Source organism: Pseudoliparis swirei, chromosome 2 (assembly GCF_029220125.1).
Source record: "Pseudoliparis swirei isolate HS2019 ecotype Mariana Trench chromosome 2, NWPU_hadal_v1, whole genome shotgun sequence".
NCBI classification, from domain to species: domain Eukaryota; kingdom Metazoa; phylum Chordata; class Actinopteri; order Perciformes; family Liparidae; genus Pseudoliparis; species Pseudoliparis swirei.
Genome location: NC_079389.1, coordinates 10,196,026 through 10,442,753, shown reverse-complemented (window position 1 = coordinate 10,442,753; position 246,728 = coordinate 10,196,026). Strand labels below are relative to the sequence as shown.

Here is a 246,728-nt window from a genome sequence, read left to right as displayed (position 1 = left end):
TCTGAACTTTTTTTTTTATTAGTTAACCTAACTAATAATTTGTAAGTTAACTATACTAATGTTTACTGCAATTACATGAGTTGCCTAAACTTAGTTTCTTTTAACTTTAAGAACTTAAAATTATTGAGCTACTTTACTTAGAAATGTTGAGGCAATCGGTTTCCTCACTTTTTTCAAGTAAAGTCAACTTATTACATTTGACAGTGTAGGCCCCACCCAGGTCTTCCTTCTCCAGCCATCAGTAATGTATGCATGTTGTTTCTCGTTTTAGTGTAAATGGGGTTAATTGACTCTGCTTGAAGGGTTCATGTGTGGGACAAATACATGATTCACTTGTTGCTCTTTTGAGGATTCACTACCGGGCTCAGGGGAGTCTTTCAAGATAGTGTTATCAACTTCGGGATGGGACGAGCTGTGCCTAGGAAGGTCGTTCCCAGGAGAGTTACAGAGAAGCCAGGGCATGTGTGTGTGTGTGTGTGTGTGTGTGTGTGTGTGTGTGTGTGTGTGTGTGTGTGTGTGTGTGTGTGTATGTATGTTTGTGAGGAAGCAGAGGGCCAGTGTGTGTGTGTGTGTGTGTGTGTATGTGTGTGTGAAGAACGCCACTGTGCTCAGTGTTTCTCTATGATTCTAAAGTGTCTATATACGACCTATTTTCTAAATGATCTATTTATACACAACCAAGCAGAGTGAAGGTGATGTTTCCTTCCTTCCATGATAAAAATAACTAAAGATACTGGTTTAGCACACTTTATTTTTATTGATTGGATGTAGGCAATATGGAAAAATGGAGTTACGGTAGTAAAACTTAACCAATTTCCTGTCAGTTACCAGCAGCCAACTCGCCTGGGGAAAAAACAAAGCTGCTGCATCACACCTGCCGAGAAGATTGGCCTGGCCGATTGGACTGTGCCATTCTACAACAGCCATAGGGGTGTCCTCAGGAGCCACTACATACGTACCACAGAGGAGAAGGTCTTTCCCCCCCTCCAATCAACTATAGACTGGCCAGCATATACATCCTGCAGTTAGAAGATGGAGAGTGTCTCTTGTTCAGTAGAGCCCCGTAACTATGTGGTTTAGGCCCAAGTTTAAGTTAGTAAGTTTTGTTTAGACTTTAGAGCAATTGTGTTTAATATGTATAATATTTAAATGTGTCACTTTTATTTGATTGTGTTCATCATCTTAATTATTATAAATATTATAAGAGGCAAAGTATTTGTGTCTGACTCAATAATAATCTACATCATCGTAAGAACAGTCATTCTTTTGTGTCCTTGAATTATCTGCCATGCTGCTGTGTTGCAGTGAAAGACAATTAGTTTATTTGTTGACAATTGCTGCCTCCAACTACTACTACAAACTCACTGTAGCTGATAACATTAGCAACACAGTAAACTCGTTGATGGCCTTTAATTCTCTTCTTTTAAAAATAATAATAATATCATCAACTTTCCAATGTTTGTTGTGAGGCCAAAGCGTGACTTGCTTCACAGTTGCTGCAGTTTATTTTCCACAGTCGCCTCCATTCACGGGCAGAGGCGCGACAACGACCTTATCGGATTGTTTGATACTCTGTCAAAAGATACCGACCTCAAGTTTCCTCTGACGGTTTCTAAATGTAAAAAAAACAAATATATCATTTTGGGAAGCTTCAGAGGATTCATTTCGTGAAAACATTCAAATAACCTTCAGGGGATGTTGAAAGATTTCACATTAACAATCCTTTGGAAGTTATTCCTGAACAAGTAATCATTGATAACAGGCTATCTATTGGAACAGTATTATCAGGACATTATTTAAAGACTGCACAAAATAAACAAGCGTAAATAGCCTTCTGTTGCGCCTTTCTCATCCTCCGACCACTCAAAGCACTTTAACACACTATGTCATTCACCCATTCATGAATGTCACATAAATACACAGGGAAGATAACCCTGCAAGAACAAATAGTACAAATCAAAATATGTACATATTAGTTTAGCATGTGTAGAATGATGCCTAAAGCAACACATTGTTGGGAGAGAAAAATTAGATCAATATACCTGGAAACTATTCTGGTGGAATAAATCTCAAGAATGCAGCAACCCAGATGAAATATCTCAATTCAACAGAGCAGGGGGTTTCAGTCTGGCTGTGGGACCCCCTCAGACTCTGAAACTCTAAACTAACTGTATCTCTGACTGCCTATCCTGGAATTTGGTGTTTCAGTTGACTTTGTACCTGTGTGTGTGGGTGGCTGGTATGGTGAGGAGAAAGGAGGGAGGAGGGAGCTGTGTAGGTTCCTATCCTGACTACTGCAGCCTGTAGTTGTTTTGGCCTGTAAACACATGTGCCTTTCCTTTGACCTTCAGCTCTGTGCCACCGTCTCTGCATCCAACTCACTTATGTACCTTTGCAGGCAAGACATGTTGGGGGGCAGGTGCTCAAACCCCCAAAAAGGGCACCCATCACCAAGATGATTTATCTATTGATCATTGTAACTTGAAGTTAGCAAGTAATTGGTTGCTACGCAACACCTGAAACACATTGTGTCGTGAGAAAACATGAAAGCTGAACAAAATGACATGTTTTCTATTAACAATTACAATTTGTTTTCATTTACAAAAGGATAGGAGTGAAAAATGCTATATAATAAACGTGCGAGGAGGAGGAGGGAGGGGCATGTCGGGGCGAAATAACTCAAATAGATGCCCCGTCAGATATTAAAACACATTTGGGGGAAATTGATAACAGAGAGTATTTTTATTCCTCAATACTTATTAACGAAGAAAAAATTGGGCTCCAGCAGAAGGGGCACTTTTCTTATCCAGGGCAAAAGGGCAGCACTTAGGGGTCTATCTGTGCACGTGCCTGCACCTTTGCTTCATTTGAGACTGTCTCTGTATTCCAGGATGCTTTGATAACCAGAATGCTTCTCACTGAAGAGCACAGGCAATCGTCTGTGTGGTGCAATAATCGGAGGTGGTGAAGTCAGGATAACAATCTGTACAATAGTGACATGTGTGCCAAATCAGAAGTGCTCTTCGGTATTTCCGTGTTTCTTTGTCTCATCCGGAGAAGAGGTTCCCAAGCAGGTTTCTGTGTCTGTCAGATGGCCAGAGGGGAAACAATCAGCACAGCAATAACATATCCAGAGTCTAATGCAATACAGACTCTCCAGTCTTCTACTATTATTATTATGAACTATTCATACACTTTGTCATATTCATTGAATGTATTTTAACTCTAAATCTGTCCTTCTGTACACATTACATCTATTGCACCTGTCCATCCTGGAGAGGGATCCTCCTCTGTTGCTCTCCTGAAGGTTTCTTCCTTTTTCCCCTGAGTTTTCCTGGTCCGATGTGAGGTTTTGGGGCAGGGATGTCTATGTGTACAGATTGTAAAGCACTCTGAGACAAATTTGTAATTTGTGAAATTGGGCTATACAAATAAACTGAATTGAATTGAATTATGACTTTATTCTCGCAATATTCTTTCGGCAGGAAAACACAACAATTGTGCTCAACAGAAGCAATTTAAAAGCAATACATACATATATTCTGTTATATTTTTACATTTTACATTTTTCACCATTAAAGGTACAAATTGGCACTTAAAAAGTCAACCAGAATAGAGTAAATGTAATGTTTGACTCTCAATTTTCCTCCTTTTGGTTTGAAGTAACAATACTCATTTGTATCATTAGTCGCCATGTGGTTTACTATTTATGGACATTAAACTATTCATTCTATATATATTGTGTCTTTCCTGTATATAAACACAAGGAGAGGGCAGCACATTAACTAAATACAGAAGGAACTAAATAACTAATCAAACATCGGTGAGGCAAAAGTCAATCAGGGCCAAGGGAACTGAAGAAAATGATGATGATAATAGCACAGGAAGGAGGGGACTCTTGTCACCGACACTAGGATTAACCACTTCCTGTTTGTGTCTCACTGAGCTGACAGTTACCTTGCATGGAACTTACTATGCCCAAATACAGAAGTAAAACATGGAGTCAAGAAAGGGTAGCAGGAGACACCATGCAGGCCGATGGACGGCCAGAGCAGGTGTGGAGGCTGAACCTCTCTGGAGGACTAATAGTCTCGGGACCCCTCAAGAGCTCACAGGATGTGAGGTCGGAAATGGCAACTGGTGGAGCTGGTGGAACCGGTGAAACGGGGGACCGCCAGTGCACTGCAGGAACAGGAATTTCAGGCACTTGTGCCAGCTGCAGCTCAATAAATACAATTCTGATTCTGATTCTGATTCTGAGGAGGAGGAGCAGGGGTCGGCCAGACTAGCAACTGGGAATCAGAAGCAGGGGCCACGGGAAGTGCTCTGGCAAGGCGTTGACATGGCCAAGAGAAACTTATATATATATAGATATAGATAGATAGATAGATATATATATATATATATATATATATATATATAGATAGATAGATATATCTATATATAGATATATATATATATATATATATATATATATAAATATATTTATATATATATATTTACTAACATATTTTGGGTTCAATTCAGCCCGCCAAACAAAAAGAAAAATAAAAATTTTAATATTTAATTGTTTCCAAGTTTAAGTGTTGTTTACTTTACTTTTGTTTGTTGTTGACTACCGAATTGTTTTGAACATTAAAAATTGATTAAACATTGAGAGGTTATGAGGGATTCGAGGTAAAAATGAAAATGGTCAAAAAATGAAATAACTTCTTGAATTTTGTTTGTTTGTTTTTTTGTTTTTTTAAAATTTGTAAAATGCCCCCCAACCTCAGAGGTTAATGTGTGACATTTGAATATCAGCAGTCAGTTACCAAGGCCACTGGTTCTGCTGTGTTCAATGTTAAAATGGAGGACCAATATTTTTTTTTTTTTTTTTTTTTTTTGTTTCTTGATGTTTCGGAAGAAACAATTTATCATATCCATTAATATTAAATACTGCTTGTAGTGTATGTTTGAAAGCAAAAACAAAGTTCTGTGTTTTGTTTGTTTTTAAAAGAATGAAACTTTTTTTTTTTTGTATCAATGTTGATTAATCGCGATTAGTGATTAATTAATTAAATTTCAAACTGTGCGATTAATTAGTTAAATTTTTTTAATCGATTGACAGCCCTAATATATATATATATATACATATATAGATGGATAAATGGATAGATAGATAGATAGATAGATAGATAGAATCCATGTACGTCTATATGACATTACCCCACAGTGTCCAGCAGATGGCGATCTCAACACGTCATTTCCGTGAAAAGGCAGGCGGAGGAGGACACCTGAGCTCCCCGGAAGTTAAGTTCAATTAAATGAAGTAGGAAAGAAAAAGAAAGTCTCTCCGCCGTCTCTCCTGAAGTTTCGCGTCCTCCTGCTCTGCCGTGCGACACTGATTTATTCACGTAAGTTTATTTTTTAAAGTTTCTTTAAGTCTTCCAAGAGATGTTCAACTAGTTAAACATTAACCTACAACCGCCAGTCCTCTGAGTCCCTGTCCACATGGTAACATTGAATATCATCTCATATGTAACATTTCAAATGTGAATAATTGCTCCGGAAAGTTATTTGGAAACAGTTTTATTAATTGATAGATTGTGTTTGTGGTCATTTTTCATCCAAAAATAGCAAACATTACCGTTGCACTGTCGGTCGGGGAAAGACAATTCAAATATAGCATATTTTGTGAAACTGTATCAATTGTTGAGAAAATAATAATTGAGAAAATAATCTGGCAGTTAGTTTCTGCTAATATATAATATTCAATCTCAATTGACCTGGCTAATTTGTGAAATGACACTGATTTGTGTGTTTGTTATAAATGTAATTTAAAGATGCAACATCTAATGACCACTATTTCATATTCTGTATCATTTCAGTAAAATATGTGGCATTCGATTTGTTAGGCATGACGTTTGTACCTTAGCTCATTGCATCAAAACGTGCCTCCATGTTGAGTAACTCCGACATTCTTGAAAGCATTGCAATCCGCCCACAGACTGACAGACAGACAGGTTTTGCTAGGACTCAGTTTCGTGTTAAATTCAGTAACGGCCCAGCTGTGGGTCAGCGGTTAGTCCTGTGTCCTTGAGCAAGACACTTGACCCTGAACTGCTCCCTGTAGCTGTGGATAAAAGAATCAGCTAAATGTAAACGAGATGAGGAAGAGGTTGAAATTGTGCAAATGTCTCCAGCGTGAGATCACTAATCCATCTGACTGCTTTGTGGACTTTTATTTCAGCTTTCAGTTTAAAAATTCCGATTAAAATCTCATTGCCTGATTCTTTAACGACTAGGCAAACTTCATCAGCTGAAGAAGACCGCTTATTATGATTGAAAGCTTCAGAAAAGCAATTACATTGACCTTGACGGGAGGTTTTTTTGTCAATCAAATTGTTAAATGGGTCTAACTGAGAAATCAGAATACAACAAGGATCTCAAAATGTCACATATCTGTCTTTTTATGCACATTTCTTTTAATTTGGAGCAGTATAGCATTATACATCTATACGGTATTATGTGTGTCATTTATCATTTCGCTCTTGACAGTCTGGTTTTTAGAAATAATGTTGCTGTATGTCGTCGGACTGGTAGCTCCCTGGTTCGTCTATCGTTGGTACAAGGAAAGGAAAAGAGTGACCAACAAAGAAGATAAATATGTCTACATCACTGGTTGTGACACTGGGTTTGGGAATCTCCTCGCGAGACACATGGACAAGTTGGGCTTCAATGTAATTGCGGCCTGTTACACTGAGGAGGGCGAGAATGAGCTGAAGAAGATCGCCTCCGACAGACTGAAGACCTTCCACCTGGACGTCACCGACTCCGAGAGCGTCAGCAAGACGGCGGATTCCATCAAGACTCTGGTGGGCAGGAACGGTGAGTGGCTTTGAGGGACTCGTTTCTTTATGGTCACATTTTTATGTCTGTCTAACTCACAGGTGTTGTGTTCATCTCCGAGTTAACGGCATTTGTAGGATTTCAGGTGAATCAACGATATATAATATGATGTTTAAAAAAAAAATTGGGTAGTACTTATAATGTGATCTCAAAGACTTTTTTGTTCCTTCTCCAAACGCTCCCATGTCTGTCTGTTCATTGTGAGGCTGCAGGTTAGCGTAGCTTAGCATAAAGACTGGAAACAAGGGAAACCGGCAAGCCTCATGAAGGTGATCCGGTCCACAGTCGACCGGCACCGATAAGATCCCTTAATAAAACACTACCACCTGTTTCCAGTTGTTATGCTAAGCTAACCTGCAGCTGGCTGAAGCTTCATATTTACCATACAGACATGAGAGTTTTGCACATGCTCGTGTATCTCTTAGCAAGAAAGAGATAAATATAGAAAAGTATTACGGGACAGTTAACCCTGAAAATGGGAAAAGCATATTTTCCTCTTCCCTGTTTATAATAATTTAACACATATTTGTACTCTAAGGATGACACCATTGACTACATCATTTAGATATTTGATGTATTGTGAAATGTTTGGCTCTTCATGACGTCTGACTCCAGACCTCATGCCTGCATTATGGCTATGAAGCTCTAATATATTACAGATAAATGACCTTTTCACCAAAGTTAATGGATTTCTCTGAAGTTCTATGATTATCTTAAACACAGTTTCACAACTCGATCATACTTGTAGAGCTTTTGTTCTTGACGGACTTTGAGTCCTGTTTCAACCCACTCTTCAAAGCTTAACATAGATTTCACATTCATTATCAGATGCAGACAAAAGGCTGTAACTTTTGGGCTGAGAAGGTTTCAGAATGAGTTTAATGTAGTTATAATAACCAGGGGTCATGTAGGCCATGTTGGGTGAAACTTATGTGTCTTCTCGTGAAAATCATAATTCAGAGTGCTTATTTTATCTAGCAGGGTCGTGATTTCTGCAAAGAGAAATGTCTGACCCTAACTCTGTTCAAATGTATGTCCAAAGTCCCATTACATTGGAGAGAAGGCTAACATCTCTACGGCCACTACCTCCAAAAATACTCACTCCAACTCGATCTAGATTGATAAGTCGCACTCCAGATAAGAGGAGAACAATGTGTTTATGATTGTTGTGGTGCACTGTCCCTTTAACACTCACCTCTTGTTGTGCACTCCAGGCTTGTGGGCCGTCGTGAACAATGCTGGCGTGGCTCTGCCGTCGGGCCCCACTGACTGGCTCACGATAGACGACTACAAGGGCATGCTCGCCGTCAACCTGTGCGGCGTGATCGATGTGACGCTGAGCGTCCTCCCCCTCATCAAGAAGGCCAGAGGCCGAGTGGTCAACGTCGCCAGCGTGTTTGGCCGAGTCAGCCCGTTTGGCGGGCCGTACTGCGTGTCCAAGTTTGGAGTGGAGTCCTTCAACGACAGCCTGCGGTGAGAGATGTTCCCCTTTTCATGCCGGAGTCACATTGTTATTCTCCCCAGAGTCTCCTCCACTTACAGCCCCGTGCCCTCCTCTCTGTTTCAGGCTCAACATGGCGCCCTTTGGAATCAAGGTGGCGTGCATTGAGCCGGGCTTCTTCAGGACCAACGTGACCGATGTAGATATGATGAAAAATAACATGACGAAGCTCTGGGACCGATTACCTCAGAATATAAAGGATGAATATGGACCTGAATTCTTGAAAGCATGTGAGTTACTCCACTTGGTAACAAATAATAACAACTTATTTTTTTCACAATTTGCATAGATGAGAGGAAATTATTTTTGTCACATGCTGTTCATCTCTCCAATTAATAATCTGTGATATTCACCTTAACCTGTTCTCACCACTTTTCAGTATTTAGAGAACTTTATTTATTTACTTTGGCCATTCCAAGAAAAATCCTCAATAGATATAAATTGTGTTGTACATTTTATGGTTGGATAATAAGTCGTGTTGTCCTCGACCAAAGAATTCTAATTCGACAAACTCTGCCGGATTTATCTTTTCTCATCTTTATGTTTTGAAGAGTTCTTTTGATGACACAATTATAGATAAATCATTATCCTCTGGTTCCCTTATTTCCTCATAATTTAAACTAGACACACTGTTCTCCATGTATGGACGTGTGGACTATACATGTAGGCATTGTTGCTGCACTAACTTCTAAATCTTCCTTAATGTTGTCTTGTATCAAATGAGCCTTGTCTGTTTTTGTATCTATATTTATTTAGTGCCAAATTACATGTCTCTCTTTAAGAAAGGAAACATTCGGAACTAATTAGAAATAATAGACCTGTAAAATAACGCGTGCTCCTCTGCCTGCTGTGTTTCTCTTTCAGCTATTGACATGTTGGACCAGAGGTTCAGGATGTTGACGGACAGTAATCTGATGAAGGTGGTCGGCTGCATGGAGCACGCCGTCACGGCCGTTTATCCTCGTACTCGCTACTCTGCTGGATGGGACGCAAAGTTCTTTTGGTTGCCCGTGTCCTACATGCCAACGTTCATCATGGATAGACTTTTTCGTACAAATAGCCCAGACGTAAAGCCCAAAGTGTCTGTACTGTAACTGCAGTCAAATCGATTGTCTGAGAAAAATAAATGTGGCTGATTTCCATCACCTATTGGCTGTCTTTTTTACTGGAATAAATGTTTGAGCCAGAAGAAATACTCCGTTGACTTTATATAACCATGTTGGGTATAATAAAACATGTTTAGCTCTTAATTATGTCTCTGACTGCAGACATTATGTCTGCTGTGTTTATTATATGATCTAATTTTATTATATTAAGCACATTGGCCTTTGAGTTATATAGCTATCTTGATTACAGTGTCACAACTTGACCAAGTCGTAAAGTGTTTGTTCTTCGTGGACTTTGACTCCTCTGCTCTTCATATTCATAATGTTGCTTTAGTCAGATCAAGGGAACAGTGAGTTCCTTTTGGGCTGTTTTCAGAGTGCATTTGAGGTAAAAAGGGATTGCAGCTATCAAAAATGCAGATCATGTATTACACAACCCAGAACAGCTGTTCTGTCCAATATGGACCTTGACACTCTGCCGACGCACTGAAAACAATAATCTTCACACTCGGAGCAACCTGAACGACAACGGATCTTCACGTTCAGGTATTCGTTAAGGAAGAACTGCAGCCATGGTTAGTCTGCATTATTATATTACACCATTTAAATGTGATAATTGAGTTTGATGCTAATGACAACCCCAACAGAAACTAGATATTATGATTTATTTATTAATATGTGACCATTTATTTTCACACAAACCAGCTCATTGAGATAAGATGCCATCTGGTAGTTGAGTGACATGTACTTGCTACAATAGAGGTGGACGGTTCTTTTTGTTGTGGAAATACAAAGCTCCACAAACACATTCCGGTGTCTCTTATGTGATAATATATCTTAGTGGTAGAAAAAGTATAAAAGTTGCAACTGGGGTGTAAACTGCCGTAGAAAACATACTGAAAGTAGCAAAAGTATACATATTTTAAAAGCTGCTATTGTGTTTTATTTATAGATATATATTATAATATAATTATATATATAATAATTTTCGTCCACCGACTATTGAAGTCCCCCCCCCCCCCTCAACATTTCTCAGCTCGCGCGGCTGAGCCATGCGCGCGCCAGCATCGGAGCTCTGCCGTGATGCGTGCACACACAGGTGAGCACACTCTCACTAGCAGCCCCCGTTTTTTGACAGTTACTCGTTCCCACAATATGTCAGTGACAATTCAATTCAATTCAGTTTATTTGTATAGCCCAATTTCACAAATTACAAATTTGTCTCGGAGTGCTTTACAATCTGTACACATAGACATCCCTGCCCCAAAACCTCACATCGGACCAGGAAAAACTCCCAAATAACCCTTCAGGGGGAAAAAAAGGGAAGAAACCTTCAGGCGAGCAACAGAGGAGGATCCCTCTCCAGGATGGACAGATGCAATAGATGTAATGTGTACAGAAGGACAGATTTAGAGTTTAAATACATTCAATGAATGTGACAGAGTGTATGAATAGTTCATAGTAGGCATATTCCATGATGGAGACCTCCACGATCCATCAGGCAGATGGCGGTAGAGAGGAGGAGTGGGCGGAGTCTCAACAGTGGGCGGAGTCTCAACAGGACAGTGGCGTAGTCAGGAGCAGGAATTCCACGACCCAGACCTCGATGATCCATCAGGCAGATAGGATCTATGTTGTCTCATAGGGTCTGATGACCCCATGAGACGTGAAGTCAAAAGGACTCCGGGGAGAAAGCAGAGTTAGTAACATGTGATTGAGAAATGAAAATTCATCCTTAAGGAGAGAAAAAAGAGGAGATAGGTACTCAGTGCATCCTAAACGTCCCCCGGCAGCTATAAGCCTATAGCAGCATATCAAGGGGCTGGACCAGGTGAACCTGATTCAGCCCTAACTATAAGCTCTGTCAAAGAGGAAAGTCTTAAGTCGACTCTTAAACGAGGTGACTGTGTCTGCCTCCCGGACTGAAGGTGGAAGCTGGTTCCATAAAAGAGGAGCTTGATAACTAATAGTGGGGTCGGATGCATGTGTAATTTTTCTCAGTCATTTCAAATTGGTGTTAAAGTTTGGTTTTCACTTCTAAGTTGAAGTTTAGGGTCTATAGAAAAATTTGAGTCCGAGTGTCAAACACACAGATAAAAAATGGCCTCTAGGGGGCGCCGCAAAATATGTAAACTGCTACAACTTTTGATTAGATTAACCAAATTTAACAAATGAGGTATGTATGGATTCAGAATTAAAAGGAGAAACTGGTATGCTAAGCATTTGGTGACCAGATAAAAATAAATACACTTTTAGCCCAAAATATTACATGGACACAAGCGAAATTATGCTTTTTTAAAGATAAAGTCTGAAAATATCCTCACAGTTGCTAAGGAATTTTACTTTTTAATGTTATTTCACAAGTCAAGACTGTGTGGTGATTAAAATGAAATTGAAATGCTCCTCACTCTTCTATTCTATGCCCTAGGAGGCGCCGCAAAATGTAGTAACAGCCATGAACTTTCTATGTATTGATTTAGGATCAGGTGTCTCAACTTTTTTCAGTCAGTCAATCAATCAATCAATCAATCAATCAATCAAGCCAACAAGCCATCATTTTATTCACAAGAAATTTTCACAAAAGAACTTTATATCTGGAAGAAAGTAAATCAATAACAATAAGAAGATAAACAATAGTTTTTCTGGCATTCAAAAAATTAACAGAGGACCATAGGGCTAACATTTATTCTGAGAACTTCACTCTACAATGATAACTATAATTTACTTCTTTGATTTATTCTATGTCAGTCTTAGAAGTTCTGACATGTGCACTTGCACAGACGTGTGCACTTTAACTTCGCCTTCATGCACTTGCACCGAGAACTGGCAGGTCGACTTGTACAAGTACTTGTACAACCACACTTCACATCTAGTTGGAATACGTCTTTGGCAAGTGGTATCGTAGTCCAAATGGGAAGAAGTTTGCTGTCCTCTTCTTTCCACCCATGGTCAGTGGGGTTGTTGTCAGGCATTATAGACCTAAATGAATGAATACATAAATGCATGGTTTTTTTGTGATTATATAGTTCTCAAATCCATACAGGTGCATACTTACATGTGGGCTGTTGTCCAGATGCTTGCTTGGAAGACACTCCTTTTGAGATGTAGATCCAAAGCATCCATTGTTGGGGGGATTCTTTCAACATCCCTCGTCTTCTGTGAGAATAGCCTCATTCGAAGAAGATCAACATCATTTTCCTCATTTGATTCACTGGAGTACAGCCTACAAACAAAGTTTACTGCAACTTCTTTCAGCCTTGGAGAGGTTTGGAATGGAGTCTCAATGATGGTTGCGAACTCCTCTGTCAAGTGTGGAACTGTGCATCAATTTGCAGCAGGATCGCTACCCTGAACTTGAAAGAAGATGTGCTGTCTGATCCCGTGAATGCGTGGAAGAGAGCCATGGCTTTACATGTTTCTGTGCCCAGTTTTGTGGCGAGTGTTCAGGGAGATCATTCTTGATGTCTTTCCAGTTTTGAAGCAGATCCAGATTTCTGCAGTTGCATTCAAAGCCTTGATATGATGGAAATTACTCAGCAGGATTACGACAACATCTGTGTCTCCAGTATAGACCATCCCAACTGATGCTGGTTGGAGGGCATGGAGAAGATGCACTAGGACACGAGTGTCAGCTTCCTCGTGGTTGCAGCGATCCATTGGAGGACTGTTTCCAACATGGTGGACGCAATCATCTGCTGTTATGTAGACATCTTTGTCATCTGGGAACTGTCCATTTGTTACAAGCGCAGTTGACAGGAATGAAAACAGTTCTGTCTTATTATCCTCATTTGCCAGAAATGCCTGCCAATCTCTTGGGACTTTGGCAGTGCCAGAGATGCGTTGTCGGGTGCCTGATCCTCGCTTTTCTCTTGTTCCTCCTTTGATTGTCAAAGCACGATACTGGTCCCAGACGATGTCCACTCGTGTTGATCTTTTCAGGTCATGTTGAACTCTTGGGCAGAACACCTTGTCGAAGTAGGACTCAAAGGTCTTCCCTTGGACAGTCGTGCCAGGCAGTGAATGGATAAGTGCTCCACCATCAATGACAATGAAAAGCAGCAAAATAATTAAAAAGTGCAACAATAACAAAAGGCCTGCAAGTTGGGTGCTTCATATCACGTAGGCTATATGCAGCCATATTTGTGTACGGGTATCCTAGCTATGTTTGTGCTATAGGGATATTCTGAACACCAATCTTAAATCCAGTCGAGTCATTACACAGCCTTTATTTACAATAACTTTAAAAATCATGTTTCATAGCAACTTTGAGGACATTTCCAGACTTTATCTCCAAAAAAAGCATAATTTCGCTTGTGTCCATGTAATATTTTGGGATAAAAGTGTATTTATTTTTATCTGGTCACCAAATGCTTGCTATACCTGTTTCTCCTTTTAATTCTGAATCCATACATACCTCATATGTTAAAATTGGATAATCTAATCAAAGGTTGTAGCAGTTTACATATTTTGCGGCGCCCCCTAGAGGCCATTTTTCATCTGTGTGTTTGACACTCGGACTCAAATTTTTCTGTAGACCCTAAACTTCAACTTGGAAGTGAAAACCAAACTTTAACACAAATTTGAAATGACTGAGCCTTATACGACCCCACTATAAAGGCTCTGGCTCCCATTCTACTTTTTAAGACTCTATGAACTGCAAGTAGTCCCGCATTTAGTGAGCGTAGCTCTCTAGTGGAGCAATATGGTACTTCAAGCTCCTTAAGATATGATGGTGCATCACCAATCAAGGCTTTGTACGTTAAGAGAAGAATTTTAAAAGTGATTCTTGATTTTATGGGTAGCCAGTGCAGAGCAGCTAGTGCAGGAGTGATGTGATCTCTTTTCTTAGTTTTAGTGAGAACACGAGCTGCAGCATTCTGGATCAACTGGAGGGACCTAAGAGACTTATTAGAGCAGCCTGATAATAAGGAGTTGCAGTAATCTAGTCTAGAAGTAACAAACACGTGAACCAGCTTTTCGGCATTTTTTGAGACCAGATGTGCCTGATTTTAAAATATTACGTAGATGAAAGAATGCAGTCCTTGAGATTTGCTTTACGTGGGAGTTAAAGGACAAGTCCCGATCAAAGATAACGCCAAGATTCTTTACAGTGGTGTTGGATGCCAGGGCAATGCCGTCTACAGAAACCACATCACCAGATAATTGATCTCTGAGGTGCTCAGGGCCGATTAAAATTACTTCGGTTTTGTCTGAGTTTAACATCAAGAAGTTGCAGGTCATCCATGTTTTATGTCTTTTAAGACATGCTTGAATTTTACGAGTTGGTTGCTCTCCTCTGGTTTTATCGATAGATATAGTTGAGTATCATCTGCATAACAATGAAAGTTTATGGAGTGTTTCCTGATAATATTGCCCAAAGGAAGCATGTATAAGGTAAATAAAATTGGTCCAAGCACAGAACCTTGTGGAACTCCGTGATTAACGTTGGTGGTTATCCGGGCGTCATCGTTTACAAATACAAATTGTGATCGATCTGATAAATAGGATTTAAACCAAATTAGTGCCGTGCCTGAAATGCCAATCGACTGCTCCAGTCTCTGTAATAGGATGTCATGGTCAATGGTGTCGAATGCAGCACTAAGGTCTAACAAGACCAGTACAGAGAGGAGTCCTTTATCTGCTGCCATTAAGAGGTCATTTGTAATTTTCACCAGTGCTGTCTCGGTGCTGTGGTGTTTTCTAAATCCTGATTGAAATTTCTCAAATAAACTATTATGATGTAGAAAGTCGCACAACTGATTTGCGACCACTTTCTCAAGGATCTTGGAGAGGAAGGGGAGGTTAGAGATCGGTCTGTTGTTAGCCAACACCTCTGGATCCAGAGTGGGCTTCTTCAGGAGAGGTTTAATAACAGCCACTTTGAAGGAGTGTGGTACATGGCCTGTTAGCAGAGACACATTGATAATATCTAATAGAGAGCTCCCAATTAAAGGCAAAACGTCTTTAAGCAGCCTCGTCGGGATGGGGTCCAAGAGACAGGTAGACGTGTTCGAAGTAGAAACCGTTGAAGATAATTGGTCACAGTTGATGGGAGAAAAGCCCTCCAAATATACACCAGGGCATACAGCGGTTTCCAAGGCCATTCCACTTGAGGACAGATTGGCACTGGTTAAGGGCAAGAGATTATTAATCTTGTCCCTAATAGTTAAAATCTTTTCATTAAAGAAGTTCATGAAGTCATTACCACTGAGGTCTATAGGAATACTTGGCTCCACAGAGCTGTGACTCTCTGTCAGCCTGGCTACAGTGCTGAAGAGAAACCTGGGGTTGTTCTTATTTTTCTATTACTGATGAGTAATAGGCTGCTCTGGCATTACGGAGGGCCTTCTTATAAGTTTTAAGACTATCTCGCCAAACTAAGCGGGATTCTTCCAGATTAGTTGAACGCCATATGCTTTCAAGCTTTCGTGACGTTTGCTTTAGTTTGCGGGTCTGAGGGTTATACCAGGGAGCAAACCTCCTCTTCCTCACTGTCTTCTTCTTCAGAGGGGCTATCGAGTCCAGTGTCATTCTCAGAGAGCCTGTGGCACTGTCAACAAGATGATCAATCTGGGACGGACTAAAGTTAGACCAGGAGTCCTCTGTTATATTGAGACGTGGTATCGAATCAAATGCAGAAGGAATCGCTTCTTTAAATTTAGCAACAGCACTGTCAGTTAGACATCTGGTGTAGAAACTTTTGACTAACGGAGTACACTCCGGTAGTATAAATTCAAAAGTTATGAGGTTGTGGTCTGACAGAAGAGGATTCTGTGGGAAGACCTTCAAATGCTCAATGTCAACGCCATAAGTAAGAACAAGATCAAGCGTGTGGCCAAAGCTGTGAGTGGGTTTCTGTACTCTCTGACAGAAGCCAATCGAGTCCAACAAGGAGATGAATGCAGCACTAAGGCAATCATTATCAACATCCACATGGATATTAAAATCTCCAACAATAATAACTATCAGTTTTAAGAACCAAACTTGATATAAATTCTGAGAATTCAGATATAAACTCTGAATATGGACCTGGTGGCCGGTCCAGAATCACAAATAGAATTGGCTGTAGTGTTTTCCAGGTTGGATGTGAAAGACTAAGAACAAGGCTTTCAAATGAGGTGTAGTGTATTAGGTTTAGGATTAATTAATAGGCTCGATTCAAAGATGGCTGCTACTCCACCTCCTCGACCGGTGCCTCGAGGAATGTGAGTATTAATATGACTTGGAGGAGTCGATTCATTTAGGCAGACATATTCTTCATGGCTCAGCCAGGTTTCAGTTAGACAACATAAATCAATGTGATTATCTGATATTAAATCATTTAGTAACACAGCTTTAGATGACAGATCTAATATTTAGGAGACCACATTTAATAGTCCTGTTTTGTTGCACTGCTGAAATAATGGTGTTAACTTGTATAAGGTTATTGTGTACGACTCCTCTTCTGCTTTCTTTTGATAGAATTAATTTAAGTTTAAGTGGCCGTGGGACAGACACAGTCTCTATGGAGCTCTGGGAGGGACTGGGTGAGAGGGGGCGGAGGCCCCGGGGGAGGGATGTGCTATGGGGGACACTGGGTGACAGGGATGACAGGGGCGTGGGGCTACTCTGTTTCTGCTTTACGACATGAACCCTGCGTTGTCACAGATATGGCTGTCCGTTGATCAACTTGATTATGTTTGCAGAAACGAGACGCGCTCCATCCAACGTGGGATGGATGCCGTCTCTCTTCATCAGATCAGGCTTTCCCCAGAAAGTCTTCCAGTTGTCTACGTAGCCCACATTATTCGCTGGGCACCACCTCGACAGCCAACGGTTGAAAGATGACATTCGGCTATACAATTCGTCTGTCTGCAAATTTGGGAGAGGGCCAGAGAAAACGACGGTGTCCGACAATGTCTTGGCATAAGCACACACAGATTCCACATTAATTTTAGTGACTTCCGAGCGGCGGGCTCGGGCGTCATTACCACCGGCGTGTATTACAATCTGACTGTATCTCCGCTTGTCCTTAGCCAGCAGTTTCAAACAAGACTCCACGTCGCCCGCTCTGGCCCCCGGGAGGCACACGACTGTGGTCCGCGGCTTCGCTATTTTCACGTTTACAGAAGGACTGTTGTAGCCTGCTGGAAATCACTTCTAGTTATAGACTCTGGTTCGCTGCTCCGTGACGTCACTAGCGACGTCACGGAACCAGAACACAGACATATACGTCAGAGACAATGGAATGGAATTCTCAGGCCAGGTTACTGATGCTAAAAACACTAGCGCGCGATTAGCATCCGCTAGCTAAATGGCGCTAGCCATAACCGTCTTTTCTTTAACTACTACACACTTAATAACTATCAAAATATAGCACCGCCAAAGCGAGCGAACATAACATTAGTATATATATATATATAGCGCTTGTGTACGCTTCTCATCTGTAAATGACCCCCCGTCGTCGTCGTCGTCACCTTTTTCACATCTCATGAGTTTGCAGGGATGTGAACACCAACATGTTTCAAGTGTTTGTGTCGGTCGGTACCGCCCCCCTGAAGCTGTAAACCTAGGGGAAACACTGATAGGTTATCATTACTATAACATGAGTTATGGATACGCAATTCACATAATCCGTTGAGAAGATGTATTTAAAAGTGCCCTAGAAAATAGATAAGTATCCTGCTTCGCGTTCATGTCCATTACTGCCGTGGTCAGATTATCACACTAGATGGCGCTAGAGCAGAACAAGCTGGTATATTAGGACCACTAGAGTTTGGAAGCATTTTTTTGATGACGTGAAAATGTGTGTGTTCAAGGTAGTGCGGGGTTAAATTGCTCTTTAATGTATTTCACATATGTCTATGTTAGTGATGCATAATGTGAGTTCATCACATTATCACAAACCAATGACCATAAAGAACAACATTCAAGAGTTTATCTTCCCGGCTTCAGTGAGGAGGAATTAAAAGAAATACATCTCAACTTTCTCCACTCAGGTGCCAGCTGACGATGTGTGGACATATTTATTTGAAGTAAGTGGATTCATAAACACACATATTAACCTTTTATGGAGATTGTATGGAGAATCTTTGGAAATAAAAGGAGTAATGAAGTCAAAGCTGTGGGTTTTGTGTTCTAGGTAATCCAGTCCCACCTGGCTGTAACCTGTGCTGTACTGCTGGTCACTCTCGCTGCCATCCGCTGGCTCATCAGAGATTCCTACCAAGTGGACGGCTTCAGCCAGAAGCACGTGTTCATCACTGGCTGTGACAGCGGCTTCGGGCATCTGCTGGCCAGGCAGCTGGACGCAAAAGGCCTCCACGTCGTGGCTGCATGTCTCACAGAGGAAGGTGCAGCCGATCTGACAGCTGCGGCCTCCCCCAGACTGAAGACCCTTCTGCTGGATGTTACAGACAGTGCGAGCATCGGGAGGGCGGTGGAGTTGGTGAGCAAAGAGGTCGGAGAGCGAGGTGAGCTGGGCGGACATGTGCAGCAGGGGGTACACACAGATAGGGTGCCAGTCAGAGTGAGGCACCGAGAGAGATAAAGGCAACCTGGACCATCCCATCCTCAACTCATCCTCCTCCTCCTAGATAGGGAGAAAATACTGACCTCATAGTCTGCTCTCTTTTTTTTAAGCCAGGAGCATAGTGAAGCTTCTCCAAACTTTAATTTGAACCACAGTTTTCTGAAAAAAAGAAAAAAAAGTTCTCAAATCCTCACCACAGCGAACATTTTTGAGCCTTTTTCTTTTTTTTGTTGACCTTATTGGAATTCGTGAACACGCCTGGTCCGTCTCTGTTAGGTTGAGTAGTGGACATAACTCCCAAACACAGTACATACAGTATGTGTTATATACTTTCCATAATGCTGTATGTTACATATCCTGGCATTTACAGATTGGATAATGAAGTCCCATTCCACCATCATTTCCTCTTAATACAAAACGGTATAACTTTTCAGAATCAGGTTTTACCATTGCTGTCTGAAGAAAGCAATATACATGCATACACGCATCTGTAAATTATAGGTATTTTGTGTTTAATTCCCTTTTGTTACTTAAGAAAAGTCTTGGTAGATTAATCAATAATTAAAATAATCCACAGTTGCAGTCATTACAAATGAAAATATAACAATGTGCTTGATGTGTTAAATGCTGATGTGCAAAGATCGGAATTAATGCAGCACAATCAGTGGTTTGGATAAAATGCACAGAACGTAAGACGATCAAAGCCTTTATTTATTAGCCTTTAATTCAGACATTCGTGCCAGTTTGCTGCTGGTTAGATGAGGACTACTCTGAACTGTATAGTTGTTAGTGCCTGATGCAAATTGATTAGAATTAAGCAAGCCAGTTACTACTTGTACATTAATTTCTTATATTTGTGAAGAAAATAGATCAAAAACATTGTCTTATCTCAATATTAGAGAATAAAGACTGAATTAAAGGTCCATAAAAGGAAATGTCTTCTGGTAAAGTTCCTGTCCGCCTCTATTCTCTGCAGGTCTGTGGGGTCTGGTGAACAATGCTGGCCGGTCCGTACCCATCGGCCCAACAGAATGGATGGAGCTGGAGGATTTCACGAAGGTTCTTGATGTGAATTTAATCGGAGTTATTGAGGTGTTGCTCCAGTTTCTGCCTCTGCTGAAAAAGGCCCAGGGCAGAGTGGTAAATGTGGCCAGTATACTGGGCAGACTGTCTCTCACTGGTGGAGGATACTGCCTGTCTAAATGGGGAGTGGAAGCCTTTTCCGACGGCCTCAGGTACTGAGAAGACAACAGATGTGTCACACTTTCTCTTAAAATAGGAAATACTGTAAAGGGATTATTAGAAACCAAACACACCTGCATGTTCAACATGCAATCATTCCTTCATCTCGTTAAAAAGCCGCTCCAGCTGCGCAAAGTAAACACATTGTTTTGCTTTGCCCAGGAGGGACATGCATCTCTTTGGCATCAAAGTGAGCATTATCGAGCCTGGCTTCTTCAAGACAGCTGTTACCAGGCTGGATCTTATTGAGGCTGACCTGAGGAGGCTGTGGACCCGCCTCCCTCAGGACGTCAAAGACTCCTATGGAGAGACGTACTTTGACGACTGTGAGTGGAAGTCAAGTTGATGATAAATAGTGTCCAATGAAAATGATGAATGACTCCTCCGCTTTGTTTTTCTCTGTCAGATGTGAAAGCTCAGGACTTCTCCATGGGCCTCTTGTGCAGTCCAGATATCTCCAAGGTGACAAGGTGTATGGAGCACGCGCTGACAGCTCGCTTCCCACGCACGCGTTACAGTGCAGGCTGGGATGCCAAGTTGTTCTGGATTCCTCTGTCCTACCTCCCGTCATGTGTGTCGGACTTTGCTACCAACATGTTTCTTCCTTCACCAAAGGATCAAAGAAATGTCTAACGGGCAACTGAACTTAACCGCAAAAGGGATGAAATTCAAGATATTGTGACAAGTGTTACAAAATAGGAAATTTATTAATTTCATGTCTCAGCAGCAACAATTTAAACCATATGCGCAAGTTGTGAATTATCACACACACACAGGTATGATTGGGCTCATTATGATACAATTAAATCATACTGTAAAGATAAGAATTTGTTCATGGTGTTTATAAAAACGAATGTCTACATCCTCAGGTCATGTGTTGCTCTTCAAGATAATCAATTACGTCAATTTATTTCCATGCAAAACAAACATGGACACCACGTTCAAGTATTGCTCCAAACTATTTTGGCCATTGTTCCAATATAACTAAAACATGATCATGTTGATTCAAATTCATAAGAAGTCAGGGAGCATAATGAGTCTGATTAACAACAATAAGTATGCTTCACACATATTTGAGCGTGTGCACCTGTTTCTACTGGAGCATACGTCTTTGATAAATGTAATGGCATAAGTTAAAATCCAATAATTGTTTGTCTTGCTTTTGTTTACAGCCATGAAATGAGGTAAATAAACATGATAGATTAAGTTAATACATCTTCAGTTTTGTTCAGTGGCAAAACAATATCATTCCACACATTTCTCTGATAACCTTCAATCATATCAGTACTGTACATTCAGAATGTAGCTCACTTTTGATCTGTTATTGTGTTTATGTTGAACTATTCATAGGATCCATTTCAAAGATATCTAATGACAATCTTACTGTTCAAATTTACAAATATACAATTTATTTATCAACATTTCTATCAGCAGCTTCAGTGCAAAGATATACATATTGTACATCAGAATAAAGAAAACATGAACACAAGAATTGGCATAAGAAATGTCAGAAGGCATAGTCACATGAGACTTTTATCTTCATTCTATAGAAATGTATTTCTCTTTCCTTCAACAAGTTGAGCTTTTGTACACAGGCTGCATAAAAAAATTAATTCTGTGCAAAGTGTGTTCCTTATTTCCGATTCCCGTCTGCGAGAGAGGGGTTACACGTCGCTGTCCTCTTTCACGAGGTTGGCTGTGTCTTTGAAACTGTCCTCCGTTGGCGAAAAGGTGCTCGGACGATTCGTCTTCTGAGGTTTGGCGGGGGGGGCAAACGGAGAGGGCTCGGGAGCAGAAGGGTCCCCAGTGCTCCCGACGGGCTTTTCATCCTTCATCTGGAAAACAAAGCAGAGGGTGAACCAGCTGAAAGAATATCCGTACTTTCTGTTTTGGAACTGCTGTCAGAAGCACGTTTTTCATTGCCGTGTCCAGACTTACCTCTGAATATGAAGGGTTTTCAAATGTGGTGCTTGGCTTTAATTTTTGCTTGAATAAGCTCCACTTTGACTCCTGCAAACAAACATAACCAGTGAGGTGATTCCACACTCACAAAGAGCAATCATCATAACGTAGCTTACATAGCGTTATATGCTCATACTGTGTTAAAGAGATTCACCTGCGCAGGTTTGGTGCTGACAGAAGATGAGCTCACGACGGCCACACTCGCATCTCCGCCAGACACCGGGTTCACATACTTGCTCTCCAGATGTTCACCGCTCACATTTACAGTCACCTGTTAGGTCGTCATGTCAGTTTCCTCAGTCATGATGATTGATCTCATTGGTAATCTAACAAATACCAATGACATTTTCTTTCATTTCGAAAGCTTAATCAAATTATCAGGAGGACAACCATACATTCTCTGCAGGTGCTGGATAACAATCATCTAAAAAAAAGAACCAGAAAAACCCGCATTGTTGCACATTTTTCAGTTATTGTACATGGACATAACAACATGTGTGTCCTCTGACAGGCTGAGGACCTACAGAGCGGTCACGGCCAAGTCGAATGAAAGAAACATCTGGAATGACACAGCAATGTGTGGGTATTTCTTCTTTCTTTTTTTTATAATTAACTATTCGGCAATGACAATGATCTACTAACCAGCAGACACATCCATAAATATCATTTCTATCACTTATTGTACATATTTAAAATGAACATTTTGATCCTGAAAACAAACACACCCATCGCATTATAAATCAAAGCCTCCTTTTGTTGGCTTCAGCAGAAATCCACTATTTTTTTGTTTCCCTCAAAATCAATGAAAAGTGTTTGGCCAGCAGTCCGTTATTCACTGTTTCAATCACATATCACCCATAATGTATACTTTTGAGATGTTCTGCTCACAAACATAACGTCTGTGATTACAGTCAAACTAAATACAAAACGAAGTGCATTTTTATTGTATATTGTCCCTAATATCATGATTTTAGAAATATGTTATTAAAGAAAATGAGTCAGCTGCTGAAAGACTTTGTGTGTTGTTATTGTCACGTCACTCCATGTGGGAAATAAAACAATCATTCAGTCATTGCAGTACCTGTGTGGCGTGAATGACAGCAGGATCCCCCGGCGCTCCAGGAGATGTCGCGTATAACGGGTTCTCAAATGTGATCGGCTGCCTCCCGGCTTCCATGGCAAAATGATCGTCCTATGAGGATAAAATGTTGATATAATTGCTTTTTAAATTCACTAAAACACACCAAGAACTGTTTTTCAAATGCTGCATACACAAGCAGTTCTAGAGGGAGAGTTCAAGTAAAGCAGTCAATAAATACCACATGAAACACTCGTTGGTTAATAAAAAGTTGCTGACAGTACGATACACTTTCAGTGACTTGGGGAAGTATTAACCGCTAATAGACCGACCATCTGCACGGCTGCGTCGATGAACGACACTCCAATGTGTGACGGTCCGAGGTCAACATTATCACCAGAGCGAAACGTCACACCATTCCCGGTGTCACCGGACTTCACCAGGCTGCTGAGGCTGGACACAAGCAAAACACTTTCATTTGAACTTTGATCTGAATTTTTCGGGTCTCAACTTTAGCACAGTTGTCATTCAGAGGCGCTAAAACAGAGAGTCACAAAGAGAGAAAAGCTCCAACGTACCTGGGTAGTATGGGCAAGGAGGGGATGAAAGATCCTGTTCGTTTGTAGTTGAGGAAAATCCCGATAGCCAAAGCTCCAGTGATGAGGATGATAATAACTGCCAGAAGAAAGGACACGGCTAAAGGAGAAGGATGCGTGTTAGACCTGCAAGAAGGTGTCGGTCCTTTTATTGATTTGTCCAAGGCTTTCGACACTGTCGATCATGCAGTAATGAAGCAGAGACTTCTTACTATTGGACTGTCAAAACATACTGTCTGTTGGTTTGAAAATTATTTATCAAACCGATCACAGTGTGTACAGGCTGAAGGCATCACCTCGAGTTCTCTTGATATAATAAAAGGTGTGCCACAGGGTTCAGTCCTTGGACCACTTTTATTCACAATTTATATTAACAGTATCGGTCAAAATGTGCCAAATGCCAATTTTCACTTTTATGCAGACGATACTGTCATTTACTGCTCTGCTCCTACACAGCATCAGGCTCTCTTACACTTACAAACAGCCTTCGATACTGTGCAACACTCTTTTAATGAGTTGAAATTATTGTTGAATCCTGATAAAACGAAGTTGATGATGTTTACAAACTCAAAAACTAAGCCATTGAACCTTCCAGCTATGATTTCATTTCAGGGCAAAGTGATTGAGTCTGTATCATCATATAAATACCTGGGATTCTTGATTGATGACTCTCTCTCTTTTAAACCTCATATTCAGCAACTTGTTAAGAAGTTGAAAGTGAGGCTGGGTTTCTATTTCCGAAATAAGTCTTGCTTTTCTTTTAATGCTAAAAAGAGACTTGTTGCTGCTACTTTTATGCCTGTGATTGATTATGGTGATGTCTTATATATGCATGCATCTTCTCAATGTCTCCACTCCTTAGATACTGTCTACCATGGAGCATTGAGGTTCATCACGAATCTTAAGGCTCTGACTCACCATTGCTCCCTGTATGCGAGGGTTGGTTGGACTCCTCTGTCCATCCGGAGACAAAATCATTGGCATGTCCTTATTTATAAAGCTATTCTCCACGTACTTCCATCGTATCTTTGGACGCTAATTCAGCTGAAAACCCTGGAAGCTACCATCTTCGCTCTGTGACCTCTGCTCAAGGCCTCCTCTTGCTCTCCGTCCCTCACGTCCGTTTGGAAATGGGGAAAAGAGGTTTTAAGTTTGCTGCTCCTGCGGCTTGGAATTTGCTGCAGACAGACCTGGGTCTCCGGGAGCCGGTCTCCTTAGGTGTTTTTAAAAATAGATTGAAAAGATTGGAGGGAAATTCATCTAGCTGTCGATGTTTTATATGACGGAGGTATGTGCTCCTGTGTGAGCTGGGTTGTGTTGGCTTGAGACTTAGTTTTGGTTTTATTCATGCTGTGATTTAGTTTTTCGTTTTATATATTGTCTGTCACTGTTTTATGTTTTATGTTGTATTGTATAAACTTTGTGTGACGTGCTGCTGCTGCTGTCTTGGCCAGGACACTCTTGTAAAGAAGATTTTTAATCTCAATGAGGCATTTCCTGGTTAAATAAATAAAAAAAATAAAAAAAATAAAATAAAAACACGATGACGGTCATCACACTTTGCAGAGTTTAGAGTTCATGTTCTTTGGCGGACCCATTTGTTTTCTAAACCACGAGAGATGTTGAACAGTAATCAATTGCACTGTTATTTGGCTATTTATTAAGCAAATGTATGACTTTGGTCACTCAACATAATCAGCAAATGCTGAGGCGGACTGTTTGTGTTGCCTGAGGAGCTTTCTGTGAAACCATCACATTTGGCCTTGATCTGCTCCAGTGAAGGTCATTAGTCACTGTGCAGCAGCTCCCACGTGTCAACCAGTGCATGTGTGAAGGACTCCCACAGGTTTTGGTTGAAATAATCTGTTTTGGCAACTCTTTAAGTTTAAGGAGAGAATAATGGAATGCCACGAGGATAAGCAAATACACACTTGTGTCACAGTACCTGTTCCTGCCGGAGCGCCCTTCGACTTCCCCATCTCACAATAGCTGCCCACATAACCGGATGGACATCTGCAGAAAAGCATGATAAACAGAATATTCCTACTTGGGAAAACAACACCTTGAGTTCCACAAATATCAGTCATATCCAGCATTTCTTGATATGACTGATGAAGAATCGATGAACCGCTGGTGTGAGTGGCACCAACAACGACACTCACTTGCACTTGGGCAGACCGCCTTCATCAGTGTAGCACGTTCCACCATTCATGCATCTACATGCAGCGGGCATTGCAACGGGTGCCTCAATGGCTGCAGGAGCAAAAGCCAGGCAGACACAGAATCAACAACAACGTCACACCACAGTTTCACAGGAGCAGGCAGGCACTCATGAAGAATGGATTTACGAATGCAAAACAGAATGCAACACACCAGCTAACACAAGAGTGCAGGCAGTCGATGCACTCACGGCTTCTGCTTACCTGCATCACATTCGTTGGCATCAAACTGCACCACAGAGGACCCTTGAGGGCAGGCGCAGGTGGACCCACCAGGCCGGAGGAGACAGAGGTGACTGCACACATTCTGACACGGGTTGGGTACTGAACAGGGAGGAGCACAAAGAGCCATTCGGTTAGATATTGCTCAGAGCAGAGATTATATCATTCAATTTCAGTTTGATTCCAATTATCAGACATATTTGGTGTTATCAATTTCATGTTGTCTGTCTGTAACTCTTTGTTATTTCTGCCTTTCTTAGCCAGGAAACACATGGAAGAAAAGATTGTTAATCTCAACGTAGCGTTCCTTGTGATATAAAGATTTTTTTTAAATACCTTCAAAACATAACCGTTGATTGCTATCCTCTCTTCCCTTCTAAAAATGTTATTTTGCAATATTTGCTGCACTCATTTGTCAAATTGATTCATAATTATTTTCATCTTTACAACGTGACATACTGAGAACCCTCTTTTCATGTCTTACACGCCTTGCGGTACATTGTCTCATGATCTGTTCCCGTAAACATTCTCTCTTCATGCGAATTCGTTCTGACCTGACTGGTTGTGTCGCTGCTCCTGGTAAATGCGGACTTGAGTCAGCCAGGGGTTGATGGTGAGAACTTTGACTTTATGTCCTTTCCCAAACTTGTTGGTCTTCCACACTTCACCTTTCTCTTTTGTTGTCCAGTAAACATGCCCCTCAAACAGATCCAGACTGTAGGGCTGACCAATGTCTGAAACCAATGAGAAAACAAAATATCGTAAATCTCCTCCACTGTCGAATAAAATACTTGATAAAACACCATAAAACTGTTTTGTTTTTCAGCAGGCTGTCAGTGTTCTGACCTCCTGATATGACAATCTTCCGGTCTGTGCCATCGGGCTTCATGGACTCAATGACGTTTTCTTTGGAGTCGCACCAGTAGATCCTATTTCCATTCAGATAGTCCAGAGCCAGCCCAGTAGGCCAGCCCAGGTCCTCCTCCTTCACCAGCACCTCTCTGTGCTGACCGTCCATCCACGCTGATTCTATTCTGGGTTTCCTGCCCCAGTCTGTCCAGTACATCATCCTGTCAACACAGAAATAATCAGAGACTAAACATAATTGTTTATCTGGATACAAATCCTCTTCAGAGTGTACAAAGGAATTCAATATGTAAGAATAGTCTTTTTTTCCCTCCATACCCAAGTGATGGATTGACAACAATAGCAGCTGGCTGGTCAAGGTCTGTGTGGATCAACCACTTCCTGTACCGCCCATCTAGTTTGGCCACTTCAATTCGATTGGTTCCTGAATCTGTCCAGTAGATGTGCCTGAAAGGTGATAAACACTCTCTGAGCAACTGAAACACATTTTGAGCAACCTCCGCAATTGTTAAAAGTCATAATGTTGGTGAATTACCTGCCAACCCAGTCCACAGCGATGCCGTCAGGATTAGCGATGTACCTCAGGTTCAGATCCATCTCTTTCACTGGGTTGTTGCCGTGATCGTTAAATGTGGTCATGTAGGCACGTTTGATGGAGCCGAACTGAGATCCCCGACCCAGAACTGTCCAGTACACAACACCTAAAGACCCACCAGGGGATGATGGTTACCTTTTATATTCAATGCAGCGAACAGAAACATGAACAGGTGTTGCAGGAGACATCTTACTGAGTCCTTGGCCCTCTGGATCCCACAGGTAGTCCAAGGCTTGGATGTGCTCAGCGTTGTCCACATAGTCTGAATACTGCTCAGAGGACAGGTTGAAGCGACGGATGCGGACGTTGTCCGGCAACAGCAGCACCGGTGGGTTTCCTGTACAGAAATGAACACGCTAATAAAAGGGAGCGTTTGTAAATAATCTTTTTCTCTGTGTGCATGCCAAGCTCTTACCCTGGGCAGCGCACTCGGTCCCGTGCGGCTCACCAAAAGAGAGAAAACCTTCGGCGCAAAAACACTCGAAGCTGCCCTTTGTGTTCTTGCACTCTTGAGGACACGAGCCGTACACCTCACACTCATCCACGTCTGTTTCCAAACGCAGAAGACGTTAGGAAAGAGGAAAACTCAAATGTAAAAAACAACTGCGATGCCACTGTTGAAATGGATTCAGTAAATGACGAATGACTAACTGATGTGACGTTTACCTTCACAGGTGTGCTTTTCTGTCAATCTCGGCTTGAAGCCGTGCCTGCACAAACAGAGGATGCCTCCCTGCGTCAGGTCAGTGCAGTTGTGTTCACAGATGTTGTCACTGCACGTGTGCCCACTGCCATGGTCTGACAGGAGCAAAAACAAAAACACACTAGATGTCAAACGAGACAGTCACGAAATTAAAACAGTTTAGTACCGACAGTAGGTCAGGTATGACTGATACAGTCAAGCTGAAGTCAAATTAAAGGAACAAAGGGGCTCACTGCATTAAAGTCTGTTGAAGAATAAAGGAGGGAAAGTTGAACATGTGGTAAGATTGTATTGTTGAACAAAGTAATAAACGGCTCCCGGGAATCTGAATCCTGTCTTCCCGCTTCTTTTGCCACAACAAGTCATGGTGGAGGTTCTGAATCAATCCACCATGATTTATCTCCATTTAAAGCGACGACAACAAACATTCATATTATGTTGATTTTGACGACCCTTTCAATGAAATCGGTCATGTTTCTAGGGAACCAGAGTCCCTTTAGAAAACCTCCCATTGTACTGCAGCAGGTTTGGACAGTCTTAGTCCTGGTGCTGGTCCTGGGTCTGGGCCGTGTTGCCGGGCCCTGGCCTCCAGCAGCGTGGTGTTGGTGTTTGATCTCAGCGAGGCACAGCTCTACTCCTGGCCGGAGGAGAAGAAGCTGCTGCCAGAATCCGACCCGTTGGCACCGATGACACGCCGGAAGAATACGTTTTAAGAAATGACCAATCTTCTTGCTGACGGCCTTGTTTACTTATTTAGCTTATCTGGAGGCATCAGTATTGAATTGATACAAGTTGGTTACCACTGATATTCTGACTAAGCTTAATAAAAGTAACCTTCTTTCCAGGCATATAAGAATGTTAATCCAGCATTTTAATAGTGTCTTATCTCCAAATACTTTTAACAGTTTTAGAAATGTAATTTCTCCTAATTTTAGTAAACTTGCAAGTTTAGAACGCTATTTTCACCCTATATATTTCATCATCATTCCTAATATGTTGTTAAATGTTCTATGTGTGATTTTTGACAGTCAGTTATTGACTACATACAGAAGTTAATAAAACTGCTAGGCCGAATTCCGAATTCCGGATTCCAAAATCACAAAACAGCTGGTGAGCCACTTTCAGTCAATGTCAATCAGATCTCGATGCGACCCCCCCCCCACCGATCCTGTTATTCGCGGTGTATAATTCAGATTGAAATGTATTTATTTAATATACTCACGGCAGCCCAGCTCATCAGACTGGTCCCCACAGTCATCATAATCATCACAGGCGTACTGCAGAGGGATGCATTGTCCATTACTGCATTTGTACTCATCATCTGAACAGGGTCCATGAGTGGGACTTTGGCCTAGATATAAAGAAACATATTGACTCAAAAAATGCTGTAGATGCATGTTTAAAAAATAAATCATGACATCCAATTGAGTATATAGGCTACATGAAACCATCAGCTACAAACTTTAAAACTCACAGTTGTCCTGTTTCTCATCAGAGCCATCACCACAGTCATCGGCGGAGTTACACAGCTCGTGGCTGTAGATGCAGCGGTTGTTGTCACAGCGGAAACGGAACGGAGCTTCACACTGGATGTCCACTGTGGATGAACATAATGTCTCAAGAGAACCTCACAGCCAGAGTTCAACACTTTCACTAAAACGTAGTGAGCCAATACAGTTAGCCACGCTTTGGTTTTGAGTGGGCTTCTCTTCTGACTGTTTGTGTTACTTCTTACGGCAGAGGTGGAGCTCCTCGTCTGAATCATCTCCACAGTCATTGTCTCCGTCACATTTCCAATAAGGCTGAACGCATACGTGGTTCTTGCACTCAAACAGGAATGAGGGGCAGTATGTTCCGTTGGGAAAGCGGGTCGCTGCAAGTCAGGAATAGAAAAGCAGAAAAACAACAATGGCTTACTGTCCTCAAAGAGTGCACTGCAAAAACATTCAATGCAGGACACTTACGACAAGACGTCTCATCTGTGAAGTCCAGACAGTCAGCGCTGCCATCGCATTTGAAGCGCTCAGCGATACAGTGTCCACTGCCACACTGGAAGTATCCGGGATGACAAGTCCGCAACTCTGCAACACAGTCCAACCAGCACACATTGAAGCATTGCTTCACATAGGAATATACACCACTCATTGAAAGGGGAGCACTAGCTTCCTTTCTTGGTCATGAAAACAATAATTACACACTGAGTATATTGATTCCTCACCTAAAATCCCCACAACTGTTCCTCTATTCCTACATGGGAAATACTCTTTTATTTCATGTATCTCATCTAGAATAAATTCTAGATACATGATGTTCAGGGTCTTATTGTTGTGGAATACTTCACTATTGGTGGTCCTGCCTGTTTATGCTTCAAAAGGTGAAGTTCTATTGCTTCTTTGTTTAGTGCAGCCCTCCGTTACTCGCAAACAGCCAGCCAACAAAGAGCCTCCACTTACCACAGTCCCTTTCATCCGAGTTGTCCTCACAGTCGTTGTCATGGTCACAGACCCAACGGTCGGGAATGCAGCGCAGATTTTCACAACGAAACTCGCTCTCTGTGCATGAGCGTGGAGCTGAGGGGAAACGTGAATTAAGTGTTGAATTAATCAAATGCAGGCTTAATTCTGTTTTTAAATCCAATGTGCATTACACAGACACATTAAACAGAAGTATTGAATTACATTTTTTTAAACCTGTTAAATGCCGTCTATTATTTTGAGATATATTTTGACAAAAAACACCTCGATGCGCTCACACAGGGAGCACGTGCAGCCGTTACTCTGCAGTGAGCTCATGGGTTACTGGAGAAAAACTCTCCTGGCAACAGCAGAGCAACAGCAACACGGGGAGCGGTACCGCCGTGATTTAACCCAAGTCACTGGTGCTCTTTTGAGAAGCTACGTTATCTCGATTAACTAGCATGTTCTCAGACGTGTTTAAATTCTCCAGGGCAAAGGGTGACGGACTAGTTCACTCCCTCTCTCGTTGACACGCTGAGGACAGCCTGTTTCTCGAGCTGCTGATAAGACTCCCTCTCTCTGCACTCAAGCAGAAGTGTCGAGCCTCTCACAAAACCTCCCAGCTGTCTGATAAAAAACGATAGCAGGACTATTCTTTAACATCAACACTCCTTTTTCATTTGGACAATTCACAGGAGCTGAGCTCAAATCTCCACTAAACCTACTTAAAAGACACTTAAGTGACATCAAAACAATGAACCCAGTGTGTCACTCTTCACAATGATGTCACTCACTGCAGCTGCGTTCGTCGGAGTTGTCACCGCAGTCATCATCTCCGTCACAACTCCATCTCAGCGGGATGCAGCGGTGGTTATCACAGGGGAAGTCTCCGGTAGGATCGCAGGTCACTTCATCTGGGAAAGGGGCAGGCACACGAAACTGGTCATCGTTGAGCACAACCTCGCTCTGCCAAAGAGTCAAAAGAACGGTCTTCAAGAGCCTGAGGTTCTATTTTTTGCCTTTGTATTTTGCGGATGAGTTTTGATTCTATGAACTCAAACAGGCGCTGCTGGACTGAAGATATTAAGTCCAGTTTAACGTGACGCTCCATGGAAATATTTGAAGGAAACAATACAATTCGGCGCATATAAAGTAATTGCCTCTTTTAAATCTGTTAGATGCACTGACTCAGTCTTTTGGGTAGTATGATATAAGTTAAGATATAATTATGTAACATTATGTAAATTCATACCCGCGCAAAAATACAATATACTTCACACAAGTAAAAAGACACAAATAACCAAATTTAGATGTTATGAAAAATGACATTGGACATTGCTTACACACATGTATATAAGAGCTGCACAATGTGTCTGAAAATTCACCAGTCATGATGAAAAGAGTCAGTCTGAAATGAAAGGCATCTTGTTTTTTAATTAAACTGAAATAGTCATAAAGGGAGAAGAGCAGCGTTCCGCAGAATTGGAACTCTATCCATGCTCGTGTGTGTCTGGAGAGGATAAGACTGGAGGAGATGAGAAGCACAGTGGAGGAGAGCTGGTCTGAGCCGTCTCTCACACACAATGCTGCGGGTCAAAGATAGCGCCGTGTTCGCTAGTCCTGCCCTCCTCGCCCTCCACCTGGCCCATCTGCTGCATTCTTACAGGAAGATTAGCGCTGATCTCCCGTCCTGCGCTGGCATGGCACTAATGGAGTCAGGGCCTCCGATAAGAGACGGGAGGGCCGCGGCAAGGGTGTTTGGATCGCATCAAAGTGCAAAGAGACTTGTGTGAACCCTGCCCCCACGCAAGGACATAGCAACAACACACACACACACACACATAGAGACTCATACCACCGGACAGCTCATAAATCTGCGGTGCTCTTAGGGAGAAGCAAATGGTGGGGGAGGGTGAGTGGTGAGACCCTCTCCATCAGCACCTCCCACTACCTCACTGTGTAATGTTCCACAGGAGGCTGAGGTGTTGGCTAATTGCCCCTCACTCACTCCTTGAACACATACTCTTGTTTCCATGTTGTAAAGTGTTTCATCTTCTGAGATCTTTGGAATCATGAATGTGATGAATAATACATGAAGCTTTAACATAATGCGTTTGGATGTATTCAATCTTAACAACAAACAGTCTTTATTCCAGAACCAAGATGTAAACCGGACCTCAGTTCTGTCTGAAGGATGGTTGTCGCAGACTCACCGCAGTTCTGCTCATCACTGTCGTCTCGGCAGTCGTTGTTGCCGTTGCAAACCGACCACAGTGGCACACAGCGGTAGTTGGTGTTGCAGTCAAACTCTGTGTGGTTGTCACATCGATGTTCTGGTCCCGCTGTGGAGAAAACACCACAGTTGTCGAGTGAAGGAGTCAGAGACTAGTGTTTAAAAAACGCTCTGCTCCGATGCAACTCAGACTCAGTTTGGGTCCTTGGAAAGAAAGACCCGTGAGTCGTGAAAAGAAAAAGGTTGAAGAAAAGGTGTAATACTTACTGCACTCCTCCAATGGTTCATCAGAGTTGTCGCCACAATCATCATCAACATCACATTTCCAGCTCTGGGGAATGCAGCGTCCATTTCGGCACTTAAACTGTCCAGGGCGGCAAGTCCTGGTGGAGCAGTGGTCATGGTTCTCGTCAGACTGATCCCCACAGTCGTCCTCGCCCTCACACTGCCATGACTCCGGGATACACCGCTGATTTGCACACTGCCATTGGTGGCTTTCACATTGGTGTGTAGCTAGAGGGAAGACAAAGTCCATCAATTGATCCGTGAAAGTTTTTACATGAAGACATAAGAAAGAGTCGACCGGAGAAGCCTAAAGAAAACGTGACATGTTGGAGTCGGTTAAGAGAACACGACTCACCGCACAGCACAAGGTCTTCATCTGAGCCATCGTGGCAGTCCTGGATGCTGTTGCACAGAAAGTGTGGACTAGTGCAGTTTCCATCATTGCACTGAAACTGGCCGAGCCTGCAGTGACGAGCCGGGCAGGTGGAAGGCTCGTCTGAGCCGTCTCTGCAGTCCCTCTGACCATCACATTTCCACCCGATGGGAATACATCTGTCCAAGAAAAGGTAGTTTTCTGTGACTCTTGAACTCATGATATCGACTATATAACTACTTACAGCTGTACGAAATGCTGCAAAAACGTACGTGGGGATATAAAATTTAACGTGTAACTAATATATAATGAGAAGAAACAGCAGAGAGCGCTGTTCTCCATAGCAAAGAGAGCAAACAGAGGGTTACTCTATTTCATTTTTAAATTACAGAGCAAGGGAACAGCTAATGTAAATATTGCTACCAGCCTTTTCTTCCTACGGTTTTGCCAGGATGAAATTAGCACATGCCTTTTTGTGATAAAAGAGTCATTATAAGAAATATGGTCTCAAGTTTGTGTTTTAATATTACCAAAACTCCTGGCATGAGATAACAACACTAGGCATCCTTATAGTGGTCCAATTTGTTTATGATAGTCCCGCTAATGTATCACGATCAGTTCAATACTGGACATTACATAAAAAGATTACAAGGCATACCACAAGAAGAACATTTGACAAACCGTTCATTGTTAGTACATCTGTACTGGGTGCTGCTGCACATGGGAAGGCACTGGGTCACACCTCCAATTTGGACAGTCAGGAAATGGTCGGGGCACTCACAGGTGTGTTCTCGCCCCGCGTGACGGATCAGGCACAGGTGAGAACAGCCTCCATTGTTCACAGCACAAGGATTGTTTACTGCCAGAGGAAGAGCCACAGTCGGTCAAATAATCTCAATTCACCACAGCTTGGCTAATTCAGGCCAGGCATTGTTCTGCTTGTGGTCAATACCCTGCACTTAAATCAACTTAGAGAGCACATGTCAAGATAAGGAACAACTAAAAGCTCTTGAACACAGGCTTCTGAGATGTTCACTCACCAATGGGCTGCCTGTAAGGATGACACACATGGATGTCAAATGGTCTGTGAGTGGTGTTCACCAGGGCCTGGCGCCCAGAGCCGTCGTATTTGTTGCCTTTCTCCACTGAGCGTGTGTTCCAGTCAGTCCAGTACACAAAGTCTTCGAACACAGTCAGGGCAAACGGGTGAGGCAAATCTCCATCATACACGTTGTGTCTGTGTTGACCATCCAAGTCGGAGTACCTGGCAAAAGATACAAAAGAGTTACACGTTTCACTGCAATTACTGTGGGCCAGAACAGTGTGATCCCCTTCTGACGAATGTACCTACTCAATGTAACGGAGGTGAGCGTCGGACCAGTAGAGCTTGTCATTCGTGTAGTCGATCGTGATCCCGTTGGGCCACTCGATCTTGGTGGTGATGATAGCTGCTTTGTTGGATCCATCCATTCCAACACGACCTATAAAGGCTTTGTCTCCCCAGTCTGTCCAGTATACAAATCTAACAGGTAGCCAAGACAATGACTTCAGATGACATCGATATAGATCTGAAGAAGAGTGCATCTATACTTCTGAACAAAAGCTTTTCAATCAAGTAACTTAGTATAAGAAAGAGACAGATTGATACAGTATTTCTTTTGTTACTGATAGATAGTGAATAATATTTGTGATTTATTTCTGACAAGAATACCTCAGATTTGGTTGTTAAAGATTTCAGATAAAAGCAGACTAAGATGAGTAGACTGTTAAATTAACTGTTTCTGCTCAATCATAAGACTTCATTCCTTCTTGCCTCTGACTCACCCATATTTGGGATGCAACACAATGGCTCTGGGGTTTTCAAAGCAGTAGGTGTTGTTGGCATCGACGCAGTGTTCAGCCAGTTTCCTCTCAAATCGACCGTCCAGTTCAGACACTTTGAGACAATCCAAGAAGCTGTCCACCCAGTAGAGTTTTCTGGCTACCCAGTCAACTGCAAGGCCCTCCCCATGCGGAACACCATTGACCACCACCTCTCTGTTATCGCCAGTGAAGGACATCCTCTCAATCACTCTCCGGTTTACATCAATCCAATAAAGACGCTTGTCGACGCGGTCAAAGTCCAAGGCCACCACACTGGTCAGGCCCTGCAGGATCAGAGAGTAGGTCTGTCCGTCTGTTGACAGGTTCCTAAGGTAGTAGCGGTTGCTGAAGATGAGGTAGGGTGAGATGTCGCTGTTCTGACGGCAGCTGTGGCCGTCCGGCTCTCGGAGGAATCCTGGGGCACACTTGCACATGTAGGAGCCGACGGTGTTCTCACAGACCTGGCTGCACACGCTCGGTGTCTCTGCACACTCGTTGATGTCGTCACACGTTTTGCTGTCAGACATGAGGCGGTAGCCGGGGCGACAGGTGCAGATGAAGCTGGTGGGTGTGTCCGTGCAATTGTGATCACAGTGATGGATGGATGGTTCTGTGCATTCATTGACACCTGCATACAAAAGAAGCATAATAATAACAACATTATTGAAAGCTGAGAAAACTTTTTGTCCGGTCTAATCAACAACAAATTATATATATAGTAAGGCTCAACATTGTTATCTTAACGCTAAATATAGGAATCAAAATCCTAGTATTTTTATTGTATTCCAATCCCAAATTTATGAACTGATGATGCTATATGCCGTATCTACAGAATAAATCTCCTGAGTAATTTGCTATACATTATCTAAATGCAGTGTTTGTATTTGCCAATTTGTATAACTATAATTGGCCTTTAATTTGGTTGTTGACTATTTGTGGTTGTATTTCTCCGTGTTCCCCCACATTGCCTCCAGGACAAAAGCGAGAGGAGCATAAACGGAGGAAAACATTTTCTTTGATGGCACAATCTCTTGAACTATTTTGAAAATCTCTTCACACTCACCGCATCCCTTCTCATCGCTGTTGTCAGAGCAGTCGTCGTTCCTGTCGCACACCTGCATCAGAGGGACACAGTGTTCGTTGTCACATCCGAACTCTCCAGGGGGGCAGGTGGGTGCTGGTGTGTGGCACACGTGCTCCAGCTCATCGGACTCATCCCCACAGTCATTGTCGCCGTCGCACACAAAGTCCAGAGACACGCAGCGGCCGTTCTGGCAGGTGAACTGGTGCTGCTGACACGGCTGGTAGGTGCAGCTTTGCTCGTCGCTGCTGTCTCCGCAGTCGTCACGACGATCGCACCTGATTTTAGACGGGTCAGAAAAGATGCACTCAAATTGCCAGACAGACATCTGATGACAGATGTAATTAAGGATATTCAAAAGCGTTAATTGTTCTAACCTGTAGGAGCCGCGTATACAGAGGCCATTGCTACAGCTGAACTCGTTGATGCCACAGGATCTGCGTGAACAGTTTTGATGTTCATCTAATGCATCTGCACAGTCTGCGTCTCCATCGCACACCCAGTCACTCGGGATACATTTCCGCTGAGGTGGTTGGTTGTTCACACAGGTGAACTCTGCACTTGAACATGTGCGATTGCCTGGAATTTGAAAAAAAAAATCAGGCAGGGGGATTTACAAGAAGCAAAATAATGGGAAGTCAACTTACTCCTCTCGATTTTTCTCGGCATTTAGTCGATGGATGACAAAGTATGAGCACATTCCTGGTCTACGCATATTTTTAAATGGTGCTTATGTGTGATAACCACAAATAAAGTTTACAGATCTGTCGATCAAATCAAGTAATAGATTGGTCTTTGTTTGAGGACAGCCCTAGTGATGACCCAATGTCAAGCTGCATTTTTGCCAATCCAAACATTCCAAACTGTATTTCAAAACAAGCAGCCATGACTTCAAATTCATTATCCATCGAATGAGATTGATCCACATTGTTTGAAGGGAGTCTCCTACAGAGGCGGCGGCAGTGATGAAGTCTTTAGCTTCAGGCATTTTATTGTTGGAGCACACATTGGTGAGACATAAGAGTCTTGATCCACCCTGAGCCAGGAAGCCAGAGAAAGGAGACGTGCACAAAGTAACGAGTGAGGCAGGAGAAATCAGGAATGTCAACTCCTTGGATTGAAGAACTTCGACAGCAGACTAAGATGGCACTGACTGCCAGTCCCTCCCACACAACACTCCCCCAGTGGAGTGTATCCTAATCCATCAATGTCCTGAATAACGAGAGGATGAAGGAAGCAGGAGGGGGCAAAGTGGAGAAGAGATGGGGAACAAGAAGATGGGCTACAAGGGGAGGAGGTGAACAAGTAGCAAGATGCAGAGAAGGATGACAAAGAGGAGGAAGACGTGGAAGGAGAAAGCCTTCGAGGTAATGAAAGGATGCATACCACAGTTATGCCTCTGGTCTTCGTCACTCATGTCGCCACAGTCATTGTCCCCGTCGCAGATCCAGGCTGAGGCAATGCACCTGCCATCATCACAGCGAAAATGATCTGTGGTGCACGTTCTGACCAGTATTGCTGCAGAGACAAATCATATCACATTACATTGCACATAAGCAAGCACAATATTGTGTTTTAATATCTTTTGCCAAATTATTATATTCATCATAAATTATCATCCCCTTTATAAAAGAATGTCCAACTATTTCAGGTACTTTTCCCACTTATTTTAAGCAAGGCTCAACTCAACATTGGCAAAGCTTTCAAAATAGTCATGGCAACTCTACATTCCCATGCATGGTGAGCTATCTCAACAAAAGCCAAAGTGAGGCTCTGTAACCCCTGGTGGACAAAGGGAGGGGGAGGTGCTGTTTGTCAGAGGACACTGAGGGGCGTCACCACAGAGGAATGCAGTGCACAATAGGAGGCCTGACTGACCACATCATCAACAAAGAAAAACACCACTGACTCGCACTCTCCGCTACATCACTCAGGGCACTCTCTCACAGCAGCACACAGATGCAGATGGGCGGACAGACACAAACACACAATAACCGGGCAGCTGATAATGGGGCGGCGGCAGACACACAAAGCCAACAGGTCCATTTTGGGGGTGAGAGCGTTGTGCGACACTCACTGCAGGAGAGGGGTTCATCAGAGCCGTCGGCGCAGTCAGCCCCTCCATCACAGTACCAGTGGGCCGGGATGCAGCGACCGCTGGAGCAACGGAACTCGCTCTGGGAACATGTGGATGCCGCTATGTCGAGGACGTGGAAAGGCATGAAACCACTTGAAGGATTTGTCAGTGTGGGAATGTTAATATGCTAATGACTGGGGGTGGGGCAAAGACTGATCTGTTTCTGACTCTTGTATGTCATCTTTCTCAGACTTTTAAGTGGATTCAAATCCTGTTTTACCCAGACTGAGCAGATCCCTTATTTGCCACATTATGATGACGTTCTTCTACTATATTTCAGCAATTTGTACCAGTGTTTTCTTTATTTCTAACACAATTTCCTCTGTAAAAAAATGTCTGTTTCGATAAGCTCATGATTAGGGGGTGTATGATCAATGCCATTCATTGAACCTACAAACCGACTGTATATGCTGTTTCCAAAATGATTTCCTGTTCGCCACCTAGTGCATTATATTTACTTTGAGCTATTTCGTCTATGTGTGATATAATAATGTACACAATGGAACAAAAAAATACTCATAGCAGCATATTTAAAAGCCTCTCAATGCAATGCCCTGACCAAATATAGATTACAAATTACATTCATGCAACATTACACCTGTCAACCATGACACGAAATGAGAGCGATTTAGAAGAAATATCAATTCACTCCTCAATTTAGAGTCAACTATTGAAAAATACTTATTCAGACTATAACTAGATAAGATAAATTGTACAATAAATAGCTATATTATTTAACTGAAAAAAACAAAAATTGCAATAATCCCAAAACTGCTGCAGAACTCAGAACTCACCACAGTGTGTAGGACTCTCATCGCTCATATCCCCACAGTCGTTGTCTCCATCACACAGGTATGAACGTGGGATGCAGATGTTGGTAGACTGACATTTTGTGTGCTCTGGCTGGCAGGTTCTCTCCGCTGAAATAATCAAAAGTTTAAAAGAACATTTACTTTAAGTAATAACCACTTTGATTTGAACATCTACCTCTGTTTCTGTATCAAACTTAGTATACTCACGGCAGGTTTGTTCATCAGAGGTGCCATTGTCATAGCAGTTGTTGATGCCATTGCATACATAGTCCTTTGCAATACAGCGGCCATTGTTGCAGTTGAACTCTGTGTTGGGGTCACACGGTCTGAATAGACAGCCCACCTCATCACTGTTGTCTCCACAGTCGTCATAGTGGTCACAGCGGTAGTGGTAGGGCACACATCGCCCATTGCCACACGTAAACACGGTTGGCTCACAGGTGTGGAAGGCTGCCAATCAGAGTCGAGAACAGGTTAGAGCTCTGGCCAACGGGAGGCCGAAATACACATGCAGGGGAAGCTCATTTTACCTGACAAGGCAATAAAGGATGACAGCAGCCGTGGGACTGCATGCACAGATATAAGGACATTGATTCAAGTGTTAGTGTTCATTAGTTGTATTATCTATAAATTAGGTGCAAGTTATTGGAAACTTAATCATGAAGTGCACGCATACACACCAACATAGTTGAAGTCAGGTTTAGATCCTAAGAATGAATGTTGTTAAAGCAGAAACACATAACTTGTTAGTATTAGTGAGGGTAAAAGATGAAGAATTGCATTTAATAGAGAAGACAGTTGTGATTCACTCATGCAGGAGGTGTGAGAGCTCGATAAGGATCGCTAAGGCTAATAATTAGTTCATTCTAGATTATCTTAGATAATTCCAGAGAATATAAAAGAGGAATGAATTAAATAAAGACTAGAATGAATGCAAGCTATTTTAGGAACATCCTACCACAGACTCTCTCCAACTCGTCGCTGCCATCTCCACAGTCATTATCATTGTCACATTTCCATTGGGCACGAATACAGCGGCCATTCATACAGGTAAACTGGCCTGGCTGGCAGCGAGTCCCATTATCATGGACACAGTGCTTGTTTTCAGCCAGGTACCAGCGGCCCTCTGAGGGACACTGACACTCAGCTCCGTTAGGTCCTAACAAGAGAAAATTGCATAGAATAGTTTATACAATTAGTTGGGGTTTTGAATTACTGCACTAAAACAATATTATGCTGGAAAACAAAGGGACAGTATGAAACTGCTAGTACCTGGTGTGCAGATGTGGCTGCAGCCTCCATTAAACTGCTGGCATGGACTGTCACACTGCTGCTGTTTCCTGCTGGCCAGAACATGGACGTCCATGGGCCGAGATGGAAGGTTTTGAATCATGACCCTCTGGTCAGAACCGTCATGCTTGCTGGCCCGATAGATACTGCGTGTGTTCCAGTCCGTCCAATAGATGAACTGGCCAAACATCGTCATCGCAAAGGGGTAGATGGCTGTGCTAACGATGACTTCCCGATTGGACCCCGTGAGAGAGCACCGCTCAATCTTCTGTCTGATGGCAGAGCAAAATAATGATAATAACAGTAGTTTGGCAAGGTGATCATCATTTATTTTTCATAGAAGAACAATTAAATCTTTCAGTTCTTACAAGCTGGCGTCTGCCCAATAGAGTCTCTCTTCTTCATAGTCCAGGGTCAGTCCATTGGGCCACACAAGACTGCTGTTCACAATCTCTATTCTGAAATTTCCACCCAAAGTTGCACGCTCAATCTTAGCATGGGTTCCCCAGTCTGTCCAATACATATATCTGTGGAACAAGAAAAGATTTTTTTTTTATGCCAGTCTAAACTAATGAACAAAGAGTGTTTGTTGTGTTGGTCTTACCCCCTGCAGGGATCCAACATGATAGCCCTTGGCCTGGACACATGGGCAATAATAGTCTTTTGAGAGCCGTTCACAGACATGGAGCTGATGCTCTGGTTGATATAGTCACTGAAGTAAATTCTTTTGTTGATCCAATCATAAGCGATGCCATCAGGAGCCCCGAGATCTGTCCAGAAACAGGGACCAAAGCAACATCAGCAATGCCATTATAAATCCTTCATCCATAAAAGATTGAAAGGTCATTAAAGAGGAATACATAAAAGTGTATGTTGTAGTTTAAGTGCAAAACCTACCTGAAGCCACCACTATAGGAGCGGAGGTAGGAGAGGACAGGCTGATATAGCTGATCTTGCTTGCTCCTGCGTCTGAGCTCTGCGTGAAGTAGACCCTCCTGTCTGCGAGGTCAAAATCCAGTGCTACTGATGTCCGTGGCACATTGACCACTGGGAAGGGCAATGCGTGGTCCTCGGGGTCAAGGCGCAGGCTGCGCACAGTGCTCTCAGTTGTGTAGACGAGATAATCATCCCTTGACACCACACAGCTCTCGTTATCTGCTGCTAGATTACCAAAAGCGCAGCTGCATGTTTTGTTCTGGCTACCTGTGCCAGAACCGGCATGGGCAAAGCAGAAGTGGACACAGCCTCCGTTAGCTTCTTTGCAAGGGTTGTAGTTCAGCTCCTCGGTCGTGGTAGGCTGGGTGCGCTGGTCAAAGATGGCAACGTCCCTCAGCATGTTGACGTTGTCTCTGATGACGGCAGGCTGCTCTGTGCTGCCGGGCTGTTTGCTGGCTCGGAACACCTTCTTGAGGTTTCTGTCCACCCAAATGATACTACTCTCAAACACTGCGATTCCATAAGGAGTTGGGTAGCGACTGCCATACCGGATGACCTCTGTTTCCCCTCCTTGAGGATTGACTCGGGCAATCATATCCAGAGAGTCATCTACCCAGTAGACATAGCCAGTTTGCCAGTCCAGAGCCAGACCTCGTGGAGTAATAATCCCGGATGACACTAAAATTGTGCGATTGGTGCCATCCAAGAGTGCTCGCTCAATTTTAGGGTTCTGACCATAATCAGCCCAGAATAAGTATCTGTTTCTGGGGTCCACCACGATGTGGCGTGGCATGTCCACCTGGGTCTTCAGCAGCACTCTGCGGAAAGTGGTGTTGAGGCGGAGCACCTCCACATATGTCTCAGTGAGGAAAGCGTTGGTGAAATACAGGTTCCCTGAGGAAAGATACCAGTAACCAGTGTTTAAAGTATCATCACATATCTGTAAATCTTGATAAAAATAATATATACTGCACAAGACTATTTACCCTTGACAGCACTTTCTACAGAGAGGAAAACAACTGTCTACAGTATATTCTATAATATACGGGTAAGATGTTGGTTCACTTTGAATAGAACCAAAACCTCCATAACAGGTTACAGAGATCATCCTCTACCTCTTTTCAAAGTGTTGTGGATAAACATGTAAAAGAGGAATAATGTGATTTAACAAAACAAACATATTTGGAAGCTGGCACAACATCATACCTGCAGCCCAGTCAACAGCGATGCCTCGTATCCCGTTGCGTCCTATTCCAGATGTTACTACACTCTGGAATCCTGAGCCATCTGGTTTGATCCGCCAGACCCCGTTTTGTGATGCCACAGTGCTGCTGAAGTCACACCAGTAGATGAAACCAGAAGCCATGTGTACATCAACGTGTAAAGCATTCCGGCCTGCAGGAGGAGAACCATTAGAGGCCATACATTCAACTTTAAATAAATATGTTATTTGAATTTTTACTCAAAACCTCAAATAAATGTATCCTACAATTTATGAGAATCACTGACCTCTACCAGCCACAGGCATCATGGCTTCAGAGTGGTCTGTCCCTTCCAGACTGAAGCCTTTGATTGCAGACAGAGTTGAGATGACAACATAGGACTGGTAGGGAGCGCAGGTCCTGTTGTCAGCATTAAGTTTAAAACCCGTGGCACATGCACAGGTAAACAGACCCTGCGGCCGAGGCAGGCAGAGTTGCTCACACACTCCCATATTGTTGGTGCAGCCATTGGCTGTCCCTGCAGAGGCTGCGTTAGTGGAGAGAACACGGTGTGATAAACAAAAACACAGAGAGTCGTGAACGAGGATGCTGATGTCTCCTTGTGTTACTCACTCTCTCGATAATGCACTTTCAGAACTCTGAGTCCAGAAACGTTGTCTCGCAGCACAACCCTGTTGGCACCGGTGGACTTGTCCACACGCTCTATGACCTCAAAGTTGCGGTCAGTGAAGAAGAGGTAGTTTTGATAGACAGCCACACCCCAAGGGTGAGACAGGCCTGTCACTATGGTGATGCGGTTACTCCCATCTACATCCCCGCGCTCAATCTATGGAGACAGGCAGTGGAATGTAGAAGGAATAAATACCAAGATGACATAAGTACATATCATATAACGTTTGTGAGAGCCATATAGAATGAACAAATGGGGGTCATTGAGAGCTGACAGAGTGAAGACCCACCATGCCAGTGCTTGTAACAGCCCAGTACAGTTTGTTCTCTTGGATGTCCACTGTGAGGAACTCAATGTGATCGAGGTTGTTGGTGAACAAGGTGACAGGGTTCAAGCCATCCATGTCTGCAGATGCCACCTTGGCAGGAATGCCGCTCTCTGTTCCCTGGTCTGTCCAGTACAGTTTGCTGAGAAGACATTCAAGAATTGAGGTATGGTTTTGGGTCTCAGACATTTATAATTTGATAATATATCTCTATGCTTAATAATTTTTAATAGCAGTATATATATTTTATGGTCAAACAACTGAGATACAAATTCTTGGTGTTGAGTGAAAATCTTTCATCTCCAAATTACTTTTCAGGGACTCACAATACCAGCCTTGCATATAGTTGAATAAAAAGACACTTTCTAAGTCTATGCACTGGATTATCAACGTTTTTACAACATTTCCTCAAACCACATAGATCCAGATAATAACTGAGTTGAAAAATGAAATTCTTGCTATAGTGATTTTTGTCATATTAATCAAAATCTGAGTTTAGAAATGTCTTTATTGTTTCTTAATTGTACTCTGTTGTACATTGGCGGCATTTAAGTGTGCAGTGTGGTATTCAGCAACATTGGTTTGATTTCTCTCTGGAGGCAGGGCAGACGGCCATGAGGAGGCCGTTAGAGCTCAGTAGCTTTGGGGATGAGTGGCCGTGCCAGAACTGTGTTAAATGGGGCTTACCCACGTGCTGGGTCCACTGCGATGCCAACGGGACTGCCAGCACCAGTTGGAGAGCCGTTATTTGTGATTAGAGTTTTCCTGTACTGTACCTCCCCTCTCAACTTCAGAACCTGGCCAAAGACAAACAGGTGCAATTATTATATGGCATCGCTGTGTTGTGACTCTGCACTTATTCACACTTATTTTCTGTTTTCCTATTTCAAGTGCAATCACAACAAATATATTGATCTAAGTTCAAATTAAAGCCAGTGACAGTGAAAAAACGACATAATAATGACCTCTAATGGTAATATTGGTCTTACCTCAATAGACTGTGTTGCTGGATTGGAGTAGTACAGGTTCTCTGTTATCCAGTCCAAGGCCAGGCCGACAGGGGAGCCGAGGATGGCAGCAGGGGCAAACTCTGTCCTGTTCGTGCCATCTGACTTCACCCTGTGGATCTCACCCTGGTGGACAAAGGAAGACAGAGTCATCTCCAACACTGCTAAATGTGCTAAATGTGGATATGTTTAGGGAATCTTGTGTGATATTTTCTCAGCATGTTTTAATTGAGTTTTTATGATGTATTTTTACCGTTAACCATAATCTCAAAGTTTTGAAGTGAACTGTGACAGGACAGTAACTTACCGGGTGCTCCACCCAGTAGATGTTCTGTTCGTTGTCATCAAAGTCAACATCATAACCATTCTGAAGCCCAGCAATCGGGACCATAGCATTGTTACTCTTGTCATCTGGGTTCAAGGAAATGCCATAGATGATGCTGTCTCTTACAACCACCAGGAAAGGATCCTCAACTACATGAAAAAACAAAATGAAAAAGCAGTGAATAAACAGTGACCACAAAGTACATTTACAAACTGCTGCTCCTACAGTAAAAACAAAAGCTACCCTCAGGCGTTGTGACAGTCGTTGTGAGTACCCATACCCTAGATATTTTTAATAAAGTGTGTGAATTTCCTACTACTTTAAAAGTTAAGTAACTAATTCTAAAACAAAGCTAGGAAACCATGTTTCCTGGATATGGATTTAGCCAAAGGTAATCCAGAGCTAAACGTTGCTTTCAGTGTAACAACCTGCTGTAAAATAGACATTCTGAGCTAACAGGCCTTTACCTGTTAAGAGGATTGACAGGTGAAAGTTGTTTCTCCAATCTGATTTGCTTTGTCATCGGTGATTATAATCGACAAATGGTTGTGGGGCATTTTCATTCTTGGATAATTGTTGGCCTCAGGGGGAGAATGTGTTCTGCTTTGCTTGAATGGGCTGAAACCTGAGATGAGTTAAGCTGTTGACCTAAGGGGGAGTCATTGGACTTTGAATTAAAGATCCCTTGTTTCCTTAAGACCTTGAAGGACATGCTCATATGATTCTTAATATGTATGACTGGAAGAGCAGTTTACAAGATCATTTAAATGGAAGACTGTTGACAAGGACCTGGATTGATCTATTATACCAATAGTGTTTTCAAAGATTTCTCCCTACATTGACAAATGAAACATGCCAAAACCATAATTTCAACAATAAAAGGATTACTATTTACAACAATAACCACAGCAAAGATAAAAACCATATGAGTAAATGAACTTATCTATCTCATCTACTGATACTGCATCTGACCCAACTTCCTTTTTCATCAAACTGAGTGCTGAGTGTTTTCCTCCATTTGGCAGGCTGCATACCTCTGGTGCAGGTGATTTGGTCTGCTGCCAGTGTCCAGCCTGAGGGGCAGGCACACGAGTAGTACCTCGGCCCCACAGCAGAAAGCAGACAGATATGAGTACAGGGACTCCCCAAGCAGTGATTTTCACCTTAGAATTGTCAAACCACACAAATGCAAAGAGTCAGCACAATGATCTTCACAGGTTATCTTGGAAAGTTCTTAAATGTAATTAAAAAAACAATTGACATGCTGGATATTGGCATCATTATCAATGTGTAAGAACAACCAAATATATTAGGTTTATACTTAGTTAATACTAATGCAACAAAGATGTGTTGATATGAAGTATCTTTGCCTTACCTGCAGGCTGCCTGGCTGGGTGTACTGCCACCAGACCCATGGGCTGAGGAAGGTTGAAAAGCATCACTGTCTGGTTGTCCCCGTGCCACTTATGGGCTCGCATCACACGGTTGATGTATCTGTCGGTCCAATACACAAAATCCTCAAAAATGGTAATTGCGTGGGGATGTTGTAGTACCTTTTCACAGAGAGTAGCAAAAGAAAAAAACATGCTATTAAAAAATTTGCTTTGTTCAGTTTAAATTAACGACATTAAATCAGATTTCTAAAGATAATTCTGAAAATGTGTCGTTCACATTCACTCACCAGATCACTGGCCAGGACTTGCTTCCTGTTGTTGCCGTTATAATCGCAGAAGTCAATGAAATCCAAGTAGGCATCGGCAAAGTACAACAAATTGTTTGGGTAGTCTATGGTGAGACCATTGGGCCAGTACAGCTTGTTGTTTATGATAACAGTCCTCAACTTCCCGTCCATGCTGGCCCTCTCGATGCGCGGGTTCCTCCCCCAGTCGGTCCAGAACATCAGGTGAGCGCTGCAAAACAAAAGTTTGTCTTTTAACACCATCTGCTTTGAAAATGAAAAGTGACCATAACATCCAAGACATACAGATTTTAAACAAACGTGTTTCTAACTGACCTGTCCCTTGGATCCAGCACCAGGCCTCGAGGGTTGGTGACATTTTCACTGACTAAAACAGTGCGGTGGGTTCCTACCAGCTTCGACACTTCAATAGTCTCCAAGACGTAGTCTGTCCAATAGAGGTTCCTGCCCACCCAGTCCACAGCAAGACTCTCTGTTACAGTCACTCCACTGTCAAATATCTGCCCATAAGAGACTCATTCTTAGTTAAATATGTTTAAATATGATCAAACAGTGAAACTATGTGCAACCCTGGGAATAAACACAAAACGTTTCAGAGCAGTAAGTCGATGGTGGCACACAGGAACAACACAACTCACCACAGTTCTGTCACTGCCATTTTTGTCAGCGCTCCAGATTCTGTCCTGGCTTGTGTCGGACCAGTACACACGGTCAGTGGCCGAGTCAAAATCTAGGGCCACAATGTTGCGTCCGTCTCGAACCAGTGAGCGGACCACATTGGGATGAGTGGTTATGTCATCTTGCACGATCTGATTTCGACTGGCCACGAGCAAGTACGCCAGACGAGAATCTGTAAGCAGACATCAAACCTCTGTTAACCATTTTTCTTGTCCATTCTCATGCTAACGAGAGCACAGCTATTGCATGTCAACCACCACTATGTGACAGGCCTGTTAAATAGACCCGACTCAAATGGCAATCCGAAGGGAATGCACTTTTGTCCAAATAATGACCTCTTGTACTCCAGAGTCTTTCAGCAGGTTATCTGTGTGGAAGAGGAGCTCATGTCAGGCACACTCCCGATGAACAGCCCATTGTTGGTGATTTTGTCCTAATTACACCCGTGTAGGCCAGTGAGTGACATATATGTTATTTGTCTTATCTGAAGAAATCAGATCAGCAAGGAGAGACATGGGAGAAGAAAGACGTTGTGTCCGTCCCGCAGTCGGGTGGCCGAGCTCCCCCGTGATCACAGTCCATTCGTGCCCAACAGCCAGCACAGTGGAGACAACTGAGACATGTGCTGTATAGGCACCATCTTGACAACCATGTTACTGTAGGACTGATAATCGTCCTGTTTCCTATTTTGTGCATGATGAAATTATAGGTTGTACCAGGGGAGCAATATGTTGCATGCACAGAAGGTTTAATGGCACATCTCTTCTCACCTGAGGCCTTGCAGGTACGCTGGTCTGCTTCCAGAGTGTAACCATCCTGGCAATGGCAGCGGAAAGAGCCCCTCTCATTAAAGCAGTGCTGGCTGCATAGTCCAGGGGAATTACACTCATCTACATCCTCACAGGTTTTGGAGTCATTGCTCAGTTGATAGCCAACAGGGCATGAGCACTGGGCTCCAAACGGCCCTTGGATACAACCGTGGGTGCAGCCAGCATTGTTGTCAGAACAGCTCTCCTGATCTGAGTTGAAAGTGGAGAAAGCAACATTTAGAAACATAAATCAAACAAGGTAAATGATAACTCATACAACACGAATACAAAATCACATTATGCAATTAATATACATGTTCCAATGGTCATTAATGAACAACAAAGCACTAACCTCTTTAGAAGTACTTCCAGCCATAACTATTTTTAATGCATATTTGTGGAACATTATTTTTATATTCACTCCACAATACTAACAACAATTTGGGCCTTGATTATGTTTTGAAAAAAATGTATGAATATAAAAAAAGCTAATAAAGATACTGTGTTTGTTTAAAATGAATCAAAACTACGTGCAGCATTTCTACCAATGATTGAGGGTTTGTTCCTACCTGGCAAAGGCTCGTCTGAAAGTAGTGAAAAGAGCAAGAAAGGAAAATCACAGATAATTGTCAGGTTAATATTGGCCAAATCACACACATGCATGATTTTAACATGAATCCAAAGACAAACAGATAACATTCAACACATTTTTTTCTGTGAAAGGAAAAAAATGTAACTAAATCAGTGGAAAGTTTGATCATGTTTGTAATGACATGTGACAATTGGTTGGGGATGCCGGCAAAATCAATAAAACAAAAAAGTATTTCGGAAAGACAAAGAACATGTTTCAGGTTGACGAAGAGAGCCGAGATCAGACTTACTGCAGAGCGGTGACTCGTCAGCACCATTGGGGCAGTCAGGAGTGTTGTCACAAACGGTGGTGAGGTTGATGCACAAACTGTGGCCTGGACACTGCCACTGCCAGCTTGGACATCGAAATGGCGGCATGGGACAGTCTCTTTCATCGCTCATGTCCCTGCAATCGTTGTCCCCATCACAGAGCCAGCTACTTAACACACAGTTTCCATTGTCACAGCGGAAGAGTGTCGAGGGGCAGGTGCGAGGCGCACAGGCATGGTGTTCGTCGCTGCCATCCTCGCAGTCTAGATGACCATCACACTCCCAGGTAGACGGGAGACAGCTGCCATCTGACTGACACTGGAACTCACTTTCATGGTGGCACATCCCTGGGGGCCTTGTAGCTGATATTATCCACAAACAGCATGGCAGGACAGTCCAAAATTAGAGAAAATGTCAATGTATTAGCAACCAATCATTAGGCATGAGTAATGCTTCAGTAATATAAGCGTAATAAATACTTACGACAGCCTTGCTCATCTGAGCGATCGCTGCAATCGAAGACTCCATCACAGCGGTAGAAGGAGTTGATACACTGGTGACCACTGGAGCACTTGAACTCAATCACAGTGCAGTTGTAAACTGAAAAAAAATCCAGTTGAGTATGTTAAACCCAATATTCAATATTTTTGTATGCATGCTGAGCTCAATCGTTGTGCAACTCAAGTGAGATCAATAAACTACGAGGCTTACGAACGCTGGTTGAATTTTAGAGAGCATTCAATTGACTACTACACTTTCTTAAGCATGTTTAGCTCATGCAAACAAGGCATTGCTGAATGAATGCATGAATGACTGAACCAATCAATTAATTATTCATTGGGAAATGCCAGATAATGTTCCAATTCATAAAATCTCGAAGTGAGAGGCTGGTTTGAAGCAAGTTTACAATTAGGTCCTAAGTAGTGATCATGAGACCTAATTGAAATAAATCTTCTACTACTTTTATTAGTTTTATAAATACCAGCTGAGTTACAGTGAATAGACACCAGTAACTTTGAGTATGTCTAGGGAAAACTGTAATAGAGAAAGATACTCACTGCATCCTTGCTCGTCTGCCCCATCCACACAGTCCTTGTCCCCGTCACAGACATAGCTGGGATCTATGCAACGGTGGTCAGGACACTGAAATTGGCCTGGATTGCATGTGCCTCTCAAATCTGTCGACACAAATTGTTTGTCAAAATATGAGTCTACACGTTTCTTAATCAAAACATACAATGCTCTACAGGTCTTATTTTATAAGGGAACAAAAATCATGTTTCTATAAGTACCACATCACCCATGTACCATCAGGTCAGGGCAGATTCAGTGTATATAACTTTTTTGTTTATGTAACCCATTAGACTAGATAGACTTAAGAGGCATACATTTTTGTTTTTAAAGACTTAGTCCAGTAGCCCATCGACCGGCTTTCATCTCATAGTTTTTATACTTAAGGCTCTATATGTAGGTTATTTCAAACCTATCTTTAAAATAGGTGTATCAAAGTATTCTCCAACATATTTGCTTGTAGTTTGCTTCCTGAAATAAAATCCTGCCACTGTAATGAATGTGGGATTTTGCTATATTTCCGCCTATTAAAGCAAATTCTATTAATTTCCCGTTGGTAGCCTCTATAGGGATACTTACGGCAATCCGCTTCATCTGAACTGTCCCCACAGTCATTATCAGTGTCACAACGCCATGTATGTGGGATGCAGCGTTGGTTGTCACAGGTAAACTGATTGGCAGGACACGTTCCAGGCATCTGTGTCGGGCAGTTGGACTCATCGCTATTATCAAAACAGTCATTGTGGCCATCACAGCGCCATCCTGCAGGAACGCAGTGCTGGTTGGCACACGTGAATGCAGAGGGGGAGCAAGTGGTATCTGAAAAAAGAAATGATGATCCTAATTGAAATATTGCAATAATAAACTAAACTAAACATTTTAAAAGAATAAGTCAAATTTGTTTTACTATGGTCAGGTCGTGCAAATATTGTATATTAGATTCACAAAAGAAAGCATTACTGTTAATTCCACAGTCGACTTCGTCACTGTTGTCATGGCAGTCGTCCACACCATCGCATCTGTAGCTGTTTGGGACACATTTGCTGTTGCCGCAGGAGAAAGAATTGGCTCCGCACTGCAGTGTCGGGGGCTCGTTGGAAGGGTCTTCCACACACGTCTGCTGGTTGGGCAACAGCTTCATGCCATATGGGCAGCCACACACCCTCTGAGAGTCGGGGGCTGGAAAGCAGAAATGGCTGCAGTCTCCATTAGGATTGGTCTGCCTGCTGCAGAAGTTGGAACCTGAGAAGGAGAGTGGAGTGTAATTACCAGGAGTATGACTGACAAGTGTGAGCCTCCGCTACACAGGCAGAGTGAGAAGAGTAGGGAAGAAAGCTACTGACCAATCTGAGAGTTGGAATTAAAAGACTTGACGTGCATGATGTGGCTGATTCCTCTTCTTATAATGACCATCTCCCCACCATCGGTCTTGCGCACACGTACAATGCCACCCAGGCGCCAGTCAGTGAAATATGCATAGCCTTCAAGAGATAGGAGCAACAGAGCAATACCTCAGTTAGTTTATCTTTCATCGCCTGCAGGAAGCAGTAATTGCTCTTTTGAAATGACTCTCATTAAAGAGAGAATGGTAGACCACAGTCCATGACAGTGAGAGTAACTCCCTCTTTATTTAGATAATACATGATCCTGTACTGCAACTTTAGAGGCAACGTGTTGTTCATGCCAGAACTTATTACCTTCAAAAATGGTGAGACCAAACGGGTGGGAGATCTGGGTTATGCGGTCCAAAGAAATCCTGTTCTGTCCATCAAAATTGCTATGCTCAATTTTGTTAAAGAAAGCATCCACCCAATACAGACGCATTGAGCTGGGTAGAGATCAAAGTAGAGTCAAAATAGTCACAAATACTGTCGGGGGAATAATAAGAAAAAAATATTGCAATAGCAACCACAATTTTTAGGTACAATAATTACAAATGTCAAGGTGAAATAATGTATCGTGGAAATGTTTTCGCCGCATGGCTTTAGGATGTTTGACTCACCTCCAGTCAATAGCGAGGCCATTTGGCCAGCCGAGAGTAGTGTTGACAATAGACAGGGCATGTGACCCGTCACCCCAAGCCCTCATAATCTTTGCTGGCCTGTACCAGTCAGTCCAAAAAATATACCTGTCCAAATCAAATAAACAACAAGCATAAATGTCATTCAAAAATATACCCGATTGTAATACTTTAAACTTTTAAAGCATCTACTGCAAGCCTACCAGGGTGACACAAATCCTAGTTAAATAGATAGTGTTTTGAATACTTCCACATTTTTGAGGTTTTCTGTGTTTGCTACAATACTGCCTTTCACACTTAACTAATCTGAGCTGTTGGACACAGAGGCCTAATGACTTGTCAGGGTGGCCTCATTTTAGGTGTTTTTTTAATGAGTGAGCACATCTTAAGGTGAGTGACCACACATGCATGGTTGGTTTTGCAGAAGGTTTATATAGTTTTATAGTGTATATACAATACCAATATTTGCTTAAAGGGACGACATTCACAAAAACATTTATAAATCTACGGTCTTATATGGATTTACCCGATGGAAGGATGTACCACGATGGCGCGAGGGTTGTTGAGTTTTTGTATGATGGCTCTCCTGGACTTATCAGCAAGCTTCATTACAGATATGCTCCTGTATCGCGGGTCAGTCCAGTAGAGGTTTTTTGAAATCCAGTCGTAAGCCAGGTCCTCCACTCCATCCACTCGATTGGCTGCCAGCACCTCCCTGCCTGTGCAGATCAAAGCCGTCAGACCAACGTTTAACACAGAGATTAAATAGGAATACATTTAAATGAATAGGCTGTCAGCTTGCATTTTCCCCATGTGAAGCAGGCAGAAAAAAACTAGAGTGGCTCGAAAAACAACATAACAGTGGTGTTTCTTTTATTTTTTGTGTGGTGTGACTTCTCGTGGGCATTAGTGACTACTTTCCAAAGCTTAAGTGAGTTTTTAAATGAAATATCAAAACTGCTGGGTAAAACGTTCTTGATTAGTCTGTTTCTCATTTTCAGGTCATTAGTTTAAGTTGTAAGTTGATTTTATGATCCATTTTCCACTGTCCATACTCCCATCCACTCCCTCCCCCATAGTACCAGTCGGCCCCATCAGGCACTCCCTTAACTCCCTGTATAAGCCTGGCTGAATCACATGGTAGAGATCTCTGCAAGGACAGAAATTATCCAATAATGTTAGCACAGAGAAAACAAGACCATGTCTTTCTTTGTATTATAATTCCATTGTTATGCTGTGAATATGTGCAGGCTATTCTGAACAATTCAGCTTGAGCAACTAACAAGATGCTCACCAGTCCCATCGACTTTTTGTTTATAAATAATATCTTTGGCTGTGTCTGAGAAGAAGATGGCATCGTCTTCAGCACTAAAATCCACCCCGACAAAGTAGGAAGGGGCTCCAGTGATGGGCAGGATGATGTCCTCCTGAGATGAGAGGTTAAAGGGGATCCCTCTCACGGCTAGCTGGCTGGAGAACAGCAGAAACTGCCTCACAGCTGAAGATAGGAAATCAGAAGAAAACATTTGAAACAAGATAGTCAAACACTTAAAAGAAAACATACTGAGATCTGCTCAAGAAACGAATTATTGCAGACATAAGAAAAATGTTCTCTTACCATAACATTGCTTGCCATCAGCATGTAGGTCGTAGCCCATGCGGCATTTGCAGCGGTAACCCAGTCCTCCATTGTCACTCCTGTGACTCAGAACACAGATCTGCTCACATCCGCCTCTGTCTACACTACAAGGGTTTGGCACTGGAGACAGACATAACACAATAATTCCGTGAGCTGGAAAGGTTGTATGAAATTCATTACAGATTCTGGTTATCTTCAACTTCATCTATGTATGGTTCTTTCTTTACAAACACTAGGAGTTGCATGGTATACAATCTGGGTACATTGTCTTTGTTCTGTGAACTGGATCACTGTGAAGAAGACACATGTGTCTCATTGAGGACTTACCATATGGCTGTTTCAACTGGTGTATCACTGCAACTCCATGTGGAGTCTGTGATGTACTGTAAACAACTTGAGGGCTGCTGTCAGTGAACTTGTTGGCTTTCATTACGGCCATTTTGGTCCAGTCCGTGAAATAGACATTGCGCTCAAACAGACTGATGCCAAATGGGTGTGGGATCGCAGCACCTCCATGCACCACTGTTTTTCTGTTGACGAAATGTTGAGAACATTGATTTATTAGAATGTATCGACCTTTCTATTTGTTCACCCTCCATAATTATTGAAGTTTTGCTTTGGTTTTAATTTCTAAATGAGCTATGAATGGTCTGTGTATGTTTTTTTTAGGAATAACCCATGACATATTTACCTGTGAAGACCATCATATGTTGCAGTTTCAATGTAGTCAAAGCGACTGTCGACCCAGTAGATGCGCTTGGCCTCAATGTCTAGTGTGATGCCAGCTGGCCAGCCCAGTTTAGTCCTAATGATCCCGTAGCGGTTGGTGCCGTCCATAAAGGCACGCTCCAGTCCTGGTTGTCCATTCAATGACTCCCAATCTGAGAAGAACATATACCTGTAAAAGGAGGTTAAATATTTAATCTGAGGTGGGATCATTACATAAACTGGGACCACAGAAATACCATGACATGTAATCCACCCAGAAAAATGTAGGAGACTTTGCTTTTGTCAATTAAGTCCAGCATCCACATCACATTGTGTCTCCAGGTGGGTGGCTGTGCATCTCACCAAAGAGCTGTACATTCATTTACGATAAGCAATTTATTTGTAGCCACCTGGCGCTCCTCCCCGCTTGACTATACGATTGGATTACAATGAGGGTCATCTCTTACATTGCTCCTCACTAATCCACCCAGGGCGATCTGCTAATCTCATACACACACCCCATTATTCCTTGTCAATGGAGCACGACAGATACAATATGTGGGGTTTGGGAATGAGTTGATAGATGACTGGATGGAAACCGGGAGATGTGCTTACCCGACAGTAGGGTCCACCGCCAGTCCTCTCGGGTTTCCAAGGTTTTCAGTGATGAGTGTGACCCGGTTACTTCCATCAAAGTCCACCATGTCAATCCTGTTGACGCTGGCCTCCACCACATACAGTTTATTGTTCACCCAATCCACCGCCAAGTTCTCAGGGTAGTCAACCGATACATTTAAAACCACCTGCATATTGGAACCATCCATATCCACAGAAAACACCTGTACACAAAAGACAGCATTGTTGTCAAGAAATATGCTTGTAGGTGGTCACTGCTTCAAGAAATCAAGAGAAGATATTAAAAGATAAATTCACATTTGTAGGTTTTTTTAACACAATACTCACATGCCTCTATGTACATTGAAAGTGTTGTTTTTTCATCTGAATTAATTCATCTCAGATGCTCGAAAATGCATGTAAACACACTAAAAGCCTGTGCAGCTATGTCAACACAGTATGGAAAAGCTTGTACAACAACACAGAGGGCATATGAACTTAATTTACTGGTCAAGTGGACATTACTCCACTATATCTTTACAAGTTAAGTGACAAAATCCACAATCCTCGTCTGCATTAAAAAAAATACTTCTAAAATGTAACTTTAGCAGCTTCAGGCTTCAACAGTCTGAGTCCGACCAATGAAGTTGGCATCATTCAAAGGCTTTAACGGATAGCGCTTCCTAGTTGTGCCACTGCAAAGGGACAGTAATGCAAATGCTGCAATAAAAGGATGACAACTTTAGAAGACAGCCCTGATTTTTCGAACTCAGTCTTCACAAACTTCATGCTAGCTGTGATTTTTTTTTATTATAAATGTTAACACTTTGTATTTTGAATAGGAGAAACAATAATAGCCAATATAAACTATTTCTAAACATATGGGAATGTGAGTATAGTGTTAAGGTAGACCTTAACAGGCATGAATGTAAAGCTAACTTTGCGAAACACCTTTTAGGCTGCAGAAAAAGGCAGAGAGAGATTATTTGTTTGCCTCTCTGTCTTGTAACATATATTTGTAGCCTGTAACCTGGTTTTCTGAACCTGCCCGTGATGGCACTAGTTTCTTGGAGTTGAAACCTTGGCATGGTGCAACTGCTCATGGGGGTATTGCTCTTAGCAGCTCTGCCTCTTTTGAAACATATGTCTAAAAGTAGGATTTTCAAATGACCTGTTTAAAGAGAAATTGAAAATGTGGAAATAACCTGATAGTTTAACCGTTCTGGTTGCATTCACATGCCCTGTTTGTGCTTTCCCTACTTATAATCTAACGCGCTGCCAAGGAGGCGGGTGATCTTTAGATGCCCAGTTGCTGCAGTTCAAACCATATATACAGGACTGTCTCAGAAAATTAGAATATTGTGATAAAGATCTTTATTTTCTGTAATGCAATTAAAAAAACAAAAATGTCATGCATTCTGGATTCATTACAAATCAACTGAAATATTGCAAGCCTTTTATTCTTTTAATATTGCTGATTATGGCTTACAGCTTAAGAAAACCAAGTTAAAAAAAAGATTTATAACAGCAAAACAAAATCAAACATTTGAAAATGTGTTTCCAGGTGTTTCGAGTTAATTAGACGATTCAAGTGATTTGTTTAATACCCTACTAGTATACTTTTTCATGATATTCTAATATTTAGAAATAGGATATTTGAGTTTTCTTAAGCTGTAAGCCATAATCAGCAATATTAAAAGAATAAAAGGCTTGCAATATTTCAGTTGATTTGTAATGAATCCAGAATGCATGACATTTTTGTTTTTTTAATTGCATTACAGAAAATAAAGAACTTTATCACAATATTCTAATTTTCTGAGACAGTCCTGTATATAACTAATATTGTTTATCGTGCCAAAGAATGCATATAGATGGACAGTGCCACTGAAAACAAATACAGCATGATTACTTCAAACAAGATCGGGTTACAAAAATTGCACCCTGGTATGTGAACATCATACTAGCCTATCGGACAGGTTTCAAGATTAGGCCATTTGGATTCCATTCCACATCTACTTCCCTTCATTATGACCCAGCCGCAAAGGAGCCAGCAGCTATCCCATTATTATAGTATCAACATGGCTGATATTTTACAGGATAACTCAAAGAATTCCATTCTGCAGCTCAAGTTTATCTCAAGTATTTCCTCAAACAAAACAGAGGTCTATTCCCATGATCTCTTGGATCTCTGGCATAACAATATTCATCCAGGTAATGCTCTAAGAAAATTAAAGAGTAAATAAGTAGATATAATATGAAAATGGAAATTTGATTTAAAAAATACCTTATTCTGAATGGTATCAGTCCAGAATATCCTATGGAGATTATAATGGACGTCCACTCCCACTGCAACCCCTCTGTTCTGTGAATGAACCAAAGTGTGCAGATTGTTGCCATGGAGGTCACCTATAAGCAGGTCTCTGCCATTAGAAAAGAGCAAGGAAGGGACTCCAGCTGCAGTACAACAAGTGAAAAACAAAATAAAACAAGTTAGAAAAGACAACATAAAGAGGCCTTTTGAACATGTCAGTTTAGAAAGCAGAGCCTGATTGGTATTTAAGCAAGAATCAATTTGGTTGTAGTCATGCTCAACGAAAATATCAGTGGAAATCTACAGAATGCATAAATTCAAAACCCTGACTGAGACCAATGAAGTTGGGTACTTTCTAGCTCCTATCCTTACACACTCTTTTCACTAAAGCTAAAGGCACAGAGGTCAGCCTCTCAGTCAACACTCTTTCTATGTTCCACAAAGGCAAGAGAGTAACTAAAACAGCATTCGGTACGCAACAATGCACCAGAAAGAAGTGCAGCCGCTCAGTGAAGCAGCCACAGTGGTTGGCCAACAGGAAAGGGGGCTATGCTAATGAAAGTCAGTTTAATGGATCGTTCACACATTCAAAATCTGAGCATACAGCATGTAAGAAAAATCTGTTCAAACAGAGAAGGAAATGACTCACTTGAGACGTCAGCTCTGCAGTATCTGTGCTGCTCCAGGACGTAGCCCTCTCGACAGCTGCAGCGATGAGAGCCGATGCGGTCCTCACACAGCTGGTCACATACGCCCCACATCGAACAGTCGTCAAAGTCTTCAGGATGAAATAAAAATCACAGCTGACAATTAAACACTGAAATGTTTTGTTTGAGTCAAATTGCACTTTTAATACATTTTAAGACAACAACATAGAGCTGTAATGAAGTGTGAATCAAGACAACTTTCTTATTCTTCCCGTCATTTCAATATAGTTATGTCTATATTTATTTTTGTTATTATTAGCATTATCTTATTCACTGAGTGAAAGTAGATTTCACTTTATATTCCATGGAAAAGCATTGAACATCCAAACTAATTAAAAGACTCTCAATCATTGTGCCAACGTAATGTAAAGGCATTGAAGGATAGATACCTAGACATGAGCGACTGTTGTTGCTGCTGACAATGTATCCTGAAGGACAAGAGCAGGTCCCTCCATCAGGGGAAGCATGACAGCGATGCTCACAGCTTAGAGAAGCACATCTCCAGATACCTGGACACAGAAACCACTTTAGTAAATGAATATACTTCAATGAAAAAGTTTCTGTGATGTGAGATGTCTTAATATGGATTTGAAACAACGTGTGTTGGTACTAACTGCAGTTGCGCCCAGCAGTGCTGTTACTTTCATCCTCTCCTTCGGGACAGTGAGCCGTTCCATCACACAGCTGATCAATAGGGATACACAGGCCAGAGGATGGACAGGGCCATTCACCTGGGTAACACTCCCGCGGTATATTATCTGCAAAAAAATACAGTTCATCTTTATCTGCGCGGGCGTACACATTGAAAAGGGAAATTACAACAGCAGATAGTTTTAGTGGGAAAAGTATGTATTTCATGGCCAGCCTTATCTCCACAGGAATGTACTGCTGATCTTTAAGAAAATTGTGACTCGAACTTTATTGTCAGGGAAATTACTGTCACTTTAAATCGACACAGGGGAGTGGAGCTGTGAGGGGGTCACATGGGGGCTCAGAGGGTTTCTGCAGCCCATCCTTTAAAAACACACACTCTTCCCAGCCGTGTGGAGGAATTCTAAAGCCCGTTGGGGGGCTGTGTGATCTTGTGCCACAATGAGGCATTTGAATAACACACTTAAAGGAGCACAGACCGAACAAACCATGGAGACTGGAGATGAATCAGGTTCACACAGCAAGCTTGAGTGGTTACACATTCTTGTGTTCTTTAAACATTAATATTTCTAATCAACAGTATTTATGACAACTGGTTAAATACCTACCACATCCTTTCTCATCTGCATTGTCCTCACAGTCATCCTCTCCATCACAAACCCAGACTTGGTGTATACAGCGGCCACTGGGGCAGGTGAAGTAGTTCCCTCTACATGTAGGATATGCTGCCGGTGAAGAGGAGAATATCAATGCAGAGACATGTATCTGGGTGAAGATATAATGGGGGTTTGATTAAAAAACAAGAGATGGTAAAAAGACAGAGGCTACATACTGCAGTTTATCTCATCACTTCGGTCTCCACAGTCATCGTCATGGTCACAGACGTAGCGCTGAGGAACACAGCCCCCGTTATGACACGGGAACAGGCCCGCGTTGCAGCGCTGAGCTAAAGAAAACACAACAGAAATGAGGTCAGATTATGGATGTTTTTAGGGTGAACTTTTTGGGAGGCTCAACAATGGCTTCCATGTGAACAGTTTATCACACAAAAATGACTTCTTACTGCAATGTGCCTCATCAGAGCCATCACGGCAATCAAGTATCTGGTCACATGTCTGGGTCCGATTGTAGCAGGCCCCATTAGCACACCTCAGCTGTGTACACTCGGGGTAATCTGAAAGATGAAATCATCATCAGGACAACACAAAGCGCTCAAATCGCCCTGACAACTGTGCTCGTTTCAGCTGATAAACTTCAAAAGCTCGATGAATGGGAAGGAGAAAAGACCAAAATTTAACGCCACACCATAACAACAGCGGACGCCACAGCTTTCTTGATGCCATTGTAAGATTGCCACAGTGTGTAGTGCTGCGAGTTTACCATGTCGGCACAATAATAGCATAGCAGCTGAACTTCAGCTTGACTAATCCACCAAGGAATCTGCAATCAACCTCTGACAACAAGAAGCATATTGTGGCCCATTCTGTCAGTCAGTGAGCCTCTTAATCTTAACAAATTGATTAAAATGCCACAGGAGCCTGAAATACTAAAAAAAGGGAAACGTCCCCCGGAGAAGACTTACGGCAGTCTCGCTCATCGGAGCCATCTGAGCAGTCTGCCAGACGGTCACATCGGTATTCTCCTGGGATGCATGCTCCGTTACTACAGCTGAACTGCCCACTGCTGCACGTCCTTCCGACTGGGGGCGGATTGGAAAGTGACATATAAAGGTTTTATTCACATACTTTTTTTATGCATTTATATTTGTATCTTCTTGTACTGGCGATAAAAGGAACTTAACAGACGTCTAACTCCTTAACTTTTACAGACCCTTTGGCAGATATATATTTATATACTAAACATCTTATTGTTCAAAATACGATTGTAATAATAACTTTGATATTTTCTGCAAAACATTGATAAGCACCCATACAGAATTGCTAATATTGTAAAATGTACTTACTGCAGTGGTGCCTCTCATCGGAGCCATCCTCACAGTCCTCCTCATCATCACAAACCCACATAACAGGGATGCACTCGCCGTCACTCAAACATGCAAAGTGGCTGTCATCACATGTTACCTGAGCTGTGGGAATACACACAGATTATTTTTTTATTACTTACAGTAAACTACTCAGTGCATTTGTTTAAGTTAATGACACAAGTTCGTTTTTTTGTTACTTAAGTGTTTGATTGCTATGTTTTTTCTGATCCTCAGAAGTTATTTTATATTCGAAACAATTTTACAGCACTAAAGTTACTAGTTACCTTGGAGATTCAAATTGTATCCAAAATATAAAATACAATTGTAAAATATGATGGATGCCCTATTATAGATAACATGTAATAAGTATTAAGTATTCCACCACTGCTGTTATTCAGGTTGGAATGACATATCCAAGAAGCATTATTCTAAATATCCCAATTTCTCGGCCTACAGTGCAAAATAATGAGAAACTCACGGCAGTCGCGTTCATCAGAGTCATCCACACAGTCTGATGTGCCGTCACAGTGCCAGTCGCCTGGTATACATCGGCCTGTCGCACAGCGGAAATGCCCCAACTCACATCCTAAACAAAATTAAAATACCACATCATTCAGTGATAGACTTCAAGCTTTTTCTTACATGCAATAACAACTTTTATCTACAATTTACCATTAATGTTTTGCCATTTTAATGTTGATTTTTTTTTTACCATGACTGTTATTATTCTTATTAAATGATGTCCAAACAGTATCATTCTGGGTTCTTGAGACAAGGAAAAGTTAAATATTGAAAGAATAATGACGAGAAAAAAAGATCATTGATAAATTCTTAAACTTTAAACATGATGTAAGGGGTTAGGGATGCCTTTCCCTTATAAAGCATGTTGTGAACAACATTGACAAGCCTTGGAGACAAGCGTGCCAGCCATCCCCCTGACAGTTACACAATCTTCACCGCAACCATCCAGAGCCTCCTGTTTGATGTTCCCACTGAGTGGCATCTGTAGAGATAAGGTACCACCACTCTACCTTCCCTGACGTTTTCCAGAAGAGATTGGTTCAGGCAGCATAGTTCAGTGGCAGAGCACTCCATCAGACCCGTGCAATTCTGATTGTCTCTCTGACAGCCTGATTTATGGTGCATGCTGTTCCTGTCCAGTCTGAAATGTAATTGGGATAAATAGTGGTACTGGGTGGTACCGAAACCATTTCCACCCAAATTCTTCATGAGAAGGGCTGTGAGGTGGTGATTGGTGGTGCTCGCTTGGGGTTGGTGGTGGTGTATCTCTGTCCTGTCTCCAGCGTTTTGGAAACATTCTTCCTTCTTGTTCAAATAGCTGCCTCCAGCTACACAAAATATTGTGTTAGTTATCTCAAATTAAATCCTGCAGTAAACCAGAGCTTATAGAGCTACTATTCCACTAGTACAGCTTGAAGTTACTATAGTTACAAGGAATTATAAACAAATGCAATGACAAGAAAATGTATGGCTATATACCTGGGCACAAAATATAATGTCTAAAAGGTAAACCACCGAAAAATGAATTGCCTACAAACCTGCAGCCTACTGGCTAAGGAGGTTTAACATCTCCTTTATTTAATGTGCTTTTTTAAAGTTGGCTCACTTCCACAACAGTCGTGGGGTCAGAACTTTTTTTTACTCGTGTACTAAGCGACACATAACCGTCAAGAATGCTTGTCACAGATTATTTAGCCAGCAAAACAGCAAACTGCTTTACAACCAACCCAGATAAAACAAGCTGCATATTTAGCTCCTTCAGCAGCTATCCAGAATGCACAACTTTTTTTTCCTGCTCAGTTTACTAATGATAAAATTGCTCCCAAACTGCTCAAAGGGAGCCTTTGTTGCAAGGCAGTGATCCCCGAGGTTTCAGCGTCATCTCTTGCATGGCAGCAGGATTGCATACAGTAAATACACCGCTCAGAGATGCTGCTCTATAAAATACATTATGTCCTTCTAGAATCAATACTTTTACATCTGCAATGTCCAGACAACACTATTACTACAGGACCACAACATTTTAAAAAACAAAAATGAAATTGTGTTTTCAAACTGAACAAATACGTAGCAATACAATAACATGTATTAATTAATTAGCTAAACAAATGAATGACATATCTAAATGTACTTTGGAAAACAGTCAAGATGACATGCATTCAGACCGAGGTTGATAACTTAAAACCACATATCCCAAGGAGAAACCAATCTGCTGTAGGCTTTCAAACGCAGCCAGTGTTTACTGACAGTATTACTTCTGGGAAAGGTGACAGATACACTGAGGCTGAACCTTTCAACAGCACCACATTTTGCAAGGGTTCTTCTTACATTCTGAAAAGAACGTCTTCTTTGTAACTTTTCCTTATCCTCAAATTTCGATGTCTTCATTCTGACAAAGTCAAAATTTCACAGTATCAAATCAGAAGAAGCTAATAGCCAAGGTAAAGTGCAAATCTGCTATTAAGAAGGTTTAATCTATAAGACTAAAGATCAGGGCTTTCTTTTTTCTTATTAGTTTCTTGTTTCAGTGTTTTCATGTGATTGAATGTTTTCCTTTTCTTTCTTCCGAGACTTGGCTTTCCTAATTAGCAACTTAAACCCACAGCAGGAGAGAGCACTGCACGATCCATGCAGGAAGATAAGGACGCCCTACTATTGCCCAACAAAGAAGAGTAGTCGAGGAATTTTCATGAGAATGAAGCCCTTCATAGGCCCACTGTGAAATTACAATAGCACAAAAGAGATGTCAGCAGGGAAGCAAACTCATAACTGGAAGTGTCACCCTAAAAACCACTCAGCAGAAAGGAGAGTACAGTAAGGCTTACTTCCCGTGATAAGGTGAGACAAAAGTGGAACATAAGCTCCCCTCTCATGGCCACCCATTAAGAAAACACCTGTTCACAACCACTGAAACATCGCTTTCTGGTCACGTGGGGCGCCTGAAAGCTTTCATGCCATCTTGTTTTGGCCCAGCGCTCCACACTCACTGAATGCGTGTGGAGAAAAGGGGAGAAAACGTCTGCTGGCAGCGTGAAACGCTGGACTCATCCATGCTGTCAGAGGGAAGTGCTGCTGCCTATTTCATATGGAAATCAATGCAGCAGAATGCAGTCAATTGCCAAACAAGTGACTTTGGCTCTTACTGCTACACACAAAACAGTGAAAACGGAGGGGCTTTGGCAGTGGGAGGAATAAATAGAGTGTGGAATAAAGCCTTGGTCTGGTTAGAATTGAGGAATACTCAGCATGATTTTTTAGTACGCTCCTTAACAAGAGCACGAGTGAAAGGATTCATAAATTAAGTTGTCACGATGCAATGAGACAGCCACTTTGACAACTTATTTTGTCTATGTACAGCGAGTCACAGCGCACTAACTGTTTACTGGCGGCTAAACTCCATCATCGATGCGTCTGTAACCTATATTGAGGAAGCTGTACGACAAGTAAAGGATTTGCTCTTGATGTGTGCCAACTGTGTTCTTGTTCCTACCGCAGTGTAACTGCTGCACCAGGATTAAGGCTCTTTTACGGGAAAGGAGCCGGCATGCGTGAGGTTTAGCTTGCATGTGCAGGCTTAGTTTGTGTGTCTTGAAAAGAACAGTCATTACAGACACAAAAATTGTTGTTTTAATTATTCTGTTTGACACAGATATGAACACAAACTTAATTTCTAACACTATTAAAGTGCTTTGTGTGCAGTAAATATGTTCTTAAGATGAGTCCAGTAAATGATTAATGAAGAAAAATAACTTTGTTTAGTGACGAATATGTCTAGAGCAGCAACATTGTCAGAGAAACCAGCAGTGTGAAATAAACTCAGGCTGTCACATTCACTATTAGTGCCAGCATTCTGCAAACCTAAGAGCTGGATAATGTGTTACAGAAGGTCGTGGAAGTACAATTATCAAACAAAAGGATTTTAGTGGAGGATCAAGCAGAGATTAGAGAAAGTATCCTGTCCAGCAGATAGCCTCCTTGAAGCACTTGATACCTCCAAGCCAAAGATAAATTACTTTTTGAATTGATCACCGTGAACATGCTGACAAAGTCGACTGAGAGTCTGTCATTTCAGTCCAGTCATCATTGTGTACACCTGATCAGTCATCAGCAAATGTTAGCTACAAGTAGGCTGACTGTGACTGCTGTATTTCAAAGGAAATGCCAAGTTAATTTGTTTTAATGCTACAGTCTCACTGTCAACACTGTTATGTTGTCTTTTGGCCTAGAAAGTCTGCCTTCTCTGTGTGTGTGAGTCTTTTAGCCAGTGAGGAAATAAGTCCAGCATATTTTATAACAAAGAGAAAGAAAGACAGAAAGCTACAACCATCTGTACTCTTGCTACAGTTTTACTCAACTCGTTCCATTCTGCAACAGCTGCAGTGTAATTAGTTGCTTGATTCACACTAAGGAGCTTACATACTAAGGGTTGAGCAAAAAGAAAGCAGATTACAATTTGAGAAGTAGGATCTAGCAGGCCTACAAACACCGGAGACAGGCACAAGGCTGTCATGTATAAAGAGTCGTATGTGAGCATTTTGTCTTTCTCGGTTTTACATGAGAACGACAAAGTTATTCCTCAAGCTGGAATCAAGTTTGAATCAGTAGTTTGCGGCGTAGAATCTGCTCCACTGAATGAGATTTGTACCAGTAGCTTTGAGTCCTCGCAGATTGCCTGTAAGTCACATGCTCTTTTCGGTTACCTAGCAACAGTACAGCTCAGGCAAAAGTTCCTCAAGAGAACTTCCAATCTGTCTGAGGGAGGCTTTGTGCTCAACCTTTAAAGTAATACTATGTGGTAAATTGTTTAGCTCTCGAGCCAGAATAACATTACCTAGTGGCCACATCACAATGACTGGAGGTGATTATGTCATTCCATTATAATTGTGGCTTTTAGAATCCTCATCCAGGTTGAATCATCCTGTTTGAGTGCTATCAAACAGAGACTGTAACTAGTTGGATGGTTACTTCATTATTCTTTGCTAAAAACAATTAGTTTTTAACGCTAATAAAAACAGAAGCATTTAAATTCAGCAACAATTACAACCCCCATGCCCAGCAAATGGTTTTGATGAGCAACAAGTGCACTTGTTGCTCAACAACTCTGCAGGTCCTTAATAAATCGTTCAGCTGACAGCATGTTGGGGCAGATACAAAAACGGGGGTTGAAGGAAAAGCAATCACACCACATACCTTCAGAGTGGCACCATCTAACACAGCATATGAAGAGGAGAAAGAGTTGAAGTAGCAGTGCTCTCCACATTCTGGCTGGTCCGTCCAGCTCCGCTATGCAGATGGAGGAGCTGCAGGGACTGGGGCTGGGATGCTGTTGCTTTCTTCTGTCTGTCTTTCTTGGCCCGCTGGTTGATGAAAAGGGGCGTGCACAAAGGCCAGGACGGCCGCTCCCCCAGCAGCCTCGGCCCTGCGGATAAATCCCTCCGGCCCTGGAATCTGCATAATGCCGCATGCAGGTCCGACTTGCCCCGAGTGCCAGTGATTTTTCACTCTCAGCGGGCTCTTCACACTGTGTGCTCGCTCGGCAACGAATTAAAAGGCTGCGTGCGGTGTGCTTGAGAGGGAAATACCGACGAGAGTAGTAAAAACAGTAAACAACGAAACGCTTTGATTTAGTGTGACCTAAAGGCCCGGTTGAGTCACGTAATCCCAATGTCTATCATTCGAGTCCCGCTAGTTGAGAGTTTTACACATTTACCAACATCAAGCTTGACACTATGACAATACATGTAGCTACAGGTCAGTGTACTGTTGGAGCCTACACCAATGAATATGTGAACATGGCTAAAATGGTTATCAATTCATCAATAACGGTTACGTTGGGCACATTATAGGCCCCGTAGAAAATATGTCCCTCTCGATGTCACGAGTGAATTAAACAATTAAGAACTTGAATCAACTTCACTGCCCAATTCTAAAAAACAAATGGCAACAAGAAAACAAGTAGAAAATTAAACAACGTTAGAAGAAAATGAAGAAAAAAGTAGCAACGATCAAACTAACCTTAGTTCACTTATTCCACCGTGACTTCTCCAGGTGGTCCGCACGTTTTCGCGGCCCAACATCTCCATCGTGCGGCCGGCCGAGCATGCGCACTAAGAAGCGCTTCACCCGCCGCAGTCACTGAATCACAGCTCACATATGTTGTCATTGGCGACCGAGCAACTGAAACTTGGAGAAATGTGGAACCGGTTCTTGAGCAGAAAAATACGTGTTTGTCAACGTTAAACCGGGAGGTAGCTAGTTTATGATTTTCTATGTAACTGAGATAACTTTATGGCAACTCAACAGAGGGAAGAAGAGAACTTCACCAAGGTGGAGGGCAACACGGCGGAGGTATGCAACGTTTTCTTTGACAACTGTATAGTTCAGTAAGCTCGCTAGGTTAAGTTAGTTAACTTTAGCTCTCGTTACATTTGTTGGTAAAAGTCTGGAAATGCTCCTCTCAATATACCTGTTGACCAAGCTAATATCTTAGAGAAATTACCTTATTGTAGATGTATTAACGTGCATAAGTAACAATAAATGGCAGGTACAGTGTCATTATGTCTACTTCAGTTCATATCTTGATCACAATTCTCTGTGATGCATCATGTTAAGTGTTTGAACACAATGCTTTGTCCCTTTGTTCCCAGCATGACAGTATTCGGAAGTCGCTGGAGAAACTTTGCGGCCTTTCTACGGAGGATGCAACAGACACAGCGATGCTGCGCTCCAGGATAGATGAGCAGTCAGGTCTAATTTGCATGTTGAAACAGAGAGCAGATGAGGTGCTTCTGAGATGTCAAGCCCTAGAGATGCTCAATGTAGACCAGGAAGGCCGTGCGACAGACTGCCAGAAAGAACTAGACAGGGAGAAAAAAAAATCAGAACTATTAGAGAGGAGATTTATGATTTTAGCTGTCAACAATGACGCAATTATTGCATTCATGGATGAGTACAAACAACAGAATGCCCAGTTAAAGCTGGTAAACAAGCAGCTGCGGTTGGAAAATGAAACGCTTTTCTCCCAAAAATTACATGATAAAGAAGTTTTTGTTCAAAAACTGAAGCAAGACATCAAACAGCTGACAGAGAAATACACAAACAAGGACAAAGAATATCGGTAAGAAGGAAAACTAATGATGTCACTGCTGAAGGTCAATCTATTGGTCCGTCTACAGAAAATTAATCAACAGCCATTTTGATAATCTTTTCATTTGATAGAAGTAATTTATCCAGTAAAAATGGGAACATTTCCCTGATTTCAACTTTTTGAAATGTGAGCTTGAGCTGTTTTATTCTAAATTGAATACATTTGCTGTATTATATATCTATTTTTTAAGAGATAAATTATCTGGATGCCAGTCAGAACTTCTGGAACAAACAACTCAGCATCAAGCCAAAGATGCATCGTTACTTGATCAACTGCATGATGCTCAGAAACAACAAAGAGATGCTGCAGAGATGCACAATGGTGGGTAGTCGTTGTCGTTGTATCTTTCTCTGAAATGCTGCAAAGTAGCGCTTGTAAACTTGTGGCCTTCTCTCCATAATCAGAGCTTAAAATGAAGCTACAAAAGACTGAAGAAGAGCAGGCTTTGAAGACAATCCACTTGAGAGAAAGCATAACAAGCCTCGCCAAAGAAAGGGACACATTACTGTATCTGTCTCTGGAAAGAGGGAAAGTAATACAGGTGATTGAAAAGAGTGTTAGTTCTCCTCACTGAAATCAAGATGAGCCAACTGCTTCACGTACACACTAATTGTTCTCAAATACAGGAGAAACAAGAGAAAATTCAGCAACTGGAGACAAAATGGAAAGAAGAGAAAAAAGCCCGGGCCAAAGCAGAGGACAGGTACATTGTGTCTCAACAAAACATTCATTATATTTTTTATCCTGAAGGATAAAAAGTATTTGTCCCTGACTTTATGTGCCTGACCTTGTCTCAGGTTTGCACAGGAAGCAGAAGCTGTTAATGCAGATGTTAAAGTGAAGTGGATCCAGTCTGCTCTGGATGAATCCACTTTAAAATTTGGAAAGCTGAAAGAGGTTTGCCGAAATCTGCAACATTAAAATGTGTGATTGCCAGTGGCCCATTTAGGGCAGAGAACATGCTTAACATATGTGCTATTATTTTTACAGGATTTTGAAGCCTTCAAAGATCACAGCACCAACCTTCTTCTACAAGAAAGGGAGTTAAATAAGAAGCTCCGCCACATGATGGGCTAAAATGTAGCATTATAATTGTGTTTTTCTTACATAAAAAAAAAATATTTCACCTCATTGTTTGCTCATTCAAAGTGCTAACGATGAAGATAAGGAACGGCTGTCACTCAAAAGATATATTACAATGTTATTTAGTGACAAATATGTCTGGAACAGCAAAATTGTCAGAGAAACCAGCAGTGTGAAATCCACTCAGGCTGTCACATTAACTATTAGAGCCAGTGTCAGCATTCTGCAAACCTAAGAGCTGGATAATGTGTTACAGAAGGTCATGGAAGAACAATTATCAAACTAAAGGATTTTAGGTCAGGATCAGGCAGAGATTAGAGAAAGTATCCTTGTGTTGATCTTTCCAAAGAAATAGAACTACACAACAACAACATAATTCCTCAAATAGAAAGCTTGCTCTGGCAGGGCATCATATTCAACTTGAAGAGTGAGAAGAAGAATCATGACCTAACCATTACCATCAAATATCAATTTAGTTTATCCCATTCAGAAATCACTTTCCCTACAAGTGTAACGCCCTGCTCTGTCTCCTTGATTGTTTCATTCCCTGCACCTGCCCTCAGCCAATTGTCTCGTTACTGTCATGCCGTACACCTGTTTCCCCCCCTATATATTGTGCCAGTCTTTCGCTTGTTTCCTGATGCTTGTTGTCTATAGTTCTGTGTCCGTAGTCCTGTCTTTCATGTTGCTAGTGTGTATTCCTGACCTTCCTGCCCCTTTTGCCTCAGTAAAGAGCGTTTTTGTTATTCACACTGAGTCCTGTCCAGATCCTCTGCGAATGAGCTCTTGCCCCTCGCCAACCTGTGACCCCCAAGAATGCTCTTGAAGCCTTTGTGATGACTGTGTTTTCAACTGAAGAAGCACGTGAGGAGAGAGAGGCACTGTTTAAATAGCAGACATCCCAACACTGACCCCAGTACGCATTCGCCCCACTCACGCAGATGCTGTGCCACCTCCAGCACCAGCCTGCTTTCACGGCAAACCACCTCCAACACATTGAGAATAGGAGGCAGGCCCTCATCAAGACATCCACCACAGCACCACGGCCACTATCCTTGCCAGTGCTATCTGAACAGCTGGTGCAGCATGACCCCAACATGAAAGCACAAAACCAGAAAAAAAGACAATGACATTAATTCCATCATATAAGTGACTTTACATATGACAGCAGCAACTTAAATCTTACAGAGACTAAACAAGGATTAAAGGGACAGTTCACTCCAAAATAAACAGGCAGTGTGTGAGACATTGACTTGTATTAAGTTACTTTGAAGGTCATGAATTGGAGACACCGGCGACTGGATCCTACAACATCTGATTGAAGTACCAATATGTCCAAACAGATGCTGCAATTAAATAAAAAATCATATTGATCGTACATGAAAGAAGACGTGTTATGGCCAATTTGAGGCCTGCCCCCCATGGCATTTATTCATTTACGTTAAAGTCAAAAGAGGTGTAACTGAGGTTGGGTCCATGTTTACGAAGTGCATTTACTCACTCCAAGGAAGAGCTGCATGTCTCCCACTGGTTGTTTTTAGGGAGTTTATCCCAGGTTTAAAAGCCTGCAGAGTCTCGCTGCAGCACTGTCCCACAGCACTTAGCACGGTTAAGATGGCTGAAGGGGAATATATCTATGGACATACAGGAACAGCTGTGAGGTCTTGGACCGCCCAATCAAACGGGCTGTCTGAGTCCATCTTGTTCTTATACCCTACCTTTACAGAAAGAGGGCAGCACAAACCCACGAGTATAGGATCCCTGTAACTTCTGCTTTGATTGTTGCTGCTGCCCTTGTGCTGCATAATGATTCAGAAAAATAGTTAATTGAATTCAGGATGTTTTACACTATCATTATTATGTGGAAAGAAATAACACTCAAAATACTGTGATGCAAATAAGATACTGTTGATTCTATATCTGCATATTCTATTTTCTAACCCCTCTCTCCTGCAATATTGTCACACAACTTCTCATATGCTTTACTTTCCAACGTTTTATGAACATAATTCATTCATGTTTAATGATGAAAAATAGTACATAGCGAGAACGTTCCAAAAAGTGATATCCAGAAAAGTTGGTTGACGCACATGAAAGACAACCCAACTTCCCAAAAATGTTCACAATTTACAAATGCTGCTGCTGTGAACGCTATGAATGGTATCATTCATCATAAAGCAAAGTGACAGGGTGGACTTTGCCAAACCATCATTCAGTAACACATTCCTTTGTGTCAGAGTCTCCTTTAATTGCTTCTTGCCTGGAGCGTTTCAATACAAAGCCTCTTCACCTCAAGCACAGCATGCAGCCATGAATCCTCAGCCATCTAAAGCAGACCAATAAAAGGTCCCCTCGAAAGCGAATGATCAGATGGCCATCCTTCAGGGTCTGCTAGGTGAAGTACCTCCTGCGGCTGAGATATATTTCATGTCCCTCGTCTGCAGGTTGCAACTCCTTTTCACAAAACTATAATTCAAGGAAAGAAACTTACAATAGTCAAAAAAGATTAATAGTGCATTAGGTTAGTGAAGGTTTATGTTGATACTGGGATCAACTGTTTCTTAATTCAAATAAAATGATTTAATTCACACATTGTTCTGCTTTGGTTGGTTGTGATTTTATAATTCATTTTGAAAATGTCCCCTTTAACCCTCTTTCCTCAGGCAGGGCTGTTTTGGTCATTTAAAGTCCAGGGCAGAGACCAAAGGTGATCCGTCCTTTGCCATTAAGGCCTTTAAACTTTAAACCCGCCCATACCTTTGGAATTTATGCTGGCATCAATGCCACTTTTTATATCACCTCATAAAAACTTTTGTGCTATTTTATCCTGATGTAACTTTATTGTAGTTTATATCCCAACGTTTGTTTTAGGTTTACTGACTTTAACTGATAAAATGATTGAGATTATAGAAAATTCGGATGACTACACACAAGAATAACATTTATTTTGCAACACTTGAAATTATGAAGGCAAATGACAATGACAATATGTAAACCATACTTCAATTTGAGCTCTCTGCTTAAAAATACATTACATGTACATTTTAATTTTTACAAAATGTACCAAAACACTGGCAACAAGGAATAATATGATTCAAACTGATATCAAACACTATTACAAAGACTATTTACAAGATATTCACAAGCTGTTGCTAGATTTTTGATCAGGTTGTCATTGAAAATGAGAACTAGTTCTTAATTGACTTTTGGTTAAATAAAGGTAAAAGGAATAAATAAAACAAACTGCTTTACATCAATATTATCCAAGGCTTTCCTCACAAAACTCAGTCTCATAGCAAATACTGGGAGATTATTCTCCGAATGAAATTTATTTAAATGTTTTGTTCTGTAACTTTTTCACAATAAGGCAAAGACACAATATCTTAAATATAACTCTGTGTTATGGAAGAATGTGTTACCACTCGTATACTAATCTGCAGTTGATTGTATTTTCTCACACACACATTGTTGCTTCACTGTTGCAAACATAACTCATTCCTGCTCTGCCCTGAGGGCTGAATGGGATCTGGTCTGTTGTGCCTTCTTATAAAGGAGGAGTGAGTGTCTCAGGGTCTCTCACTCTCTGCTCTCCAGGATGACTGACACTGCTGCTGCGGTTCCATCGATGAGCTAAGTGGAGCTCGCTGTGTTCCGGCTACCTTCTTCAAGTCTTTATTTTGGGCTGCACTTTAAATAGGACACTGACACAGTTGGACTGTGAGTCAATTACTCATTTATTTCAAGGATATATCCCACATTTTTCAACATCAATCATCTGTTTTACTGTTTACATTTAACTTAGCAGTTAAATGTATGGATGCAAACACTTTTGCACTCTGATTTGATGCAGAAACTCATTTTATAGACAGTGAAATTGATTGATTTTGATTTGTTGTCATTACTTTTCTCCATAGTTGGGACAAGGATGTTCATCTCCTCTACATTGGTGCTGCTGGTCACAGCACTGACCAGCATCTGGGCTCAAGATATTCACAAAGAAAAGAAAATTAGCAAGAAGTTCAGGGGCAAACAACTGGCTGAAAATATTCATGACGGACAAGGTAAGAAAATACATAAAAAATAGAAGAAATGCTTTATTCAAATCGGCCTACCAATCGTCTTTTTGCTACAGGAAGTTCAACATCACGTTGTAATATCTTACTCTAATTGTACAACTTTTTAAAGACTTAAAGATAATAAAAATAAAAAAAAAATTAATAAATCAATTAAATCAAAATGTATGTTACTTAGTTAAAGCAATCAAATTAAAATAAAACATGTTGTATTGCCAATGGCAAGTCCTTCATCCTGTTCTGTATGCACACAGCCATCCTAGATGAGGACTGTGGCTTGGAGCTCTCCTTCCTGTTGGACAGCTCTGAGAGCGCCAAGGACAATCACGAGCAGGAAAAGCAGTTCACTTTGAACATTGTGGACCGACTCCAGGGGGTACAGCTGCCGACCGGCCGCAGCTTGAGTTTAAGGGTGGCTCTGCTGCAGTACAGCAGTCACGTTATCACAGAGCAAACCTTCAACGACTGGAGGGGCACAGAAAACTTCAAGACCCGCATTGCTCCCATCATGTACATTGGGCACGGCACCTACACCACCTACGCCATCACCAACATGACCAAGATCTACCTGGAGGAATCCAGCCCCGGCAGCATCAAAGTAGCCCTGCTGCTTACAGATGGTATTTCCCACCCGAGGAACCCTGACATTTTCTCTGCTGTTGCTGATGCCAAGAACCAAGGCATCAAATTCTTCACTTTGGGCATCACACGGGCAGCCACCCAGCCAGCCAATTTAGCCCAGCTTCGTCTTATCGCCAGCTCCCCAGCTTCCCACTTCCTCCATAATTTACAGGAAGAAGACATTGTTGAAAAAATCGTCTCCGAGATTGTGAGTATAATACCTTTCTTTCAGCGGGCCCCATTGAGAAGAACAGGGATGTATTTGCTTTGACTGAGGATCTATTCAAAGTTGACACATGGACAGGCTTGTTCAGGTATACGTATAGAGAAGGAATGATGAAAACGCTCTGGAGAGAGAAATGAAAGAATATCTTTGACATCTCTGGATTTTAAGCTTTTGACACAGCTTTAGAAAAATACTGTTTGACATCTGCATGAGCACATCCCCAGGGATTCACAGAATTTCTCACACAACATTATTACACTAGCTATAACTTAAGGTTTTCAGGAATGTTATTTGTCTTTCTTCTTTCAAGTTTAAGTGTCTATACCTCTGGTTTCCCCAAAACGTTTTTGTGTGCATGAATTTTGATTGTTTCCCTCATAAATGATCATAAAAAATCGGCATCGCTAAACAATAGGCGAACAAATCGTACTAGGGACAACATTATTGTTTTAATTGAAATGCATTTATGAACTTTTGTTTTCTTTGCAGACTGGCATGGCTGATGAAGGAGTAAGTAGTATCACATTTAGACAGCTCAATCTTTTAAAATTGTAATAATGTGTAATTTGGCTTTAATGTGAAGAATTACATTAATAACAGATTAGCAAATGGGTCTCTTTATCTGCAGTGCCCTCTGGCTCAGAGATGTGCTTGTGAGAAAGGAGAGAGGGGAGCAAACGGGCCTGCGGTGAGTATTTAGCTTCAAACCGTTCACAAATATTCTTCAAGCAAAGAACACTTTCCTTTGATGTGTCACAAGCCAGAAGAAATGATTCCTAAAATCGTGTGCAGAGAAATCTAACATGACCCTGATAGTTTAGGAAAGGTATTTGTGCAGTTTTGAACAATCAGGATAATTGCATGCTTTCTCCTGCTCTGTAGAGCTTGTAGGCATTAGAGTCCGTGGATAGAGAGGTGGTCCGGCCCCACATTCTAAAAGCAGATCTCTGGCAACAGGAAAAGGAGATCGCAGACTGTCTGCTATTCCCACGGAAATATCTTTGTTGTGCATTGTCTCGACCAAATATTGTACATTTCTCATGTCCTATAAGATGTCCCCCTTGGAAACAAGAGGCACCGCATTTAGAACTCCACTCCCTATAAAACTGGACCTTTGGCCACCATAAATCTCCCACTCTACCCATACTGCCCCAGCCAGTAACACAGCGTTAGAGGGGCTGCAGTGTGGAACGACAGATATTACACTTCATTTCTGTGTGAAGCTAGAAGAATATAATCCCTCCCACTCTAGACACCCACTCGCTCTATGAGCTAAGTGTCAAGCTATCCAGCCACCTCGCAGATCATCATGCTGCTGACAGACAGCTGCGTGGCCATGAACCAGGTGCTTTCTCCTCGGAGAGATTCTTAAAATTCTTACACTCAGACAAAGAGGCTCTCATAATTGCTCTCATTAGTTTAATGGGCACAAACTAGTGATTTCTTGTGCATAGCAATTGACACAGGTTGTCCAGGTGCAGCTCAAGACAATGACCCCTGGCCATGTGAACAAGACACCTCATGCCCACCTATGGCTTCAACTGTCAGCCCTCACATCGATGAGCACATACAACACACATGCAGACATCAGCCCAGCTATTCATTCCCAAACAATGCTTGTCTAGAGGTAAAGAAAATGTTTACTTTGCATTGACGTCGAGGTCAAGCTCCATGCTGCTGCATCGCACAATACAAACACGCGTGGGACATCATAGAACTGTAATTCTTTAAAATAGGAAAAGACAACTTAAATTGAAATTAAACTACGTATTTAACCAAATAAAAAAATGTATAAATCGCAATAGCTTTTTACCCAACTGAAATTATTTTTAATTTTATTTTGACCTCGTGATTTCTGGGTTTAGAATGTATTTTGGGTCTTTTGTGCCATCCTGAGCACACAGTTCATATAAAGACTGAAGCAAGGATGTTCTTTTTCCCCCGATGGTCTTTGGCCGTTAGAGTAAGACGTACAAGCTTAGACTTTTGTGCTGACAGGTCACCATCCATACTTGTATGGCATATCGAATTACACTCTCTTAAATGCTTAAACAGAACCAAATCATGAGTTTACTATTCATCCTCTGCTGTAGCCGAATGAAGATGTTCAACATGTACATGCCATGTGAGAAAACCAAGAGGTGAGCAAAATGTCAGTTAAAATACATGAATCAGCTTAATCCTGACTTTGTTCCATTCTCCAGGGCAAAAAAGGTCGCTCCGGAGATGATGGTGCTTCGGGGCTTAAAGGGCTAAAGGTGTGTGCTTTTTGATGGACATGTGGGCGACTAATGTCTTAGCTGGCGGGCCCCTTCAGGTGTTATATCATACTTACTAAGCTCGCCACACCTAAATTCTTAGTTCAAATTTTGGAAAAATGTATGTTCTCAATAGTAATAGAGATATGAAATCTAGGACTTGTTAATTATTATATATGATTATCATTCAGGAATATATAATAATAAGTTGTACAAATGTAGTGCAAATGGATAATGATCGGTCCTGGGGGAGAGTTTTGGGATGGAATCAAGAAGTTCACTCTAAAGTGCTGATGACGAAATAAGTGGAGGAAAACTCATGTGGAATGAACTTAACCGATATTATTATCTGTGATGGCCTCTTTCTTACCCTGACACTGATAACTGTTCTTCTTACTCATAACTCATCTCCGGTGAAGTAACCCAAGGTCTAATCTTAGGCCTCCTTTTATTTTCACGCTGGGCTCTGTTATTAGAAAACACTTATCACTGTCACTCTGACAATACGTCGTTGTCGCTCCCCTTAAAAACTGGTGATGCCCATAGCTGGTTAAATCCTATATGAGATTTTATTTTTAGAGATGGTTGGATTGATGAATATAATCTGGTATGGGCTCATCAGATTATAATATTTATGTTTGGGGTTTACAGGGCTTCTACACAGAAATGTGTTCATGATTTCATTCTAATAATATTGTTGTTACATCAGGGGAAACATGTTTAATTTGTCCATGTCTTTTATTTTTATTTCTCTACTTAATTTGTTTATTACTGCAAAATCAGACTGTTTATTCTGTATTCAGGTACTTTACTGGACAGTGGCTGTAAATCATATTCACTGATATAAGTCTGTGTCATTTCTGTCATATCAGGGTGAAGCAGGACTAAGTGGTCTACTCGGGCGTGAGGGTGCTGAGGTAAATGTCGCTATTTATGACCAAAATTAAGAAAATATGAATTACTGTCTCAGTAGTTTCTTAACACATACATCTCATTCTTTTTTTTTTTAAGGGAAAACCAGGTTACAAAGGAGAGATGGTATTTGATTTATATTAATGACAATGATAACATTTAATTTCTTGAGACTATGCAAGCCGGTGCAATACTTGTAATTTCTACACAGGGGGAGAGGGGTGAGTGCGGCACTCCAGGAATCAAAGGAGACAGGGTACAACTCCACTTTGACACGACACATACTGAACAATATATACTGTATATATATATATATTATATATATATATATATATTTCCTTGTTTGATATTTCATTCTTACTGCACGTGGTGTGTATGATCTTATGGCCTTCTCTTCCCTGTGTGGTGTGCTTCAGGGTCCGGAGGGTCCTGTTGGAACAAGAGGACTTAGAGGTCTGCAGGTCAGTAAAATGTCAGTTGTAAAATATGCAATATATATGTTTCAAATGATTTTCTTTAATAGTTAACACATTATTTTGTTTTGACAAAGACAAAAAAAAAATGTTTCTCAAAAGTATGACATTTTGCATTTTATCAGAGGTACTCATTGGACTGTTGTTTGTGTTAGTACATTCTCAAAGGAAAATGCCCTTTATAAAAAAAGAAAATAGCTGCAGAAATCACCACGTCATGTGAAACACACACACACACACACATATTGTAATGTTTTTGGACATTTATTAATGCATGTTTGTATTGTATAATATTTCTACTAGGGGTTACCAGGACCACAAGGTGACATTGGACCTGAGGGCCTTCATGGAAAGCAGGTCAGCCCCTTTTTGAACAACGTTGACTTGCCTCATCATGCACATCTGCTGTGACCTTTCCTTTTCCATTTATGATTAGTTTAAACTAGGGGTCGGAGCTTAACCCCCCACGTCTTTACTGTGCAGCCCACAGGCCTGCTTGTCTGGTAATAAAGCCCTGTGTGAACACTTGGCAATGAGCCACATCTTCCCCATCATTACTGTTATTTTCCAGAACATGGATGAGCTCTCGGCAACATATTTCACGACAGATTCTCTTAATGCTCTCCTTGTATCCAGTTTATAAATACAGACGAGGAAGTGCCTCCGGCATTGTTAGAATATATCCAACAAGATCTGCAGTTAATAACATACAAGAAAAGGTGATGTTGTCTCGTTGGCACGCCGTGTAAAGACATGTAGGAAGCATCTGCAAAGGTTAACAGGGCTCCTGGTTAACTCTATGTGGTATAAGTTGTGTATATGTTTCTCAAAGAACTCCACACAATAAGTGAAGTCCTCAGTGTGCCTCTCACTCCACAGTTCTCACAATCAAATTAGCATCGCATGAATAACATGAACGATAACTCATGAAGTTTAGCATTCAGATTAAATTGAGATGTAGTCAATTGGTACAAAATGAGATATAATAATTACATTACAGCTCTTGATGTTAGGCTCCACATTTGTTTTCTTATTATTTTTTACATAAAGTTATCCTAAGCACAGGCAAATGTTGTTATCCATCCAAACTGTGATGTAGTAAAGAGCCTCCAGTGTTCTTTTGTTAATTTGAGTCGACTGTCGTTTGCGGTTTCTTGAACTTTGAGACATTACTGGAGCAAATTAATTTAGCTCCGATTTATCCTAACCTGCAGGAAGAGATCAAATATATGGAAAACTACACAAAAGATCATGTTCAGCTTCAAAGAAGCATGTCACCTGCACGTATGCTTGCATGTAGTCAATTAACTTCAGTTTTGAGTTAGGTAGTGCTTTTTTTTTAGGGGTGCAACTCGTGTTTGATTAAGCAATAAATGAACAACATCAAAGGTTTAGAGACAGAGGCTAAAAGGATTATGAAACAAAAGCGATGTCGTCATATACTATACTAATGGTTTAGGACTCATGTGCTTTTGCTATATTGAAACATGATTTAAGCTCCAATGCCCACTAAGTGTTATGTTTGTGATCACAGGGTGAACGTGGCTCTCCGGGCTCTTCAGGCATTCAGGGGGAAACTGGTGTTGGACTTCCTGGACCAAAAGTAAATGATGTTATCGGTTATCCTCTGTATATTTTGTATCTTGTTTTTGTTATATTGTTGATTTGATAATCTGCTATTCTTCGAGTTTCTTTTATTAAATAAAGTTACTTACATTTGCAGGGTGACACGGGATTCCCGGGCCGAACAGGTCCTCCCGGTCCCCACGGAGTGGGTGAACCCGGCCTTCGTGTAAGTAGAGACGAAACAGTCTGTGCTATTCCAAAGTGTTCAATGTTTTTGTGTCCGTGATGACCAGATGTGTTTCAGTCGCTGAGGCGCTGTGCCCTGAGCCCTGTGTGGGTGACACATTGTGCACTCTGGCTTTGTTTGCAGGGACCTCAAGGACCACAAGGTGTTCAAGGAGGAAAAGGTCCCCATGGTGAGGGGTTTCCCGGATCAAAGGTATTATGTTGAGCCGATCATCAGAGAACCCATCCATTCAATAGTAACATTGATGAGGTGAAATCTTCAACGCACCACGATGCTCTTCTAAGAAAACAATAGTCTGAACACCTTACCTAATTAAATAACGAGTCATTTCTTGATGATGTAATGCCGAAAAGCCTCGAAAAACATTGATGAATGTTAAATTGTGTTTCTCTTTAGCATTGCTTTTCCTCAATGTGTTGATTCTTCCTTTGCTTGTATTGTGTATTTTTGTATGTATTTTCTAAATTTGTAGTTAGCTTTGAGCTCTCAGAGCCACCGTGTAACATAACGTCATCATCAATAACATCAACATCAATACCAAATAAGGGGCCGCAGATATCCTTCAATTGATGAGCAGTGCAGTAATGCAATTTCCAAAGATCTAAGAGTAATTATAGATTATTACCAGGAAAGGGAAGATTATGGGAACACACACACCTCTCATCTCCTAAGACATTTCTGAGTGGTCTAATATTTAGCAGGCCAACATAATTAAAATAAGTTAAGATATTCCTTTATTAGTCCCACAGTGGGGAAATTTTAGGATCACATTAGAGCATTAATACAAATAAAAGATCAAAATAAAACACAATAACAATAACAATACTAAATACTAATACTAAAGATACAGAGGAAACACAATACATACACAAGGCATTGACCAAGGTGAATTTCCAGCAGGTTAAAGTGTCCAGGAAAATAAAGTGCTGAGTATGCCAAATTATATGACTCTCCGTAAATAAATACACTTTTATTTTTTCTGGGGAAAGCTCTTAGAAAATGAAAACTGGAAATGTGCTCAAGCAAGTTCTAGATGTTACTCTTCTGCTGACTTTACCTAAAGAGGGATCAGAGTGCTTCTGTGAGAGGTGAACAAACCTCCCTTCCCCACACACAAACACACAAACACTCAGAACGTTGGCATGACCAGGTCCGCATGTCTGCATTTTACAACACTTGGATATGGCTGAGGCTGCTCCCTTAAGCAACCGCTTCACGTTATGATTTACTGGCTCTGGAAATAGTTCATGCAGTCAAGAAGTGCCCTAAAGAAAACAAGCGGTTGTGTTCTTTGTGCATGAAATCCTTTTGTATCAATCACCAGCGGATCCAACAGGAGCCAACATGCTCTTCTTCCGCACTCTCTTTGCTGACAACAATGCAGACTTGGCTGTGACCCAAAGGCAAGTGGCTGTGATGTTACTGACAGAAAGAACCTGTTTGTGTTCCATAGGGAGAGCGGGGGCTCGCTGGACCGAGGGGGTCAAGGGGACAGCAGGGCGCAGGAATCAAAGGAGAAAGGGTGGGTTGTAAATATATCATGTAACAAAGAGAATATACTGCAAACCTTCAAGTGTACACAACAAAGGCTCTTCGGGAGGGGGTTGAATGTCAAGGAGCATCTAGGAGCAGCAGAATGAAGTATTAGGTGATGTGTGTGTTTCTTGGCCTTTTAGCGCCACCTGTTGAACAGAGCGATGGAACATTTCCGGATCAACGATCGTACTTGAAGGATTATTACCTTCGCATTGAAAATGCCGGAAGGTTATGTTTTGATCGCCGTGTATTTATTTATTTATTTATTTATTTGTATGCGTGTTATTCGCAAAACTCAAAAAGTATTGAACCGAATCGCATGAAATTTGGTGGGATGATTGTTTATTATCCGGGGACCAGTTGATGAGATTTTGGGATCGATCGGGTCAAAGGTCAAAGGTCAAAGGTCATGAACAGGTCAAAATCTTTCGCAGAACTCAAAAAGTATTGAACCGAATCGCATGAAATTTGGTGGGATGATTGTTTATTATCCGGGGACCAGTTGATTAGATTTTGGGATCGATCGGGTCAAAGGTCAAAGGTCATGAACAGGTCAAAATCTTTCGCAGAACTCAAAAATTATTGAACCGAATCGCATGCAATTTGGTGGGATGATTGTTTATTATCCGGGGACCAGTTGATTAGATTTTGGGATCGATCGGGTCAAAGGTCAAGGTCAAAGGTCATGAACAGGTCAAAATGTTCTTGAATCGCATGAAATTTGGTGGGATGATTGGTTATTATCCGGGGACCATTTGATTAGATTTTGGGATCAATCGGGTCAAATGTCAAGGTCATGGAAAGGTCAAACTCTTTTTTTACCATAGCACGATACATTTTTGTCCAATTGGCATGCAACTAATGCCAAAATGTTCATAATTCAATGCCCAATCTTGTGATATGCGAAGGTATGCGCTCTACCGAGTGCCCATTCTAGTTTATGTAGTCTTTATGTAATTTATGAATCATCTGAACTCTTTTTTCCCAAAATAGACTTTCGGCATAGGTTTCTCCTGAAAAAAGTACCTCACAGTTGACAGTCCAGGCACATGTTATAAGAGGCAGTATGCTTTGTATAAATCAGAGCAGGTATAGGCAAAGGAGGTGTTACTAATGACGGACTAGATATTAAGTGTATATATATCTATATATAACTCCTATGTTGTCAAGGTCACTGAGATGAAACCTTCTTATTAAACTGACGATGGTGTTTCACTTTCAGGGGGACTTGGGACTTCCAGGTTTTCCGGGGCCAACTGGACAGGCTGGAGCAGGCATACAGGGAGAGAAGGTCAGCAACACATCTTCATCTATATCCATATCATGACATAGATTAGTAGGACACGATGCAAGCCTTCTAATCTTTATGACTGCTCAGGGAGTCGAGGGTCCGAGAGGTCCACCAGGAGGCAGAGGACATCCAGGAGAAGGTTTATCTGGACCAAAGGTTTGTTAAAACAGCTGCTGTATGAAATGTAGCTGCTAAAGAAAATATAATAAAGATACAACATCCCGTTTGCAATTGTTTACAGGATATAATGTTTATATAGTGTACATTATCAAAGATAGGATGTGTAGTTGAACAATACACTGGTCCAAAAACATACAAAACGAGTGCAGACCCTCCACATGTGCTCCATGGTTCTCGTGATGACCCACGTTGTGTTGTTATGTCTATTCAAGGGAGACCAAGGTTTACCGGGAGAGCAGGGAGCCACGGGAGATAGAGGCATTGGTGAGCCTGGTCCAAAGGTAAACAAGCCACTTTATGTATGGCCTGTACAGTTAGCATACATGGAGTGCTAATGTAGTGAATCCAAGGAATTTCAATTAATACCATCCTCCTGCCACAGGGAGATCCTGGAGCCTCTGGGTTGGGGGGCCTGCCCGGTCTTCCAGGAGAGGATGGAGCTCCAGGGCAGAAGGTAAAGCGCATTAAAAGTACATTATGCCAACACTGGGGAAAACATCCACTCGATCGTCTTGTTTGTGAATACTGTTAAACTATTGAAGAGAGCGAGGTGGAGTAGTGGAATCATACATTCAACATTCAAAATGTATCTGCCGGGTTGATGACTCATCATTCAATTCAATTCAATTCAGTTTATTTGTATAGCCCAATTTCACAAATTACAAATTTGTCTCGGAGTGCTTTACAATCTGTACACATAGACATCCCTGCCTCAAAACCTCGCATCGGATCAGGAAAAACTCCCAAATAACCCTTCAGGGGGGAAAAAGGGAAGAAACCTTCAGGAGAGCAACAGAGGCGGATCCCTCTCCAGGATGGACAGATGCAATAGATGTAATGTGTACAGAAGGACAGATTTAGAGTTTAAATACATTCAATGAATATGACAGAGTGTATGAATAGATAGATAGATAGATGTATACTTTATTGATCCCGCAAGCGGGAAATTACAGGCAGATCCAGGAAGATTACAGCATAACACGAGGGAAGAGAGGAGAAAATAAATAGTTCATAGTAGGCATATTCCATGATGGAAACCTCCACGATCCATCAGGCAGATGGAGGTAGAGAGGAGGAGTGGGCGGAGTCTCAACAGTGGGCGGAGTCTCAACAGGGCAGTGGCGTGGTCGGTAGCAGGAATTCCACGACCCAGACCTCGATGATCCATCAGGCAGATAGGATCTATGTCGTCTCATAGGGTCCGATGACCCCATGAGACGTGAAGTCAAAAGGACTCCGGGGAGAAAGCAGAGTTAGTAACGTGTGATTGAGAGATGAAAATTCATCCCTAAGGAGAGAAAAAAGAGGAGATAGGTACTCAGTGCATCCTAAAACGTCCCCCGGCAGCTATAAGCCTATAGCAGCATATCAAGGGGCTGGACCAGGTGAACCTGATTCAGCCCTAACTATAAGCTCTGTCAAAGAGGAAAGTCTTAAGTCGACTCTTAAACGAGGTGACTGTGTCTGCCTCCCGGACTGAAGGTGGAAGCTGGTTCCATAAAAGAGGAGCTTGATAACTAAAGGCTCTGGCTCCCATTCTACTTTTTAAGACTCTATGAACTACAAGTAGTCCCGCATTTAGTGAGCGTAGCTCTCTAGTGGGGCAATATGGTACTACAAGCTCCTTAACATATGATGGTGCATCACCAATCAAGGCTTTGTACGTTAAGAGAAGAATTCATGGTTTTATCAAATATAAAGTTCAGTACTACACGCTACCCAGCTGTGGAGACATTGGTACAGCTATCTATTTATAAAGCAGTTGTAGTTCTATGTATTTTACTTGTGATTTTGTATGTATTTTATTCTATTTTAATGTTTTGTACTATCTGGACCTTGAGTCTGATTGATTATTTGATTTTCCGCGAGTTTCCCATAAAGTCATTGATTATTTCCAAGACGATGTTTCACAGCTGAGTGACTGCTTCTGTCTTATCTCCCTCTCTTAGGGGGAGGCGGGTATATCTGGTTTAAGAGGTGCTGAGGGTGCACAAGGAGTTGGCACTCAAGGGGAGAAGGTATGATTTGGATTGTGCCTCCATGTGTTTGTCAAAATGGACACAACAAACAACAAAGTTCATCAGATAATGTGTGCTGTAATCCCTCCCAGGGTGACCAGGGTCTGAGAGGCATCCGTGGGTTACATGGGCCTCCTGGGATCTCAGGACCCTCTGGACCAAAGGTAGATGCATCCGCTGCTTTAAGGGATTCATGCCACACCAACCCACTCTTTGAATAGAGCCACAGAACAAGTGTTGTTGTAGTTCTGCTGCACTGAAGACATGTATTGGATCTTAAGTCTCTTACCAGATGTCCCCCCACAGGGTGAACGAGGGATATCAGGCCAGCAGGGCATGTCGGGACAGCCAGGAAGATCCATATCAGGTCCAAAGGTATATAAATATAATGCTCATCAAACTGTGTCTTGACACAGATGTTGGCACCGAGGCAGACGGGGAGCAGGCAGCCAGAAGAGCTGCCAGATAGACTCTGATGTGCTGACATGGTTCAAAACGGTTGGCACAAATCAACACTGTGATGTTATTGTCTCCAGGGGGATGGAGGCCCTGCTGGGCCCTCTGGTCCTGTTGGGGAAACAGGCCATGGACTACCTGGTCCAAAGGTACTGTAAACACTGTCATCTTTTCAGAGCATTGATTGGGTGTAAACGCTGGACGCACCTGTGGTCTTCTTCATCTTAATGTAGCTGTCATTGCTTGCTCTATAGTTTGCATCCATCATGCTGCATGTCTTCCCCTCTCTTCACTGCCTTTCCTGTTTCTCTCTCTTCATACACGGTACAGATTCACAAGTTGCCTTTATTGTTCTCATGAGCATGACGTTGCTCTTCATCACTACAGGGTGATCGTGGCCATGTGGGTTTAACAGGTTCAGTTGGTCCAAAAGGCGAAGGCATCCCCGGCCCTGTGGTTTGTTTCGACATTTAATCAACATAAACATTTAGGAAATTACATTTCTGCATTTAGTTAATCGTGTTGTTGGAACGGTCTGAACTAATTTCGGAACTTCTTTTAGGGTCCTCCAGGCCTGGTAGGATTACCAGGTGAGCCGGGTCCAGAAGGAGTAGGAATTCCTGGTCCCAAGGTTTGTGTCTCCATGTTTTTGTTTTTATTTTCATTTTTATTTTACATGTGTGTGTTTGTATTTGTGTTTTTTCATGCGTTTGATCATGTCATGTCTGTTTCAGGGGGATGTTGGCTTTAGGGGATTGCCAGGTTTATCTGGCCCACCTGGAGAGGGCTTACAAGGACCACCTGTAAGAGAAATGTGTTAACAACCCGCGCAATCGAATTATTATCAATATTCAAATCTGAGTCCTAGATAATAACGGCACATACTAAACATTTGGCAATATATGAGGTTAGCAGTTGCCCGATGCTTATTTACTATATTATGCAAGTTTGCAGAAGTGGTGTGATTGCTTTTAAACATTTGTTTTAAGGGTACGGTTGGGAGGGCAGGACCTCTCGGTCCAGCTGGACCTTCAGGAGAAGGTATTCAAGGCCCAAAGGTAACTGGTATCACGGTTCTATATAAGCACTTTACAAGCTCTTTATTATCAAGATTAATTCATATTTGTCCACAACAAGAGAGTGAAGCAATATGATGCACTTATTTGGTGCTGACATGTTTCGGAACAAACTAGCTTCAGGACAAAACATCATAAGAGTTTATGATCTACTGAGGGTGGAAAGTATTCATCACAATAAATCTAATTTCAGGGTGAGCCAGGATCTCAAGGTATGACTGGGCCTAGAGGGCCTCAGGGAGATGGATTTCCTGGTGCTAAGGTAAGATATGTACACATATCTTCTAAAAATGTTATTAATATATGATGGTCTCTGTCTGATTATCTACAATTGCCTTGTTGCAGGGTGATCGTGGATCACATGGTGAAAGGGGAATGAAAGGTATAAAAGGCGAGGAGGGTGATGATGGAGTCTCTGGTGAAGCAGTAAGAAAAACTTCCTCACTTCCTGAAATAAATACTCAAAATGACAATGTGAGGTCTCAATGTAATATTTGATAACTGTAATATTGTTCTCAATTATTCTCTAACCCCAGGGAAGGCCAGGAGCAAAAGGAGACCAAGGCCTTACAGTAGGTTCATCATGTCAACTAATGATTGAACATTCAATAGATTAAAGGAATTTTGTGCAAATTAAAAATATTCTTACATTTTCAGAGAGAGGACATTATTAAGCTGATCAAAGAAATCTGTGGTAAGATTACAAGTCTGTTTATTAGGTTAATGGTTAATAAGTAGCTGGTATCACAGTGAACACATGAGTAAATGTAAAATGTGCAAAGAGATCTGATATATCTATAATCAGTTACTTTGATCTGACAACTGAGATGAATGTTGAGCCATTTTTAAAAAAGTAGGAAACGAGTTAAATGTTTTTGTTGTGGTTCAGATTCTGACGTTACGTTTAAGAGCAGTAACAATTGCTGCGCACGAGGTAAAAGCGTTTCCTTTCTCTCAGGATGCGGCATCAAGTGCAAAGAACGGCCGATGGAACTTGTGTTCGTCATCGACAGCTCAGAGAGCGTCGGCCCCGAGAACTTTGAAATCATCAAGGACTTTGTCACCAGGTTGGTCGACCGGACCACAGTTGGACGCAACGCCACCAGAATTGGACTGGTCCTCTACAGTCTGGATGTCCATTTGGAGTTCAACTTGGTTCGCTACATGAGCAAACAAGACGTCAAGCAGGCAATCAGGAAAATGCCTTACATGGGTGAGGGCACCTACACCGGCACCGCCATCAGAAAGGCGACTCGGGAGGCTTTCTTCAGCGCTCGGCCTGGAGTCAGGAAAGTAGCCATCGTTATCACCGACGGTCAAACTGACGAACGAGAGTCTGTCAAACTTGGCATCGCTGTGAGGGAAGCTCACGCGGCAAACATTGAGATGTACGCCCTGGGGATTGTCAATTCTTCTGATACTACGCAGATGGAGTTCCTGCAAGAACTCAACCTCATTGCCTCTGACCCCGACAGCGAACACATGTACCTTATTGATGACTTCAATACTCTGCCAGGTGATATTCACAGTCAAATGTTGAATATAGCATGCCTTCAGTGGTGTGTTCATTCAAATATAAAATATAAATCTATAATTGCTCTCAGCTGAGCGGTTGTTAAGTGCCTAGCTGATTTCTAACTGTGTCTTTTCAGCTCTAGAGTCTCAACTCGTCAGCCAATTCTGTGAAGATGAAAATGGCGCCCTCATTTACAATCGCATTGCAAATGGCCACTGGAATGGCAACAATGGCCAAAGGCATGGTACGAAGGGAAACAACGGAAATGGAGAGGATACCAATGGATATAATGGCAACAATAGAAACAATGGATATGAGAACACCGAAAATGGTCACAATTTCCAAGACGAAATTCAAAATCAGAGACGGACTAACAGCCGAGGGCGTGGAGACACTTTCACACTGCCCATCAGCGCTGATCCTCTTCGTATTCAGGTCTGAAAGTTAATTTTGCAATGCTTTAAGTAAAGTATACTGTACTACATTTTCTTCATGGATGAATTAATCACAACAGTGACACTTTTTTTTTACTCCAGGTGGTGGAAGATGATGAAGGTGAAGATTTAGACTTAAGAGCCCAAGCACGGGTTGGTAATACTGTAGCTGGTGTAGCTGTAGTTAACAAAACCACATCTTCATCGAATGTGGGAGAAAGTTCTGTCTCCGATGAGACCGTCTTATCTACTTCTGCATCTTTATCCTCATCTGCATCATCTGTGTCCACACTGAGCTCAGCTTCATCTTCAAATTTGAATCGGTTGCAGCCAGTGGTGAGACGAGTCCTGTCTGAAGGTAAGAACTGCACTCCAGCTCAACAGGCCTTTTTTCACACACTCAAAAAAACGATTCAAGCCCTTCTTAGAGGTGACACATTTAAATATTGTTTGATACATTTAAATAAATCAATTACAAAACAAAGATATTTATATTGAATGGGTGTAACACAAAATGTATGAATACTTTCATTTATTAGATTTATTTAGGTTACACTCACAAAAACGATTCAAGCCCTTCTTCGAGGTGACACATTTAAATATTGTTTGATACATTTAAATAAATCAATTACAAAAATAGATGTTTATATTTAATGGGTGTAACACAAAATGTATGAATACTTTCATTTTTTAGATTTATTTAGGTTAGATGGTGTGCATATCAACTCAAAATAAATGTGTTTCATTGAGGACTTCCCTTTGCGCATGCGCTTTCTGAAAATCAGTTGTTTACATGAGGTGAAGACATTTTCATGGCTGTATGGTGGTGTAGTGGCTTGCACTGTCGCCTCAAAGCCAGAGGGCCGTGGGTTCAATTCCCAATCGGGGCTTTCCTTCTGTGTGGAGTTTGCATATTTTGTTAGTTAGTTAGTTAGTTTATATTTTGAGTTGGACAAACATAAATTAATTTAATTTAATGAATATCGTTATTTTATTTTAGATGTATTTGATACAAATGAGTTGGACTAACTTAATTACATTGTATTGCACTGATGTGCTAAATTTGAGTTGGAGTTGCATATAATTATTGGATGGAAAACCTGCCAACAATTTAATTGAGTTCATCCAATGAGTCATTTCTTTGAGTGCAGAGGACCTTATGACGCTTCCCAGTCGGAAAACCCAGGTGGTATTCAAATTCAGACGATGGCTGAATTGTATTTAGCTGCTGCACCGACTCATTGTCACGCCTTACATGAAGAGAACAGAGACATCATCAATGTTATTAGAAAAACCTGTGCTTACTAATGAGCTATATGCCATGTATGTCAAAAATATCCGCTGTGAAAAAGGCCTTTTCATTCACATTGAATGCATAAACATTCTTTGAAAAACATGCATCTCACACAGTATTTCTTTTTCAGAGTCCCGTGTTCTTGATCCGCGCTGTGACCATATCTTGGATCAAGGCACCTGCCGAGACTATAACATCTACTGGTACTACGACAAGCAGGCCAATGCCTGCGCACAGTTTTGGTATGGAGGCTGCGGTGGGAATGACAACCGTTACCAAACAGAGGATGAATGCAAGAAGACTTGCGTTCTATTCAGAACAGGTAACTTTTGTCGATTTTGAACAGCAAATGTGCACGTTCTCTTTTTTATTCATATTTTCCTCTCTTGTCTCCAGCAGGATAAAACGGTATGGGGATCTCAGAAGGTGGACTCTACTACTCTACAATCTACTGTTCGTTATTTTAATGTGATGCATTGTGTCTGTTGGGTTCAGAAAATTATTTCATGCACTTTTTGAAAACTCACACAAATGCATCTTTTATAAAATAGCGAAATAGTGCTAAATAGTCATGACCAACTGAATCAAATCGTCAAAAACTGTTAACATGTGAATGAATGAGATTGACTTCTAAAAACATACTTTATTACCTCAGTGAAACCAGAAGAAATCCTTTACTCAGGGGTTGGCTGCCCTGAGTTTCAAATAACAAATTCAGAAATGTTATTACAATTTAAAATGAACCTACTTATACCTCTATGAGTCACTTGCTTTACATAGCTTGTGTTAAAATTATGTACTAATATGCTGACAACTTCTGTGTGCATTGTGTTTGTTGTTATTACGATGTATTTGTCTTGGCTATAACTGGCAGCTGTAATAATGAGCCAATTCTCTCTGGAGACTGTTTTCAGAGGTCTACGGCTATCGCCATCTTATGATGAAGATTGAGGCTTTTTTGCACTCCATCCATTAAAGGTCTGTCTATTTGGGCAGTGTATCTATATCTGAATTCATGTTTTATATGTTTTTTTAAGAATAAAATGTAATATGATGGTGGTTTGCCTGTCTGTGTGTGTTTATTAAGGGAAATAACATTTATTATTATTAATCCATACTAATCATCGTCATCTGATATCAATGAATCGCATGACTAATGACGAAAATTAGCTAAATCGAACTTTAAAACAAATCGATTTTATTTTTTAAATATAGTATTAGGGGTTTCCCTCTCACACATGAATTGTGCTATTCAAATTAAGTATGTCTTGCTTCTTATATTATGTCTCTGTATGTAATTACCACCTTAATATATAGTCTTTTTAGGACATGCCTTGATTGGAGCATTCTGTTTTTTAGTTTCCTCTTCACAGTCATTGGCCTTTTCCCAAAGCAAGGGCCAGTTCATTTATTAAGGTAACAAACAGCTCTTTATTGTATACACATGTGTTACCCTCTGTTTGTAACAACCAGCGCCTCTGAAACTGGCTGGCCTTTTTCACAGCAGACATTCTGACAACATGTATGACAGCGGAATAATAGTGTGCAGCTTTTGGGGCTGATGACTAACTGTGCCATTGTTATGGCTTATTCATAAACTTGAACATAATAGAGCAATTTGTGTGTTAGTTAATAACACCTGTGCTTCCTACATTGACGAGTCTATTAATAAATAATAAATGTAAACAGAAAAGGGCATAATGACAAGACTATTCGATACAAGTATGAAATATATAAATGTAAATTAAGAATGTTGTGATTCATAGTGTACAAGTAATAACCCTTTTTGAGAGGGTCCTTGCCCCCTTATAGGAAGTGACACAACTCCTGCAATACAATTAGATTCATAATATAGTTCTCACTGGAGGAAGAAGAAGAGTAGTTCGTGAATAAGTTATGATTTAGTTGTATAATTAACACAACTCACATTCGTGAGATTGGGACCAGGTCCACAATATTGTCCTCTTTGCTTGCCGTCTGTTGCCATGGTGATTGTGACGCTCGAGAGGTTTAGCCAGACTGTGGTTAGTTTAGCTAGCGAACCAACGCTAGTAAACGTGAACAAACTAAGCCGAGGGGGTTGTTACCTGCAGTCATGTCATCTGCTTTCGATGCTCTGTGGGAGGACAGAGATGTTCGCTTCGACATAACAGCACAGTAAGTGACTTCACGGAAATAGGCTGTACTTCACCATCGCGCAAACCAGCTAAACTAGCGAGCTAGTTGGCTGTTAATTCAGTTACGATACTTGGCCCTCTTCTTATAGCCCAAGGTATGTTACAGGTATACAGTTACACAGGTATACAGTAACTCACTGTTGTTAATACAAGACTGTACGGTTCTCCAATCATTTGTTTTTCAGAAAAATAACATGCCATATAATAATATATTCCGTCATCGTAATTCTAGTTTTGCTTTAACTTAACCAGCTGTAATACTATCATAGTGATCAATCTGGTGATCCGTGCTGTACACAGGCAGATAAAAACACGTCCAGGAGAAGCACTCATCGACTGCCTGGACTCCATCGAAGACACGAAAGGAAATAACGGAGATCGAGGTAGTTAAGACTATAAAGTAAAGTTTAAAACTATCTGGAGGCCTCGTGTGAGCTGGTCACCTGATATGTGATCATGTCCGATATATTTTGCAGGACGACTGTTGGTAACAAACCTGAGGATCATTTGGCATTCTTTGGCCCTGCCAAGAGTCAATTTGTGTGAGTACACCTTTAGGATTATAATATTTGTTTTGTTATAGTTTGTCTCTGTTTCCACAAGTTCAATATGTATGCCCTCTCTTGGAAGTGCATGGCATCTCATTACCTGAATTAAAACATGTATATAGTGTGTGTAATAATGTTTCATTATGTATGGAATACATTTCATCAACTTCTTCTTAAAGTGTTTCAATGAATGAGTTCAATGAGTAATATTGAGTGCTTTATGGTAATTACGAAAAGCCTCCTGAGAAAGAGAATAAGAAACTAAACATTAAACAATATAATATAAGAGATGAACCCATAGATAGATAGATAGATAGATACTTTATTAATCCCCAAGGGGAAATTTGTCGTAGCAGTAGCAGCACCAATAAACCAAACATACATGAATAAAAAATAAAAAATAAAATATACAATATAAAAACAGGGATGAAAGATATAGAAGCATACAAAGCAAAATATAAAATAAAATATATAGTATATATACAACATATATGCATACACAATACACAATACTAATGACAATTAAACTAAATATAAAAACACCTAATATATAGGGAGGTTTATATTGTATATTGTATTGTAATATCTTTCTTTAAGTGTCTGTATTTCCAAGTTCCTGTCAATAAAGTACAGAGTCAAGATGATTAGGAAAAAAAATCTCACCAACCTAAATGCAAATATTTCTTTCCCAGCTGTGGGTTACAACTCCATCCTTAACATCACAACAAGGACAGCTAACTCAGTAAGTGAACCTTTTGTTTGTACATATGGCCATACATTACAAAAATGAATGAAAATAAATTATAATCCAGTGTATTCCTTATACGCATCACGTATACTTTGACGGGCACCAAATAAATGTTCGATTGCCTCAAACTTTGTCTCTGTTGAGTCTTTTTATTTCGCTATTTTAAATTGGAAAATGTTTTCAATCCAATCAATGCAAGGACAAAGCCTATAACGGCAGCATTGTTTCGATTGAAGTATGCAAAGTAATTAATAAATGAAATTCACAAATGATAATGCTCATTAATTAATTGAATGTTATTTTCCAGAAATTGCGAGGCCAGACAGAAGCGCTCTACATCTTGACAAAGTCCAACAACACAAGATTTGAGTTCATTTTTACCAATGTGGTTCCTGGAAGTCCCCGGCTCTTTACTTCTGTTATTGCGGTCCACAGGTAAAATAATGCTGATGTGTTAAACTCTCTGACTACATTCTACATAATATGTATGTCATACTAACTACTTCTGTTTTTGTTTTGTTGTAGAGCCTACGAGACATCTAAAATGTACAGAGACTTGAAATTACGAGCCGCTCTCATTCAAAATAAGCAGCTGAGACTCTTGCCCCGGGAGCAAGTGTGTGATAAAGTTAATGGAGTTTGGAATTTATCCAGTGATCAGGTACAGGTGCTTCACTAATGTCAGCAGGTTTTTCATAAATTTTGCATTTTTCAGTTTATTTAAGAGTTGTACTCAGACTAACACTAAACAAGCTCAGCAAAGTTAAAATGTTATATGGCAGAGCCCAAATGCAAGAAGGTGGAATACTTTCTATGTTCATTTTAACTCATTTTCTGAATAAGCATTACAGTTCTTTGATATTTTAATTAGGAATATAACAAGTGCTTTCCCTGCTTTTTAAATATGTTGTGCAATACGTATAACTGAGTTTCTTTTTTTTTAGGGTAACCTTGGCACCTTCTTTATCACTAATGTTCGGATCGTGTGGCATGCCAATATGAACGAGAGCTTCAATGTCAGCATTCCTTACCTTCAGATTGTAAGTAATACAACAAATAATATTACAGAGCTAGTCCTCACTTTCCACCTGACTTGTCATGCAAATGGGCAAAATGAGCACACAGTTCTGCTTGGAAAATATAGTATGTTTACTTTATTGATCGGTTCTTATGAACTGGATTCTCCCTTTTCCTTTTTTCTTTTGCTAATTAATGGAATGTTTTGAAAACTCAGATACTGTAATGTAGATAATAATACTGGTAGCTTGGGCTCGTCCTTGAAATTATTATGGACCAGCCCTGTTTACATAATGTCCGAACAAACATACACACCATATATTATATTACACCAAAAGGTACAACAACAAAAACACAATTATAATGTGAGCTACTTTTAGGTTGGTGTAGTGTCCACACAGCAGGAGGCATGAGGTCCCTTTGTGGTTTTCTATCCTGTTTTCATTTGTTTTGTGACTCATCTCAGCAGCTCTGAGCCCCTGCAGCTCTTTTTGTTTTAACAGGTGTGTTTTTTATTGAGGTAGATCAACTTAAGTCATAGGCAGACACTACTGTACCCTTGCACATGATGTGCAACAAATTGTCTTGTTTCTGTTGTAAAATCATATGCGATTTCTCTTTTAGTTGGATTGAGTATTTTTTTTCATTGCTTTTATCTTTTCCCCTCAAGTGGTCTATCAGAATAAGAGACTCAAAGTTTGGCTTGGCTTTGGTGATAGAGAGTTCACGCCAGGTAAAATCTGCCATTTGAGTCACAGTCAACTGTACTGTTCACAATATAATGATGTAATACTTGTAATAATATAAGTGTGAGTAATAGACAAATACTTTGGTTTGTAGAGTGGTGGCTATGTGCTCGGCTTTAAGATCGACCCAGTGGATAAGCTTCAAGACGCACTGAAGGAAATCAACTCCTTGCATAAGGTGTACTCCGCCAACCCCATCTTTGGAGTGGAGTACGAAATGGAAGAAAAGGTAGGCATCCAAGCATAATATTAGAATCAATGACCCTGAACATCTCAACCGTATAACATTAAAGCATGTCAGAAAGGGTCAGCTGTTAAAGCTATAAATAAACAAACTCTAAAATACTCTACATGTCTGTTTTTGTTTTTAGTCTGTCATTTTCAAAGCAAATTTCTTCTATCGACATTCCCATAATTGTTGCTCAGCTGATCTTGTTGTCATAGCACTGTTTGTCCTCACAATGATTTCAGCCCCAGCCGTTGGAAGAGCTGACAGTAGAACAGCTTCCTGATGACGTGGAAATTGAGCCCGATGAGCAGACTGATGCTTTTACTGTGAGTTACACGCATCACCCCTCTGGGAGTCAATGGTTTTGTTTCCAGACTCTCAGAATAGCTGCCAGCTAATGCCCTTCAGCTCAATGAACATACATGAAAGTATGCCGCCAGTGCTCATCAGACAACAATTAGCTCTTTTTACAGATGCCATGTCCCAGTTTCTTTTTATTTAATGTGTGAATTGTGTGTGTTGCTTCCCCACAGGCTTACTTTGCTGATGGAAATAAGGTACAGTCTCACACAATTAGTTTTATCACCAGCTATAAGTGTAGAATACATTGTGTTTAACTCTTTTTGTTTGTTTACTGACATTCCAAAGCAACAAGACCGTGAGCCCGTTTTCTCCGAGGAGCTGGGCCTCGCCGTTGAGAAGCTGAAGGACGGCTTCACACTTCAAGGGCTGTGGGAAGTCATGGGCTGAAACGATTGGAGATTATGTCATGTCAAAAGTTGTACAGTTTGTTCATTGATACTATTTTATGAAAGGACATATTTATTGTGAGGATATTGTACAAAACAGGTTCTTGTAATGGCTAGAATGTAAAAAAAACAATGCAGTTTTAAAGTTATTAAATGCATTTAAATAGATATTGAAGAGTCTATTTTTTTACCTTGCAATAACAGGAACGTAGTAGGTTTATACTGTCTCTCTCACACAGTTATTTTGTATTTGGAAAGAACACAATGATCCCGGGCTAAATACATGACTGCACAAGGGGATAAAGTATTTAAAAAATCTGAAAAGAAGACAAACTGTCACCTCCTGTGGTAGCAGCTGTTCACTGAGCCTGTCTTCTTGTTCGATAACTCCCCTGTGGATGTGTCACAAACAAACACTGATCACTGTGGTGAACTGGTCATTACTATCAAAGAATCATGACTCACTCCACATGTAGACGTCTCCAGATGACACAGACGTGTCATAAATAAAAAGGCTTATCTGTGAACACAGAAAGAGCTGGAACAAGTAGTCCTGCCTTTATGTTCATGTGTTTTGCTGTGTTTCTCTAAAATGATATATTTTACCTGATTAGATAAATGAAATATAAAGCTCATAGGTTGTTTCTGTGGCCATATACAACAATATTGTGACGAATCACCAGGGTGACGAGGCTCCACAGTTGTTTTTACTCTCTGACAGCTGTGTGAGCGCTCCTGTTTGGCCAACTTGAATTCTTCCTGGATGGGGTGGCAGGTTATATTTAGAGGGGGCACAGTTCTATTAAAGTGGCTTCAGTCCTGGCTGCCGATAGTTCTCTGTCTTCACCAGTCGGGACGGTCTGTCGGGAACACCTCCATCCACTTCCTGTCCGAAAAGAATGGATCCCCAAAGCATGAGGGAAGATCTCCGCCTGTTCCAGAGCACGCTGCTGCAGGACGGACTCAAAGAGCTCCTGAATGAGAACAGGTTAATTGACTGTGTCCTAAAGGTGGGAGACAGAAGCATCCCCTGCCATCGCCTCATCCTGGCAGCTTGTAGTCCTTATTTCCGGGAGCTGTACTTCTCAGCAGATGGCAAAGAAATGGATACAGCGGAGGTTGTTCTGGAGAACATGGATCCCGATGTGATGGAGGCCATTTTAAGTTACATGTACTCAGCAGAGATCGATATCAATGAAAACAATGTGCAGGATGTTTTGGCCGCTGCCAATCGCCTCCAGATTCCCTCAGTGTTCACAGTTTGTGTGAATTATCTCCAGAAGGGGCTGTCGAAGAAAAACTGCCTTTCCATCTACAGGCTGGGGCTGATGCTGAACAGCACCAGACTGGCCTTGGCAGCTCGGGATCACATTGCAGATCGGTTTGAGGCCATAGCCAAGGGCGAGGATTTCTTAGAGCTCGCTCCACCGGAACTTTTTGCCATTCTTGGAGCTGATGAATTGAATGTAGAAAAAGAGGAAGTGGTGTTCGAGACCCTCATGAGGTGGATCCGAAAAGACAAAGAGAAGCGCGTGAAATCCCTCGAGGAGGCCTTTGAGTGCATTCGTTTCCGTTTACTCCCAGATAAGTACTTCAAGGAGAAGGTGGAGAAGGATGACCTCATTCAGAGTGATCCTGAGCTTCTGAAGAAAATTGAAGTCATCAAGGAAGCCTTTGCGGGAAAGCTGCCCGAGAAGATGAAGGGGCAGGACGATGAGGAAGGAGAGGAGGGAAAGTTGCCCGGCTATCTAAATGATAAGCGCAGATATGGCATGTATGCCAAAGACATGGTCCTGATGATCAATGACACTGCGAGCGTGGCTTATGACACCCAGGAGAACGAATGTTTTCTCGCTGCAATGTCGGAGCAGATCCCCCGAAATCACATCAGCGTGGTATCGAAGAACAACATCCTGTATGTGGTGGGAGGGCTGTTCGTTGACGAAGAGGACAAAGAAAACCCGTTACAGTGTTACCTCTACCAGGTATAAAGAATACATTTACTTTGCAGATGTGCTGGAAGCATCAAAAGTAAATTCCTTTTTCAAAATATCTTAAAACGTGTTTTTCAGTTTGACAGTCTCACTGCTGAGTGGGTCGCTCTGCCACCCATGCCCTCCCCCAGGTGTTTGTTTGCCGTGGGGGAATGTGAAAATCTCCTCTTTGCTGTCGCAGGAAAAGATTTACAGTCCGATGAGTCTCTGGACACGGTCATGTGCTACGACACTGAGTGAGTTCAGGACACCAGCCGGCTTGGATATGCTCGTTCGGGAGATGTGTCTCATTGAAAGCTCCTATATTTACTGTTTGAATACTGTCTCCTCTTTTTAGAAAAATGAAGTGGACTCAAACTAAAAAGTTGCCCATGAATATCCACGGCCACTGTGTGGTCTCTGAGAACGGGCTGGTGTACTGTATCGGAGGAAAAACGGATGACAAGTAAGATTTAAATGCCAAAACGGTTCATATTAAGTCGAAATATGATTTTCAGATAACACTAACCCTCCTCTGGAATCATATTTGTCTCCTCGTTAAAGTAAAGCAACCAATAAGATGTTTGCATACAACCACAAGAGGTCTGAGTGGAAGGAGGTGGCCTCCATGAAAACTCCCAGATCCATGTTTGGGGCAGTTATCCACAACGGGAAGATTGTCGTCGCTGGGGGAGTCAATGAGGAAGGCCTCATAGCTGCATGTGAAACCTACGACTTTGGAACCAACAAGTAAGTGCTTGATTATCATTATTTATTATTATAAGTCCCTCTAGTGTTGTGCATGGATGGTTATTATTATTTTCTGATATCAATATTTAATTGGTTGTTCCCAATCAAAGTTTAAATATAGATGTAACTTAACCATGTTCAAATGAGTTTCAGTCAAATGTTGCAGCTTTTAAAACCTCGGGGTGGGAATCTTTTGTTATCTCACATTCTAAATAGTTTTATTCTTGGGGGTCACAATTGATTACAAATCTCTCAATTCAGTGTATATAGTTGCACATTTCAGGATCTACTCCGGTCCATTGTGCGCCAACAAAGGCCGTCTGTAAAACTACAGCCTGAGTTTTTATATTTTGAAAGTCAACTCATTAAAACAATGTAAAAACACTACTTCTCAGTATTTGTGAATATTAAAAGTTACTGTATACAAAAAATAAATATGCTGCCTTTTAATAAAAATTTTATTCCTCAAAATAACACTCAGATTGGTATTTTCTATGGTTTTCCAACAAATCACATTGCCTTTCAATAGCAATATGTATGTTCTTATATAATATTATAATAATATTATAACACATTTTGGAAGTCGTGAATCAATTCTTAGAACGGGAAATAAATCCAATATTTTTTGTGGTGTAATAGATATAGTCTATGTTTTTAAAATATTTTTTAGTCAAAAATAAACAACACAAAGATGTCACATGAATACATCTCCAACCTTGTTGTAGGTGGTCCCCCTTCACAGAGTTGCCCCAGGAGAGGAGCTCAGTCAACCTGGGGAGCTGCGGAGGGCAGTTATGCACTCTAGGAGGCTTCGCCATGGTGGAGAACGAGAACAAAGAGTGTGCACCCAGTGAAGTCCTCGACATTTGGCAGTATGTGTTCATTTGGTTGCATCTACACGCGTGTTCGAAAAAACAATGACAACTTGCTCAATTTCTTTTACAACGATAGCTCTCCTCGTACTCTCGGGAGTGGATTATAATGACATATTTTAACCGTCTTCCCAGGTATGAAGAGGACAAGAACCAGTGGACTGGGATCATCAGAGAGATGCGTTATATAGCTGGGGCCTCCTGTGTGACCATGCGACTGAATGCAGCCCGGATGCCCAAACTGTGACAAGCCAGGGACAGAAAAGGCCCTTTGACTTCACTGCTGTCGGCACAGTATGATGTACATGCTCTCATTTAGTGGCTCATTCTTGTTGTTCAACGTTTTGATGTAACACACGTCCCCTTTGCCTGTTCTGTGAGTGGTTTAATAAAATGTATCATGGTTTTAATTGGCTTTTTTCTTTTCAATTGGACCATACTTTAATGTCAATTCTTATCTACTAAAACACATCACTGACAGTCACTCATTAACAAGTTCAAGGATTGCATAGAAATGTATGCTTCTGCAAACCTGGCAATGTTCCTTCTCCAGTGAACATGTACCTTGTATTACATCATCTCATACTGTTTCTCGTTGATTGTTGTATTTTAACACAGCTCATAAGATATGGATATTATTTAAGCCCAGAAATAGTGTCCCTGTGCACAATCATGAGTAGCATAACCTTATTCATTTTAAGTTTTACAAGTAAAGTAATGAGTCAGAGCAGACTTGATTAAACTAACCAGAAGTTCAGTCTGGATAAGAGCTCACATAAGTCACACCTGTAGAGGAGTGTTGTACACAAGAGGTGTTACTTGCTATACAATGCTCACCAAGATATAGAAGATGTAACATTTATTATTTATTCGAGTCAATTTTACATTTATTTTGAAATATACATTTAAATACAAAAGCACATAATACACAATCTCATGAATGAGGTAGCACTTGATAAACCAACTCATTTATTTTGAAAATTCTCAAACCCAGAACTCAAAAAACATTACTTCCACCGTTCAATAGATAAGGCCTTCAAGACGAGCGCTCCCTAAATATGTTCTTCTTTAGATATTCCTTCCAGGCATCTGGTGTTGAAAGCTCCATAGAGTTCCATTCAAAGTGAGGGATCTGTCAAAGTGTCACGGACATTAAATATGAGTTAGTGAAAAAGAAGTACAGCAGCACATGCCATTTGAAATGACGTCTTCTCACCTGAACCACGCGGTATCCCAGAATTTCAAGGTGTCTTTTTCTCATCAGGGCTTCACCTTTCATATGTGGAGAGTTCTTGCAGAAGGACTTGGAATCAAGAAAGTCCACAGCCACTCTGAGCCACACGTAAAAACAAGATGTCAAACACAATACATGGGTGGTCTACTTCTTCATCTTTTTGTTCACAATGTTTGTCTACCGCTGAGCTCCAGGGGGCAGCACATCCCTGATGTTCTCCACTGAGCTTTTCGCCCAGTGAACCTGTCCTCGGTCTGAGATCTGCAGCGTGCTGGACTCGCTGTAGGGCAACGGCAGAAGGCGTGTGTCCAGTGTGCATTCAAAGTCTGAAAAGGCAAATGTGGTCACATGACACTTCTGTCCAGAGAATATATTTTCTTTTTTAAGGGCCAAGTACGTGGAGATTTTCACTTAACCCTTGTGTCGCCTTCGGGTCAATTTGACCCGATTCAATGTTTCACCCTCCTGTCGCCTTCGGGTCAATATGACCCGATTCAATGTTTAACCCTCCTGTTACCTTTATATTTACCAACATATTTTACCCTTGAGGTCAATATGACCCCAGCTATTAAAATCTCCAGAAAATTATTAGAATTAATATTGTTTTCCAAGTTTAAGTGTGAGGTACTTTATGTTTGTTTGTTGACTCCCGAAAGAACACCGACATTAAACATTGAATCGGGTCAAATTGACCCGAAGGCGACAGGAGGGTTAAATATGGAATCGGGTCAAAATGACCCGAAGGCAACACAAGGGTTAATGGAAATATAACGCCACAGTTACCTTAAGGCTTGTATTTAGGAGTAATATAGCATGCATATAAAGTACAGGGGCTCCCCTTCGCATGAGCTTCTATTTCCATCAGGCGCAAAGACTCTTTCAGAATAGAATAGAAAATGTTTAATACAGAGATTTCCCAATATTACTCACCTACGGTGTAAAAATATGGAGTGACAACTGCAACTCGGGCAAAGTTAATGCCACCGAGAACTTCTCCCAGAATTTTGTGGATTTGCTGTTGTACAGGACTGACCTTGCCGTTTCCTGCAAAAAGGGGTTATAGATTTGTTGGAATTTTGAAACGCCCACCAAAACAATAACACATCATTTCTCCTGGCTTCTTTTTACCTTTATTTTGCAACTGCTGGCAGTAGCGCTCGTGAAACCACGGCACCTGGAGCTCGGGACACTCGAGACACACGGCGCGATTGAGCTCCATGAGGCGCAGTCTGGTCCGCATGTTGAGGGCATCAGGTAGAGCTGGAGGAGGAAGGGACAACGGTTACATGGGTTCTATTGAGGCGTGAAGTGATTATACCTAAAGTTAGGTATTTTGCTACCGATGCATGTAAAAACAATTACTTTTCAAACACAAGCAAAGTGGAGACATACTTTCTAATTGGGAATCCAGTTTTCCCAGAAAGTCTATACTGAAAATCTGTCTGACGAGTTCTTCGGGAAAACAGTCGGCCATGGACAAAAGGTACCCCAGGAGAACGAGCAGATGTGGGTCAAAGGAGCCTACAAACACAAAAGACAGGTGTGAGCGGAAGCTTGGAATAAAAAAAGTAAACAAATGCGTAAAACTGATTAACTTACTGATATGAGGAACGAAGCGCTTAACACAAACATCATACAACTCGTCTACTTGTTCTGAATCATAATTCATAACAGAGAACGGTAGCAGGATGGCATATGTTGCAGAGTGGTGAATCTGAAAAATGTAACAGAAAAAGAAAAGAAAAAGTAATATTCATATGTTTAATTACTGCTGACTTAACATATTACGACATCTCTAAGGGCACCTTGTCAATGTCTTTAATGGCCACGCTGGCGATAAGGTCCATCAGGGGAGGGCAGAGGTGATTTATTCGGGTTAAGAAGAGGGCCAACTCGGGCACATTGGTCCACTGTATTTGGTCCATCATCCTTTTCAGTGTGACCATCGTCTCTTCCAGCAGCATTTCCTCAAACCACTCCCCCGAAATGTACTTGAGCTCCTCCAGCAGCAGGTCCAGCCGGTCGGACGTTCGCAGCCTCTCGTGCCCGCAGCGGTTCAGGCTCTGCAGCAGACGGACGTACTTGCTGGGAGTGTTGTGGCGGAAGGAGGGATCATTACGCACCCACTTGGCAACGGCATGAGAAATGGTGTTGAGGTCATTGAGATTGCACTGAGGCACCACCGCATCCACCCGTGAAATCACGCCCTCGTCCAGCCGTGGGCAGGGCAGCATGGACAGAACGCGGGTCAACATGGTCACTTCGTAGGGGTAGAAGCTGCGTTCCAAAAACCTGCAAGATAAAAGTGTAATCGGTCTCCATTTTATTCCATCGAAAAGTGGAGCGGAATGTCTTCTTTAGCTTAAATAAATACATACTTGACTAAAATGTTTCGTAGTTTAGTAAACAGTTGGGGGTTCTGGTATTGCATCAGAAAAAGGGCTTGCGTGATTCTGGCCACCTCCACTGGCTTGTAGGCATGGATATTCCTTTGGATCACTGATGCAATTCTGGAAAATAATTTTGTTATACATATATTTGAATTGTATTTCTATACATCGGTGGAGAGTTGTCTTTAGTTTTCACAGAAACAAATACAATACAGAACACTATAATCCCTAAGGAGCCCTGTACTTAGATTTGTAAAAATAAATTGCCAACAAGATGAGTGGGAGATTTTACAATTACAAAACAAACATGCAAACTCAAGAGCATTTGATCAATCTCGGTTTTGTCATTCATGTATTGAACTTTCTAATGACTTTTCAGCAGAAATATAAGGTAATATTGATATATCTGTAATGCATTTATATTGGCAGATACATTGTTTTTATATTGCAGAGATATGAACTCACTTGTTGATTAAGCTAAGATTCCTGCTCTGAGTCTCTTCGAGAGCTTCAGCTACTGCCAGAGCCTGATGCGCACTGAGCTCGTCCGCCAACAGGAGCGCAGTGTTTTCCAGCCTGAGAGGGATCACATTACATAAGAGACATGTACAACTCAAGCACTACTGTAAATGGGGTCAAATTTCCACTTGCAAATCACTCCATTGATAATGATACACACCCATCTTTGAGCTCCTGACTGGCCATCGGCACCAGAGCGACAAAAAGTTTGGTGAAGGAGAATGGATCGATGCTGGAATCAATCAGCTCTGTTAGTCGTTGTTTGACAGCCAGCCTGAAGTCACAGTTGTTGAACTGCAAAGACTGATACAGCCCCAGGATGATGCCGATATTTTCTGCGTCCAGTCTGGGAATGTTACGCAAGATGATCCTGTTGCACTTCTCCAGCAGAGGCCGGTAACTGTGCTTGACATTGCGCAGGAATTGCACCACTCTCCGCGGGTTGTTATAATTTGAGGGATCCATGGTTTCTAGGAGATGGTCTGCTCGGATAATGAGGGCATCCCGAAGCCGGGGGGACACTAGGGACGACACGCAAATCATCAGTGCAGTTAGGACCCTGGGAAAGACAACCAGAGTGTCAATACACAATATGAAGTACTTGAATTTGATTAAATATTTATCATTTGATCCTGTCTCCTGACCAACCTGGCATCATCAATAGAAGACAACCTCTGATCCACAATACTGGTGATGTGGCCCATTAGAGGACTGTGTTGAAGGTGCTGATCACTTAAACAGATGGAAAACTTGGATAGCGATTCCATTGGAAGTCTGCAAAAAATACACATGTGTGTAACATCTCATTAGTGCTGAAACAATCTGACAACTAGTCCAACAAATTTGACAGAAAGTCGTTTATGTTGCAACCAATTAAGCAACAATGTCAAACATTTGCTGGTTTCAGCTTCTCTGACGTGGAGATCTGCTGCTTTTTTCTGTTTTATATCATTGTATATTGTATATCTAAGTTAAGGATTGTTGGTTGGAACAAGAATTTCTTTTTCGGGGGATTTTATAGTTGATTGATTAAACAATGAAAATGATAGTTGCAGCCCTCAGCTCAAAACAATGTAATGCAATCATACCTGTCTATTCTGAGCCATGCTTCTGAAACTAGCTGCTGAACAAGGGAGTCATGTTGATCCATGTTCAACCTAAAGGAGGGTCAATAATACAGCATGTTATATTTACGATATTATGATATCGATACATACATAAATACACTTGAACTTGATTGTTTCTATATCTTAATGTACCTTAGAAAGCTGTAAAGTATGTCGACCAACATTACATCATCCATAAGAACGATTTTGTTCTCTGCCAAAACCCTCAGAGTCAAGAACTGCGGATGCCTCTTGATGAGCTCCACAGTCCTGAGCATCTGAGGCTTCTCTTTCTGAAACTGCCACAGCATCCCAACCGCCTTGCTGACATGGTTCACAGTGAGCTTGGCTTTGTTCTTGCCCACCACATCAAACACCTGGTCTTCAGCCGAGCAAACCCGCAGCTGCTCCAGAACCTGGTCTCGGTGCCCTGGCCCCCCATGAAGGAGCCTCCGAAGGAAGGAGTTCACACACTGGACCCGAAACATCACCGCGGACATCGACTCAAAGTAAGTATGCACTGGGGGTCTTCATTGTTCCAACACAGTGCAGCTCAACGTCAGAGCAGCAGGCAACCTCAGCCAGCTGAGATCACACCCAAAAAAATGAGGAGGGAGGATAGGTTAAGTGCTCCTTCAATAGCCTGTCAACTGGAGACAAAAAACAATGTATTTATCTACCACAAAAATATGTTTAGCTCCAAGCTACATCGTATGCACAACACTTGCATGGCAGTTAGTCCAGTGTGACATGCTGACCTCGGGTTCGGATGGTTTCATCTCGCAGACAGCTGCATTCTGTTATTTCATATAACTTTTCTTTGACGTTACGTTGAGGTGAGCTGCCAGTAGCGACGTTCAGTTTGGTACCACGTGCATGGAGAACAGATCATTGCATCACCGGGAAAGGCAGATTACCCCTCGTCACTGGATTCTAAGATATATGTATTTAAATTATAGAGAAGCAAACAGTATATATAACATTATTATAATACGACATTAAAACCTTATTCAAAGTCAGCCTCAGGTCAGCATGGGTGCTACTATGTTTCTCTTCCGTAGCTTGTGACGTAGCCCATTTATGTTTTGGTACCCTGGGTTTTGTCTTTCAGGCAGTCGGCACCCAGTTGTCCTGTGAGATCCGTTTACTTGTTGACAACTTTTTTTAATCCCAAAAAATATATACAGAAATACCAATCTATTTTACTGAGAGTTTTTTTTAATAAACGAGAAAACAAATGATCCTGCACCGACTGGATGACGAGCAGCCTGTGAAAAGTTGTACCTGACAGACTAATCTCAGGGCTAAACGCTGATGGCATTCACAGCTACGTGCCCGACAGCGTTCACTGGCGCACACTTCTTGAAATACATTGAGGTCCGAGCCGCGCCATCTTTGGAAAACAGTGAACCCAATACTGAATGAAAGTTAATTTTCGTCGTTTATTCGAGCAGTACGCTGTATGGGGTGACCTCGTTTTATTTCCAGGTGAAGTGATTCCGCATTAGCCACGTCTTGGTGATGCATGTGTTTAGTCAATGTGTCTAAATGTAATGGTACACGTCAAGTAACGTTAGTAGAATCCCTCTTAACATATTGTCCGAGGCTCGTTGAACCTGCTAATGCTAACACCAGGCCTACCGTAATGGTGACGACCGTGTGTGTGTGTATGTATGTATGTGTGTGGAACCGAAATAGATACGTAAGCGCGAGTGTTTGCGCGCGAGCAGTTGTGATCGATAAGCTCAAACACGTTTCTTTGCGAGTTCCACAGGTCGCGTACAACTTAAAACGCGATGCTAATTCTCGGGAGCTAACCTAGCTAGTGGTGGAAAAACGAAACTAACATTAGCAGACGTTCGCTGTTTATAACCCAGCTGCCGTCGCAGCGGTACCGAACACACGTTGTGAAGATCCTTTACAACCAACACCTTTTATGATTTATTGTGCATTAAAAGGGTTTTCATTCGCATTTAAAGAATGAATTCATTATATTTAAGCAAAGCTAAAGTGTTCCTGTTTTTCTCACCTTTTAGGTATTTGATCAGTTGATGTGATCATGGGGATCAAAGTTCAGCGCACTCGGTGCTTTCTTGACATCGGCATCAGTAATGTACTCGGTAAGAAATACGTGTCTACTTCCTAATACATTCATTTAGTTGTCAGTTCAACCAGTTTGGTGGGAGGGGGCAGTTGTTTTAAAGAGGTTTTTATTTAGCCGTGTACTCATTCTGTGGGGATACATGGTGTGCTACTGTTGAGTTGTATAGTACACACATTTATTCTAATATTGAGTCTACCACCATTGAGATAGCTGGGGTGGGCAGAAGTGGTTCAGGCTGCATTGGTCTTAGCTAGATGGATGCAATAAACTGACCACTGAAGATAATTTCTCTCCATGACAAAGAAAACTAACAGTGCTTTTTCCTCTCAGTCGGCAGAGTTGTGGTTGAATTGTTTTCAGAGTTTGTTCCCAAAACATGTGAAAACTTCAGATGCCTCTGCACAGGTAAATATTTAAATTGAACACCCATCAAACAATTATGCCAGAAAAGATGTAACTTTCTTGCACAGTGTAATATTGATAACTGACTGGTTTAATGCAGGTGAAAAGGGTGTCGGCAAAGGAACTCTGAAACCCCTTCACTACAAAGGATGTGTGTTCCATCGAGTTGTAAAAGACTTTATGATTCAAGGAGGAGACTTCAGCGAAGGTGAGTTAATGCAGTTTGAATATAAAGATGTGAATGGTGCACTTATCTTAGAACACCTATGTATTTTAGGCCTGACGGTATAGTCAACACTGTAAGTCTCTCTGTTGATGGCATCACAGATGTTTGTACATGCTATATACAAATCCATGGCGTCACGTTGGCACCTAACGAACTCATCAAGAAATCTTAAGACCAACCTAACTAAATTTATTTGAATGACCAGCAATCGGCACCATTTTTATAACGCCATAAATCTCATTCCTGTAGTAGCTCCCTTCATCATGTTTGGTTCATTCTCTGTCAGGTAATGGAAAAGGAGGTGAATCCATCTATGGAGGCTTTTTTGAAGGTAAAGAGGCCACTATCAGAGCAGTCAGTTGTTATCCAAACCTAGGATGGCTTGAAGGTGACAATACAATATCATTCTGTTCCCCCAGATGAAAGCTTCACTGTTAAACACAACAAGAGCTACCTGCTGTCAATGGCAAATAGAGGCAAAGACACAAATGGATCACAGTTTTTCATGTAAGCCTTTTTCCTATATATTATCGATTTGATGCTTTATTAGTTCATTCGGTCCTAAGCCCTGAACATATTTTTGACCTTGATTGTCCTGCTGTACCACTTTAGAACAACAAAACCGTCACCACATCTGGATAGGTAAGTGCTGCTTAATTGGTCTGAAACTGATTGATTGCATTGTGCACGATATACACGGTATGTTTCACTGAGAGCAACATAGCTGAAGGATAACGCCACTGTATTTCCTCAGTGTCCATGTGGTTTTTGGTCATGTGATTTCTGGCCAAGATGTTGTTCAAACCATGGAAAACCAGAAAACTGATCCCAATAGTAGACCATATGCAGACGTGAAAGTTTTGAACTGTGGAGAACTCATCCAAAAGTTGAAAGGTTTGTTTCTATGAAGCATTTTCGATACTTTTAAAATGTATTTGAGATTTTCTGAGGCACTGCATCTAACGGTTAAAAATAAAATGTTGCAGCAAAAAAAGCAGAAAAAATAAAAGAGCGAGCCTCTTCCAGTTCCAGCAGTAGCTCCAGCGACTCTGAGAGCTCTTCAGAATCCTCCTCTGAATCTGAAGAATCGGAGAAGGAATCTAAGAAGAGGAAAAAGAAGGCGAAAAAGCTCAAAAAGAAACAGAAGAAGAAGAAGGAAAAGAAAAGGTACCTAATTTTATTGTCACATTTTCACTTTCTGCAGTGTACAGTACGCAAGTATCTTTATTCTGAGCTGCAATGCCTTCCTAGGTCAGAGGCGGAAAGTGCTGAAGAGAAAGAACAAGAAGAGTTGGTTACTTCTACTGTACGTCCTGAAGATATTCCAACCATCCCAGAGAATCGATTCCTCATGAGGAGAAGTCCCCAGGTGGTCCAGAATCCAAAAGAGGAGGCTGAAAGTTCTCAGCCGAATAGAGAGGAAAGGCCCAGAGAGAGGTGAGGGCGTTTTTATATTAGCTATGATTAATTCATAGCGTGCCCAAATACAAATGCCAGAGTGTCAGTAGCTTTCTATAGAATACTTTCATGTTTGCGTCCCCAAGTAAGGATTGTAGTTTTCAGGTGCAAAATCGCTGAACATTGCCTGAGCATGCAAAGAGTCAACAATATTATACGCTCCTTCTCCAATCTTCTCTCCCAGCACATCTCCACCTCCATGGATAGCGGTGTTATTGATAGCTTTTAGTTTCAGGAGGCTTCACGCCATTCGAATGCATGCTGGGCTTTTTAGGAAATAATTCCGAGGTTGGCCATGAAAGTGTTGTAAACTACCGGACCATCCCCTCAACTACGCTTGCTTTAAAAAAAAAAAAAAATGTCAACAAGCTCCTCACTTATTTCACACACATGGATGCTCATGTTAACCCAAAATGTCATGCCCTGCTTTTTCCCCCTCGTCTCCAGTTATGGCACAGGATATAATTCTCAGTCAAATCAAAAAAGACTGTTGATGACACGATCCGGAAGGAAGATAAAAGGCAGGGGTCCAAGGGTAGGTGGACTTCAGTGTAAATATTTCAACTAACATTTTGTCCACTTATGATATTAATATTATGACTAATGATATTAGAATATATCTTGTGGCTGTCATGAGGCACAATCTAATTTCACAATTTCTAAAACTTTTAATTGCAGAATTTTAATATTCCTGTCTTGACTGGTGTTGTTTCCAGTCTGTTTTAGAACATAAGTAAGTGGTTTGTCATTCCTCCCAACCAGCGCTATCGGACGCCGTCTCCGTCCGGAGATCGTTTTCAGCGCAGTGACACCCCTCCGCACTGGCGTCAGGAGATGCAGCGTCAAAGGATGAGGCCAGTCACTGGAGAGCGCTGGATTAAGGGTGACAAGTAAGATAACTTCACTTTCACTCATTATAGACTATGTAAAAGTACATATAAAACATTAAATAAATATAAGAAAACAAGACTAACATCTAAGAATGTTATGTACAATTTTAGAGTAGTTAGAATCCAAACTGGCTTAACTTTCCTTTAGTGTGCCGAGCAGTGATGAAATGTGTGACATGTAACGGCTGAAGCTTCCGGGGTGGGTACCTGAACTGTTCCCAGATTTAAGATGAAATGCAACGGCTATTGTGACGTGTTCTCAAAGTCAGATGTTTTCTGAGTGATGTATTAGCAGAACGTTATTGAACGTGTGACGTAGTTCCATAGAGTTGCCTGATGTCAGTAGTCGTGTTCTGTGGTTGACATTCACTCTGTTTCAACAGAGGGGACATGAACGAGGCCATGGATGACTCTGCTAAAGCTCCAAGAAGAGAGAGGCGGACCTCCGACACGAAGCATGACCACACAGCTGAGGGTAAAAAAGACAAGAAAAGTCGGTCACATCGATCCAAAAGCAAAGAGGAGGACGCGGTTGAGAAGGATGAGAAGCATAGCAAACACAAGGCGAAGAAAAGAGATAGATCTCAAAGCCGCAGCAAAAGCAGAGAGAAGAGTAGGCGCTCAAAAAGCAGAGAGAAGAGTAGGCGCTCAAAAAGCAGAGAGACGAGTCACAAGGACAAAAGTGATGACGGGAAAGGTCGCTCAAAGAGCAAAGACAAAAATGATGGTAAGAAAGAAAAGGAGTCTGAGTCGGAGCCCAATAAAGATAAAACTAAGGATCAGGACTCTGACAAAAAGCAGAAGGAAGACACCAAAGGAAGAAATGGTGAGAGCACTAGGGCGAAGTCCCAAAGTAAGGAAAAACCAACTGCCAAAGATGGCCGTAGATCAAGCAGCAGGGACAGGAGTGGACCTGCAGCGTCTAAAGACAAAGAAGAAAAACGCGAAAAAGACAGAGAGAGGGGCAGAGAGCGTAGCAGGAGTCAGGAAAGACGAAACAACAATGAAAGGGAGAATAAGAAGCGAGGGACATCCAGGGACAGGGAACATAGAACAAGAAGTCCATACAGGAATAAGTCGAGAGACTCTCACAGAGGCAGGCGCTCCAGGAGCAAGAGTAGTCGGAGAGACCGCAGCCGAGATCGATCCTCTTATAGAAAAGACAAGGACAGAGATTCTGCCAACCAGAGGAGAAGGAGAAGTAGGAGCAGCAGCTCTGAGAGCGATAGAGATGAGAAAAGGAAGAGTCCATATTCTAAACGGAGAGAAGCAAATCGCACCTCCAGGTCCAAAGACAGGAGAAGCCCGGCCAGACCAAGAGCTGATGGTACCAAGGGCAAAGACCGGAACAACAGCAGGAGAAATAAAAGCAGCTCTAGCTCAAGCTCTGACAGCGACTGAGCCTGTGATCAGACCCTAATCAATAGATCGGGAGTCCTGAAGTTTGTCCCCATTTTACCCCAACTACATGTGCAGCCTCAGCGCTCCACCTAGAGGAGACTTATCCACATTCCTCATTCAGTGCATACAGTCCCACGCCACGCTTGATCCAAAGCTGACATGACTGTACAAAGGTTATTTTCCAAACTGTTAAGTGACAATGTCCGCCTGTATCGTCATGCGAGCGTCGCGCTGCACTCTGCCGCTCCAGGGATTGTGGCTTTGGCCCATCCAGTGCAGTACACTGCTGATGTAGCCGAAGCCACACGGCAAGTTTGAGGAAGGATTTCCTCAGGATGCTTTCTCTTGAAATGAAAGACTCCTAAATTTGTCAAATGTCTGATTGTCAAATAATTTTTGCAACAATCAATTTGGAAGAGAAGACTTTTAGTTTCTTGCATGCGTATCTCTCTCGTTTGGAGCGTTATGTACATCCATGACCTTGTACTGTAATCCCGTTTGTTTGAAATGTTTTTCTATTAAAAAACAATGTCATGCTGCAAGTACAATATGAAATCAATTTGTATAAATTGTGTTTTGTGCAAGTTAATTTTAAGAACACTACTGCCATCTAGGATGAATTAAAAGGCTCAACTTTGAGTTTAATAAACTGTTTTATTATTCTCTAAATGCTTGCATAAACACAAGCCACTGGAGACCCACATTACATGGAGTCAACGGTGAACAAATAACTTCAGGAGGTTCTACATCGGACTGCTAACTTGTTGTCGTCCAGTGCCGGGTTCAGGGAACTGCAGTGGGGATTAATTGCTTGGTTTGGGTGAGTCCATTATTTTTCCGAAAGTTTTTTTGTGTTATTAATTTCAAACAACTCATGGATCTCACTCCAGCATGTATGAACTGTAGAGCATTCAGACTGAAACATTCAGAGAACATCGTCTCACACATTGCTCGACTTCATGTACCTCAGGAACACTCGTACATGTAACGCACCCTTGCAAAGGTATCTGTCAAAAGCCACTCCATATTAACTTAATAGTGTACTCTATATTAACTTAATAGTGTACTCTATATTAACTTAATAGTGTACTCTATATTAACTTAATAGTGTACTCTATATTAACTTTATAGTGTACTCCATATTAACTTAATAGTGTACTCCATATTAACTTAGTGTACTCTATATTAACTTAATAGTGTACTCGATATTAACTTAGTAGTGTTGTTACGAGATGTGCCGACGCTTCGAAGCGTGTGTCGAGTAATGGAGGGGGCGTTTCCTCGAAGCGCGTATCGAGGCTTGCTTCATTTAGGGGAGGAGCCAAAAATGATGACGTCCGAAGCCTCGCTGCCCCGCTGTACCACGTGACTGCTTCGGGAAGTGGTTCAGATATTGCTGGGAGGTTTGACAGCAATATAAACCCCTCAGGCTCCATTCAACATGTGGGTTGTTGGTTGAGAGTTTGGAGAGTTTAGAGAGAGAGATAGTTTGGAGAGTTAGGAGAGAAGGAGAGGTGATAAGATGGAACTGTTGAGAAACTTATTTATGAATAAAAATGAATAAAATGTCCCTTGTCCTGTACATCACTGTCCAAGCATATTCAGTCCCCTCTTCCTAGTTACACACACACACGTTCACTGTCCTCATATCATATGATACTACCATTTTGGGAACATTTACACACACAGAATACATTAAAAATATATTTTATTATGCACATATGTGATAATGTATGTACAGAAATGATTTGGTCATACATTTTTGAAATTCAGTCATTCCCAACAGCCATAACAGACACAACAATGATGTGGTTCAGATACAGCTGCCTGTGATTATGCACTTGGCCAGTAGGTGGTGTCGTGAGCACATGAAGCTTCGGGAAATGAACCCTTTCTCGAACCAATTGGCTGAAGTGGTTCGATGCCTCATGAGGCTTCATCTCACCATCACTACTTAATAGTGTACTCCATATTAACTTAATAGTGTACTCTATATTAACTTAATATTAACTTAATAGTGTACTCCATATTAACTTAATAGTGTACTCTGAAACTAATTAGGAGGTAGACAACCTTCACCTCGACCTCTGGGGTAGGCTACAATGACGATGCATGAATCACAATCAAAGCCCCAATTTACTTTTCCTTTACACAAGACACTACTGAGTATCTTTTAGGAACAGAGTCGTGAGTGATTTAAGACACCGCCTCTGTCAGAACACCATGTGGATTTTATTCAACCTTTGAACCCAGATTTGCCAGCCGGGCCTGACCTAGGACCACGTAAACCCAAGTCTCCTCTTTGCCTCCAGAATATCGTCGGCCTCATTTAACTCTTTGATGTTCTGCGTGGCACCAGAGACATAAGTGGGCAGTTGAGCGTCGGTGAGGTCCTGAACGAGGTAGGTCGGCCTGACCCCACGAGAAACCGGACCGTGCCCTCCTCCGATCCCTTCCGCCGCGGCTTTGCAAAGTGAGAACACGTTTCGCCGAGCCTCTGTCGCTGCACCGATGACGTGCTGTGAATACTGTTGGAACTGGTTTTCGTCTTCAGCGATGAGCTCTGCGTTCTTCTCTTCGAACCCGCGTTGCTCTCTTGTCAGCTGCTGATGCCTGGCACTCTTTTCAGCCTAAATGCGAAGGATGAAAGAAAAAAATAACCACCGCCCAATCAGAATTGCTCATTTCCCCCCCAGTGATGTGGCGGAGACAGCTTCATCATTACCATCTGGGTGACATTGAAGTCTTGTATTTTTCTCCCATCTTCTTTCCTCCTCCGAGCCTTCACTTGTTGTTTCTCAGAGAATATTCGATCGGCCTCCTTCTTGGCCTGAAGCGTGTCTCGGGTGTTCTGCTCCGTCGATCTGTCCCTCTGCTCCTTTTCTTGCTTCTGATGAAACACAGTGGGTGTGTCGCAGGTGGAAGAACATTGTGTTAGCTGTGGGACAAATCGCCACGGCGATAAGCGGCTGCGGTGACATTGTGTCTCGCAGGTTCAGTATCTGAACTCGTCTCACCAAGAGTTCTCTGTGTGCAGCTATGGACTCCAACACCGCGGCCTTCTTCTCCTCCTCCTCCCACTGCCGTTGCGCCTCTCTCACTTCCTGCTCAGCAGCAGCCTTGTTGATCCTCTGCTCCTCTCGGCCGGTTCGACCCTGCTGTGTGTCGGCCAGCTTCCTCGTGACCGTCTCTCTTTGTGTTTGAGCCTCTCTGAGGAACAAATCAAAAAATACTCACGAGTGTGACCGTGGTGATGATTCACCACTGTGTGTTCAAGATGCTGTGTATTAGAAGCTGGGATGAAGGGTGATGACATGTATTGTTTCGCCGGGCCTTACCTGAACAATTCCTTTTCTTTCTCTTTCCGTAACTTCATCATTTTTTGTTTCGCAGAGAGGAAAAGTTTCCTCTGCTCCTCTTCCGCCTCCTGTTTTTGTGCATCTGTCGCTCTTATGAGGGCCTTATTGGTGACGTGTTCCTGTAGATGATATAGTACACTGACTTTACAGGAGGACGCTCGTGTGTTGTAAAACATGACTAACAATAGCAGTTAACCTGCTCTGTTGAGGTCCTACCGTGTGAGCGTGCACCATGTATCTCTTCATCTCTGCTTGCCTTTCTTCCTCCATTCTTTGCTCCAACTGGTGGAGCTGTTGAAGGCGTTGGGTTTCCTCTCCGTCCTTCTGGTTCTCGCTCTTCTGCCGCTCTCTCACTCGCTCACTTTCCTCGACCCTACAGAGAAGGAAACGCTTCACTCGAGCCATCTCTGATTCTCATTTGAAATCCCTCACAACCAGGAGCGGTTGAGTCGCAAAATAGGACGTTAAATGATAAATGTTTTTCAATACACTCGATAAAATACAACAGTAATAACATATCCTTGAAATGTCTATAATTCCAGTGCTTCTGCAGCGTGTTGTTGGGGAAGTTGTGAGACTTACTGTTCTTGTAGGTCCTCTGCAAGAGCCTGGGCCCTGAGCTTTTTCTGAAGGACTTTCTCCTCCTCCTTTCTCGAGGCTTCATCCTCTCTGGTCTTCATCGTATCCAGTAATTCTTTGTCGACATCTTTAGAGGCTTTCTTGATTCTTTCTTTCAGTTCAATCTGTGCCTCCCTCTCCGTCAGTACCTCCGTCACTAAGAGGGCACGCTGTGGAAGTAGCGGTAATCATTTATTATCCCCAAACATCAACGTAGGTATAAAGCCAAACATGTACGTGTGACAATCTTTCTGGAGCGACACCAACGTGTAATCCTTTGACCCGGTCCGTCTGATAGAACAGCTGACTTTGGGCTTTTTCATTGGCCTCTTTCCGCTGCTGCTCCTGATACTGGGCCTCTTCTTGATCAGTCACTTTCCTTTTCTCCTCTTCCATCTCCTCCCGGATCTTCTTTGCCTCTAGTTTTATTTGCCTTTGACCCTTTTATAAATGTAAACATAAAGCGTGTAAACCTTTTGCATGCTTCTTCGTACTATTCCTCACAGCAGAACACCGTGCTTTCATCACGCACAGCCTCACAAGCACATCTGAATGTAATACAACTAATAAAAGGCAACTTACAGAGATGGTATTGGGCCACAGCTTCACCACCTCTTGGGATTGCAAATGCAAAGCCTCCCTCTGTTTTGCTGTCGCTCTCATTCGCTCCTTGTCTCTGTTAACCTGGTTCAGCTCATCTTGGATCCTCCGCCATTCACTCTTGCTTAAAACGGTGACTTGTTGGAGGTCTGGTGGCTGCGTCATCCTGCTGCCTTCCTCGGTTCTGGACGCTTTTTCTTTTTTTTTTCAAGAAAAAAGGAGGAAAGTAGTGTGAGAAGACACTGCATTTAGAACACATGTTATTTGAGAGGACTTTGTGGACAAAATAAATATGCATCCTATAATCTGGAGAAAAGCTTTTACAGTCTTCACTACCCAAGTTCCAGTACATATTCTGTAATTAGACATAGGACTGAATAGCAGACATCGTAGCAAACAAACTTAGTTTGGGATCAAGTGCGAGGCAATGTCTTTTGACATCAGCACTTTTTGGTCCTTACCTGAGATAATTTTGATCAGGTATACCCTCTGATAACCAATGCAGATAATCAGATTATGTGCATCTATCATGCTGCTGTTATGTGGAGTCAACTTTTTTTAATTATCAGTTCATGGTTTGTTTGTTTTAACAAGTTTTATGCAACACATTTAATGCAGGTCCAAACACATATATGCAAAACTTCTAATAAAAATGCTTATGCTTGATTCAGATATTTTCTCCCACGAAATACATTTTTATTTGACTATTTCGACACAAAGAAAATTAAATAGATTTTAAAATGTAATGAAGGGATTCGGTATGTTGGTTGGTGGTCATTTTGAGGAAGGTTTCTCAGGGAGATTTCTACTCCGTGTTTTATAAATAAATGGAAAAATAAAAAATACTTTACAGTAATACAGAAAGAAAGCTCTTGTCTTTTGAAAGTGGCTACACGTGTGAAGTGTTTTTAGATCCACTCTTAAATTATTCTGAATCCTGTAGTAAACGTCACAAGATGTAAAGCCTGTTGTCGCCATTAAAGACTGTATATTGTCTATGACTGCTCCCCTGAGCTGAGCTCTTCAGTAAAGGTTATAAACGTTCTCACCTCTCTTACTGGAGCCATGCTGGACCACCGACGCCATTTTTACTCGATATATATTACCGAGTTATTCAATTTAAAAGTAATATTGTAATTAAAACAGCTGACAAACGTTGCTCTCTTTTCTCTGTTACACACAGCTGTGTCAGGTTGCTCATTTGTTATGTTGTATCCAGGCAACGCCCGAGCCATCTGAAGCGTTCCCGCTGATGGCCGACAGGGGGCGCTGTGTTCCCACACCGGAACACCACGTGACTCGATGGCAGCAATCTGAGCAAAAATGTTGCCCTTTTTGTGGTGAGCCTTTTAAACGTTTACTTTAATGGTTAACGATTACATCGTTTGAATTGGATAAGGTGATTCTTTGCCAGGCTTCTGCATACCAATATAATTAAACTCGTTTTATATAAAGTGGACAGTCCAAAATATTAGAGTGTCATGTGCAGCCCACACAGTCAGGTGATAAACAGCATCTGATAAATTAAAGTAAGAAAAAATGTGCTTGCCTGATCAACTCTTAAACGAAGAAAATAACTATCTTTAAGGACAATATTTATTCTATGGAAGATTAAATGGATTTCAACAAAACGACCTACTTTATATTTCATCTCACTAACTTGATATAAACCAACAAAGTGTGAGTTTATGGTGTTTACTTATGCTGTATCAAAACGTGACATTACCAGTTGCATATATGGTTCTTTTTCTTTGTCAAAGGTACTTGACTTCACTGACATATTTCCATTTTATGCTTCATAATACTTTTATATCATTGTACTTCAGAGATGAATATGGTACTTTCTACTCAAGTACAGCCATATTACTCTTATAGAGCTTATAAAATACACATTGCTTTCTGAAAACTACATACAGTCAGTAAAATGAAAACATTAAAATGCTGTTTGCATGTTAATGCACAAGTAATACAAATACACTATTAGATTACATATTAATATATATATGCATTTCCAGGATAAAAAATACTTATATTATTTTATATATTCTGCAATTGTAATTTTTGGTTGCACGCTTGCAGTGTGTAACGTTGTGATGTTGATATATTTCCTACATCTGAATACTCAAACTGGTCTCAGTATTCGTTTCAGTAAACTGGTCTCCATCGTGAAGGGGCCTCCTCTTGAGTTACGTCAGACCAGGAGACGCACGAGAGGCGGGTTTACTTTGAAAGGGGCCGTCTTTAATCCGAGAGAAGCATTCAAAAGCAGCAGAGGGAAAGCGACCCACTGTGTCCATCAACCCACGGAGACAGCAGCCAGCAGCCCAGTGAGGAAACCCCGAAGATGGCGCCCATCTCCATCCAGACCGTGTTGATCAGTGAAAGTGTGGACCCTCGCTGCAAGAAGGTTCTGGAGGAAAATGGCATCCGAGTCACGGAAAAACCGAACATGACAAGAGATGAATTAATGGCGGAGATCAAGGTGAAGTTGGCACTCGAGTGTTGCGTAACCGCTTTCACGTGCACGGGGTTCGTCGTGCGCAGCCGGTTTTAAATCCTGTCCAAAGAAAAAGTTTAGTCGATGGAGCGTTTTAATGTATTGTGTTTATTTTTCCCACTGTGCTTGTCTCGGGTAAATAATATAACATAACATTGCGAATGAAGTCGCGTCTGTGTTTAACATTACAAAGTGTAATGTGCAACGTGTGCACTTTGTTACGTACAGCACCCGTACGTGTATTTGCCTGTTCATGACGTGACAATTGAATGTGCTTAGCACCGCCCCCCCCCCCCCCCCCCCAGGAGGCTGATGCAACTCATCCCAGACTTTACTGGGGCTCCCACTTCGTCTCTCTGGGTGCAGCCGAGTGCTTCTCATCCTCATGGCAGAAACAAATCTGTGCCTCTGTACAAGTTAAATGAGGACAAATGGGTTGCAGTGGAAATGTACAATATGAACCCGAAATGAAGCCATTGAACATATAACTCTAGACCAGAGTGGACACTATCACTGTTTCTCAGTCGACAGACTACTTTGACACTGAGACTGAACCAAAAGCTGGCCTGAAAATGTGCAAAGACCAGTGTGTGTTGGGTGTTGTAATGCTCACCAAGGCGCTGGTTCGAGGCGATATTCAAACACACATTTTCATTTCATTTAAAAGCCAGTGAGCAAAGCAAGTCACCAGCTCAAAAAAAAAAAAAGAAAAAAGAGCATGCAACACAACAAAACCTGCAAACCTTAAAGGACATAGACCGGTGATTCTACACAGGAAAGAGAACCAGATTACGATCATCGTCGACCCATTGATGCATGGAGACAGACTGTTTGAAAGCCATGCGAGACAGACACAGATGAGGCTTGAGACAGATGAGGGATCAGGACCTTTGTGAGGAGGATCAACTGAAAAGGAAAGGAAGGGGGAACTGAAAGTTCTGGAAAAAAAAATATTGAAAAAACCCACTCAAAAAAAGCTGGCGCTTAAGATGGAAATCAGTGTTTGGGTCACTGCACTGAGTCAGAGTCTGTTGTTAATATGTGAAACATGTGAAATCAAAAGCATCGACTGTTCTGACTGACTTTCATTTGAAAGAAGACAACACACAACAACAGAATACAGAACAGATTAGATAAGAGATTTAAGGAATAAGAGAAGCAATAAAGCATGCAATAGAAAAAGAGAAAGGGATTATTATTATATTATTATATATTTTTTTTTGAACTTGGAGTGTATGTGTGAGAGTTTGTGCAATGTTAATTGTTGAAAATTAAATTACTGATATTAATGTTGTGGTATATATTTCATCTGATCTGGGCTGAGAGCAGGTTTGTGTGGCATGCGCATACATAAAAGATGATGTTGTGCGTGCATGATGTATGATGTGATTTTTTTGCAGTAACAAAAAAAAAAGGCTCTTTAGTCTGACTAGTTGGCCACCCCTGCGCTAGACCATTGGGCAGTTTTTGATTACTACATCTTATGAGTTTATTTTTCTTTGTTCAAGTGCACAAAAGCATTATTAGGCTCCAACAGCTGCTTAAAAGATCATAAGATGAGAAGAATGACAAAGAAGCTTTTGCACCATAATAGTAATAGTACACACATCTCCACACTCGAAAAGCTGATATGGTTTTAAAAATACTTTGTATAAATAAAGGCCGTAACATCCCTCGCACAGATCTGGCTTTGTTCGCAGCCCACGGTCAGCTGTCGTCAAGCTATTGAATTCATTCACACTTGAAAAAACACGTCTGCTATCATGCAGGCTTTTGGTTTCGTCCATTTGCTTTCAAACCACAAACCAACCACAGCGGAGTCCGGCACTGGAAGCGGACCAAGTCCTTTTCAGGCTCAGTCTGCTTGTTTCATCGCCAGCATTTTTCACATTCGCCCCAAACAAACACAACTAACCACGAAAGACAAGTTGGTCACTCTGTGTTTGTGATAACATGAGTAAACGCACATTTATTTAACTATGATATATATTTCATCTGAAACACCATACAAACACAATCAGTACTACTAAAAATAAACCCAATGCTTTTCTCACCGTGCCAGGACTACGATGGCCTTGTGGTTCGATCTGCAACGAAGGTAACCGCTGAAGTCATCAATGCTGCTCATAATCTGAAAATCATTGGGAGAGCTGGAACTGGTGTGGACAATGTGGATGTTGACTCTGCCACCAAAAAGGGTATTATTGTCATGAAGTAAGTTCCCAGTCCGTGCACACATTATAATTGTGCACTTCCAATACTAATAGGACTGTCCATTAACCGGAGACTGTTTTCTCCAGCACACCCAGCGGCAACACGATCAGTGCCGCCGAGCTGACATGTGCTCTGCTGATGAGCCTCTCGAGGTGAGATGAGCAATTGTGCACCGTTTTTTAATTTTGCATTGAAGTACCGTACAAGTATCATTTCATTCTGCTTCCAGAAATGTGCCTCAAGCTGCGATGTCGATGAAACAAGGGAACTGGGATCGCAAAAAGGTGAGCATGGATTTTAGTTTGGCCGTGTTTGCGGTTAGCACACAAAGCGATTACTGTTGCATGGTCGACTCCATTGTTCAGCCGAACGGCACTAATCAGGTGTGACACTTGGACTGGGTCATAGTTTAGTTTCTACTTCTGCAGTTCATGGGTGCAGAGCTGTACGGCAAAGTGCTCGGAATAGTTGGACTTGGAAGAATAGGAAAGGAAGTCGCCTCAAGAATGCAATCATTTGGCATGAGGGTAAGTAAAGAGATCATACGTGTCGAGACGAGTCTCGTTTCTCAGTGGTTAATTTCACTTTGATAATGTGGTCATTAGATTAAACACGCGAGATACGGTTTGCTTTTCTTTCTCTTCGTAGACAATCGGCTACGACCCGATCACTCCTCCTGCGGTGACCGCGGGCTGGGGGGTCGAGCAGATGTCTCTGGAGCAGCTGTGGCCCCAGTGTGACTACATCACTGTGCACACGCCCCTCATGCCCTCTACTGTCGGTGAGTTTCACACGCAGCCGTCATCAGTTGTGCCGGAGGAGAATTGTAGGATTGCTTTTTCAATTGTCCATTTTCCTACCCAAGGTCTGCTCTGTGATGAAACGTTTGCGAAGTGCAAGAAGGGAGTGAAGGTTGTGAACTGTGCACGAGGGGGGATCATCGACGAGGCGGCTCTCCTGCGAGCGTTGGAGTCCGGACAGTGCGGGGGAGCAGGGCTCGATGTCTTTGTTGAGGCGAGATCATTGGATAACATCATTATGATTTCCATGATCGCTCATTAGTTTAAATAAAGGTGTTGCAGCATACGTCTTACTTTGTGTTTGTGTTGTACACAGGAGCCTCCTAAGAACCGCCCATTGATCGACCATGCCAATGTCATCAGCTGTCCTCACCTGGGAGCCAGTACGAAGGAGGCTCAGGCTCGCTGCGGGGAGGACATCGCTCTGCAGATTGTGGACATGGTGAAAGGCAAGAATCTGGTTGGAGCTGTAAGTTCTTTATAGCTTTTCAGGGAAACTCCAGTCATTTTGTGCTGCACATCCATAAAGTTGGGGAACCTCACAAGAGAGTAATTGAGAATATATATTTTTTGAAGTGCTCAAAGTCAATGCACCAGTTCCATAACGTATGTTCCTTTAACTTTACGATCGTTCTGCAACTCTTGACACTGGTTGAGTTGTCGATCGGAGTCGAAGCTTTACTTCAATCACATAACGGGGTTTGAACTAGATTTATTTTTGGCGCAGTATGTCAGGCGAGCTCTGTTCTGTGTCCAGGAAGCTTACCATGGCATTGCCAGTCCACAAGTATATTACAAATAAATGCATGTAGTTTGATGCACTTAGTTTAAGCTTTAGAATATGTGATGCGTGCAATCATACAATACTTGCTAAAGGGACCTGATGCCATTATTAACTATAGTTATTTGGGTTAAGCTGAACAGACTGACTTCAAGACAAACATTTGATTGATGATTTATTTAAGGAGCTTTATGTGAAAAGTTTGACAAGCTGTCATGCACTAGTTTATATTATGCTTTGGGAAATGTACAATTCGGGCATCCTAACGTTAGAATTACCTTAAATTACAAATTAAATGCATTCCTATGTCAAATCCTATATTCGGCTAAATTTTTTGCGTTGTCAACAATTTATCTTGGACTCGGCATTCATTACCATGTGTTTCGTACTGTGTAATTCAGGGTGTTTTCATGATTTGGATCAGCCATCTTTCAGGATGCGTTGGCAGATTAAAAACTTCAGGTATGAAGTTGGAACAGTGTATCTCACCACAAGTTCCATGAGTAGCGATTCCGGCGCTTTCTCTCATAACAAATGATGCTCCTCAGCCAGTGAGGTTTGCCACGTTCTACAAAATACCCATTAAGATTTTTACAGTCACTGGTTATACGACCAAACTCGAAAGAAAGTGACTCATTTGATTTGAAATGGATATAGCTCCCGGAAGAGGGTCACGGTGGGTCGAGAAGAAACTGCAAAGTCTCAAAATGGTGAACTACATATTTTTTCCACTTGTATGATTGTATTTAGTTAACAAAATAACTCTGATTCCATGTTTCTTTCTTCTTGTGGAGGTAAATGCACCGGTTTTGGCCAGCACATTCTCCCAGGATTCTCACCAGCTGATCAAACTCGGAGAAGCCGTCGGAGCTGTGCTGCAGTCCTGCACTGCTTCAAAGAAACCGCTTAAACATGTCCAAATCACGACTCAAGGTAAAGCTACTGTCTACACTACTGGTCCAACCAGTTAGTTTAAGCGGAAGAGGGGCCCGTAATAGGAAGTTGATGTTGAAACGGTTGTTTTCTCCCCCTGGTGGTATGCTTGGGAAAGCAATTGTATTATGAAGATGCACTTTTTGCAGTTTTTCTAAATTCCAATTTTTTGCTTGAATGTTTGACTTCCCTCCACGTGCTGTTTTCCTCAAACCAGGGGATTGCCTGAAGTCCTCCACTGGTTACATGACTTCATCAGTCCTGGTTGGACTGCTGGACCAGGAACCTGGCTGTTGCCCAAACCTCATCAACGTACTGAGCCTCGCCAAGGAGTCTGGAATTGCGGTAAAACATGATCTCATTCATGTGAATGTCGCATGGCAATGGCGTGGTGCGCGTCTTTAGAAAATAAACTTTTGATACTGATTATTCAGGTAAATCAGACCCACTGTGCGTCTGACGAGGCTGCCAGTGGAGTGTGTAAGGTGGAGATCGTGGTAGATGGCTGCAGCTACAAAGCCAGTGGTTCTGTTCAAGGTGGCGTGCCGGTCCTGCTTGAGCTGGACGACAGTGTGTTCAGACAGCCGGTCTCTCTCACTGGAAATCTGCTGTTCTTCAAGGCCTCCCAAAGTCCTCAGCTCCTGTCCTCAGTGGCTGGTAAGAAACATACATTTTCAAAGTATGCATTGCCCTTTAATGTTCATGGAAAATAAGGTTAGAAGAGGGACAACGCTTATGGCTACCACTAGTTTGTCTTTGTAATAACAATCTGGATGGATCTCAAGCAGGGCAAACATGTGTGACATGTCAAGTGATCATAGAAAGTTTCACCTACATAAAGCTTTTAATATAAACAAACACTTCAATATTCTTTGAGCTTTCATGATTACGTAATGAATCTAACTATGCCCAGGCTATATGTCTAGAATAATCTGCATAATATCCTGCACAAAAGTTATCTTGTTGCTAATCATTGAATCAAAATTCAATGAATTCCACCTAGAATTAAGTATCCAAAAAGTAATTACATTTGTGTGTTTTGATTTTTTTTCAGTGGAATTATGTAGTGTGTTTGTGATGCTGACAGATGGTGTTGACTAAATGTATCTAACATTAAAGCAACTAGGGAGCTTTAGGGTTCAAGTGCTAAATGGTGAGGGTAATTTTGCAGTAAATTTTGAATTCCTTGAGTCAAAATAACACATGCATTGCTGTCGGCAAGGCCACATCTTTAAACTAGATTTGTTTATTTCTCCAATTTTTTTAATTATATATTTCAGACTTTAAATTTGGCTGTAAGCTGGTCCTAAATTGTGACTTCCAATAACTAAGTAGATGTGTTTGTCTTGCTTTAAAATCACACTGACTGTCTCGTCTGTTCTGTTTAGGACTGCTGGCCTCAGAGGGAGTGGAGATCGAGTCCTTCAGTGCTCCCGCAGCCCGCTCTGGGGATCTGTGGTATTGCGTGGGGGTGTCCTCTCTCCCACGAGACCTCAGTGCTTTGAAGCCTTTAGTGAAGGAGGCTGCACAGGTCACCATTTAGATGACGGCAGCAATGCTATACCTCTTTACAGTGTCTAATATAATTGATCCGTCTTAGTGTTTACAACTAACAATTTACAAGTTGAACATTTGCAGTTTAAACTTGTATTTTGATAACATTCCAGTGTTTTAGATGCTTTACATCCACTTTGTTGAAATACAAATAAATGCACGGTCATGTGCCTATAAGTTTGCTTTTTTCATTTTTTATAAAGCAGAGGTGCAAATTAAAGTAGACTTACTAAGTCACTGCAAGAACTATTCTATTGTAAGTGTTTTTATTCAGTGAACTTCACACTTTAACTTTTTGTATTTTAAAGGGGAGGTATTACACCAAGTGCCAGTCTAGTGAGCACATGTAGAGTTTAATTAATACAACAGGCTATAATGTTACCTAATATAACTATCCAGTGTCCCTTGACTTTGGCCATGTCAGCAGGGATTGGCTCCAGGACCCTGAAGATACATGTTTAAAGATTATAGATGGATGGATTGCTATTTTTACTAAAGTTACAGAGGGTACTTCTTCCATCATTGCCCAACAGAAAAAGGTAATATGACCTAATGCAACATGGACCAATAGCATCAACAATTTGTAAGATACTGTAAAGAAATGTCCTTTTTAAAATGGACATTTTTCAATATGACTGCTGTAGACATTTAGATGCAGGTAACTGATATTTAAATCAACTTTTCAGTCTCATATACTGCCTACTGTACTAAAGTACACATTTGAGGTGCTTGAACTTTAATGGAGTATTTTCTTTTAATGACACTTTCTTGCTCTTTAATTCACATTAAAAAGTGACGTATTCAAATGTATGAAAAAGCTTACAAAATAAAAACAACGCAAAATAAATTTCCCTGTAGGTAGCCACAGCGTGCAGCCTTTGGTTTATAGGTTTTAATTGTTGTCTTCTATTGGTGCAGTAACTTCAACAGTTATTGGATGTTTGTGACCACAATGCATTGTTTGAGCTGCTAAGAACAAAAGTAATTGAAACTATTTTCGATAAGTGTTTGTCATTTAAAATGCAATACACATGTGTTACTTTTAAATCTGATGGCATTTCGCTCTTTATTTTTTTTTACAAAACAAGCAATCCATTTAATGGAGAAAGTAATCAGCAAATTAATCCATAAGGGAAATAATTAGTTCCAGTTGAGCGCAATTAAATCAATACAATAGTCACAGCAAAATAGGTCTACTTTTAATACGTATTCAAATCTACTTAAAGGAACAGTGTGTAGCATTTAGGGGGAGCTATTAGCAGAAAGTATTTTTTTATAATTTAGTGTATAATCACCTGACTATCAGTCGTGCTTTCGCCGTGAGAGATCTTGTGCAGCACACACCGTGCACTGGGCTGTTAATCCTCGTCGGGATTAGGGAAAGCCTTGACCACTGCAAGTGGGTTCAAAACGCCATGGCGACGACCAGAATGAGGGGAAACACGGAGAGTGAACAGTGCAATGGCTTCTGGTGAGTGCAGCTCATTGGTATAAGATTTGCATTCTGCTATCGCCGCTTCGGGTTCGCCAATGCGCCTCACGAGACGCATCTGAGGTTCTCTCTCGGCGGGTTGCTGCTGAGCGGGTCTGGGTTCTGTCAAGAACCTGCTGGAGGAGAATCACTGCAGACGTGAGGGGAGGGGGTGGACATGCATACCAAAATAGGATAGAGCTGCCTGCGACAGTGCTGCACGAGCTATATTGAAGTCTGTATGCGCGTGTGTGTGTGGAGCGTTCACATAGAGGACACACCGTCGGAGCGTTGAACAGCACAGGAAAATAGTGTGAGGTAAGCAGTGCCTGGATGTCGCTTTCTCTGAATGAATGCCATGGGGAATCGAGCTGTTGCCCCCGCGGTGCTGTAGTTTGTGATTGTTGGAGCTCGCTCACGTGCGTCGTGTCTTCTCCCCCAGATACTATGTCACACAGGCGAGCTGAACTCTACTCCTACGACTTCTGCGATGGCGACCACCCCGCAGAGCTCCTGGAGGCTCTGAGGCGCTTCTACACCAGTGGCCTGTTCACCGACGTGACTCTCCAGTGCGGCGAGTCGGGACAGGTGTTCCACTGCCACAAGGCGCTGCTGTCAGCCCGCAGCTCCTATTTCAAAGTCATGTTCACGGCCGACATGAGGGAGAGGTCAAACAGCGTCATCAAGCTCACCGGGGTGGACTGCGGGGTCCTGGGTGCTTTGGTGAACTACGTGTACACAGCCCAGCTGAGCATCACTCAGAGTAACGTGCAGAGCCTGCTGGAGGCTGCGGACCTGCTGCAGTTCCTCTCGGTGAAACGAGCCTGTGAGGAGTTTCTGGTTCGCCTCCTGGATGTGGATAACTGCTTGGGGATGCACGCCTTCGCTGAGCTGCACCTGTGCGCTGGGCTGGAGAGGGAGGCCCGCCGAGTGATGCTGAGCAGGTTCACAGAGCTCATCCAGCAGGAAGAGTTCCTCGAGCTGGACCCCGGGAAGATGAGCTCCGTTCTGGCTGCTCAGAACCTCACCGTGCAGAGGGACGACGTGTTGATAGATGCTGTGGCCAAGTGGGTGACCCATGACTTGGATAACCGTGTTCAGTGTTCTGCGGAGTTGCTGCATTCCATCCACCTAGACCTTGATGAGATGTACTTCAAGGCTACGTTGGAGGTGCACAGGCAATGCTCGCTGAACAGTGAAGACATTTTTAAATCGATGATAGTTCAGGCTTTAAGGTCCAATGGCAAAGACGTGTCCACAAGCAAGAAAATGTCTTCCAGCATGTATATCATTGGTGGATATTACTGGCACCCTCTCTGTGAGGTTCACATCTGGGATCCTATCAGCAACACCTGGGTGCAAGGAAAAGACATGCCTGACCACTCTATGGAGAGCTACAGCGTCAGTTTACTCGGAGCAAATATCTACGTGACTGGTGGTTACAGGACAAACACGGTTGAGGCTCTGGACACCGTTTCGGTTTATAACTGTGACTATGATGAATGGACCGAGGGCTGCCCCATGATCACAGCTAGGTACTACCACTGCTCTGTGGCCTTGCATGGCTGCATTTATGCCATTGGAGGATACAAAGGAGGAGCTCCGGAGCAAGAGACAGAATATTATGATCCTTTGAAAAAGAAATGGACCCCTTCGGCCAAAATGATCCAAGGTATGCAACATTTGAAGTAATGACTTGTATGAATCAATGGACTTAAGATATAGAAGAAAGAAATTAACTGTTAGATGCAATCTCTCCACTGGATGGATTTAGTCTTTCATTCTTCTATCTGCTGATGGATATCATGTGATTTGATTAAAAGCTCCTGAACAGCTTCTAAATTCAAATTTTTTTTAAGAATACTTTTTCTTCTCCACTGCTGTTTCAGGTCAGGAATGAGCATTGTAGGTCAATAAATTAATTATTAACACACGTCCCACTTTATGAGCTTTCAGCCACATCTTGGGTCGGTCATCAGCAGATGGAGTTTGCTCGGTTGTCATAACAACTGACTCATCTGATCCGTGATTTCTCTAAGAGCCACGGAAGAAACAGAGGAGGAAATTGGCTGAACAATAATGCATGTTTTCACTAGTTGCAGAGTGTAGTTCTCAAGCCCAGAGTGCTAAGAGTGCAATCAGTTTCATGGGGTAGATTTTGTTGAAGACTAAAATCAACAAACAACATTCAGCATTTCTAGTAGATAGTGCATAGTGGAGCATTTAGCAGCAGATGTTTATCTCAGGAGTTAAAGGAGAGCCAAACAGAACTAAAAAAGAGTGGATATTGGATTTACATTGGCAGCTGGCAGGAAACATGACAAACGTACATTGATGCTAAAGTTGCTCCAGATCAACTGTGTAAGGTGATAAGACGCTTCCTCCAAATAGTTTAAAAAAAAAAAAAAATGCAGTTTAAGGTCCTTTACATTTATAGATGTGAGTGATTGATCAAAAACCTCTAACCTCTGTCTCCTTTGAAGGTGTAGGAAATGCCACTGCCTGTGTCATGGGAGATCAAATATATGTGACTGGAGGTCACTATGGGTACAGAGGAAACTGCACCTATGAAAAAATCCAAGTCTACAAGCCAGATGTCAATGAATGGAGTATCATTACAATAAGTCCGCATCCAGGTATGAGAAAAAGAGGAAGAGCTTGTAATTAGAATGTGCAAAATACTGTATTCTGATTTGAAATCCTCTTGTTTTTAGAGTACGGGCTGTGTTCAGTGTCTCTCAACAACAAGCTGTATTTGGTGGGCGGACAGACGACTGTCGCGGACTGCTACGACATAGAGAGAGACGAATGGAGACCAATATCAGTGATGAAGGAGAGGAGGATGGAGTGTGGGGCGGTGGTCATTAATAGTTGTATTTATGTAACAGGGGGATACTCCTACTCAAAAGGGACCTATCTGCAGACCATTGAGAAATATGACCCTGAACTGGACTCTTGGGAGATTGTGGGGACTCTTCCAAGCCCAGCCAGATCACATGGAAGTGTTTGTGTTTACAGTGTTTAGGTGTCAAACTCTTATCACATCATTTTGTGCCAAATGGATCTGATTCTGTTAAAGTCTGCAAATGTGCGCTTCACCATCACACATGATGTTGCGCTAACTTTGTATAATGGCTGTTATAGCTACCTGTTTGCCAAACTGTGAATACAATAACAAGCATTTCACTTAAACTCAGGGTCTTTATAGTTTTTTACTTTTAGGTATTCTGTTTTTTTAGATCAAAGGAAGGACTGAAAATAAAATGAAGATGACTGTATATGAGTATTATTCAAATCCAGTTTACATATATACAATCCACCTCACTGTGTGGGATACTCCAAATAATAATTTCTCTTTTAATAATAAGACCTGTACTATTTCTTGATTAAATGAATCACTACCAGTATGATGTGTCTTCTGCCTGAATTAATAAGTGAGTTCGATTCAAGGTACATTGGACTATATAAGTCTTATCACAGTGTCTAAACAGTTAGAGTGAGATTTATGTTTGGCTCCATCCTATATAGACTGTCCACTTTTATATAACAATTTGATATAAGTTATAGTGTAAAGGCAAGGAACATTTATTTGAAAAGCAATTTTCATCAAAAAGGCAATTAAAAGCTTGTTTTATGCTTTTAAAAAGAGCACTGTAATTTGTTTGTTTTCTGAAAACCAACTCAGAAAAAAGTCAGCTCATGTTTGATCTTATTTTTCGCTTGAAGCTTTGAGCCAAAGATACAATATGTAACAGCAGTCTCTTTTTTACATTAGATATCAATCAACACAAACAAATTTCACCTATAGGAATGTGGCCTTTCAAGTAAAAGCCCTGCATTCGAAAGTACGTAGGCACTGGAATAAAAATATATTTATTATTATGTTTTAAATTAATATATATATGTATGTGTGTATATATATATACACTTATGTATTAAGTATTGTATACTATAAATGTAAATTATATTATTGGGTTATAAGTAGTGATGCGTTCATGTTTTCATCACTATAATGTTGCAGCTGTTACAGGTGGAACTAATTAAAACAATTGTGCAGAAATATATGTAATTGCATAATGTCTTAGTTTATTATATCTTAAAGTTAAAATGAATGTAAGAAAAGAAAAAAAGAAAGAAATATACTTCCCACAATACCAAGTAAAAGCATAAAGTGACTTCCAATGGAAATACTTAAGTAAAGTACAAGCAGTACCACTGTCTACGATAAGAAAAACACCCAAATGATGACGTTATTTCAATAAATAGAGCTGCGTCTTAAGAATAAAATACAACACATAACTGGTATCTGTAAAATGACATACAAATTAAACCAACAGCTAAATAATAAAAAGCCTCACTGCAGTTACATCGAGTCACAGCGACACCCCGATACAGTGACCGACATTGCACATTTATTATGTCGGATCATGAAACTATTGGCAGCTGCTTAAATCATAGCAGCGGGAGTAGCGCGGGGACACGCTCTTTTTGGTCCTCGGTGTGATCCGTAGCACGCAGCGCCACAACGTGCGAGTAGGGAAGTGAAGACTTTCGGATTGAACGGCTAAACGTGTTGCTAGCAGAGACTCAACGTATCGTAAGTATAACTTTTTGAGGACGAGTGAGAGGATGTTTATGGTATCTGTTATATATCCTTTAAAATGCTCTGTAGGTTTATCAAATGCTCGTCTTTCTTCGTGTTTGACCAGCACGCTTTCGCTAGTATGGAGTTACGCCGAATATACGTACGAAAGTATTTTAAGACTACTACATGTCCCACTGACTAAAACATGTAACGTTACTGTCCACGTGGCGAGACTTCATAAGCTGTGTGCCGTAGCTAGCTTTTCGTGAACCATACAGTCTCTGGTAGAGCGTGGCCGACGTACAGCTGCAGCAGGTACATTAAGCTAAACTAGCGTGGTAGCGCTGAAGTCAGCAGCAACATTGCATCAGGACAAACTGGTTATGCGAGTTAACCAAACGCTAAATCATAATTGTGTTCGTTTGAAACTGGCTTCTTTGAATTCACTTCCTGGGTCGAGCTGTTCAAGGCATGGCAAACAGCTGTTTTTACATGCTATTAAGGTGTTACCAATTACAAATTGATTAATTAACGTCACATAATAATAACACTTGACTCCATATAATAAGTTCGTGGCACAGGACACTTTTTAAGAGGATAATGCAAGTTTGGTTCATTCAAAGAAAGAAATAAGCAGCTTGTGGTATTGCAGACGGTGTGCACAACTGCATTTTTAGTTTAAACATGATTACTTGTTTGCTTAATTTTTTCATATCCTGATAAATTGATAATCATAATATTTTCTCAATTGTTTGGATTACTGTTTTCTTCACAGAACAATAATGGCAGAAAAGAAAGAAGAGATGTCTCCAACTGAGATAAAAGTGGCACAACAAATAGAGGTATTATGATTTTATTATTGTAGAAGTAATTTTAAATTCAGCTAAAATGTCTCTTATTCCCACCTCTAGTACTACTTCGGGGATCACAATCTTCCAAGAGACAAATTTCTCAAAGAACAATTGCAACTTGACGATGGCTGGGTGACTTTGGAGACGATGCTCAAATTCAACAGGTGTGTTATCCCCAGCTTTATCCCATTCTCTGCTGTAAAACAACTATATCTATAGCCATATCATGCACACATAAAGAAAGGCAGACCATTTGCTGAATTTAATAAGAGGTATTCCTGTCCGGCCAATATAATTAGAGACCCTCGCACTGACAAAATCCAACTGAAAGACTATATTTGGATGTTTATGTAGATGGAAGTTAGTGTGGTCATTTTTACTTTCTAATCAAGCCTAAATATTTGAAAGAGCAGTGTAGTAGCAATTAAATTGCATTGTATTACCCCTTTTGAAATGAGAGTATTTGTATTCTCTTTCCAGACTGAAGGCTTTGACAACCGAAGCAAGCGTCATCGTTGAAGCTCTCCAGAAATCCAAGACTGGTATCTTGGAACTGAGCGAAGACAAGTCTAAAGTCAGGAGGTCTCCAACCAAACCCTTACCAGAAGTGAATGATGATTCCAAAGATGCTCTGAAACACAAATCTGTGTACATGGTAAGTTTATTATTAAATGCACATATTTATCTTAATTGGTTGAACGTAATAATAGGAACAACACTCTAAAACAGTTCTGACAAACTGGACATTATAACCTTCATGAAGGTAGAATATATTGCAGGACGGTTGTATTGGACTGCAATAGCTTTGGCTAGAAGTACCTAATAAACTAACACCCGGGTCTATATTTACATTATTTAAAACTAAAGATCAGGTGCTTTCCTGGCCAACATCAGCATATAATGGCGTGCCATATTTGTTTAATTTACATAAATAGAAATGTGCATTTTTTTCATTGTACATATTCTGATTGTAATACTTCTATTTTACCCACATTCTAATATCTTTTCTCATCTAGAAAGGATTTCCTCTCGGAACTTCCCTTGATGAGATTCAGGAGTGGCTGAGTGAGAAAGGCCCCATAGAAAACATTCAAATGAGGAGAACCCTGCAAAGGGTGTTCAAGGTAAATCTAATTTATTTAACAATTCAATACAATTGTATGCTTTTCCTAGGATTAAGAAGATTTTTCTAATTATTTTTTCATTAATTCTTTTATAGGGATCAGTGTTTGTCTGTTTTGACAAAGAAGAAGCAGTCAAGCAGTTCCTGGAACGTTCAGACATCAAATCATTCAAAGACAATGAGCTGGTTGTGTTATCACGGTAAGTTCTCGGGTTTTAAATGTATCAATCGTGGACAAAGTGTTTTAATAATAATATGTTTTGATTGAGAAATAACATCAACAGATACATGATCAAATGTGGTAGTGAATACTTTCAAAGATGTGAATGCAAAATGACTATGGAAGTAATTTGGAGTGAAGGGAGTAAATGCAGTTTGTGCATTTCTCTAATCTGTCAGAAGGTAAACCCGATCGGCACATTTCTAGAATTTAATGGATTTCTTTTGATCGTTATCACTTCTCCAGTTGCTTACTGTTAACCACTACTCGCAATCCAGGCAATGGAAATCGTGTTTTTAATAATTTTAGGTTTTTCTTACAGAATGGCCATACTATTGAGACTATAATCACAGCTACGTTTAATAGACCCTTTATAAAAACAAAAATGACGAAACTCCTGAAAATGCGCATACAAGATATAAAAAATACACTAGAAAGATTCTTGGCTGTTTTTTTAAAACATTTAAAATCTAGTGTCTGCTAAATGTGTTGTCCATATGTTCTGATGGGTTACATTTTTCCCTGTTTTGAATATTGCCTTATATAATGATTGCTCTTCTACTTGCAGAGAAGACTACCATGGAAAGAAAGCAGAAGAGCGAAAACAGTTCAAAGCAGAGTCGAAAGCCAAAGCTAAACAGTGAGTACAAAACCAATGCCATATTGTTGTAAAACAATATATATTTTATTTTAAATGACTTACTCTCTCCCCCCCAAAAATGTTTAGGGACAAGGAACAACAGCAGAACAATGCAGAAGAGAAAGAAATGGTGAGCTGCTTCTCGGTGCTAATGAGCATTGCACTTGGATGGGGCCTGGTCTCGGTAATAATAATTCTTCATTTGTGTTACAGGGTCTACTTATGAATGAACAGACTGGTTGCTTGTTGAAGTTTTCAGGAGAGCTTGAAGATGTTTCAAGAGAGGACTTCCATGAATTGTTCTCTGTGCATGGAAAGATTAAGTGGATTAATTTTACAAGAGGGGCCAAAGAGGTGAGGAAGCTCTCTAACTCAAGTATCGCACTAGAAAAAAGAAGCTGAATTGTCATTAAAATTATACATTTTTTCTTTGAACAAGGGTACACTACTTTTCCATGGGAATGCAAAGGAAGCATTCGATAAAGCCAAAGAGGCAAACGGAGGGGACCTAAAAATCAAGCAAAACAGTGTTGACTGGCAGGTGCTTGAGGGAGAGGAGGAGAAAGACGAACTGAAGAACATCATCGACGCTCAACAAGAATCATACAACCGGTCCAAAAACCGAGGTAAATACTTGGCAGCTGATCTAAAACCATTTTAAATCGTCAATAATTGAATCTATCTGCTCTGTCTTAAAAGTTAGCAGAGGAAGAGGAGGCGGCAGAGGAAGAGGAGGCCGAAGGGGAAGAGGTGGCAGAGATCAAGGCAGAGATTACGGCAGAGCTCATTACAAGGGCAAAAAGATGAAATTTGAGAGTGATGATGAGGATGATAGTAAGTTCAGCATCTTTCAGAGCTTAACACCTTGGTTTGACTCTTGAGTTGTTAATTATATTGGATCCACTTTGTGCTTTTCCTCCAGAACCTGCAGCCCCAAAGAGAGAACTAAAAGAAGATGATGGTCCCCCAGCAAAGGTTGCCAAAACTGAAAATGGATCTTAGTCAAAGTCACACCAATCCTTTTTTTGAGAAGATTTATTATAAACGATGAAAATGCAGAGGCAACTTTAATCCATTCCAGTGAAAATATCATGCTTTGGAGAAACGTATGAAGTCCACCTGGATGTCAACCTAGAGAACAATTTGCAAAAACATTAGTTTTCAGCTTTTTAATTATTTTCTATTGTGCCTCTCACATTATTTGTACCTATATTTCTCCTAAGATTTTGATTTTCTTATTCAACATAAATCTGCACTTTGACAGCAATGTAATTACACCTGAACATTCAGTAGGTTATGTAAGACCTGCCTGTGTCATTATGTTATTTTTCCTTGTAGGTTCCCTACAGTGAATGAGAATCGAAATCTGCGTTGCAATTTCTTTTTAGTTTTTTCCTTTTTAAGTTTGCTTATGTGAATAGCAAATAAAACATAAAACGCCATACATTTTTGTGAATGTGTTAAGTCAATTACACCGTGACACTAAGTCAGCTTACCGATTTCTTTTTGTGGAACTTGTAGGATGCTGGCAAGTCATATCTTAGTTCTGTAAAGGGAGTATGTCGTCATTGTTTGAATACTCTAGTTATACCGAAGATGTACTGCATTATTACTACCTGCTATTACTTCCATCTTCATTCCCCAGTCATTAGCCTTCTTTTGAATGTGCTGTAATCAGATGAAAACTTAAGTCAAAGTTTAAAAAATGTTTTGACACTTTTTCATGGAGAAATTGAAGAAGTTCTACTTTGTCTCAAAATATATATTTTCTGCGTTTAAGACAAATTATAGATTTAAACTGAATCTTTGGATTGACAAAACGATATATTCAAGGACACTTTTTTTTTAAAAGACATTTTATAGAATTGCATTCTAACCTGGCTTGGACTTACCGGTACCTTGACTGCTTTTCTTAATGACAGTTGATTATGTGACCACTCTGGTAACTAAATACTCACTTGTCGTGTTGATGTTTTATGGAGTGAATACACTGCTGTCTTTGCCATTGTCAAAGCGACCCATAAGAACTTCATGTCCATGCCTTCAAAGAATAAAAACAAAAGGAAGATCTGTTTACATGAACTACTCTGACTCAAACACGGTTTGTCAAAAATCCAATATTGTGAAGACGACCAACTCATTATCACTAAGGTGCAGACTTTTTTCAGGATTGCAAAAAAACCAACACTTAAATGTGGTTGACTTCCTTTATCCAGAGTTCATGGTTCAATGTCAGTAAACATAATTAATTGATATAGTCTGAATGACAAACTGCAAACATCCACTGAGGAATTGGACTTCAAGCTTTAGGAACCATGGCATCTGAAACGTGGGCTAAGCTTAGTCACATACTGCAAAATGTGATGTACACGCAGTACTAAATCACCGGAGTAGCCCTATAAATGGTGTACTCACCCTGGTTGTGTTTAGTCCCAAATGGTGGATTCATTATGACAGTATCAAACTGTTTGGCATAAGCATCTGCCTCCAGAGAGCACAGGTCACATTGGACCAGATCCACGTTAGAAATCTCAAATTCCTCCGCGTTTCTTCTGAATATGTCCAGTGCGTCGTTGTCGATGTCGAAGCCGACGCACAAACTGAATAAGAGAGAGAAATTAATCGAATGAGGAATGACTGAAAATATTGTTGATATGACGAAAACAATGTTGGACGCTCAGATACTCTCACCCTGCATTAAGCATCGCAGCCCCAATGCTGAGGACTCCACAGCCACATCCCAGATCTGCTACTAGTTTACCCTCAATGTCATCAAACGTGCTCTGGATTGTATAAAGCATGCATGCTGTGGGAGGGGAGACAGCAAGTTCATGAAAAGAACGCACGCTAGCGACAAACTCCAGTAAGCACACGTCACCTCACCAGCGATATGGGGACTTGTCGGATATTGCTCAAGGAGGATCTTTGGCTCTTCAAACGTGTCAACTTGCTGTAAACAACTCTCTAACTCTTTTAGTTTCATTACTAACGACTGTAGTGTCCCACACCTATGAACAACCGGTGTGACAACACTGAGAATTATTTCAAATGGTTATTCCTCGGCTCTTACCGCTGTAAGTGTATATTTATTACTATTTGAAGACGACTTCCGGTAGAATACGCGCAATGTGCATCAACCAAAACAATCCGGCGTTGACCCCGGAAAACGTCATCGTAGTTCCTCCATGAGTGTGCTGTTTTATGAAATATATTTATTGTATGCAACGTTTGCATTACATTAATAGTATTTCAATTTTTATTTTTGATTAAATGTGTTTATATTACATCTATAAAGTTATACAGTAGCGAGGTTCATTCTTAACTAATATAAAAACAAATACCGCGAATAACCAAGAAATTTAGTTGGTATGAGTCTGCATTAATCTTCAGTCAGGAGTAGCCCCACCCATCTAACCTAATAAACTAACCTCCATATAAAAAAGTAAAAAAGTAGTAAAAAAGTATGAAAAGTTATAAAAAAGTTACAAAAAGTTACAAAGTTATAACATTTTTTAAAAAGTAAAAAAGTAATAACACATTTAAAACCATTCACACTCACACCTATAGGCAATTTAAAGATCAATTAACCTGAGCAAGTCTATGGACTGTGGGAGGGAGGTGGAGAGGGAACCCACGCTGCCAAGGGGAGAACGTGCAAAGTCCTCACAGAAAGGACCACCCCGACTGGGAATTGAACCGTCAGCCCTCTTGCTGTGAGGTGACAGTGCTAGCCACTACACTACCTTGCAGCCCCACCCATTTATCCTAAAAAACTAACCTCCATATAAAAAAGTAGTCAAAAAGTATGAAAGGTTATAAAAAAGTTACAAAAAAGGAGCGGAAAAACACATAAAACTAAAACGGGGACAGTTAAATAACTATAAGAGCTATCAAAAGAAGCTGAATGATAAAGTTATAGCTAACACTTCTGTCAACATTTTGAAGGTGGAATTGTTTCTTTAGCTGAATGTATGCCGGTATTGTACGCTTTTAAAGTTGAACAAGTTTAAGCGGATTTGAAGATTTCCACCATTGGATCCCATTCATTATTTGTTGCATAAAAATATTAATCATTTAAAAATGTGAAAAGCTAAAAAATATTTGAAAATATACAGTAATAGCTGAAGGTTATCTGAACATTTAAAAAATTTAATTTCTGAATTAGCTAAAAATATGAAGATACTGTAAGCTTTTTAAAGTTGAAGATTTTCTCCATAGGAACTGATGAATTAAAAATAACATAAACGTATTTAAATATACAAACATTTGAAACATTTGAAACATGAAAAGTCAGTCCCCTCTATTCCTGAAGAAGCTGCATTTTTTAATATTTGAATGGTTCAAATAGCTGAATATATGAAGGACTAGAAGAGGGACGAAAAAGGTACGGAAGAAATAGAATAATAAGTTGATAGAAAGAAGACAAGAACAGTAGTTGGACTGCTGAAGCATTCCAACTCATTACAAATATAGATATTTTTATACATAAAAGCAAAATACAATGTTGTACAACACAAAATGATGAATTTCTTCTAAAGTATAGGGGGACTATTTAATTTGATAACGTAATTGGTCATACCAAATGCGAGTCACGCTCTGTCCCTCTCTGTACAGCCCTGTGTTGCATGAGTGCACTAAGATTATGTTTTATCTTTATCAGTCAGATATGGCTATACGATCAGTTACCTAGAAACAGGAACACAGCAGGCATGACTGTGCATCGCCGGTGTACGTATTTATCGTTTGTTTTATAGTTTAGTTGGAAAAACGAAAATATTTGAAATAAGAAAAAACGGAAAGCACTGCCTTTTTGTATTTTTTGTCTCTATACGAAAAAGAAAATACAAGAAAAATAATAAAAGGTATTAAAGGAACTTATTAACATTATATAACTTTTAAAAATGACGGGTTGGGCCATATTTACGACCCCTTCCAAAACGTAGTGAAACTGTGGGGGAAAAGCATTTTTTAAATTCCTGTCACTGAAGTGGAAACTAATATACAAATATTGAATTACCCACTTTGTGCTCCAAGATTGTTAATGTTTTACTGACCTTAATTATTCCATAAACGTTGTCCAGGGTTATGTCCATTTCCAAGATCTGATAAATGTGAGGTGTCCTCCAAAGAGTGTCATTGGATCAGATATTACTTGTGAGCTTCTGCTCTGAGCTGAGGAAGGTCATGACGTATTAATGTAAATGTGTTAGTGGCCAGCAGGGAACCTGGGGGACCCAATAGCCCTGTTGTTCAGTTTTACAGGAACAGCAAACTACCTCTATTCATATATTGTTATTTATATAATCAGAATTAGTGTTAAGTTTGTACACATACAATTAATATGACTTATAAAAATGTACGGGCTATAAAAAGGCAACAATGCAAAACAATCATTTGACTCCTATAACCATGTGAGACATCTTCGAAATGTGAGGAGCTGCATGTGCTCTTCAGGCTTACAATAACTCACACAGTCAGCTCCGATCACACAACACAGTGTTATATCATTCGTTAGATCAAAGTGCATTATGTCATTCTGTCAGAGGGGCAAAGACACTGACAGCAGAGTTGGAACAGAACAGGTTAGATGTTAAATGAGTCTGACAGAAACAATCATGATGGTGCAGTGATGATATAGTAATGAAGGTAAAAATAGAAAGCACAGGTAAGAATAAACCAAGTGTCTCTTTATTTTAATTGTATTATCATTGTTTATTGCCTCGTGAGCAACACATTCTCACTCAACCATGAATATTTGGTTGTAAAATGACACAAATATAACAAGTAAAATCATGATGTTTATAACTAGGTTTCAAATTAACCATGAGTATTAAATATCCGAGAAAATAAACAGCATTAAATACGTCAGTATCGATAAGCTAGATCAGAGACACAGGGTAAATATAACTAATTGTGTGGTTTGAATCCACTTATACGTCATCTACTGGTAGAACACACCTTTGCTCTGCTTATCCTCATAAAGACTCCGCTCCTCGTTCACTCAAGAAAAAACAACACATGGGTAACAACTTTGCACTCACAAATGACTTAGATTAAACTATGCTATTTGTCTGCACTCCTATTGCCGTGGCTATTTGTGGACATATTTGAACTTCCGGGTCGCCTGCCGTCTGTCTTCAAAAGAAAAAACTAAAGAAGGATTTACAAAAACTAAAATTGTTATTTTGAGTTCTGTTCCCTCGTATTTTATTCGGATGGGAAAAAACCGTTGTGCAACCGAAAACAGAAAAAAACATAGAATTTCTGTATTTTCGACTAAACGAAACAACAAGCGACCACAACGTACCGAGCCGGTCAGACAGCCATACGTCTCGAGCTAGATCCTCGGAACCCGTCATCGCTAGACACTGCGCGTCGGGTGAACTCGTCAGCCGAATGACGTCGCAACGAGTCGTACCGCGAGAAAGCCCGAGAACATGGAAACAGGACAACAAAAATAAATTTGTGGAACAACAAGCTTAGAGTGCATGATGGCGGCGTCGCTGCTTCGCCGGGACAAGAAAGCCACCGCCGCCCACTTGAAGGCAGACTTGAATCGGACTGACAATGGCAACGGGGTACGACAACTCCAGGAGCTGCTCGACGTTGTGCTGAATCCCGAAACCCCAGCGGCGGACACCGAGGCTCTCGACTGGTGCAAATGTCTCATCGCATCAGGCGAAGGCTTCGAGGAGTTCTGCAAAACCGTCCGGTCCTACGACAACGCGACCCTGTGCGGCTTGGTCTGGACGGCCAATTTCGTGGCGTACCGATGCCGGACCTGTGGCATCTCCCCGTGCATGTCCCTGTGCGCCGAGTGTTTCAACAACGGAGACCACACGGGCCATGACTTCAACATGTTCCGGAGCCAGGCCGGCGGGGCCTGTGACTGTGGAGACGGGAATGTCATGCGGGAGAGTGGGTAAGTCCGAGCTAACGCTAACGCTAGCTGCTAGCGAGACCGGGGAAGCTAAGCTAACGGCCAGTGACATGTCTCGGTGTGACGGTGGGCTAATTTAAATGATACCATGTCCTCACCTGCGGAGTCTGTTTCGCTTCCAGGTGATTCCGTGAGATGTGGAGGCAGATTACAGCCCGTCAGCAGCTGTTTCTATTACGATGCTGCTGCATTATTAACCCTCGACCAAGTGCGTCAAGTTATCTCTCCTCAGAGGGGCTAGCCAGGCTAACCATCACTGTAATTATTATACCCGCAGCTATAGCTCGAGGTTTCTGTATTACCGACGAGGGAAATATATAATGGTATTATATCGTCATATGAGATGAGACATCTTAATATCGTAGCGTGGCATATTTGTCTTGTCCTGGTTTTAAAGTCGACTTTAGACTAAAGCCATGTAATTTTCTGAACTTGGTCGTTTTCTGCTCTATTATCTGCTTTAATCTATTTAGTTAATATATACACATTACTGATGGTTATTTACCAGTTATCTCGTTGCGTACATATTTTGTGTACCTTACAATATCGATATAGAGGTATTTGAATAAAATATTGTGATATAAAAATGTTCTCCAGATTTCCCAACCCTTTTGCAGACAGGCATAGCTATGATTACAATTATTGTTGTTATTGTTCATGATAGTTTCCCCTATCTTAGATATATTGCAATATATATATATATATATATATATTGCAAGACTGAGGTGAAACATATCCTTACGTGCATAGTTTTTATATTGTTATTCAGAAATAACAACATATTGTGACTTCAAGCAGCTGACTTTTCTGCTGACCAGTTTGTCATAATCAAACAGTCTGAGCAATATGAGCAAGAGTAGTTAGTGTGTTGCTATGGATCATACTATGTGTATTGGGTTAAAAACAAAGAAGCTCCAAGTTGCTTGTCCTGTAGTGCTCAGCTAATCACACCTGTTTTAAACTTCAACCCAGTGGAATAATCAACTAAATGTAGTGCTGTGATCACAAGTAAATCTATTTAACAGAATAAAGGTCAAAATAATTTATTTTTTTACATGCAACCTTCTGGTTTGCCACGACCAATATGGTGCCTCTACTGGAAAGATACTATAATTCAAACACAACTTGATTCTAAAGAGAGAGAGAAGGCTGCTATGACCCTTCTGGGAGGTCCGGAACATGAACTGTTTGTCGTTTTTCTCTTCCAGGTTTTGCAGACAGCATCGGTTGAGAACAGGGGAGAATGTTCCCTCAATACCTCAAGACCTTCTCCTGATGTCTGAGATGGTCCTTCCTCACTTCATCCTGTGTATTATACAGTATCTGAGAGATGGATACATTGAAGCAGGTGAAGACAAGCATGACAGTCTTCTCTTTATGGAGATAATATACGTTGGCTTTCTAATCATCTTAAACAAATACTGTAACTATGAAAATGACTTTCACAATCCTAGTATTAAAAGTATTTCCTATTTTTTTAAATAATTTTTGATATTTTATATATGATGTGGGTCTAATGTTGCATATCAGATGCAAAACAGAGTGTTATACAACTCTTTACATCCACAGTAATGTAATTACTGAGTATACTGATATATCTCTTATCTTGCTTTACCAGACCCCTCAACTGAGCGGGATCTGCAGAAGGTCCTACAGCAGCTGGAACCTCAGATCTCCTTCCTCGAAGAGCTCACCAAGATGGGAGGTGCAATGAGGACTGTACTGACGAAGATCTTGACCAATCAGCAAACATTCAAGGAATTGAGCATGGGTAAATATCTATACTGGAGTTTGTGTTCAACCAATTATTAAAGTAATATTATTGTGTGGTTTCTTAGTCCCAGATAAGAACATTTCAAAACCTGAAATAAAAACCAAATGCATATTCTAGAATGTAAACATTGTTATTGTTAAAATATAAAATGTTTTTGGTCCGCATTTTCATCCAAGCTGTGGATTCGGAACGGAATATAAAATCCATGGGTCCTTTACTTAAGTTTTCTTTCCCTTTTGAAATTTTTCACTGATACCAATTGTTGCAATTTTTGTTTTGTTTCACCGTTGCAGGCCAAGAGGAGAATGTGTATGCTAAAAAGAACTATGACAAGTATTTGTCAGCCTTGCAGAATTCAGGTTTGGTGTCCGTGGAGGAGAAAGCCCAAGGTGCGACTGCTGATGTCACGGTTGGTGCTGAAGGAGGTGCAGGAGCAATGGCCCTATTGGGTAAGAGAACCATTACCTGTTATATGAAGCATATTGTCACTAACCATCTGCGGGCGTTGAAATTTGCCTCAAAACTGGTCTGAAGTTGTTGATGGTTTTCATCGGCTTTTATGAGTCTGAGCCTCGCAGGTGTCAGAAATGTTAAGTTAATGTTAGGACTGATCTTTCACACACTATTCGATCGCACCAAACACTTCCGCACAGTATTGAACTGCCTACATCATAGTTATTCCACATAATAATGTATGATATCATTAGTTTAAGATTAACAAATATAGTTATTTGCCAAACAGCTCAGATCTCAGCACTTTTTTTCTAGAGAAATGAAATCTTGACTTTTAACCCAGGGCAACTGTATGTTTGTGTCCGGTGGCTCGATGCTGTTTATGACTACTTGGCTAAACATTTTTCTTGGTTTTCTTAGGAACCACCGCACCAGGAAGCCCGGATGAGTCGAGTAAAGAGGTTTGTGCCAGCATCATGCATTGAATAACTAACTCATTTTAACCAGTTTGTACTTAAATTCAAAAGACCATTCTTGCAGTTTTTATTAATAGATTAATCATTTTGTCTTTTAAAATGTAAATAAAAAATGCCCATAGATTTCTTGAATCAGTTTATATTTTTGGCATTGTACTTAATACTTTCCTAGCTAAATGAATGAATTATCATCATGGTAAATTGAGTTTCTTTTTAACATGAAGTAAGTATTTTTCAGTTTGATATGAAATTATCTGAAGTAACTGTTCAGCATTTTGTAAAGGTGTTTTTTCTTCTTCTTTTCTCTCAGGAGGACCAAGATGCAGGACAATCTGTTGGACAGAGGAAGAGGGTTAAGCTGAGCAGTAGTACCAAAGGTAAATGTAAAGGAAGTATAATACACGAGTACATGGTACACAAAATGGCCATCTTATCATGTGCCTTTTCTGCCCTCAGATCCGTGTGTTATTGACTCGCTGAAGCATAAGTGCTTCCTGGAGGAGTTGCTGTTTTGGACCATAAAATATGAGTTTCCCCAGAAGATGGTCACTTTCCTACTAAACATGTTGCCAGATCAAGATTACAAGGTATTTACTCTCACAATTACATTATTTCCCCAGATGCATGTCTGGCTGAAACTGAATTGGTGCTATCTATATATATATATATATATATAGATTAAACTATCAGGAAGCTACTTGTTTTTTACAAAATACAAATCATGCTTTCTGTGTCAAATCAACAATTTTTATACGATAATTGTTTTAATGACTATTTTACTCAAATATTAGTTGTAATCTTATTCATCTCATGCTGGGTTAATGTTTTGTTTGGAGGGTCAATAAAGACTTATACTCTATAAATTACTGTATAATGTATAATCTTGCTATATATATATTTTTTTTTTATTAGGTTGTTCAAAAGTAACGGCATCATAACAGTAAGCCTTAATTGTGTTATGGGCTTTCTCTTCCTCTCTGGCAGATCACATTTACAAAAACATTTGTTCAGCATTATGCATTCATCATGAAAACTCTGATGAAAAGCCATGAGTCAGATACCATGTCCAACCGCATTGTACATATCAGTGTGCAGCTGTTTAGCAACGAGGAGCTGGCTCGGCATGTGACGGAGGAGTGTCAGTTGCTGGATATCATGGTCACAGTCCTCCTCTACATGATGGAGAGTTGCCTTATTAAAAGTGAACTTCAGGGTAAGCTGTCCAATTGTGTCAGACGTCTAATCATTTTGGATTTAACACATGTACATAACATCATACATGTACATAACATCATACATGTCATTATATTTATGTCATTACTTGATTATTTACTTTAATCATGAAAACTGATTTTTTTTCTCCGTAGTACAAATTGTGTACATGAAGCCTGTGAAATGTTTTCAGAAAGACTGCTTTCAAAAAATCAAACTGAAATCATTTTAAATCCTTGCAGAAAAAAAACATGCATCGATGTTTCGTCCCTCTTTTATACTGCAGTCAGAGTTGTTACTCTGTCGTGCAGGCAGCTGAGTCATGCAACTTACAAGTGTATTGTCTTTCTCCTTGTATTTGTCTCTTTCTTCTTGATTTTAAATTATGAAATGTTAAGTTAATGTTTGTGTTTCTTGTTTGTTGTTTCAGATGAAGAGAACAGTCACCATGTTGTGGTGAACTGCAGCGAAGCTCTGTTGAAGAACAACACCTACTGGCCATTAGTTAGTGATTTTATTAACATCCTCTCACACCAAAGTGTAGCAAAAAAGTTCCTGGAGGACCATTCATTGTTGATGCTGTGGATGAGCTTCGTGTCATTTTTCCAAGGTAAGTCGTAGTTGGATAGGTATTTTTTTTGATAATTCAGATTAGAAGTTTAGCAGCTGAGACAAATGGTCATGAAACATATGTTGCTCTTGGATCCCATAGCATCTTCTCCAGGTCGCACTCAACCCTTGATTTGAATGCTTGTCCATAGTTTCTGTTCGACTTTATGCATCAACATTATGCTTAGCCAGACACAGACAGGCCTCACCCGTTCTCTACTGATAATGCCTCAGAAAGAGTGATTTGTGAGGTGTATGACTGTCGCTGAATTAGGAGTGTGCTTGTTGCTGTGTCTACTCCACCCCCACGTCCCTAAAAATATCACTCACCCTCGCAAAGTGGGCTGGAGTATCCTCTTGCTGACTTAATGTGCAGTGTCACTATTACATACTCTGCATGTCTGCTGTTCTGCTCCTGCTTTACATTCTTGTGTTTAATAGAGATATATTTGGCTTTCATCCGTCACGTTTTATTTCTAAGAATAGAAAGCCATTTGCTAATATGGTAACTTATGTATACACAGACATTTTAATATGTGCATGATCAAAGAAATATATTCAGAGGTAGGTGTTGAAATTTCTAAACGCAAGGCCCACTATGTTTTTCATATTGATTGTTCATATAAGGATTAAAATCTAACGTGGGTACTGTTTTAATATTTTCAACCATTTCCCTCTCTGATAGGTATGAACCTGAATAAGCGGGAGTTAAATGAACATGTGGAATTTGAGTCGCAGACATACTATGCGGCATTTGCGGCAGAGCTCGAAGCCTGTGCGCAACCAATGTGGGGTCTCTTGACACACTGCAAAGTCAAAGTAAGTCTGTCTTTACACTCCGGCTACTCTCACACATCGCCTGTGTGCATTCCTGAACACATCCTGGCATGCATGCACTTACTGTCTGACACTGTGTTGATGTTTAACTAATTCTGTTCACAGGAGACGCAGGAATATAGTAAAACTGTGGTGCGCTACTGCTTGGAGACACTGCAGATCTGGTTTGATGCCATTGGCTTCATTGACGAGGTATATTCGAAAGCCAAACCACTGTGTTTACAACCAAGGCGTTCTCCCCACCTGTTTCTCATGGCTCTTATATCTTTTATAGCCTGCTCCAAATCAAGTGACATTTCACCTGCCACTGCACCGTTACTATGCCATGTTCCTCAGCAAGGTATGTCAGAAGCTTTCAGCTCTTTAAGACATCATTCTGCAAGATGTTCAATGTGTGTTTTAAAAAAATATAATTGTTTGAAAATCTCAGGCTGTAAAGTGCCAAGGCCTGGACCTGGATAGCCTCCTGCCGGACCAAGAGATGCTGATGAAGATAATGGTGCATCCTCTCCAAATCCAGGTATAACACATGGCCTATAAACAGATTTGTGTTTTTTATTCATGTCTATATTCTCTCCAAGTCTGTAGCCACATGGTAACTAATATGTTGCTATGTATGGCTATAGGCAAGCCTGTCAGAGATCCACAGCAATATGTGGGTCAGGAATGGTCTGCAGATCAAGGGACAGGCTATGACCTATGTGCAATCACACTTCTGCAACTCCATGATTGACCCAGACATATATCTGCTCCAGGTTGGTATTGCTATATTCTAGAAACTATCAGTATCAGCCATATACTGTAATAATAGTCATTATTTTCATTTTCTGTTCCTATTTTCTTTTTCTTTTACAGGTCTGTGCATCTAGACTAGATCCTGACTACTTTATCTCAAGTGTGTTTGAGAGGTAAGATTTAACTCTTTCACATGCATTCATATAATATCTTACAACTGTAATTCAATGCTGTCTTCTGTCTCACAGGTTCAAAGTGGTAGATCTATTGACCATGGCATCTCAGCATCAGAATGCTGTGTTGGACTCTGAGCAAGAGAGGCCGATGCTTGAAGGAGCACTGACCTTTTTGGTCATATTGACGAGCCTTCGTGTTCATTTGGGTAAGTGGTACAACAGAGGATTCACATTCTTCAATAGCTTAACTAACCACTTACAATAAAATAAAACGAGCCTCACTAAGGCTATGTAATCAAATAAGCCAATGGTGAATTAAACTGCGTTATTTTAGAGGAACTGTGGTCACAGGCAGACTGTGACTTAAATTGACTCAAATACACAACATGCTATTTGCTATGATCTTCAACATTTTGTCCTTACATTCTACTTTTCACTCACTAACAGGGATGACGGATGACGAGATCCTTCGTGGTGAAATGGTCTCGCAGTTGTGCATGAATGACCGCACACACAGCGCCCTGTTAGACCTCGTATCCTTCAATACAAATATGTTAAAGATAAATTATATTCTGTCATCCACAGCAATTATTTTCCTTAACAGTGTTCTCTTAGATTCCTGAGAATCCCAACCCGAAGAGTGGTATTGTTCCAGGGAGTTGTAGTTTTGAGGAGATGCTCTCTGCGGTGGCTGATTTCAAAGCACCGGTGTTCGAGCCTGGAGGCTCCATGCAGCAGGGCATGTACACACCGAAAGGTAGGATATGCATGTGGAAGGCAGGATTTATAACGGTCCATTGTAGCAAGAACCCTTCTGGATGTACTACAAGTTTCTTGAAGTGGTGATGCTATATCCATAACACCCTCTAGACACACAGCTTTTAAGGCAAAAGTAGCACTCAGTAGTTCTTCCTTGTACTAAGTACGTCGCAGTCACGTCACAGTGAGCATTCTGCAGCTGCGCCCCAGAGACGGAGAACATCGGTAACACTTGTGGGAGTTTTTCACACTATATACCTAACTCGGATATGTAGAGCTAGTGTAGAAATTGTGCAAATGTTCCCTTTAAATCTAGGTATAGGTAGATATGTACATATCTTACGAAACCAACCGAGAGGGAATGCATACAATATATATTTGATGACTTTGGATTCTAATTTGTGAATAAAAATTAGTCAAAATGCTGAAAATGAAAAGCCCGAAAGCCTTGAGCATTAGAGCGATGTTATTTGTACTCGGCAGACCACTTGGGGGCAGGCTTACACCACTCGCATGGAGAAAGTGAAAATATGAAGAAATTGAATCAATGTCACTTTTTACCAGAGGTCACAAACCATTTCTCTATTCTTTTCAAAATTAGCGGAGGTGTGGGAGAAGGAATTTGACCCCATCATGGTCGTTCTCAGAACGGTCTATCGGCGTGACGTCCAGTCTGCAATGGACAGATACTCGGCATTGTAAGTTAACACTGTTGCCTTGGTTTCACAAAGTAAAAGGTGTGTTTATAATTTAGATATTTGATAAGCAGGGATTTTTATTTCAATGTTTTTATTGTTGTTTGTCGCATAATGTCTTCACATTTTGCTTGACCGTCCTCGATTCTTTTTCACGCTCAGTCGTCCTTGACCAAACCTGCAGCGTGCTCTGTTTAGTGTCGTAGGGTCAACTCTTTCTCTTCTACCCACAAAGGGAGATGATAAGACAGGTCAGATCTACTGGGTGCTCAAGTTGGTTCCAATTAGATAGCTGTCGAGGAGAAATCAATATTTCTAAACGTATGTCTAAATTGTAATAGAATTGTGGAAATCTTTCTTGTTTGATTGTGGTACAGACCTCTCCCAAGACAAACGCGTGCATGGAGGTGAAGGAGATACCTTGAGGTTCATTTTCTTTATGGTCGCTGCAATGTGTGAAGATGCTAATCATAATGAAGGGTCTCTCACTGAGACCGTCTGTGTTTGAAATAGAAGTTGGGAAGATAACCTTTTTTTTTTTAATGGGATTTTAGGACTTCTTTGTTAGCGCTTGAAAGTAGTTAATTATACTTCTTTTACATGCACTATATTACGCTTTTCTAGGCTTAGCCAGCTGAAACGAAGTCATATTTTTCCTTAAAACATATTGAAGCTGCCACAGCCACCTTCAGAGTTTGATACCAGCCTCATGTTGCTCATTCACACTGTTTGAATATGATGGATTGCCTGTCAGGCTGGACCTAGTTTTATATAACACTGATCCCATCATCACTAATACAGGGAGTGACTGTGCGGCCCGTCGGCTGCTTTGTTGCATAGACTACAATCTTTTGTGCAGTGAATTGCTCTGAACAATGTAAGGTGTCACGTCATTAAACTCTGATTCCATCGGCTTGCTTTATGTGGAAATACAACTATTCTGTCGAATGTAAGCTCGCTCACGCACTTATTGGTATGTTAATGAATGACTATGTTCTGTGTGTTACTCCGTCACTGCTCTGATCGTTTCTTTCTTGTTGACTACGTCACCTAGTTTAAAACAAGCTGGCATTCACACTGGCAACCCATGGCCACCTTACAAGGAGAGGACGGCTCTCCATCCGTGTTACAAAGGCCTCATCAAGCTGTTGCACTGCAAGACGCTGCACATTGTGATATTCACTCTCCTTTACAAGGTGAACCTTTTTAACGACGAGTCATGGGGTATATTACGGGTTGATCTTGCATCCAAATGAATGTTTTGAGCTAAATTAGAAGTGCATGTTTATGTAATTGGTAGAACTGTAATATCACTGGGAAATCATTCAAGTTGACATATTTAAAGATATTGGTACAATACCAGAAAGGCATAATGAAGAAAACAAAGACAAGTATTGACAGGCACACGATTGTTTAATGTTCACAACAGGGGCTGAGTTGCTATCAGAAGTGAGGGGGGTGATATGTGTCTGCTCTTCAGTATTTACTTATGGTTTGATTTGTCTAGATATGGATGGATCATCCGAACATGTCAGAGCATGTGCTGTGCATGGTGATGTACCTGATCGAGCTGGGTTTAGACAACCAGGTTCAAGACGACAAGGAGGATGAGGTGAGATTCGGATGTCTGCGTTACAACCTCGCGTCTCACTACCCAGACTTCTAGTGTCCATCAGTGTCTTACCGATCCTATGCTTCCAGGAGCCTTGCATTGAGGAGCACTGCCACGACAGCTGGTTCCCTGGCACAAACCTGCTCTCCAACCTGCATCATGTCATCAACTTTGTGAGGGTTCGGGTTCCTGAAACGGCTCCTGAAGTGAAGAGAGAGGCCCCTCCGAGCACCAGCACCGAAGCTTCTTCTTATGGTCAGGTAAGAGATTACAGTGTGATGTCGCTGTAATAAAAACACCCCAAAGTTAAACCCCTAGTGACTATACTGAAGGCCATTTTGTTGTTTACTGTATAGCTCCTCCCATTACAAATGGCAGTGAAATAAACCAGTGGTGGGCAAGAACTTCTATATGCGCAAGACCCAGACATTGTTCTAAGGACACCCAAACTAAAAGGTCAATGATAACTGGATTTTAATTTATACAATCTCCAAAGATATACTCCTATGTCAATGTTGCTATGTGTCTGCTTAAATGTTGGCCATGACCACTTGATAAGTGAAGGGCATACCAGGCCTGTAGTGCTGTCTGTTTCAGAATAGAATAAGGCGTGGTTCCCACTCGTTCAGTTGGACACACACAACAATACATGATGCTAATGCTGACTTGAATTGATGGCTCTGTGCTGCAAGTAAACAAAAACATGCATGTATTGACAGTATTATAAACAATATAGATTCTTAAATGCGTATTTCACATGGCAGGTAGTTGCTGAAGCTGAATAGAAAATTCGATATAAAGTCTCAAAACTTTTAAAGGCTGGGAAAATATGTAATTTGCTCAACCTGTTGCTCTTTGATTGTCAGCTGATTGGGACTAAACATTACACCTGCTGCCTCATATCATGCCTCTTGCACTTTCATTCCATTCAATGGCGTTTTACCACCATGGCTGCTATGTCACAAGAAGACCTCATAGGCAAAGATACGGTCTTGTCATCAGTGTGCGGTTGTCAAGCGTCTAGTGAAAAGTACAGAAAGTGATTCCTCCGGGTCAAGAAATTTTTCGTAACTTATAAGGGAAAATAAAAATAAATTCCCCCCTTTTTAAAAAAATCTTGGAGAGGTTCACATGTCAGTCTTTACCAGAAAGTTTAAGAACTTGTTACTGGGCCAACATCCATTTTTCACCAACTTTAAGATGGATGACCATGACATTTGGAACCAATGCTCATGGTCCCTATGGGATAAATACTCGCAACTTTGGGGCTCCCTTTACTTTTTCATGCCCAATGTAGCAGTCGGCATTCTATGACATAAGCACATTCCATCAACAAAAACTTGTTTCGTCACATTTTCTTTTGTTCCTCTTTTTTTTATATCATTCCTGTTATTGTTGTTCGTTTTGCTGTACTTGCTCTACAGAACTCGAGACGTCTTTCAGGGAATTGGAGAGAGGTATCTACATCATTTTTATATATAAAAAAGGCCGATGACTTTGATGCCATCTGCAGCTGTGTTTCTCTACTTTTTGTATCTGAATTCTGAAAGGATTTCTTTGCACCTTTCAAAGGAGACCTGCCTTGGTGTGTTATGGTGTGATTAAAAGCTGCGCTTCAGCAGTTTCCCTCCCTCTTGACTGCTGAAACTAATTACATGTGAGATGCCGGTTTGGGTAAACATTTTTAACCGCATGGCAATATGATTGATGTTTTCTTGTCTGGCCTGTATTATATATAATTATTTAACAGTACAGCTCGGGTCCTTTTCGTCGGGTCAGGTCAGGTCATGGCTGTCCTTCAGAAGGCGCGTGTTCCCATCAGGACACTTTGAATTCTCTGCAGGAACATGGTTGTTCCGGTTGGTATCAGCAAAGTTATTTGTGCAACGTCAGCTGAAATTCTATAATGGGCATTTCAGTTTATTTGTTTCGTGCTTTGTTAATGAATCACCCCTCCAAGCCATCAAAGTCTATCAGACTACTAGTGATGTCGTTTTAGGAGATTGTCTTTGTGCTCAAAGGCAGATCTGACAAAGCACCCAGATGCAGGTGGAATAAAGGGATGCTGGTCACAAGAGTTTTCTCTTTGCATGCCTTGCTGATATGATGTTGGCTTGATACTTGCAATCTTATGTGCTGTGACACATTTTGTTTTTCAAAATGTATTTATGTACCACATGTGTTTACATTGTGTCCACTTGGTGTTAATCATAAGGCATGGCATTAACACTGCCAGACTCGATTGTTGTCACCTATTCAAACTTATTTCAGTCAAAAATGTCGATGCTGTTCTATGCTTTCCTAGAACCTGCGTGAAGCTCAGGTGTTCAGCCTTGTGGCGGAGCGGAGGAGGAAGTTCCAGGAGATCATCAACCGGAGCAACACTGAAGCCTCCCAGGTTGTCCGGCCCAAGAGCTCCTCAACGCGCTGGGTCCCACCAGGCGCACCCCCGCAACTGGTAACCGAGATCCTCGAGATCCGGGAGAGCATGCTGTCCCTCCTCATCAAGCTCCACCAGAAGTTGTCGTCCAAGCAAAACTCTCTGTCGCCGTCGTGGCTGGAGGATATGGACATGAGCCGGCACACTCACGGAGATGGCATTACAGCCATCGAGCGTATCCTCACCAAGGCGGCCACGCGCAGCTGCCAAATCAAGCGTAGCATCCAGGACATTTGTGGAAAGGTGTGTCCTCCTGTGCCACCAAAGAAGAACAGTCCGGCTGACAAGAAAACCATGGATAAGGAAGAGAGGTAACATAACCGTGTACCGTGTTTCTTTGTTAAATAACACATTTGCCCACGATGGTTTTACATTTTTGCATTTACATGCTCATGGCCCATATTATTATCGCTCATTATTTCTTCTTTGTGGTTGAAAAACAAAATATCATTAACGACAACATGTTGCCAATGCAGCAGCAGATTAGCTTTTTCAGCCACATTTACTGAATTTTAAGAGAAACAAAATTTTTTGCAACTATCACATGTACATGAAGTATGAAGTGCATCTTTGCACCGCCATGAAAATGTGGTCTATTTTCTGTTTTATCAAATGAAACTCGCTGGGGGTTTCTGAATCTTCTTCACACTCGCCACTAGTCTGCGTCTCCCATTTACCTTCTCTAATGATGATGGAATGGGCTATAACCATTGAATAATTGTCTGCTTTTGGGTTGGCTTCACCCCACAGACATGGGTAAAGTGCTGTTTCCTAGGCAACCATCAGGCAGTAGTGCGGTCAGTGGCACCGAGAAGTGAGAAGCTGCTGCCCATTCCTCATGCAGGTTGTTGGCACCGTGAGGTGTCAAGTGAGAATTATTGAGCTGTGACGTTCCTGTCAGCACTTGTTTATGGCCTCTTATTAGGGACTTAATTTACAGTCAGCTTTCACCCTGAAAGTCTGCAGGGTGGCACTCAACCCACCATATTAGTTCAAGCAATCTTTCCAACTTTTACAGCACAGCCTTGGTCAAATTGACTATCTGCTGTGTGTGTGTGTGTGTGTATAGAAATAAACTGAATTAAATTGAATTGAATAGTAAAAGCATGCGTCAAAATTGGATGCCTGGTAGAGCCTTCGGAAGAATTCAGCCAACAACTTCTCTCATTCTGATAGATTTATTCTCTGATCACAAGCAAAGTACAAGCGCGGGAGTCTCTCTGACAACACACAGGTTGATAGTTAAAAAAATATCTCTCTCCCCCAAGCAAAGTAGGACCCTCTAATACACAGATTTTGTCAGTCATATCACGTCATCCTGACTTTGCTAGTCTGTGAGGAGAATTTCCTCTCCTCAGCCCTTCTCAGGACGTCCAACGGCCTCGCTCTCCCTCTCTCATGTAACAATACCGATAACATGCGTGAGTGTTGTGTTGTGTCAGGCGCGTAGCTAAACTTGAGAAGCAGACATAATATTTCTTATCAGACACATATTCCAGCTGCTACGTGATGTTATTCTGAACTTGAGAGACCTTGACGAACACATCAGAGCCTTCCATATTTAGGATTTATATAAACTATAGTAAATGTATGACCGCACATATGTAGGGTGAAACATGCCCTGCACAACAGACATGCTGACTCCCATGTTACTGTAATGCTTAGATTAATGTTCTTAATGGAGCAAGTGGGTGCCAAGAGCAGTGAATGAAATCCCTGTTTTCACTTGCTGAGTATCTTTTCTAATGGTGATTTAAATTCCTTTTTAATAGAATAGCACTAGGATAATTATGTAAAAGGTCTTAAAGTTAAGAGTAGGAATGAGTAGGATTTTTCTGTTGTGGTTTATAAACAGCAGAGAAATGCCCTGAAACATCCCAAACACAGTAAAATTAAAATGAGAGACGATCTCAGGCACAGGGCTGAGGTACTTCTTGTGTGTCGTAAGTGTTGATTTAGAGGAATTGTTTTTGTATGACTTTTTCCGCCTCGTATGTAAATTAATATTGAGTTTGTTTTGGACCCGAGTTAAATACGACATGTTCTACTTTCAGACGTCTGAGAGCAAGAGAGAGACAACAGAAGCTGCTTGCTGAATTCGCCTCCCGACAGAAGAGCTTCATGGAGACGGCCATGGATGTTGGTAAGAAAAGGCCAGCTCCCCTTTTTGCCAACTGGTTTTCTCAGTGTTGTTGTCTTAGAACTTTAAACTACGAACACATCTGTTGCAGCAGTCACTGAAAAAACATTTTTTTTGTAAAGGGGACTAAATTATGACAGGATGCTCTGCAGATCAGGAAAGCAGCAGCAAAGGGGCCAATGTGCCCCCACAATCTTTACTTGGCATACTTACGATAACATGGTTGAAAATCAAAGCGCAGTATTCACTCTACTGTCTCCAGCTTAATGCTCAGCCAAACGGGCAAGCCGAGCATGTACGATGCTCCCCACCGTTCACACATTCATATGACGACCTTAACGCGTGTGCGTGGCCGAACAAGTGCACCTAAACTTCTCATTTGCGTCTAATCTAGTGAGTTTTAAAACATGCATTGTGTTTAAACAGTCACAACCCGTGAGACAAAATGTTAATTCTAAAGTCTGAATGCGTTTACAAGTCTGTAAAGTATGATTATCTATTTTTTTGTTTTTAGTTTAGCTCTCATGAAATGAACACATTTCTCTTGGTGGTGTTTGCAGGCCTTCTTTATATGATTCTGGAGACTGACTTTAGTATTGAATGGACATTCTCCATCTGTTGATAGAGCTGCACCATCCTCCATGGTACAATGTGCTCATCATGGGTTGGTTCTGACATAAGTGTGCGTGACCTTATCGTGCATAAAACACTTTTTAGTTTGTAGGACATCTTGCTGCTGTTGGCTGAAATAAAGATTTCATTGTTGTACATTTTCATTGGGGCAAGGTGACAGTAGGCCGAGTCCCTGCTTCTAGAAGCTGCAGGCTTGTTAGGAGAAATTGAAAGAAGAGCGCTCCTGTGGGATTGTGGGTGGCTGTTGGCTGAGGGCACGTAGGATGACGGCGCTAATAGTGGGTTGGACTCCGAGGGCCCACTGTGACACATCATGTTTAGTGAATGAATAATGGCTGTTGTGATCGGACGCACCGGCAGGACTGTATCATGACCTCCCCTGCGCACTTCCTGCTGAGCAGTAACTTTCCTTGTATTTTAAACTCACTCAACTACTGGCTTTGCATCATGTAGCAAATTATTATTTAAATGGGATGGGAAGATAACAATTTAAATCAAGCGAATGCAGAGTAAGATGTAACAAAAAAAAAGTCTGTTCTAATGTTAACCCTAGCATAACATGTTTGTCTCTTTTAAATATATGTTACATACGTACAGAACAGGGCTTGAAGGAGGCATACGCCAATTCCATGCACGAAGTTGTGATCTATAAAAACTAACCTGATGGGAGACTGTGCGCCTGGATGGAAACTCTGACAACACACGTGGTGAATTGAAGCCAGTATGCATAATGATGCCTCGCACATTTAATAAAATGTAACATTAATTATAGATCCATGTTATCATAAACATTCCAGCTATTGCCATAACTATTCCATTAGTATCTTTCAATTATAATGATATCGCCCAACTCAAATTTGGTATAAATTCTATATAAGTATATTATTAACATTATAAATTTAAATATTGGATATATATATTTGTTTCTTTATTACAAAGGTTATTAAAGGGTAAATAATATCTCAAATTTCCTTCATAAGAAAATGGAGCTGAATTTAATTTCTTATGTGATGTAAAATGTAAAATGTGTCTCTTTTCTGAATTGGTGTCCCTGTTACTCAGAATAATCCACACTGAGAAGAGTTTTACTTGCAGCTGCTGTTGAAGTAATAATGTGGACGCCCTTACTAGAAAGAGCTGTTTTGCGGTTGAATTTTTAAACATCATATATGTGTAAAAATATAGTCACATACCAAATTTCAGTCACCTGTATTGGAGGTGGGTATGTCTAAACCTGAACATGTTATCCCACAACCAATCTAAAAATGGATAATCAGTGTCATCCAAGACTGGCGAGAACAATTACAACTTTATCGAAAGCGTACAATACTTTAAAAAAAGGGTTCACACATGTATTCTGTAGGGAGCAACAGCAGCAGCACACGAACAGTTAGTGTGTCCTTGTTGCCTTTCCTTTTGTGCGTGTGTGTGTGTGGGGGGGGGGGGGGGGACTCCAGTTACTGGGTTGGCCTGGGGCTAAAGCTGTGGTGTTGTTGACATCTAATGCTTCTTTCATTTCCCCAGGAACACAGTGACCTCTCTTGAGAACATATTCTTCCAAAAAGCAATAAATCATTAACCTACACAGCTTGACATTTGTCCCCAATATTTCCTGCTCAAATTGAGCACGGTTCTTAACATTTAAAAGTAGTTTCACATGAGTGAATAATTTCTAGTGCTGTGCCAATCATGCACAGTGAATTTACGTCTGTTCCCAGTATTCATATATATAACGTAATTCTTCTTCCCATGACTGCCTGTAGTAAAGAAACTACAATTACACCAAAAATATCTAAGTCTGAACTCTAAGTCTGTTTTCTTACAATTGGTTATTTTCAGTGTACATTAGAAAGCAGTGTTGTGTAACTGAATGTGGTATATTGGCCTGGTATGTGGCCTTTCAGACAACATAACCTTTTAGTTGTTCACACAGTTGGATGCTTACAGATCGCTGAATACATTCTCACTATTCTCTCAAAATTCACTTTTTTATGATTTAGTAATTATTGACATCAGCTGTTGCAGTGAATCCCGTTTTTATGTTGTACCGTTGAACATTTTTGAGGGGAAGCTTTTGAGAACTTAAGATTTGTACTTATGTTTTTGCTAGAATCGCCTGACACTGAGGCAGCCATGGACCTGGGAGCGTCTGAAGTGATGGAGTCTGAGGTTCTTTATGACTGCGTGATCTGTGGCCAGAGCGGCCCGTCCACTGACGATAGACCCATTGGCCTCGTCGTTCTCCTCCAAGCATCCTCAGGTACAGCATGTCCCAGCATCCTCCCCTTCTATTCTCAAATGGTGAAATTAACCTACATAGGACACATTCTTTTACAAGGAGTACAACTTAAACAACCACACACAACCATTCTAAATCTGTGTTTGTAATCTTGCCTTTTAAACCAAAACTCCCATTGACGGCACCTTTTTGATTTGGAGAATTGTGATGGTCGTTGTTCACTTTATTTCTGATTATTTTAAAATCTAAATATCATTTGTGTAATAACAACCCCAATCCTTGACCTTTTTTTACATAAATAGTGAATGTGTTGGACAGATTAACCATGACCGCATCATAATTCATAACTGACATCTGTGATTGGCTTTCAGTGCTCGGCCACCGCTGCCAAAGCAAAGAGGCTAAGAAGCTACCAACTAGTGATGAAGAGCACATCTATGCTGTGGACACGTGTGGAGTGGCTCACGATGTCAGGCTCACGCTCCTGCAACGGTTCTTCAAAGATGTAGGCGTCTCAGAAATTATTGTCAGCTTTATACAGGAGAGGAAAAGGCTCAAAGCGAGATTTTAAATATATAGATTTGTGGTAAATAAACACTTCAGCAGCTCTAAGAACAGCCTTTCATCCTGTCTCGTTGGATTTTTTACATTAAGTTTATACTGCAATTTGAGCAGCTGCTGACGTCTCTTTAAAGGCTGTAGGATGTTATATGGTCCTTGTTATAGAATACAAACTAGAATATATTTGCATATACCAGAATGCAGAATTTCCAGAAGAAATTATCATTGTCGTCACTAAAAAGTTAGATTAAAAATTGCGTTGACCGAGCTGCTTTCATTTGTTTCTCATGCCAACATTTTCTATTGATTAGCTTGCAATACAAGTTCAAAGCAAAAATGATTACACAAGGTGAATTGGATATGATCTATAAAATAAGTCAAATAGGCCGTTAAAAGATGCTTAATTGAAAATACCGCATCAATAGGGTGTTCATTGTATTTAGTTAATTATTGTGTCACCACAATATATACAAAATGTTGAGTGTTCAAAGACATATTTGCGTGCACTAATAGATATGATTTTTCTGCAGAGTTCTTGTCTGCAGTCGGTGTCAATCGGTTGGGATGGGGGCGTCTACGTTCAGACCTGTGGACACACCTTGCATATCGACTGCCACAAGTCCTACATGGAGTCTCTGAGGGTAAGAGATAACTAGACCGTATGAAGTGATTAGTCATCTCGTTACACTAGGTATTTGACAGAAAATATAACAATTGAGTTATTCTAGGTGTCATGAGTCAGTGAATATACCAAAATGATGAGAGCTCCTTAAATATGAGACGTTTCTTACTAGTCTGTTTATTGTTTAATGTAATACCTATGCACTTATTTACTGTTGGTTAGACACATTTTCAGTTCCACAAGTTGAGTTTGTTCCTTGTGTATATGCTTTATGGACTAAAGATTTGGGGTCACATTTCAAGAAAAAGTTCAGTCTGGCGTTTTTCTTTTATAAAACATCCCGTGCCACTTTAATGTGATTGTACCAGTTTAAACTAAAACTTGAATGTGTCTTTCCAGAATGACCAGGTCCTCCAGGGTTTCTCTGTTGACAAAGGCGAGTTTACGTGCCCACTGTGTCGACAGTTTGCCAATAGTGTTCTCCCCTGCCGCCCCGGGCGGGGCACAGAGGCTGGCTCCTGGCACACGCCCACAAACAAGAAGACGCTTGTGCTCGTCAAGGAGGTGGAAGAACTTCAGGAGAAACTTGGCCTTTTCCAAGTAAGTGTTACAATAATGCGAGGAGTTTTACTAAAAGTATCCTGAATTTTTACGATACTTTCAACTCGTGTAATTGTTGGCAACATGGACTTTGATGGTGATTATTAGAAACAATCCGTCTACTCCCAATTGTCGTGTGTGACTTTAGATGCAGATGGAAACGGGGCTGTTCTGTCCAAGAGACTTTTCTTCTTTCGGAGAATTCTTTAAGCGCCTTACATTGCTGGCGTGTCAATAACTACCAGCGCCACAATTTTGTAACAACCCACAATCTTTGAGGTGGATGTCATTATTTTTCTGTTTAAGGGAAAGTTACAAACGGACAATTCCTATGATTGTTCGCTGCTGTATTATACGGTGTGCAGTGTTTTTGTAAGTCAGATATTTGGGAAATCTTGATGCGACAAGCTCACTGTATCGAATATCCCAAACTGGGATACCCTTAACTGCTTATTGAGGGGATAAATAACAACAAAAAGTAAGGAAAGGAAGGAAAGATACATTATCACTCGTCCTCTGCTGATGGATATGTTTGATAATACTGTTTGACATCACAAGAATGTTGTGGACAAAGTCCGTCTCTGTTTTTTACAGTGCCTTTCCTTGTGCCAGTATGTACAAATGTTTCAATGTATTCAAGAAATAATCTCTTTAATTTTTCTGTTTTTTTAGACAGAATCCAACTTGAGTAAAGAAATGGAGCTGGTGATTAAAGACGTCAAGAATACCACCCAGAATAAATACATGGACTATGGCAAGAACCCTGGCTCCCCTGACAATGATTTCCTCTTCATGTACTCTGTGGCCAGGTGAGGACGGACTTTCACTGACTTTAGATGGGACTACTTTAATGGAAGAATCGGACCGTTTTATTGCCAAGTAGATTTGCACATACATACATACATCTTTGCATGTTGGTGCATAACAATGAACACAGTGAAAAAGTCAATATATAATAATACAATTTAAAAAAGGTATGAAACAATATAACACGTATGTAAATATACTGTATGTCTTAGTACCCTTGTTAACAAGGTTTATGTACATTTGTACACTAAATGTAATTCTCAACTTCTTGGAGGTGATGGTGGGGATGTAATCACTCAAGTGGGGTTATAAATGTCGTCTTTTATTTTGGTTGAACAGCCGAAGCATGTGTATGTATAGAATGTGTGTACATGCAAGTGCATCGAGGTGATTTGGTGTCCTTCCAGCCAGCCTCACAGTCCAGTGTGGATGGGCTGAATATTTCCCTTTTTATTACAAATATGAACACCTAGTTTCATAATCGGTAGACTCCTTTACTTTATTCCCTTCCTTTTCTCGGACACTGACAAAATACTACCTCAGAGGTTGTTTTGCATGTGTACATTTGTGCTTTTCTTAACGTCTGTTCCCAGTAATCAATGACTTCAATTCAATTCACTGCTTTATTGCCAGTAGATAGGAATTTGCCTCAGTGCATCTCTTAAAAACAGACAAACTATAAAAGAGAGAGAAACCTGTTATACATTCAAACATGCATAGTATGATGACATGATACAACCCTGAAGTGCTTTGGGGAGAAGCTTGAAGAGAAGACAAGCAGGGGGAGGAGTCAGCGATCACCTTTTGCGTCTTGTGTCTTTATGTATGGCATAGAGAGGTCACAGCCAATGATTGTAATTGCTAAACGTACAACTATTTCCAACTGTCCCCTCTAAAGGACGGTTGTGTTGGCGTCCACCACTGTGACTCTCCACCGCCGCGCTGTAGAAGGGCAGCGTTGCCTCCCCAGTCGAGCCAAAACTTTCGAAGCTGGTGCAGAAAGTGAAGCCTCCGTTGGTCCTTGTTAATTATATGTCTGATTCAGAATGAGAGGCACCATCATTGGTGTATAGTGTGTACAGCAGAGGTGAGGGAACACAAGCCAGAGGGTTCCCAGTGTTGAGTGTGAAAAGCAGAGAAAACACGTTGCCTATCCTATCTGACAAAATACCTCAAATCCAGTTCCATTAATTCCATGCACTGTTACTTGGTCATATTGGGTTTGCTTTGTGTCTACTGACCTCTGTCTGCGGTCCTCTTTCTGCACCACCTCCCAGTTTTACACGGATGCTTGCACATAACTGACGGTTGAGACCAGCGAGCCCAATGTGTGCCTTCTCTTTGGCTTCTCTCTTAATGTCAGTTCCTCAGCTTGAATAACGATGATGGTCCAAGCACAAAGACGGTCGTGTCCTCTCGGTGTCGGTCTTACTTTGCATTTGAATCCAGAAATGGGCCTTGAAATTGAACTGAAATTCAATACTGCAGTTGTTGCATAGCACTTGCACTAAATCTATTGATTGTGATTCAAACTGGTTCAGTGGTCGGTGAAGGTGAAGTCTTTTCTTCATACTTGTTGTTATGCTGCTGCATTGGTCCTGGAAGTGTTGAACAAGAACAACACCCTTCTAAAGTCGCCTTAGCTCTGTCGTTATAGGCTGCAGTAAAATAGTATTGACTCTTATTCCCTATCTTCACTTATTAGGTCCGACTGAGTATGGATTTATTTCACCTCCCCTGAATGAATTTTAGGACTGGTCTCCTAAGTGGGCCTTCACACGGCTCTTTTATAGCACATTTTTGGAGAGCATCTTGGGGCTGAGCTATTGGTCTAAGACGCATACTGTATGACGCAACTGCGATGTCCCATTTTCATTATGGCATTTCACCCTTCCCCCACGGAAAAGGCCTGAGACATAATCTTTAAAAAACCCAATTACAGTCCTTTCTCAGGTATATGTATCTTCTCAACAAGCTAGTCACAGGTCAGATAATCGGCTGGCATTCAGTTCACTTTGGAGTCTCTTACTTCTCACCACTACCATTCCAGAAACTCTGCCCTTCCTGGAGTACAACCATCTCGACCTTTTTCCCACCCAGCGCTGTGGTTCCCTCAGCCCTCCACCCTGAACAGAAAGATCCCCTAAGTGTGTCTGGGTGCCTGTTGGCTCTCTGAAGTTCAATGAACAGCGCAAATTGCCTGAGGAGTGGAAAATTCCTTTGTCACAGGGGCACTCTTATCAGCAGAAGCCAGATGGAGCTTCACCGTGGCTGCATTATCTATGTGAAATTGCTTTTTCTCCCAGGAAACCCAAGGATTTGCCCCCGCCTCCCTGGCCTATAGAAAGAAATGGCCAGTGGCGAGATGAAAACGGGCCCAGATCAGTCTTATTTTAATAATGGCTATCTGTTTCCACCATCTATGTACTTTGTTAGAGCTTTTAGTTTATTTTTTCAGTGTTTTGGTATTGGGGGAATTAAGATTCAGGAGGGAAATGTGTTTGGATATGCATGGGAAATGCACATTGGGGATTATGCATGAACTGTGGTTGAAACAGCTTTTATGCTAATAGTTCAGCTTGTGTAAAATCAGTCTTGGAAAGCTGTCATTTACTTGATACGGAAATGCTGCTTCAAAACGGCCGCAGCGAATGGCTTGACTAGGCAGCGTCTTTCATCTTCCTAATCGAACTGGTAAAAAAAGGCAGGCTACGTAACCAAATGCTGAATATGCTGACACCGTCGTTTATACCAATACCTTTGTCCACTCTCACGCTTGCAAATAAATAAACATCTATATCTATGAAATGTAGTATAACTAACGTCAAGTGAAAATAATAGGTGATGGCAAGTTGAAATATTAATTCAAAGAAACCAGTTCATGTAATCAGAGTAATCTCGAGTGGCCAACACATTTGAATCTTCGTTCTCTTGCGCGTCTGATTTATGTCTGGGGTAAACCTGGGTTCTAAACTGCCCCGGGATGGGGGTGGTGTTTGGACCACACCTTTACTAATTGGGAAATATATTACATAAATAGACTTTTCTTGCAAACATGTACAAATCTTTTTGACTGCTAGAGAGGGTTGGTGCTCTGCAAATGATCACTTTAAGCTATAGTATATCTTTTTAGCGTTATGCGTGACAGTTACAGTGGGCTTGGTTTGTGTGTGTTTTACATATATGCACTTGTTGAACTGCTGTCATATGCTCCCTAACAAAAGCCATGGCTCTTTCTCCTCAGGACCAACCTGGAACTGGAACTTGTGCACCGGGGTGGACATTTATGCTCTGGAGGGGCCAGTGCATCCGCCAAACGCTCGTGTCTCAGTGAGTACTCCTAACCTCTTTATCTTCGATATCGCACAATACATTATCTCCTCTGAGTCTTATTATTTTTGCTCATATGCAAAGAGTTAAGTCTGATGTGTTTAACTTTTCTTGGTCCCTTTTTTAATTCATGCTTTGACAGTTTACTTTTCTGATAGTTTTCAGTGACCTGCAGTGTTTTAGCTGCCGTTTGATTATAATGGTAGATTAATGCTGTGCTATGTCAGATGGTTATGATGGCGATTATAGTGATGGGTTATTGCGGATGGCTGCCTCATTTCCCATGAGCCTCCTTTTAATAACGTTTCTGACTTGAGATCAAATCCTTTCTTCCGTGTAACAGTTGAACCATTAAAAGAAAAAGAAACAAAGAAAAAGTCGATTAGCAACAGCAGTCCAGGATAGAAGCTGTCCCAGGTGAGCTGCTGGGAGCAGCCAGGGTCACTGGAGCGGACGCATGGGTCAAGTGCTGTTTTAGTTGATTGAGTCGAAGCTGACGTGGTCATGTGTCGAGGGGATGAAAGCTGTGCTCTTAGTTCCTCAAAGCCGAACATCAACCGCGACCATAAATGTTTGGCTGCAGTCTGGGATAATGCAATAGAAAGTGTATATGAAGGAGTCATAAATACGTCTGTTCTACAAACTACACCCCATTTTCTGTTTTTAAAATTATTCACTGAAGGTTGAGGCTGCTGCACTGAAATGGCCTGTCGTCCTCGAGTGGCTGAAAAGAGCCATTTTTGAGCTACATTAACCACGTAGCCATGCTGACGGACACATTTACTCAGTTGGACTAGATTAGTGTTCGTTCTTCTTAGGGAAATGGATTTGAAGGAAAACGGCAGACGTGTGCTTACCGAGAGCTCGTGGGGTTCCTAAGCCTGTTTCCCAGGAGGCACTGCTTCAGTTCCAGTGATGAGGATACGATGGACCACGGGGCAAGCCGCCTGCAATTCCCTTGAAATGGGCTAAATCCTCTCTAAAGAATTAGCCTCCAAATAGCATGTCCTTAGTTTACTTCACTGCAAACATTTGAATTATTGAATCTTGGGGACTATGTGGCTGCTACTGTGTCTCGAGTCAAAGGGCCTGTTGAACATGTTGCTCTGTTGTGTAGACTTGCAGTACTTGCTGAGTGCTGACGGCTGTATTTGTAATATTATGTTTTGTGTGGTTGATATGACATCATTTGCTTGACAGCAACTTTTTAAGAGCAGACTTGTTGTGGCATGTGAAAACATTTTATAAAAGGTTACAACTCGGGTCTATCTGCGAATGCTCCTCTATTCCTACGTCCACTTTCCTAGTGGCTGTTCTCTTTCGTGGGAAAGGTTGCAATCGGCATTCATTCCAGGGACAAATGACTCTGCAGTAGTCACTTGTCTCAGTCACATGTATTTATCTGCTCCAGCTCTGATCACAGTAATAACAACACGAAACCCTGGTGGATGCACAATTCTACATGATGCATGTTGAAGTGAATGTATAATAAAGTCAACAGGGATCTTATTGTAAGTCGCTTTGGATAAAAGCGTCTGCTAAATGACATTTAATGGATCTGGACAATTATTACAATTAAATTTATATAATAACCAACTCTAGGATTGGTTAAAATAACCCCGTAGTTAGCAGATTTAGATGTGAGAAGTTATTCTGTTAAAGCCACCACACAGCTCCCACAACATTTTAACTGCTTACTAACCCGGTTTTCTGCTCCGTTTGTGACGTTGAACGTGACGCACTAGGGAAAGAAAACAGAAGGCCATTCTCATCTATACTGGCAATGGGAACCTATATAGCCGCTTCTTCTGTGAAAACACGCGTATGCATGCTAATAATGTGGGAAAGGGGTATATTTGACTTTTTATGAAACAGGCCTTTTCAATTTAAATTGGCTTGGCTACAACTGTGATCACATACTGGACCATAAGCTTGGATACATATTGCAATTTTATGAGATGCATTTTATTGAACTCTCGTTTCCTAGATCTCCCTTCCTTCATCCAGGTAAACCCTGTGGTAGTGAGGGAAGAGAGGAAACAAGCCGTATATAGAGGACAAATGGGACGCAACAAAGAGCTGCCACTGTGCTTCCTTTATGTTGTGTCGTTCTTCACCTGTGGAGGGCAGTGTTGCTCCAAGTATTGCCAGTTCACAAAAGTCAAATTGCAGAGCAGATTATTGTGAGCACTTTGCTGCATTACAGCATCATAATTCCCTGTACAAAAAAATCAAATAGGATTAGTGTTGCTTATTGAAAAAGATGTTTGGCTATCGAGAAGGTTGACGAGTTAGTTTAGTGGTGCTTGTTTCAAGCACGGTTCATATGTGATGTTTATCTCTTGCCCTTATGCTGTTTTAATTTCTGAATACATGGATTGAGTTGATAATAACACCCTTTAAAAAAAAAAAAGTGACATGTCTTCACTTTGGATTGATTTGATTACTTAACATCTAAAATGACCTGCCCTTTACCCATGTTGTGGTTTGCTGTAATGTCGTATATTTTGTTACTTGTAACGGGTTCGCTCTCGACAAGAAAATTGAGGCTGTGAAATGGCCGTGTGTGTGTGTGTGTGTGTGTGTGTGTGTTAGCTTCACAATAAACAGGTGTGACCTGACCAAAGATTTGCTCAAGGCTATCGAGCACTACCATGTATTCATCCGGCCTGACCTGGTTTTATCTGAGCCAAACCATCAGCCTGCACTCTGTTCTAGTCAACTGCTCTCATCATTTGATCAACACTTGTTTGCTGCTGGTGCGTGACGATGGACACGAGGACAAAGAGACATTTGCTGGGTTTGGTCCTGTCAGACTTTGTCAGGAGCATGACAATGATGTGTTTTTCGTTTTTCCTCCTTTCTTTCAGATCAGCTGTTCCATGTGCTGGCCATGCACATGCGGCTGTACAGCATTGATTCAGCCTACAACCCCTGGACTAAGCTGACTCAGGTTACACCAATCAGAGAGGCAGAGTGAGTGACTTTCTCTCTAAAGTACCTCTGCGAACAGTACATCTATAAATCTGTCACCCCCCCCCCCCCCCCCCAGTCTCTAATTTCCCCTCACACTTTTGCTTCCTCACATAAACATGCAATCAAAGGGCCACTTTGTCCCCCTCTCTAAACGCCACCATTTTGTCCTGCCCCCCAACAGCTTTTCCGCCACACAAAGAGGAGCTAAAAACAGCAAAGGGACCATTTGTGGTTTCCATAGATACCAATAATTGCTGCATCTGGCAAATTACCGGGCACTCCACAGAGAGCAAAACGACCCCGACAAATTCACTGTACTGAGAACAACTGCACCGAGAACAACTGCACCTCAACAACACCACGCCGTCACGGCGTCTCAGCTCCCAGCTGTCCACCTGGCGTCAACAGAAACCCGTATTTAACAAAACGCAAAAGAAATAGTTTCTACCTCGCACACTCCCTTATTCTGTCTTGAATCGCTCCTGTGTGTCGGTACATGTTGTTTCATGCACAGATGCGTTTGGTTGTCTGAATTGACTTCACGATACAAGATGAGCTTGTACAACCTTCCCTCCCTGTTAGGGTAGTAAGATGGCTGCTACACCTGTTGCTATGAAAGGACTCTCCGCCATACAGTATGCTCACAGGAGCCGTTTGGTGTTTAAAAATACTTTGATAGGGTTTCAGGGAGCACTTTCATTGACACCCATAGGCAGTCAACCTGATACAGCCTAGTTAAATAGGACAAAGAGAAATGTTTCTACATAGATCCAAACATTGCTTTTGCCTTATTTATGTTGGATTAACCGAAGAGGTATGCATCAAGGTTTCATAGTGTTTGTATACAGTGGTCTTAGCAGGTTTGAGCACTCTGTCCTCCAAGGCGTTCCACCAATGCACAGTCGAATTAACTGGTGAGTGCTTTGGTAATGGAAGGTATTATTCTTTTAGTGCAGTTCCTCTCAAAGCCCCCGAGGCCTTTTCAAGAGTAGAGTGGAGATTGGAACCTCACTAAATTGTCAACAGAAGAAGAAGACTAGATTTAAATGGAGATGGCACACAATGTGAAAATGTAACCAGGGCTACTTTAAGGAAGCGGTTTGGGGAATTCCCGGAACGGGTCTTTTGATGCCATGTATTTGTTAAGCAAATTTAAAACGATCCAAGACCTTTGCTGGCATACCTTTTTTTCAAAAGTCCTTTCCAGACACGCAATACATCAGAGCCCTAATCGAGCATTTCAAGTGAGGGCTTTTTAGGATTCTGTCATGACTGTTTTTGAGGGCTTTATTCACACAATAGGACATTCAGAAAGAGACAATGCTCACATGATGTTTGAGAGGGAGACGGAGGAGACTAACATGTTAAATTATCATCACACTGACGTGATTAGTTGTCTGAAAGGGGCTCACGTAAAAAGTAGCACAGTCAATATTAATCATATTTATAATGGCTGTGTAATTGAAGAGCGTGCTTGTATTTTTTCACGGCCATATTGGTTTTAGTTCATGGATAAATTCATGTATTTCTTGTTTTCTTTCTGCCATCACAATAGCTTTTTGACTCATCAAATTTTCTTTTGTATGTTTTGCAGTGGCTTTGATGAGGACAGACCTGAGGTACCCATGCTGTTTCGAGATGTCCCATCCCTGCTGATTATCTTTGTGCTAACAATGCCACAGCCACTGCGAAAAGGTACCGTTTCTATGTCTGCATCACGAGGCTGCAAGAGAGTAGTGAGTGGCTGCTCCACAAGGGCAGCCCCATTATCTGTAGTCATCAGTGCTGAGTGCAGAAAAGAAGCATTTCACGTCTCTTATCTGCTCCTGTTGCCGTTATTTGGCCGTGAGGATCAGAGAGACACGACCCTGCTGATGGGAGGGCTGCACCTCCTTCATCTCCTCTATGTTGGAAAAGGCAGAAGGCCACCCAAAGACCTGGCACACTTAACGAGAGAAGTGTCTGCAGGAAGATCATTTCTTTTGATTACAGAAATAGGTTGACCAACGGCAAGGAAGATTTGGATTTGGACTAATTGTTAAAAGTGACTTTATTGGAAATTGCAGCTTTGGGTTGAAGCCATTAGTATTTTAGTTAAAGTCATGAATTATAATTAATTTAAGGGTTGTTCTCAAGGTGGTGTTTCACAGCACGTAGCATATCATTGTTACAGGCTCTTTTTTGGGGTCTTTTTTAATAAATAAAGAGGTTGAAGCATAAAGAGGTTGAAGCATGATCAGTCCCTGAGGGGTCTTTTGCACTTAATTGCAAAAAAGGGATGGCCTCCTTTTTTTCTTCGACCTTTTTAAGTCTGCTCTAACAGTTTTGATAAACAGCACTGTGGAGCTGTCGCTAGCCCTTTGCTGGAGAAGAAAACGAATGGCATTCTGTATCCGTTTAAACCAAACTTAAATATCCTTCAGCCTACATATCCCCCCTGAAGCACTATGCTAATTATCCTGCACTTATCTGCTGTTCAGTGAGGCTCTTTATGCAGAACTGAAATCTGACCCTATAAATAGCTGCTAGCCTGCTTTTTTTAATTCTGGAAGATCTTTCACATATTAGAGTAATGTTATGCGTTAATGTATAATACATTAATTCAGTCTTAATTCATCTGTGCAAATTGTGCTTCTCCACTTCTGTTTATATTTCCACGTGGCTTGGTTTGTATCATCAGTGTCACCTTTTCTGCCCGTGTAGAGCACTTCACCTGTGTGGTGAAGATGCTGTACAACCTGCAGTTCACACAAGCTGTGGTTGCAGTCTCAACCAAGTTCAGCCCAGAAGAAAGGCAGGCCTGGAGCACCTCTGGAGCACTCAAGAAGGTAAACGTGAGGTCACATGAGCCTGATTCCTAATCAAAATGTATTCCCCTTATTTTCAGTGCCACGCATACAGTATGCCTGTTTCCTTTTCTTTCTTCTTCCTAAATGATGAAGACCAGGAAAAAGTTGCCTGTGATTTAGACCTTGCTGATAGTGATGCTATATGCTGACCATTACTTAATTTTCATTCTCTTTTATTGGGCTTGTAATTATTCCTTGTGGTAGTTCATCTCTGTATATCTCTAATCGGTTTGTTAAGCTTAACTAAAACATTTTTAGAATCAGAAGGTCATACTGTAAAGATAAAGCCTCAGCCCAGCAGAATACAACTTTTTTTAGAACTGCTTCAATCGTGTGGCAGGAGAACTATTTTCTGCTCTGCAGTTTTAATCCTGCTGGGCAACATGATTAAAGGGTGTTGAAAGTCTACTTGTATCCCCCGCTTGTTGAACCAGTTGTGTCCTCTGATTGTTCCCAGAACTAGTCTATGACAGTAAATCATTGCGTATGACTTAGTATTGAGATAAATTGAGCCCCTTTCAGTTTCATTTACATGTTAAACAGTTAAACAGTCGATCTTCATTATCTCATAAGGTGAAAAGTCCTTTCCAGACACGCAATACATCAGAGCCCTAATCGAGCATTTCAAGTGAGGGCTTTTTAGGATTCTGTCATGACTGTTTTAGAGGGCTTTATTCACACAATAGGACATTCAGAAAGAGACAATGCTCACATGATGTTTGAGAGGGAGACGGAGGAGACTAACATGTTAAATTATCATCACACTGACGTGATTAGTTGTCTGAAAGGGGCTCACGTAAAAAGTAGCACAGTCAATATTACCGTATTTTCCGCACTATAGGGCGCACTGGATTATAAGGCGCACTGTCAATGAATGGTCTATTTTCGATCTTTTTTCATATATTAAAGCGCACCGGACTATAAGGCGCATTAAGCGGAAAAAAAACAGTCAGATAAGTCAGTCGATCAAACTTTATTAAACGCGTTCACAATAATTCTCAACATTATTCAAACGTTAATGAGCGTATTCACAATAACTACCAACCTTATTCAGTTGTAACACGTAAAATACAACACAATACACTCACTTTTCAGTTTATTCCTCGTCCACAAATCCTTCAAATTCTTCATCTTCAGTGTCCGAGTTGAACAGTTGGGCGATTACGGCATCAACATGCGGAATTCCCCTCATTATCCGAGTCAGTGTCGTTGCTGTTAGCTGGCAGTTCAGTGATGATTCCGGCCTTTGTGGCTCGGACCACAGTTGAGACTGATACCTTAGCCCAGGCATCCACGATCCATTCGCATATAGTGGCGTAAGTCGCCCGGCGCTGTCTCCCTGTCTTGGTGAATGTGTGTTCGCCTTCTGTCATCCACTGCTCCCACGCAGCTCGCAGATTAACTTTGAGCGCCCTGTTGACACCAATATCTAGCGGCTGGAGTTCTTTAGTTAATCCACCTGGAATGATGGCAAGCTCCGAATTAGTTTGCTTCACTTGGTTTTTGACAGCATCGGTGAGATGGGCGCGCATGGAGTCGCAGATCAATAGGGACAGAGATTTGTGAAAAAAGCCATCCGGTCTCCTGACGTAAATTTCTCTCAGCCACTCAATCATCTTTTCCTCGTCCATCCAGCCCTTTGGGTTAGCTTTGATGATGACGCCGGCTGGAAACGTTTCTTTTGGCAAAGTCTTTCTCTTGAAAATGACCATGGGTGGAAGTTTCTGGCCATCAGCCTGGCAACTGAGAACTACAGTGAAGGATGACTTCTCGTTCCCTGTGGTGCGTATAGACACCGTTCTGGTCCCTGTTTTCTCCACAGTGCGGTTCACGGGGATATCAAAGGTGAGGGGAACCTCGTCCATGTTGGTGATGTGCTCTGGCTGGATCTTCTTTTCAGTGATCTTGTTTTTGCAGTATGCGCGGAAAATGACCAACTTTTCTTTGTAATCTTTTGGCAGTTGCTGCGAGACGGTAGTTCGTGTGCGGATAGAGAGATTACGTCTTTTCATAAAACGAAAGCACCAAGAAGGACCGCCTCGAAAGTCATTGATATTCATGTCCCGTGCTAACGCTGTTGCCTTCAGTCGAATAGAGACTGTAGAGACGCTTCTACCTGCTGCTCTCTGTTCAATAACCCACTGTTCAATTTTGTCCTCTAACTGTGGCCAACTCGCATTGTTCCCGGAAACTCTGTGTGGTCTTCTTTACTTGGCGAGGTCATCTTCTTGCTTCCTCCACTTCTGTACCATTGATTCATTGATGTTGAATTCTCTCGCAGCTGCTCTATTCCCATGTTCTACTGCGTGACTGTTAGCCTTGAGTTTGAAGTCCGCATCGTAAGCGTGTCTTTTGACAGGTGCCATTTTGGGATCCTTATACACACTGTAATATTATGGTGAAGCACAGTATGTATTACTCATGACGCTCCTGGCTACGGTAGCCGTAATGCTGCAAGCGGTGCGGCTTTGTAGTTTACCAAAGTCGTTCTAAAACATTTTGACTTAGCGCCGTGAGCGCCTTGTACCACACAAAATCGCTTAGAGGTCAGTAAGCAAAACCAGAATTAATCCATATATCGGGCCCGATTATAAGGCGCACTGTCGTTTTTTGAGAAAATTAAAGGCTTTTAAGTGCGCCCTATAGTGCAGAAAATACGGTAATCATATTTATAATGGCTGTGTAATTGAAGAGCGTGCTTGTATTTTTTCACGGCCATATTGGTTTTAGTTCATGAATAAATTCATGTATTTCTTGTTTTCTTTCTGCCATCACAATAGCTTTTTGACTCATCGAATTTTCTTTTGTATGTTTTGCAGTGGCTTTGATGAGGACAGACCTGAGGTACCCATGCTGTTTCGAGATGTCCCATCCCTGCTGATTATCTTTGTGCTAACAATGCCACAGCCACTGCGAAAAGGTACCGTTTCTATGTCTGCATCACGAGGCTGCAAGAGAGTAGTGAGTGGCTGCTCCACAAGGGCAGCCCCATTATCTGTAGTCATCAGTGCTGAGTGCAGAAAAGAAGCATTTCACGTCTCTTATCTGCTCCTGTTGCCGTTATTTGGCGTGAGGATCAGAGACACGACCCTGCTGATGGGAGGGCTGCACCTCCTTCATCTCCTCTATGTTGGAAAAGGCAGAAGGCCACCCAAAGACCTGGCACACTTAACGAGAGAAGTGTCTGCAGGAAGATCATTTCTTTGATTACAGAAATAGGTTGACCAACGGCAAGGAAGATTTGGATTTGGATTAATTGTTAAAAGTGACTTTATTGGAAATTGCAGCTTTGGGTTGAAGCCGTTAGTATTTTAGTTAAAGTCATGAATTATAATTAATTTAAGGGTTGTTCTCAAGGTGGTGTTTCACAGCACGTAGCATATCATTGTTACAGGCTCTTTTTTTGGGTCTTTTTTAATAAATAAAGAGGTTGAAGCATGATCAGTCCCTGAGGGGTCTTTTGCACTTAATTGCAAAAAAGGGATGGCCTCCTTTTTTTCTTCGACCTTTTCAAGTCTGCTCTAACAGTTTTGGTAAACAGCACTGTGGAGCTGTCGCTAGCCCTTTTCTGGAGAAGAAAACGAATGGCATTCTGTATCCGTTTAAACCAAACTTAAATATCCTTCAGCCTACATATTCCCCCTGAAGCACTATGCTAATTATCCTGCACTTATCTGCTGTTCAGTGAGGCTCTTTATGCAGAACTGAGAAATACGGCCCTATAAATAGCTGCTAGCCTGCTTTTTTTAATTCTGGAAGATCTTTCACATATTAGAGTAATGTTATGCGTTAATGTATAATACATTAATTCAGTCTTAATTCATCTGTGCAAATTGTGCTTCTCCACTTCTGTTTATATTTCCACGTGGCTTGGTTTGTATCATCAGTGTCACCTTTTCTGCCCGTGTAGAGCACTTCACCTGTGTGGTGAAGATGCTGTACAACCTGCAGTTCACACAAGCTGTGGTTGCAGTCTCAACCAAGTTCAGCCCAGAAGAAAGGCAGGCCTGGAGCACCTCTGGAGCACTCAAGAAGGTAAACGTGAGGTCACATGAGCCTGATTCCTAATCAAAATGTATTCCCCTTATTTTCAGTGCCACGCATACAGTATGCCTGTTTCCTTTTCTTTCTTCTTCCTAAATGATGAAGACCAGGAAAAGTTGCCTGTGATTTAGACCTTGCTGATAGTGATGCTATATGCTGACCATTACTTAATTTTCATTCTCTTTTATTGGGCTTGTAATTATTCCTTGTGGTAGTTCATCTCTGTATATCTCTAATCGGTTTGTTAAGCTTAACTAAAACATTTTTAGAATCAGAAGGTCATACTGTAAAGATAAAGCCTCAGCCCAGCAGAATAAAACTTTTTTTAGAGCTGCTTCAATCGTGTGGCAGGAGAACTATTTTCTGCTCTCTGCAGTTTTAATCCTGCTGGGCAACATGATTAAAGGGTGTTGAAAGTCTACTTGTATCCCCCGCTTGTTGAACCAGTTGTGTCCTCTGATTGTTCCCAGAACTAGTCTATGACAGTAAATCATTGCGTATGACTTAGTATTGAGATAAATTGAGCCCCTTTCAGTTTCATTTACATGTTAAACAGTTAAACAGTCGATCTTCATTATCTCATAAGGTGTGATTGCTGGAGAGTTTTGCATTAATTGGCTATCTGTCTTCAGTCTATTAAATCTGTATTCGTGAGTAGCTGGCTTGAATGTCAAAAGACAAATGGCTGAAACCCTCCTCTTTAGGGTGTTTCCATCCATGATGGAGGGTTGGATTTGTATCTTCCGCCGACATTGTCATCAACAACAGTCCAAGCATTCACAAGCTGCCATTGAAGTGGATTTCAAATCCACAATGAGGATGGCATCCATATTTGGTTGAACGCCATTGTAATTAAATTCAATTTGTTCAAGAAGATGCAGTCTGAACAAAGATCAGCGCCTAGAGGGAGGAACTCCATGGATTTTAAACTCCTTGCCTATAAATCTATGACAAAGTACAGCAGCCGAGATCAGACCGCCGTTTTATATTCTACCACCACCGGCTGGATAAATGCATGCAACTTTTCCTTTATATAAAATACAAGCCAAACCCGTTGATTTTTTTATCAGAGCAAGCATTTAGTCATGACTCAACCACTTATCAGATATAATATTGTCACGAAATAATTAGCTTATTCTGCACGAGTCATTATATTTTACTGTGCACATTTTATACCAGGGAGGAAGATGCACAAGTGAAGCATTCTGATTTCCAATATATATTGTGACATGTGACATTCTTATATTCTGACAATAGGTTGATAAGGCCGTGACCATTTGTATTCCTTCTATGTGTTTTTGACCGTGGTTGTCTCCTTCATTTGGGATCCCCTGTGGGCTATGATCAATGTTGTCTGCAGGAACCGGCAGGTGTCCATGTGTGAAATCATTCAAAGGGGTAACTAAGTGCCTCAATAAATAAGAGATGCATGCCTTTCAAGAAAAAGGGCTCATTTAGACTGCTGATATTTGTCATGGCTTCAGAAGTCTGAGTTCACTTTAATACCTCATTTTGCAGGTGTACCGGGGTTTACCAACCGCCTCCTTAAGATGAAAGGCTTTTTTTATTCATAGATCAAGTGTTTGGAGGGACTGCACCAATATGGAGTTTTATTTAAAATAATTGTCATAGATGGTGATGAAATATTGTGGTTTAATATTCTCCCCCTTAATTCAGTTAAAATGTGAATTTGATCGATTAAAATGCAAATCTTGTAAAATGTTTGATTTCAAATTGTCGATGTTTTGCTTTTCTGCCACAGGATGTTGCAAACGCTGAGACATCTTTTGAAGCGCTGCTCAGTCATGTTATCTGTGAGCTCTCTAAGGACAAGAGTGTCTACAAGGTGAACACTGAAGAAACATCACTGGTGAGGCACTAAAAGGACTGTTGCGTGCTTTAGATTGTTCCTGCCTTCAAGGTGGTGCTCCCTCTCCCCTCAGTCGTGTCTTTGCGCCGCTCTTTTTTATTTTCTTGTGAACAATGAAGTGGCCATTACCATGAAAAACAGGGGTCTAATGTCTCCACTAATCTCCAGGGGAGATATCCATCACAGTGTTATCAGCAAGCTGTTGGCTGGTTATTGATCAAGTGCTCCTGTTATTTCCCTCCCCAGCTGAGCTCCAGTGTGTGGTCTCCACAGTCTATTGAGTTCAGCCTCCAGCAGTTCTGCCTGCCCTTCCTGCGTCTCTCATGCCTCCTGCAGCATCACCTCTACGGCGACAACCTGACTGGCTGCCTGGTATGTTATGCAATACACCTCATGCAACCTGCTGAAGCTACCCTACCATCGTATCTTTGCAGCAAGAATGATCAATATTGTTTCTCATCTTGTCTCCGTTGTTAAATGTCTCCCGGTTTCGACATGAAGCCAGCATGAAGCACGACAACCGGCTCATCGGTTGACTCGCGTTTGAATCCTTTTGACTTGACTCGTGAATCAAAGGTGTTCGTGAAAACAAAGACTGACATCGCCAGTTGTTTTCGTCCGTTCGGTTGTTCTCAGGAGGAGGAGGAGTTCACGTCCCTGGCTGTGTGTTTGGGGCTCTTACCCTCGGCCCCTCAGCCCGCCAACATCGTGGCAAGTGGCTCTTGTCTGAGGTGGGCGGCCAGCGCCTTTGGCTTGGTGACTCAGTGGTGCGCTGAGGTCACAGGCCTCACTCGGATGCAGCCGGAGCAGTCATTGGTATGTGTGTGTGCATTTCAGATTAGAGGTGGAGAAAATTAATATTATATAATTTGTTTTAATATATATATATTATATATTTCACAATCCCTGCTAATACTGTCTTTATTGTGCAGCTTAGATTTGTATTCAGAACATATCAGCATGTTGTCAAAGAAAGTGTGAATATTCTTAGTACAATTCAATATTCAAACCATGTATGTGGAACGTGATGTCCTGTAAACGACTCATGCACCTCAAGTGCTATCGACACTTTGAGATGAGTTTGAACCTTGGTTGACAAGGTCCACAGCTGTGACGGGTCTCTGAGGAGAATGACTGACTGGCATAACTAGCCATGTGTCTTATGCCCTCGCCCGCCAGTATTTCAGTATTCTTGATGGTGTTCATCATTTTGTAAAAATATAGGGTGTCTTGCATGTCAATTTAGGTTGCCAATACTCAACAAAGGATGTTATTTATTACTACATGTTCTAGCCGAAGGACATTGGTTTAGACTTGGTGAGTTCATTGTATTCAGTGCAGGCTGACAGCTGGTCAAATTTCTCTCTTTTTTTTAGAAAATGTATCTCTTGTGAGAAGCCAGTATCTTTATTGAGAGTCTGGAAGAGCTGGGAAGAGTTTGAAGATAACATTTATTGACTGCAGTGCACAATATATTTATGGCCTGATTTCAGTGTTTTTTTTCTTCTTCTGTATTTCTTCTCCTCTGAAGACCTTGCTTGTCCAGGAACCTCAGTGGACAGCCCCCCGTCTTCTCCAGCTACCCGACAACTACAATATCATCTTCCAGTACTATCACAGGAAGGCCTGCACCGCCTGCAACAAGGTGCCGAAAGACCCCGCTCTCTGCCTCGTTTGTGGCGCCTTTGTCTGCCTCAAAGGCGTGTGCTGCAAACAGCAGGGCATCTGTGAATGTGTTCTGGTAAGTTCCTCGAGGCCATATTGTTACCTTCTTTCTTCTTTCTATTGCATGTGATTGTCAACTTAATTTATAGGTTTAACTAAATTAATCATTTTATGCCTCATTGCAAGATTAATTTCCATAGCAGTTTGAGCTGATGACTACATTGCCTTTTCTTTTCTTTGACAGCACTCCCAGCATTGTGGCGCAGCTACAGGCATCTTCCTCCTGATTAATGCCTCGGTCATCATCATCATCCGTGGCCATCGTTTCTGCCTGTGGGGTTCTGTTTACCTTGATGCCCACGGAGAGGAGGACCGCGATTTACGGTACGGCTCATCACACACTTGGTCACAAAATGCCACACATTATTATGCAGCTCACTTTATATAGTTTCATAATTCTGTAGTGTTTTCTGCTTTGCATTGTGGGACAATAGTGTATAGAAACGGCACGCTACAAATAACATGAGTTATTATAACACCATCATGATGTCTTGCATACAGACTTTTTCTCTTGAATACTTTTAAGTTTTCAAGTAAAAATACAGTTTTCTTAAAATCTTCTTGGAATTTGGATCTAGTATGAAATTGGGGCATATTTATTTCATGACTCAGTTCTCACACTTATTTTCCCCTCTGTCTTTTCTGCAGCCGTGGCAAGCCTCTCTTCTTGTGTGCAGAGAGGTATCGAGTGTTGGAGCAACAGTGGGGCTCACACACCTTTGATCACATCAATAAGCGCTGGGGCCCTCACTATAATGGACTCTAATATCTTCCAAAGTCCATTAAAAACAGCAACACGTTACTGAGGAGGTATTTTCTTTTCTTTTTATGCGTCTGCCTCGATCAAAATATTTGGGAACTCTTAACGTGATAAACACGAACATCCCAGTGAGGGTATTGCTGCCACAGCCTTGGTTTATGTGAAGTTTGGTGTACAATCATGCCTAAAGATTAACATGTGTGTGTGTGTGTGTGTTTAAGTGATTTATTGTGTGGTTTTCAACAGGAAAAAACTAAATTTGGTCAAAGTAAAAATGCACAACTTTGCCCAGAAATTGAATTGGTGTGGAACAGGGTTTTGAAGCCCTTTGTATTCATTCGGGTTTAAAAAAAGAAAACGAAGTGCTGAATGTCCCTGCAAAGTTTGATTACTTTTTGCACCATTTACAATGATGTTAATGCATATCCCTTTTTATTTATCAAAGTGCTCTGCAGTGCTGGCATGAGTTTCAGGCTCCTGATGAGTGTAGCGATGTTATTGCAATGTGCACTCATTATCTGCTGACATGTGAGGGGAGGCAGGACAAGTCCACCCATCAACACACGAGAGGTTTTTTTTTGTGCAAACAGGCAAAGGCTCTTTTTAGGTGTCTAGTTGCAATCCATCCTCAGGAATTTCTTTTGTGTTTGCTGTTTAAAATCCATTTTAGATATTTAAATAGATGCTGCTGCTCATTGTTCAAGTAAGTCATTTTAACTTTTCTGATTTTTTTGTCTTCTCTTTTCTAAGTCTGAGCTTTGAGTTTATTGGAGGGGCTTGGAACGTTGACTCAAACTCACTTCAATGTCTAAGGAGGTATGCGCTCGCCTCATTGCGCTCACTCCAGATCTCGGTGTCCTGCCCAATCGCAACGCTCTTCTTGTTTCTGGTTGGTTCTGATAAGAAACTCAAATGACAACTCTAACACGGCTAAAGCTACAACCTGTCAATGAATGATCGATTCATTGTCGTCGCTCCACAAAAACCAGAAGTCAAATCCATTTAAGTAGCTTGCATTTTTAAGGAGAAGTCATTGCACTGATGTAGTGTCTTGCTGCGCTGGCAAAACTAAACACCATGACAGCAGACATGTTTAATTGCTTCTGTCAAAGTGTTCTCAAGATACAAAACTCTGTGAAATTCAGTGACATTCAAGTTACTTTTGAGAGGAAATGTCAAAACTCTGCCGGTCTGATGACACGATAAGTTTCTCCCTTTAATGCTTTTGATTGAGCCCTAACTGCAGTACAGAGCGTTTGTTGTGCTCATCCCTAACTCCTGCATCATCTAGTGATTTATAGTTTCATTCCAACATAACAAGATTATCAGATTTGAGTACATTGTGCATGACACCCTTTAAGCCACCATTCGTTAAGTTAGCTCCCTAATATTTTGATTATCATCTTTTTTTTCCTGGAAGAGAGGACATGTATCCAGCTGTGCCTGCAACATAATTTCTTCGAGTGAGGAACAGCACACTAATATCGATGACGTCTGATTTTGAAATGCTGGGCCACATTGTGCTGCACCGAGGGATCTTTAAGGAACAAGTTTACGCTTGAAAACCCCTTCCTCTTGAATGCATGCATTCTGCTTTTCTGTTTACCAAGTTTCTCCTCTCTTCTTTATTTTGCAGTTCCCACTTTGTAAATGACCGCAACCAAATAGCCAATAAGTAATGGGTGTAAATTGTAACTGGAAGCTCTTGTGTGTTCTCCTGTATGAATGAAGAGAGAATACAGTACATTACTGTAGGTGCTGACTCAAACTTTCTGAGTTTGACCAGAAAGTATGACTTGGCCATTTAATGCAAAATGTAACATATGTGAATAAAATATAAACACACTGATTTGTGGCGCTTTTTTTTCCTGTTGATTACTATGCGACTACTGACCTTCTCTATTGTTTCTGTACGCCGGGTGAGAGCAGTGGTATCGGTTACGTCAAAGTAATCCCTCAATGTCAAATAAAATAATACTATCATTCTGTACACATGACTATTAATAATATTTTTTAACGTGTGTATTGAAGTAATTTCTGGGAAATCTGACATGAGACTAGACGGATTTTAAAAAAAAGGGACTTCATGACACTGTTATCACCTTTACTGCATAACGCAGACATTAACTTGTGCAACGACCATTCTCTGGTCTCAATCCACTGATGTGAAGCGTAGTGAGGAAATGTGGTGGCATCCAGCCCTCCACTGTCCAGCAGGGGTCTCAGTTCACTGGAGCTCATACGATCATAACCTCCACAGATGAATCTTGTGACCATTATGAATGTACAATGTGACTTTATACAAGAATACAGCTAGTTTCAAAAGCTGCTAGATATTTTCAAAATGCTCCGGAGCAGATGCATTAGTGCAGACTTCTGAAATAATTGTTAATGAATTTGGCTTTGTAGGATTTATTTTTATTTTTTAGGAAATGTATTATACAATTACTACCAGTCTAGTGTATTGGGCATATCTGAATGAAGTGTTTATCCAACTGCCTGTTTCAGAGCACCAGAAGGACCTTTCATTGCCACGTGACTGAGCACGTTGAGGGTAATTGGGTCGAAGTTTCATAAACAATGGAGGCCCTCTGGTTAACGCCCATCGGCCGCACAAAGCCTCTTTTCTACCAATTAGGCTAAACGAAAAGAAGAAAACAAATCTGGTTTCGAGGAGTTGTATCCGTGGTGAACCCCCGAGAGTGTGCGGCAACATTCATGCAGTGACATGCTGGTGCTCGCGCTCGCGCTGCGGGACCGTCCCTCGCGCACCTGTCCAGGTAGGTGCACTTCCGGCCCAGACGGCATGAATAGACTGTCGAAGTTGACGTTGGTCCGCTGAGAGCTTCCGGTCTGCAGAACAACATGCTCGGATGTCTAGACTTAATAATTTTTAAAAAACCTCGCTGGGTAAACAGGGAAATCCGTTCGGACATGTTGCTGTGGCCGGTGAGCTGCGCGTAGAGGCGCGTTGGTGAGAAGTAACGGTCTGGGTTGTGTCACGTTAGGACGGCCCCGGTGGACACAGATGGATACAAGACTGAGCAGCCATCAGCACTGCGGTCAAGCCGGCCTCCACTTCGAAAGACAGTCAATCAGCTGATGTCTGAAACACGTTCCCCCGTCTTGCAGATGTTAGAGATGAAAATACGGAGGCTGCGTACTCGAGGTAGGAGTCGCTTCCTCATCAGGAGGCCTGCAGAACGTGCGCAGGTCTCCGCTGTCAACTGGATGAATGACTGAAGTGACGGCGCTACTTCACCTGGAGGCTTCACTGCGGTGTTCAACGGATTCACTGCTTTCTTTAGCAAATCCAACTGTTAAAATCCTCTCCAAATAATTCCAATTAAAAAATGTCATTCTTCTAAAGTAATATTAACCACAAAATCTCAGCCAAACAAGATGAACACATCTGTATGAAATATGATAATACATTATATAATACGTTTAACAACACAAATAGTGTAAGTTTAGCACTAAATGTTCCTTATGAAATAATATCAAATGTAATAGTCAATCTGTCACGACAGTAGCAATTAGAAAATGACTGCATTCCTCAGTCAGGATCTCAAATGAAGTTGAAAAATATTTGTTTGGGGTGCTATTTAAAATTAAGCATGCTGCAGTGGTCTAAAAATAGATAATAAAATCAACAGTCAAACTTTACAAAAAGCCTTCAATTTTTTAAGGGAAACATTATGATTGTTATTGTATTTCCCTGTATAGTAACTTCTCTTTCAAGACATCGAACTTTACATATTTCAATCACTTGTAGGTTTAAACATCTAAAATCCATAAAGCTATACAGTGATGATGTAAATCTGGAAAAAAGAATGTTAATGCACAATTTCTGGACTCTGTAAAGCGACTTCAGGTGCCTTGAGAAGCGCTATATAAAATAAATGATTATTATTATTACAATTTACATGACTAACAAACACTTTTGACGAACTTGTTTCTGCTGCATCGGTACACTTCCTAATAAGACTTGAGGTGGCTGTATATTCTGAGGACTGAGCATCAAATGTAATGTTTACAGAAGACAAACAGCCAAAGCAATCTTAAAATACTGACACATGGAGTTATAGTGATAAAATACATTTCTAGAAATAATAGAATTGTGTTGCTGTATTTAAAGTATTTCCGCGTACAGTATTGCAGCGCATCATGTCACAGTCGCTGCTACAACAGCTGTGGTACGTGTGAGGAGATTCATTTCTGACTGGTTCAGCTTTTTAGATTGTTTACTTTAATGACGATATTGGCTTATTGGTAATTAGATTGATGGTTTGTGTCTTCAAAGTTGTCTTTTTGAGATTACTAATTATGCAGGTGGATTGCTGAGTTTAGTGGGACTTAAACCACACGCAAAAAAAGTTCTTTGTTTCTGGTCGTGTGAGGCTTCGGTCGTCCAGGGTGAGAACAAGGGCACCGTGCTTTCAGCCTGGCTCGTGGCTCGTGGAGGTTTACTGCAAAGCCTCCTCATATCCCCTTAAAAGGGATTAGAGTCCAGAGTTTCTTTTTTCCTCTCCAAAGACTTACCAAAGGGTTTACCAAGGGAAGTTCCCGCAAGGCTTTACCAGAGAGGGTAGGATTGTGCAAGTTTGATGAAAGCAGAAAATTAGATTACTCCCTTTTACTTTCTGGTGACAAAGACTGTGCTGCAGCTGTTTACTTCATCTAAAGCTATTAACACCTCAACAATCACTGAAACTTGGAATTATGCAGATGTTGGGTTGCATATTCTTATTCACAAGAAGCATCTTCATTTACTATCCTTACAAAGCAACACATAACCAAACGCCCATTCCAGTCGTATTCTGATGATTGTTTTAATTATATTTCACTGTTTTACCAAGAAACTCTTGAACATCAGCTCCGATTTCCCTTTTTCAGGTCTGCTGACAGTCGGGTAAACAAAGGGTAACCTGAGCGCTGCCACTGAGGACCAGTGGTGTCCTGTTCTAAGTCTCCATTTTAAGAGAACAACATTTAGGGTTTCTCTTTGTTTGTAAAGAGAAAATGTCTTTCTGGAGGAGAACTAACGTTGAGTAAATCTGATTCATTTGGGAAAAGTCCTTAAAAGAAAAAGATGAGAACTAAGGCTGTGTAAATCTGATTCATTTGGGAAGTCATTTAAAAAAAAAAAAGAAGTGGTCTGAAAATGTGTCGAGACTCGAACAGAAGTCAAGAAAAAATGAAGAAGCCCATCATGCTCTCAATTGTAGTGGTTCGCAGGTCTTAGTTTATGACTCCTTACATTACAACATTGCAATGTGTCCTTGTACCCTTCTTCACAGGCTGCACAATGTATACAGATTATAACTAGGCCTAGAGGAGTATCATTATCAAGGATTAGACAATAGATTGAACAAAATAATCCTAACTGCAATTGAATTATGTTTTTCTGCTTTCCCCACTCAGATCAATCTCGTGACCCACATGTACTTTATGGGAGCAGCCAAAAATAATAATAATATTTGCACAACAGATGCTAATGCAGAGAAAGATGCATCTGCTCCATGTTCTTAATCATTTCAATGAAATTCAACTTGACCCCTTTTGTCTCTAGTTTCCCCAGCTTTGAAACGAGTTGATAGTTTATTTATGTGCCATGGCGGGGCTAATGGTGAGAAGGCTCAAGATCTTTATGGCCTCCTAAGGAGGCATGAGTTTTACAACCGATAGAAAAGGTGAGCTTTATTCATGTAGCATGTTCTGACACTATGAAAGCTATTTCCAGCTGCGGTGACTATCTTCCACTTATTAGATCTCTGAGGCTTTGAACTCATGGCAACAGCAGCATCCAGTGTTGTGGTTTATCATGTGGAATAAATGTCTTAATTGTCGTCACAGTCACTCAGCAGGGTGGCTCTGCTCGGTAGATATAGATATATTAATAAGGACGGCAGATTATTAGGATAGTGTAAACTCCTACAATGAGTTGACATTGGCGTTCTGGATTTATATTTGATGTTATGGATAGATTGTCTCATGGATTCCTTTACACTGGTATACAGTATCTGCACAGATGCTTATTACATTGTTGTAATTGGTTTACAAGAGACTAAGACAGCCTTGTCATATGATGTAATAATGAGCTCAATGTGTAAATAACATTATGCACAGAAGGGGACACAGGCGCGTCATGTGACCTAGCAACTATCATGAACTTCCTGGTAACCTGTGTGCAACCTGAGCTGCTTCATATCAACCACCATTATGAGTGGATACATCTGCCACCTGAATATTGAACAGTGCTGCAGATCAGGTGGCAGATTACTGGTGAATTATTAATCCCCATAGATTAGCATGAACTAGACGGGAGCGTTTTGGTGCGAGGGAGAGACGGACACTTTCACAGAAACGGGTAGGTGTGACTCTTGGCTCTATACGCTTTATTGATCTTTGAAAATGTAATTGAATATAATTTTTAAATATAACGAGATGCAGAAAAGTAGATGACCACATTGGTTCTTTGTATGTGATGGTTGCAGACTCGCTATGGATTAAATGTCTTTTTTTGATTGTTGAAGTAGTGGCTGGGATTATTTGTGCTGAGTAAACTAAAGTTATGCTTGACTGATGCAAACTCTGCTGTTAAAGTGTAGTTATTGTTGTTTTGTTTAAACTGCGTGTACTTCTATCTTATCTAAAATCTTTTGCAGAACAATATGTTTATTATTAGGCATTAGCCTCTAAATGACTAAAAGAGTAATCCTTATGTGATCTGAAGCTGCACATCTCTGGTTCATATTGCATGAAAGAGTTGATGTTTTAGAGCAGGTGTGTGATGCAGCCGGTCATGACGACAAAAAGCTGCTGTTAAGGAATATGAGCCGTCTGTTTCCAAAGTTGATGAAGGTCTCTTGGCAACAGGTGACCGCCGGCGATGCGTTCAGAGCATTGTGTCGATGCAGAACAGGTCAGACACATGTTACACTCCAGGACGACGGTTATAAACGGCAAGTAAACTGTTTAGTCTCCTCTTGATTAATAAGGCAGGCGTGATGCATTATTCACAGACAGTTTAAGATGGGCGATTAACTTCAGTACATCAAGGATGGATTATTAGACTGAAGATGAAACCAAACTTGTAGCCGAGTGATTCGGTATTTGCTGTGTGTAATTACTATTTATGTACGTGTCGTTAAAACGCACAATCGCAAAAGCTTTCGGCTCGTGCGACGATCGCATCTGTCTCCCTGAAGGACACAGCGAAGGATATCAGCGCTGCGTATTTGAACGCCCCCACAGAGGAGACGCAGATCCATCTCATATCTACCTGGATGCCGTTGCTCAACCTGCATCCACAACAATTCATAAATCAGTCGTCCCGTGTGAGTTGCCGCAGCTCCTGAGCGTTAAACATCATTCACGTTTTTCTTCCACATCAATCTGCTGATCTCCACTTCCCTCCCTCAGGGTCACACTGTGATGCACAACACGTTTATGACAAGTGGCGCAGTTGTTGGATTGTCCACAAGCGTTGCTCTCCATCACGCTAATCTGGAATACGTGTCATTTTGAAGAAGTAGCATGCATGTGCACCAACATAGATACGTCAGTTCCTAATTCATCATGTTATTCCAGTTACGCTGTTCTGACACTTAATGCTTTGCATCGTTGGTCTTTACGCGTTGCATTGGTCACAGAAACGTCGCTTGTAGACTTAAAGGGTGATTTACATTTGGGCTTTTGCTTTGCTGTTGATCATTTGCCCTTATAACATACACTACCGTTCAAAAGTTTGGGATCACTTAGAAATGACTTTATTTTTCAAAGAAAAGCACTGTTTCTTCAATGAAGATAACATTAAATTAATCAGAAATACACTCTCTACATTGTTAATGTGGTAAATGACTATTCTAGGTGGAAGTGTCTGGTTTCTAATGAAATATCTCCATAGGTGTATAGAGGCCCATTTCCATCAACTATCACTCCAGTGTTCTAATGGTACATTGTGTTTGCTCATCGCCTTAGAAGACTAATGTCTCATTAGAAAACCCGTGCAATTATGTTAGCACAGCTGAAAACAGTTATGCTGGTGATATAAACTATACAACTGGCCTTCCTTTGAGCTTGAAGTTTGTAGAACAAAATTAATACTTCAAATATTAATCATTATTTCTAACCTTGTCAATGTCTTGACTATATTTTATATTAATTTGATAAATAAAAGTGTGATTTTTCATGGAAGACACGAAATTGTCTGGGTGATCCCAAACTTTTGAACGGTAGTGTATAACATGTAAATCACTTTATGAAACACTTTACATAATGATCATTTCACAAAACAGTGCGCTTGCCTGTCCACTGCACATTCAGGATGACACTTGTCAAGGTAATCTCTGTCCAATCCAATTGATCTTGAGGAGATTGCACTTGTTAGTGGGCAGTGACGAGGTCCTGTGGAGACGGCTAATTCAGTTTCTCTGGGAAATGACTCTTGTTGCTCGTCCTCTTGACGAATCAATTGCTGTAGCTGTTAGTGCTGCGATATCATGATCACAAGAGACTCTTTAGTTGTAATTGCACAGCCCCGATGAGTCAGAAGAACATAACACTTGCCATGTAAGTAGAGTACAGTCCTCTCCACAGATGTCTGTTTTCGTTGGCTTGGATTTCTCCTGCTTTAAACCTGTAAAGTGTCTCCCTCGGCGAATGGTCGTTCCACTGAAGTGAAGGAGTGAAGGAGAAGACCCTTGGGAATACAGATTCTGCTTTGTGCTATTCATACATAGCTCTACACAGTTCTTCAAAGAAAAGTCATTTCAATTACCTGCTTCTCTGTGATGTTACTTGTAAGTGTTTTTCTGTCTGGCTGAAACTGTTTAAAAGTCTGTCTGGTCTGTTGAGGCTCACCTGTTATTCACACAGGTGTACATTGTAGGACAAAGTAGTATAAAGAACTGTATTTGCATTCACCTTATTTCCACGAACCTACATTTATATGTTAAATATTCAATATTTTGAAAATATCTTTGCCCTCTGGGGTTGTGTTATTCCTCTAGGAGGTCACTGTATGGACTGTATCCGTCCAGCATGATTGGCATGGCGAACCTGGGTGATCCATCAGGTAACTGGGATATAGTGGAGACCATTGGTAAAGGAACCTATGGGAAAGTCTACAGAGTGACCAGCAGGAAGGACGGGAGTCAGGCAGCAGTGAAAGTCCTGGACCCGATCAATGTAAGTCCCTGTTACTGTGGAACCTTTTGCAGAATTAAAAACCACTGTGGCGACTGAATATTGTCTAATGTTGTCTTTGAGTCAGCGTTTTTGAGACTACATATGTATAGTCATAAAGACAGTATCAACTACATAATTCACACATGAATCTGACTGCTAGTTTGAGTACCCCAAAAACAGAATTTTGACCGTTTTGTATGACTGCAAGAACTCATAATATTGTGATAAAAGAAAAAACTAAAGCAAAGACTAAAACCATTGTGTCTTTCTTTATGACTATGTGACTTGTCTCAGCATGCAAGCCATTCAAACCGAGTAAGTTGCCAGTACTTTCTCCTCCTCTTGATGCAGTTGTGCTTGTACTTAATCCAGTGATGTATATTTCAATGTCTCCCCTTTTCATTTATTTCCTGTCATGTTAAATTTAACACACCGTCACCAGAAAGCTGCGAGACTTGGTCCTCGGCGTGCCCGTGATTGTGTCAATGTAACAATCCCCATCCTGGCACTGCTATCCACCACGGGGCTCCCTCATGGCCATGAAGATGAAGCTGCCTCCTCTCTCATCCCTCTCCCTGATTAGACTGCTGACACTATCACTCAGACATCCAGGAGGAGAAATTCTGCCTCTCTCTTTTCTTCCTCTGAGATTTACTTTGATAGAAAAGAACTGTCAGAAATAGTTTAACACCCGGGCCCATTCCTTCCTTTGTTACTGACTTCATAACCCCGCCTCTAGTAGTCTAAGTATAGTCCAATTATAGTTTGTTGCTGTTACCCAACCGGAAACATGTCGGCATAAATGCTATTTTCATGACATTTCAACATGGCTTCATACTTGCTACTACACTGGTAATGATATGTCCCAACTCTGCCGGTTTCATTCTGCTGTTTAAAGGATGTGGACGAGGAAATTGAGGCAGAATACAACATCTTGAGGTCCCTGTCCAACCACCCGAATGTGGTGAAGTTTTTTGGCATGTTCTACAAGACAGACAACTTATCAGGTGGACAACTGTGGCTGGTCCTTGAGGTGAGCTATATCAAAATCAAGACATATATGTGGTCAATGGCAGGAAAGGAAACTGCTAGACAATGTATGAGGATGTAAATGATCTAAATATATTTTTGTAATCAGCTTTGCAAATGGTCTTTTGAGGAAGAAACTGCTTCTCCACCGAATGTATGCCTTCCTGTTTTTGTTTACATGACAAGTCCACAGGGTGCCTTTTACACTTTACTGCATTGTTGTGACTGTGATCCCAAAACTATTTAAAACTATGAAACTATTTATCAAATGGGCCACCGTCTGTCACAGCAACCCACCTCTATGAATGTTGATGCTGCCATGTGATTGTGCATTGCTTCCTCTGACTTGTGTGTGTGTGTGTGTGTGTGTGGGGGGGGTTCTCTCTCTCTCCATGAATCCTAATCTAGAGTGTTGAGTGATGGACGAGTAACCGGAGTTTCTCTGTCTCCCTCCCAGCTGTGCAACGGCGGCTCTGTCACCGAGCTCATCAAAGGCCTGCTCATGCGAGGCCAGAGTCTGCAGGAGCCTGTTATCGCATACATCTTGTGCAGCGCGCTCTTGGTAAGACGGCCCGCCGCAAAGCTGCTAATGTTACCGAGGAGGTGGCTTGCAATCATGCAGAGAGCGTGCTGAGGATCTATTTTCAGGAGGGGAAGTGTGGCAGTCGGTAATGAATGTTTCTCAGCCTGAACATCTGTGGGACTTGGTTTACATACTCTGCTCTGCATAACCTTTTAGATGCGCCATATTCAAATGTATATATAGGACACATGACGAAAATAATGGATTAGTGATTCATGCTGAGCACCTTGTGTTTTCTGTCCTCTGACTTAAAAGGGTCTTCAGCATTTGCACAGCAACCGAATTATCCATCGTGACGTCAAAGGAAACAACATCCTCCTGACAACTGAGGGAGGAGTCAAACTGGTTGACTTTGGTAATGGTCTTTGAAAGAGACAATTTAGATAATTCAGGGGCTGCTGGAAAGAGAAAAATGTCTCTCAGCTTTATCTTTGCGCTGAAGTGCATTGTCAGATTCATGAAGCATTTCTGGTGTTTGAGCCATAAAACTGGTCAGCAGCGCATCACTGCAACGCTGTTTGTGAAGTCAAACACAAGCACAGGATGAATCATTTTTATGTGCTTTATTCCCTCGCTCACCATAACCTCTTTTTATTTCATGGACCGTAGCCCTAACCTGAGGCTGTTATTGCTCATTTAAATTGCATTATTTGATCCTTTGCATATTAAAAGAAAGCTGTTATGGTAAATGACTTTGAGTCACCCCTCGGCATGTTGATGTCCTCTGTCATGGAGATGAAGTGGACTCATGCTGATAAAAATCTGTCCTACATAATTTGAAATGATTATGCCCCATTATTATTACTGCTTGGCAGGCTGCCACACTAAATGATATGCCAGGATTTATTGATTCATTCAAACATTTAGTCATTAATTGTATTTTACTCTTAGCAAATTCACACTAATGAACACACAAATCTTGATTATTATAGGAAGTGGTGTTATTTCCATTTTTTTTTTTGTAGGTGTTTCGGCTCAACTGACCAGTGCACGATTGCGGAGGAACACATCAGTCGGGACTCCGTTTTGGATGGCTCCTGAGGTCAGAGTCTACGCTCCAGTGAACACACACATGTTTTAATGCCTAATTGAACATTTTAAATGTGCAAAATCTCTTCTACGTGCCACAAAGAGAGAGGTAGAAAGGATCAGTTATTTCTGTGTATTTGTGTATTCCCCTCCATGGGTGCAGCACTTGAGGTTGCCTCAAGGTTAATAGCTGGGAGTCTGTGGCCCCTCGGCTTACTCTTTGGCAGAACTGAGGTGCAGTGATTGGGCTGCTAGGGAGGGACCTCAGGGGCAATTAGAATAAACTCAGCTGTAAAATGTAGTGTCAGTTATAATTATTGACTGTGGAAAAGAGACGCTCATACCACGGGCAACTGAACTGACCTACCTTTTGGTATTTAAATAGTTCATAAATATAGATATCTGTAACTCTGCCAGTTTTAAGCAGTAAGATAGTGCCATAATAAGGAAGTTATATTCAGCTTTATGATCCGTTTGAACATTATTTTCTTAAAATTATTACTCAACATCTCTACGGTGGTATTGACAGTGCTTTATTTCAAGAATTTAAAGGGAAACAGCTTTTTAGGACTTACTAACAGTTTAAATGAGTTGTTCAGATGGTCACAGTGGTGTTGTCTTGCCAGGTCATAGCCTGTGAACAGCAGTATGACTACTCCTACGATGCCCGCTGTGACGTGTGGTCGCTCGGCATCACCGCCATCGAGCTGGCAGATGGAGACCCCCCGCTGGCTGAGATGCATCCAGTCAAAGCCCTCTTCAAGATCCCACGGTGAGTCCACTAGAGGGCGCTCCGACCACACAACCGGAGGCTGCACACACAGGACACACAAAGACGGCTTTCTGTTATACAGGAGGACAATGGCAAACTGAATTTGACAGTAGAGGTGATGAAAATGATCCGTGCCTTTCTTGACAATTGAAAATGAAGAGTTAAGCTGTGTATTTTTGGTTCGAGCATGCTTCTTGTTGCCATTGTCTTATCTGAAAGGAAGCATCTGCCGATTGATCAGCGTTTAAAATCTTCATCATCAACAAAATGTCGTAGTTTGGCCTTAAAATAAATGCAGTGATTCAATCTGTAAAAATATTCACTGCTGGAGACAGTGAGTCTGATGATCATTTGAGAGCTTAGTGGCTACACGCGGTTGACCTTTTGTTATCAGCACAATCGTGCAATTATCTCTCAGTTAGGTAGAGATATGCCCTTCTGATTGCAATTTGCATTGGTGATTAGCTCCATTCACATTGAGATGAGGCTGTCACCTCCTCCCCATCACAATGTTATCTCCTCCCTGCCAAGCCAGAAGAGGAGCACGGATGGTGCGTGTGTCAGGAATTATGCAGCTAACGCAGCATTTCATCGGCACCAAATTTAACCAGAACATAAGACAATTACAAGAGTAAGGGCGACTTGGAAAAATTAATGCTGCTAATTCAGAGTGAGGCGTTTCTCAGATATCCACCGTATAGCACGTCGACGTTTCGGTGGAGTGGATGTTGCTTAGGGGTTGTATGTTAAGCATAAGAGCTACCTGGAACAGGATAAGTGGTTTCTGTCCAATAGAAAATGCGTTTCCTTATCAAACAGCATCCGTAATGAGAGGGGGCATACGCATTTCCAATGTCAGTGTCCAATCCTATTTCAATACTGTAGATCTCGTAGTCTCTTTGGCTCAGGGGATAACTAGGATGTGAATAGAATTGAACGTCTATCTTGAACTGACGTTCCTCCGTCTCTGTTCCAATCAAAATATATATTTTCCCCCTTTGGTATGAATTGGGACCTTAAAGGCTTGGTGGTTGGGGTATAAATCACAGTGAATGTGTTGAACCATGAAATGATTCTGTTAACATGTCATTTATCTCAGATATATTTTCCCATCATTGCTGCTCAGCAGACAAAATCACAAGGAAACGTGGTGTAAATTATGACTCCTGTATGAATTACCTTCTAAACAGTGAAATGTGCTTCACCTTTGAGCTTTTAGAGGCGGCGAGAGTGATTCATGAGGAAATAAGAGAGATTCATCTTCACAGGTTTTGATCATTGCAGAGTTTTTTTTCTCTATTTAATACGTCATAAACCTTTATCAATGGACCCTTTTCTAAAGTATTGTCCTTGGATAGTACATCTTTTATGAACCCTTACAAGCACCTAAACATGCAATAAGCATTTTCATCACTCTCATATTTTATCGTTGCACACAGGAATGCTTTTCCAGACATTAAAGGGTTCACTGTCATGTAGTTAATCTTGCATGTATCATCCACCTTATCTTTCCTCCTCTCTGAAATACGTCTAGATAGTAAACAAGAGTCAAAGAAATATATACAATATGAACATGAAGAGGATATTCTATGTACAAGATAAATTCCCCCTCGTGTGATTCATATTATTCATATTTTATACATTCAATTACTACTTTCTCCATGATGCTGTTTGTTAATCCTTCTTTTCTTTCTTTGTCGGAAAAACAAAAACAGTGAAAGCTTTCGCTGGACAGGCTAAATATGTCCAGATGAGAACCAAATAAACACGGTGTAATCACCACTTTGACTCCGAGGGCCGGCAGCAGATAGACATCATGTCACACTTTTGGTTTTGCTCTGGGAAACCTGCACAGGTGGAAATGCTCATATCCCAGCAGGCTATAGATGACACGAGGAGCTCTGATATCTGTCAGATGGGACGCTGACGAGCTCCATGAATTAGGGTCACCTTGGTGCGTCGTCTGTTTGTGCTCCAGAATCATCTGATATTTGATGAGCTGTGACATTCGGCTCATCCGTGCATATGTTTACATCTCAGGGAGATCATTATTACATGTTGTTGTGGTTTCAGTTGTTTTAATTGAAGTTGAATGCACGGCTTTCGTGAACTTGCCCTTTGTTATGATAAAAAGTAATTGAGTGTGTTCCAGTTCACATGACGGGCATGTGATGTCCACGGTGACCATGGACGACGGTAACGGAGCATGGCAGAGGGTAAAGTTGGAAAATCATCAACTGCTAAATTAATTACGGACAGATACTCAAGATAAAGATTGTCTGGGATGTTTAATGTACGGGAAGGTTAATTGCTTCAGCAGGTTGTCTCATTGCTGTGCATGCCTCGAGCGTCCATGTGAAGGCCAACCAAAGTGAGTGTAAAATGCGCTGTAAAGGTCATTTGGCAACGACGTCCAAGGTTGTGTTTTTTCGGCCAGATCCCTGTAGATATTAGCCACATATTTAATAGTCCATGTATCTGTCTGAGTGGAGACCGGAACGAACGAGATAGACGACGGCAGTAAATGATGGCCTGTCGGAGGCAACAAAGGGTGAGCAAACGATGAGAACCCCTCTCCACGGAGACGGCGCTCCATGGAAAGAGCCTGAGCTCCAGTCTGCAGCTGAACAGCCGCGCGTGAGGAGTAACCGTGCCGCTTCTTGTGTTTCTGACACAGTTAAATCTTTTAAAAGAGGTGAACAATCAAGTCTGGGGTAAACTATAAAGACACGTCTTGCCTGTGTGTGGAAGATATGTTAAACTAATGCATTATTAAACGAAGTAGATATTTGATAATTGCAGATTCGTTTAGGTCAATATATTAACGTGCTAACGTGCGCACAATGACCGGCTGATGTTTGGGATGTCTATTATATATTACTTACTCTGCTCAACATTTTAGTTTAGAGTGTTGGAGTGCTAATCGGCACTAAACCCACACTACAGCTGAGGCTGATGCTGTAATCAATAGCAGGTATTTAGTCATGAACCAAAAATATTGAACAAATTAGAATTATTGCTTTAAGATTGTATAATGTTTTCCGGTTGTCTCTTCGTCCATTCTCGTGAAAGCAACATCTCAGGAACGCTCAGAGAGAATTTCTTCAAATTTGGCATAAACATCTCCATCTTAAAGATGAACAAATTAGAAATTGGTGGTCAATGGTCAAGGTCACTGTGACCTCTCAGACCCATTCTAATCCATATGCTCCTTTTGACAGTTCCACACTAATATCTGATCAAATTATAACAAAGATATTTTGAACGGCCATTTCTTTGAGATATTCCAGTCGAGACCAGAGACTATTATCGGTTGTGGACCGACCTACTGACTGCCAACCCTAGGTGCATGTATTTTTGTATCCTTTCTAAAAAAATTCCATCAACAACAATGAAAGAATTCTCAATGATTACGATGTCAGAGGTAACGCTGATGTGTAAATTGTGTGAAACCGGCCAGCGTTTCTCTCATAATGCTCGCTGTGAACTTACATGGCTTTGATTTTCTACATTTCCGTTCTATGTTTTAAAGTGGACATAACCATACCTTAATGTCACAGTGTTTCCATTATCAGGCCCTGATGCATTCTTGACCCCGACGAGAGATCATTGACCGGTTGGATGGTTTTCCAATCATGACTAAAGGCTCTAACATCTCTGTTTTTGAGGATGTTATTTTACGGCTCTGTGTGGTGTCCAGGACTGCAGCATGTGGCGACGTGGCCACCAACGACATGATAAATGTAGGAGTAGCTCTGCATGATCATGCATATATGTGCAAAGAGGTGCCGGTGCTCCGGCTGCAGTGATGGATGAGATGACATTTTAAGCAGGTGGTCCATTCGCTGAATACGTCTTTATTTCAGACCATAGTCGACTATTTTCACACTAATTCTCTCTTTTTGCTGAAAACAGGCCAACAAACAAAGAAATACATGAATACATTACAAGTTATTATGAAACTTGAGTGTTGTTTTGTTGATCCAAGAAGGTTATACAAGGTCACTTTTAAGATAGATTCATAATATATTGCTATGTTTTTATTAACCTGACTTCGAATATCTGAAAAAGAAAGAGATTTCTTAAAAATAAAAATAAATCTTTTATATTGATACTGATTTAGAACCATTCCTGGATTTGTTTCATGTGAGTTACATGAACAGATGTGAAGTAAGTGAGCACTGACAATATGGAATAAAGCATCACAGTTCATATGGGGATTGGGGGAATTATACATTCTGCATATGAAATATTCAAATATTGCATTGGCCTGATTTTTGTCTTCCTTCGTGGCTTAGTTACAGCCGTCAACTGCGGTTGACACCTCTGTGATTCTGCTTCAATCCACTCAGTAACGTCTGACAGGACCAGCTCTGCCTGGACCTATATTTGAATAAGCCATTTGTGTTTACAATATGAGCCAGCACTCTCAAAAATACAAAAATAAATAAATGCTTTAATTTGCTAAGCACAATGAGCACACTTGACAGTGTTATCAGCAGCGTGCTGCTATATTGACTTTCTAATGCATAAGCAGGATGGTACAACATCAAGGCGAGAACGTGTCTTCAGGCTCGTATTAGAGCACTGAAGCAGTCAGTTACTGGCTTTGATCTGCACTTTGCAAAGGATTGCCTGTCTGAATCCTTATCAAAGACTCGACTAACTTAGTGCTACGTAAAATGACAGATGTTGTGCCCCTACATACTCACCTCTCTTCCAGAAAAAAGATGTTAAGTATTTTGTCATTTAACATGGAGCTGCATCGGCCTCTGGTTTGTGTGTGATTAACAAATTCCATGCAGTTTCTCTTCTTCTTTTCCTTTCCACGCTTGCGATTTCATTTCCTACCTGTCTGTCAGCTCCGTGAAACAACACGTGTGAACTAATTAGTCCAGTTAATAAACGTCTCGACCAGGTCTGTCACTGTTTGCCTGACAGTGACAGAAGGCTCAGCCTCCAGCTGTCAGACCGGCAGCTCCCTGTGAAGATGACTGTACTCAGGCCGGTCCAGCCTTGGCTCCGCAGACAGACCTGCCTCCTGTCATCTTGCACACTTGAAAAGTGTTAGCCTCATTATGGATGGCCTCCGTAAATGCTGCTGACAGAGGTATAACTAGCTCCCATAACTTCTGGCTCCCAAAGGCAGATGCTTGCTGCCAGACAGTGGAGGAGCTGTTATAATTTGTCACTTTTGCTGTGGCTGCCACAGACCTGGACCCCGACCAGCTTGTCCTCGGACCAAAAACTCTCACAGGAGACTGACGGTCACACTCTGCCTGCCAGCGATCATTTGTCAGCTAGCTCAGGAGACTTAACTCAAAGTCTTTACATTTCAGAGATGATCATGATGACATTTAAATGTTCAGTTTTTAAAATATTAACTTGACTTTTTCTGTGCGTGTGATTTGTTTCAGAAACCCTTCCCCTACATTACGAAATCCAGAGCAGTGGTGCAGAAGTTTTTGCCATTTCATCGGCCAGTAAGTGTCCTCTTACTTTAACCTGTTGACTTTTGTCCTTGGTTTAAAAAGAATAAAATGAAATGAGGCTGTTTCAGATTTCTTTAAGAATAATGATATATTGATATTTATTTTTTCATTCAACATAAATAATTTTTTTATTTTGGTAAGATTCCCTTAAATTCAGTTAATTCAGACTATGTTTGGTTTGGTTAATAAATCAGGATATGGATGTGTTTGGTGCAGAGGTGGAGTAGCGTGGGATGGTTTAGGGCTTGGGTCGGAGAGTTCTGCGTTTGTATTTACAGCTTAGTTTACAATCTTTTTACAAACTGAATTTTCAAGCACTTCATTTAAGTTGATTGTTGTGCATCCACCTGTGAATGTAAATTGAATAAAGAGATATCTTACCTTAAACGAAAGAAATTGACATTTTGAACTGTGTATGTAACTGGGAAAGGAATAATTGTCAGTCATTACCATCAAACTCATATAAAGGTATATTAAATATGAAATAAGACAGGTTACTGAAAGTAATGTTGAACACCTGCTGTTGATGCTTTATATAAGATGAAACACATAAATGTTACTGAGCTGATACTATAAATAGCATAAGCCAATTTAAAAAATAAATGTTTATGTAGCATTTGTCCAGAATGAAATAATAAAACTTGTTTTTAAATCAGGAACAACTGAACATCAGCTGTAAAACATTGTCCGCAGGTGGGAAGGTGCATGTAAACATGGAAGGAATTGAAATTGATATTTTATAGGCAGATTATTATTATTTATATCAACCCTCTTGTCCTTCTGTTCATTGGCTTTCATTTGTGTAAATCTGCCGCGGAGGAACAAACTAATTCACCCGAGTTATCGGTTCTATCGGAGGCCCAGATAACTTATCATTTCCTCCTCAGTGCAAAGCTAATAATGTCAGAGGGGTGGCTGGTAAATGGTTGCTCAGAATATACAACCTTAATATCCAGTGCACAGAGCAGAGGTGTGTGAGGCTGACCTATAATGAGAAAATAAAAATCAATTTGTGTGGGCATGGTTTTCAGCTAACATTTATGTTGTAAAAAAACAAAAAGAGTAATTGAAAAAAAAGACAGACCATCTGCCTTGAAGGCCTGTTGGCTTTTGTATGTGTTACTTGAATATTGACTGGTCAGGACATAATGCAGGCATGAACCTATCAACACACATTGTAGTGATGTTAGTTATTTGTAGTCTAATAGTAGTTTTTACAAGAATATAATTGCAATGGTTTTTATTTTTTGGATTGCAACTCTGTAATCAGTGGTAATGGATTGTCTGATATTATATCAGAAATAATCTCCCCACACAAAGCCCAGCAGAGCTCAATGTGGGGGGGCTGGACTATGTTATCAACCTTTGCAGGCTGTTTGTGAAGCCTTTACAGCCCGATCACCCCCCTCTGTGGGTGTGGGTGTGTGTGGGTGTGTGTGTGTGTGGGTGAGAAACTGAGGTGGAGGAGGGATCCTGCAATAATAAATCCATCACCAGCGTCTGTTTCTGGCTTGTGCAGCCAGAGTTGACTCCTGTGACAAAGTGTTCTGCCGTTCAGCATCCCGGCAGCACAGCCCTGCTAATAGCAGCAACCTCTGCTTAATGTCCTGACGCCAATGAATTCATGGAATTAACTTTCAGAGCTGAACAAACTGATAAAAGAAACAGAATTCCAGTCTAGATTAGCAGGAATTAGATTGGTGTTTTTCTCCTATCTCGCCTCTGCCTGCAATAGTTGGTGCTGTAGTGCTCACACACACACACACACACACACACACACACACACACTCAGAGTCTTTAGCTGAACAAGTAATTGGACAGTACAAATGTGAATGGTTGATTGTGCATCGTTGAGTACAGGTGGGGATTTCAAGTATTTTAATGTAATAGTTTTTGCCTCATACTATATATAATTGTCAAAAAGGTGAGCCAGTGTTCCCCTGTGTGTGTGTGTGCGGCTTATCAGTCAATAGTTTGCAACCATTTGAATCAGCAGCTAACTGGCCGTGGGCCAGTATCACTGAGTGACATCCCCCATTGGCAAACACTGCACATCACAGATAGGACGCACTGCTGGGCCACGGCCGGGCTTGTTTGGACTCAGGGGCCATGGTGATAGTGACCATGTGGTACTCGGACAGATTAGTGACCCCAGACATAAAAACACAAAGAGCTCTCTGCTGGGTGTGAGGGTCTGTCGGTTTATCCTCAGCATTTTAATTCTCTCTAATTTTAATATTGAAAATATTAATATAGATAATGTCTGTCTGAACGTGCTCAAAGCCGCCTCTATTTTTGTGATTGTAAGGTGTCTGATAAAAGATTTTGAAGCACGTCCATCTGTGACCCACCTCCTGGAGCATCCCTTCATCAAGCAGGCCCACGGTAAGGACATGGCACTACGGCAGCAGTTAGCTGCTCTCATCCAGGAGCAGCAAGAACTTGGCTGCATAACCAGGACCAAGTAAGTCCTTTTGATTTTTACATTAAAAAAATTGCAGAAGAAAAAATACACTGCTGTGATAAAGCTGGTCGCTTCATTTGTGTGCTGCCAATAAGAGTGTTGCAGCAGATGGGCGCCGACTGAGTGGAGATATACTTTCTGTCCAGTAGGGGGCAGGGTCTCATCTTCTTACACCCAGAACTGAGGATGAGCCCCAGTAATGGACATTACAGTGTGTGATTAAAGAGAAGTTAGGGGAGTGTGACTAATTCAGAGGGAGTGATTGTGCGGACTAACCCTAGATTAATAAACACCATTTAGGCCAGTCGATGCTGCGACCGTCTGATGGGAAGTCCTTAGCACAAAACACTTCTGTGGGATTCAACCAATCATGGAGTAAATATTCATCTCCAGATTAATTTACCTCAGAGAATAAGTGACATTTGAACTCTAATGCCTTCAAAGTATAAACAGAAATATAGACATATAGATATGAAGAGACAGGGCATGATGTCATGAGCTTTTAGTCTAACATGTGTGATGATGAATCGTTCACCCAGACGCCGCCATGGCAGCGAATGACAGAGCAGAAGCCTCCTGTTATTTACTGGAGAAATACTGATTTTGGCTGTGCTTAATCTTCATTATCAAGGAGTTTGCTGAACCTACCCTTGACTGAGAGTCTTGATGTTGTGCCAGCTCTGTTTACTCCCGAGAGTGTGCAGAGTCGGTGCCTGAGCCCGATCCCGAATTCCTGTCCACAGTGAAAGTGGATAATGGGATTAGGAGCTTGTAGGGCGAGAACTGTGCTCGCCTAGTTGAGTCTCTCATGCCACAGATCAGCTCACAATGACTCCAGATAAGAATAAAGACAGAGAACTTAAAAGTAGCTGCCGTAGGTGGAATCGTGTGATTTACTTCAAAGCAGGAGAGGTAGAGGCGAGAGGTCTCTCGTCCCTTTTCCAAAGGGACACGAGGACGAGTCTTCACTTGAGAGGGACCACATATTGAGCATGAGACTTTATTTCTGTGCTGTTGAAGTTATTCAGAAGACAAAGGCAGAGGAGGAAACTATTCCTGAAGCCTGAATGTTTTTATTCATTGTTTGATTGATTATTTATTATAATAGAATATGGATACATCTAGTTTGAAAGAGATATTTCAATGTTTTGAGGATTGAGAAGGAGAAGTTTCTTCAATTTCCAATCCCTTTGTTCAAATACCGTATCTAGTTATTGGTTGTGGATTTTTTTCAACAAAGTAACTTCATTTTCTTAACAAACATTTAAAAAAAATTGTAAATAGTGCATTTTTGTGGATTATTTCCAATTCAGGAATGTCGCCAAATGAAACCATGTTGCGACACACAAACTACATCCTATGTAGAGATTAGTGCCCCTAAATATTCACAACCAGTAACTGCCAGGTGTAACTGTTGCATATGGTTATTGAGTCATATGTGCATTTGCTTGCATATGTGACACTTTTATTCAAAAAGAAAGCTGTTTATTAAAAACACAAATACAAATCTAAAAATATTTCTTTAAATTACAAAATGTTGTGCTAATGATCTTAGACTAAAACATTGAAGAGCTTTAGTTTGGTTAGCATGATTACATATGCATTACAAAATTATGCATCTATACATGTTTGTATTTAAAAAAAGTAATGTTAAACTTAATGTTAATGCATCACAGGACCCCCTGAAACGGTTATGTGTGTCAGGCATGCTTCAGTTTGTGACGCTTCAGTGGCTTCCTCTTTAAAGCCATTGTGAGATTTTATTGCAGATACAAATGTTTTCTACGATTGCACAAATGACTAAAGCCTATATTGGTGTAATGAGATTAAGTTAACAAGAGAATAAATCGTATTTTTAAACACAGACATACTGATGGATTTACAATCAGCGGGTGCAACCCAGTCCTGTTGGGTTTGACAGCCTGTTTGGAATTAATTTAAAGCAATATTCAATGTAATGACACTAAGTGTAGTTGGGAGGCTCATTGGGTGGTTTTGACGACAATGGAGCTCTATGAAGGAATAACATACGTCATGCGTTGTCTACACTGACGATACATGTTATTAGAATCCAATTAGTGTTGGTTTGAAGGTCTTCATCGGATTTCAAGACAAGTATATCGCCAACCATATCTTTAAAGTTTCATAGAAATGTCTAATCCACTACACACTTGAGTATATAATGCATATGTACACACACATATAGACCCATGAAGCAGCCGGCACTCACAGACACAGCTCTCTCTTTAGCTCTCTTTCACACACTCTCTGGTGTCCCCTGAGGTTTTCCACGGCCCCTTGGAGGCAGCTGGCTCTGTGCTGACCTCTGCCCATTGGGGCTCATTGGAGAGTGATAGGTCAAAACACAGCTGAAGTGCAATCACTGCTTGTGATAATGGGAGATGTGTCCCCCGGGAGAGCTTTAAGGGCATCAAAGAAACCGTGGAAGTGACTGAGTCTTCCATCCAGCCAGTCAACCTACTGTTTCTCCTTTGGTGGTCACTTTACAGCTTTCTGAGGCATTATCGTGTCCTTGGCTTCATACAGGCACGAGCGGATCAATACTCGTAAAACCCTCATAATAGAGCGCTGTCCCGATGATGATCTGGTGAACTTGGAGTTCTTAGATGAGGTAAGATTTAATATGTTTATCTAATGTTGCATTGATCGGTCAAAGGCATAATGTTCTTGAGACTATGTGTGTTTTCATTTTATTTCCTACAGGAGATGATAATCAGCCGTCTCCAGAAGAGATATGATGAGCTGCAGGTGTACACTTATGTTGGTGACATCCTCATTGCTCTCAACCCTTTCCAGAATCTTAGCATCTACTCTCCGCAGGTTGGTTATGGACCAGTTACACAAATGTTCCCAGTGCTCTCCGAGTCAAAAAGGTTCCTGACCCCTGGACTAGGGCAACCAAAAATAAATACATAACAGTACTGATCTGATGTTAAAATACCACACAAATGTATGCTCGCAGCGTGAGTCTACAGACTGTCACTCCATCATTTTGGTCCAGACTGAAGTATCTATTGGATAGATTAGCATAACATTTTGTACAAACATTCATGGTCCCCAGAGGATGAATTTCGATGACCTTAGTGACCCCCTTCAGGAGAACGTAAACATTCAACACATTTTCCACAGGCTAAATATCTTCCAAACATTTGACACAAGGGGGTGAGGTGAACACATCATGACCAAGCTTTAGGAGACGGGAAGTGCATGGCATTTCAAACCGCTGGAGTTGCTTGAAATGTGGCATCTTTGCATATCCAGTATCTTTGTCATTGTCATTGTGAGCATGCTAGCATACTGATGTTAGCATTCAGCTAAAGTACAGCCACGGAGCTGAGCATGGCTGAAGACCAATGGTTCTCCAATGGGGTATGTGTACCCCTGGGGGTACGTGAGATTTCTTTTAAATGTATTTAAAATTAGCATCCATTCAAAAATCCTTTGAAAATAGTTATTTAATAAAGTGTAAGTTCAGAGACTGAATTGTATATATATATTCAATATTAAGTCAGACACTGATGGCACAGTCTTGTGTATTACATATTTTTATCAACCAAAAATGTTTTGCGCTACTTAGGGGGACTTAGGGGGAAATAAATATTTCACAGGGGGTACATCACTAAAACAAGGTTGACAACTACCATTAAACAGCCATAGTCTACAGTGTGTAGACTATGGCTGTTTAATGCAAATATTAAAAACAGGTGAACATTGTATTTGAATAATTATAACAATAAAATATTCTGGAATCTTATAATAATTTTTTTTTTTTAAATCAAAAAAAATAAATGAAAATAATGTGTATTTATGTGCTTTTTCTTAGTTTTCTAAACTGTACCATGGTGTGAAGCGGGCCGACAACCCTCCACACATCTTTGCTACGGCAGATGCAGCCTACCGAGGCATGGTGACGTTCTGCAAAGACCAGGTACCCGTTAGATCAGCGAAGACTCGGATTGTAAAATTTATAAAATAAAGGGTACATTTATATATAAAAATGTTAAATATTCCTTTTAGTCACTACATTGTTGTTCCCTTTTATTTTAGTGTATCATAATCAGTGGGGAGAGCGGTGCCGGGAAAACAGAGAGCGCTCATTTGATTGTCCAACATCTTACCTTCTTGGGAAAGGTAGCGCAGCAGCGTGGCCTTCTTTTCTTGTGTTTCTGTACGTGTGCTGAATACTGCACGAATCTCAAAATAACAGTTCTAATGATAATTCAAAGAAACATGTTGCTGCTCTTAGGCAAACAATCGGACGCTGCGTGAGAAGATCTTGCAGGTGAACCCCCTTGTAGAAGCCTTCGGAAACGCCTGCACAGCCATAAATGACAACTCCAGCCGCTTCGGCAAATACCTGGAGATGAAGTTCACACCCACTGGAGCGGTCATCGGGGCCAAGATATCCGAGTACCTGCTGGAGAAGTCGAGGGTCATCAAACAAGCTATGTATGTGCTGCTCAGGGTGGGCCTGACTGCAGATCCCTTTGTCACACTTCGAACTGCTCTGTTTGTTTCCTTTCAGGGGGGAGAAAAACTTCCACATATTCTATTACATATATGCCGGGCTTTACCACCAAGACAAGCTGAAGACTTACAGGCTGCCAGACAGAACACCTCCCAGGTTAGCACAGCAGTTTGACTTTGATGTGTTCTCAATAATCCTGCCATCTTTCCCTTCTCATCATGTTGAAGCATCAATGATGAAAGATGGTTGTGCATCTGCAGGTATATTGACAGCCCGCACTGCAAAGTGATGCAAGACATCGTCTCCAGCAAACTGTACACGGAGCAGTTTGACGCCATTCAGGAGTGCTTCAGAAATATCGGCTTTACTGAAGAGGTACTTTAATACTGTATCAAATGTATAGTACTTGGTTGCAGATCAATGAAAGGTTCTAATGTTTGTCTTGTTCTTCTCGTTTTGTTTAGGAGGTCAACTCTGTTTACAGAATTCTCTCAGCCATTTTGAACACCGGCAATATTGAATTTGCTTCCATCGCATCCCAACACCAGACTGATAAGAGCGAAGTGCCTAATTCAGAGTCCTTAGAGAACGGTGAGACACGATATATTATCCAATGTGTGAAGAGATGCTTTTAAAGAAAGAAAAATAAAATGCCATTCTTCTCTACAGATAAGACTTCAGTTGGGTTTTAAGAAAGAAACCCTTTAAAGAAATGTGATATTTGTTATGTTGTGGTATGATTTATGTTTTGTGTTAATAGTTATTGTCTGACACACGTTGTTTTCACTATGGCATTGGATGTCATATAATCCTATGTGCATTACACACATAAAAAACAAACCATAAATCCATCCAAGAAAACAGTGGTCAGTTCTCTAAGCAGTAAGTAAGCAGTTATACTCAAAGCACAGAATCCCTTTAATTTACATTTAAAAGAAACGTAAATTAGCTCAGACATCCACAATAAGAGATGGCTAGGACCTATTTTCATGCTCATGATAAAGTCTGATGAGCTCTTGAGTATCAACCTGATATACTCTCTTGTCTCTTCTCTCAGCTGCCTCTCTCCTCTGCATCGGCCCAGAGGAGCTCCAGGAGGCGCTGACCTCTCAGTGCGTGGTCACCAGGGGCGAGACCATCATCCGCACCAACACCGTGGACAAAGCCGCCGACGTCCGGGACGCCATGTCCAAGGCCTTGTACGGACGCCTCTTCAGCTGGATCGTCAACCGCATCAACACCCTGCTGCAGCCCGACATGAATATCTGGTGCGTGTGTGCTGGTGATAAAGATCTGTGTGGATGTTTTCTGTAAATCTCTCCTCTTCAATAATCCTGAGCGATCACGCAGAGTTTTTGCAAAGCACTGATGACCTTTATGGAAGTCTGTAGAGGTAGATGCAAACATGCAGAGGAGAATATCAATGGGCAGGCACAGGACAAGCAAAAGGAGAGCAAAAACAGTTTTAATTAAAAAAATTATACAGAGTTGCGTGCCGAGAAAAAATAATGTTCAGATGATTAAAAAGACTTCAGAGAGACTGCAAAGAGGCTTTTCATTGATCCAAAAGAATTCCTTCATAAATATGAGCATCTCCTGTCAAGGAGTCGTCTCAGAGATGTACAAATGCCAGAGCATTCCAGTCATCTTTGCCGTTTCCTTATTGCCATTAACAACCCTCGAGCACAGGCTAAAGGTGACCTCTACGTACGGCGGGTAATGACTGATCATGAGAAGTAGCAGCTCGAAGCAGGTTGTTAGTCTTATTCTGTGCTGTCATAATAAGTATTTTTTGTGCCATTATTAAAGATGACTGGAGGTTAAATCAATATAAACTATAGACTTTTTGAGCGCCAACGCTTATGATTTCTCATCAGACGACCAGACCAGTCTCAGATTATCATTAAAGTTTTATCAATCAATATGCCTGCTGGGGATTTGCTTGTTCTGTAACATAGAAGAATAAGTTTGTTTGTCCCATTTTCCTTCTTTGAAGTGCCACAGAGAGCAGCATGAATGTGGGAATCCTGGACATCTTTGGATTTGAAAACTTCAAGAATAATTCATTTGAGCAGTTGTGCATCAACATCGCAAACGAGCAGATTCAGTTTTACTTCAACCAGCACATATTCGCCCTGGAACAGGTGAGTTTGACATACAGGGATGTTATTGACATGGTATGTCTGTGCATTTTCAACATGCTTATGAATGTCTTGTAATTAATGCATCATCACAACGCTCACAACAATAACACGGTATATACATTCTTACCTCTAAAACACTTCCAGTCATTTTAATATTATTTGTGTTCATCACATCCATCGGGGCAGAGATGCTCTCAATGTGAACATTTTGCTTTTAGCCCGGCTGTGATGCGTAAAGGAGTGTTTATACCGTGACACACCACCAAATTACACTCTTAATTGATTTAATGAAGTTGTTTACCCTGAAGTGGTATACGTCTTTTTTTTTCCTTGATGGAAATGAAGAGACATTAATCAAGAACCATTTTGCTATAATGCCTTTTTAAGTCTGTTTTAACTTTGAGATTTTTTTCATGAAATCTGATAATACTCCCAACTCATTCATTTATTTTTCAAGCCCTCTCCAGGACCAGAACTGGTGACCATCACCATTTACATATGAATTACATCAGTGATCATTGAACATAAGGTCTTTGAGTCCGTGGAAAAGTTCCTGTTCCAAAAGCAAGTGTGCGCGGCCCCTGATAAAGGGCTGCTGCTCTGTGGAAAAGGGATTTTTATTTGGTGTCCTCAGTCTCGCTGTATTCAGAAACTGATTATTCTGAGTTAATGACTAAAACATGAAGACGGTTTAGATCCATTGGTTCCACTTTATTAGTCAAATATATATTTTAAATAACTTTTTGATCCAAAATTAAATAGATGCAATAATATGATATGACTCTGGGTTATTTGCAAACTGAAATAAATTATAAATAAGTAAGTGGCTCTATTTGTTAGTTCAGGGCTGCTCGGTTTTATGCATTCAGTAGAAAACTCTACGTTGTGAACTTCAGCGGTCGTCACACACAGCAGGCTGCAGCTGTTTGGTTCTGTTGACTAGAAACTCATTCCCCCCCCCCCCCCCCCACACACACAAATGCACAAATCATATTTAGCCCAGATTGTTTAATTGGGTCATTTAGAGAATTCATCAACCAGATTGTTCTACTGGTTCTAATTAGATGGAATACCAGAGTGAGGGGGTGGATGCCAGCCTGGTGGAGTATCAGGACAACAGGCCCATCCTGGACATGTTCCTGCAGAAGCCCATGGGCCTGCTGTCCTTAATGGACGAGGAGAGCCGCTTCCCTCAGGCCACCGACCAGACCCTAGTGGGTAAGACTGGAGCTACTCCTTCCTCATGCGCAGACAACAAACAAACAACAATCATCCAACATGAACATTCCTCCCTGTGCTGCTTCAAGCATCTCTTTAACTTTTTAACTTTTTTCGCCTTTCTCATTTGTTGCCAACAGATAAATTCGAGGACAATTTGCGCTGCAAGTACTTCTGGATACCGAAACGTGTGGAGCTTTGTTTTGGGATTCAGCATTACGCAGGAAAGGTATCAAATGATTATGTGCAACACATTGTTCATTGGCTATATGAACAATATTTTTTTCTATTTCTTGGGAGTTTTTCCTGATCCCATGTTTTTTTAGTTTTTTTAACTGGGTTTATTTAATAAAAAACAGTGCACATTGATAAAAACATTTCAGTAAATGTGCCAGAGTTAGCCAAGAGGCTATTTTTCATCTGTGGTCCCTGGGAGAGGGATGCCGTATGTGTACACATTGTAAAGCCCTCTGAGGCAAATTTGTGATAATGTGCTATACAAAATAAACTGAATTGAATTGAATATGGTAAATGTATTAACAATATCATGAACGATAACAATAATTATATTTGACAGATATTGCCAGGCCCTATACAAGCGGTAATGAGAAGTCCGAGAGAGAGTTAAAGCTTGTGTCTTATGTCCTGCTCGACAGGTCATGTACAACGTGGATGGTTTCTTGGAGAAGAACAGAGACACTCTTCCTGCCGACATCGTTGTAGTTCTGAGAACGTCAGAGAACAAACTCCTGCAGCAGCTGTTCTCCAGCCCCTTAACTAAAACAGGTTAGCTATAATACAGGCCTCCGTGAAACATAGTAGAACATCTCCGCCGCTAACGGGCATTATTCTACCACTAAGCACAATGGAAATGCTAATGGAAACTTTTCTTTGAGACAAACTATTGTGAACAATGCAGGGTTCTGACTGTATTACTCTGGTGTCTACTGCTTCCATAAATGTTCAGGTAAGTGGGTTTCTTAAAGATGCGGCTCCCAGGCATCCCCTCGTTCCCCTTCATTTCAAGCCTCTGTGTGCCGTGCGCGAATAAATCTGCAGTCTCCATTATCTCTTGAGAGGCTCAGCTCTCTGCACGGCGCTCTGTTTTTATTTTCACTAAGCTGTCCCTCTTGGTTTCCCATGTCTGAATGCTATCTACAGATTGTGGGTGCAGTGGGATATTTTTATGATAAGGTTTCTAAATACCCAGGGGATGAAGAAACAGTATTTAGAGAATACAAAAGCCACTCTTCCCACCTCTTTTCTGTTGATAAAATGAAGGGAGAGTAATGCGCTCGTCATTAGCCGTGGCTGAGGCCTCGTGGTCACTTGACTTAGCGGAAATGCTAATAGATGTGTGAAATGATCAGATTCCCACTTCCTACTTTATTTAAGCTAAGCCACATTATGTGATTCACTTCCTTTTTAGGGACCTGTAAATGCCTGCTTTCAGTCCCAGGGGCATTAAAAGGAGCTTCAATTTACAAAAGGCACCTTAGCCGAGGCTCCAGTAGAAATCTTTGTGATGTGTCTGTAAACTTCAATTGCAGGTTGTGCACAAGGGAGCCTTCAGCCACTTCCCTTCTGCAATTAACGGCTTCAGAGGAATACACCCTATAAAACAAATTTAGTGCACACTTCATTTCAGTGCACAAAGGCAGTGAATGGATACTTAGATGTGCTATAACGTTTACTGCTGCTAACACAGTGTCAGTTGGATCTAAAAGCTTCTTTATTTCCTCTTTGTTCTCCTGCACTTTCCCTGCCTTGTCACTCCGACCGGGGAATCAACTTCATGTGATGATTTGTCGCAGAAACAAACTGTTTTGGTCAGTTTGAGCCTTTGTACCCAAAGAAAGCTCCAACGTAGCTCACAGTAATTATATTCTTTTGCATGTTCACGTAAAGGCAGCGTGACTGCAATATGCTCGCAGTTATTTCTTTGGAGTCGGAGGTCCAATTTTCTTATTTCAGTTTGTGAAGCTGCAGATCATCTCATTAGATAAAAGCTATGAAACGCTCTACTCCGGCTCATCATTCTGGAAAAGATGGAGCGCTGTTTAAAGTGAGATACAGTATTGCATGAGAAAATTATAAATCTATTCTTCAGGGTGAAATGTGTGGGGGGATTTAATTTGCATTTTACTTCACGTTATAGATTCACTGTTAATCTGTGAAATTACCATTATCTGGGGGATCTGATGGAAATCTGTTTTACACCAGGGTGGTTTCCCACTCTAGGTCACCTCCTCACAGTGTCACCACTAGGGGACTCCCTCGTAGACCTGCAGCCTGACACAGTGATGGGAGTCAAATTATAGATCTGTGATGTCAAACTACAACCTAACATGCAGATAATGTTCAACATTGCAGTGATACAGGAACAATTCCTCTAAACCACATCACTTTTCTCTATGTTAAACCACTTTAAACATTCCACATGTATGCAATATTGCAGTAGAGTAGACCATTCATTCATTCCACACATCAGAGTGAGAATGTGATGAGTATCAATGCAGTTCATGTTTGGAGAACAGTAGGAAACTAAGGGCGCCCCAGAAAGTAAAAAGCTCCCAGGCAGTGAATAGCAAGGCCACTTGAGCCCTGCAGATTGTGGGTCCTTGAGACTTGGACATATGGTGGTGTTTTGTCAGAGGAAATGGGATGGATGTATTTGCATGGACAAATTGATCAGAGCCAGGGCCTTTCCCAGATCAGGGGGATCACAGTGTTTGAATTGGCTGAGCTCAGTAGGGCCCACCGGTGCCTGGGCAGCCTGCGGTCACAGTATGGCTCTCTTTTGGTGTGTGTGTGTGTGTGTGTGTGTGTGTGTGTGTGCCATGCCCATCGTACTCTGACAAAGGACCGACAGTCTTGAGGTGCTGTGTGTGTGTAGCCACAGGGCGGCCTGGCACATCTGCACACACACACACACACACACACACACAGACACACACACAGACACACACACACAGACACACACACAGACACACACAGCACCTCAAGACTGCCGGTCCTTTGTCAGAGCACGATGAAAATGGAGGATGTGCCGAGTGATGTGTGTGTTGTGAAAAGTTCACAGACACTGGATTGGAATATGTTGTCTCTGCCGGGGTTTTTAACCATTTCTAATGTTTGCTATATGTAGAAAAAAAATACTGGTACTGTTTGCGTAGGAGCTGCACTTCACTTGTGCAAATTGTTGTCATGTTGAATTATTAGTGTGCAGGCCAACTGAGCATTTGAAATATTCATGCGATTAAACTTACAAGCTGTAGATGCTGACGTATTTTACTAAGTCTGATTTGCATGAAACATAACACATTTTACACCTGGAATATATATTAGTTCTCCCAATTTAAGATGAATTCATATGGTGACTTAATTTGACATATTTCCAGCTGCTTTGTAAAAAAATAAATTATCTGGCAGAAATATGCTTTTTGAAAAGTTTTGAATTTATACTTTACTTTAATAGTTAATCTTTGTGCAGACAACCATGACTTAAAGCTGTCTCATTAAGGAGGAGAGCTGGATATTGTGAATGAATTTGGCTTTAATATTTGCTTGCCAGGGTAGATTTACTCAAATACTGTACTTTGGAGGTGCTTGTTTTTTAGTTGTCGTTAAAAGATTTGAATCGTGAAATCAGATTTGCCATGATCTGCTTCTATAAATTGAATGCGTCAGTAATAATAAAAATGTATTATTTATTATTATTAAGGACGTAACACTGACATTTTGCTGCTAAGAAAAAATATTTCACATGCAGTATTTTTATATTGTAGTATTTCTTTACTTCAGTAAAGGATCCTTTAATTTATTTTGTACATGGCTGAATGTTATCTTACAATAACGCTTGTCCTCAATCTCAGGTCTCAAGATTTCTTGCTCATATTTTACAACGTTAACACTGGGTGAGTTTACAAAACAAGCGCCACAATATTCCCCCGTGAGACATTGGGGTTAAAAGGTCAAGTCCATCCTCTCTACTGAACAATTGGCTTTTCTTCACATGAAGCCACAGTTGCAGTCCTGCCGTCCTCTGCATCTCCGTCTGTCTCCCTTCATGTCAGGAGATCCTCCTGTGTAGAAATGACAGGCCTCTTTGTTCTCTCCCAGTGGAAGCCTTTTTCATCCCAGTGGGCAGACACCACAGGCTTCCACTAGACTTCCTCACACTCTCGCTACCAAAAGAGAAAACTCACCAAGTCGTACTTTTGTTACATTTCTCCCCTAATCGTGGAATTTGAGAATGTTTTGAGTCAGCAGTGTGTTTTTTGGCGGGCCTGCACTTCAATAACGAGGAGCCAGTTTTCCTAAATCACATGCTACGACATCCTTTGATAAATGCAACACTGTGTTGTGTCACTAAAAGCCAATTACACCGTGCTTTTTATGATTGATCTGCTCTGACAGTAGTGGATGGCATTTAAATCGACAGCCCCCCGGAGCCATCTCTAGGCATAAACGGTGGTGGTTATGGAGGGTGGGGAGGGCGGCGGGGGTTATGGGTGCTTTAATCTCATTTGCTTGGGTGCTGAGTTGAGTTTCCAGATCACATGTTTTCAAAAAGAAAGCGGGAGAGCGCCGGCGATATCTAGCAAGCCTCTGCTCACTCAGCTCAGTGAGGCTGCTCTCTCTTACAACTTTGATTGTCCCCCGTGTCGACAGCTCGATCCACAGCTTCTGAAGTACAAGACGCACACTGGCACTCATAAAAGCGTGCATGGAGGTGTCATATTGAACGCGGGATTGCTTTTTAATCCCAAGCACATTGACTATTCTTGTCAATAGAACCCCAATACAACTGCCAGCTTGAGTTTTTATTTTCTTTTTTCTCCAGGATTCTTGCTGGGCTTAATTTTCAAAGTGAACGCACAGATGCCAAGGACGGCTTTTTCTCTTTTCGCCTCCCCCCCTCACACACACACACACACACTGCTTTGCTTCACTTTGTGTTGGAAGTGCGTGCCAAGTGCAATGTGCGTGAAGTCGAAGCGATCAGTGGGTCGCTCCTCCACCGCCTGTTTCTCAAGACTGAATGACCTGATGGGAGATATTCCCCTCACCTGCTACTCTTGTAATTATTAAGCTTTTTATATAGAACTCTTTTTCTCTGTGATTTTATTTTCATGATATATCTATTTAAAACTCAAGCTGGAACTCAAAACATAGGCGGCCTTCTTCTTTTTAACTGAATCCACTGTCAAAGTAAAAAAATCTTCTCTTTTCTTGCTCGTCTCTGTGTTTGAATAATTATAATCCACATCATTAGACATGTTCCCCACTGTATCTAAATTAGAAGGTCTTCTTTCAGGCTGGACATCACAGGTGTTCCCTTGGTTTCATGTCTCAGGAGAGAGAAATCTTTGAGGATGCCGACTATTAACCCATGCTCTATTCATCTAGTCAGGAGGGGGTTTGAAACCCGCCAGAAGAATGAATTAAACCAACCCGCCAAGGAATACATGAAGGAAGCAGCGAGTGTCCATTTGCAAGGCTTAGGTACAACTGTCATAGTTTCTCTCATCGCGGCGCAGCCCCTTCATCTCCCCTTGATGGTGTCATGGAAGTGAGAGTCGTGAAAGCACAGTGACACTCCATGAGCTTGTTCCACTCGCAGCTGCTAATTCATCATGACAAATGTGCTCCGATGATCCGGCCCAGCAGCACTAATGGGGAGAGGAGCGAGCGCACTTCATTTGCACAAGACCCACTCCAATTAATCCATTCAGCTTTACTCTGGGCTAATTGGAGCGGGGCCCTACCTGTGTGCTGGTAATACACCCGACCCAGTTTAACTGCTCCTGTTCTCAAAGATCATACTTTATTGTGTTTTGTTGTTGTTGTTGTTTTTGATTGTGCCGGAGGGGCGTTTGAGGATGTAAAATCTGTCCCTGTGATCCTAAACACAACAAGGCCCGCTGACAAACATGTGTTCACAATGAGCAATTAACTGCTCATATTTCCATCATATTTTACACTTTCCTTTCTTCTATTTTTAGGTTGAGATTCAGAACCTGTGGATACTCTTTCAAGCACATTATTAACGGACATAAAAGTGCATATTTTAATGTGACAGAATATCTTGTATTTAGTTTGTTTACCCAACGCAACATGTCTTAATGGCAGAATAAATAAAGGAATAGATAAATAAATAAAAGTTAGCAGTTAACTGTCAAATACTAAAAGCAGTATCATCTCTAGGTTAAAAGACTGTTTGAGTCCCTTTGAAGTTCTCTCACATCGTGTGTGTGTGTGTGTGCGTGTGTGTTGTAGGATTGTAAGTCGCTTTGGATAAAAGCGTCAGCTAAATGACATGTAATGTAATGTGATGTTTCTTTGGCACAAGTATGGCGTTCTTTGTCTAAAGTTAGAAGTGGTCTCGTTGTTAATTAATCCTTCATAAATTGATATATCATCTGAGAAAGGCAGGCGCTGATCCGGTGTTTGAGTTTTTGGCTGGTTGTCAGACCATGTCCTCAACAACTGACGTGAGTCTTGAAATGATAGAGCAGAAAATGACTACATATTTGCATTTTGGGAGTTCGTCGGTGTGCGGTAGAAAATCTAGAACAATTGTCGGCCTGTCACTTCAGCTTTATCTTAAAAACTTACAAAGGTTTTCCTCCTTGCCGTACACGGCTGCTTGGGTAATGCTGCCTCCTGTGTCTGCAGACGTATTTTTCTCAAGGTGTGTGTGGCACATCTGTGCAGCTATTGTTTATTCATGGAGTAAACCCTTTGAAATGTGTTAAGATACTTCCCACTCATTATAAAAATCCTGCCACCCATGGATTAGGACTTTGATGTCACCAATCCGGCTTCAAAGGCTTCTTTCACTGCTATTAATCACAGTTTAGCCTCTGAAGATATAGCCAGAGAAAACATTTGGACATCTTGTGCAGAAACTTTGAAATGTTCAGACTGTCTTGCATATGCGATGTTCATATCCTTTCCTCTGAGTGTGGGGCTGCTGGACTGCTGAACTGTCTTTCATATATTGTGCTGCAGTATGATCATTACTCTTAACATATAGTGCATATAGTGGGCTGTTTATCTTTATTCTTCGACCTTGTTTAGAAATAATATTGTCCCAAAATGCTGACTGTGTTTTCACGTCTGATAGTTCACTCTAAATAATAACTAATTCCCTGTGTTTCACGCGGCTGTTTCGACTTTTTCTGATCTTTGACTGCTTTCACGTGTGTTTTGAACAGGAAACCTGGCGACGTGCAGAGCGCGGGTCACCGCCGCCTCCAGATCGCTGCCGGCGCAGCTCGGGTCAGGACGCACCAAGGTGAGCTCCTGTAGCACAAATCATCATATCTGAGAACATCATGTTTTTTTGTTTGTTGCTCTGAGGCATAAGAAACCCAGTAAAAGTTGTGCTGTGAAGCATAGCCATATTAATTGACTACCCTGTTATGTTTGCTGTCTCGCTGGTGGTGATGTGCCATCGCCATCTGGCATTCGGTGTCTACGACATGAAAGTAGTTTTCAAACTCATCGGCTATTGTTGTTTTGATGTTAACGGGCACTAAAGTAACTAGGTCTTCTCAGAGCCTCCATAAATAGCTGCATCAACAGTTTCATGAGCTAATATTCCACAGTAACTTCTAATGTCGCAACACTAAAGCTGATCACTAAGAAGCACACTTAAAAAGTTTGCTCCAAATATTGTTTATTGATCGTGTTTTTACTGAACACTTTACATACACACTACAATGTATTTTAGCACCAGGAAGTCAGCCAGAATAATTATTAATAGCGGGGACTTTGTCCATTTTGGAATTATTTGTGATTGTTTTGTGTTTTAAAAAAAGGAATACAAATAAATCACATTATGATTTACAGTGGAAACCCCTGAAAGGTGTATGCATTTCAGCTTCTTGTCTTTCCTCTTCTCTCTTCCTTTATTTCCATGTAATTCGCCGACTTGTGCCGCACTCAAAGTCTCCCAAATACCTATTGAAGGTAAGACTTATTTTGAAACCAATCTAAATATGTTTCTAAATCAGAGACAAGTCCTGAGTTACGGTAATCATGACTGTAATCCAAATTCAAACTTTTCCTTATGTTTCACTAACTTTCGAAATGTGTGCAGCTTCACTTCTCTGACATCGATCAGTCGGGTTTTGGAAAATGTAAATAATTTCTTTTGAACTTTCTTTCCCCGTGGCCACACTTCTGCGTTATCAACGTAAATAAATGCTCTCGTGATGTATCTTTTTAGATTTCTAGAAATACTTAGCGTGTGACACAGAGACAGGCCAGGATAACTGTAGAGAAACTTTGTTGAACTTTGCCGATAAGTACCTTCTTGGTTACTTTTGCTCCAGAAGGGGCTTCTTTTAACAAATCGGGGTTATGATGTAATATGTATGCCGCCGTCATGCTCTCAATTCGAGTTGGGGAAAGTTGACGGAAGCTGATACTTACAAAAAGTTCCCAGTGCGACCAGATGAAAGCAGTGTGGTGGTTGTTAGCCGAGTGGAAGTAAGATAACCGTTTGTACTTCTGTGTGATCTGCCGTCCGGCGTCCGATTCCTAGATCCGTGTTACTCAGTTTTGTTTGACGGAACCTTTCTTGCTCTGCACTACGGCGGAATAGAGAATTAAGATATGCACTTTGCTACGTAGACTTACCATAAAATATCTATTGCATCATTAATTTTGATGAAGCCATGAACTGCCATGAAGGCCATTAAAAACCTTATATTGTGTCGTTAATCCGTCGTCGGGACGACTGTCTCCTTGATGACGTCTCATTACTCAGAATGCTCTGCAATTTCCCCGTGCCCCACAGCAGTGCAGAATTATTCTCTAGATTGTTAGCTTTAAGTGTTTATGGAGCGACGTTATACAGACGGCTCAGTTAGTACAGCTGTGTTTTCCCAACTGGGCCATTTGGAGCAAGGAGACCTGCTGTAATGACATCTTCATCTCCACCGAGGAGGTCAGGTTGCAAACAAACCGAATCTCATTGAAGTCTGCTGCTCTGGCAGTGATGCTGTTGGCCCCAGTCCGGCCTGTTTGTGAGGCCGGCGTGTTAACGGTGGATGTCTGTGTTCAGGTGGACACCATGGAGATGATGCGTAACCCAGAAGAAACCACCAACATGAGGAGACAGACTGTAGCCTCCTATTTCCGTGTAGGTGTTTTGATCTTGGTCCAGAGAGTTGTGGAATTTACTGTTATTGGTATCGACAACTAAATGTCTCCGTTACCATGACGTCAAAAGAAAAGAGCACAGAAGCCTGTTAATGACAACACTATTACATTGTTAGAATACAGCCTACATTCATTGATGTTGATTGAATCATATGTCTCTATTTCTGTTTGATTTTTAAATTTGAACATGTTTATGTGTGTACCGCTCATGAAATGAAAATTTCACAGATTTTTTGCCTGCTTTTAAAAATGATTCAAATCCTGAACACAAGAAAGAGTTCACGAACAGGTTGTGACTTTTTGGAGTTTGGCAGAGCCTGTAACAAGCTGTTGTTAGCAGTTCATTCAAACTAGACTTATTTGTAACTATTTATGAATTAACGACTGCCAGATCCTGTTGGGATTAAGTAATACTGCACATTACTATTCAGTTTGAATTCTGTTATCAAAACACTTTTTGATTCTTGAAGTGAAAATCTTTCTAATTGAACTTACTCCGGTCTGTGATCGTGTTCTTTCACATGATGACTGCTCTTTGCTCTTGCCTTGTTGAGCCGTTCTCGTTGTCTGTCTGCAGTACTCCCTCATGGACCTGCTGTCTAAGATGGTGGTGGGTCAGCCACACTTTGTGCGCTGCATCAAACCCAACGATGACAGGCAGCCGCTGCGCTTCTGCAAGGAGAGGGTGATGGTGCAGCTGCGCTACACCGGGATCCTGGAGACTGTGAACATCCGTCGGCAGGGCTACTCCCACCGCATCCTGTTTGAAGAGTTTGTCAACAGGTAAGAGCGGTGTGTGACAGGCACGCTACACTGTGCAGCACGCACACGTTTATGGAGCGCCGACACAACCCCAGAGATGGTGCGGAACAAGTGAGCCGTGCTCTGCGGCACACAGAAACACGGGTTCTTAAATTAGAAAGGGGTGCAAGCTAAGCAGAGCAAGAGGCTGACTAATTGGCAGTCATTAGTGATAGTGCGAGACAAAATCCTACCACTCTTTTAACTGGGTGGATGTTCTAGTCTGGAAAATATGGATGCAATTCAAACAGGGAGGAACTGTGATTTGAAGGGGTGATGCATTTTAATGGTTTTCTTTTTACTATTCATAAAGAGTTTATTCTCAAACTGGAAAAACTCAAATGTAGTCTGTGTCCCTTTGGCATTACATTAGAACACAATTACAAGGATTTCATCATTAGGACTTTACGTAAGGGTGTTGGTTTTATTTATAGAAATGTGGGACAGGACATGATACATTTAAATTGATGTTAAAAAGTGATATGCACTCCTGTTCAAAGTCCAACCCCACATGTAAACAGTGCAGACCTCAACCTCAACACTGCTCACGGAAAAATATTGTAAAACGCTCGGAAACTTATGTTTGATCAACTTTCCCCTTAAAAATATTCCTAATGTTAAGACATGAATATATCAATTTAATTAACTTGGGCTTGTGGCCTGTAGGGGAAAACAAGTTTGAGATGGCTGGTTAGTCTCCCTGCTTTTGGTAAGTTTTAAAAATGGTGCTTCATTTTGGTGACCTAACATTTTGAATGACCACATGTTTTTTTCTTTCATGTCCTCGTTTTGATCCCAATATTAAATAGTGCTATCATCAAAAACCTAACCAACAACATCCGTGCACTAAGTGTGTGTGAATGAGCAGGTGTATCACCACCTCAGACTACATTTTAACTATTGAATCCATATGATCCTACCTGAGCCAGGCTGGAATCATACCGACAGACCTGAACTGCTAAACTGCACCTTTACTGAAAACTGATTTAAATGTGTGCTCTCATATCAAAGGCTCGTCTGATGTTGCCAAGCAGTGCTTTGTATTTACCATCAAAGAAATAACAGGTATCAACAGGAATTAGAATGAAAGGCTGTAGACTGAGCCGGGGAGAGGAGTTCAAAGAAGTTTTTCTTCTTGTTGTTCTTCTTTTTGACCAACGCCAGAACACAATAGATGAACCAGTCGTTTTGGAGCCTCCAAGTCCCTGGGCAAACAGTTAGAGTCGCTTTGTCCTCTACCGGTATTTTGTAAACTACAACAAGAGGATCAGTGGACGGATCTGGACAATATGAGCGATACACATGCAGTCGAGCTGATGAACACTGATAGACCCGGGCTGATGGGCATCTTCTGTGGCCATTGAAATAAGAGATGAGGATCCATTCAACAAAGCTCCAACAAAGGGCCTCTGTTGAAGACTCGGTGAGCAGGGACGCTTTCCTGCCATGATGATGCTTATAGTAGCTGTGTGAAAAAAGATGCTAAGATTTCTAGTTTCTCTTCTTCCCCAATGTTGGGTTAAACAACATTACATGTTGACAGGAGCTGCATGTTTGTCATAGGTTATGACTGTGTGACCAAAATATTTGTAGATTCACTTTTGGAGTTATCTTAAAGGATGCAAAAGTAGAATCAGATTCAAAACAAAAAAAATTATTTACTATCTTTTGAGTTTGCTGAGACAAAGGTATTTTATTGAAAACGAGCAGTTTCTTTGGGGGGGGGACGATGACTTTATTTAATCAAAGAATCAATTACTCAAAAATATTGCATCAGTAATAGTCAAACAAGAATGTCTTTGATCAAGGACAGCCCAATTAACCCTACAAATAATGTTTTTATTTTGGGGTTTTATTTTCTGAACACAAAATCTTCTTCACATCATATTGGCTCATATTGACTCTATTCTTAAAGTGCTATAACTGCATTTGATCAGATATGTCTTTGTTTTCCCCTCTGCCTGCTCTCGTAGATATTACTACCTGGCATTTCGGGCTCACCAGATGCCAAAGACCAACACGGAGAACGTTGTTGCAATCCTGGAGCGGGCCAAACTGGAATCCTGGATGCTCGGGAAGACAAAGGTAATATCACTATTACACCAAAAAATAAAACAATAAAGAAATCTGTGTTTGTATCATACACTTTACCTTTTAACCACCTCCCCGCCTCCCCCGCTTTTGATAATTTGACCCCATTCAATGTTTAATCTTTTGTGTTCAGTCAACAAAACAAACAAACATGCCTCACACTTAAACTTAAAACAAACATAATTCTCTAATAATTATTTTTGTTTTAATTGCTGGCGTCAAATTGAACCCAAAGGTAAAATATGTTAGTAAATATAAAGGTAACAGGAACAGTGAAACATTGAATCGGGTCAAAATGACCCATAGGCGGGGGGAGGGTGTAATATTGATTTGGGTCAAAATGACCCTAAGGCAACACAAGGGTTAACCGTACAACATGTACCTAATAACTGTCAGTAGAGCGATCTAGACTGAGGAACTGGGATGTTCTCCCATAAACATCTGGCCAGGTGTTCCTGAAGTACCACCACGTGGAGCAGCTGAACCTGCTGCTGAGGGAGGTGATCGCTCGGGTGGTGGTGATGCAAGCGTACACTAAAGGCTGGCTTGGCGTCCGACGTTACCGAAAACAGAAGAAGAAGAGAAACCGCGGGGCCATCATCATCCAGGCAGGTACACTGGTCTTAACCAATCAGTAAACAGATGAAAAGAATTGTTCAAACTTAAGTCAAACTAAGAATGCAAATGAGTCGTGACGTATTCTTTTATCATGTCATTATGAAACAGGTGCAAATTTAATGTGAATCTTAACGCTGGTTTCTTAATGACCTCTGGTCCATTATGTGTTTCATAAAAAAAGATGAGTTTAATAACCACAGCTTGACCTACAAAGGTTAAGAGCGATGCTTCAGAGCAGACAATAAGACTTCAGGGAGTTCAAAGGGATCCGTCCCTCTGCCACCTGGTTTAGCAGTGTTTTGAACTGGGATCTTGTGTAGTATGTGCAGTCTATTGTGTTTCACAGAGGCAGGTCAGCAATCTTGTGCGCACACACACACACACAAACACACACACACACACAGCCTCTTTCTCTTCCCCTAGCCTGGAGGGGCCATGTCGCTCGGCAGAACCTCAAGCAGATAAAAAAAGAGCGGCTAGAGGCCGCAATCTGCATTCAGTCAGGTAAAGAAATTTTTCCATTTTTCTTCTGAAGTTCGTCATATATTTAAGTGCAGACCGATGGAATCTCTCGCGTGTCCGGTTGAAATACACGCCACCTTTTTCCTGTATTTTCAAAAGGAAAAGGGATAAAGGCCTGAAACCCCTTACTTCTTTGTGAAACACCTTTTTGATCGCAATGAGTGGCCCACGAAACAGTAATAATTAATTAATAATGCATACAGAAAAGCTCTTGAAAGTTTGTGCAGCATTTGGTCCCCATGTTTCAGAAGAACAGTGCATACTGAGATCCTTTTTCCTTTCATCTTCTTCCCAGTGAAGGCAAGAGAGGGGCTTATCCCTTCTGTTTCCTCACGACTTCCTCTCTCAAATTCCTGGCCTATTACACAGCTCTCGCATACCAGAAACAAGATGCCTTTTTATACTGTCAACCTTTTCATCTGAAATGTAAATTAATTCTTACTCGGTGTGGCTTGACGAAGATCAAAGTGGGCACATTAACCTTCCCGGGTCCCCCCCACCCGGCCCCCCTCCTTGGAGCCTCTCACTGGAGGACAAGAAGGGTGCCAAAAGGGGCAGGCGAGAGGAGGGCAGGGGGAGGAGATTTGGCATTGTTTCCCCCGGCTCTCCTAAGGGCTGCCCTCATCTGGCACATGGAGCATCTTAGTCGCCTGCACACCTTGTGTACATGTCCCACATTACAGCTCTTGTATATAACGATGCAGAATGGGTAAACATGCTTTCGGTGTTAGAAAAGCCTCTCCGTCGCCGCCGCCTTTCTCCTTGGAGTGGTGTGTTTGTGTGTGGCCGCTTGGGTTCAGGGGGGGGGGGGGGACCTGAACCTGACATAAGTGGGGCCTCAGCCCCCCGGCGGAGCACTCCAGCACATTCACATTGTATGTTCTCTGCAGCTTATAGCCTTTGAGGTGGGCTGCATTTGCATTCTGAAAATAAACAGATGCCTTTCAAATGCATGAGCCTCAGATCTCAGCGGGGCCCGGGGGACACGCTCTCCATCGATCAGATTAGACCATGCAAAATAGAACCATGGCACAACAATGTACTTCAGCTATATTTTTCTGCGCATATCATTTTACAAGAAAAACACAAAAGCCGGTCAACGCAGTCAGTCAGCAGGCTTCGTTTACCATCCATCTGAACCCGATGTGTCCCAATGATTACACAGTGTTTCCCTCTGCTACACTACACTCCATATATGGACGACAAACACACGTTTTATTTGTTGGGAATTGTGTTAATTGCAACAATTACATTTGATGACTACCTCGGTGGACAATATGCATCAAGATGAATGACGGGGGAGGAATATGGTTTTCTGACCACATAGGAGCATGTCTGGAATTAATATTGTGTGCAGTTTACAGGGGCCATCGTTTGCGTCAGTGCCATGGACCTCAAAGACACCCTGAGGCTGGAGGAAAGACCACCAAGGAGGAGCATATGGGGTGAGCTTCTTGACCTTCAGGGTCTGTTCTCATTGAAAGATTTACTTCCTGTGGTTGGATTTTTGTTATGTCTTCATTGATTCTATCTGCACACACAAAATGCTTTAAATATGACCAACATTAGAGACGGCCTATTGAGAAAGAGCTCTCACATACCTGTCACTCATACACTGGATGGGCTCCTCATGCCCTGTGGTGTGCTGTTGTTTCAAGCACACAAGAAAACTCCTTCCCCAAGCACCACCTCTTTCAGTTTTATAAACGTAATAAATATCTTTCCACCAATATAGCACACTTGTCTGACCGCAAATGGGGTTGGGCGCACTGGTCTCCAGATGTACGAGCTGAAGACTTTGTGTTCATTCAGCATATGGGCAGGCCAGTCATTAAGAAAATATGCGCTAAGCAGGAGAGCAGCCACCAAGCAAACAGCGGCACATGTGGTGTTGATGGCGGCTTTTAGCTCCGTGCTTAACTTTTCTCTGCACCCCAACTCACACAAATCAGTGATTACAAATCCTCTTAATGTTAGATTTGAGATCACATCCAAATATATCTCAGGGGGAAATGTATGCAATTTATAAATAATTTTAATGTGCAGGAGTTCTAAAAAAAGAAAGCAAGAATGTCGTTTCCTATCAGCGCTCATCTTAAACCAAGTCATGTGTATGACGGACCTTGTTCAAACCTTCGGTGACTTTTTGTCAACGCTTTGCAACTCTCTCTAGACTCCAACTCAAAATACTAGATGTCCACATCTGAAAGTGTTATGCTTGTTGTATACTCGAACCAAGCGGAGCCTCATCTGGGATTTTCCTCTCCGTGTTTACAATCATATTCCTTGGTGAGAAAAACTTCAAACCTCCACTTAACAATTCTGTTTAATCAGTGTTGGAATCTCTCCACATAGATTTATTTTGACATGATCTGGCCCATTTTCATCCTTCAAGATCTATTTTCTCACCTCCATGTTGTTCTTTTCCCTTTTGATATTGTTACTCTCTGCCACGCATACATTCTGTGGAACAGTCTCCAGTTGCATCACAACATCCAATCTGGAAGAGAGGTTGTTTTACTATACTCGAAACGTGAATGTGACTGGCATGCAGCATTGTGTTTGCAGATGTTGTCTAAATTGGTGTGTTTTTTAACTTTTTTATAAAGCTACAGTGAGTGATCACAAAGAGAAACATGACTCTGTCTCGCTCTCTGCAAATTGCATCATCGCAAACTAGTTGTTTTTGCTATTAAACAAGGAGACAAATACAATTTGTCCGCAGCTCTTACTACTTGTATGTAGTGAAAACATTTACTAACGCTATGTGTTTTTCTTTGACAGTTTATGTTCATTTGGGTTAAAAATGTGTCTTACTTTCACAGGTCTAACTGCAACAAGGAACACATCCATAGAGGAAATGTAAGTAACAGAATATCAATGAGCATTTTCTTCCCTGGCTGGTATGTAAAATGCTGCTCCTCTACAAAGCAGCTTTAACCCAGATTATTCTTTGGGAATTTCTGGAGTCTTTGAGACAAAAGAGTTCTCTTGCTCCAACCTTCATCTCCGCGGAGAAGACAGGGTGGTACGGGAACGAGAGAATCAAAAGGCTGGAAATTCACGGCTGAGAATAAATGCTCGCTCTTCCCTGAGGTGATTTGTCTTTGCGCTCCTCTTTCTACAGATGTTAGACCCCTTTTTTTAGTAAAGACCTGAGGTTCTTTGGTAGCACTTTGATATCCTGCTCGGATTCAATATGTGAAATAGAAGAGCCACTCCGTGACTTGGAGCACATCAGTCTTTGAAGTCTGATCCAATTTTTGCTGCTCACCATTTGATGTTGAAAGGATGAAATGAGGAAAATGTACAGTTTTTGCCAGTAACTCTGCTGAGCATATGTAAGATTAAAAAAGCAAAATCCTTTGGAGGATGTACTTAGAAATGTTAAGCAGATTAATACTTTCCTATAGCTCTTTTATTCAAAGATAAAATTAAATATGAGAGGAAGACTGTATGAGCTGTTTTTTTTTACCCTCACAATTAAGTCAGTGTGGTGCTGTTTGCTCGGAGGTAGGGCTTAGAAAGGGGGATATGCAATTGCATTAGCATTTGATTAACATTGCAAAGCACATTAATGGGTTAGAGTTATATGAGTGCCAAATTGTAAATACATGAATACAGTGTCTACATGACTAAATTGAAAGAAGAAAAAAAAAAAAAAACACATTACGGAGCTTGCTTTAACTTGTGTCTATGTATCTGCTGCTTTCATTGACATTGCTCTTCTGGGTGTATTCGCGCCTCCTCCTCTCAAGGTCGACCTCGACAGCCTCGACAGACAAGTGAAAGACATCAAGAGAGACAAAGGCAGAGCTGAAGACAGTGTTACCAAGCCTTGCAGGGAGACAGCGAGGCTGCGAGACATGCAGTGTAAACAAGGTAAGCCCGAGCACAGAGCTGGCGGGTGCAGGTAATTACACAAAGAGACAGCCGGAATCCCGCCTAAATGGATAAAGTGCCATTTTTAATACGGGGCCCCTTTCAACCTTTCATCCGAGCCAATCCTCTGCTGCCATTCTTTGTTGACAGCAAGAAGAGAGAAGCATTAAGGGTGATCATTTCTCCGGTATTTTAATAACGCAGGTCAGCTCATCATAAATGCCTCATGGCAAGTGTGTGTGTGGGGGGGGGGGGGGGGGCTTTCGAAGTGGCAAGAGCGCTTCAAAGCTCTCATTCTCCCACACAGCGAGTCCTTCACTAAGGATCTCATCAATGACTCTAATAGACATGCACAGGAACGGTGACAAGAAAATACACAAATCCTGATTTGTTGAACATATGTTTGGTCCGCTTTTTGCCCCGGGCGATGAATTACATTAATTCCCGCTGCCTGCGAGGCTGAGTGGGTGGCTGCGCAGGGGGTCTCCGATTACAGCCGTCACCCAGCCCACCACTGCGGTAGCCTGGGTAATAGGAGCCCGGCCCTTCATTAATGTTATTAGAGGGGTATGAGGTAAGAGACGGAGGTGAAATAGCGTTTAGCAGCGCGGCTGAGAGATTACGGGGATTAGACACGATAATGTAACACAGACAGGGCTCTCCAGCAGGCCTGGGATTAGTGTCAGCGCGCCGCAGCAGGTCTGGGTTAGATAGCGGCTAATTCGGTAATGCTGCATACAGGTGACCCCCGCTCCCAGGCATCACCGCTGCTGAAGGGAAGCAGTGTTTGATGAATTTATCATTTCAAAGTAATTATGGAGGGAAATGTTGCAGCCAATGCCAGTGTGAGGACACTTTGCTCAAAAGTAAGTGTTGTCCCGTGTCACCGTAGCTTCCAGTCGTTTTCCAAAACAGAGTCTTGAATTAACAGACAAGTTACTTTCTTGTTTTCATTACATCTTTGTAGTTTGACACCGAGCTACCTGAGAGGAGGATGTTTCATTTGATGTGGAAAAGTCACATTCCTTTGCAATTAGGATCCCTCTCATCTTAAAAGCTCAAATATAAAGTGTTTATATGATTTCTTTGCTATATAATATGAATAAAGGTGGAGCTTTTGAACCATAAAATGTAGCACACCGATCTCCATATTATTAAGATGGAGCAATGTGTTTTTGCAACCTCTCTTTATGGGCTGTGGTCCCAGTGTGGTAATGACTTTTGAGCTGCTCAGATTGTTTAATTTGAGGAGTTTTTAGACGAATAGGAATCGCAAAAATATGAAACGATGAATTATATTTAGAAAGCGATCCAACCTAAATTAATTTCAGTCTAGAATTCAAGACCATTTCAACCTTTCCAAGAGAAATCAACTTGTTTTTACAGGGATTTTCAAGAAATAATTGTCTTTATCTCGACACAATAATTCAGGTTGCTAGTTTAACCCTTGTGTTGCATTCGGGTCGATTTGACCCGATTCAATGTTTCACCCTCCTGTCGCCTTCGGGTCAATATGACCAGATTCAATGTTTAACCCTCCTGTTACCTTTATATTTACTAACATATTTTACCCTTGAGGTCAATATGACCCCAGCTATTAAAATCTCCAGAAAATTATTAGAATTAATATTGTTTTCCAAGTTTAAGTGTGAGGTACTTTATGTTTGTTTGTTGACTCCCGAAAGAACACCGACATTAAACATTGAATCGGGTCAAATTGACCCGAAGGCGACACAAGGGTTAAGACAAATCAAACTACAAAATTAAATGCATTTAATTTACAAATTAATTTACATTGAAAAAAATGCCCCAGAAAATAGCTTTACTTCTTATAAATTGAAGAATTTAAGTACTCTGGTTGGTAAGATGATAGTTATTGCAATGAATTATCTTGGGGACCCACCGGGGGATTCTGACCTCCGGGTTTTGGAACCACTTAAAACCAAAAACCTTTCTAGTTTAGTCGCATTGGCATCACGTACTGCAGTAAGTCAAACACTCACAGACTTATTTTTGTTGTTAGGTTAATTGACGGGTCTCAGTACTGAGTAAATTACCCTTGGGCACATGAATAACATGTCATATCTGACAGTGGAGTTATATTCTATTTAAATGCCCTGACAAAAAGAAAATCCTCTTCCTCTTCCACCATAGGCTTATTTTATGTGGAGAGCACAGAGATTTTCAGGTATTCATAGTCGCCTCTTTTCCTTCCTCGTTTATTTTGCAACCTCTGCTTGTGGCTCCGGCTTCTTTCAGGAAACCCCATTTGAATATGTTGAGGGAGGCCACGGTGGCTCAGGCACCCAGGGCACACTTTGATCCCTGCAGATCTGAGAGTCTTTTTTTTAATCCCGAGGTTGAGCGAGTCACAGAAGCCTTGCCCTGCCAGATGTTTGGAGACCAGGCTCCTTCCTGTGTCTCCTCCTGCTGTCGCCTCTGGTGATCGCATCGGTCCTCTCGGGCTGGAGCTCGACCCGGAGTGTTTCAGGACACCAGTGGAGAAAAACAGAAAATTATCCATGGAAATCGAATTACCCCACCCCTCCAGACACACACACACACACACACACACACACTCAGCTCCCATTAATGCCAAAACACTGGGGCGTGACCTGGAAACTCTCAATGTGTTTGACGGACGTTGGGTTAAGTGATCTAACAAAGCCCAGTTCTCTCATGTGTGAAACAAAGCAGATTAGGGAGTGAGATGATTTAGTTATGTGTCTGTTTCGCTCTATAGCTGACATCAGGCAAGGCAGCTATTCTCACTCTTTAGCAAAACTCCCTGCAGTGTTGCATTTTCTGGTGGCAAGAGAGCATTAAAGAACGTTGTACTCCAGGCGCACTGAGACGTCTGCAGCACCAACCTTTGATTCCCCATGTTTTGTCAGAGAAAAAGTTAAACATACACAGCAAAGTCATGTAAGCCGCACACCCAAGACGATGTCACCTCTTGTCACCTGTCTCCCGAACCTGAATATTAATACAACGTGTTTTCAAATGAGTCACATGCGGGCGTGTGCAAAGAGAAAGCCGTCGCTAGCAAACAGCAGATATGATCAGAGTGCTGCTTCTGCTCCTCGGCGTGGTAAACAGGATGGTGCTGAGGATCAGTCAGAGCTCACTTTATGGTTTATGAAAGCTGAGCGACTTATGTTAACAGGCTTTTTGAAGATTATAGTTGCGGTAAACATACATGTCAAGAGAGAGGCAGTGATAAAGTGGAGCCACAACACAGAGACCAATTACCTCTGAGCCTTGGAAGATAGTTAACCTGGTCGTTGGAAGGGATGAGAAAAGAGAAAAATTGCACAGAATAATTGAAGCCCATGTTGACTTATTGGCTATAGTTATCTCCCCTCAGTGCATAATATGGTACAGTCAATAATAATTGATTTTGTTTGTAGCCCTGAGCTCTCTCTGGGCTTTATAGCTGCAGCTGGGTGAGTTCATTGGAAATGTGGAGGCTGTTTGAACCACACTGAGGTCAAAGCCACACTCACTAAAACATCTCACTACTTTCCTCTTTTCTCGCTCCCTCCCTCAGCCCTTCGTCTTCCCACATTTCCTCCCACAAGGTTTGTAGCCACCAGGTGCTGCTCCACGAACCACCACCACCACCACCACTACCTCTTTCAAAGGGGCATCAGCAACAACATATCAACATGCATCTGCTAGACAAATGATACACCCTCTTCATGTTCTCTAGACAAATACGCTCCCACCCTCTCGCTGTCTCTCGGTCTTTTGATTGATCTGTCTGTCTCCACAGATCACAGAGCCTCAGCCGGATGCTTCAGTTTTAGGCAAATTACAGGCTCGACATAGCGGCAGCAGAGATTTGGAAGGGATAGGAAAGACTCAACCTAACGGAAGGAGTCGCCTCTGTCTGACGCTACCTACGTAATCCTCTTAATGTCAGTGGGAGTAGTTAACAGGATGTACTTCCAAACTGCTCATCATCACAATTCCAACAGAATAATCTCCTCAGACGTAAAATCTAGGTAGACAACTGGTACTCCAAGTTCTCTATAATTTCGCACGAGGATTGACTCATTTGATGTAGTTTAAAACAAACTTTTTCCCAACACAAACACAGATCAGTGTGTTATTTCTGTGCACAAAATAAAATTTGATATCGTAAAAATTATAGATTAAATTACATGGGAAACTTAATACCACTAGTTTGCATGTTTAATAATTTTTTTTGCCTGGTTTTCTTGTAATTCACATCTCCCTCCTTGCTGCTTACTTTTCACTTGTCCTGCTAAGTCACGGTTATAAATAACATACATTATGTCTGCGACAAAATGATTGACCTCCACAAAGTTCAGATATTTGTCCTCCACGACAACAGTTCGTTCCAAATCTACTGTCTTGGGAAATGATTGATTTCAGTGTAAAACATCCTCTGTTGCATTAGTGAAAACAGATGCAAGAACTACTCTTCCAACATTATCTGTAGTTCGTGACCAGTTTGTCTTATAATTTAAAGCACACGAGTTCCTAGATGTCCAAAATGACGAGAGCAGCAATAAATCTCAGGAGTCATGAAAAGTTCTTGAAATCCTTTTTAACTTCAGTTATCTGTTTGGAGTCTTTGGATGCAACGAAGGAATTATGTCTGTGTTAGTGTGCGTGTGTGTGTGTGTGTGTGGGTCTGGGTTGCACATGTCTCATTTAGACATCAAAGGCCCCTGCTGATGATTTTTCCTTATAATCCATGCCTTTTGGTGCCTCTGCTCCCTCCATCTGAATAAACAAAGCCCAAGTGGTTCTCTGTGGTCTGGGAGAAGTCAGGTGATTGCAGCACATGATTTGGGAAGTGAATCGATACATCTCTAATGTATTAAAAATCCCATTTAGCAGCTCTTTTATGTTGTTTCTGAGGAGTATTTTGATTTCCAAGGGACTTCAAAGTAGTATTTAGAGATGTAAAAACGAGTCATCTGCTGCTCTTGAAGAATAAAAGAACTACCGATCTCAAAATAATTCCGGCCCCCTTTAGCTCAAAAAGCAAAAAAGTACAATATGTAAGTTTCTCAGCGAGAAGAGCAAACTTTTGATATGGAGAAATCAATATTGTATGAGCTGCCTCGGTATTCCCCGGAGACCATTATTCCTCCCCAGCCCAAACAGCAGATATTACCCACGATCATTTAGCAAACCCCTGGTGTGAGCCACTGACTGACCCCTTCCCAGCTCGGCCTGCCCGCATCCAAGCCCCGCTCCGCTGCGAGAGGCCAGTTCGGTTGCCTTCGTGCCTGTAATATATCTGCAGGAGCAGCATTCCTCTGGGGCTGGCCTGGATCAAATGGCAGTGATTTCCCAAACAGAGGCACAGATGGGCTGATGGGAGTTCTGACCCATCCTCTGATCTGCTACACGCTCTAATCGCTGCAGGTCAGAATGGATAAATGGTGTTGCTCAACCCCCGTGTGTCGTGTTTTGGGCTGCACATCTGCAAGAAACCATTACCTTTTTTTTAATAATACAGTATTTGTATTATTAAACAAAATATGATTGAACCAAACTCAAACACAAATTGGTCTTAAATAAAATAATGTAGTGCAATGGTGTTCATGTGAAGCACGCTCAGACTGAAAATGAGAAAATGCCATTGTTAAACATTGCACAATGTTGATCTCATTAGCATGCTAACATTAGCTAATTAAGAGCTAAACCCCAAAGCACAGCTGATGGAAATGTTGTTATATTTGCAGGGGTAGGGTCATAAACCAACGTACCAAATGAATGTTTTACCTGATGATGAGGCTCGATGAAATGTCAGGGGATCATCAAAGACATTATAATGTATCCCAGGGGGACCATGAATATTTCATGACAATCCATCCAATAGTTGTTGAGACCATCCAAGACCACAACTATCAATCTCAGAGGAAAGGTTGCTCTAGTTCAAGGACAACGTATCCTCGTACCAACGTGCGGTCGCGTCTAGATAGTAACCCCAGATTCGGGGTAACGCTCGTTCCTCACAGTACATTTTGTTTATATTGCACCCAAAAGCTTGATGCTCTTAAACGCCTGTGTGCATGCTCAGAGGTTGCGTGCCATCTCTGGAGGCTTGCGCCACGGTGCCACGCGCAAGTATAATAAAGCTTGACGGATTGCAAAGCGCGTGGCGACATGTTAATGTAAATGTATTTTACGGGGGAGGCGCTGTTTTACTTATTGTGTTTGAATATTAAGTCTGCGAAAAATAAAATATTAAATGCCGTTTACATGCCAGCGACATTGATTGTATTGCATTTACATTTTCAAATATGATTTAACATTTGCATATTGTTCACTGTACAGCGGGGCTGCGACTTCCTTTTGCAACTTAAATGTCAAACAGCTTTTCCACTCCACCCCAACATGCTTCTCATGTTTATCTGCAGACGGACATCACTTATTTTTTTCTGTTTGGCCAGCTCACATAATTCATCTTCGATAGCTTAGTAAATTTACCAACGACAGCCGGTAAGATCTTTTAAGACAAGGTAACATACCTAGAGGTACGAGCTGGCCTCTGAAAGCAGAGTCTCTATCACTTTTTTGAAATTGTGAAATTGCTGTTTTTTAATATATACTAATCTTTGTTGACAACACGGACTATGCAGACTATTTTACAATCCGATTGAATTTAGAAACCTTGTCAAGGACATTAGGATTCATTATTTGTGATTGTGAGCTTTGATGCAATTTCATGGGAAGAAAACATTTGCTTATCAAATCCATTCCTGCATCATTAGCTGAACAATGTCCTACATACAGACTTTGCTTCAATTAAATGTAGGGTGCAAACATTTTATGTGTTAGTTTATTTTTGTTTCATCCCAACGTGTCATGTGATGACAGTAGCTCTTTTAGACCTCACAAGGCGGAGTAGCAACGTTGTGCAAATTATTTCAATGTAATATTTTAAAATAAGTGCTTTTGACAGACTTTTTTTCACAGCTATTTTCTTCAGTACATGAGATTTATCCAAATCTCCTCTAATACTCAGGGGTGACACGGATTCACACAGCGGTCGGTTAGCACCTCTGAGTCACGGATAGATAAGATTCACGGGAAAAGTTAGCTAATATCTCAGAACTGACAGGAACTTTCTGGGCATTTACAAAGTGTGACTTTAGTAAACCTGCACCGGTTTGAATAACATCCAGAAAGCTGAGGAAATATGGTGGGGTGGAAGGGGAGCTTTGATGTATAGGATTGAGATGTGATGAGGTCTGTTCAAAGTGAGTACAAAGTAGTGTTAAGATGGAAAAAGCAAATGCAGCTTTAGTCAAGGTAGAGAAGCCGAGGTAGCGAGAGATGATGAAGAAATGGCCCGTCTCACCCGAAACGTAGGCAAAGGAGATGAAACGTTATCTGACATTAAATATAGATGCTTCCTTGTAAAGGTGTCTCGGCTTTAAAACACACTTTTGTAACCTATAAATGTTGAAACCCTGGGAGTGCTGTCGTCGGAGAATGTAATAAGCCTTCATAATTGGGTTATGTTTGAATAATCACGTAGCTCGTTATCTTTAGTATGTCAATATCCTTTCTGTGGTGCAATGAATAATTAATTATTCAGTACACTGTTTTGAACAATCAGGGAAAACAACGCTACGCTGGCAAAGATTTGGTCATCTGCTGGAATGGAAGCAGCCGAGAGTAAAGAACAAGTCATTCACTGAATGGGAATCATAATTGACTTCTTTCTCTGACTCGATAAGCCACAGCTTGCGATAATTGTGTCATTGGTCTCAGGAGGAAGCAGGAGGGTGAGCATCTAGATTCCTGTAGATCTGCTGAGTCAGCGTGGTGCTAATGGTTGACTCTTCACTTTAACGTTCATCCAAATCACCACAACACTTAAATTGTATTGGTGTGGCAGCAAACTCCTTTTACCTTCAGCAATGGAAACCAAATTGATGCTCGACACCACGAGGCTGATGGGAAATAACATACGTTTGATGCTGGCGAACTCCGATTTTAAAGGAATAGTTCAGCATATCGGGAAACACTCATTCACTTTTTTTGCTAAGAAAAGAAAAGAAGATTGATACCACTCTCATTTGTGGACACCCGGTATGAACCTATATCCATTAGCATAGCTTAGCATAAAGAATGGAAACAGGAGGAAATGGCTCTGTCCAAAAATAACAAAAGCCACATACCAGCACATTGGATGATTTTACAAGCGTTTGTTTGACCAGACCTGGCTGCACTTCACTGCTTCTATGCATCTCATTAGAAACTTATGAACTTCAGCAGAAAAATTTCAACTTTTTGAAAGACAGAATAGACACTGTAAACAACTCGCTATACCTTCCTCATTAAAGCCTCCCGGCGGATGCAGCACTAACCAACTCCTTCTTCAAATTCAGGATGAAGCCAAGTTTAACTCCTCCTTGGGACAAATGTTCAATGCATTGAAAATAATTCCTCGACTCAAACTAAATGTATTCAATTGTTCCACCTATTATTAAGTGTGACTAAAACACTTAATTATCTCCGACAAAAATGCACAATTAATCGGTACACATCTACGCATTATTATTATAACTCACATATTGACTAAAATACTGTAAATAAATAGGATTATCAGCATTTTTCAGTCAATTACTCTGTAGTCACAGTGTTTCAGGGACTGTTGGTAAATGATGAAAGCAACTTTCCAGACGATCACAGCTGTCAGGTTTATATTAACTACCCAGCACTACATTAGAAGTTATCTTGGCTTTTTGTCGTCGCCATCTTGATTTCTTAGCGACTAGAAGTGACACAAGAGGGTGGAGCGCTCCGAATGCTGAATAAGACATTTGTAGATGATAAAGATGTGACGATTAACTTTCATGAACTAAAAGCAACAACTGAAGACAACTCCCACAGCGGACACCATCGTGGTCGTGACCTGTGAATCACAAGCTAGCCTCGCTCTGAAGCAGAGCTGCTTATTGGTCTATTTTACTCTGGGTGGGACCATCATTTACTAAATGGACATTATGCTGTGTTGAAGAGCATTTGAGACGTGAATCATTATTTCAATGTTTACAACGTTAAAACAAGTGAAAGGTCGGGTCGTTTTCTCACAGACAACCAGACCTTTTGGCCGTTGCAAGCTTAAAGCACTTCCACATTGGCTTCACTTTTCAGACCTACCGGTTGCGTCCTGGTTTTAGTGTGAAGGAATGCTAAGATCTCATCTTAGCTCAGTGTAAACACATTCAATAATTACGTTTATCTTTTTTTGTGGGTTTTGGTCTCATGGAAAGGGAAGATTCTTGAATGCCCCACAGTCGTCTCCCCTCTGCCTCCTCCATTTGTAGCTATTTAGCTAATTAAACCCGAGCCTGCTGTGCACCTGTGAGGAAACATATAATTAGATGTTGTTTATATGTATGGATTTATGTAACGTTAAGCTCTTATTGAGTCAGCCCATTGATGAAATTAAATAATCTTCAACCTAAACCAACGCAAATTTAAAATGATTTTTTTTGTCGTTGTCACACTGGGGTGCAACTTTACAAAGTGGAGGGCAGAAACTGTTTCCCACTGCTGTCATCACCATCAGTATCACGTCGGTGCTTGTTGTTGGTTTGCTTGGTTGGATCACTGCCCTCATTTTTCCTCTGTTGCAGGTCCAGTGATGAAGCTGCAGCAAAGAACTCCTCGCCGGCGGGGCCAGCAGCCCAAGCTGCTCAACAGCCCTGAAGACAGCCTGTACTACAACCAGCTAAATGTGAGTTCAAAGTGCCGATAAAGGCCTTTGTCTGACTTTGGTTCCACATGATAATACAATTAAACCTACCTGTGCCAGACCCTGGAGCCCCACCCCCACGCTCTCTGCCTCTTGTCTTGAACATGTGCTTATGCTCTTTATCTGTTGCTTTCATGTCAGGATGTCTGCCTTCACGGTGAATAATTGATGTGGTTTATCAAAGCTGAGCAAGATGCATGCTTCATCAGACTCACTTGAGCCCTTTGATCAGAAAAAATTATGCTGTGACTTCTGATATTATCAGCATCTGCTCGCATTCAACACATAATCACTTTGAATTAAAAATTAATGACTCTCTGCTCATCTTTTGACTGTGTGCTCTTGGCCCTTTCCTCAGAGAACTCTGGATTACCAGGGGAGCAAGAGGAAGCCGAGAAAACTTGGGTAAATAACTGCTTTCCTACTTGCAGCGACTCTAAACAGAGCAGGCCCTTTGTGGAATAGAAGAATCCAGAAATGGAGTTGTTTTCTTATAATGTAAATGGAGAACCAACAACAACAGGCTTCTTATGAGCAGTTGTTCTGCGTCATGAGAGAAGGGGTTACATTGTAAGGCTTTGTCAGCATGCTAATTTTAATGGTTGATGGTCTGACTTATATTTTTACTATAAATGTGTACTGGTTCAGCTCAGTATACTTAAGATGATGACGCGTGCGCCTCAACGCTTTATCTGCAAATACTGTTTGGCATCACAGTTACATTTCTCTACTTTCTTGTCTTCTTTCCCATCACAGTCAAATCAAAGTGCTGGATGGAGAAGATGAGTACTACAAATTACTGTCAACTGTGGAGTCAATCCCTGAGGAAGAGTACGTGACCGGCCTCCCCCCCTCCCACCCTTTCTAGTGGGCCTCTCGTCAGTCAGAGCTGAGCCTCACAACCATGTCAACCGGTAAGACAGACGCAGCAGACATGTCGACAGACACTCCAAAGAACATCCGTCGTGTTAGAAGTGCCGTGGCATGTGGAGCAAGTAGCAGCAGGGCAGAATAGTTGACCTGTGCAGGCGATGCCCTCAGCTGGGAATCCAAAATGGTCAGAAAGTATTGACAGGAACAACTTAATCATGAAGTTATATTATTACAACAGCATTGTGCTATTTTCTGTTTAGTAAGCCACCTTTTTTTGCCATAATGCCTGAATGTAGTTAGAGATGTTAAAACTATCAAGAAGAGGGGAAGAAGACACCAAACGCTGTCCTAGTCCTGTGCTTGACTTGCTGCAGTTGTGCCTCTCTCAATGTGGCAAAAACGTGTACGAATATTATGGTGTTTGTCATTTTACCAGCTGCATTTTAAAAAACATGCCCTTCATAAGAAATGATCATTCAGCTTACAACAAACTGCTGTGAAATGGTACAGATGTTGCATCAATAAATGAAGGCATGAAAATACACGTAACACAAATAATACATCATCATGTGGTGCGCTGGGGAGGAGGGGAGAGTTGGAATGAAAAGCATTTTGCAAAGTCACATTGAAACACTTAAACGCTGCGTATGCCAGGGCTGCAAGACAAATGTAACCGACTCTTATTATCCATGTATCTGCTAATTATATATTCATTGATTCTTCTCTTTTAAATGTTGAAAATAATGACAAATACCTGAAACAAAAGAAATGTCTTCAAATGGTTTCTTTTGACCGCGTGTTGGAGCATCAGTAAAAAAGAAAAAGAAATCACGTGCCCGTTCGGGGCGTGGCTGTTTGGAACGGGCGAGTTACTCGGCTGCAAGTTTGTAAAAATGCTTCCTGATGGTCGGAGTCATAACCTGATTGGTTAGGGTGAGCGAGTGAAAGAATCTCAGGGGAAGCCAATCGGAGGAAGAGGAGCTTGAGTCATGCCTTTGCTATCCGAGGATTAACATAGGCGAAGCAAAAGGGAAGCATTTGATGTTTATTGTTTTTGTATCAGTTGAATAAATGACAACAATAACTTCGAATTGTAAGGATCATCAATTATTTTAGTTTAACATCTATTATTGATTCAGCATTGTTCCACGTTTATTTTAAGGAGCACTTTGTCTTGGAGGCAAGGTGCTTCTTCTTTTCAAATGTCTTGGTGTTAACCGGACTTGGTCAAATCTACCTATTTCACTCTCTAAAAGGGATCCAGAAAAAATCCTTCTGCCACCCCAAAATGTCCCTCCGAGTTCTCCCACAGCGAGCCGCCGTAGTGAGACGGGCTTTGTGCGGTCTGAGTGCTGGAGTCCCCACATATAGCCTCGCAGAGGCAGAGCTAGACCTCACTTTGAATGTCACCCTAAATACAGGAATTTTCTTTTAAGATGTGAAGTGTCGGAAATACAGGGCCGGCGAGTTGATTTGCAGAGCTTTTTTTTCTTCTTTTCAATTTGCATATCATTTACTGCATCTCCCTTTGTTGACACCCGAGGGCCTGAGAGGAGATTTTGATCTTAATAGGGAGAGTAGGGTGGTATGACTGAGGATCTCATCCTCCTTACACTCAGCGGGGAAAACATTAGAGCTCTGCCTAGATAGCGAGTCAGAGATAGCGGCTCACTTGGGTCCAGGTTCATGCGAATCCTGGTGTGTTTAAAGTGTCCCAAAGTGTTCATCAACTCTCACTGCTCAGTACTCTGAGGGTCAGACTCGGATTGAGACTCTGAGGACTGACTGCAAGTAGTGGAGGTATACTTAATCCAAAATGTGTTTAACGTTACACAAGCTCTGGACAGTGTAAGATGCTAATAATGTAAATGTATTGCATTCATGTTACAATATTAGAACATGTATAAGAATAACAGCAGAAAAATATACACATATTTATGCAGAAAATGGCTCCTGTCAGTGTTGCATTATCATACAGTATTGGTGTATTATTACTGATGTTACTTTTTATGCTGTAAATTTAATCTGTAGCAATGCATTTTATTTGATAAGCTCATATAGCTTTTGTATAGAGAACTTCATCTGCAAGCAAACTAGTTACTACATTAGTTTAATACATGGAGTACAAAGTTACAACAATCTTTCCCTCGTAGTAAACGACAACGAGGGAAAGATTTAAGTAGATTAAAATGGAAATATTCAAGTAGTTTCCAAAAAGTGGAGTTTAGTACAGTTCTTGAGTAAATAAATTTGTTACAATGCATCATTGCATTATCTAAAAATTGTGTTTCATATCAATAAATCCTGTGGTTGTTTGAGTTTTTAAACTGTCATTCAAAAAAGACGAAATCATCTGTTTTCACAATCGCATAATTAAGCTGCATCAATAAAAAATTCATAGAATGTTCAAATCATTGTCATATATAACTAAAAGGAAATCTAGGAGTAATACCCCAGACCACTGGCACTGATCCAATGTGGTGTCACAGTTCTTTCAGAAGAATTTCACCTCCGGTTGCAGCCATGGATCCTGCAATAATTAAAATCCTCGTTGTGCATTTCTCCCTTGCTGGGATAGTTGGTTCCTCTGAAGAGCAGTCTGAAATAGGTCACCCCAGCACCCTGTAGTGCATCTTAAAAGTACACTGAATCTATTAAGTGTGATCATGCTCCCTTGATTATTTTGGCCCTGTTTTGCCACGGAGAAGAATTTCAAATAGGCTCAGTCGTTTGCATAACAAGGTTGGACTGTGGTGACAAATGGCTCCAGAGTCGGTGTTTCTTCCCCTCTTTTTCTCTGCCAAATTAACTCCCTGGCTGATTGCCTGCTTTAGCATATGAGAGGAAGTGAGCGGAGGTGTGTACATAATTACCTTGGTTAGCTGATTATGTGTTGCAAAAGGCGAATGTTATGAAATACTGTCGTCACTTTCACGCAAGCTGCTCTGACCGAATGGACTGGAGCTCCTGTGTTCGCCTGGTCCTCTTGTTGGTCTGCGGGCCGGACGCTGTGTCGCGTCAGTGTTGGAGACTGAAACCTGCGTTTTCTTTAATATGTCTGCGTAAATCCAGCTCCCTCTTGTTTTTCCTCATTAAATCTGATAACATCTGGTGTGCGAGCGAGGTCTCCTTTAATGTGGCTACCGTCACTGCTGGTGTTATTCTTGCCATTTAAGCTATTTGCTTCATGCGCCGCACTTTCATTAAAGCAGCAGCCACGGTCGCCCCAAACACTGTTATCCAAAGTTTTAAACCACCTTTATGAAAATCGCTCGAGCCGCAGCCTTAACAAATGATGAAAAGCTTTTATTTTCTAAAGAAGCATACTTACCACTTCACCTAATAGTGATGTCTCACTTCAAAGAGAGAGCACGATTAGGCCAACATTGTCCTGTTTCTATATCCTCTGAGTTCAAAGGGAGAGTTTGAATAGCAGTATTTCATGTGCAGCCTTCTCAAATACTGTTTTGATGCAGTTTATGTGCTTTTGAAATATCCAGATGTGTCAGATTTTCACCACAGTAGAATATATCATTACGATTGGATACCACAGTTTGAATGCAATGTCTTGTTTTGTCATCATTTTTGGTTCCCACCAACACAAACATACATCTAGAATAGCTTCAGACCTAGCACGGTGAAGATATTCACTGGCTAATGATTGGGGCCAAAGAAAGCGACATACATGAGCGTCAACCAGATGTCAGATGTGTCGAGGGCTCTGAGCAAAAGAACATTCCCTAAAGACGGCATTAATAAAGAAGCTGGTTGAGCCGGGTGGAGACAGAGAGAGAGGCATAGAGGAAGGAGGAGATAAAAGAGTCTGTTGAGTCGGCTGCATACATCAAAGGTCTCTTAATGACAAGGGGTGCCATTAGGGTTACAGTGGCTTTTGTTTCAGCTTCCTCACACCTGCAGTTTGTTGAGGGCACTTTAAGCACTGTTTTGTTGTTAACATTTGCATGAGTATATACGGCATGCATGAGGAGATGAGAGTTTGTTCCTGGCTGCTGATGTTGGTGGTGACCAAATGTTTTGGTCAGAAAGAGCTTCCTTTACATTTGCATCAAAGAAATGTAACCATTCAGTTGCTTCCTTGTGTAAAAGCAAATATAAAACTAGAAAAAAGGTTCATGTAGATTAGAAAGGGAAAAAAAACAGAAGGGGGAAAGCTGTTATCCTCTCCGCCAAAGAAGATACTGACATTAAAGTTTTCTCGCTGCCTCCGGTGCTGGAATGGGATTTGACGAATCAGAGCGTGAAATTGTGATTAGCCTCTCTCAGTTTGCAGAAGGACTGGGGCACGAGCAGACTTGGCATGGCCAAAGGTGTAACCTGTTCTGTTTTGACCCGGTGCTGCTTTCCCAGATGGTGGGACCAGCTGCCGTTGAATAAACGCTGGACGGGTAACAGTGTGAGAATTACCACGGCCTTGTTTCAGTTTGGGATGCGTCACAGAAAGCTGGTCTTTTCACCACTGCCAGGGGGAGCAGCGACAGATCACCAAACTACCTTTTCATTGAGGTCGGAATAAAGTAATGTCCGGTACAACTGTACACATATAATGTATCTTATTTGTGTGGTTGTCCATGGAGACTGCCATTTTGTCAAAAAAGCATGATTTCATTGTATGCCTCTTACGGTCATGACCCGGTCAATGGTCTTTCCCTTTTTTCAACTTTAGTTGTATTGATATTTTTAGGATAAATAAGTGGATTGACATGAACAACATAGCACTTGTAATAGGTTAAACTAATAGGCATATGTTGACATGTGTGTGAATGGATTATTTCCATTATTTGACATCTTGTATCTGCGAGTTAAGATAAAAATGTCTTCATATACTTTATTTCCCCAAAGTAAAATCTTTAATTACTTAAATGAACACATTAATATCGATTAGTTAGCCAACCGCAACATATATTGTGAAAAGAAAGTTACCAACCTGAACAAATACAACTCACTGCTAAAGTGAAAGAACATATAATATAAACTAAAACCACCTGTTCTTAAACGCTGACGCCCTCTAAATAACTGCGGATCATTCGGTTCATGCCATCACAGCATTTATATGGGGATCTTATTATTGTAATATTTCCTGGGAGAGCACTGTAGGCTGTAACCTTGAACATCATCATAGAGGGGGAGAGTTTCCCTCTTTAGGGGTGGATTAACGCATCCAGGGTGGGCTGAGAGAAGGTAAAATGACCTGTCCCGCCCTTCGTGACCCCAGGCCAATCCTGCACATTGCCAAGGCTTTGCTCTTTGCTCTTGAATATGCAGAGATCCCCAGCTTCATAGGCTCGGAAGAGAGAAAGAGGGGGGCGGGTGGGGTGGTCTGGGGGGCGAGTTGTATCGCATTGCAGGGGAAATTAGTGAGACCAAAGTTGGAGTTTCTGTGTGTTGGGGGCTGCGAACAATGGCAGCTTTCTGTCAGACAGCAACTTCAAAGGTCTGCTGAGTGACTGCTCTGAGTTATACATTGTTGTAGATCACTGAGGAAACTCACAGATGTTTTCTCGTACGAGACACCATTATAGCGGCTCAAGTACCCAGTAGCCTCGAGCACTTCTCCCTCCCTCTCCCACACACTCAAACCCACTCTCACTCTCACACATGCACCTCCCTCCACCCCCTCCCCCCATCCCATCTTTTCTGATATCCCTTGTAAGAGACAGCTGTGGAACCTGTTTTTTCTCTCTCCAGCTGTCCAGAGAGTATAGGAAGTTGTAAAGGGTTTGTGTTGTGGCGTTGCCCCCTGACTCAAATCCACCGTTCTCACTGTCGGGTTGGTCAAAATGCATCAAAGTGTCCAGATCACAGGCAGCTTTGTTTTCTCAGATCCATTTGGGGTCAATACAATAAAATCAAGAGGTATATCACTCAACTTACATGATTTCAGTTGAACGGTAGTGAAAACGTATTTAGAGTGTGCTGCATATTCAGGACTGTCGATGCAGTGTTTCTCTCTCTTCTGCAGATTGCCTTCGTCAACTTCGAACTGGATATAAACAAAACTCAGCAGCACATTTAAAATATATTGTAAATGTATATAAACTGACATTTTATGAGTCAAATAAATGTGTTTAAACCGCTGACTTTTGAGCACTGTGTGTATTGTTCTTCTTCACCTGTTGACCTTTTCGTAAATGTTTCATTTTGTTTTGAATGTTTTAATTCAGATTTCTGATCCAACTAGGAATATGACTGACATGTGGCTTTCTCTGACTTTCATGTAGAAGATTACCGCTTGAGCTTTGTTTCCTCTAACCACTGCAAGGCTGTATCGTATTTTTTTATATTCTGCTAATCCCTAAATGCAGCCTCATACCCATCTCCACCTCTTAAGTGTATTCCTGTTGACTTTCTGCTCTCGTGTACTGTATGAAATACACGAATGGTACAGACTGATTCCATGTTCAAACCTTTGAGGCAGAAACTATTTCTGTTGGGATTCCTCCTAGTTAATTTTCCCATCAAATACCGAAGGAGAAATTTATTTCTGCCAATCCACTGCTGAGGTGACCCTGTATACGTGAGGCACGGCCATAAGACGGTAACGGTTTGGAGCCAGGAAATTACCTCAAGGACTGGACATTGTGTCAAGCACACAGTCATGAATTTCTTACAAACTATATCAAAGTCTTGCTCAGCCAAATCCATCCCTGAGCTCAAGTCCTATTGAGATGCATTAAAATGTAAGAACTTGCATTTAATGCTGTACCGAGTATCTCAAAGGAAGATATATCAATAATTTGGTAATTCTGATGATTTACAAAATTCATGCAGTTGTCACATATGTCTGAAATGTGCCTTTGCAGAGCATGACAGCTCACATGTAAAGCTGATTTAAGTGATAATCCACCCTAAATCTGAATAATATCTGCTATTTTCATGGCCTAAAATCAGAGCTGCTGTTCAGGATCATAGTCACTCTTACTTCTGTTTTAGGTGGATTTCCCCTTTACTTAAAAGGTTTGACATGAGAGAGCAGATTACAACATTTGACATTTATCTGACATTTAAACCTGGAAGTTAAAACTAACTGGCAGCACTATTCTGCAGAAATACAAACTTTTAAAGAAGACTGTAAATGTGTTTACTGCAGTGAGGCCAGTAATTTAATTGGTAACAGCTGGTTAACAGAGTATACAGCATTTGATCATTTTATTAACCTCTTTTTACCTGTTTTGAGCTCCACGGTGTCAAAATCATAATCAGCAATAACTCATTGGACAAACACCAATCAAAGTAATGTTCACAATCTGGCAACCTAAAACTTGTTCTTATTAATCATTTTATATTTTTTGGTTTGTTTTGAGCTCTTTTTTCATGTAAAATCCTTAAATACTCAAATGTACAAAGGGACTAGTTGAATTCCCATGTTGCAACCAATAGCTGTATAAATGGTTAATAAACGATTTATGATTGCTTTATAGATCATTCGGGATCCCTAAATATGGAGCTAGTGTTGGGTTGCAAGGTTGTGAAAATCCCACTAGCTGTTGCTTATCTTTTCAGTTTGGTAATAAAGTGGTTATAACATTGACACGCTCATGGGTTTCTCGTAATTCTTTTGTGCAAAAGGAGGATAAACATCAGCAAAATTGATTTTTCATAACTTGGCTACTGGAAAGTGATTTTTCTTAGTTGCCTAAAACTGCTTTGTAAAGCATTATATAAACCATTAGTAAAGCATTATGTCATAAACCATGAAGGGTGCCTTATTGAAAGGTAGTACCCATATGTCTTAATCATGAAAACAACTTTCATTCAACATTTAGAATGTGACCTCTGTAAGATGATTTTGCAGGTGTAACTTATAAAAGTATTCACGTGGTAAAAGGCAGATTTAATACAACCTGGCTCAGGATTCAAAGTATACTTGACCTCTAGTTTTCTGCATATTTATATATTTTGTTCACCATAAACTTCACCCAGCCATAACGTGATGTAAACTAGGATAATCTCCACTATTTCTTATTTTTAATCAGTCACCAGTGTGAGTGCTGTAGCCAGTGTTGTAGTTTAACATGGCTCCAGTGCCGCCCAGCAGGACTCCCCCTTCCCCTCATGACTGTGTGTAAAGCCGTGGGAGAGGACTGGGAACAGTAATCCCTTCAAAGGAACAGATCTAATTCAAAATCTGCCGCTCCAAACTAGTTGAGAGGACAGTGATTGTTTCTTCAGGGAAGCCAGATAAAGATCAGAGAGTTGATATAGAAAACTACAACTTCCATTTCAACTGCTTTGCCACAAAAGTTTGAATATAATCTTCAGATAACTGCATACTTTTGCCCACATTAAATGTTCCGTAACAAACACCCGACAACATCTGATATTGTATTCCAGTTCTTTGTGTTACATTATAAATACATCTGTTTAGTTTGGATGCTTCAGTGCACGAGACCCTTTGCTGAACTTCCTCCCCACACCCAACGGGACGTATAGGGAAACATAATTGAGACATCCCCATTTCAAGTGCTGCTTTTGTCACCTGATTTAAAACAGAGGTTTCCCTTTTGTCTCATGTTATAATTTAAATTAGCTGATGGGAATTCACCCTAAGGCGCTCAGCTTACATTTGGATGCTCAACAAGGAGAAAGAGAAGAGGGGGAAAAAGTAAATTAGGAATAAGGTTCTGATAGAACACATGATTAAAATGAGTGAAGGATAATTAAGTTTTTTTTTTATAATTCAGAGAGGGTATAATTAAGTGTTTAATGCTGTGTTGTAGTTCAAAGGAACAACAAAGAAAATAAATGTGATTCAAATTAGGAATGTAAAAGAGACGCAGATTGTTGAGAGATGAGAACTTTGTGTTGAGTCACTTGATTTGGTTTCTTTCCTCCATCAAACAGTCCGGCGACGCTCTCAGAGATCTCCAGAGATAACAATGTCACATTGTCACATAGGGTTCTGCCACAAATCCTTAATTACAAAAAGAGGATCAGATGACGACAGCATCCAATAGCGGGGTCTCCAGGCGGCACGGGGGTCTTTGATCAAGAAAATCCAATTATTTGTGTATATACATTTCCCACATAGTGATTACTTCATTAATTGTCCCGCCTTTATCTCCTCCCTTCCCATCCCCCCTAATAATCAGCTCCTTTATCCAGACCAACAAACACACCATAGGAGCTTTGTGGATTCAAAGGATTTGCTTTCCCCTCTCAAAGAGCCGCTATTCTTTGATGATTGGGCAGCGGCAAACTTCAAAGTAATAAATCTTATTTCTGACTGGCTGGCGGCCCACCAAAGTCCTTATCAAATTCTCAGAAGTGATCCCTCACTCTTCAGATAGACCAAGGATATCTCGGAGAGAGGACGCACTGAAGAGTGGAGACCTGCTCGACGCGACAATTTTTTTTAATACTGCGAATGCACATATTTACCTAAATTAGTGATTTTATTCGTATTTGTTTTCATCGCGAGGGAGGAGGACGCTTACCATGGCAGCGGTGGCTGTTCTGCGGAATGAAACACTCCAGGCTTTTCTCCAGGTTTGTGCGCAAGTTTATGTTTACTTTGACGACTTTTGTAACTCGTAAACTTACTCAAGCGAGTTGATTTACGTCTGTTTACCGAGTCTTTTAACGCTCTTGTGTCGTGTGGTTGTGTTCCTCACGCGTATTGTGTGCGGCCGGAGGACTTCTTCTGCAATAAATACAACTTTTCTGTCCCATCGTCACGATTCGGGCGACGTGGATCGATGTAGAACACATGTAGTACACATCATTTCATCTATTAGTCCAATATCAAAACGTAATGTGTGTGTGTTGTTTTTTGCTTCGTGAATAATGATTGTAATATAGAACATGTGTGTCTCGGTTGTCCAGGATCGCACTCCAAACTCCTCTCCAGAGAACTGCAAGCACTCTCCGCTGGCGCTGCTGGCCGCCACTTGTAACCGGATCGGGCATCACCACGGATCCAACCACACCGACTTCCTCCAGGTCCCGTACGACCCGACTCTTGGCTCCCCTTCGCGTTTATTTCACCCGTGGACTAACGAGGGACTACCTCCGAGCTGCCTGGCCAGCAACCCAACTTTCGGACTATCCTCCAAGCCCCAGCTGTCCGCGCACATCCAGAGCTCGTTCAGCTCGCACCACGAACTGCCCCTCACCCCTCCGGCGGACCCCTCGTACCCCTATGACTTCTCCCCGGTGAAGATGTTGCCATGCTCCATGCAGTCTCTGCAGTCCTCTTGTCCCCCCACCTACGTCCCCGCGGTCAGTTACGCGGCACCAACTCCCATCGCGCCCGCCATGCCCAGTTTCGTGACGGGACCCTCCGGCCTCGTGCACCAGCAGCAGAGACAGTTGTCCCCGAACACCGGGGAGGACATTCCGTGGTGGAGCCTCCAGCAGGGGAACCACGTCACCCACACGTCCTCCCTGGGTCCCCACCGCTTCCAGCTGCAGAGGGGCTTGGTGCTGGGACATACGGACTTTGCGCAATATCAGACACAGATCGCGGCACTGCTGCACACCAAGTCTCCCCTCGCGACGGCGCGGCGCTGCAGGAGGTGCCGGTGCCCGAACTGCCAGTCCTCCACGTCCAGCGACGAGCCCGGGAAGAAGAAGCAACACATCTGTCACATACCGGGCTGCGGGAAAGTTTACGGCAAAACTTCTCACCTCAAAGCGCACCTGAGGTGGCACTCTGGAGAGCGGCCGTTTGTGTGCAACTGGCTGTTCTGCGGCAAGAGCTTCACCCGGTCGGACGAGCTGCAGAGACACCTGCGGACGCACACGGGGGAGAAGCGCTTTGTTTGCCCGGACTGCTGCAAGAGGTTCATGAGGAGTGACCACCTGGCCAAACATGTCAAGACTCACCAGAACAAAAAAAACAAGTGCCACGACAAGACACTGGACCACGTGAAGCGGGAGGACACGAGGAGTATGTTGTAGCCACGTGAACCGGAGGAGTCACGAGTCACACAGCCACTTGGGTTAAGGACTCAGTGAGCTGCGTTTTTAGAGGCTACTTTTCTTTCATGTGTTGGTTTCTTTCATCCTGAGAATAGTTTTTGACATTGCTGGTCTGTGTAGAATATTTTTTTGTATATGTGTATATATAAATATATATATATATATAAAGTTTCATAAGTTAATTTGGGACCATGGAGAATTTATGGCTCATGAGTTTGAATTCACTGTCTATATCATGTCAAGGAAGACAAGTGTTCAACTTGTGATCATTGTCATCGGTGGACGATCTCACTCCGCTGTAAATTATATTTAATAGCTTTTGTTGAATGAAAGTGTCCGTTTTTTGCTCCATATGGGGTGTTTTTAATAAGCATGCTCTTGAAAAGATCTGCTGTTGTTGATATGACCCAAATACTGTGTGAGAATAAAGATTATAACATTTTCCTCAACTCTAAACTCGAATAAGTCATTTTGATATCCCTGATGTGGCCATGAGACAATCAGGTGTGTTGTGTAAAGAAATTGATTCAGTATTATCTGGATTAGTGTGCCTTGTGAATTGTAAAACCCAGCTCTTCATTTCAAACTATTTTGTTTAGTAAAATCTCAAATGTAAGTGATTTGAAGATTTTGAGGAAAAATGTGCTAATATTTAGTTCCCAGCTGTTGGTAATAGAAAAAGGACAGTATTTCAACCAGTCTAGTCTGAAAATAAAAGATTTAAAAAAATCCAACCTTTGACCTTCTGCTGCTGCTGTTGTTTGTTGATCAACATTTAACAGAAGCAACATGATATAGTGACGGAAATTAAGGTGGTCTTGAGTGTATTTGAAAATCTTCACAAATATCCTGAGAAATGTAATAGCTGTTTAAGAAAGTACAAAACAACGTTAAACTGCAAAATATAACCATGCAAGCCTTAAAATGTGTCCGCCAACTGAGTAAAAACTGACATAAAACGTGAAAGACATCCATCAACCGTCGACCTGAGTGCTTTAAAGTTGCATGCAGATGTTAATATCTAGTAACATGATTTAATTAAACCCCAAACTACCTTTGCAGTAACTGCTGTAAATTCTGAGGTGAGGCGTTTCACTAAAAAATTACTTTTTTAAGGGATACAAATGTGAACAACCCTCAAAAATAATTACAATTTTACATTAAGTTTTTCTAACAATATCGCACATTTTCTTCCCAGTTGATGTGAATTGTTCTACCATTAAACTCAACAGTGGGACAGCGCTAATGTGTTAATGCACTCTAAGATGTCGGCTATTTGTTCCTCTGTTTTTGCATTTTACTTTTACTTTGCAGAGACAGCATGAGATGAGATGAGACCCATTAGCCGAGAAACACTTTTAGCTGGAAATTCACTGGATTGAAGTTCCACACCGAATGTACAGCATGTGTCACGCCTCCTGTCTGACCGAGTCACTCAGAGCCTTAATGGACAGTTAATAACAGTCCAGCTTTCTGACCAAACTCACTGGAAAATAACTCAGTCTTTTTCTTTTGTCCAACAGGGTGGAGAAATAATTGCATTCATGGAGCAAGTTGCCCACCGACTACACCCTCACACCTACATCATGTAACATCGGCTTACAGTGCAGCAAACTAACTACTACTTGAAGATGATTATTCTATTGTGTCTTCCTCCACCCAGATGTTCCCATGGCGACTAGGGATTTAAAGTAACCTGCAGGGGACAAAATAACTTGATTTTGAAAACTTGAGTCCCCTTCTTCATAACTAATCGGCACATAAAAGTGGATAACTTTTTAGGAACTGATAGATCTGATTGATGACACAAACATCCGATGTCGTAACTCAGTTCTCAGAGAGTAGCCTTGCTGCCTGTCGGTTTCCGGTCTGTCCTTTGAGGCATCAGTGAAAATGTGACAATGAAGAAGAGAACAACCGCTGCCATTCATTGCCCTGTTTGAGCTGACAGTTATCCGCCTCCACAGCGCCCCCTATCGTAAGTAGCCTCAGTGATTCACCAGGGCAGACACACGTTGTGACAAATATAACCCACTATCGTATAGGTCCATTTGTACTGAGAACAATACAACTAAAATATAACTAATTCATACATAATTAATACGAGAAGTAATTCTAGACACTCAAATGCTGGTTAGGTTTGCAGGTGTTGTTAATGTTTCTTTACATCAGATCTATACGTTTTAATGATGAGTAAATTCAAAAGATAATACAGTTTTTTTATAATCTATAAGTTAATTATATAAAATAAAATGAATGCACTTGC

At 41.4% G+C, this 246,728-nt stretch overlaps 17 protein-coding genes and 1 long non-coding RNA gene across 34 annotated transcripts; 13 read left to right on the top strand and 5 right to left on the bottom strand.

Annotated features, from left to right (window-relative positions):
• Positions 1-5,345: 5,345 nt before the first annotated feature.
• On the top strand, positions 5,346-9,532 carry dhrs9 (dehydrogenase/reductase (SDR family) member 9). Its single transcript, XM_056432403.1, has 5 exons — positions 5,346-5,396; positions 6,541-6,870; positions 8,106-8,364; positions 8,459-8,622; positions 9,257-9,532. The coding sequence occupies exons 2-5, from the start codon at positions 6,558-6,560 to the stop codon at positions 9,484-9,486; spliced, it is 966 nt and encodes a 321-aa protein (XP_056288378.1). The 5' UTR covers positions 5,346-5,396; positions 6,541-6,557; the 3' UTR covers positions 9,487-9,532.
• A 471-nt stretch (positions 9,533-10,003) lies between these two features.
• rdh1 (retinol dehydrogenase 1) lies at positions 10,004-21,869 on the top strand. Its single transcript, XM_056425391.1, has 6 exons — positions 10,004-10,073; positions 18,477-18,512; positions 18,620-18,950; positions 19,986-20,244; positions 20,414-20,577; positions 20,658-21,869. The coding sequence occupies exons 1-6, from the start codon at positions 10,071-10,073 to the stop codon at positions 20,882-20,884; spliced, it is 1,020 nt and encodes a 339-aa protein (XP_056281366.1). The 5' UTR covers positions 10,004-10,070; the 3' UTR covers positions 20,885-21,869.
• Positions 12,042-12,770, bottom strand: LOC130200836 (uncharacterized). Its single transcript, XR_008833088.1, has 2 exons — positions 12,554-12,770; positions 12,042-12,477 (listed from the first exon to the last, which is right to left on the bottom strand). It is a non-coding gene; the product is annotated as an uncharacterized LOC130200836 (long non-coding RNA).
• Positions 20,940-66,634, bottom strand: lrp2a (low density lipoprotein receptor-related protein 2a). Of its 5 annotated transcripts, none has more exons than XM_056425365.1 (81): positions 66,513-66,634; positions 61,780-61,887; positions 61,281-61,403; positions 60,900-61,016; positions 60,381-60,491; positions 60,150-60,263; positions 59,926-60,042; positions 59,281-59,424; positions 59,056-59,175; positions 58,609-58,737; positions 57,933-58,102; positions 55,649-55,872; positions 55,017-55,223; positions 54,653-54,855; positions 54,305-54,445; positions 53,981-54,184; positions 53,213-53,405; positions 52,669-52,794; positions 52,364-52,494; positions 52,010-52,147; positions 51,627-51,908; positions 51,246-51,485; positions 50,654-50,773; positions 50,079-50,195; positions 49,577-49,957; positions 49,265-49,279; positions 48,657-48,905; positions 47,847-48,058; positions 47,524-47,708; positions 47,191-47,419; positions 46,885-47,062; positions 46,544-46,672; positions 45,492-45,658; positions 45,167-45,310; positions 44,865-44,974; positions 44,142-44,319; positions 43,795-44,008; positions 43,469-43,708; positions 43,166-43,354; positions 41,921-42,853; positions 41,628-41,793; positions 41,392-41,550; positions 41,006-41,295; positions 40,692-40,892; positions 40,414-40,440; positions 40,264-40,299; positions 39,941-40,183; positions 39,716-39,841; positions 38,862-38,981; positions 38,171-38,302; positions 37,162-37,363; positions 36,767-37,062; positions 35,665-36,331; positions 35,192-35,362; positions 34,881-35,104; positions 34,522-34,699; positions 33,823-34,019; positions 33,450-33,695; positions 33,163-33,291; positions 31,744-31,863; positions 30,947-31,063; positions 30,458-30,574; positions 30,229-30,366; positions 29,968-30,090; positions 29,716-29,844; positions 28,457-28,588; positions 28,206-28,337; positions 27,984-28,127; positions 27,731-27,896; positions 27,514-27,642; positions 27,175-27,398; positions 26,883-27,062; positions 26,311-26,430; positions 26,050-26,140; positions 25,833-25,900; positions 23,870-23,987; positions 23,624-23,744; positions 23,295-23,405; positions 22,368-22,484; positions 22,190-22,261; positions 20,940-22,086 (listed from the first exon to the last, which is right to left on the bottom strand). In XM_056425365.1, the coding sequence occupies exons 1-81, from the start codon at positions 66,580-66,582 to the stop codon at positions 21,916-21,918; spliced, it is 14,052 nt and encodes a 4,683-aa protein (XP_056281340.1). In that variant the 5' UTR covers positions 66,583-66,634; the 3' UTR covers positions 20,940-21,915. The 5 variants fall into 5 exon arrangements, with proteins under 5 accessions (XP_056281340.1, XP_056281317.1, XP_056281323.1 ...); XM_056425342.1 differs by having other exon boundaries at positions 23,870-23,966; positions 66,513-66,630; XM_056425348.1 differs by lacking the exon at positions 40,264-40,299 and having other exon boundaries at positions 66,513-66,630.
• Positions 66,635-67,610: 976 nt separating this feature from the next.
• zgc:172182 (coiled-coil domain-containing protein 89) lies at positions 67,611-69,546 on the top strand. The gene is made up of 7 exons (XM_056425377.1): positions 67,611-67,670; positions 67,970-68,439; positions 68,660-68,790; positions 68,874-69,010; positions 69,096-69,172; positions 69,267-69,366; positions 69,460-69,546. The coding sequence occupies exons 1-7, from the start codon at positions 67,611-67,613 to the stop codon at positions 69,544-69,546; spliced, it is 1,062 nt and encodes a 353-aa protein (XP_056281352.1).
• Positions 69,547-73,474: 3,928 nt separating this feature from the next.
• col28a2a (collagen, type XXVIII, alpha 2a) lies at positions 73,475-90,133 on the top strand. The gene is made up of 35 exons (XM_056427189.1): positions 73,475-73,613; positions 73,880-74,454; positions 74,962-74,982; positions 75,101-75,160; positions 76,677-76,730; positions 77,603-77,647; positions 77,742-77,768; positions 77,854-77,898; positions 78,059-78,103; positions 78,419-78,472; positions 79,650-79,718; positions 79,839-79,907; positions 80,052-80,120; positions 81,382-81,450; positions 82,687-82,755; positions 82,843-82,911; positions 83,148-83,216; positions 83,318-83,389; positions 84,885-84,953; positions 85,046-85,117; positions 85,260-85,328; positions 85,490-85,558; positions 85,797-85,865; positions 85,972-86,040; positions 86,144-86,212; positions 86,399-86,467; positions 86,679-86,747; positions 86,831-86,911; positions 87,022-87,057; positions 87,143-87,179; positions 87,444-88,001; positions 88,138-88,436; positions 88,538-88,793; positions 89,860-90,051; positions 90,126-90,133. The coding sequence occupies exons 1-35, from the start codon at positions 73,478-73,480 to the stop codon at positions 90,131-90,133; spliced, it is 3,708 nt and encodes a 1,235-aa protein (XP_056283164.1). The 5' UTR covers positions 73,475-73,477.
• A 1,602-nt stretch (positions 90,134-91,735) lies between these two features.
• bbs5 (Bardet-Biedl syndrome 5) lies at positions 91,736-96,113 on the top strand. Its single transcript, XM_056437853.1, has 12 exons — positions 91,736-91,886; positions 92,207-92,289; positions 92,383-92,448; positions 93,147-93,196; positions 93,510-93,637; positions 93,728-93,863; positions 94,147-94,242; positions 94,890-94,952; positions 95,060-95,194; positions 95,437-95,520; positions 95,728-95,751; positions 95,843-96,113. The coding sequence occupies exons 1-12, from the start codon at positions 91,825-91,827 to the stop codon at positions 95,942-95,944; spliced, it is 1,029 nt and encodes a 342-aa protein (XP_056293828.1). The 5' UTR covers positions 91,736-91,824; the 3' UTR covers positions 95,945-96,113.
• A 673-nt stretch (positions 96,114-96,786) lies between these two features.
• Positions 96,787-99,948, top strand: klhl41a (kelch-like family member 41a). Its single transcript, XM_056437840.1, has 6 exons — positions 96,787-97,928; positions 98,016-98,173; positions 98,275-98,382; positions 98,481-98,666; positions 99,392-99,538; positions 99,674-99,948. The coding sequence occupies exons 1-6, from the start codon at positions 96,843-96,845 to the stop codon at positions 99,783-99,785; spliced, it is 1,797 nt and encodes a 598-aa protein (XP_056293815.1). The 5' UTR covers positions 96,787-96,842; the 3' UTR covers positions 99,786-99,948.
• A 434-nt stretch (positions 99,949-100,382) lies between these two features.
• On the bottom strand, positions 100,383-105,831 carry fastkd1 (FAST kinase domains 1). Its single transcript, XM_056429110.1, has 15 exons — positions 105,546-105,831; positions 104,941-105,437; positions 104,770-104,838; positions 104,330-104,455; positions 103,842-104,240; positions 103,628-103,738; positions 103,151-103,282; positions 102,578-103,064; positions 102,372-102,486; positions 102,165-102,293; positions 101,901-102,032; positions 101,703-101,816; positions 100,954-101,098; positions 100,755-100,869; positions 100,383-100,670 (listed from the first exon to the last, which is right to left on the bottom strand). The coding sequence occupies exons 2-15, from the start codon at positions 105,285-105,287 to the stop codon at positions 100,575-100,577; spliced, it is 2,517 nt and encodes an 838-aa protein (XP_056285085.1). The 5' UTR covers positions 105,288-105,437; positions 105,546-105,831; the 3' UTR covers positions 100,383-100,574.
• Positions 105,832-106,161: 330 nt separating this feature from the next.
• ppig (peptidylprolyl isomerase G (cyclophilin G)) lies at positions 106,162-111,907 on the top strand. Its single transcript, XM_056436612.1, has 13 exons — positions 106,162-106,275; positions 106,824-106,907; positions 107,222-107,296; positions 107,394-107,501; positions 107,806-107,850; positions 107,939-108,026; positions 108,132-108,161; positions 108,274-108,413; positions 108,506-108,686; positions 108,771-108,956; positions 109,425-109,512; positions 109,740-109,867; positions 110,251-111,907. The coding sequence occupies exons 2-13, from the start codon at positions 106,847-106,849 to the stop codon at positions 111,266-111,268; spliced, it is 2,148 nt and encodes a 715-aa protein (XP_056292587.1). The 5' UTR covers positions 106,162-106,275; positions 106,824-106,846; the 3' UTR covers positions 111,269-111,907.
• Positions 111,908-113,085: 1,178 nt separating this feature from the next.
• Positions 113,086-116,113, bottom strand: cfap210 (cilia and flagella associated protein 210). Its single transcript, XM_056435068.1, has 8 exons — positions 115,828-116,113; positions 115,513-115,686; positions 115,210-115,415; positions 114,844-115,000; positions 114,607-114,746; positions 114,286-114,478; positions 113,994-114,158; positions 113,086-113,898 (listed from the first exon to the last, which is right to left on the bottom strand). The coding sequence occupies exons 1-8, from the start codon at positions 116,008-116,010 to the stop codon at positions 113,542-113,544; spliced, it is 1,575 nt and encodes a 524-aa protein (XP_056291043.1). The 5' UTR covers positions 116,011-116,113; the 3' UTR covers positions 113,086-113,541.
• Positions 116,114-118,125: 2,012 nt separating this feature from the next.
• On the top strand, positions 118,126-124,805 carry phgdh (phosphoglycerate dehydrogenase). Its single transcript, XM_056435159.1, has 12 exons — positions 118,126-118,327; positions 120,405-120,556; positions 120,643-120,708; positions 120,786-120,840; positions 120,985-121,083; positions 121,205-121,337; positions 121,422-121,570; positions 121,673-121,825; positions 122,932-123,070; positions 123,288-123,415; positions 123,505-123,727; positions 124,459-124,805. The coding sequence occupies exons 1-12, from the start codon at positions 118,190-118,192 to the stop codon at positions 124,611-124,613; spliced, it is 1,590 nt and encodes a 529-aa protein (XP_056291134.1). The 5' UTR covers positions 118,126-118,189; the 3' UTR covers positions 124,614-124,805.
• Positions 124,806-124,961: 156 nt separating this feature from the next.
• On the top strand, positions 124,962-129,502 carry klhl23 (kelch-like family member 23). The gene is made up of 3 exons (XM_056435147.1): positions 124,962-127,767; positions 128,579-128,731; positions 128,810-129,502. The coding sequence occupies exons 1-3, from the start codon at positions 126,429-126,431 to the stop codon at positions 129,118-129,120; spliced, it is 1,803 nt and encodes a 600-aa protein (XP_056291122.1). The 5' UTR covers positions 124,962-126,428; the 3' UTR covers positions 129,121-129,502.
• A 1,082-nt stretch (positions 129,503-130,584) lies between these two features.
• Positions 130,585-134,958, top strand: ssb (small RNA binding exonuclease protection factor La). Its single transcript, XM_056423522.1, has 12 exons — positions 130,585-130,692; positions 131,456-131,522; positions 131,592-131,695; positions 132,012-132,186; positions 132,548-132,655; positions 132,751-132,854; positions 133,443-133,514; positions 133,602-133,644; positions 133,728-133,868; positions 133,954-134,140; positions 134,214-134,348; positions 134,437-134,958. Exons 2-12 carry the CDS (start codon positions 131,463-131,465, stop codon positions 134,514-134,516), a joined length of 1,209 nt encoding a protein of 402 aa, XP_056279497.1. The 5' UTR covers positions 130,585-130,692; positions 131,456-131,462; the 3' UTR covers positions 134,517-134,958.
• mettl5 (methyltransferase 5, N6-adenosine) lies at positions 134,522-136,698 on the bottom strand. Of its 2 annotated transcripts, XM_056423534.1 has the most exons (7): positions 136,398-136,688; positions 136,206-136,320; positions 135,930-136,114; positions 135,473-135,555; positions 135,131-135,182; positions 135,011-135,060; positions 134,522-134,645 (listed from the first exon to the last, which is right to left on the bottom strand). In XM_056423534.1, the coding sequence occupies exons 1-7, from the start codon at positions 136,495-136,497 to the stop codon at positions 134,604-134,606; spliced, it is 627 nt and encodes a 208-aa protein (XP_056279509.1). In that variant the 5' UTR covers positions 136,498-136,688; the 3' UTR covers positions 134,522-134,603. The 2 variants fall into 2 exon arrangements, with proteins under 2 accessions (XP_056279509.1, XP_056279520.1); XM_056423545.1 differs by lacking the exons at positions 135,011-135,060; positions 135,131-135,182 and having other exon boundaries at positions 136,398-136,698.
• Positions 136,699-139,218: 2,520 nt separating this feature from the next.
• On the top strand, positions 139,219-179,237 carry ubr3 (ubiquitin protein ligase E3 component n-recognin 3). The gene is made up of 39 exons (XM_056423560.1): positions 139,219-140,436; positions 141,663-141,802; positions 142,073-142,225; positions 142,522-142,677; positions 143,102-143,142; positions 143,468-143,534; positions 143,614-143,744; positions 144,142-144,370; positions 144,800-144,979; positions 145,664-145,797; positions 145,921-146,007; positions 146,090-146,155; positions 146,246-146,335; positions 146,442-146,570; positions 146,671-146,723; positions 146,799-146,932; positions 147,174-147,259; positions 147,342-147,483; positions 148,087-148,183; positions 149,235-149,376; positions 149,688-149,792; positions 149,882-150,052; positions 152,098-152,543; positions 154,287-154,375; positions 157,116-157,265; positions 157,616-157,749; positions 158,336-158,446; positions 158,827-159,027; positions 159,700-159,836; positions 163,079-163,164; positions 166,035-166,140; positions 167,735-167,835; positions 168,844-168,968; positions 174,796-174,903; positions 175,150-175,275; positions 175,540-175,719; positions 176,435-176,644; positions 176,813-176,952; positions 177,277-179,237. Exons 1-39 carry the CDS (start codon positions 140,003-140,005, stop codon positions 177,392-177,394), a joined length of 5,535 nt encoding a protein of 1,844 aa, XP_056279535.1. The 5' UTR covers positions 139,219-140,002; the 3' UTR covers positions 177,395-179,237.
• Positions 179,238-180,023: 786 nt separating this feature from the next.
• On the top strand, positions 180,024-239,619 carry myo3b (myosin IIIB). Of its 12 annotated transcripts, XM_056426754.1 has the most exons (38): positions 180,024-180,168; positions 180,397-180,557; positions 186,403-186,580; positions 186,875-186,895; positions 187,479-187,613; positions 188,067-188,171; positions 188,448-188,547; positions 189,158-189,234; positions 189,848-189,993; positions 195,411-195,476; positions 197,794-197,949; positions 200,497-200,581; positions 200,674-200,790; positions 201,794-201,898; positions 202,018-202,101; positions 202,217-202,419; positions 202,496-202,594; positions 202,699-202,813; positions 202,903-203,029; positions 203,496-203,706; positions 204,435-204,582; positions 205,647-205,800; positions 205,941-206,029; positions 206,457-206,586; positions 213,024-213,103; positions 213,760-213,780; positions 214,880-214,957; positions 215,555-215,760; positions 217,752-217,863; positions 218,319-218,481; positions 218,911-218,991; positions 220,367-220,454; positions 221,835-221,871; positions 222,768-222,891; positions 232,530-232,630; positions 233,007-233,053; positions 233,405-233,562; positions 239,502-239,619. In XM_056426754.1, exons 3-37 carry the CDS (start codon positions 186,434-186,436, stop codon positions 233,514-233,516), a joined length of 3,870 nt encoding a protein of 1,289 aa, XP_056282729.1. In that variant the 5' UTR covers positions 180,024-180,168; positions 180,397-180,557; positions 186,403-186,433; the 3' UTR covers positions 233,517-233,562; positions 239,502-239,619. The 12 variants fall into 12 exon arrangements, 9 of the variants coding, with proteins under 9 accessions (XP_056282729.1, XP_056282711.1, XP_056282721.1 ...); XM_056426736.1 differs by lacking the exon at positions 239,502-239,619 and having other exon boundaries at positions 233,405-234,612; XR_008833233.1 differs by lacking the exons at positions 232,530-232,630; positions 233,007-233,053; positions 233,405-233,562; positions 239,502-239,619 and adding exons at positions 221,183-221,298; positions 221,484-221,520 and having other exon boundaries at positions 220,374-220,454; positions 222,768-222,819.
• Positions 239,620-241,131: 1,512 nt separating this feature from the next.
• On the top strand, positions 241,132-244,911 carry sp5a (Sp5 transcription factor a). Its single transcript, XM_056426811.1, has 2 exons — positions 241,132-243,028; positions 243,365-244,911. Exons 1-2 carry the CDS (start codon positions 242,978-242,980, stop codon positions 244,439-244,441), a joined length of 1,128 nt encoding a protein of 375 aa, XP_056282786.1. The 5' UTR covers positions 241,132-242,977; the 3' UTR covers positions 244,442-244,911.
• The last annotated feature ends 1,817 nt before the right edge of the window (positions 244,912-246,728 follow it).

Excerpts from the sequence above, each read along its gene's own strand:
- dhrs9 (XM_056432403.1), top strand. The coding sequence starts at position 6,558 with ATGTTGCTGTATGTCGTCGGACTGGTAGCTCCCTGGTTCGTCTATCGT. Across the intron at positions 8,365-8,458 it reads TCCTTCAACGACAGCCTGCG|GCTCAACATGGCGCCCTTTG; the intron begins GTGAGAGATGTT and ends TCTCTGTTTCAG. Across the intron at positions 8,623-9,256 it reads ACCTGAATTCTTGAAAGCAT|CTATTGACATGTTGGACCAG; the intron begins GTGAGTTACTCC and ends TTTCTCTTTCAG.
- rdh1 (XM_056425391.1), top strand. Across the intron at positions 18,951-19,985 it reads CAAAGAGGTCGGAGAGCGAG|GTCTGTGGGGTCTGGTGAAC; the intron begins GTGAGCTGGGCG and ends TATTCTCTGCAG. Across the intron at positions 20,578-20,657 it reads AGAGACGTACTTTGACGACT|ATGTGAAAGCTCAGGACTTC; the intron begins GTGAGTGGAAGT and ends TTTCTCTGTCAG.
- lrp2a (XM_056425365.1), bottom strand. The coding sequence starts at position 66,582 with ATGTGGAGAGCACTGCTACTTCAACTCTTTCTCCTCTTCATATGCTGT. Across the intron at positions 36,332-36,766 it reads CAGCGATGAGAAGGGATGCG|GTGTCAATGAATGCACAGAA; the intron begins GTGAGTGTGAAG and ends TTTTGTATGCAG. Across the intron at positions 27,063-27,174 it reads GAAGATTGTCATATCAGGAG|ACATTGGTCAGCCCTACAGT; the intron begins GTCAGAACACTG and ends CATTGGTTTCAG.
- zgc:172182 (XM_056425377.1), top strand. The coding sequence starts at position 67,611 with ATGGCAACTCAACAGAGGGAAGAAGAGAACTTCACCAAGGTGGAGGGC. Across the intron at positions 68,440-68,659 it reads AACAAGGACAAAGAATATCG|AGATAAATTATCTGGATGCC; the intron begins GTAAGAAGGAAA and ends CTATTTTTTAAG. Across the intron at positions 69,173-69,266 it reads CGGGCCAAAGCAGAGGACAG|GTTTGCACAGGAAGCAGAAG; the intron begins GTACATTGTGTC and ends ACCTTGTCTCAG.
- col28a2a (XM_056427189.1), top strand. The coding sequence starts at position 73,478 with ATGTTCATCTCCTCTACATTGGTGCTGCTGGTCACAGCACTGACCAGC. Across the intron at positions 77,899-78,058 it reads CAGGAATCAAAGGAGACAGG|GGTCCGGAGGGTCCTGTTGG; the intron begins GTACAACTCCAC and ends GGTGTGCTTCAG. Across the intron at positions 85,118-85,259 it reads CAGGACCCTCTGGACCAAAG|GGTGAACGAGGGATATCAGG; the intron begins GTAGATGCATCC and ends GTCCCCCCACAG.
- bbs5 (XM_056437853.1), top strand. The coding sequence starts at position 91,825 with ATGTCATCTGCTTTCGATGCTCTGTGGGAGGACAGAGATGTTCGCTTC. Across the intron at positions 93,638-93,727 it reads TCTGTTATTGCGGTCCACAG|AGCCTACGAGACATCTAAAA; the intron begins GTAAAATAATGC and ends GTTTTGTTGTAG. Across the intron at positions 95,195-95,436 it reads AGTACGAAATGGAAGAAAAG|CCCCAGCCGTTGGAAGAGCT; the intron begins GTAGGCATCCAA and ends CAATGATTTCAG.
- klhl41a (XM_056437840.1), top strand. The coding sequence starts at position 96,843 with ATGGATCCCCAAAGCATGAGGGAAGATCTCCGCCTGTTCCAGAGCACG. Across the intron at positions 97,929-98,015 it reads TACAGTGTTACCTCTACCAG|TTTGACAGTCTCACTGCTGA; the intron begins GTATAAAGAATA and ends CGTGTTTTTCAG. Across the intron at positions 98,383-98,480 it reads GGAGGAAAAACGGATGACAA|TAAAGCAACCAATAAGATGT; the intron begins GTAAGATTTAAA and ends TCCTCGTTAAAG.
- fastkd1 (XM_056429110.1), bottom strand. The coding sequence starts at position 105,287 with ATGTCCGCGGTGATGTTTCGGGTCCAGTGTGTGAACTCCTTCCTTCGG. Across the intron at positions 104,241-104,329 it reads TCTTCTATTGATGATGCCAG|GGTCCTAACTGCACTGATGA; the intron begins GTTGGTCAGGAG and ends TGTCTTTCCCAG. Across the intron at positions 101,099-101,702 it reads TCCATATTTTTACACCGTAG|ACTTTGAATGCACACTGGAC; the intron begins GTGAGTAATATT and ends TTGCCTTTTCAG.
- ppig (XM_056436612.1), top strand. The coding sequence starts at position 106,847 with ATGGGGATCAAAGTTCAGCGCACTCGGTGCTTTCTTGACATCGGCATC. Across the intron at positions 107,502-107,805 it reads AGGAGGAGACTTCAGCGAAG|GTAATGGAAAAGGAGGTGAA; the intron begins GTGAGTTAATGC and ends ATTCTCTGTCAG. Across the intron at positions 108,162-108,273 it reads CCGTCACCACATCTGGATAG|TGTCCATGTGGTTTTTGGTC; the intron begins GTAAGTGCTGCT and ends GTATTTCCTCAG.
- cfap210 (XM_056435068.1), bottom strand. The coding sequence starts at position 116,010 with ATGACGCAGCCACCAGACCTCCAACAAGTCACCGTTTTAAGCAAGAGT. Across the intron at positions 115,001-115,209 it reads GCAGAGGACCTACAAGAACA|GGTCGAGGAAAGTGAGCGAG; the intron begins GTAAGTCTCACA and ends CCTTCTCTGTAG. Across the intron at positions 114,159-114,285 it reads CTGCACACAGAGAACTCTTG|AAGCAAGAAAAGGAGCAGAG; the intron begins GTGAGACGAGTT and ends GTGTTTCATCAG.
- phgdh (XM_056435159.1), top strand. The coding sequence starts at position 118,190 with ATGGCGCCCATCTCCATCCAGACCGTGTTGATCAGTGAAAGTGTGGAC. Across the intron at positions 120,557-120,642 it reads AAGGGTATTATTGTCATGAA|CACACCCAGCGGCAACACGA; the intron begins GTAAGTTCCCAG and ends TGTTTTCTCCAG. Across the intron at positions 121,571-121,672 it reads GGCTCGATGTCTTTGTTGAG|GAGCCTCCTAAGAACCGCCC; the intron begins GCGAGATCATTG and ends TGTTGTACACAG.
- klhl23 (XM_056435147.1), top strand. The coding sequence starts at position 126,429 with ATGTCGCTTTCTCTGAATGAATGCCATGGGGAATCGAGCTGTTGCCCC. Across the intron at positions 127,768-128,578 it reads TTCGGCCAAAATGATCCAAG|GTGTAGGAAATGCCACTGCC; the intron begins GTATGCAACATT and ends TCTCCTTTGAAG. Across the intron at positions 128,732-128,809 it reads TACAATAAGTCCGCATCCAG|AGTACGGGCTGTGTTCAGTG; the intron begins GTATGAGAAAAA and ends TCTTGTTTTTAG.
- ssb (XM_056423522.1), top strand. The coding sequence starts at position 131,463 with ATGGCAGAAAAGAAAGAAGAGATGTCTCCAACTGAGATAAAAGTGGCA. Across the intron at positions 133,645-133,727 it reads ATGCAGAAGAGAAAGAAATG|GGTCTACTTATGAATGAACA; the intron begins GTGAGCTGCTTC and ends TTTGTGTTACAG. Across the intron at positions 134,141-134,213 it reads CAACCGGTCCAAAAACCGAG|TTAGCAGAGGAAGAGGAGGC; the intron begins GTAAATACTTGG and ends CTGTCTTAAAAG.
- mettl5 (XM_056423534.1), bottom strand. The coding sequence starts at position 136,497 with ATGAAACTAAAAGAGTTAGAGAGTTGTTTACAGCAAGTTGACACGTTT. Across the intron at positions 136,321-136,397 it reads GACAAGTCCCCATATCGCTG|CATGCATGCTTTATACAATC; the intron begins GTGAGGTGACGT and ends CCCCTCCCACAG. Across the intron at positions 135,556-135,929 it reads TGGGACTAAACACAACCAGG|GCATGGACATGAAGTTCTTA; the intron begins GTGAGTACACCA and ends TATTCTTTGAAG.
- ubr3 (XM_056423560.1), top strand. The coding sequence starts at position 140,003 with ATGATGGCGGCGTCGCTGCTTCGCCGGGACAAGAAAGCCACCGCCGCC. Across the intron at positions 140,437-141,662 it reads AATGTCATGCGGGAGAGTGG|GTTTTGCAGACAGCATCGGT; the intron begins GTAAGTCCGAGC and ends TTTCTCTTCCAG. Across the intron at positions 176,645-176,812 it reads GCATCTGTGAATGTGTTCTG|CACTCCCAGCATTGTGGCGC; the intron begins GTAAGTTCCTCG and ends TTTCTTTGACAG.
- myo3b (XM_056426754.1), top strand. The coding sequence starts at position 186,434 with ATGATTGGCATGGCGAACCTGGGTGATCCATCAGGTAACTGGGATATA. Across the intron at positions 203,030-203,495 it reads TTCAGAGTCCTTAGAGAACG|CTGCCTCTCTCCTCTGCATC; the intron begins GTGAGACACGAT and ends CTCTTCTCTCAG. Across the intron at positions 203,707-204,434 it reads CAGCCCGACATGAATATCTG|TGCCACAGAGAGCAGCATGA; the intron begins GTGCGTGTGTGC and ends CCTTCTTTGAAG.
- sp5a (XM_056426811.1), top strand. The coding sequence starts at position 242,978 with ATGGCAGCGGTGGCTGTTCTGCGGAATGAAACACTCCAGGCTTTTCTC. Across the intron at positions 243,029-243,364 it reads CACTCCAGGCTTTTCTCCAG|GATCGCACTCCAAACTCCTC; the intron begins GTTTGTGCGCAA and ends TCGGTTGTCCAG.